This window comes from Callithrix jacchus, chromosome 2 (genome assembly GCF_049354715.1).
Source record: "Callithrix jacchus isolate 240 chromosome 2, calJac240_pri, whole genome shotgun sequence".
Lineage (NCBI taxonomy): Eukaryota > Metazoa > Chordata > Mammalia > Primates > Cebidae > Callithrix > Callithrix jacchus.
Genome location: NC_133503.1, coordinates 113,773,009 through 114,061,366, shown reverse-complemented (window position 1 = coordinate 114,061,366; position 288,358 = coordinate 113,773,009). Strand labels below are relative to the sequence as shown.

Here is a 288,358-nt window from a genome sequence, read left to right as displayed (position 1 = left end):
CCTAGAATTTCCCCTGCATTATCTTCTAGAAGTTTAATGGTTTTAATTTTACATTTATGTCTATGATCCATTTGAGTTTTGTTTTTGTTTGTTTGTATTTGGACATCCAATTGTTTCAATACCACTTGTTGAAAAGATTATTCTTTCTCCATAAAGTTACATTTGGTCCTATGTCAAGGATCAGTTGGTTATATGTGTGTGAATCTGTTTCTGAGCTCTCTGTTCTGTTCTATTGATCTATCTGTCTATTCTTTTGCCAGTACCCAGTACCATACTCTCTTGGTCACCGTAGCTTAACAGTGAGTCTTGAAGTGAGGTCGTGTCAGTCCCCCACCTTGCTTTTTCTTCAATGCTGTGTTGGCTATTCTGGGTCTTTGCCTTTTCATATAAACTTTAGAATTAGTGTGTCAATAACTAAAAATACCTTGCTAAGATTTTATTGTGATTGCATTGAGTTTGTAGATCAAATGGGGAAAAACCAATATCTTGACAACATTGATTCTTCCAATCGATATCCATGAACATGAACTCTCTCTCCATTTATTGAGATCATCATTAAAAAAATTTTTTTAGTTATAAGCATGTAGATCCTGTGCATATTTTGCTAGATTTATACATATTTCATTTTATGCTAATATAAATGATACTGTGTTTTTAATTTCAAATTCTAATTGTTAACTGCTGGTATAAAGAAAAGTAATTACACTTGTATATTACCTTGTATCCAGCAACATTGTTATTACCACTTATTAGTTCTAGAAGGACTAGAATAACTTGTTAATGATAATTCTTTGAGACTTTTTATATAGATGATTATGTTATCTGTGAACAAATACAGTTCCTGTACCATCTGTGAAGTAATATGGTGTTGTGTAAAAGTAGGCTTAGATTAGTTATAAATTTATATTGTAATTTTAAGGGACATTAAAACATTAATAAAAAATAAGTATACTTAATAAGCTGAGAGATAAAAATGGAATACTATAAAATTCTAATCAAAACCACAAAAGATAAAAGGAGATTTTTTTTAAGTGCAATGAATAGAAAAGAGTTAAAAACATGTTAACTATTAACCCAACATATCAATAATCACCTTAAATGTGAATGGTCTAAGTACAGCAATTAAAAACCAAAGAGTTTAGGAGTGGATAAAAGAAATAGCACACAACTATGTTATCCACAGAAAACTCACATAAAATATAAAGACACAGGTAGACTAAAATCACAGTTATGAAGAAAGATATATTGTAATAACACTAACCAAAATTAAGTAGGAATTGCTATATTAATTTAAAAGAAAGCAGACTTCAGAACAATTAAGATTATTAATGACAATATGGAGCATTATATTATGATAAGGAGGTCAATTCTTCAAGAAAATACATGCTGGAAATTGCCTCCAGGCAGTAAGCTGGGGCAACTGTAGAGCTGACTTCATTTCTTTCTCATCTCTCAAAGATTACTGTCTTTTGCTGTCCAATGTCTAGAAAACTTTTATATATTTTATCTGGTATATTGTTTCATGTAGGAGGATAAATGCAGTCACAGTCACTATTACTCTATCTTGGTTGGAAGCAAGAATCTCCTAAGTCTTCAGCAAATTAAGCAAACTTTTAATAAGATCTGCATTTCCACATGATTGGTATGTTAGTCCTATGGACATGGCCTCATTGCTGAACTTCTCTAGCTGTGAAATGAAGCAATGATATGGGAAATGCATTGACAGTAGACAAGGCATTCTTTCTGTGAGTTTATAGATGGTAGGGCTGCCAGAACTGTTATGTGCAAGAAAGGCAAATCCATACTGAATTGTTTCCATTCCAATAGAGATAAATCGCTGCCTTTCCATGATGGAAGAGATCTAATCAATGTGCCACCAAGTGATTTACCAGTTTCCCCAGGTAATGATGCCATATCAGGGCAGTGTTTCTCTCTGCTGTTGACAGATTAGGCAGTCATTACTAATGTTAGCCAGGTCAGCCTTAGTAAAAAGTCTCTACTGTTAAGCCCATACATAACCCCTATCCATATCACCATGACCACTTATTTCATAGGCCCATTAAGCAACCACTGAAATGGCCAAGAATGAGGCTGACTGACATGCATGGAGTGAGTCATTTTTCTTCACTTGCTTAAGACCTCCTTTGAAGTGAATTCCCTTTGATAAGTATTTACATGGGATACAAATACCTCCACCATCTGTACCCATTCACTATCTTTAATTCAACCACATCTCTTCCCTAGACTTCTTTGTCACCAATCTCCCAACCTTGTTTCTTCAAAGTCACCATTATCCAAGCAGTTAGCCATTGCCTGTAAATGCATTCTTTTTTTTTCTGGCTATCTCTTACTACTGGAAAGTGTATAATTAAATTTACTGCTTAAATTTCTGCCAACTGGGAGGATTTTCCTTTATTATAATCCTGTAGGGTTACCTCTGAGTGTGACTGTAGTAATATAGCTGTCCACTCTTGAATAGCGGTAACATAATGTGCAGACCCATTTATAAGTCAGACTTCTTTTTCTTCCTCAGATGGTCAGTCATTTGGAACATCCAAGGAGGCCAAAGTCATAACTTGAGGGAGAGATGATGCAACACTAACCAGAGTTAAAGAATTCTGAGTCACCTGTTCAGTTTACTTATTGGCTCTACTCAAGCTTGGTCTTTTATATTTTATTTCCACTTGACTATATATTGCTTCTTGCCCAGTCAAAATTACAGCTAGGTGTGTCAAAAACACCCAGTTCATAATGGAAAGCTCAGAACGCAGTTATCTGGCGTCCCATGGTTATAGATTCTATCTCTCTTCTAAGCTTAGTATAAAGACAGAAGCTGTTTCTCAAAATTGAAATAGTTATCTGCCAAAAAAAAATAATGTGCTCCAAAATCCTAGAGGTATTCACTGTGACTTTCCCATTATGCCTGCCAGAAGATCCATACAGTATCTCTATTTGTCACACACACTTCAGGTATCACTGGATCTGGTGAATCATAAGGTTTTTCATGTGACTCTATGTGGATCAAAGAAGCACACTCAAATGTGGCATATAATGCCTCCAAAATACAAAAAGGTCCATTGAGTATTGAACCTCTTTTTCCGCTCTATAGTTCTCACATGTCTTCCTAAGTGATTGCTATTTGTTGTGCATCATATTCAATTAGCATACTGTCATCAAAATAGTGAACCAATGTGATGGTTTCTGAAATGCAAAAATGATCAAGTTCTCTCCAGACTGTAGTATTGCAAAGAGCAGGAAAACTGACATAGCCCTAAAACAAGGCTATGAATGTGAACCATACCATAAACTGCAATTGGAGTCACTGCCTGCTTAACTTTGTGATAGTCTACAGTCATTCTCTGTGATCCTTTGACTTCTGCGCAAGCCAAACAAATTGGGTTGTGATAGATTACTATCCTTACTTCTTTCAAGTCTTTAATGGTGGCATTAATCTCAGCTATTTGGGAGGTAGGGAGCAGTATTGCTTTTGGTTCACAATCTTGGTAGGAAGTACAAGAAAGTTCTAGGGTCTGAGATCCAATATGGGAATTCTGCCAATAATCAAGTATGTCTATTCCAATCTATATTCAAAAACTGGGCAAATAAACACAATATAAGTCCTTGAGCCAACTTGAGCCAGACTTAAGACTCCATCTATTACCTGCAATCATAGCTCTCACTTTGACAGACAGGCCACAGTGGCATTTTAGGTCCCCAGAAAGTAGACAATTCAGAGTGAGTATCTAAGAAAGTGAGTATCTAAGTAATCCCCTCAAAGATCTGGGTATTTCTTTTTCTCCAGTACGAAATCACCGTAGGTCCTCTAAGAAAAGCTTGGAGAAAGATTTACATTTACGTACTTTCAATTCTCAAAGAGGCAACAAGACTGAGACCCCTTTTCAATCAAAAGGGATTTGGGGTTTGTGAGTTGACTTAGGTCTGAAAACTGAGTGGAGGCTATGATTCTCCATTGTGGTAACACAGGTTTTTGACAACCGTACCAAAGTCAGGTTTTTGACAACCATACCCAGAGTCTTTTTAATGTTACATATATTGACCAACACTATAAATTGCCCATCTATTTTGTTCTTAGGGACACTGTGATCAATGAGCTACCACCAAAGATCCTGCAGAACAATGCATTCTGATTACCAGGACTTTACTGCAGTCCTTTGTGGTAGACACACACCCCCCACCAACCCTTGTTAAATGCTGCTGCTGACCTCTGATACTCTGGGTCCCACTGTCCTCCCTGAAACCAACAAACTCCTATTTCGAATCAAACCTTTCTAAGACCATAACCTGCATACAAAGGGGGAACAACCCTAGAATTTTCAAGGATGCTGGTACTCTTCTCCCTAATTTACTCTTCTCCCTAATTTATTTCTTAGTGCCTCAATAAATGGAGCGTCTTCTGGATAGGGCTGCCAGATTGAGCCAAAAAGAAAAAAAAAAGAAGAAGCAAACTGAAACAAAAGATTTCAAGTTAAATTTGAACATCAGGTAAGTACAAAAATTTAGTGTAAGTATGTCCCTGCTCTAGCCCTGAGTTTTCCCCAGGCCAGAGTTAGTTCATAGCTGTCAGGCAGAGTATGCAGAGCAGGGCAAGGAAGCAAGGACCAGGCAAGCCTGATCGTTGGCAAGCCTGAAGGTGAGCATCACTGGGTGACCGGTGTGCTACTGGCCATTGCAAGAAAATTACGAGGAACTATGTAGAGAAGCATCCTTACTGTGGTGACCTTCCAGCACTCTCTACTGGCAAGGGAAAATCTACCAGCTTACAGGAGGCAGCTCCAGTATCTCCAACAGGGCAGTAAAGTGTAGATTTAGAGTTGCAAGTCAGCTGGTTTTAATTAACTGGCACAAGTACAAATGATAAAATTCTGTACTATTAGCACATGAATACACAAGTCAATGGCATGGACCAAAACTCCAAAATAGACTCAAAGGCATGAGAAGGATATATATGTCTATATGTGTATGTATATGTATGTATGTAAAGTATCGGAGTGGACTAGTTCTTTAAATTTAATGGAAAATCTACAAGAAATTAATAAAACTTTTCACATACAATCCATAGGGTAAAATATTATAAAAACTCAAGAGAAATGACAACTTAGAAAGACATTTGCAACTTATATCACAGACAAATCAGCAAGAAATTAATAAACTAATAAATTATCAAAATTACATGAACAGTATTTCACAGAAAAAACAATACAAATGCCTCTTTAGTGTATGAAAAAAATGCTCAATTTCCCTCATAAGGGAAATGCTAATTAAAACTACAATGAAATACACATCTTTGCGTCTCAACCTGAGTACTGAGCAAAAAATCTGTTAACACATTGTGATAGTAAGGGAATGGGGAAACAAGAGCTGTCAATCATATTGGGAGGGAGTAAAAAAGGATGCAACCTTAATCATAAGCAATTATTCTGCAAAATTATCAAAATTACATGTACACACACTGTTTTACTCAGCACCTGCACTTCTACAAATTTTACTATACATGTACTTGCATAGGAGTGAAATGACATACGGCCAAGGATACTCATTGCACTATCATTTGTAATAGCAAAACATTGAAACTCCTTCCAGTTTCCAGGAAGATGGGATTGGCTAAATGCTTATGATATGCAACCTTCATCATTCAGTGGAATACTATGTGGCTCATAAAAAAAAGAGACAGCTCACTTGGGATGTGGAACAATGTTTGATGAGATTTAGGATATACTATCCTAAAATATTTTATGCTGATGGGATTTGAGAAAACAGCAGAAGCAGTAAGTTTTCTCTGACCTTTTCCTGCCCTTCTCTCCTGACGGAGGTCATAAAACCTAGGAAGGATTTTCTGCCGTTCCCCTAAAGCAGGTTATTAGACCTTCAAATGAGAGGTGCCCTCCCTATACCTGGAGGGAAGGAACATCCTTAACTCTGAACACACAGGGATGAAAAAAGAAATCTGAACAAACAGGCCTGCTAAGTTTACCCCAGTTTATTGCCATTAGATCATAGTCTTTTCTCACCATTACAGTTCTTCATGACTATTCACTCTTCAACAAACCTACCATAAAAAATACTCAGGTTTACTGTTTCTTTGGCTCACCATTTCCTTGTGAAGTCTCCAATGTCACATGAAGCTTATTTTAAATACATTTGTATTATTTTCTCTTGTTAAACTGTCTTTTGTCATATGGTCCTCAGCCGTGAACCCAGGATGAGTAGGAGGAAAAATATTTTTCCTCCCCTACACACGTTCAAAATCATTTTAAGTGGAAAAACAAAGTGCGTAAAGTTCTGCTATTTCCATAAGTGCTTGTGTGTATCTGTAAACTTCAGAATCCCTGAAAAAAGATACAAGAAATTGGCAATGGTCGTTTCCTTCAAGGAGGTGAACTGTTGACTGCAGCCTGGAAGTGGGAGTGAAACATACTTGCCATTGTGTCTGTCTATCTTTACTTTTTTTTTTTTTGTCCCGGGTTTATTGAACATAATACAGCATTGCAGAAGAGATTCAAACAGGTCCCTGAGGCATTTTAAAATTCATCCCAACTGCAGGCTGAGTGACCTGCAGATTGGGCAGACTGCTGAAGTCCAAAAGCTTCAGCATTTCCTTAGTGTCAGGATCTACTTAAATGATCTCCTGATCCAGGGCTGAGACCTCAGGAACGTAATTGTCTCTCCTTTCTCTGTCCTGCAGCTTGATGGAGATACATCTTACTGGGCCTCTCAGAATCTGCTTCATTAGATGCGTGACATAGCCTATCTTGTATTAGAGCTTCTTGCTAGGAATAATGGTGATCTCCTTGCACACACTCTTGTTTGTGTGGAAGTCATTGCTCAGGTGCGTGTACTACTTTTCTATGATGACCCGGGCCACCTTCTTCACGAAGTTGGGTCGAACGTGGCCCATGTTGGTGGGTCCTTGGTGAAAGAGGAGCCGTTAGATACTTTTTGAATTTTATACCATATTACATGTGTTACTTATTTTTAAAATGTAAGTATTCTTTATTTTTAAAAAATGTAAGATTACAGTATACTGGTGACATTCTCAGCTGCACTTACTGGATTCCATTGCTAATTGGATTTTAAGGAGCATAATTTTGCAAAGAGCCTCCTCCAACCAAGCCTGGTCTGGCAGAGGACACTGGTGAGGTGTTCTGAGCCTACACAGACCTCAGTGTCTGATCTGATCTGCAGATACAAAGACGCATGTGTTTCTTGTGTTTTGCTTACCATGTCAGCAAGACTTGGCTGTCAGCAGGCTATGGAGAGCATTCATCTTAGAAGGTGCTGCTTTAATTTCTGAGCTATGCAGTGATGCAGGCTCAGTAGGAAAGGATTTTCCCAAGTCATTGTAAACATCATTTTGGCTCTATGACAAGGTCCCATTTCAGGAAATATTTCATAAAGAACTCTGACTGCTCCATAATGACTGCAGTACTCTTTTGTATGTATTTCTGAACAATGGTTGTTGTACAGGAAAGAAATCCACTTTTATTAACCCACAGTAACCAATTGCCTTTGTTTTATAGGAAATAGGTGCAGTGAGGAATCCTTTTATGCCCCACCTACTGTAAGGATCACAGAGTACTTAGGTTAGTATGTTTTTGTTCATTTACTTTGGAATTACAACAGATGCATCTATCAATTCCAGAAAAAAGGTTAACTGACAACAGGATCTTCAAGTTGACATTTTCACTTGGGCTGGCTCTGATTCCAGAAGGCTTTCTGAAGTGTATTTTGTTTTCCAGATATTTTTCCTTTCTAAAGCAGAACCCCATTCTACTTTCCAGAAAATGTTTTGCATTAAAGAGGATTAATACACATTTAAAGTGCAATCAGACTTTCATCCAGATAATACCTTCCTGTAAAAGAAGTCCTTTATGCTAACCTCTGCTCTAAATGCTGAGACATTTCACTGGATAACACATCTGTTAAGGTTCCAATGTAAATGTCACCTACTCAGCTGGGTTCAGTGGCTCGTGCCTATAATCCCAGCCCTTTGGGAGCCCAAGGTGGGCAGGTCACTTGAGCTCAGATGTTCCAGACCAGCCTGGGCAATGAGATGAAACCCTATCTCTATAAAAAATTAGCCAGGCATGGTGGCATGTGCTTGTAGTATCTGCTACTCAGGAGGCTGAGGTGGGAGGATCACTTGAGCCTGAGGTTGAGGCAGTAGTGAGCTGTGATTGTGCCACTGCACTCTAGCCTAGGTTACTGAGCAAGACTCTGTTTCAAAAAAAAAAAAGTCACCTATTATGTGAAGTGTCTACCAACTCACCCAGGCAGAGTAGAATCAGTAAAAAGTAAATTAAACTATGCCCTTCGTTTACTTTTTTTTACTAAAATTCTAGGTAGATCAAAATAAATGAATATTTTAAAAGTTAAAGTATAAAAACACATGGGAAAGAAGTGTGTGTGTGTGTGTGTGTGTGTGTGTAAGATATCAGAGTGGACAAGTTTTTTGTTCTTGTTTTTTGAGACAGAGTTTTGCTCTTGTTGCCCAGGCCGGAGTGCAATGGCACGATCTCGGCAGAATCTCGTCACGATCTCTGCACCATCTCAGCTCATGACAACCTCCACCTCCTGGGTTCAAGAGATTCTCCTGCTTCAGCCTCCCAAGTAGCTAGGATTACAGACATGCACCACCACGCTAATTTTGTATTTTTAGTAGAGATGAGGTTTCTCCATGTTGGTCAGGCTGGTTTGAACTCACAACCTCAGGTAATCCACCCACTTCGGCCTCCCAAAGTGCTTGGATTACAGGCATGAGCCACCGTGCCCAGCCAAAGAACAAGTCTTTTTAAGAGTAATGGAAAATTTAGAAGCCATTAATAAAAAGTTTCCTGCACTAAAAAAAAAAGAAAATAGCCTCTCCTTTCTCTGAACTTTCAAAATATGCCTAAACCTTGATTAAAACATATATCGTATAGAGAGGATTTTAAATGATATGATAAATGCAAAGAAATATTTGAGGTGATAGATATGCTGCTTAGCCTGATTTGATTATTCCACAAGATATACATGTCTGAAAACATCACATTGTACCCACGTATATATACAACTTATATTTTCTAATTAAAAATAAGATAAAGCAAATAATATATCACATAGTATTACAAGCATTTATTCATACAACTTTCTTACGTCTTTATCAGACCCATCCCAAAATTATGCTGTGAATGACTAGGGTACAAATCAGCAGCTCCACATGCTATTTAACATGATCCTTGGCCCACTATAATTATTCTGCAATGAAATGAATGAGTGAATAAAGGAAGTGGTACTGAGCCCACTCAGTGTAAGCATTTAAATCAGTGGTCCCCTGGGTGAGCTGGGAAGGGGACACTGAATATAGACCACTTCAGTTTTTCTGAAGCCAGCCTGCCAGGCTAGAGAACGTGAAGAAGAAGCAGATGAGGGAATGGCCATCTCCCCATGAGACAGACCGGGCAGAAGGGAATACCTGCTCTCCTACAGGGTAATTGGTGCTCAAATCAACCTAGAAATCCTATATTCTCTCTTCCTTTTAGTAGAAAGCCTCTTCACCTAGCTAGAATTTCAACAGACATATTTCCAACTGGCTTTATTATCATGACCCAGATATAAATATCATGGCAGGAGCCCATGAGGTGGGAGCACAATTTATCCTAACTGAAAATAGAGGCGGAGAAGCATCAGCCCTAGTATCCCTGATACTAGAGTGAGGTTTCCATAGCAACCAGCTGAGTCACTAATGAAAAAGAACAGTTGCACTATGACTAGGCTGACATTCTGTGACATTCTCTTACTTTACTGTAGCTCTAATGATGTCTTCAGTAGAAATGACAGAAAAGGTTCTGACCTCTCAATTAAACCTGTAGCTTACTTGACACACTCTGCCTTTAGCTTAATGAATGTGAATTTCTGTGTGCAAATTCTGCCTTGGATGAAAGCACTTTAGGAATTTGTCTGAATCATATATTTGAATTATTGATTCCATTGTTCCTTGATGTAGTCCCTTCTTTTCCAAATTAAGATGTCAATGAAACAGATGGGCCCCAAAAGCAAAACAGGAAGAGAAAACATTAGTGGAAGATGTGACAAGGTGATGCTAATCTATCACTGATGACGCAACATTGAAGAAAACAACCAGAAGTCGTGCTGCCCCTTCTTCAGACAGAGTTAACCACAGGTTAGACAGCAAGAAAGCTAGGAATCCCTGCAAAAATGGAGGGGACCTGCTGGAGATAAGATCTGAGAGCTCCACGACCCACAGTATTCCCTTACTAGGCACCTAATTCAGAACACTTAGCTAGGCACTACAGGGTGTTGCAAAGCAGAATACCTTCAGTCACTAAAAGTCCAAAACTAAAGGAGGGGTGAGATAGATTCGCAATTTTAAAATGCACACAAACTACATGACATGACTCCTTCTGCTGACAAGAAACACGTACAGAAACCAGCCCATTGATGATACAAGTTTTAAAAATTGAAATTCATAAAGAAAACTGCCACAACTTTGAGCATAGAAATTGAGTTTTTGAATAATCAAGATGGTCATTGAGCTTGTAAAACACTGAGAGTGCTTTATTTATGTTTTAGTTTAGTTTGCTTTGTTTTTTTTTTTTTCAAGTGTACTTGTTTGCAAACACACCAACTTGTTTTAAGCCCGGCAGTGGATTCCTTTCATCTGCACAAGAAGGGCCACAAGGGCTGTGTCAGCATTTGCTGCAAATTATATGGGAGTTTCTGAATTTGAGCATAGGCCTCTGCATCTCCTTATCAGCAGAAAGTAGAGAGCTCCTTCATTATTAAGCAGCCTTCTAGCTACTCTCTTTCGTCAGCACAACACTGCCAGACTAATTTTCTTAGTCTAAGACTTGAATCATGTTTTTCCTCTCCTCCAGATCTTAATTTACTACTTTCATCATGTCATTCTCCTGAAGAAGAGATGATGGTTCCATATTACAAATCAAACCACACCCAACTCTGTGGCCTGATTTATAACGACCCCCACAGCTCTGCCCCCGCATATCTAGCTAGGCCTCCCTAATGCTTGCCCTTCCTTCCTGCCAGACCGTCTCTTTCCTGACCACAAAAAGGCATTACTATTAATTCTCAGTTCCATTGCTTTCCACCAGCAGGAATTGCCTTCATACTACATAACCAGTCCTAATTCATCCTTGGAGAAAGTGCAAATGCCACTTCCTCCATAAAAGTGTCATCTGAGTGGCTGCTGCTTGTGTAAACAGGGACTTCCACTCTGTTTGTACTTACCATTTTCCTAACCCACTCTTATTTTTTCTGTTCACTAAGTTGTTGACTCTTGAGAGCAGGCTTCCCATTCTTTTCTTCTCTTCATGTATAGTTCATAGCCCATAGTTCATTTACAGCCAGTCACGCATTAATTCAGTATCTACAGAACATTCAGTCAGGGGAGACATAAGACCCATGAGGAGGCTTTATCTCGACGTTTAGAGCTTGGAGTCAGGAATGTAGACAGGAGATGACAGAGACAAGGTAGTTCAGAACCAGACAGTGTAGACATTTTAAAGCCCCCTCAGGATTCTGGCCTTTTCATCTGCTTTGCCAGAGCTTCAGAGTTCCATGGAGGAGGAGAGGGTGGCAGGGGAGGCAGGGGGCATTCTTTTTCCTGATCAGAGCAGCTTGGTTTTCATCTGCTTCATGGGTTTAGATTTCTTAGACTTTGGATTAAAATTTCATCTAAAAGGGTACTTTCTGACGGAACAAAGGCTGAAAACCTCTCTTCTGGGTAGTGAAGATCCTTTCGCATTTTTAGGTGTGTAAGAGCAGACATGTACCTGTTGCTGAGTTGAGACTTAATCCACATTAGAAAGTCAGTGGATTGCTTAACCCCCGTGACTCTGAAACTATCATATGTTGTTGACAGATGTTCTTTTATCTACTTGTTTGCTGTTAAGAGTCAGAAGTCCAGGCGTGGTGGCTCATACCCGTAATCCAAGCATTTTGGGAGCTCAGGAGCTTGAGATCAGCCTGGCCAACATAGTGAAACCTCGCCTCTACTTAAAATACAAAAATTAGCTGGGTGTGGTGGCGCACACCTGTAATCCCAGCTACTTGGGAGGCCAAGGCAGGTGAATAGCTTGAACTCAGGAGGCAGAGGTTGCAGTGAGCTGAGATTGCACCATCGCATTCCAGCCTGGGTGACAGAGCAAGACTCCATCTCTGTTTAAAAAAAAAAAAAAAGTCAAAAGATAAGGGTAGTTGAATTACATTTTTCATACTAAGGGGGTTTAAGAATATTCTGGCATTATATTTTACCTCCAATTACTAAGAAGTAAAGGTGCTTCCTTCTTTCTGTGCATATTTCTTTTGTTTTCATAGAAATATTTACTTTCTTCACCTTGCTGGACAAGGGAGTTATTTAAAGGAATGGTCAAAGAAAACCAGAAGGGCCAGCTCTCCACCAATAGCTATAGTAACTAAATCTGTGCCTATGCAGAATTTTATGAGAGAAAACCAAGCAGAAAGCACAATGGAAGTTAGATGGAAAGGTAATAGCATGGATGAGAAGTCAGCAGTGAAGCAGCTTTTGCTGTTGTGTCAGAGCCAAAAATAGACAAGCAGGCTGGCACAAGGCAGCAGCTACACTCTGCTCAGACCAACTCTCCTCTGGACACTGTCACTCCAGAAACACAAATCCATGGCAGCCACCTCCTCAGCTGCTGCTGTTACACGCTTTAGGATCATGAGTGAAAGGAATTCCCCGAGCATTTCTAGGTACCAAACTAAAACAAACAAACTTCATTTTATGGAATTCCTCCCTGCTAAAGTAGACATTCAAAAAACATTTCTAATGTCCCAGCCCTTGGAAGAAACAGATGCAATCAGAGACCTCCCACTCATGGCTCTCTTTCTGCCACAAAGGTATGATGTGTGACAATCAAGAAGCATCATGTCAGAGTGGGAAGCGTTCATGATCAAAAGTCAAACCGACCTGGGTTCAAATTCTGGCTCAGCTACTTGAAGATAGATGAAATAATAAATAGGAATAATTGATATTTTTTTAATGGAGAAGTCTATTGGGAAACCCACTGAATCCAATACTTCTAAGCCCCAGATGCCAATCCTGTGCCACTGTTCTTATAAGCCACTTCTCTTTGCACCTGTTGCCCTTTGCTTCCCTCATCCCAAACATACCAGACTCTGCAGGTTCCCCTCTTCTGAGCCCCCATTATACTCCGTCAATTTCCACATCCATCTGCGATTTCCCGGTTTGTGATTCTCAGTTCCTTTTGTCTTAGAAATACTAGAATTTAGGAAGGTCTCACTTGAAGGGACCGAAAGTCTCAACACAGCACTAAACAAGTCATCCACAGTGACAACACAATCACTGCTCCAGTATAATGTCTTATGGTGCCTAGAAAAGCACCCACAGCTACTGCATTCTCCTCAGCACTGTTTTACTGTTTATTGCCTGCCTTCCCTCTTCTATGTGCACAAAGCACATTTCTCCTGTGAGTCAGTAAACTAAACATCTGATTCGGCCCGGGGTTTGACATTATGCTTTGCCTGTTTCATTCCCACAGAGAAGGTGGCACCTGGTGCTCAATCACATTTCCCAGTCTAAGACCTACTCAGTCTGAATCCATCTGACTGACTTCATAGTGACAGGCCGTATCCTCAGACAGAACAACAAAGAAAATTGTATCCTGATCTAAAATCGGTTGCTGACTTGTGAATGTTTCACAGCAGTATGGTTGAGAACCACAAGTCTACGAACTTGTCTGTCTGCCTAACATGACAGTAAGATCCTTAATATCCTTAGGAAGAGGACTTGTTGTCTTTTTCATCACTGTGTCTATGCCATGGTGCTGGACAGAGTAGGCACTCAGAAAGATTTATAAAATGAGTTTGAAGGGAAATAAAAATAATAGCATTTATGTATTCACAGCTTCCCCCAACTATGTCAGCTGGTGAAGAAGGAAATATTCTTTATTAATCACAGAGCTGTGGCCTGTATTACTGCTGTAGAGATCAAGGTAATGGAAAGAGTAGCTGAAATGAAAGGATTAGGGAAAAGCTAAATTAGTTTACATTAAAATAGCATAGAACTCAAAGAAGGACAATTAACTATAAATGTGAAATTAAGGAGGAGGGTGAGGGATAAAAGTCAAGAAAGAGACGAAGAAGGGATGGATGAGAAAAGAGACATTTGAGGTGATTGCTTTCTGTAATGAATACAATGAAAATATAATGAAGGTAAAGAGATGCTTAAAACATGTTGTGTGTGCCCTATGAGTTTCTCCCCTGTATCATTTTTCCAAGCAACTTCAGTAGATTTAAATTAGTTTTTACTACTTTGGGAAAATATTAAACTGTTATTTCTTTTGAATGAATGCAATGCTGAAACATCATAAGGTGACCTTCAACTCAAACCCAAGTTTGTTTGAGTTATAAGTGGAACGCTTTTCTGGTTAAGTGGAGGGTTGAACCTACCTGACCCTTTAGATGAATGCTGTCACAGACCAAAAAATCCAATGTCAATTCCCCTGACTTTTTATTGGCAGTGTCTGGTGCTGTCTCATAAGTTTGAACACTGTTATGAATTTGGGGCCTTTCTGCATGATGACACTACACAGGGTAAAAACAAGTCTATATTCAGAGGAGCAGGATGTGGCCAGCAGAGCTTTATTCTGGTGACTGTTGGAGTTTTCTTGACCTCTGACACAGAATGTCAAGCACTGAGGAGTGGTCCAAGAATCCGGATCTGCAATCTGCAATGGTCTGAGCTCAAAGCCATCCCTAAAGTATTCAAATCTGAACCTTATTCTGGCTCCATGCCCTGCAGGGCTCTTCGCTTCAGCAGAGATAGGCAGCGTAGGGAGGGCTACAGGGTCTCATAAAGCAGTAGTCTAGTCACTGGTGCTTTTAAAAAACACTGCAGAGGCTTAGCCTGATTACTCATTAATACCTCTCCACTTTGACCACAAGAAGAGTGGAAACTGCTCCACCCTCCCTCACTCAAACATTCTCTGGGCATTCTTTTTTAAAAAATGTATTTAGTATATCAATACTATTTGTTTTGAAAATATTTCATAATTATTGATGGGGCTTGTGGTGGAATTAAGTTATAAAGAAATACATGTGTTCAGACCTAGGTCCATTAATCTAAAGATGATCATAGTTATACAGTTAACTGAAAAGACCGTTGAATGGAGGCAGCATGTTTGACAGGTTTTCTGTTATCAACAATCATTCCAGGAAGCAAATAGGAAAGGAATCACAACTTCCAGGAGACTGCTGTCTGACATCTGACAGGTCTTCATTCAATTGTGATCTCCCCAGAGGGGGATTTTGACCAAAAATGGCAGCTTGTGTTGCCTTCTATCTCCCTACCCTGCTTTATTTTCCTTTGTAGCTCTTATCACTCTGTCATCATAATGCCTGCTTATTCACTTACTTATTGCCTGCCTCCCCACATGGAATGTAAGTTACATTAGGTTTGAAACTTTACTGATGCACCCTAAAACGGTTCCTAACATAAACAAAGCACTCAATGTATATCATTAAGTATATTCATGTTGAATTAATAGCTAAATGAATTGTCTACAAAATTAATGGAACGAATGAATGGACACATATAATGTGCCAGCAATAGTAGATAAATGGTATACAAATATTAAACATTTAAATCAAGTTCAACTCTGTCAGGGAAGTGTTGCTTTCATTTGATTGACATATGTAGAAAATGAGACTCAGAGAGGTTAAATAATTTGTCCAAAAGATATGCACACAATAGGTTGTAGAACTAGGATTTGAACCTGGCTCTTTAAGATTATACAATTTTTCTTTGAGATGGAGTCTTCACTCTGTCTCCCAGGCTGGAGTTCAGTGGCACAATCTTGGCTGACTGCAACCTCTGCCTCCCGGGTTAATGTGATTCTCCTACCTCAGCTTCCCAAATAGCTGGGATTACAGGCGCATGCCACAACACCCAGCTAATTTTTGTATTTTTGGTAAAGACGGGGTTTCACCATGTTGGCCATGCTGGTCTTGAACTCCTGACCTTCAGGTGATCCGCCTGCCTCAGCCTCCCAAAGTGCTGAGATTACAGGTGTGAGCCACCACACCCAGCCCCAACTTGTGCTATTTTTATAACACTTCACTTTGTGCAAAAGGTATAGGTCAGGCTAGTTTAATATCTTTCAAAACTATAATCCTGGAGAGAGTTCTTAAAGGAAATGATTCAGTAACGCTTTGGTGTTGGGCTTGGTATCTCCTGGTCTTTTCTTCCATCTCCTACTACCTCCAAAGTACATTTGACTAGGGTGTCAAAACAAGACTTGCCTGGGTCCCTGGGCTGAAAATAAAGCTTACTTGTGCTGGACTCTACACCTCGGCAAGGGCTTTCTCTTTCCTCAGGCATGTGAGGAAGCAGAACAGCCACGTGTCTGTCAGAGCTGAGGGAGCTAGCTCTGTGTTTGTCTACCAAGTTTCTGCAGTCCTGGGAAGTATGGACGCACAGCATCATGCACAGCATGGTGGGACTCACTAAGAAAAAAGGAAGGAAGGGTAAGTGAGTAACAAGTGTGTTGAGGACAAGAGAGAAGAAGTAAAACAGGCAGGGAGTCCAATGTTGACAGGAACAAGTTACTCGATGACTAATTGGAGAGTAGGACAAAGCTGTGATACAGAAGGACAAGAAGGAACAATGCATGATGTAAGTAACTGTGTGGTTGCTGAGTCTACCCCATAAGGTAATTGTTTACCTTTTATGGTTTATGTCCTTGGATTGTGCACTGGGTGTGATGACTCAACCTGGTAAGAGCCAGATGGTTTTCTAACATATCTTTTTGTCTCCAAAAGGACAAAAACTTCAGCTTCAAGGAATATTTAGTTACCTTGAAATGCAATTGTTCTTGTTTTTTGTTTTATTTTTATGTTTTGTTATTGAGGCCTAATTTACACTAAATGACATACACAAGCCTGACGTGGTGGCTCATACCTGTAATCCCAACACTTTGGGAGGCAGAGGCAGGAGGATTGCTTGAGTTCAGGGGTTCAAAATCAGCCTGAGCAACATAGTGAGACTTCATCTCTACAAAATAAATCAATAATTAATTAACAAATGTGATGGTGCATGCCTGTAGTCCCAGACGCTCAGGAGGCTAAAGTGGGAGAATGGCTTGAAGGCAGTCTAGCCTGGGTGGCAGAACAAGATCCTGTCTCAAAAAAAAAAAAAAATGACACGCATAGATCATAAGTGTACAGTTTCTTTGGTGAATGCTGACAAAGGCATAGCCACATAACCCATACTGCAAATAGACAGAGAATATGTACATAAATTTAAACAGTTCCCTTGTGCCCCTTCCCAGACAATCCGACCCACAACTTTCTCAAACAACCACTTTTCTGATTTCCATCATGAGGGATGATTTTTGCCTGTTTTAGAACTTCATATAAATGGACACATAGTATATTCTTTGTCTCTGGCCTATTTTGATTATCATAATGTTTTTGAGATCTTCTATGATTTGTCTTCAGTATTTGATTCATTTTTATTGCTAAGTAGTATTCCATTGTAAATATACTAAAGTTGTTATCCAAACATCATACGTTTGCCTGTTTCTAATTGGATTGATTCATTTTGTTCTGCTGGGTTTTGAGAGTTTTTTGTATATCCTGCAGGTACTACTCATTTATTGAACATACGGTCTGCTAATCTTCTCTCCGTTGCATAGCTTGTCTTTCATCTTTCATCTTTAATCTTTTTTCAACGTGGGCTTTCACATAGCAATAGTTTTCATTTTGATGAAGTCCAACGTATCCATTTTTCATTTTATGGATTATATTTTGTGTGCCCAGTCTAAGAACTCTTTGCTTAGCCCTAAATTCTCAAATTTTCCAGGTTTTTTTCCTAAAAAATTTGTAATTTTACAATCCATTTCCGGTAAATTTTTCTTTCAGGCATGAAATTTTCTTGCCTGTGTTTATCTTTTTGCCTATGGATGTCCAATTGCTCCAGCATCATTTGTCAAAAAGACTGCTACCCTGCCTCCACTGAATAGCTTTTGTACCTGTGTACCATACAGAACAGCACATTCATATGGGCTTATTTCTGGGTTCTCTAATATGCTTCATTGATATATGAGTCTATCCCTCTGCTCATGCCATTCCAAATAAACCATAGAATAGGTTTGCATATTAAATAAGTAAATAAATAGTGATAGAAATTGCATTAAACCTATACATCAATTTGGAAAGAATTGAAATCTTTATTGAGTCTTCTAATCTACCTATATGGTATGTCTCTCCATTTATTTAAGTTTTTTAAAAAATTCATCCACATTTTGTGATTTTCAAGGCATAGATCCTGTAAAATATTTTGTCAAATGTATATTTAAATATTTTATTTTTTGGAGGAATTGCAATGGTATTATGTTTTTTCATTTAAGTTCACATGTTATTGTTAGTATATAAAAATGAGATTTATTCTTGTGTGTTGATCTTGTATGAAGTAATTGCTGAATTCACATTAATTCTAGGAGGATATATTTGGTACATTTCTTGAAGTTTTCTACACAAACAACCACATCCTCTGCAAACAGAAATAGTTTTATTCTTTTTCAATCTGTACAATTTTATTTCTTTTTCTCAACTTATTTCAATGACTAGGAGTTCTAGTACTATGTTGAGTAAGAGTGGTGAGAACAAACAACCCTGCTTTATTCCTGATCTTGGGGGAAAATATTTAGTCCTTTACTGTTAAGTATGATGTCAGCTGTAAGATTTTGTAGATGCTACCTACCAAAGTGAGGTAGTTCTCCTCTATTCCTAATTAACTGGAAGTTTCTATTATGAATGAGCATTTGATTTTTTCAAATGCTTTTATTTATTTATTTATTGTTCTGACAGAGTTTCACTCTGTCACCCAGGCTGGAGTGCAGTGGCACAATCACTGCTCACTTTAGCCTTAATCTTCTGGGCTGAAGCAATCTTCCTACCTCAGACCCTTGAATACTTGGAGCACAGGCATTTGCCTTCATGCCCAGCTAATTTCTCTCTTTTATTTTTTAATTTATTCACTTTACTTCAGGTGCATACTATATCTGGCATTTCTCCACATTATCCCTCTCCACCCTCCCCTTCCTCCCTACCCCTTGCTGTCTCTCCCCTACCCCCCCAACAACTGCCCCCAGTGTGTGATTCTCCTCTCCCTGAGTCCATGTGTTCTCATTGTTCAACACCTGCCTATGAGTGAGAACATGTGGTGTTTGGCTTTCTGTTCTTGTGTCAGTTTGCTGAGAATGAGAGTTTCCAAATTTATCCAAGTCCCTATAAAGGACACCAACTCATCTTTTTTATGGCTGTATAGTATTCCATGGCATATATGTACCACATTTTCTTTGTCCAGTCTATCATTGATGGGCATTTGGGTTGGGTCCTGGTCTTTGCTATTGTACACAGGGCTGCAATGAACATATGTGTGCATGTGTCTTCATAGTAGAATGATTTATAATCCCTTGGCTATATACCCAGTAATGAGATTGCTGGGTCAAATGGAATTTCTATTTCTAGATCCTTGAGAAATCACCACACTGTCTTCCACAAAGGTTGAACTAATTTACACTCCCACCAACTGTGTAAGACTGTTCCTATTTCTCCACATCCTCTCCAGCATCTGTTGTCTCCAGATTTTTTAATCATCGCCATTTTAACTGGCATGAGATGGTATCTCAATGTGGTTTTGATTTGCATTTTTCTAATGACCAGTGATGATGAGCTTTTTTCATACATTTGTTGGCCTCATATATGTCTTCTTTTGAAAAGCATCTGTTCATATCCTTTGCCCACTTTTGAATGGGGTTGTTTGGTTTTTTTCTTGTATATCTGTTTTAGTTCTTTGTAGATTCTGGATATTATCCCTTTGTCAGATGGGTAGATTGCAAAAATTTTTTCCCATTCTATTGGTTGCTGATTTGCTCTAATGATGGTTTTTTGTTTTTGTTTTGTTTTGTTTTTTTTTTTGCTGTACAGAAGCTCTGAATTTTAATTAGATCCCATTTGTCTATCTTGGTTTTTATTGCCATTGCTTTTGGTGTTTTAGTCATTAAGTCCTTACCTATGCCTATGTCCTGGATGGTTTTACCTATGTTTTCTTCTAATGTTTTTATGGTGTTAGGTTTTATGTTTAAATCTTTAATCCATCTGGAGTTAATTTTAGTGTAAGGTGTCAGGTTCTTAATCTTTTGTAGTGATCCCACATGTCTGATATGTTGCATTTTCATTTTCATTCAGTTCTATATATTTTTAATTTCCTCTTAGACTTCCTCTTTGACTCATGAATTATTTAGAAGCATGTTGTTTCGTTTCTTTATTCTTAGAGATTTTCCTGTGTTCTGTTATTGGTTCTAGTTTGATTCCAATTTCAACATACTCTGTATGATTTTAATTCTTTCACATTTGTTAGTGTCTGTTTTATGGTCCAGTATAGAGTCTGTCTTAGTATATGTTCTGTGGTCACTTGAAAAGAATACATAGTCTACTGTTTTTGGATGGAGTTTTTATTCTATTATGTTAATGCAAACGTAATTGCAGTTTGTGCCATATATATATATATATATATATATATATATATATATTTGACATTAATCTGTATGTCATTAGATTCTGTATGTCCACTGTGTTGTTCAGATCTTCTATAACCTTGCTTATTTTCTTTCTAGTGATTCTGTCAGTTGCTGAAAGAAGGGTATGGAAGTCTTCAAATACAATTATGTGTGTGTGTGTATTTCTCCTTTCAGTTCTGTTGGTTCTTTCCATGTGTATTTTTAAGTTTTGTTGCTTGGTATGTAAACCTGCTTCAAATGGACTAATTCTTTCATCATTATGTAGTGTCTCTCTTTTGTTAGCAATTTTCTTGGCTCTTGTGTCTAATACATCTGACATAAATATAGCTAATTCTGCCTTCTTTGTTAGTATTTGCATGATAACCTTTTTTCATTTTTTTTATTTTCAACATATCTGTGTTGCTAAATTTGATGTGTTTCTTACAGTCTGCGTATAGTTGAGCATATGCCAACTATAAGAAAACAGGTAATACAATCTCGTCTTTTGATTGGTATATTTAGACAATGTACATTTAAGGCACTTAGGAATTCCATTTTATTATTTCTTTTCTGTTTATTTCTCTTGCCTTTGTTTCCTCTGTTTCTCTTTTATCATCTTCCTATGGGTTACTTTAGAAAGAAAATTTTTAAATTTCATCTTGACTTACTTATTTCTTTACAGAGATTTTCTACTTTTTCGTTTGTTTAAAGTGAATTTGCAATTTATTGTTGAAACATTTTCATGACAGTTGCTTTAAGATACATGTCAAATAATTCCAACATCTGACTCATCTCAGTGTTAGCATTAGTTGATTATCTTTTTCTGCTGAAGTTGTGGATGTTTTAGTTCTTGGTGTAACCAGTATTTTTAAATTATGTGTTGGACATTTGTCTATTTTATTAGGAGATGCTAGGTCTTATTTAAATCTATTTTAGCAGGCAGTTACCCTGTTTAGGTTTACCACACAGGTCCTGGCCTACTTTTGCAGGCTTTGATTCCAATAGCAGTCTAATTTTCAGAGCTTTGGGCTGTTATTTGCTTTGCTTGTTTTATCTGGTGCCACTGGAGCTTCCACTGGTTCCTGCTAGTATTGCCTGAAGAAAGTGGAAGGGGTTTCCCTAGACTAGGCTGCTTCTGTCTCTCCATGGAGTAAGAACTCAGGTCTCAGGGACGAAGAGACCTTCTGGGCAAAACCATTTGTGTGGTTGGGGCACATGGGGAAGGGGTCTCAGGCATGTGGAGGTGGGGAGCTTCCTAGGCCAGGTAACTTTTGTGGCATAATCCTCTTACAAATATGCTCCAGTGCTGCCCTGGTGTACCTGGGCAGGGTCCTGAGGTCAAAGAGGCTTCCAGGGGCCTGGCCAATTGTTATGACTGCCAGTTTCTCCATCTACCTTTGGTATTTTTGGTATTTTTTGGCACAGGAGAATAGTCACCACCTGGCAGAAAAGGGGAATGCTACCCAGACATCTATTGTTCTAGCTCTGTTCCTCTTGCTCTTGGTGTCACGCTGGTTTCAGAGAGATATTTTCAGAGAGACTCTCTTTTGATGTGGGAGAGAAATAAGCCAACTTGGGTCATCTTCTATTGTAGGTTGGGAGTCAGAAAATACCAAGTCTAGGTTGCCTTCTTCTGGTGGGTAGGGCCCATAAGATGCCCTTCCACTGTGTTAATCCTCTGATTAGTGCCCCACACTAGTTTTCCTTCTTCTTACCACCTTTCAGAGTTTTCTTTCAGCCACTTCTTGAGTAATTTCAAGGGTTTACAGTTAGTTGTAGTTAATGGGATGGAACAGGAAGAAACAGATCTACAACATCTTGTCTAGACCAGAGGTTCAGTATACTTCTGAAAAACAAATTGTCTTTGACTCTCAGATGCCTTCTACTGTGTTTAGAAACTTAGAAAAGAAATATTATGGGCCTAGTCATCATTACAGTAATGATTTCCAGGCACCGCTGCCTTGGGGCAGCAACACAGCCTTAAGTTGATGCCTGGATCTATCATAAAAGCAGCTGGTGAGAACAAGGGATCAATAGGTGATTACTGTGTAAACAGGATCAAAGTCACTGTAGTACTTCCACATACATAAATATCTTCAGTTAAATGTTGTGCATTTCCCATAAGGCTAGTCTTAAAATTCACCTTAACTGGATTTAATATGTCCATAAGACAAAGGAAAATGAGTAAAATGAGGCTAATCTGGGGCCCCACCACACCTCTTTATTAAAAGTTTTATATTAATTTCCCCAAAAACTGGGTAATGAGAGCTTCTACACTAAAATGTAAAAAAAGTATCATGAATCAGAATTATGAATTAAAATAAATATGATGAAATTTAATGAAGATAATGACAAAATATTACATTTAAAGACAAAATGTTCATTAAAAAACTAGAGAAGCAGTTTACCAATAGTTTATTTGAAAACCAAATAGGGTAACTTGGCTACCGTGATCTACAAAGCTTTAGTAATCTGAATGTAAATACTTAAGTCAGCAGCAGGAGTTAAGGAACCTTCATGCTCTACTACAGTGTTTCTCAAGTTTTAATGTGCACACAGGTTACCTGGGTATCTTGTAAAACTTAAGATTCTGCTTTAGCATGTCTGGAGTAGGGCTTGGGATTCTGCAGTGTAATAAGCTTCAGGTGATGTTGATTCTGTTGGTCAATGGATTACATTTAAAGTAGCAAACCCTGCCTTATACAGATCACTTCTAGGGTGAGATATTTATTTATGAGAAAGGATCACATCTTAAGAGAATCATTGAAAAATGAATTTGTTCAGAAAAAGAAAAGGTAAGGCAGAAGCTAAAAATTGCTATGGTATGAATGTTTGTGTCTCCTTGAAAATCATGTTAAAATGAGTCTATGATTTATTAATATTGGGAGGGTTATGAAAATGGAGCCCTCAGGAATGAATGAGTGCTTTTATTGAAGAGGCCCAACAGATTTCAATTGTCCCTTCCTCCATGTGAGGACACAGTGAGAAGGCACCATCTAGGAGAAAGTAGGCCCTTACCAGACACCGAATCCCCTGGTGCCTTGGTCTTGGATTTCCCAGCCTCTATTAATGTGAGAAATAAATTCATGTTGTTTATAAGCTACTCAGTTTATAACATTTTTTTTTACAGCAACCTGAAGGGCTAAGACAGAAACTGTTTTAACAATAACAGTAAAAAGGTCAACCCTTAATTAACTAAGAACCCTTTCAAACTTACAATACAAACCATCCAAAAAAAATTAGGCAAACAAGTTAACCAAAAAGAAAAAAAATCACAGAAGACCAAACACAGGTAACAAATGAACATATGAAAACATGTTTGACCTCAGCAGTGATCATGGGATGTAAATTAAAATAACAATGAGATATTTTTCAGCCAGTATATAGGCAAAAGTTTAAAAGTTTGATAAAATCCAATGGGAAAATAGTCACCAACATACATTGTTGGAATATGAATTGGCACAACCTTTATATAGCATTATCTATTTAGCCATATAGCATTAACTATCTAAAATATTTTAAGTGCACACATATACTTTGGCTTGTCAATCCTACTTACAGAAGTCTTCTTTAATGAAGTAGATATAGGATTACATATATACATCCAAAGATGTTTACTGCAAAAACTTGAAAACAACCTGAAAACCTACCAGCTAATAATTGACTAACCTGTAGCACATGCAATATGATAGAACTTTCCAATAAATTCCTGCCTTCTAAGGGTGGGATGAGGAGGTTGTAAACTCTTTGCACTAAAATGTTCAATCTGAGGTCATAAGAAATACTGTTCGGGAAATTCTTGTAGGGGACATCTTGCAAGACACAAGCCTGCATTATTTCTGTTTCCTTCTGACTCTCTGAGTCTACAAATTAGGCAGAATGGCCTTCTTACAGTAAAGAAAAAGAAGAAGACAAGGGGCAAATTTTTCACTTTCTTTACATCTGCTCTCCTCATTTGAGAATTGAGGCTTTGGGAGTAGGTTTAAGGGGTAGAATATTTTCATTCCTATGTATAGCAGTCACAGACTGAAGCTATTTCATTTAGATACATAATAAATTAGTAAAAATGGTTATTGGTTTCTCTATCTCTAATTATTTGAACAAGATCCATATTTCAGAAAATGCCTCCTTCATATTCACAGTCACTAGCAGAAAGTGACTAATTTATGACTGGGCAGGGACACAGCATCAAACACCCTGAGCATATGGATAAGTGACTCTCTGTGTGTCTAAGATCGATGGAGCCTGACGCCTGCTCCCTTGCCAAGAGCGTGGGCCAGCATAAATGTACTCAGGAAGGGGAGAATAGCATCTCATTATATACTGGGACAGAGTGAGCAGTGAGCAGCTGGATGCCTGCATTTCCCTCCACTAGTGGTTTGCAAACTGTAACACTTCCTCAGAGTTGTTTCTGGGGCTCAGCAAGCATTTATTACAAGTTAAATATGCTTAAATAATTATTTTTTAAAAACTAATTAAAAACTGGAAAACACATTCAATGGAATATATGCCAAATTTTAACATACTAGAAACCACTGAAATATTAATATGCATGCTTACTGATAGGCTGTTTAGAAAATATTATAAATGTCAATGCATAAAATAAGTTTGTATAGAAAATACTGCTTTACCTATTTTGTAATTCATGATTTCATGATTTGTGATTTCATTTGGAAAAAGAAAATTATGCTAGAATTTTTAGAAACCTTCCCCAAATCACAAGTTAGGGAAAGACAGAAAAGTAAGGGTGAAATGAACAGAGCCTGAGAAATCGCTGTTAGAATCGTTAGTGCATATATTGCCCAAACCTTTAATGTTTTTATGTCTGTCCTTCAGAATACCCCACATTAAAAAGTTCTTTATTAAACTTAGAGCATTTTAGTGTATTTTAATCTTTTTAGAATTGGATCATTACTTTATCTCATTCTTATTTTTTAACTGTATTTTTTGGGCAGAGGGGGGGTTGATGCTAGGAGTTGTATTTGAATTGAATTTTTGGTGATAAGGTTTAATATGATTACTTGCTAGACACTTTCTGTTCAAAGGAGGGGGCTCTTCTCACAAAACTCAGTTCTTTTTCTATGATAAGTATATTTTGAGACATTAAATGAACTGGGAACTTTCCAGGACAAGGTCTGGAATTTAAGCACATAGGTTCAAATTCTAGGTCCACTATCTTTAAAGTAAAGGTTAATGTGGGCACAATTTCAAAGTTCTGACTCAGTTTCCCTTTTTGTAAGATAAAAATAATAATGTTAACACTATCAGGTTCTGGCAAGGACCAAAGGACTCAATATATGTAAAATGTTTACCATGGTGTCTACCACATGACAAGCATTCCACAAATGTTAGTACACTATTATTTTTATGCAACTTTTTGCCCAAATTTACTAGGAGAACTGTAAGTATCAAACAGAAAAATGAAGAGGAAGGCTAAAAGACAAAGGAGACATACTGTTTGCATCCATTTATACCATATAGTTGTCAAAAACATGTGTACCATTATTTGATTTTTTAATAAATTCTGTGAGCTATGCACATGTAAGAACCAAGGTACTCAGAAATTAAGACACCACAGCAAGTGGTAGTGGCAGAAAGGGTAGAGAGAAACAAGAGCTTTTAACTCCCAGTCCAGTACCCTTTCTTCCATAGTATTCCTTCTGTCATAGATGCCAAGATAAAGTTATTAAAATTAACCTTGGGTTGCCAAACTTTCATTCTGCTCATTATTTTTGATAGACATGGAATTTTGATGTACCCTAAATCAGTAGTCACCAAACTTTTTGGCACCAGGGACCAGTTAGACCATTTTTCCACAGACGGGATGGAAGGAGATGGTTTCAAGATGAAACTGTTCCATCTTGGATCATCAGGCATTAGTGAAATTCTCATAATGAGTGTACAACCTGGCATGCTCAGTTCACAGTAGGACTGGTGCTCCTGTGAAAATCTAATGTCAATGCTGATCTGACAGGAGACAGAGCTCAGGCAGTAATGCTTGCTCGCCACTCACCTCCTGCTGTACAGCTCAGGTCCTAACAGGTCAGGGGTCAGTACCAGTCCATGGCTGGAAAGTGGGGACCCCTGCCCTAGATGGTAACCATTCATTCATTCACTCCTCTAATATTTGTTTTGTATAAATATATATGACAATGGGCAACATATAAACTGGGTAGAGCAAAGTAGGAAATAATTCAGCAAAGATGTTCTATCAGTCAGAAAAACAAAATAAAATCACTCCAGTTATCTTAACAGACAAAAATTCATATAGGAAATTGGTGTTAGAGGACTGAAAATGCAAATAGAAACATGGACATAATACAGAGAAAGTGAGTGCAGCCTTCACCTCTACAGATGGGGAAAACACAGGGAAGAAGTTGGGGGTCATTAGAATCCAGAAGTTTAGAGGAGGAGTCCCTTCAAGCTAAACTCCCTTCTACTTCCCAGAAGAAGGGAGCTGACTGGCTGGCATTGGTGTTTCTGTGGTTGTATGAGGAGGAGGCTTCTGCAAGGGAGAAAAACAACTGGAAACTGGTACGACGCGGGCTGCTAGGGTGAAAATACACTGCTGGAGTGATGCTGCAGGAACAGGAAGCAAACAGGAAGTACCCAGTCTCTTCCCCTTTCTCTGGTCCCTCGTTTTCCTCTAGCGCCCCCTTTGGCAGAATCTAGCATGGCACCAGCATGCTAGATTCAGCAGGCCAAGCTGAAACGCAGTTTGCAGAGAGCCAGCCCCAGCATCACAGGTGAGTTTGGAACTGAGACAATAGATTAACAACCAGCACAGCTGTACCCACATACGGTTATATTTAATTGATAATAATATGTAAGGTGTGCTACAAAGGAAGAAATTATTATTTTTTACTAGGAAACTCCTAGACTTAATTATGTCTAATTGGATTTTGTGTCCTGATTACTGTTTATCCTCTATATTATCTCAATTTCTTCAGCCCTTCTCCATTCCAGACTAAGCCTGTATCATGTCTTAGTCTACTTACTCCAGTTGATTTCACCAACCTCCAGTTTTGCTACCTCCAGCCCGTCCTACCTGCCAACAAAACAATTCCTATTACTCCACACTGAAGGCCCTTAATTAACCTTCTGTAACCTACAGAATAATAGCTAAACTTGTTCATATAATATAGGCTGCCTTTCCTTCCAACCTGCCCACCGCCTACCTGAGATCTCATCTACACTAAAACTTCTCAAAACTCTTGCCTTAATATTACACCATAACAAAATTGAGGGGTAGGCTGGGGAGCTAAGTAAAAGCAATATGTGTTTAGAATGAAAGAATTACCACAATCGAGCACATCTATAATTAACTGCACCCAGTATTCTCTTGCTGGCAAAAGCATTAGGGGCTAACAGAAAGAGGGACATTGAGAGAGTTGCTCAGTCATCCAACAACTCATAAAAATCTGCCAAGGACTCAAAACCATATAAAAACAAACACACATATTTTAAAACTTTTGGATGCTTAATACTTCAAAAATATAAATAATAGCCAAGCAATGGCTTTTGAAAAATAGAGAGAGGTGAAGGACAAATTTTCTCATATTCAGTGTCCAAGGATTGTATTATTAACAACTTTCTTAGACATGAACTGGAGAAACAACTGGCATTTTTATTAGCAAAACAGTTTTAAAATCTATTATAATATCTTACCAATAATAAAATGTCTTTTCAAAAGTAAAAACAAATAGCTAAGATATACTGAAAACCTTTATATTGCTGGCACTATTCTAGGCACTTACATATATTGTCTCATTTATTTTTCACAAGCTCCCTATAAAGTATACTTTTATTATCCCATTTTACAGATTTGGAAAGTGAGGCTCTATGAAGTTAATTATCTTGCCCAAGATCATACAGTTACCAGGTGGAGGTACCACTAGCTCTTTGAGGGTCAATAAGATGAAAAGTTAGTAACTACTTTCAAATAGCTCTTTATTTCTCTGTGGCCAGAAATAATTTTTTAATACTTGGTTCAAAACTTAATTTGGTTTAAATGGGGTTTTAAAGGTCCAGGAAAAGGCTGTATCACATCATAATTTAACAATGGCAGGGGAGTTTTTTATTTAGTGGTTGATAGATATAAATGAGTTCAATTGTGCCTTGATTAAACAAGAATAGTTACAGTCACAAGAAGAAGAGAAGCCACATTTCTATCCTGGGAGGTCAGTGTAGACAGATATTGCTGAAGCAGCAGTATGGTGAGAAAGTTACGTCATCGGAATAAGTTGGAGATCTAGTAACCATTTGGCAGAAGACTGCAACTCATAAAAGCAACTATTTCCAAAGGCAGCCTCACTGGTGATAGATTTGACCCTATAACTAAGCCCAAAGTAAAGAACTGCTGATGCAAAGTAGAAGTCCCAGTATAAATTACATACCTACCATGAGTTGACCAAGGTTAATTCCGAAAGAGTTGAGATGACTAATAATCTTAGTGTTTATCAGGCATCTACTAGGTGTTAACCAGTCACCCTGTTAAGCCCTCTATATATGTTATTCCATTTTAACCTCAGATAAACTGCAAGGAACATTTTTATCTCCATATTACAAATGAGGAAATACAAGTAAATTAGAATAAGTAACAAGATCATCGAGGTAGGAAAACCACCTTCAAACCTAGATTTATTCGAGTTTAAAGCCTCTGCTCTTTCTACTGCCTCACACTGCCTCAGCTATTACTGAACATAGATTCTTATTTATTTCTATAATAGCTCTGATTATTTAAGCAATAGAGTTTTGTTTCCAGAAAATAGAACCCCTCATTTTCAATTCACCACATTGGCTAGAAAGGTCTGTACAGCACTTTTTTTGCTATGAAAAGCAAAATTGTCTTTAAGAGCAACCCATTACAGCTGCTCCAGCCTTTGTCCCTCTAGTTTAGAAGGTCTATAGCATGTGCTTAGAGTTTGCAAATCCCTCACACCAACAGAATAATGCACTCCATCATTTAGGAGTAACGTGCTAGGATTGAAGGTGGTTAGGTGGAGAGAATGGATGATTCCCTGACTAGTGCAGAGCAGTCATGTTGGTAAATATGCAGAGAGGACTGCTATGGTGTTCTGATTTGTCACTAATTATGTTAAATGTCATCTTTGTGAGGAGAGGCATGTTGGGTCAGAGAAGGTAAATGATTGTTTCTTTAATTTGTAAAAATTATTCTGTAAGCAAAAAAAAAAAACAGTAAGAAATGGGTAACTAATAAGAATACTGAACATCATTATGAAAAATGGTGAAGCTATTGCCAATTTCAGCTCTATGGACACATTCTAGGAGGTTTTAACTGCAAGAAATGCTCAGTTATGTACAAGTCAGGAGGAACTGCTGATTGAGAAACATTGAAGATCAACAAATTCCCCTTTAGTATTTAGGTGATAGTATTCTTTATTTTTGTTCCAATTATGCATAGTATTTAAATAAGGAATATTCTGGAAGCTCTGCTTAACTGTTTCAGAGAACTATTTTTATTAACTATGGACTTTCTTAAAAATAATTATATGAGATCTAGCATGTGCAAGGTGCCTATGCTAGTGGTAGCCCACTACTCAGGTAGCTCAGCTTTCTTTTCCTTACTGGAACTCTAGCTGTACAGACTTATTCTGTGATCCAGTCATCACCTGGATGTAATTATCTAAACTGTAGTCACTTCGAAAGAAATAATAGTTTCTAGGGTGTTACTATTTTTTCATAAATAAAAACCTATGCAATTAATGTGGATGTTATAAGGCACGTTAAATTCATATTTTCTTTTCTCTCTTTCTCTTTTTTTACTTTTTAAGAAGGAGTCTTACTCTATCACCAGGCTGGAGAGCAGTAGTGAGATCTCAGCTCACTGCAGTCTCTGCCTCTCAGATTCCAGCGATTCTCCTGCCTCAGCCTCCTGGGTAGCTGTGACTACAGGCATGCACCACCACACCCAGCTAATTTTTGTATTTTTAGTAGAGACAGGGTTTCACCATATTGGCCAGGATGGTCTCAATCTCTTGACCTCATGATCCTCCCGCCTCAGCCTCCCAAAGTGCTGGGATTACAGGTGTAAGCCACCACACCTGGCCTAAATTCATATTTTCTTCATACAAATATAAGTTTACTGGGCTTTTTTATCTGATAACTATAGTGGTCTAAGTCTAATTCTTCAAATATAATTATTTTTATTTTTCTGAATTGGATGAAATTACAGTAAGATAGCCAGAAAAATGATTTATAATCAGACCCCAAGAGAGTAATCAATTTACGCTTTGAAGCATGAACTCTGACTGCCCTTTTCTCGAATGTAACACACCAGGTACTACAATTTATTGGCCATAAAACTACTCATTCATACTCAAAGCATTTTGTCCCATGATCTCTCTATGCAATTTTCAAAGAAAGGATTGATGTGAAATTGGTTAACTATATATTTCATATAAGAAAAAACTCCACCAATGTTTTTTGGTTCTGCTTAGGAAGAAGACTGCCATACATTGGTAATGGAATTCTGCAGTTAATGTTCACAATATATTTTATTCAATTGACTATTAATTTTTTAGGCCTCCGGAATTATTAATTTGTCTTCCCACATACTTTTTTCTTCCCCAGGTTATAAAGTTAAACAACATTTTCTTTTTCAGTTTTTCAAATTTACTACTGCAACTACCCTTCCTTCCAAAAAAAATTTCATTCAGAAAATAAGGTAATTTAATTAACATTACTTTAAAGATAGTAAATGTCAAACTCATTCCCCACTATTCAATTTATATTCAAAGGTCCAACTGATGCTCCTATTACAAAGATTGATAGAGTAAATTGTCAAATGTTCAGTAAAATTTTCAAGGTCATGTGAGAAAGATGCTTGGATCTTTTGTAAACATGCATTCTGGTAAAAATTCCCAAAATTTCTATAATTTGAATATGAATAGAGGTCTGTTTCATTTTCAATATCATGTATGTCAATGCTTTTTTTTCTATAAAAACTGTTGTGTATTAAAAATGGAAAGTTTACATTTTTATTTTCAAAATGTTTTGAATCTTGGGAATTCTTCCCTTTTTTTAAATAAATTGTAATAACACTTCATAGAAATACAAATTTAAAGAAATACAAATTTAAACAAATTTATAGAAATACAAATTTAAAGAAATTGTAATAACACTTTATAATAATAAAGAAATTATAATAACACTTTTTAGTTGTCTTAAAGTCACTTTTACACTTGCTTTTAAATTTATTTCCATTTGGAAATAAAACATATCACCTATTGTCTCTGAATCTTCTAGAGCAAAAAGTTTTAATCACAATTTGAGGAAAAAGTATATTTTGTTAAGGTCGAGTGATTCCTTTAATAGAATAACTTCTCTATAAAAAGGACTGGAAGAATATAATCATTTTTATCATAATTATGCTTTTCTTTGAGTATGCTCAATCTAGCACAAAAGCCTTGCTAAATAATCAGCTATCACCTCTCATTCATAAGGGTCTTTCTTTGATTGTAAGAAAAACAAATTTAGTACTAATTCTCTGCACTCTGGGCAACTGTTCCTTATACAAGGAATTGCCTATTAAAATCACTTTAAAATAGGCTTTAGAGGGTTATCAAGAAGAATGCTTTTGAAGTTTCTAAGATACTCGATACGTAAAACTGAACAAAGGCAGATTTAGTCAAATACGAATATTAGACTACTTACAATTTGAAACAGGCCGATTTATACTGTTTCTGATGTCCTGCTAACTTATTTTAAAGGTGAGAAAATTTCCTATGACTTGAATTCTTCTATACTTTTTCCAGAGTAAGTTGTATTGGTAAATCATCCAGTTCCTTATTACAAAACGGGCAGTCCATGAACCACATTGGCATCATCTGGGAACGTGTTAGAAATGCAGCATCTCAGACCTACTGAATCAGAATACGCATTTTTTTTTTGAGATGGAGTTTCGCTCTTGTTACCCAGGCTGGAGTACAATGGTGCAATCTCAGCTCACCGCAACCTCCGCCTCCTAGGTTCAGGCAATTCTCCTGCCTCAGCCTCCTGAGTAGCTGGGATTACAGGCACGCGCCACCATGCCCAGCTAATTTTTTGTATTTTTAGTAGAGATGGGGTTTCACCATGTTGACCAGGATGGTCTCGATCTCTTGACCTCGTGATCCACCCGCCTCGACCTCCCAAAGTGCTGGAATTACAGAATACGCATTTTTAGTGAGATACCCAGGTGATACATAAGCATATGAAAGTTTTAGAAGCATTGATCTACTTAACATTGATACTTGGAAGGGCTAAACATTCTTTATTACAGTTTTCCAATCTATGTGCTAGGATGGGCTGTTATGCTGCAAATGGTTTGCAGGTAAAGGACTCACCTAAGGACTCAGCCATTGGAGCAGATGGGTGGAATTGACTCAGCCAGAAACCCCCAGAGCATCTCCGGCCACCTGCAAGTGGCCTTGTCTCTTAATCCCAGTGTGCTGTACAGACACCATGTTCTATATGTGCCACTACATGGGAAAGGTAGCAAAGCACTGCTCTGATAAATTATGTTTAACCTTGTAATAATTCGATGGGACAAACCAGAGGGGAAAAGTAAATCAAGTGAGAAGTCAAAGCTCTTGGGCACAGACAAATCAACAGTGAGGAAGTCAGGGTGAGACTTGAAATTTGCTCCTATTCTCCAACTCTTTGCAAAGTTAAATAAGTAAGATCTGCACAACTAAATGATGTTGGAAGAATAGTTCTTGTCTGACAGAGTTAAGCCCTTGCTTTAAAAATAATTTGTCAATTAAAAATAATATTAATAAATATTAACTAGTTAATTAATTAAAAATATATACCATTATAGCCAACAACATGCATAGAATTGTTCAACAGTTAAAACTTTAGCAATGGCAACAGGAAGATCACTTGACAGTATTTCATGAATATTGCACAGTCCCTGTTCTCCATAGTGAGAAAACTTCCAGTTTTCCCTTAATATGGACAGGTGCCTTTCACAGAAAAACAGAAGCATAAAATACTCCTTTCCTCCCTTACTAAAAGTGCTAGTAGATACGTTGATACTAATCTCATAGCTCTCCGAGAACAGGAGAGAGAAGAAGAGAAGAGAAGAGAAGCCGAGCGAGTAGCATTTATGAAACAGATGTCAGCCTAAATAACCAAAAGAGCCAGAATCTAGTTTAAAGAGAGTTTATTCAAGTGCAAAGTTTGAGGATGGCTTACTGGAAAACAGAGTCCAATGAATGGAAGTCAGTGCTCTGAAGTGTAGAAGTTTGGGTTTGTTTATGTAGACAAAGCTTAGGAAAGCTTTACATAATTTCAACATCTTTTTATGTAAGGCTTAATGTATAGTTACAATGATCTGATTACTCGAGGTGGTCTTTTTCTTTCGAGAAGGTATATTTAACTTTCAACATTACAGATGTAACAGTCATGGGGTCTTGTACATCAACTGGTCTGAGCCAGGTACAGGACAATAAAAGAGGCAATTAATCTCTAACAAAGATCAGTGACTAGAAGGTGAACAGGTCTGGCCTTTGGTTGTTTACAGAACAAGAACAATGAGGAAGAGAGCTAATTTATAATCTAAGAAGCAGAAGTTGCAAATGTGCTATGTGACTCAGTCTCCAGGGCTTAAATTCTTCTTTGGCATAATCAACTTAGAGGGTCCTGCAATTTTATTTTCTTTTACACAGAAAAGCCTCAAAGTAATAAATAAGTCATTGGTGGCAGACATTTAGAAAAGCATGTTGGAGAAAAGCAATACTGTTTATAAGGATTCTGTGCGTACCAAAGACTGAACTTAGGAAAAATTATCTAATAAGACTGGGTGATCACTTTAATTTGTGTTAAAGGTCATAATAAAGAAGTCAATTGTTCTTTATTTTTTTCATTGTTCAATACATGTGGGTGTACGACGAAAACAAGAGAAAACTCAGAAGAGGATCAACAAGCCCAAATATCAAGCGAAAAACAGAATATAGACCAAATTAGGATAGACATTTATCTTAGCCATATTTGTCAAAGTGTTTGACCAGTGCTTTGAAGGAATGGCTTAGAAGTTGATATAAGAACCCAGATATAACAATTGTCATTGCTGTACGTGGCATTGTGCTTTAATTTTTCAGCTAATACTTTATCTCATTCATTAATATGACTCTATCTCAATTTTTTTATTTTAAAAAGAAAAAAACTAAAGAATCTCGGTTTCAGCTTCTCTTACAGCATAGCAATGACTTTAAGTTGGTTTATCTTACTATAGTTTTTTTTTTCAAACCTATTTTCCAAATAACTATTAAAGAAACTATTTGAGAACACATTATTTTATGTCACCTTCTATTGAAGCTTCTATTGTTCCAATGACATCTCGTAGCTTTCTGGATTGTTTAAATTCCTTCATTTGGCACTGACTTTTTTTAGGATTTCTTAAATCTCCACTTCCTCTGCTACCCACCTGCATCCAATTCCATCAAACTGCTGTTGTCCTCCAAGTACACAATGCTTTAGAGTGTCTTGTGCCTTTGCACCTGCTGTCACCCCACAAACATGCTCTTCTCCTATGTTCACTTGCAAAATCTTTCTCATCCTTGAAGCTTCAGCTCCAGTATCACTTCCCCTAGAAAGTCCTTCTCTCTTCTCTCCATCTCGTGAAGTGTTCTCTAACCCTGAGCATGTCTTGATCATGGAATTTTTCACAGGGTATTGCCATCAGGACCTGTTTCATGGGTGTGTGGCCAATGCAGTATCATTGAGCCTTGCACTCTGAGGGCCCCATACTTTATTTAATGCTCTGTTGTCATCATCTTGAAATTCTTAATAATTTTAGCTTTGATTTGTGTTTTGTAGGTGAAGTCCAATGGGACAACGAAGTATGCACATGAACAGAAGAGATACATGCAGTATGCATGCAATGGGCTGAATGAGCAGAGGATATGCAAATAATATGCATGTAAAATATGTATATAAAATCCTAGCCCTCAACGTGATGATATTAGGAGGTGTAAGGAAATTAGTCATGAGCGTGAAGTCTTCACGAATAGTATTAGTGCCTTATTAAAGGGGTCCCAGAGAGAGAGCTCTCTTGCCCTCTTTCCACCATGTGGGGATCCAGGAAGACAGCCATTTGCCAGCCAGGAGCAAGTCTGCATCAGGACCTGACCATGCTGGCATACCGATCTTGGACTCCCAGACTTCAGAATTGTGAGAAATAAATTTCTGTTGTTTTTAAGACACACTGTCTATGGCATTTTATTATAGCAGCTGAACTAAGCCAATGCATGTTCATGGGGCAGCCATTCCTTACTGTCCCATTAGCATAAACAATATTCAATGCCAAAGATCGCAGAATTCCAGTGCACCCACATGCATGAAAGTTCAGCAAGACTCAAAATTATACTACAAGATAAGCATGTTACATGGACTACTGAGCAGTGGCACTTAGAATTTCAAGAGGCCATGCCTTACCTTCCAACTAGAACTTTATTTGAATGCATAAAGAAAGCAATGATGTTGTAAGAAACATGAATGAGCAAGAAACTATCATTTTTTTCAACTCTTATTACTTCCCTATATTAGCCAACCACTCCTGCAGAAAATCATATAGAAGAAAGGGAAAGATGGGGGAATCCGTGGTTCCTTTGCTTGCAGTTCATTACTCATTCGTAAGCTAAACGTAGAGTGTTGGTAGAATGCGTGAATGACAAGATGTGAAAAGAAAAACAGGCGAGTTAGCCTTGTGCAGCATTTCTACTGTTCTGGCAGAAACAAAATACTACAGTTACATCATTTTGGTGATTCTGCATGAATTTAACGTTGCAATATTTGAATTTAAAACCAGCCTTGTACAATACAAATGGGAATGACAAAATTCATGCTAATAATAAATTATTAGTTTAATTTTTTCATTACTTAAATATTAAATACCACATTAAAAAATACCATGCCAAGTCTTAGTACTGCTTATGTTACCTTTTACCTGCTTTTTCTACAAGAGGTTTCACATTCTTATTTTGCAGTAAATCCTACAAATTACATAGCTGGCTATGATACGATAGTAAATTCCATTTTCATTTTCTATGTACCACATTAAATTAGGAGTTGCTTAAAGGTGGGGATTGTGACAAGTTTTTTTCTCTTATTATTCCTAGTACTTACATATAGAAGCTCTCAAAAAATGGATTTCAAATGGCAATTGCAGTTAATTTTAATGTTTCAAGAAAGGTGAGACCAAGGAAGCAGTTCTTTTTCCAGATGCATCCCAAGTATATTTGTCCTGAGTGTGTCAAGTATGGAATCTAGAGAGTAAAACCAATTTCCTGATCAATTGGCCCTGGATTTGAACACTGGCTAGGTCTATGTTAGGCCTTGTGGGAGATTTGCATTGTGTCTTGGAATCATTCTGTGAGTAAGTAAGTGGCTGCTTACTCACAGAAACGTGGGATAACAAGTGCAGAGAATCAGGACTGGCAATGAACGTGCACATGCAGCCATAACATGGGCTGGGAAATTTGCCTCATATACTAAACTGGATCTTTATCTTAGTAGATAAAAGCATGATTCCCCCATTGGGAACTCCAGTGACTCAAGGTGAGGTAAGAGGGTTCTGACATATGGACTAGGACCAGCCACACATGTAGTCGGTAGCCTGGGTCCCCAGATTATTATCAAACAGGAATTACATGCAGTATTTATGTGAAACAACTTGGGAATTCGTCACTAGGGAAGCTGGGAATCAGCAGCAGAACTCCAGGCCTCAGGGAAGGGCAACCGAAGGGGAAAACAGGGCCTCAGTCATGGAGGGCAGTGGGGTCAGAGAAGGTTCCCAGACAAGACCTTGAAAGGACCAGAGCAGGAGACTGACCCATAACCAATGCCAAGGGTGGGATGGGGACCAAAGAAACAGAGACTGTGATAGGCTCAGGCACTCGGTTAATGACACAGAAGGTGAAATAGATAGGGAGAATAAAGGAGAAGGCAACCTAGAGGCCAAAGAAAGTATTTCAGGGGAATGAGGAAGAAGAACACAGAGAAAATATCCAGAACTAAGATAAAAAATATATAGTTTGGTTAGAGAAAAAAAAAAAAGACAAATATATGTGAAATGAAATAGAGTTGAAATTCAACATACATATTATAGACAAATAATGGAGTTCTTATGTAAGTACTATGAGAAGTCAAAGTGAGTTGAAGAAGGGAGGGAAGACTTCCTGGAGAAGGTGGCATAAGACCTGGATGTTCAAGGAAAAAATACCCAGTCCACTCAGGAGGAATATAATGATCCCACAGAGAGCTGCAAATGGGAGTGGTCTCCATAAGGGGTTTGTGCTTAGGAGTGTGAGGTGTAGGTAAGAGCAGTACAATAGGCTGAATCATGCCCCTTCCAAAGATATCCATGTCCTCATCCCCAGAGCCTGTGAATATTGCCTAATATGGTAAAAGGAACTGCAGATAAGTTCAAGGGATTGAGATGGATTAGCCAACTAGAATGTTCTTTGAATGTGTAAAGAAAGCCAATCATTACCTTTCAACTAGAACTTTCTTTGAATGAATAAAGAAAGGAATGATGTTGTAAGAAACATGAATGAGCAAGAAATTCATTTTTTTCAACTCTTATTACTTCCCTATTTCAGCCCAATACAATCACAGTGGTCCTTATGAGAGGGACACAAGAGAAGTCAGAGTTAGAGGAGAAAGCGGATTCCTGATGATGGAAGCAGAGACTGGAGTGATGTGCTTTGGAGAAGGGGGAAGTAACTACAAGCCAAGGAATACAGGCAGCAACTAAAAGCTGAAAAAAGCAAGGAGGCAGATTGTCCCCTCAGAACCTCCAGAAGGAACGATCCCACCAACCTCTTGATATTTGCTCAAACTGATTTTTTGCTTTGCCTCCAAAATGGTAAGAGAATAAAATTGTGTTGTTTGAGCCACTAAATGTATTGTGATTTGTTACAGCAACAGTCGGAAACTAAAACCAGCAATAGGAAGCATGGACTAAACTATAGCTCTTTGTGGTGACTGTAGCCCCGCTTATGAAAAACAAATGTAACCAAGCATATGAGAGGACTTGCTGTGAGATGTTTTCTTCTGGGTTCACAATGGATCACAGTAGCCCACCTTGAGATAGCCCTCAACAGTGGTGGCTCCACTGAACTCAACCTACAGCACCATGTTGAGAATCCTCAGCTGCCAACAGATTTTTTTCTCACAGTCTGGAGGCTGGAAGTCCGAGGTGAAGGTGCCAGCAGGGTTAGTTTCTAATGAGGTCTCTCTTTCTGACTTGTAGAGGGCCATTTTCTCACTGTGCTCTGGCCTTTTCTCTGAGCATGTGAGGAAAGAAAGATCTCTGTTGTCTCTTTCTTTCTTTTTTTATGTGGACACCAGTTCTTTTAGATTAGGGCCCAACCCTTATGACTTCATTTGACTTTATTACCTTCTTAAAGGCTCCATCTCCTAATATGGTCATACTGAGCATTAGGGCTTCAACATGTGAATTTGGTGGGGGACACAATTTAGTCCATAACAGATGATAATGATCAAGATGGCACCATCCTGTACTTCTAGGATCCATGACTTCATATATATCATTGTTAAGAAGACCATATCCGAAAGCATAGTGAAAACCACTTCCAGAACACCCTTTATTTTTATGCATACTCAACACTTTCCTAATGTCACAATCTGTTAAGGAATTCATCCGTCTGCCATAAAAAAGAAAAGGATACCAGGTGGGATACTGTGACCTTTTCCCCCACTCACCTATGTGAAATACTAATTATAGAAAGTACAATGGAGAAAATATTTTGTTCAAAACCTTGCAGCAGGGACCCTGCTGTCTGGATGTAATTATACAAACTGGAATTGATTTCAGGCAGGACAGGAAGGCTACCATCCCAGCTAGATAAAGTGCCTAGGGAGCTCCTCTAATTACCACTAACTAGAGATTTAGTCTTATATCTCTTTCAAATAACGTCAGCAGCAGCAGAAACAGCCTGCACCTTCCAACATCACACTCCTTCATTAGTTTGCTCTGACTCACCCTCCTCACATCCTACCCGTGATGAACTTTCCATCGAGTGATTTATTTTTCCATATACTTGGTAGCACTTAAGCAACTGCCTTCTTTTCACCTTCTTTCTTTCCTACCAAATTATTGTCATGTCTCCTCTATGCAAGGACATTCATATGTGCTATTTTATTCAGGCCTCATTATAACTCTTCTAAGTAAATATCATTCCTCTAGATGGGTAAAGTGGGGGTCAGGGTGGTTTTGCAGCTTGACACCAGCATTGAGTCACCCCAGTAATGATCTGGAGGGATGGAAGGATAAGAGAAGGGGGAGAGAAAAATGGAAAAAGAAGGGGAGAAGGGGAGAGGCCAGCACTACTAGAGGGCTGGCAGTAATGAAGTCTGCAAGGCTCTACCTCAGCCTCCCCACAGGGTCAAGATGAGCCTATTCATTCCCCAAGGTCCTGTGCTCAGAGATTAATTTCATGAAAATTCATTATAATGAGAGCTTGTACAACCTGCTTGATGAGAATTAGCTGGACTTGCTGTGCATACGTAACAAAATGGTAGTGCTTTTCTATGAATAAGCTCTGACTCCTCTGCCTAATGAGAGCTTACAGTCAGCCTAAAGGAAAACATGCTCTATCTTTGCTGTCAATTTCCTTTGGTGCTCAGTGCATGAGAATAACTTTTTTTTTTTGGCCTTTCTTTCATAGACTTCTCTCCAGCCAAGTTAGAACAGGACCCCCAAATCTGCCCAAAGGCTAGCTAGTTCCCTGGGTCATTCCCAGATATGACCAGAGCCAAGAAGTCCTGTCATATCACACCCATCCAAGCACTGGGGGAGACTGGCTCCCCTCTCAGTGGCCCTGTCTCTAGGGCTACAGCTTTGATTTCTTTGGGAAGATGTGCAATGACCTGGCTCTATTTCTCTTTTTTCTCTCTTTGGCCTCTGAGTTGGGCGACATGGGCTGGATGCCACAGGACAAACCAATAAATATTGTCCTACTTCTGTTTTTCTGTGAGAAAAATTGAAAATAATCACTGAGATGGTTAATTTTATATGTGAACTTGATTGGGCCGTGGGGTGCCCAGGTATGTGGTCACACATCATTCTGGGTGTGTTTGTGAGGGTGTTTCTGGGTGACATTATCATTTGAATTAGAAGACTGAGTAAAACACATTTCATCCCCAGTGTGGGTGGCCCAATCAGATGAAGGCCTGAATAGAACAAAAACCTGACCCTCCCTCTAGTACGGAGGGGACTCCTCCTGTCCGACTGCTTTGGGCTGAGACAATGTTTTTGTTTTTCCTGCCTTTGGACTCAAACCGAAACACTGGATCCTCCTGGATCTTGAGCCTGCCAGCTTTCAGCCTGGCACTACACCAGGCTCTTCTGGCACTACATGGGCTCTTCTGGTTCCTACATCTTCTGACCCAGACCGGAGGTTGCCAGCTTCTGACTGTGGATCTCTCAGACTACATAATCACATGAACCAATTCCTTAGTGTGAATACATACTCATTCTGTTTCGCTGAAGAACTCTAATACAGTCACTGATATACAACTTTTGTGAGACTTTTAGAATATGATTATGTTTACAAAAAATTTTCAAGTTGTCAGACAAATGCACCGTGTAAAAACCACAATTTCACCAATGCCTGTCTTAATTGAGGGGTGACTGGTGGTTACTGTCCCAATCTGTCCTCAGACTGATGTCATTCACTGTTGGTTCCCAGTGCTGAAATCAATGCGGGTGGTATGATTTCTAGACTCTAAATTCAGGAATTAAAAAAATCCATTTCTTAATTTTCTCTAAATCAAATGGAATATAAGTGTATCTATCTAATCAAGCTGCAATGTTAGAAATTCACCTTATGTAAATCGGGCTGACTTTCTATTCAAATCTAAAAAGAACCTGGAAGTCTTATTTGTGTTTAGAAAATATCTCTCTCCTTCAGTTGCTTTGGGGGTCTTTATTCTTCATGAGTGCCACTCACTACATCTACATTCCCTAGTGCACAGGTTCCTCACACTCCGGTAACTTAAAGTCAGGTCATCTTATGGCAGATATGGAAATGTTTACAGAGACTGGAAATCCAGCACCCCACATAGGCACCCCATTACCACCTCTGACGTGTTACCACACTCTTGGGGCACAGAATTAAGCTACAGAAAATTTAAAGATAAGCTATTTTCTTTCAATTAGTAATTGGGTCCAGCTACACCACAGCCCATACACTTTTCTCCCCTTCTCACAAGAGGGAAGTCTTTTTCTGTTCTCTGCTATTTCTCTCCTTTTCCTCAAAAACTTATTTAATTCCCATATTTCCCCTTCCCATTTATTTAAATATCCTGTATTACTGCTTCATTAGGCTTAAAAACAAACAAACAAACAAAACTCTCAAACTCTGTTGGTTTCAGCCTACAAGTTTGAAGGTTTTTTTTTTTTTTTTTTTTGAGACGAAGTTTCGCTCTTGTTACCCAGGCTGGAGTGCAATGGCGCGATTTCGGCTCACCGCAAGCTCCGCCTCTTGGATTCAGCCAATTCTCCTGCCTCAGCCTCCTGAGTAGCTGGGATTACAGGCACACACCACCGTGCCCAGCTAAATTTTTGTATTTTTAGTAGAGACGGGGTTTCACCATGTTGACCAGGATGGTCTCGATCTCTTGACCTCGTGATCCACCCGCCTCGGCCTCCCAAAGTGCTGGGATTACAGGCTTGAGCCACCGCGCCCAGCCATTTGAAGGGTTTTATATAATTTCTTCTGATAGTAGTGGCTAGACAACTTTCAGGAGGGAGGTGTACTGGTAGTAGTTTGATTAGGTTTTACGGACATTATTAAACCCTTATATCTAAGAAAAAAAGGTATGGTTTGCCTTATTAGCATGGGGTAGAATGTATCGTTCTTGCCAACGAAGACCAACCAAGATGCCTTTCAGTTTTATTCTCTCCCTTTCTAGATACCTGGCAAACACACAGTCTAACATAGAAAGGTTTCTCATATGCATTGCACCACATGGTCCTCCTTGTTTAATCAGATTAGTTTGAACTATGGGTGGACACCTAACCCAAGGGTAGCCAGTCTCTGACACAGCCTCAAGCAAGAGCTCTGCCCATGAAGGGCACATTATATGGATGATGATGGATCAAGTATGGACCCTTCGTATGAAGAAGTTTGAATTCAGAGACAAAAAAATCATTGATAACAGAAGTCGCAGAAGCGGAGAAAGAAGTGATGGGAATGAAGAACCAAAGAATGAACAACAATTCCCTGGTGCTAACGCAGTGATAAGACACCTAGTGATTACAACCGTGTTCTCACCTAAGAGGTCCTCCAACTCCTCTTTTTCTGAAAAGCCCCGCTCTATGTGTCTCTCTTTTCCTTCCTTACCTGCATATTCTTCCTGCATATCCTAATCCTCTGTGCAAACGTGAGCCTCTCTGCATTTCTTGTAACCTGAAAGAAGCTCACTCACATTTATTTCAAGAAGAGCTTTTAAGGCTTAAGAGCGATAAACAATTTACTGATTATTTAACATTAAAATTACAGGTAATTTTATACTAAAGTTTGAAGATTAAGAGGTTCTAGAGAAATAGCCACCAATGAAAACATCTCAAAACATACTAACCTCTGCCTTGGCTCCTCCTTCTCTGGATTTTGTTCTCCCTCTGTTTTCCTTCGGCTTTTCTCCTACTTTACGGCCCTCCCTCCTGTCTCCCCCTCCATGACCTATCTTTCTCTGATGTGACGCCTTTTGTTTCCCTCTGGCCTCCTTGTTGTGTGAGTGTCTCTCCCACTCTCTCCTTCAACGTCTCCTTCCCTTACTCTTTCTTTCACACTCTCTTCCTTTGCTAGGTGCCTCTACCACCATTTACTTCCTATTACTTTCCCTATTACCACCGTTTAAAGACCACAAATGGAAAGGAAGTCTATTTATTAGAATTGATTGTGTCTATCACATTTTGTGTCCTATTTTCTTTATTGAATTGCAGGTGATTTGAGCATTTCATTTTTCGCCTAACAGAAGGAAGTACCCAAACAATCTGCTTTTGCATGTGCTGCGTGATTGACTATTTTCCCCAGAATCTGTGACCTCGGCAGAAAATAAAGGCTCGCCAGGATTCTACATAGAAGGTTACTAGGGAAACAATGGATTCTTTGATCAATTTACATTTGAAAGGATTTTAAAAATCCTTCTGGAGATTTAAGTTGAAAAGAGAAAGATGCAATAAATTATTTACTAAATTCGATTATTAATCCAAAAGGTATAAAGCTGTTATTGCAGTGAAAGTAGCGATTTCAGTTTTATTATATAAAGATATCTCTCCTGGTGATACCCTGGGGCTGACATTAATCTTTCTACTAGATAGGTTTTTTAATGTTCCTACATTGCACATTTCCTTTGTGAATTTGAAAATAAAGTTTCAGAATACATCTTGCTCTTCAGAGACCAAAGCTAACACCCTTATCATAATTCTTTCCATCCTGCCAAATGATTAAAATTTTTGTATATTTAATGCCAGCAGAGAGAGTTATCTGGCACTTGATAAGCACTGTAATGCAAATTACTCCTGTTGTATCCAAAAGCATAGTCACCTGCCACCTAGTGTCTTAACCAAAAACTGCAGCAGATGATGCACTTAGGTCTTCCAGCTCCCTCTGGCCCTCCTCGTTGGACTCTTGGGGTTTAGCTTCAAACCCTCTTGAGTGGCGAGTAGTGACCAGACCTGACGTACCCACTCTGAACAGAAAAATCCTGCCTGTCACAGTAGAGTAGGGTCCCTCTGGTCTATATATGAGAATACTTAAAGGAGTACTCTGACTCAAGACTCCAAGAGACAGCAAAGGATGGTCGATGATGGCTCAAACAGTAGTGTGATGTGACAAGTGTGTGTAGCTAATGTTATACTGCTATCTCAACAATAATTCCATGTAGTGATTGCAACGACATTTCAATTTAACACTTCACAAACGTTTACATGTCTACTCTGTGCTGGTCACTGTGCCAGGCAGGCCCTGGAGTGAAGCAGCATCAGACAAGAGTCCTGCCCTCATAAAGCTTACATTCTATGGAGGAAGACAGCAAATAAAAATGATCAATCTGTATTAGGATAAATATTATAAAAGAACTAAGCAGGATCATGAGGCTGGACACAGTGGCTCATGCCTATAATGCCAGCACTTTGTGAAGACAAGGTGGGCGGATCACCTAAGGTCAGTAGTTTGAGACCAGCCTGACCAACATGATGAAACCCTGTATCTACTAAAAATACAAAATTAGCCAGGCATGGTGGCTCATGCCTCTAATCCCAGCTACTTGAGAGGCTAAGGCAGGAGAATTGCTTGAACCCAGGAGGCAGAAGTTGCAGTGAACTGAGGTCATGCCATTGCACTCCAGCCTGGGCAACAAGAGGAAAAACATCCTCTCAAATAAATAAATAAATAACAGGGTTATGATAAACTTATGGGAGAAGACTACTTTGTTTAAGGTAGTGAAGGAAAGCTTTTCTGAGAAAAAGGCGTTTGGGTGAGACTCAAATACGAAGAATATTCCAAGTATAAAAACAGCTAGAACAAGTCATTCCAGGAGGAGGGATCAGCAAATGAAAAGGCCTGGAAGAAGAAAAGGGCCTCTGTGTTCAAGGACCGGAAGAAGGAAAATGCAGCTGAAGTGTGATAAGTGGCAGCTAGAATGGTGTTTGTTTTCTAAACATTGCTGATTCAGGACATGAAAAGAAAATGCCTTCCAATGTTTAAATTTTGAACTCAAAGCATGATGGCTCAAATATTAATTAAAACGCTTTTGGTTTGTCAACCTTAATGAGAAACAGAGTATCTCTAAAAGAAAATAATATTTATTAAGAATAGGGCATTGCAGTGGGAATACCCGTGCCTCAGTAAACTGTGTGTGTATTCAGGGAGGTAAAAGAAGATAAAAGTTTTTAAAGATATTGTTTTGTAATAACATTTAGCTTAAAACACAAATGTATTGTTCAGCTGTACAAAAATATTTTCTTTATAATTGTATTTTATAAGCTTTTTCTATTTTTAAATTATTAACTTTTTAAAAGCTTTTTTGTTAGAAACTAAGACACAAACACACACACGAGCCTAGACCTACCCAGGGCCAAGACCATCAATATCACTGTCTTTTACCTCCACATCTTCTCCCACTGGAAGCTCTTCAGGAGCAATAACACCCATGGACTTGTCTCCTCCTATCATGGCCTTCTTTAGGAATATCTCTTGAAGGAACTGACTGAGGCTGTTTTACAGTTAACATTTTTTTTAATAACTAGAAGGAGTACACTCTAAAATAACAAAAGTATAATATAGCAAATAAATGAACCTGTAACACAGTCATTATCAAGTGTTAAATACTGTACATCATTGTATGTGCTGTACTTTTTTGTTTTTTTGAGATGGGGGGATTGCTCTGTCACCCAAACTGGAGTGCAGTGGCATGATCATAGTTCACTGCAACTCGACCTCCAGGACTCAAACAATCCTTCCGCCTCAGCCTCCAGAGTATCTGGGACTACAGGTGCATGCTGCCATGCCAGGAAAATTTTATCTAGTTTTTGTAGAGACATGCTCTCCCTATATTACCCAGGCTGGACTTGATCTCCTGTGCTTAAGCAATCTTCCCTCTCAGCCTCCCAAAGTGCTGGGATTACAGGTGTGAGCCTCCCCACCCAGCCTCTTGTGTTATACATTTCTACGACTGTTAAGGCAACATTTACACTAGCATCACCATGTGAGTAATGCATTGTGCTATCATGTTATCATTGGCTACATTATAACTATGCATTAGGAATTTTCAGCTCCATTATAATCTTATGAGCCCACCATCCTATATGCAGCCCTTCATTGACCAAAACGTCATTATGCAGCACAGGAACATACTCAGGATGGTCACTATCTATCATCATCACTTGGTTCCCAATCATATCTCGGTTCGATCTTGTCTGGAATAAGGTGATGAATAAATTTGGTTCCTATATTCAAGACTTTAGAAATTTAAGACTAGAGTAGATAATAAACATGTGAACACATCATCATGTCCAGTGCTATATGGCTTTTTTTTTTCCTTTTTTTGAGACAGAATCTTGTTCTGTAGCCTAGGCTAGAGTACAGTGGCATGATCTCAGCTCACTGCAATCTCTGCTCCCAGGTCCTCTGCTCCCTGGTTCAAGCAGTTCTCCTGCTTCAGCCTCCTGGATAGCTGGGATTACAGGCACGCACCACCATGCCCGCTAATTTTTGTATTTTTAGTAGAGATGAGGTTTTACCATGTTGGCCAGGCTGGTCTAGAACCCCTGACCTTGTGATCCCCCGCCTCAGCCTCCCAAAGTGCTGGGATTACATGTGTAAGCCACCATGCCCAGCCTATATGGCAATTTTTAAATAATATGGCAGAGGTATTTCAGGAGAAAGTAATTCATTCTTACTAGAAATATATAGGAAGAGGTCACTGAGACCATCATAATGGAACTGGCCTTTGTAGGACCTGAGTTAGTAGAAAAAGGAAAAGTAATTCCAGGTAGGGGGATAGGGCACATGAAAGGAGTGAACAAAATGCTAACAGATTCATTAAGGGAATAGGGAATACGTTTGTAAAACTAAATTTTAGAATCCACTGGGGTGGTGGTAGGACAGGAAATGTGGGGCTGATGCAAAAATTAGACCAAAAGTTACAGAAACCAGAATGTAGACTACTTAATTTCCAGGCATGGATTTAGGTTCTGCTCTGTAGCAATGGCGATCTGTCAAAGGATGTGTGATGTGTAAAATTCCTTTGTCAGCAGCTCAGAAGAATGGGCTTAGTAGGCAAAAGGCAGAGAAGACTAGAGGAAAGAGTAGCCCTTCAGTGCTGCCTTCCCGCTTGTCCAGGTAAAAGAAAATGAAAACTTGATTTATGCTGGTGTCCGCAGAGGCAGGGGAGAAGAGATGGTTTTAAGAGACCCAGGAAATAGAGAACCAACAACACCCTGTGATAGGGAGAGAGACAGAGAAGGAGCTGGGACATTGAGGTTGACTCCAAAATCTCTCACTACCTAGGAGGTCAAATGATGATGATGCCACAAGCTGAGATAGAAAACTGAGGAAAACGATACATTTAAGTTTCCAACACAGTGAGTATGAAACTCTTGGGGAACGTTCAGGTAGAGCTGTCCCACCTTTAATTAAAAGCCTAAGTCCCCTCCGCCATCGCTTCGTTTCATATACTTACAGCTGCTTTTCACAGACTGCATACTGTACACTGCCTGCTAAGCTTCATGACAACTGATCTAGGCAGATGTCAACAGCCACACATTTCAGAAAAGAAAAAGGAGCACTCACAGACATTAAACTTGCCCAAGATCACACAGCTGGTAAGGTGCAAAGCCAGATTTGCATCCAGTTTTGCCTGATTCTGAAGCCTTTATGTCTTCCAACATATTTTGCCTTCCCCTGATCTTGCAGCATTTTCTCCTTTTACCCTAAGAGGCAATCAGCCTACCTGTTTTAATTAGATGTATAAAATCATTCTTAGCCTGAAAAACATTATTAGGTTACTCACTTCATTCTTAACTAGGGTAGAAGAAGAAATAATGCAAATACTTGCCCTGAACCATATGGGTGAATTCTTCTGAAGTGTGGTAAGTTCAAACAAACAGGTGAGTTTTCTAAGGTGAGCCCTAGAAACATAACTATCTTATTTCATAAGGTAAAGTTGATATTTCATTCATAAGAAATCATTATTTATTAACACATTAATAAATTCCCATCACCAATTCTTTGTTAAACTGTGGACTATAGTGAGGGAGTTTGGGCTCTACTTTTGCTAAAGTAAATCTAGTTACTGTGTTGTGAAAATTTAGTATTTCAAGATTTCCCCACCTGTTAACATAGCTGTGACAACTGTATTTTCAAGAAGGTTTTAGAAGTTTCAGACAAAGCTGCTGCTGGTGTTAAGATGTAAAATTTTCCCTCAAATATCAAATATGGAGTTCACTCTACCATTCCTTTGGGTCAATCTCAGTGGGTTGTGGGGGCAATATCATTTTCTTAAATCTGTGATGGAGTCACACAGGTACCCACATAGTGGCAACTTTCAACCCTGACCGCACATTTAAATCACCCGAAGAGCTTAAAAAAAGCGGCGGGGTGGGGGGGTGGGGGTGAGGGGGGTTGCGCATGATGGGTGGTGGCTCGCACCTATAATCCCAGCACTTTGGGAGGCTGAGGCAGGCAGATCACAAGGTCAGGAGTTCGAGTCCAGCCTGACCAACATGGCAAAACCCTGTCTCTACTTTTTAGTACAAAAATTAGCCGCGTGTGGTGACGCACACCTGTAATCCCAGCTACTTGGGAGACCAAGGCAGGAGAACTGCTTGAAGCCAGGAGGCAGAAGTTGCAGTGAGCCGAGCTCACACCATTGCACTCCAGCCTGGGTGACAGAACTAGACTCCATGTCAAAAAAAAAAAAAAAAAAAAATACCACCACCCAGGACCCCACCTTGAGATTCAGATCCCATGGATATAGGGTGGGGCCCAGGCATCAGCCAATGTGGACAACCACTGCCCGAGGGTGGGCAGAACAGAGAAATGGGAAAGACGGTTGGAGGCAGTTAACCAGAATTTAAACCATGCCTTACCACCTACTAACTTTGTCATGTTTGGCAAGTTATCTAATTTCTCTGAGCATCAGCTTTTTATCTGTATAAGAATAACATGTACTTCGTGAAGTGATCCTGAGGATCAGGAATGAAATGCTTAACGCACTCAGCCTAGGGTTGGATGCAGAAAGAGCCAGCACGAGGCACTGCGACTGCAGGAAAGGCCTGTAGGAAGAACAGAAGTCTGAGCAGAGAGGCAGAAAAACAGGCCCACGAGGCAATCTTAGGCCTGCTTCAGCCTTACAAATATCTCTTTCCTGGTTCTCATATTCTTCTTGAAAGCCAGCAAGAGATTGGCTCAGAAAGAAGGAACAATGTTATGGTGAGAAAACCCTGCAATATGGAAAAGCAGGATGCTTCCAATCACTTTTTTGTATTTTTTTATTTCTGACTGTGGGAAAATTTGTGCCACCTGTGCACAACTTGAAACCTACCTCTAGGGATTTGATACTTACTCCAGAATATTATACTATCCTAGTGATTCCCAGGGTGTAGTCCTCAGACCAGCAGCTTAGCATCTTAGAAATGTATTAGAAGTGTGTTAGAAATGCAAAAGCCTTCCATCTAAATAACAGAGAGAGGCTCTCTAAAATAAAATTATATTTATTCAGAATAGGGTATTATAATGGGAATACATGTGCCATAGTAAACTATGTGAATATTCAAGGAGGTAAAGGTTTTTAAAGGAAAAATGATGAGAACTTGTTTTGAGATAATGATTTTGGTTACAAGGATCAATAATATGGGTGACATTGGTCTGAGGTCAGACAGACTGTTTTTGGGCAGATGTCCTTGCAGAAGTGTTTTTGTGTAAGATGTGTAATATGGTTTGGATTTGTTTACCTCCTCAAATCTCATGTTGAATTGTAATCCCGAGTGTTGCAGGAGAGGCCTGGTGGGAGGCAATTGGATCATGGGGGGTGGATTTCTCCTTTGCTGTTCTCATGAGATCTGGTTGTTTAAAAGTGTGTCGCACCTCCTCCTGCTCTTTCTTCTGCCTGCTCCAGCCCCGTGGAAGATGTGCCTCCTTCCTCTTCTCATTCCACCATGATTGTAAGTTTCCTGAGGCCACCCCACTCATGCTTCCCATGTAGCCTGCAGAACCATGAGCCAATTAAACCTCTTTTCTTTATTAATTATGCAGTCTCAGGTAGTTCTTTATAGCAATGCAAGAATGGACTAATACCCTGTAATGGCCTTTATGTGAGATTGTAGTTTTTGCAATCTTTTGTGATAGTTTTTGTTATCATACATTTATGCATGAGAATTTTCTCTTTATAGCCTTCCTTGGCTCTATTTGTCAAGGTTTTTTTTTTTTTTAAATGTAAGCAACTCAATTTTGATTTTGACAACTTTCACAAAGTCGTTATACCAATAGGTAGTATTTATTGAGTATTAAACATAGTCTACAAAAGCCTATGAGGCATGGGGAGGTGTTATTGTTAACCTCATTTCCATAGATAAGGAAACAAGTTCTCAGAGATTAAGCCATTTGCCTAAGGACACAGCTAGTTAGCAGGGATGGGATTAAACCTAGGACATTCTGTCATTTGGTACAACATTGGTGAACCTGGAGGACATTATATTAAGTGAAATAAGCCAGGCACAGAGAGACTAATACTGTATGATCTCACTCATATGTGGAATCTAAAAAATTGAACTCTTAGATGTAGAGCCTAGACTAGTCATTGCCAGAGGCTGGGGAAACATGTAGACAGGGAAAGGGGAGATGCATTTCACCCTAAAAAAAATCTCATGCACCAGCTTATAAATTACCCAGTCTCAGGTATGTCTTTATTAGCAGCATAAAAATGGACTAAGACAGTCGAAATCTAAAGTTTATTTTGCTGTACAACTCTTATTTTTGGAGATTTACTTGCTTCCAACACAAGGAAGGTTAGTTTTCCTGCTTCTGTGATGATGGGAGGCAGGTAGCTCCTTTATGGAGTTTGAGCTTACTCCCAAGAGAGAAGATGAGTTTGAGTGTTTTCCTGCTTCAAGGATAGTAGAGCACAGTCTTCAGCCTGAGACCCATTCCTAAGTAAATAACTGAATTGGGGTTTGTATTGGCTAAGTTAAAATTAAGAACCAGCTGGTCTTAATTTCTCCTTACCATTAGAGCGCTAAGTAATCATATAAGCTGTGCCATCATTTGCTTCTTTCTCTTGACTGTTTTTTGTTGTTTGTTTGTGTTTTTTTTTCTGTTTTGTTCACATTGGGTTTGACCAACTCTATCTGACTTGATTATATCTGAAGGAAATTCCAAACTGTGGAGAAGAAGACCTCTGAAATAACTAAATTCACACACACACACACACACACACACACACACACACACGTGGTGCCCAGAAAAGAAGGTATTGGTTGATTAACTTGCTCTGTAGACATTGATAAAAGAAAATAAGCTGGTGCATGAAATTTTTTTAGGGTGAAATGCTAATTTTTAATTTTCTTCCAGGGGCAACTGTTTAACATCAGAATCATTTATACAGAAGGAGTTTAATCCTCTTTAGTAATAATAGCCATATTTTAATACATACTATTTATTTTATATACACTTCCTTTCTAAACGATTTTAAGCATATAAAAATTTCAGGTAGTATTTGAACATATATCCACCACGGGTCTTAAATTATTAAGCAATATACACCTTATTGAAACCTTTTGTGCATTCTTCCTGGAATGCCGTCATCTCTCTCTTCCTAGAGATAGCTACTACTCTAAGTTGATGTTTATTATTTATATGCCTATTTTAATTTGTAGTTTGTATGTATATATACAGTATATGTACTGTGTATATACATATATACAGTAACATTTTTAGTAATATTTTTAGGTTAAAATTTTATAAATGGCATTAAATTTTTCATATATTTTTGACAATTTTCATTTTTTGGCCTAGCATTATAATGCTTCTGAAGTATGTGTTATGTGCAGTTCTAATTCATTTAACTACTGTATAGTATTTGTCACTATAAGAAAATGTATTTATTCATTCTGTGTGTTAATAGACTTTCAGATTGTTTCCTGTAATACCTCATTGGGCACATGTACTGAAGCTTCTCCTGGACATATGCATAGGAATAGTATTGTTGCCATTACAAGATGTGCTGTTAGCTTTACAAGATCATGTTGAATTGTCCTCCAGGTGAGCAGGGCTGATTTTCAATTGCCACCAAAAGTCAAGGAGAGTTCTTTGGTATCATCACACCCAAGCTGGTGCTTGTGAAACAGTATCTCAGTTCAAAATTTCCATTTCATTCTTAAGTGCTGAGGTTGAAAACTTTTTCATGTCTCTTGGCCACTGATATTTTTACTTTTGTGAAAAACATGTTCATGACTTTCGTTTATTTTTTATTGGGTTATCTTTTTCTTCTTCATTTATTGGAACACTTTGTATATTCTTTTACAAATTCTTTATTAATTATATTCTGAAATACCTTCCCTCTACAGTCTGTTCTGGTCTTTTCACTTTGTTTATGGTGTCTTTTCATGCACATAAGCTTTAAATTTTAAACTAATTATTTATCCAGTGACTAAAAGTATAATTACCATAGAATCCAGCAATCCCACTACTGGGTATATGCCCAAAGGAAAAGAAATTATTAATAATTATATCAAGAAGATACCTATACATGTATGTTTATCACAGCACTAGTCACAATAGCAAAGATATGGAATAAATTTAAATGTCCTTCATTAGAGAACTAAGTAAAGAAAATATGGTGTATAGACTACTACCTAGCCATAAAAAAGAATAAAATTGGTTGGGCGTGGTGGCTCATGCCTGTAATCCAAGTACTTTGGGAGGTCGATGTGGGTGAACCACAAGGTCAGGAGTTCAAGATCAGCCCAACCAAGATGGTGAAACCCCATCTCTACTAAAAATACAAAAATCAGCCGGGCATGGTGGCACACACTTGTAATCCCAGCTACTCAGGAGGCTGAGACAGGAGAATCGCTAGAACCCAGAAGGTGGAGGTTACAGTCAGCCAAGATTGTATCACTGTACTTCAGCCTGGGTGACAGGGCGAGACTCCATCTCAAAAAAAGAAGAAGAAGAAAAAACCATGTCATTCGCAGCAATATGAATGGAACTGGAGATCATCATCCTAAGTGAAATAACTCAGACATATAAAGTCAAATGCCACATGTTCTCACTGATAAATGGAAGCTAAACGATGGGAGCACATAGACAAATAATAAAGTAAAATAGACACTAGAGACTCCAAAAGATGGAAGGATGGGAGGGAGGTGAGGGTTGAAACATTTCCTATTGGGTGCAGTGTTCACTATTCAGGTTATGGGTACACTAAAAGCCCAGACTTTACCACTATGCAATAAATGCATGTAACAAATCCCCACTTGTGGCAACAGAGAAGTTTCCACAAGTGGGGATTTGTCTATGGAGTTGCATGCTCTGGACTGGAGGAAGAGGCTCTCCCACAGCCCCTATTCTAGTGGTACCCATCATAGAGGTGGATTAATGACCCACAGATACAGTGCTTCCAGAATCAAAGGATAGAGCCATTATAAGTAAAAGGTAATGATAGCCATGACAGCAGTGTGATAGGAAAGTGGATCACACTCCTGCTGGCTCAGGACAAGGAGCTGGAGCACCCCTCCACCTCTTCCCCTGAGGCTTCAGCCCATGTCATCATGATCTTTTCCTGCCACCTCTTTCAGGGAGGGTGCATCCACTGAGCACCAGCCTGCTTGCCAGCTCATACTCTTAAGTGCCATCTATTAGACTGCAGGCTGAATTTCACCACCAAACAAAAATTCATTACAATAAGCAGCACCTGAGAAAGCCACTGTACAAACCTATCTGTAACCAAGGAATCCGTGTAGAGTCTTGGCCCTCTGAAAGCATCCAATAACAAAAATAACTACTCATACATAACATACACCATAGTCATACCCTAAAGGGAAAAAAATAATTTAAAAAAAAATAGCAAATTCAAAAAAAGAAGCATCAGTTCTCTCAGATAAGAAGGAATTTGCACAAGAATTCTGGAATACTTAAAGTCAGAGTGTTTCATCACCTCCAAAGGATGGCACTGGCTCCCTAATCAATGAATCTTAACCGAATTGAAGTGTCTGAAATGACAGATATAGAATTCAAAATATGTATGGCAAGGAAACTCAACAAGATCCAAGAGAAAGTTGAAATTCAATACAGAGAAGCCAGAAAAAAAAGATAGAGGATATGAAAGACAACATAGTTAGATTAAAAACAGAACTGAACAGGATTTCTGGGATTAAAAATTTTACTACAGGAATTTCAAAATATAACTGGAAGCTTTAACAAAAGGCTAGTCTGAGCATAAGAAAGAATTTCAGATCCCAAACACCAATCTTTAAAATTAACTCAGACAAAAAATGAAGAAATAATTTTTTAAAAGCATTTTAGAAATATGGAATTATGTAAAGTAACCAAATCTATGCCATATTAACATTTCTGAGAGAGAAGAACAAAAAATAAGCAACTTGGAAAGCATATTTGAGGGTATAATTCAGGAAATTTTCCCTAATCTTGCTGGAACGTTTGACATGTAGATACAATAAATGCAGAGAACTCCTGTACAATACTATACAAGATTACTATCTCCAAGGCACACAGTCGTCAGACTATCTAATATCAACACAAAAGAAAAAAATCTTAAAGGCAGCTAGAGGAAAGGGCTAAATTTCCTATGACGGGAATCCATCAAACTATCAGACTTCTCAGCAGAAACCTTATAAACCAGAAGAGATTATTTTGAGATGGAGTTTTGCTCTTGTTACCCAGACTGGAGTGCAATGGCACTATCTCAGCTCACCGCAACCTCCGCCTCCTGGGTTCAGGCAATTCTCCTGCCTCAGCCTCCTGAGTAGCTGGGATTACAGGCACACACCACCATGCCCAGCTAATTTTTTGTATTTTTAGTAGAGACGGGGTTTCACCATGTTGACCAGGATGGTCTTGATCTCTTGACCTCGTGATCCACCCGCCTCAGCCTCCCAAAGTGCTGGGATTACAGGCTTGAGCCACTGCACCTGGCCTTAGCCTTCTTAAAGAAAACAAATGCTAGTCAAGAAATTGATATCCCATCAAACTAAGCTTCATTAACAAAAGAGGACTAAAATCTTTTCCAGACAAGCAAACACTAAGGGAATTTGTCATCACCAGACTAGATCTACAAGAAATGCTCAAAGTTCTAAACACGGAAATGAAAGAACACTTGCTACCACAAAAGCACATGTAAGTACAAAGCCCACAGACCCTATAAAGCAACTACACTATTGAGACTACAAAGCAACTAGCTGTTAACACTACAACAGGGACAAAGCCTCACATATTAATATAAACCTTGAACATAAATGATTTAAACACTCCACTTCAATGACAGAGTGGCAAATTAAAATAAAAATAAAAAACAAGACTCCATCTTCTGCTGTCTTTAAGAGACCCATCTCACATGTAATGACTCCCATAGGCTCAAAGTAAGGGATGGAGAAAGATCTATTACACTATGGAAAACAAATAAGAGCAGGAGTTGCTATTCTTGTATCAGATAAAGCAGACCTTAAACCAACAACGGTAAAAAACAGCAAAGAAGGGCATTACATAATGATAAAGAAGATTTAACTATTTAAATATATACAAAACAGTGTTGAAACACCCAGATTTTTTATAAATCTGTTTTATACCATTATTACTAGAGCTAAGAAAAGAAACAGATGACCATATGATAATAGTGGGATAAAAATGCTCCACTGACAGCAGTAGAGAGAAAACCAAAGAAACTCTGGACTTAATTTAGACACTTAACCAAATGGACCTAATAGACATCTACAGAATACTTCACCCAGCAATTACACAATATACATTCTTCTCATCTGTGTGTAGAACATACTCTAAGATTGACCACATACTTGACCATAAAGCAAGTCTCAGTTAATTCAAAAAACTGAAATCATACCAAGCATCTTCTCAAACCACAGCGGAATAAAAGTGGAAATCAATACTAACAGGAACTCTCAAAACCACACAAATACACGGAAACTAAACAACTTACTTCTAAATGGCTTTTGGATAAACAACAAAATTAAGTCAGAAATCAAAAAAAAATTGGAAAGGAATGAAGAGACACCACATATGAAAATCTCCAGGATACAGCAAAAGCAGTGTTAAGATTAAGCTTTATAGCACTAAATGCCTACATTAATAAGTTAGAAATATCTCAAATTAACAACTAACAGTATACCTAAATGAGTGAGAAAAAAATCAACAAAAATTAAAAATCAAAGCATAAATAAATAAAATTGAGACCAAAATAGCCATACAAAGAATGAATGAAACCAAATTTGGTTCTTTGAAAGGATAAACAAGGACCAGGAACGGTGGCTCATGCCTGTAATCCTAGCACTTTGGGAGGGCAAGGCAGGAGGCTCACTTGAGCCCAAAAGTTCATGACCAGCCTGGGCACATAGTGGGATCCCATCTCTATAAAAAAGTTTTAAAAATTAGCCAGGTATGATGGCACACACTTGTATTCCCAGCTACTTGGGAGGCTGAGGTGGGAGTATTGCTTGGGCAGGGAGGTCAAGGCCACAGTGAGCTGTGATCATACCACTGCACTCCAGCCTGGGTGACAGAGTGAGATTCTGTCTCAAAACAAATATAATATAATATAATATAACATAATATAAAGAAAAAAAATCACTGAATCAGTATTTCAAAACTTGCCAACCAAAAATAGCCCTGGATCAGTTGAATTCACAGCCAAATTCTACCAGACAACAAAGAAGAGCTGGTACCAATCCTACTGAAACTATTCAAAAAAAATCAAGGATTAGGGACTCCTCCCTAACTCATTCTATGAAACAAGCATCATCCTGATATAAAAATCTGGCAAGGACACACACACACACACACACACACACACACACACAGACAAAGAGATAGAGACAGAGACAGAGAAGCCAATATCCTTGGTGAGCACAGATGCAAAAAATTCTCAACAAAATACTAGCAAACTGAATACAGCAATCCATCAAAAAGATAATTCACCACAATCAATCACGTGGGCTTGATTCCTGGGATGTAGTGATTGTTCAACACACGTGATATAGTATCTGTGTCCCCGCCCAAATTTCACGTGGAATTGTAATCCCCAGTATTGGAGGTGGGGCCTGGTGGAAGGTTATTGGATCATGGGGGCAAATTTCTCATGAACAGTTTAGTACCATCCCTTTGGTGCTGTTCTCATGATAGTGAGTGCATTCTCACAAGATCTGGTTGTTAAAACGTGTGTGGCACCTCCTCTCTCTCTCTCTCTTCCTCCTGATCTGGCCATGTAAGATGTGCCTGCTTCTTTTTCACCTTCCACCATGATTGTAAGTTTCCTGAGGCCTCCGCAGAAGCCATCATGCTTCCTTTACAGCCAGTGGAATTAGGAGCCAATTAAACATCTTTTCTTTATAAAGTACCCAGTCTCAGGTATATCTTCATAGCAATGCAAGAACAGAACAATACAATATGCAAACTGTGGTTCACCATACAAACTGAATTAAAAACAACAACCATGTTATCATCTTAATAGATACAGAAAAAGCATTTAATAAAATACAACATCTTTCATGATAAAAATCCTCAAGAAAGTAGGCATCAAAAGAGCATACCTCAAAATAACAATAGCCATCTTTGACAAATCCACAATGAACATCATACTGAATGGACGAAAGAGCTGGAACAAGGAAAGGATATCCACTCTTACTACTCCTATTCAACATAGTACTGGAAGTCCTAGCCAGAGGGATCAGGCAAAAGAAAGAAATAAAAGGCACCCAAATAGTAAAAGAGGACGTCAAATTATCTCTGCTTATTGACAATATGATTCTATACCTAGAAAACCCTAAAGATTCCCACAAAAGAATCCTAGATATGATAGACAACTTCAGTAAAGTTTCAGGGAACAAAATCAATATCAGCATACAAAAATCAGTAGCCTACTCCAGTAACATTCAAGCTGAGAACCAAATTAAGAACATAATCCCATTTACAATAGCCATACACATACACACACATACACAAAATACTAAGCACTGTGGTGAAAGGTGTTCTCTTTTTTCCACATCCTCACCAACATCTGTTACTTTTTGGCTTTTTAATAACAGCTATGTGATCGGTGTGAGATGGCATCTCAATGTGGTTTTGTTTTGCATTTGTCTGATGATTAGTGTTGTCAAGCGTTTTTCCATATGTTTGCTGGCTGCTTGTATGTCTTTTTTTGAGAAGTGTCTGTTCATATCCTATGCCCAATTTTTAATGGGGTTAACCATGGAGATGGTTAAGATGTCTGCAAAGAGCACTACAAAACCATGACAAAAGAAATCATAAATGACACAAACATGGGAAAACATTCCACACTCTTTTATTGAAAGAATCAACATTGTTAAAATGTCCATACTGCCTAAAGCAATTACCAGATTTAACACAATTCCTATCAAATTACCAATATTATTTTTTCATAGAATTAGAAAAAACAATCTTAAAATTCATATAGAACCAAAATAGAGCCAGAATAACCAAGGTAATTCTAAACAAAAAGAACAAAGATGGAGCCATCACATTACTCAACTTCAAACAGTACTGCAAGACTACAGTAACCAAAACAACAAGATATTGATGCAAAAGTAGACACATAGACCCACGTAACAGAATGCAGAACCCAGAAACAGAGCCACTCACCTACAAACAACTGATCTTTAAAGGCGACAAAAAAAAACAATGGAGAAAGGACAGCCTGTTCAACAAAGAGTGCTGGGAAAATTGGTTAGCCATGTGCAGAAGAATAAAACTGGACCCCTATTTCTCACTACATATAAAAATTAACTCAAGATGGATTAAAGACTTAAATATAAGACCTCAAACTGTTAAAATACTACAAGAAAGCCTAGGAAAAACTCTCTGGATATTGGCCTAGGGAAAGAATTTATGCTTAAGACCTCAAAAAGAAATGTAATGGAATTAAAAATTGAAACCTAATTAAACCAAGTAGTTTCTGCACAGCAAAAGAAACTATCGACAGAGTAAAGAGACAGCCTGTGAAATGGGAGAAGATATTTACAAACTATACATCTGAAAAAGGACTAATATTCAGAATCTATAAGTAACTTAACAAGAAAAAGAACAACCCCGTTAAAAATTGGGCATAGGACCTGAGCAGACACATCTCCAAAAAAGACATACAAGCAGCCAGCAAACATATGGAAAAACGCTTGACAACACTAATCATCAGACAAATGCAAATCAAAACCACAATGAGATGCCATCTCACACCAATCACATAGCTGTTATTAAAAAGCCAAAAAATAACAGATGTTGGTGAGGTTGCGGAGAAAAGGGAACACTTCTACACTGTTGATGGAAATGGACATGTGTTCAGTCACTGTAGAGAGCAGTTTGGAGTTTCCTCAAAGAACTAAAACTAGCACTACAATTTGGCCCACCAATCCCATGACCATGTATCTACCCAAAGAAAAAGAAATAATTCTACTAAAACAATACCTGTGCTTGTATGTTCACGGCACAGGTATTAGTCACAATAGCAAAGTCATGGTGCCCACTAACGGTGGCTTAGATAAAGAATATGAGGTACTTAGACACCATGGAATACTATTGAGCCTTAAAAAGGAATGAAATCATGTCCTTTGCAGCAACATGGATGCAGCAGGAGGAGATTATCCTAAGTGGATTGACACAGAAACAGAAAGTCAAATACCACATATTCTCAATTATAAGTGACAGCTAAACATTGCATACATGTGGGCATAAGATGGGAACAGTAACAGTGGGGACTCCGAAAGGAGGAAGGAGGAAAGAGAGCAAGAGTTGAAAATCTACTTCCTGGGTACTATGTTCACTAACTGGGTGACGGGTTCAGCAGAAGCCCAGACCTCAGCATTTTACAACAGACCCACATAACAAACCTGCACACATACCCCCGAATCTAAAATTCAAAAAAGAACAACAGAGAAATATGTACTTGTATCCCTCAAATATTGAAAATACAGGTTTAAAGAAATAAAGTTTTAATCTGATCAAATGTATCAAAATCTTTTACTTTATAATTTTGGTTTACTGGCTTTTGTTAATACGCTCTTCCTCACACTGAGATTATGCAAAAATTCTTCTGCATTTTCTTCAAAATTATTTTAGTTCTGCTTTAGACCTTTAGATCTGTTATCAACTTGGTAACAATTTATCTTTGGGTATAATATAAAGAAGAGGTCTAAATACATATATGTACATACATACATACACACACATATATATGCATATATAAATATACAGTATATGAAATTTTTCTCAGTGGGTAACTAATTAATGTTTATCAGTTAGCCCATGCATTTTCTTTTGATTAGTAATGCCACCACTTCATGTATCAAATTTCCAAATATGTATGGGTCTCTTTCTGAATTCTCTGTTCTGTTCCACTGGTAAGTCATCCATCACTGTGCCAATAGCACACTGCCTGAACTACTGTAGTTTTATAGTAAGTCTAGATATTTGTTAGAGTGACCTTCCCATCTTCTTCTCTTTCCGAATTGTCTAAGCTATTCTTAGCTCTTTTCTTCCATTCAAATTTTGAAATAAGCTTGTCAAGTTCAGCAATAAAAACCCAGTTGAGGTTATAATTTGAATTGCATTAGAATAGATGGATTGGAAGATGGTTGACAGTTTTCTTCCTATCCTTGAACATGGTTTCGTCTCTTCTTTCATTTAGGTATTCTCAAATGTCTTTCAATGAAATTTCATACTTTTTTTCATATTTGCACATTCTTTGTTAGATTTAACACTAGGTACTTTATATTTTGTAATACTATTTATGCTATCTATTTTTTCCATTTAAGTCTTCACAACCCTATGAGTTAGATATTTTCATGTTTATTTTCTAGCTAACGAAACTAAGGTCCAGAAAGATTAAGTAACTCACCACATTATCAGTAGTCAGTGATGGGGATGGGATGCAAAACAAGTTCTATCTGACCCCAAATTCTGTGTTCTTAACCTCCAGTTCATACTGTGTCTTATAATGACTGTCTTCAATGACAGCATTTTTAAATGAAACAACTTAAGGGTATTCAAAGACACAGAACAAGAGCAACAGTATTAACTACCTAGCTCCCTGGAGAAAACGTCAAGAACAGCACCCCAAATTTTATTCTCTATACAAATAACCTGGGACTTCTATTACAATGTACATCTTAAGCCTATACGTCTGGGGTGGAGCCTGCAAATATTTAGGTATTCCCAAATGTCTTTCGATGAAATTATATACTTTTAAAAATAATTGCACATCTTTTGTTAGATTTAATACTGGGTGCCTTATACTGATTTGTTTTGTTTTTTAAATTGTCGTTCATTTATCTACATTGTGAGGTTGGATATCCTCACAGCCCTGTGAGTTAGATATTTATGTCTATTTTGTAACTAAGAAATCTAAGGTACAAAGTAACTAGTAGCATATCATCAGCAGTGAGTGATCAATAATACCAATGCTGCGGGTCTAAGGAACTTCCTTCCAGAACCACCTCTACGCTACAGTGAAGAACATGATTAAATGTGAGAACTCCACCAGATGGCAGCAGAAGCTCATCATTATGTCTCAAATGATTCCATTTCCCTCTGGGTGGAGTGTTAGCTGTTGGCAGATGCCTGACTTGTTAGGTTATTGCAGGGAAATGAATCTGAATCACGGCCCTTCACTACTGCTGCTGTGTGCAATCTTACCTACTACAGCGCCTCAGTGTTGACAAGGGATTTTCAGCAAAAGCATCCAGCCGGTACACGCCCACGAGCTTCTCCCAAAAACCTTATGGCAGGAAGCTTATAAATGAGAATGAAAACTTTTCTATGGGTTACTTTTTCATCATAGTGAGTTCAATTTAGGCACTTAACCAAGAAAAGGAGAAGTGATTTGAAATGTTTGGCAGGGGATTAGAAGAGGAAATGATTCATTCACTGTGGGGAACGGGAAACTATTCAGGCAGATAAACCTGAAACAAGAGTCCAAAGATTCAGGGGAAATCCAAGAATAATGCCAGGGTCCCCACCTTTATCCAAAGCCTAGGCCCAGCCTGTGTCCAGGGGTGCCAGATTACCCCTCTTCCTCAGTGCTTTTTTGAAACTGAATATATATACACAATATATTACATATATATAATTACATATATTTACATACATAATTTAAATACACATTTTATTCAAATACAAATTATAAAGATATACATATATTATTTTTGAATTGTGAAAATGAATCCATCATCTCTTACTGCTCCCACACTAAGCTTGGTAAAGTGAAGCACCCCTCACTAAGAAGGCTAATAAGTTAGTTATATTCTCTTGCCTTTTAGTTACTCAAAGGAAATAACTTGGGCACTGGGGAGCCTCAGCATTGCCTTCAGTGAGCCGTGAGTAGGCTAAAGTATAGGCAGCCCCCAACTTTCAATAGTTCGACTTACGATATTTGAACTTTACGACGGTGCAGAAGCAGTGATATGCATTCAGTAGAAGCTGTACTTGGAGTACCCATACGACAATTCTGTTTTTCAATTTCAGTACAATATTCAATAAATTACATAAGATATTCAGCACTTTATTATAAAACAGGCTTTGTGTTAGGTGATCTGCCCAGCCATAGCGGAATGTAATTGTCTGAGCATATTTAAGGTAGGCTAGGCTAAACTATGTTGTTCAGTAGCTTCATGTATTAGGTACATTTTTGACTTACAATATTTTCAATTTCCAGTAAGTTTATAAAAACATAACCCCATTGAAAGTCAAAGAGCATCTGTACGGGATGGCATTTGGCAGTCCCTGGGTAGGTCCTCCTCTCCCCTTATCTGCCGTTGACTCAGCAGCACTGTCTGTGCTGCACAGGGCTGTCTCCCAGAGTGTGCTAACATAGTTCAGTCTATCAGATTGCTTTGTTAATGTGCCAATGGCAACAGGGAGAATGAAACAGACAAGGGTTGTGTGGGCTTCCCTTGGCTGGGACTCACAGTGAAAGAGTATTTAACCTGCTCCACCACTCCAGACCCCAGACAGAGGTCAGGGAACCTAAGAGCGACCAAGTAGAGGAGTGTGGTAATGAGTAGAAAATCAGGAGATTAGCAGAAGTCCTTTTGTAATGGTTCCTGCTTCAAGCATTTGCTGGGAAAGAGTGGGGCAGAGAACAGGTCCATGCCACTGAGATTCAGTGACTCACACTAACGTGAGTGTAAATGTTTTTGTATTAGGGTTCTCTTGAGGGGCAGAACTAACAGGATAAATATATATTACAGTTTATTAAGGAGTATTAACACGATCACAAGGTCCCACAATAGGCTCTCTGCAAGCTGAGGAGCAGGGAAGCCAGTTCGAGTCCCAAAACTGAAAAACTGGGAGGCCAATGTTTCAGGGCATTAAGCATCCAGCACGGAGGAAAGATGTAGGCTGGGAGACTAGGCCAGTCTAGTCTTTCCACGTTTTTCTGCCTGCTTTATATTCGGGCCACACTGGCAGCTGATTAGATGGAGCTCACCCAGATTAAGGGTAGATCTGCCTTTCCCAGCCCACTGATTCAAACATTAATCTCTTTTGGCAACACCTTCACAGATACACCCAGATCAATACTTTGCATCTTTCAATCCAATCAAGTTTACACTCAGTATCAACCATCACAGTTCACATCTCAGGACCGAAGTGTTAAATCTTCATCTGAACCTCTAGAAGATGTTCATCTAAGCCTGGAAGTGATGCTCTGTAAGGCAGCATTATGAGAGAGCCCCTCCTGTAACCTTCTCTAGCCTGTGAGGTCCTACTGAAGAGTCAGACACAGAAAGCAACCAGTTAGATTCCTCCTGACAGGAAGCCTCTAGAGGTCAGGAATTTCAGCCTCAGGTATGACAACCGTTCACTTTGGTACCTGTCATATTGATGCAGCACAAACTGTGTTGCTAATCGACTTGCATGTATCATCACATTTCATCCTCGCTAAGATTCTCTGAGGTAGGTACTGGTACCACCTTCACTTTACAGAGAAGAGAACAGCAGCTTAGGGGGTCAGGCTACTTTTCCAAAATCATGTGGCTACAGGATATGGAGCTGGGGTATGAACTTAAAACTGAGGTCTGGGGTCCAGTGTGTGGGCTCTTAGACGCTAAGCTGTACATACATATATACACACACACCAGAAATAAGGAACCAAGCATCTAGAGATAAGCCACTGGCCAAGATTATCCAAAAATTCTTGGCAGTGGGCTTTGGACCCCAGGACTCTTTTCTCTGCATCTGAAGCCTCCAGTTCTCTCATGGCAGGGCAGGGCATGGTGCCCCGGGTTTTCAGCCACACTTCCCTGATGCTGCCTTGAAAGCCACACCTTTCTTATGTCTCTGTCTTAATCCGTTGACGCATCAAGCCCATGGCTTGAATCATAGGCTAACACACTGGGACAGGTTGCTACTGTGAATCACTTTACAAAACAAAGACACCTTTTATTTAAAAAAAAAAACAAAACTCCAAGCTGATTTTTTGTTCATTCTACACCAGTGATTCTCAAGTATCTCTAGTTCACTGACTGCTCTGAGAATGTAGTGAAAGCTACAGGTACTTGCCCTATGAAAGAGCACACACATTCATAAGTTTAGGTAGGGTTCATTTATCCCACAGAGTCCTATCTAGAAACCTCAGGTTGGGAACCTGAAATAGATAGTGATTATTTGGGTATATTCAAATTGGAAAACACCTACGAAATGTCATCGGCATCATTTGCTAAGGGACAAGCTAAGAAAGAAAGGGACAGAGCTTGGACATTATTCATCTGAAGTTTGCACCTTTTAATCTTTAGGTAGGTATCAATAATGGCGTTTTCAAAACTCTTAGGAAAAAGGATTTTTACTGGAAACATGTAGAGGTTATTCTAATTGTTTAAGCAGTTCTATCTTGTGTCTTAAGGAGGGAGGGGGATTTGGAGATTATTTCAGCTGGAAAGAATAGCATTTGCATAGCTGGATAGAGCCCAGGGGTCTGCCCCACATAGGACAAGGCTCTGCTGTCTACACAGAACAAGGATCTTCTGGGGGTGTTAACTGAGTGGGGCCAGAGGCAGGAGCTTGGCTTCGAATAGGAAGAAAGAAACTTTAGTTCATCCATGCAGTCCTGCAGAGCTCACTGCAGAGAGAACAGATTTTCAGGCAGAAGGTACATGTTGAGCATCTTAGGATGTCCTAGAGAGTCCTTCGCCCTCCTGGGAGACCTATCTGAACTCTGTGCTTCTTGGCTTAAAGATAGTATAACAGAGCTTTGCAGTCAGGTTAGGGTGCAGCCATTCTGGTTTGCCTGCTATTCTCCTGGTCTTAGCACTGCAAGTCCTGCATCTCAGGAAACCCCTTAGTCCTGGGCAAACAGTAGAGTGGGCTATCTGACTTGAATTGGGTTCTGTACCTCATTATCCATGTGACATTGAGCAAGATGTTAAATTTATCTGAGCCTTGGTTTCTACTTCTGTAAAATAAAGACAATACACATATGTTTCAGGGCTTTCATGAAGATTACCTTAGAGATAATGCATGCTGAATGACAATGCATGTTAATTTGGCAGGCAGGCAGTAAGGAGAATGGCAGTCTATCATTGCTGCTGTTGTGACAGGAAGGCCGGGCTCCAGCAGTGGTTCTGCACTACTGAACTTCCTGCAATTCTCTCCTCCCTTGTCCCCTAGAGCCTCTAGGGCAACAATTGTATGCCCCAAATCCAAAATTAGTCGTCAGGAATATGAGGACAGCTTCATGATAAAAAAAAGTGATATAGGCAAAGCCAGCTCTTAACTCTCCTCTTCTGAATCTTTTCCTTCTCCTACCCTTTCTTCAACCTCCTCCCCACAGCTCCCAAGTCTTCCACCTCAAAATTTGCCCTGAGGAAAGGGGTTAAGCCTTTGTACTTGAAGTGAGTTAAAAGAGACTCCTATTAAGTACCTGCATTTTCAATCTCTTATCTTGTAGAAGACAATTTTTGTGTCTCATTAAAGGAAAATTCACACGCCACAGAGGTTGACCCTTTGATGGCTATATCAGTTCAGCTAGGTTCAGCTGCCCATGTAAGAAAACATAAAATCATAGCAATTTAATCAAGATGGAGGTTTATTTCTGTCACATATAAGGGCAGGTATATTAGTCCATTCTCCCACTGCTATAAAGAAATACTCAAGACTGGGTAATTTATAAGGGAAAGAGGTTTAATTGGCTCAGTTCCGCATGGCTGAGGAGGCCTCACAAAACTTAAAACCATGGTGGAAGGGTAAGCAGGCACGTCTTACATGGCAGCAGGAGAAAGAGTGTGTGTGTGTGTGTGTGAAGGAGAAACTGTCAAACACTTACAAAACCATCAGATTTTATGAGAACTCACTCACTATCACGAGACCAGCATGAAGGAACCTGCTCCTATGATCCAATCACCTCCCACCTGATCCCTCCCTCCACAGAGGGGATTATGAGGATTACAATTTGAGATGAGATTTCAGTGGGTACACAGAGTCAAACCATATCAGCAGGTTTGGCAGTTTCACCGTCATCACCTGCTGATATGGACCTTTGCATCTTCAGTCTTTTTCTCCTTTTATCTCAGAGTTGGCATCCTTCCACAACGTCAGTTCCTGTTCTCAGAGGACTGCTGGAGCTGCAATCCTGACAGGTCATTTAAAACCATAAGAAAGGGTAGCTGAAAGAGGGCAGAGGAATACCTACTGACTGAGTTAGCATTCTTTTTTTTCTTTTTTTTTTTTTGAGACAGAGTCTTGCTCTGTCACCCAGGCTGGAGTTCAGTGGCATGATCTTGGCTCACTGCAACCTCTGCCACCCAGGTTCAAGTGATTCTCCTGCCTCAACCTCCTGAGTTGTTGGGACTACAGGCCAACATACCCAGCTAATTTTTGTATTTTTAGTAGAGACGGGGTTTCACCCATGTTGGCCAGGATGATCTTGATCTCCTGGCCTTGTGATCCACCTGCCTTGGCCTCCCAAAGTGCTGGGATTACAGGTATGAGCCACCGTGTCTGGCCTGAATTAGCATTCATTAAGCAGCCTTTCCCAAAGCCCATGAAACACTTAGGTTTTTGTCTCATTGGCCAGAGCTTAATGACATGGTCACCACTAACTGCCAATGATTTTGAGAAATATACTCTTCTCTGGGTGAACTTCAGCCTTACATAAAATCTGGCTCCAAATACTAAGGAAGAATGGGAGAATGCATGTTGAAAATACATCAAATGGGCAGCTGGCTCTGGTGAAAGCTTCTGTTTCCTTGCATGCTGGTTGATAAGTTTCATGAGGCCAGCATCAATATAGCTGAAGCTCTTTCTGTTGCTCAATGCTGGTGAGCAGCCCCAAATTTAAGCACTTCTCAAGGACTAATAAATTAATGAATAGATTTATGCTAATATTGGAGAAGCTTGGGTTCAGTTACTAGTAAATGGGTCAGATGTCCAAAGGATGTTCTGTCTGAAGATTTAAAAACTTTACGTAGTCTTTTCACACAAGAGAGTTTAAGAATTTGTATGTTTTCTTAAGATTCTATTTACAGTTTCTTACTTGTTATTCAACTGCATAATGAAATTAAGTTCTGAAACCAGCCAAGGACTCTTAAGAACAGAGGTCATTTCCTTTCCAACATTTATGATCATGACTCACATGGGAAATATGAAGTGACCAATCAACCTTCACCTCATGATATGGAATTAGTAATATAGTGGTGGCTGATTGCTGAGTGAAAACAAAATCTTATGGGACAATTTCTAGTTTGTCCAACAAAGAGTAAATCATTTCAGCTTAGTTGCTAGGTACAAACAGGAGCTAGAATTTCTCAGCTAACTTTGCATGGGTGGGTACAATGCATACAGTACTGAACCTGGCCCCAAATATGCTCTTCTGATTCTTTTTTCAGGAATACATGATTCTCTTTAACATTGAAGTTTCATCTAGAAGTACAGGCAACAAACTAAAACATCCTTACAGTGAAAAACAGCAGGGAGATGTAAGTGCCAGAGTTAGCTCCACAAGTGTAACAGCTCTGACCCATGATGAAAGCACCACCAGATATATGAGTCTGATTGACCGGAAAGAGAGTAAGAATCCTTAAGTGCCCTCAAGAGCATCTACTTATTAAAAGAAAACATTGAAAACAAAGTCAACCCTTGAGTGTCTTCATTTTAAACTGAAATAAACGAGAATGGACAGGTCTTTTTCTCAAGGGAACAAAGAGAATTTTGAAAAATACAAGCAGTTGCCATTTCTTGGCCCATCCTTTGTGACGCCCTCTAGAAGGAGACACTATGTGGCAGCATCAACAATAATGGCTACAGCACATTAGGCTGGTGGAGGAGTGCTTAGTGCTGGCTGCCTTCTGGCTGAAAGCAGTCAGGTCCACTTGTGTCATTTAGCCGAATGCCTCATGGCATGAGGAATAGAAATTGTTTTCCTTCCACAAATTGATTGTATGTTTTGTATTTCATAAATTGCATCATATCCAATCTACCTCAATAATTGTGTTTGTGTGTGTGTGTGTGTGTGTGTGTGTGTGTGTGTGACAGAGTCTCACTCTGTCACCCAGATTGGAGTGCACTAATGTGATGATCTCAGCTCACTGCAACCTTCACCTCCCGGGTTCAAGCGATTCTTCTGCCTCAGTCTCCCAAGTAGCTAGGACTACAGGTGTGCACCGCAATGCCCAGATAATTTTTGTATTTTTTGTAGAGACAGGGTTTCACCATATTGACCAGGCTGGTCTCGAACTCCTGACCTCATGATCTTCCCACCTCGGCCTCCCAAAGTGCTAGGATTACAGGCATGAGCCACCGTGCCTGGCCTGCCTCAATAATTTTTACAACCTGATATCGTTTTCTGTCCTCTGCTATGATTGTGTCTTAGTGACAGGTCATAGAATCTAAAACACAGTAATAGCATTTTTCTCATGAGTTCAAAAACAACCTGTTAAGTGAACATTAAAGCTGCCTGACACTGCTAAATTCATAACATGAATACATGGGCAGGAGCATGGAGCCCTTGAATTTATTCTTTCAACAGCCAGTGATAATAATAGCTGCCCAGTGAAGTCCGCAGTTTGAGCCAGACACTCTACAGATAGCTTTACATTCATATTCTCATTTAGTTCTAAGGAAGCACTTACATCATTTTTCAGAAGGGGAGAAGCAGATTAGTCTTACAAATAACAAGTGCCACTGTTATTTCAATCTGGGTCTGTTTGAATTCAATCCCAGACCCTTTGCTCCTGTTTGTGTCATGAAGGTTCAAATTTCTTTCTCTTCTGACATTATTTTAGCATAGCTTCTTGGAAGAAAGGGGGAGACATGTTAAGAGTTTTTTATTTGGGGATTATAATAATTTTGTTGATATCTTTTTCCAAAACAGTGCCCTGCTCTGTTGCCCAGTGGCACAATCACAAGCTCACTGCAGCCTCAACCTCCTGGGTTTAAGCGATCCTCCTGCCTCAGCCTCCCATCTGGCTGCCACCACAGGGGCATGGCTCTACATCTGGCTATTTTTTTTTACTTTGTGTAGAGATGAGATCTTGTCATATTGCCCAGGCTAGTCTCAAACTCCGAGGCTAAAGTAATTCTTCCACCTCACCTTCCCAAAGTGCTAGGATTGTAAGTGTGAGCCACTGTGCCTGGCCAATTTTGTTAACTTTAAATGAAATCTAAGCTATGCTCTTATGCTCTTTTGGCCAGATCTAAGGAGCACTCAAAGTGTTCTGCACATCTTTCTAGATTATAACTGGATCTGTCTTTATCCATGTGCTGCACCAGGGCTCTTCACAAATGTTTTCAGTGTAATGAGGAAATAACCACAACTAATTCAAGGGAACGGCGTTCTGATACCCATTATGTGTTGTGGCGTTTTTGGGGATTGATTTTGGTTTTGTCTAGGCATACCTTACTATGGGAAAGAAGCAACTCTCCTTAGTCAGACAGTGGAGTGCTTCAACACACTGGCTAAGCATATGACATTGGACAAGATTAGAAATGTGAGAGAATAGGGTGAATAGTGTGATTCCAATCTTGGAAGTGTGTGTGTGTACACACAAACTAACACATATCCAGTTTGTTTTATAATATATGCATGTAATGATCTGGAAGGAATTACAGCAGAATTATAACAATGGTTACCACTCAATGATTGGAATATTTTTCTTTTTCCTTTTTGCCCCCTTCTAAAAATGCTAAAATAAATGAGTACTACTAATATAATGCCCCACAAAAATAATATTTTTAATGGGCATGAAAATTCCCAAAGCAAAGAATGGGTGGCTGGAGGCACTGTCACATGCCATGAGGTCTCTCAGCATTGCACCCATCACTTGTTGATGAATGTGGTCATTAATAGTAAAGCGGTATCTCTTTGCCATTTTTTCATTAGCTGGAAAGAAACTAGTCTCAATAAAATAATGAGGCCAATGGGTTTCCCACAGGTTATCACTGTGAACCAGCACTGATTAATAAAGCCAATATTCTCATTCTCTTTATGTAGCTTTGTGTTTATGTTTCCTTTCCGCAAGGATTGTTACTAGAGATAAGAAATCATGACATCGTTTGGTTATCTATTTTCATAGCAACACATGGGTTTGAGTAAGTGTCCTTGGCATCTTCACTATTTCTTGTGTGCAAGTTTTACAGACATATGACACTTCTAAGTGAGAAAGGTTAATTCCTTGTGATGATGCCTTATTTTGGTGTAAACATTTGAAGCAGAAATGAGGTACACTTTTCGCTCTTTGAATTCACATTAATACCCATAATTCTGTGAACAGCAATAAACAATGCCAGCACATTGCAATTATCATCTTTTTTCATGACAATTTTCTCTCAAAGGGTCACAAAACAAACATCTTTTTAGGACACTAGTTAGTATAGACTGTGACAATAAGGGTGTTTCTCATTAAGTTTTATTCTCTCTCTGTCTCCCTCTCTCTGTCTCTACATCATACACACTTAGAAAATAGAATACAAATTTCCCTGTTATCTTTACTGAACTGGGATAGACCAAAATTGTGTTCAAGATGTTTCCTTGTAATGTTTTCCAGATACATACTTGAAACTGGTAACAAAATTGTATAGAAAGCTGGGAAGCAGAATTCTGTTCCCAATGTTGCCACCATATCTGCAGTCTTGGGCATTTTCCTTATCCTCTCTGTGCTTCCAATTTCTTATCAGCGAAGTGATCTAAGCTCATAAATGGGAAACCAATTTTAAAGAAGAGTGAAAACCTTAACACTCCTAAGCAAAGGTTGCGACTGTATGCAAAATATGCTAGAAATAAAAGTGACATAATCCAAAATTGCATTTTGTTTTTATTTCCTTTTAATCTCTTTTGGGTGCATAATGGAGACTCTGTCTTGGAAGGACAGATGGCTGACAGTCCCAGCTGCAGCTTCTTTGGATGCACTGCAGTTTTTGTGCTGAGGGTCAGGCTTTTCCGGTCTGCTGCCTGTCATTGGAGAGAGCAGTGCAGGCCTACTCTTCCCCTTGTAAGACACCTCCAGTGAAAACTCACTCCTCCTGGACTCCCCCATCAACAAGGCTGAGACGTCCAGAACTGCCTACTGTCTGAGACCCCTGCCCATCCTCCTCCCATGCCCCTTGGGAGTCAGGCCTGCATTGCAGTCTGAAGGCCCTGTCCACCTCCTCCTGGCTCTTCCCCTTTATCCTCCACAAGCATTTTCCTGTAATAAACCTCTCATATCTAATTACATCTGAGCATCGGCTTCTCCAATAAGAACTGACACACTGCAGAAGAGAACTACATGAGAACCTGAGCTCACACTAGTATGAGGAGCCTGTAGCCTTTGGAGGACAGATCAGAGATCAGGCTGTCCTCTTTCCTGCTGCTACCACCAGTGGCCAAGGCATCATCATTTTCGACCATGATGACCTGATTCTTCTGCTGCCTCTCATACTCCCTACCATGATTAAAACAAAACATTAAGTTAGGTAAGGTCCTCTCTCATCTACAGCTTCCCATCACTCTTGAAACATACTCTGAATGCACCATAACTGACACCAGCCTTTTGGTCTGGATGCTGCTCCACCCTCCATTCTCCTTTCTCCTGCCCTCCCTCTTCCTCACTTGGCCCTGCTTTGCCTTCCTCAAATGTATGGACATGTTTTTCCTGTCAGTGTTCTGTTTCCTGATTCCTCTAATTAAGCCCCAACTCCTCTGATCTTCTCAGGACTGCTCATTGTCAGGGTCAGAGCCCAGATGCAACATCCCTACCAGGGAGGGCCTCCCTGACCATGTTCTACAAAGCACCCCCACCTTGCTTCCAGCCATTCCTACCATGTTACCATTTAATTTTCTTCAGGACAGTTTTTCTGCAATGCTATCCAGATTGCTGTTTTCCATTAAAATAAAAATAAAACAGAACCTGTATGTTATCAGGAGCCCCGTCCATCCATCCTGAGGCCTGGGACAGCACCTGCACACAGCAAGAGCTCCATCAAAATTTGTTAAAATAAATGAGTGTCTGGCAGGGTTTGACATCAGGTTTATGATATAAGCTCTATTCTTTCTCTCTGCTGCACAATTTTCAGTAAATTCTGCATTGCTTTCTAATATTTTTACTATGAATATTTTATTTGAGAGAATACAAATAGGTATACAGACGCCATTCTGAGGTCAGCTCACAGGGAAACAAAGAATATGTGGGAACAGCTACATATCAAGGTTAAAAATGCGTGAGAAACTGAGAAACAATTGAAACAGCATTCCAGGATCCAGTACTGCAGAATGAGGAAGATAGGAGTCCAATGGCTCCATTCAAATTCGTGGTCCACCACAGCATAGTTGTGATTTTAAACTAGTTCCTTCGTATCTCTTAGCACATATTTCTTAACAGGCAAGATGAGAAAAATATCTGCTTCCCCTACTTTAGAGGTTGATTATGAAAGTTTTGACACAGTTTTTACAACTCTGCAGAAGGTGGAAGTTTAGGACAGTATGGCGGGTTTTTCAAAAAGTCTATTTTGAGCTAGTCAAAAGAGCTTTTATGTAAAATGACCCCCTGACCATCATCATCATGACCTTTTTTCACAAATAACAGTGATGTTACATATAACTTTTTCCCTCTCAAGTATCATTATTTGGCAAAATACAAAGTCAGACAGTATATTAATATTCCATTATTTTGGTAATTTTACTAGTCTGTGAAACCTAAAAATTCGGGATCCATTTTGTGAAAATTCTTAGAAAGCTACAAAAATGTTAAAAACTGTGTTTTTCCGATTTTCTTATGCTTCCTTAACACACTCCTGTTTAAGGAAAGAAAGTTTTGCTCAGTGTACAGAAAGTAAATGTCCTATTGTGTCCTGGACTTGTGAGACTTACGAGGAGGAAGATGAGAGAAGAAGAGGGACCTGGATAGGTAATTTGTTCCTCACATCCTTTGAAAACCACTGGAAGGCATTAGGAAAATTTTCAAGTCCTATCCCTTAGAAGCCCAGAGTTTCATAGTCGCGAAGTAAACCCTCCAGTTGAAACCTGCCTTTATTTGCCATGCTTTCACTTTCATTTCACTAGTAGTGCCTTACCCTACAAAGTGAAGAGAGAATATTTGTTGCTCCGTTGATTGACATCCGTGATTCCATTGTGGAAATGGAATATTTGTTGAATGTGGAAATAAATGCCACCCTTTCTTATACAAACATTTAGAAAGGAAATACAGCAAATTCTCTTAGATATTGTTTTTTAAACATCCTTTTAAAGTGCTGTTTCAGTGAAGGAAAATTTACTTAATCATCTGCTTATCATTCAACGCATAAAGGCCTCTTTTGTAATGGCATGCATAAAAAAGTTTGGTGACTTATTAAAAAAGCCCTATGGGGGAAAAGGTTAATAAAGAAATAACTTTAGCAGGTCAGATACTGCCCTATGAAAAAAATGTTTGGTATTCAAAAGAGAATGCCAGCATCTTGCTACTCAGACTTCTGAGCAAGAATGGCAATAATGAGTTTAACTCTTCTATAAATACACAGCACTCACATTGTGTAGATTAGCTGAGCAAAGTTTATATTTCTACATGACAATAACCCTAAGGTCCTTGAAACATGCCCTAATAACACATGCAACATTAAAAATAGGAGAAGAGGCCGGGCGCGGTGGCTCAAGCCTGTAATCTCAGCACTTTGGGAGGCCGAGGCAGGTGGATCACGAGGTCAACAGATCGAGACCATCCTGGTCAACATGGTGAAACCCCATCTCTACTAAAATTACAAAAAATTAGCTGGGCATGGTGGCGCGTGCCTGTAATCCCAGCTGCTCCGGAGGCTGAGGCAGGAGAATTGCCTGAACCCAGGAGGCGGAGATTGCGGTGAGCTGAGATCGCGCCATTGCACTCCAGCCTGGGTAACAAGAGCGAAACTCCGTCTCAAAAAAAAAAAAAAAAATAGGAGAAGATTTCTAAAGTATCTAACCATCCTCCTTGTTTTAGAATCTGGGAGACTGAGTGACGTAGTTAAAAGTGATGTAAGATCTGCCCCAAGCTTGTCTCTGCCATTTGCCAGCTATAAGGTCCTTAAGTGACATTCATTACTTATCATCAGCCACCCCTACTTCCTCATCTGTGAAGCAAGGATAATAATAGTCAGAGATCATCTAAGTCACAGATAGGTGGCTTTTCAAAGTTACCCAATTAGTTTAACCTTCAGAATCCAAATTAGGAAGCAAGTAAGGATGTTGTCTCCCTGAATGATTAACACAAAATCAATGAGCAAACAGTCTGTACATATGGCTACTGAATAGAGGGGATGAGGGGCGGGGGTGTCATAAAGGCCCAGCCACTTTGCAGGATGTGGGACAACTCTGATGGACAGTACTTGCTATGGCTTGAAGGTGTACCCCCAAAAGTTCATGTGATGGAAACATCTCCCCTCTGGGTAGGCCAAGGCTTTGCCAAGCCTCCATTTTGGTTCAATTTCTCTCACAGCTGAATCCTGTTTCCATTAACAAGTATCAATTCCTTATTAATATCTTATACCCAATACAACAGTGCTTGGAGGTGGAGGCTAATGAAAGATAACTGGGTCATGAGGGCAGAGCTTGCATGAATGGATCAATGCTGTTATCTTGGGAGTGGGTTGACATAAAGCAAGTCCAGCCTCTGGTACATCTCTCTATTGGGACTGTTCGCTTCTACCTTCCATCTTTGGCCATGAGATGACCCTCACCAGATGCTGGTGCGTTGCTCTTGGGCTTCCATTCTCTAGAACTGTGAGTCACATAAACCCGTTCTGTATAAACTCCCCAGCGTGTGTTCTTCTGTTATGGCCACAGAAAATAGGCTAAGACAGTATTCTTTCCAGAGCTCCCCTCTGGGTAGGCCAAGGTTTTGCCAAGACACCATTTTGGTTCAGTTTCTCCCACAGCTGAATCCTGCATCCATTCACAGGTATTAATTCCTCATAAGTATCTTGTATCACAAACTCTGTCTCAGCATCTTCTTACTAAAAAGTGTGGGTTGGCACTTTGCCTTGGTTTCTTTAAGAGTGAACACATTGCTAAAGGAGAGGACTGTCTTAGGCCAATCAACCTGAATTCAAACTCTTAACTTACATCTCAACCTTTTCTTCCAATCTCATTCTTTAATGCTCCCTCTCAGCCTTTGGCTCAAGCAACATGGGGTTTGTTCACTTCCCACCTTTAAAACCCACTGCTCTGCTGTCTGGGAGAAATGTCTCCATCACTCTCTGCCCAGCCTTGACTAATCAGGCCGAGCAATGTACCACAGGACTTATTTAGTGTTGATTTAGGCAGAGATAAATTTTTTCTGCTATGAAATACTATAAATTTGCAAATACAAATTTAAACCACAGCCAAGCCCTAAACCAGCTAAACCTGGAGTACTGTGGACTAGACTCAACAGGATTGCAGAACAAGGCAATTCCAGGCCACTTCTGGGCCTGCCTGTAACCTGAGAAGGCTTGATCTATCTGTCACAGCTTCCTGCCTTCTCAATTAGTCATTCATTTAAATAATATTTATGGAGCACTATCCTAAGCTCTGGGAATGTATCATTGAATAAAACAGTCATGTTCTCTGTCTTCAGAGCTTACAGTCTATGGTTAGAGACAAAAATCCAACAAGGAAGCAATTAAACATAATTGCCTATACAGGATTTTAACAAAGTAGTGATGGAAAATAACAGTGATAAGTGGGAATCTATTAATACTCAGCTATCAGGGAAGGCTTCTCTAGAAAAAAACTAAGTTGGCCCTGAAAGATAAGAAGACATGAGCCATGGGTGAGTTAGGAAAGAGCATTCGAGGCAGAGAGACTACATCCAATCATCCTTTGTTTATTGATCAACTAAGTTACTTCTTAGAGAAGGATTAAAATACAGGAGGGAAGAAAACTAACTTCTAATCAAGAGAATAAAGCATCATACTCCCCTGAGATCAGGCACGGTGGCTCACACCTGTAATTCCAGCACTTTAGGAGGCCAAGAAAGGCAGATCACCTGAGGTCAGGAGTTTGAGACCAGCCTGGCCAACATGGTGAAACTTTGCCTCTACTAATAATACAAAATTAGCCAGTTGTGGTGGTGCATTCCTATACCCAGCTACTCGGGAGGCTGAGCTGGGAGGGTTGCTTGAACCCAGGAGGCAAAGGTTGCAGTGAGTTGAGATCATGCCACTGCACTCTAACCTGGGGGACAGAGAGAGGCTCCATCTCAGAAAAAAAAAAAAAATTGAAGTATCATACAAGGAAGGAAGGGAGGGAGGAAGGGAGGGTATTTTGTTTTGGTCTACAATTGCTTCTTGTATACTAAAAAAATTTTTTTTAAATAATCTCTTGCCGAGTCTCGACCTGACTACATTGCTTCATGGCACTGTGCTTTTGGACATTTGATATCCTTCAGCTAGAATATATGTCTTCGTCGTCCACTCACAGGAGCCTTTCTTTATTAAAGACTCACTGTAAGCATCTTCTCTTTTTAAAGTCTCATTTTTAAAATTGAAATATTCTTAACATGATATAAAATCCACCACCTTAAAACAAGTTCACTATGTTGTACAACTATCACCACTATCTAAGTCCAGAACATTTTCATCACCCCAAAAAGGACTCTAGGACCCGTCAGCAATTAGTCCCAGTTCATCTCTATCCCCATGAACTGGCAAACACTAACCTACTTTCTCCCTCTGTAAATTTGGCTATTTTGGACATTTCATAGAAATGTAATCATAAAATCTGTGTCCTTTTGTGTCCGGCTTCTCACATTTAGTGTAACATTTCGAGGTTCATTTATGCTACAGCTTGTAACAGGTACTTTCCTCTTTTTATGGTGAAATAATATTCCATCATATGGATTCCATTTATTTATTTATTAGCTACGGCTATTTAGATTACTTTCACTTTGGGCTATTTTGAATGATGTTGCTGTGAATGTTTTTGTAAAAGTTTTTCCGTGAATCCTTGTTTTTGATTCTCTCAGGTATATATTTAGGAGTAGAATTGCCAGGTCAAATGGTAAATCTATGTTTAACTTTTTGAGGAACTGCCAAGCTGTTTTCACAGGAGCTGTACCATTTTACATTCCTACATGCAATTTATGAATATTCCAATTTGTCCACATCCTCGTCAACACTTGTTATTGTCCGTTCAGAAATTATTATTACTATAGCTATCCTAGCGGGTACAATGTGATAGAGCATCATAATTTTGATTTGAATCTCCCTAATGACTAATGATGGTGATCACCTTTCATGTGCATGTTGGCCATTTGTATATACTCTTTGGAGAAATGTCCATTTAAGTCCTTTGCCGATTTTCAATTGTGTTATTTGTCTTTCTGGTTTTGATTTGGAAGAGTTGTTTATGTATTCTGGATACTATACTCTTATGAGATGTCTAATTTGCAAATATTTTTTCCCATTCTGGGAGTTCTCTTTTCATTTTCTTGACACTGTCAAGAAATGTATACCTGTATTACAACACCTACTACAGCATTCCAAAGGCCAATTTATTAAGGCCCAATTTATTATGCCAATTTTCCTTGCTTGTGGGAAAAGACTATGATGCTCTGTTCCCTTTTTCACCCAAGACAAAGTGTGAACAGAAATAGCAAAGCCTAGAAATGAAGTTAACTAGAGGGAAAAGATGAGTTTCATGTTTTCTTGACAATCCTAGTGAAAGGCTCTACTTTACCCAGAACCACAGTTACATTAAGTATTCTGAGAGATGGTGACTCAGGCCTTCTCTTGTTAAAATCTATCTCTCTCCTTTTACTCACAGCCAGTGTGTATCTCTTCTCTAATTTTCTAACCAATTAGAACAACTCATGACTCATCCTAACTCCTCAAAACTGTTTTGCAAATGGAAAGAAGTGATTGCTTTAATTATTTCTTCTATATGTCTCTGGGTTCAGTTTAGCTTAGTAAATTCTTTGAGAAAACCAAATTTTATACTGTGTCTCTTATGGTTGTGCGGAATGACTACATGATGTACTTACTAATCTTCTGTAACACAAAACAGTGCTTTGATTTCAGAAGAATGTGCAGACTTCTTTTGCAGCATGTTTATATTTCCTTTTGCTCTTAATATGTTTTTCAGTTGATTTAACCTTTATCATAGGGATCAGCAAGGGCAAAAGGAGTTCAACTGCTTGTTCTTTTACTCATTGATGTGCACGTTATCGAATCTTCATGACATTTAGGGTTCTACAATGCAGGATTGTTGTGAATATCTTGCGAAATTATGTATACAAAACTCCTGGCAAAAAGATATTCACATAGGTTAGTTTTTCTTCCCTTCCTTATTTTTCAATATACAACATGCTCTCTATACTTAAACTTCAGATAAACTGATGCCAGCAGAAGGGACTCTTATCTTGACATAGGGGACCAGGGAATTGGAGCTTCAGAGGACAGGAGTAGTCTCACTTCCTGAATCTTTTCTGGCTGCCTAGATGCAAATGTCAAGGGCATCTCCATTCCAAATCCTTTTAATAAAAGGCATCAGATAGTATTGCCTCTGAAATGAGATAATGATGTGCTCAACATAGTTTGCAATTTGACTAATTCCTAACAAACTCTACAAGGATATAATAATCCCTACCTAATAACCCCTGTGTTTTTTAAAATTTTTTAACTTTTAAGCTCATGAAAACTCAAGACTGAAAATAAGCTCACAAAACTATTTGTGACTAAAAACAAAAAAACCCTTGCATTCTGACTGTGCAATTTGGGGGATTCAGAAGAGCATTGGGTAAGGTTTTTTAAAGAACTCACAATCTGGTTGGAAAGATGGATATTGTATAATGCCAAATATTCACAAACAAGGTAATTCAGCACTAAACTGTGATACAGACTTACCATATCAGAGAAATTCTGAACAAATTATGACTAGAGACTCGATGACTAGAGTGAGACTTTGGATACTGAATAGAACATGGCACAGTAGATGGGTGGATTTCCTAAGAGAAGAGCATCCCAGGCAAAGGAAAGCAATGTGAGCAGGGACATCACACCTGGAAATGGGTCTTGATGTTCTACAGAATGAGGAGTTTTGAAACTTCTTTACTTGAGAGAAAGGCATTTTTGCTGGGGCATTACAAAAAGATAATAGGAAATGGGACCAAATTACATAGATTTTGCTATTCTCTTTGTTTCCAGATTCAAACTTTCTCTTTTAGAGGGGAGAAGATGAAAAAGCCTAAAAAGAACAAGTGTTGTTATGCACACATTGAAAAAAAGTCGAGGCACTCCTCTCCTGATTAATCGGGAATTCGGGATGTTTTGTATAATCAAGAGGTTGGACGGGAGACTCCGTCTCTTTGGGCTGAGGCAGGATAAGATGCAAGCCATCCAATACTGGTTTAAAGCTGCATATAAAATTTCTAGATATATAGATTGTAATATTTCTGGTAACTTTTCAATTCCACAGCAACTTTCGCATCAGAAAAATCTTACTACTAGTGTACTGAAGTATCTCCTGTTGCGACCTACCTAAGTCTTATGCATTTGTTCTGTCCTAGTGGAAATCAGAAACACTCTATGTTCATAGCGAATTTCACTGGTTTCTCCAAAACTGAGCTATTGCCATTCAGTTGCCTTTTTGAAATATTAAATGACTTTCATCTGTCCTTATTTAGAAAATTGCTTCTGCTTCGGGTTATTTTAAAGATTCTTCAATGTGGCTCACAATAGATAAATTTAGATAGCTTCTTTCTATTCCCAATCATCAATTCTTCCCTACTGCTTCCTAGAATCCTGGCTTCTCTCAATAACTAGTGTTTAATCTTGGAAATGGCAATTTCCTTTTTATCTAGGTATGCAGCCATGAGCCATGTGGAAGAAGTAAGAGTTGAGAGCTAAACAACCTTAGAATTCCAACTTGATCCCTCTATGACTCTATTTTCTTATCTGCAAAAAATTAATAATAATAATAGTACCAACCTCATAAGTTTGCTATGTGGGAGTTATAAAAAGTACTCTCCACTGAGTGTGCTCCATAGTGAGTACTCTATAGCAGTTATTATTCACTTTTTAAAGCCTCACACCATCAAATGCTAACTGTAACTTGACCTTTGTAAGCATATTTGCTCATCTGATAATGAGTATAACAAGATCTGTCTAATACACTATTAAGCTCCTGACACATAGCAGCAATCTAGGGATGGACTCATTACTAATGGGAAAAATTTGGTATTCACAATGATTCACAATGGCCTGTCCACCCTTGCTATACACTAAAGGACATGATTCCAATTTTAGGGTCAAAAATGTATTTAAATGCAGGCATTTCCCATCTACATCCAAAGCTTTTTCCGAATCCTTAAGATGCCCCATAGATGTTCTGTAGCTGTCATCAGTGGCTCTGATGGCTTAGTATTAAGGACTACCATTTTATGTGGCGAAAAATAAAAGATAAAATTCTTCAGCTATCCTTAGATTTGTGCTGCTAATCCCCTAATATTAAAATATTCTGTTGGATTTAGGAAGAAAAAAAAGAAAACAAAAAGTAAAATAAAAATGTTGAAATGTAAAATGAATGAAAGGTTGAGTAGCATTTGGAAATGCTTTCAAATGTACATTCATAAGGAAGTCAGTGGAGGCTGTGGCTGATGAGGGAAAGGGCTTAAATGTGGCTGCTGGAATTCCCTTAAGACATCTGCACAAGTGTAAGAGGGACGACAAGTTCTTGTGCTCCACTCTGGAGCTGCTGGACCTGAGCAGCTGCATCTAACTTTGTGTCACTCCTGGGGAGCAAAAGGATAAGGGTTGGGGGTGGAGATGCAGTGTGGGGTGAGGTGGAGGTACGGCTTCAGTAGATCCTGGCAGGGGGTCAGAGCCAAAATAGATCACAGTCCCCCTCTGGGGTTTCCTAGCTCTCTGTCTCTCAATGTGCTCAAGACCATTACTGTGACTATGAATGAGTTGCAGGCTCAGCATCAGAAGCAGCACCAGGGCAGAATATAATGCTCTGAGGCTTGCCAGTTACTTCTTAAGACAGCTCAGTATTAGTTGTCCTGTTGCTAATGTAATTTTAAAACGAAGTTTACTATGTGTCAGGTACAAGCCTAAACACTTTACATTTATTTTCTCAGCTAATTTGTGTAGCAACCATATAAGAGATAGTTCAATTTCACAAATGAGAAACTAAAGCACAGGGAGGCCAAGTAGCTTGCCCAAGTTGACTCAGCTAGTATGCTCACAAGGCAACTCAGAGGTCTATCCCCAGAGAGTCCTATGTAACCACAGATTTATACTATCTTTCTGGAATGTGGCTTTCTAACATTCCAGTGTTCCATTTTCAATAATTCTAGTCCATGAGTGGGTAAATTAATTCAGCTTCTTTTTTTTTAGAGATGAGTCTCACTCTGTCACCAGGCTGGAGTGTAGTGGCATGATCTCGGCTCACTGAAACCTTCACCTCCGGGGTTCAAGCTATTCTCCTGCCTCAGCCTCCAGAGTAGCTGGGACTACAGGTGCACATCTCCATGCCCAGCTAATTTTTGTACTTTTAGTAGAGACCAGGTTTCACCATGTTGGCCAGGATGGTCTCGATCTCCTGATCTCGTGATCCATCTGCCTTGACCTCACAAAGTGCTGGGATTACAGATGTGAGCCACCCTGCCTGGCCAAATTTAGCTTCTTAGGACACATTTTGCAAATATTTCCCCTGGTGAACTGTTGTATGGCCAGTAATCAAAGAAATTCAAGTACCCAAAAGTGACATTAAACAGATGAAAACTGGCTGGCTTAATGATCCTTTAGAAATTACATTGCTGTAATATTACCAACTCCTGAGAGTTAAAGATTTCTTCCCAGAACCGTAATATAAAACTAAAATCCAAGTTAGTTTATTTTCTCTTCTAAATACAGATTTTTTTTATTAATCACTAGTTGCATTTTTTGACAAAACAATATCTTACCAAATAAGTAAATTTTACTATTTAAGAAAAATATGATAATGTAAGAAACATACAGTATTTTGTCTTCTAAATAAATTTGAAGATTTAAAGATTGGCTTTAGATACAGCATTCATAATGTGAAAAGAAGTGTGACTGGGCTTTGGAAAAAGATAGTGAAATCCCTGGGCTACCACTATCTTTTGGAAAGCCTGAGTGCAAATTTTGGAAAAACTTCTCCCCAGAGTAGACTGAGAAAAGTCACTTTCTCTGACTGAGTGAAATCTCAGGCAGGGCATGCAGCTCAGCAAGGAGGAGGTTGGGTCCTTCATCTGGGTGTTTTTATACACTATACAAAATGTTCATTTGGGGCTGGTGTGGTGCCTCATGCCTGTAATCCCAGCACTTTGGGAGGCAGAAGCGGGCAGATCACTTGAGGTCAGGAGTTCAAGACCACCCTGGCCAATGTGGTAAAATCCCCATCTCTGCTAAAAAAAAGAAGAAGTACAAAAATTAGCCAGGTATGGTGGCACAGGCCTGTAATCCCAGCTATTAGGGAGGCTGAGGCAAGAGAATCACTTGAATCTGGGAGGTAGAGGTTGCAGTGATCACGCCACTACACTCCAACCTGGGAGACAGAATGAGACTCCATCTCAAAGAAAAACAAAAACAAAAACAAAAATGCACATCTGTAAACAATGGCATTACTGGGTGCTTCGTCCAAATTGCTTCTCTTCCATTGGAAAAGCCTTTGGCATTCTTCTGAGGATCCTCTAGATCTCCCCCAAACAGCTTGGGTGTTTTTTGTGCCAGTGCATGCGAGGTTAAGGTTACACAAGGCAGCTGAAGTTTTCTCCTTCCCTTATCTTCTGACTCATGGGCTTGAATGATTTTGTTCTGATAAACCAGTAAGAACAGAATAAGCAGCTCAACTCTCAAAGCCCCTCTCAGGGAACATATTCGTGGCCATTGTCAACACTAAGGATGTGTTCTCCTCCATGGGCCTCTTAAATTCATGGGTCTCAATAGTTTGTATCAGTTTCATCTAATTCCAAGTATTTCTTTCTAAATGAAGCATAAATAAGTTACAGAACAAACTTTTAAGACTGCAGAATTTCCCTATCCCATCTTTGTTTCATCTCCTCTCTACTGCAGCTCCTAGGGGGACATAATTTTCAAAGAGAGACAGCCTGCCTCAGAGGACTTCATCCCTTCTCTAGAAACACTGGTTCTCATATGTGACCTCCTATCTTCTCAGGATCTTTTCCATCTTGTGATATTCAGCCCATGTCTTGGTCTTTGGTCCTGTTTCTTGTCCCACGTCAACCCATCATATACCAACATTTTATAACTCCTATTTCTATACTCACTCATCCCGTTCATCTGAAAAAGTGAGGGTGTACAAGCAGAGAAGGCTCTACCTCGAAGCCTGAACTACAGGGCCCCCCATACTGTGACCAAGGTACAGTACACAATCACAGCCACGTGATCCTAGGAAGAGGGCAGAGGCAGGCAGAGGTATTTGGAGAGTGCTGTCAGATTCCAAGATGGGTTTCTCACTGAGCCTGAATGAGGGGTAGGCTGGCTGCAGAGAGAGGAGAGCTGAGGGGCTCCTTCCTCCCATGTTCGGCCTGAGTGAGCTGAAACCCCATCCTAAGTAATCTGCACACTTTATCTCCTATTCTTCATCCCCACGGCTCCTACACTTGTTCAGAAACTCATCACTTCTCCTCAGGAAATGTATAAAATGAGAAAAGGGAAGGCAGAATGAAGTCCAGAGCAGGAGAAGCCAATGACGCCTGAACCGGAGAAGCTTATAAACACGGGGCCCCGGGGCCCCGGGTCCCTGGTAGGAGGATGCTCTAAAAGGTGAGGATGGGCCATGCAGGGACCTTATCAACATAAAAAGTCACCCAAAGGTTGTCAGACAATATGTGATTAGTATCCAATTGATCTGAGAGTCGGGAGTTTTTGGGTAACTCAGTGGGTAAAACTGAGACGGAGGCAGTTTTTTAATTTTGTTTGACGTATGCCCAGTTTGGGCAGTTCCCTCCACTTTGGCCCTCCTGTCTCCTGAACTCCTAGAAGAGAAGCCACTCCAGGAAGCCTGGACCTTGTAATTGACACCCAGTTGCCTTCAATCCTACTAAATCTTACCTGTCCTATTTACCATCTCCTCTCAACCAAGTTCATTCCATAGTGATGTTTTCCTGAGCAAACCAGAAAAAAAAAAAAAAAAAGAATCCTTGTAAACAAGCAAAGATTAATTAGTAAAATAGGCAAAGACTTTCAGAGCCCTTTTCCCCATGTAACATGCCTGTAACTGAATAGGAACTTCTTGCTTCTAGCTATTGAATTATCCAAAAGAATGGCTTTAGTGGTGAATTTTGTACATAAATAGAGGAAGGCATGTTAGCCAGTGGAGAATACATTTAGGCCACAAGGACCTTGTGGTGCTTCTTGGATTACACTGGGCTTTACGCATGGATAACAGATGGGGCCAGGGGAAGAAAACCTCTAGAGCTGGAAGGATGGACGGACAAAGGAAGAAGAGAAGAAAGAATAAACAGCATATGAAATATGTTGAATTCGCACTGCTACAAAGCAAGAACCTAACGCACACATACCTAGAGCTAGGCCCTCAGGGTATGTTTCTCATCCTTTGTGTTTTACTCTCCTCCAGATAGTAAAACACCTGCAAAATACCTTCAGGCCTTGTTCATCAGCATGACAAAATTTCCTGCTTCTTGCCTCTGTGGACAAGGGGGACTGAGATTGTATCTCCTTTCCACAAGAGCCCTTGGGGTCAACACCTATGGAAGGGAAAGGAGGAATGGGCAAAGGGACAGCTGAGTTAGGACGCAGACCTGCTAGATGTCGCAGACAGCCCCGCAGGGAGTTACAGAGATGGAATGCCGTTTAGAATTGCGCAGGGTTCAGGAGACAGGAGAGGCCTTTTTGTGCCTGCATCACTTAGTCACCGGATATGCTCAATAAGGAAGAAAGAATCATAACCTTAGGAGAGGGAGGTGACTTTCTGAAGCTGTGGCAATCCCCAAAGCAGGCAGAGCTCCGCAGATGAGGTCTTTCTTCTGGCAGCACTCCCAGAAAAGTCTCTGTTATTCCTGAAGGGGATCTGGATGGCTTATGCCCATTACACTCCACAGTGCTATATAATACTATAAAACTTTGCAATAAAAAAGGAGAAAATAAATATTGCAAAAGCATACTGTCAAATTGCTACATAACAGAATATTAGGTTTGAAAATATTACCCATTTAATTAAATTTTTCCTCCTTTTACAATAATGTTTGCTTTTCATGAGGTCACCAAAGAATAATTTGTTTCACAGAGCAGCCATGCTATGAATACTACTGTTTAGAGATACAGAAACAAATTTACAACTGTGAATTGAAAAGAATTGTAGAAATAAAGGGAAAATAAAATTTTTATTCTCTAATTTTGTCTAGTGATAGTAATAACGATAATAACCCCTCTAGGTCTGGCACTAGACAAGAAGGTATAAAATATCTCCTGCTTGTGAGGAGGCCATGGAAAATTTCCAGCCATCTTCTGGTTTCTTGTTAACTTTCTTGAAGTTCGCAGCTTTCCATTCTTGAGGGTGGGATGTGGGATATGAGATGTGGGGTCAGTATGGGGTAGTGAAAAAACTTTACTCTCAAGAGTCGGGCTCTTTGCTGGGCCAACAACTAACTAGCGCCCTGTGAATCATCCCTGTTCAGTGCTTACAGTCCTTGATGGTTTCCCAGTGCCAAGAGGATGAAGTTTAGACCCTTATGAGCTCGCAGCCTCATCTGCTGCCTTCTGCCTTCTGGCTAATGTGTTCCAGCCATGCCCTCCTACTTTCAGATCCTGGAACATGCCTGGCGCGCCCCAGCTCCTGCCTTTGCTCATTTCCCCTCTCCTGGAATACTTTTCCCCATTGCAGCCCCTTCGTCCTCCAGGTCCCAGTTTAGATGTCTCTTGCTCCTTTCTGAATCTTTTAAGTTAAAGTCCAGTTTCCCGCATGCTCACAAAGCTCCCTCTAACTTTCCAAGGATTGCATAATATTGTAACAGGCTAGAACCTACATAAAACCCAGGATCCTCACAGCTCAATCCTAAATGCAGTCTGTATTTCAAGAAACGGTGGCCAAATGTTCATAGAGTAATTAAGTGTTTTCATCTTCACTGAAGTCTCTTTACTGCAATTGAAAATGCCTGATGGGGGGAAATCAAAACTCTCAGCAAAACATCTCAGAAATTCTTCCTCTCTTTATCTTACTCCCATTATCTCCCTGTGCTCTGAAACTTCTCTAAGCTCTCCAAAAACCAAGCAGAACATGTTATCTTGCCTGATTTCTCTTTGCTCCCTTATGCAATGATACAATTCTTCTCTTTACTACGTTCTTTGATCCCTGTCGTAACCGTTTACCTGTATCTACCGCTAGACTCCATGATGAAAAGGATCATTTCAATCTTATTCACAGAACTTGAGATAATGCGTGGTACATAATATGTCCTCAATAAATATTTGTTAAATAGACAAGGCCACATTATTGGGTCTTTCCAGGCTAAAGTTTCTTCTTCCAAGGATGAGAGGAATAAACTGGGGAATTTAGAAAGGCACTTCTAGTTGAAATGGTCTATGATCGAATAGGTTCCAGGGAGTACTTTGTGGCACTTTTTGCATTGAATTGCCCTCACAGTTGATAATGATAGTAAATAAAGCACATATAGTTTGTTTGTTTTTTGAGAAAAGATTTCACTCCTATCACCCAGGCTGGAGTGCAGTGGCCTGATCTTGGCTCAGTGCAACCTCTCATGCTTCAGCTTCAGCTTCCCAAGCAGCTGGGATTACAGGCGCATGGCACCACACCCAGATAATTTTTGTATTTTTAGTAGAGACAGGAGATGGGGTTTCACAATGTTGGCCAGGCTGGTCTCAAACTCCTAACCTCAAGGGATCCACCCACATAGGCTTCCAAAGTGCTGGGATTACAGGTTTGAGTCACCATGCCCAGCCAAGTGCATATGTTCTTAATGTGTACTTTGAACTGTTTCAAAGGCTCATTTTATCCCTCTATCCTATTTGTTCATTTTATCCTTCTAACACTCTTATGAGATAGGAACCATTATTTTCCCAGTGTTACAGGTGAAAAAATTAAAAACCAGAGAGGTTGAGTAATCGCCCTAGGTTACACAGCTGCTACAGGGCAGCATTAGCATTTAAAGTAGGTGGCCTGCCTCTCTCAGCTGTGCTCTGAACCACTACTCTATATTTATTATTTTGCTACATACAAAACAATGTTTATAATGGAATGTGGAGTGGCGTGTTTGCATGCAGATGGGATGCAAGACACCGTGGGAGTAGGGCATAGAGATTATATTTCAAAATGATATAATACCTGCATCCCTAAAAGTGCATTTTTCTAAGTTACTTTTGCTATCTATTCTTCAAAGTTTATCTGGAGAATACAAAATAAAACTTCAAGCCAGTCACAAAATATCACTTATTATACAATTCTATCTATATGAAATGTTCAGAATAGTTAAATCTATAGAGGCAGAAAAGTTAGTAGTTGTTCAGGGCTGGTGTGGCAGGGGCGGGGTGGGGTGTGGATGTGAGGATAGGAAGGTGATAGCTAAAGAGTCTGGAATTTCTGGCTGGGCGTGGTGGCTCATGCCTGTAATCCCTGCACTTTAGGAGGCTGTGGCGAGTGAATCACCTGAGGTCAGGAGTTTGAGACCAGTCTGGCCAACATGGTGAACCCCCATCTCCATTTAAAATACAAAAAATTGAGGCCGGGTGCGGTGGCTCACGCCTATAATCCCAGCACTTTGGGAGGCCGAGGAGGGTGGATCACGAGGTCAAGAGATCAAGACCATCCTGGTCAACAAGGTGAAACCCTGTCTCTACTAAAAATACAAAATTTAGCTGGGCATGGTGGCGCATGCCTGTTGTCCCAGCTACTCGGGAGGCTGAGGCAGGAGAATTGCTTGAACCCGGGAGGCGGAGGTTGCCGTGAGCTGAGATTGTGCCATTGCACTCCAGTGTGGCTAACAACAGCGAAACTTAGTCTCAAAAAAAAGAAAAAGTAAAAAATAAATAAATAAATAAATAATTTTAAAAAATAAAAATAAAATAATAAATAAATAAAATTGGGCCAGGCATGGTGGTTCATGGCTGTAATCCCAGCACTTTGGGATGCTGAGGCAGATGGGTCATTTGAGGTCAGGAGTTTGAGACCAGCATGGCCAACATGGTGAAACCCCATCTCTACTAAAAGTACAAAAATTAGCTGGGCGGTAGTGACACGTGCCTGTAATTCCAGCTACCCAGGAGGCTGAGGCAGGAGAATTCTTGAGCCTGGGAGGAGAGGTTGCAGTAAGCCACGACAGGGCCACTGCACTCCAGTCTGTGCCAGAGGGTGAGATCCTGTCCCAAACAAACAAAAAAAAACCCAGCCAACACTCCAGACTTCATTTGGCTTTATTATTCCACGAATTCCCTCTTCTTGTTGGAGGTCCCAGTCTAACGTTGCATACTCACCACATTTACTCACCATGCCCCCTTCGACTCCACTGCGGCCTGTGACAGCTTTTAGGGCTTTCCTTGTTTTCATGCCCTTGACAGTTTGAGTACATCTAGTATTTTGTAGAATATCTCTCCATTTGAGCTTATCTGATGTTTTTATCATGAGTAGGATGGAGTTATGAGTTTGGGGAAGATTATCACAGTGGTAAAGTGGCCTTCTTGTCACGTTCTACCAGGCTGCATGAGATCCACATAACTACCACTCTACCACTGGTGCTGTCAACATTCATCATTTGGTTAAGTGATGTCTTTCAGGTTTCTTCACTTCAATGTTATTATTTTGCCTTTTCTATGTTATTTGGAAGCAAGTCACTAAGTTCAGACCATGCCCAAATAATTTTTAAATGTGAAAATTAAAATTATTCCTATTTTATTTACTTCAAACATAATATCCATTTGTAAGATTTTCTAAGTTTATTAAAATTGACTGGGATTCTCTTTTCCTTTAGTCTGTAATACTTAACTTATTTTTGGATTCTAATGCTTTGAAAAAAAAATATATATATATTTTTTGAATTATAATTATAAGATAATGTGACTGCTGCTTTCCAAGAGGTGAAATGTAAATTTAAACAATTATCTTTTTTATTTTAAAATGACATTTACTGGAAAAATGCTTTGAAAGTATATCAAAGTTTACTAAAACCAAAGGAAAATAAAGGAGAGTATTTCTTACAATCTTGGAAGGTGGCCCTTGGCCACCTTGAATCAAGCCACCTTTGCTGCCTTAGTTTCCCCACTGATCAGTCATTCTGGGGCTCCTGGATGAGGCTGTTGAAAGAGTCATGAGAACTGGATTCTCGTTTGCCACCGGAATTAGTTGAGGCAACTTTGACCCAATTGAGCAGTCTCTGAACTGTTTCCTAAATAATTAATTGAAAATTATGTTTTTCCTGCATCACACACAGGTTTATTGTTGACATTCAAACTGTAAAAGACCATTCAAATGTAATATGTTCCTCTTAGAGTCACACTTCAAGTCACAGAGGCAGTAACGATTAGTCAATCCTTGGTGTGTATAGTGAGTTAGGTAATACAGTAATGATGGCAACATAACAGCTAACAGTCATAAAATTTTCTCTCTGACAGACACTATTCTGAAAGTTTTACTTGCAAATTCTCATGTAATCCTTATAGCAACCTCATAAATTAGATATTATTCTATCTCTATTTTACAGTTGAAGAATCTGAGTCAGAGAGCTTAAATAAATTACACAGTGAGGAAGTGGCAGAATCAGGCATTGCCATCTATGCTTTCAGCCTGTGGTAGAGACATTTAATGCTCACCAAATACCCATGTGTTCCCTTTAATTTTCCAGACTCCCTTGTAATTAAACTGGGGCCTTGGAACTAGTTCTGGCCAGTGGACTGAAAGTACAAGTGATACGGATCACTTCCGGTTTGCAGCATAGAAGAATGATTAGGATTCTTCATACATTTTCCTTTTCCCTGCTATAGGCTTCAGGTTGAAATGATGATGTTAGTTATGAGAGCATGGGTCACTTGATAGCAAGCTGCCTGGGGGAGCTGCTGGACCTGCAGTGGACCTTGCATGAAAAAGGAATGTACTTTCACGCGATCAGCCACTTACTTAGGTTTCACGTTTGTTGGTAACTGAAGTATAGCCTATCTTATCCTGCTGATTATCCTACTTGTTGAAGTAGATGTATTCATTTTTGCATCTAGAAATTATAAATTGTAACTTGGAATTTGAAATCCAATATTAACAATTAGACAATTGTCCTCTAACATGCTTCCTCCTAAAAATCTTCCTTTCAGAATTACTTTATGTAATTTGCAATTCTCCCCTTCACTTACTTTCTCTACCCATCAGCCTAAGATGTATTTTCCATACATGTAATGTTCCTACCTCTTACCCACTTAATTGTGTGTTTGTGTATGTAGCATATGTGTGCATTCATGGGAGGGTAGGTGGAGGAAAGGAAGAAAAGATTACTCAGAACAGTCTTTACTGCTTTTCAGATGTATACCATCCTTTTAAAGATGCAGATAGACAAAGTTTAGGAAAGAATTTTTTTCAACAGAATGGAGCAAAATTGTTATTTAGAATCGTGTTTGGAAATTTGTTTTCCAATCTCGACATTGAAGCATTCATTGGCTGATGTATTGTGATTGTTCTTTCTGCTGTGCTCTCTCAGAATTGAGCTTGGATAACAGTGTGGGTCAATATTCTCTTTCCGAGAATATTCTGGGAAAAAAATTGAACTAATAAAAACAGACCTAAGCAGTAGTAGAAATAAATGTGGTTTTAGGGAAATGATGCTGCCGACGCCAGCCTCCCCATCTCAATTATCTAAATCAGACAAAATCTACTGTGCCTTGGGCTCCTCAGCAACAAAGCACTGTCTAGTTAGGAAGGAGAACAGCAGCTTGTGGTGAGACAACACTGCAGAGGATGTCCCCTCAGCCTCTGAGACATTCTGATGTGGGACAAAGCACCAGTGATGTGCCTAGGGAAGACTGTGAGTGTGTGTGTGTGTGGGCGTGCACGTGTGTATTAATATCAGTCAATGCTGATATTTTAAAACATCATCACTTGATTATATCTTCTCTGCTTTCTCTTTTGTCTTTTCAGAAATTCTACTGGATAGATGTTGTATGTCTTAAGTTGATATCTAATTTTCTTATCTTGTCTTTACTTTCTTTCTCCTTATAAAATTCCCATCTCACCTAAGGCTGGGAAGGGGTAGTTGCCTTGATGTGTGGGATGGAAGAAAGAGACTGAGGTCCTAACTGCAATCAGTAAAGATTTTCAGCCATCTCTTTCTTTTCAGCCATGTCCCACCTCCAAACCCTGAGCCTCAAACTGTCTGTCATTCAGTCTGGCTCACTTCTGTCTGTATCTCCCCTGCAGACTCTCAGGTTGTAGCTTTCTCCATTCTGTAAAATTTGGCTTCTACTACACATTTTACAAAACTGTTGATATATAATTTGTAATTGTCTCCTGTTCTGTTCCCTTTATCCTGTGAGTTTAGAACTTTCCTATTTGTTTTAATTTCATTTACTGTCAGTGAAGTTTCAGGAGAGAGAAGGAATAAAGACACACATATTTAACCTGTGTATTAAATCAGACTCCCCTTTGCCATGTTTATAAAAGTAACAGCTCTGCAAGGCATATATTAGTAGGCTCATCTTACAGATAAAGATACTGAGTCTCAGAGAGCTTCAGTAAATTGCCTAAGAGCTCACTGCTAAGGACCAGAGCTGGGATTCAAATCCATATGCGACTGAATCCAAATCCCCTGCTCTTCACCAGAGCAGATCTTCCTGCAGTGGCCACTAGGGCAGGGTCAGAGGACCTCCTGGGGATGGTTCTAAGAAGATGGTTCATGGCAAACAAGGTTCAGACCAACCCTTAGGTCTCTTCCAACCAGGTTTTAATAATTGGCTTTCCTTTGTTTGATAATTACAGATGATTTCCAACATGGAGTCTATAATTAGAATATTCATGGTGTCAAAATAACGCCCTTTAGGGAAAAATGTAGAATTGATGGGTCACAGGGATTTTTTTAAACAAAGAAAATTGATGCAATATTATTTTAGCCTAAGTGCTAAATAGTGTTCAATTCAAACTCTAGGGGAGGTACATCAACAGAAAAACTAGCTTAGTAACCCAGAGCACCTAATAAGACTTTTGGCTACGGATCCAATCAGCTCATGGCACACCCACAAAGAGGAAACCCTATGTTTAGGTGACTCCTTGGTGAAGCCTCCACATAAATGCTCTGTGTCAAGGAGCCTCCCTTCTGATGCACAGCATTTGGCCCAACCCACTCAAGGAGTGAAGTATGTGCCATTTGTTTATTTTAAGATTTCCTTTGGATGCATTATTTGCACATGGGATCATCTTGCTATATTAAACTGACACAATGTAAAATATAAGATGTGATATCTGATATATCCCAGGAAAAACAGAGCTGGTGACAGAAATTGGTGGTCATAGTGACTCCAGCAGTGACAGGCTGACTGCTGCCTACTTCGGAAGAGGCACACACTGCACAGGAACCATAATCCCTTCCCGCAGGCCAATGTTTGGGAGAGGTAGCTAGGCACCAGCCGAGACCACACCCTCTTACCCACCTGCTGTGAGGAGCTGGTTTGGCTTGAGCAAAGTGCTTGAGGGATGTCTCCTAATCCTTGAGACCCATCATGGTCCCTGTTGAGCCTCCTTTTCTCACAGCCATTATCTGCCAAATTAATGGCAGTGTTTCCACAGTTTAGCGATTGCCTTGATATAGTTTCCCAGGCTCCAGGGACATATCTTGTGCCACAGCTATCCTATATCTCCAGGGTGGAGTCAGACCTCACAGGGAGTCTCTGGGTCTGAGCAGGCAAACCAGTCCAGATTCATTGCCTTGGGGTGGGGCTAGGCCCAACCTGGTAATGACGTTATGCCAGACAGGTGTTTTTAATCACATTTTTTTCTCTAAGTCAACTGCAAAATAAATTCATAATAAATAAATGTAGTCACATCTAGAGAGTTCTGGGAGACCTAGAAAAACAGATGATTAAAAGAGAACAATTGAGTTGTTGCTCCAGAAAGAGCAATGATTTGGAGAGGAAGTATAGTTAGTAGACCTGGCTTTGAAATCTGGCTCTCCCACTTCCCAGCTGTGGATGAAGTCTTACCTTCTTCAAACGGGCATCTTCTTCTCTGTAAAATAAGGGTACAAATAAAACCTCATGACATTGCTGTGAGGATTTATAAAATGCCTGTAAAGTCCTAGATTAGAGTCAGCAAAAGGTAAATTATAGATAAAATAAAAATTATTTAAAGACTCTTTTTCTTTTCTCTCAGATCTTTATCTTGTATCTCAACCCATTATTTAGAGAACTAAGGAATATTTCATTTTGACTTCTTTAAGCAGAAAAGAAAAAAAGAATTTGGGGCCCAAAATAACTATCTTTAAAATTTGAAAGACTGAAAAGCAAAATAAATAAATAAACAAGTAAATAACTATGGGTCTTACTCTATTTTTTTCTGGTGGTAGCTTTAGTGTAATATTTATTGTTTCCCCTTAAAAAATAAGACTTAATTAGCTTTTCACAGTGGCAATGTTATAGGCAATGAGGTTTATCCAAGGCTCGATTATTGCTAATTGAAAACTTTTCCCAATACCTTGCCATGACGACTTGAAATATAGTTGGCATTGGCAATTTTTGACAGTCTCTCTAGAGACTAAAAAAAAAAAACACTGCTTAATTTCCCCTCTTTTATTCCTGTTGCTTAACTATCCATTTTTCTTTTTTCTTCTTCCTCTCTCCCTTTTTTCTCCCCTTGTATCTCTCCTTTCTCTTTATCATTTTCTTTTTTTCATTGTCTTTCTTACCTTTCTTTCACTTTTACTTCTTCTCTCATTTTCCTTCCTGTGTCTTTTTCTTAAGAAAACCAAATTGTGGAACACATAGTGTAAACAAAAAAGCCTCACATGTATAGTTTGCATAGCTACTGTAGATTATCAGTTTCAAAAACAAAGCACTCTCCTTTTCTCTGATGTTATGCTTTAATCTGAGAGGCAATATTTACAGAGTGTTCAGTGGTCTGAAGGAAGTAAAATATAACACAAATATCTTCTAGACATATACAGTATAAGCTTTTACTTGATTACATTCAGATGTTATCAAGAGTAAGTTCATTAATAACTTGCTGTTATATCAAAATTGGAAAGTGAAAATTAAGAAAAAACAGAAAAGTAGCATTGGATTTTCAAGAATATTGCAATACATTTGGAAGTGGAAGCTGAACACATGAGAAGAGAACAATTAAGCCCATATGTATTTGTGTTAAATTTGGGGACCGCTCAAATGATAGAAGACATTCACAGCTAGCTCAAAAGTTAAGACTTTCCTTTTATTATTTTTATTGTATACTATGTGTTAATAAGAAAGCATAAACTGGGAAAATAAAACCAAGAGAATTTGGTGAGAATTACCCAAATACTCACGTCTTGTTAATTTCTGGAGGTATAGCTTTATCTTTATCTTTAGCTCTACAATGTACATGCTATTTTACAAATACACTGTTTTTCCAACAGGATCCTCAACATTTTTCTGTATCAACAAATATGGAATTAAAGCCTTTCCAGGCCTATAGGTCATCAGAAAAGGAAGAAAAGATATGGGGCAGCATGATCAGCAAGACCTGATGGTGGGTGAGCTTATGTTGCTACTTGAAGGATGTGCAGGATTTAGAATACCAGATAGGAGGGCCGGGCGCGGTGGCTCACGCCTGTAATCCCAGCACTTTGGGAGGCCGAGGCGGGTGGATCACGAGGTCAAGAGATCAAGACCATCCTGGTCAAGATGGTGAAACCCCGTCTCTACTAAAAATACAAAAAATTAGCTGGGCATGGTGGCGCGTGCCTGTAATCCCAGCTACTCGGGAGGCTGAGGCAGGAGAATTGCCTGAACCCAGGAGGCGGAGGTTGCTGTGAGCCGAGATCGCGCCATTGCACTCCAGCCTGGGTAACGAGAGCGAAACTCCGTCTCAAAAAAAAAAAAAATAGGAGATGAGAGTCTCCCTGAAGAACAGCAACATGGAAAACTGCAGGAAAAGGAAAGAGCATGGGTCAGGCATGGCCCAGTGGGTGGACCAGTGTGGCTTCCTGTGGATAAGTGGGGAAAGGCAGAGAGAAGGATACACCCAGGCAAAAAGAAGCTTTAGAGCACCTGTTGATTATCAAGAAGAAATGAATTTGAATGGCAGTCCACGGTGAAATACAGATGACTGTCCACATAAAGAGAATTGTTACAAATTATCCACAGTAGTGAATGAAAAACTGGGATTCCCCTCTAGAGAGCTTTAAAAAAGACAGATGTGGTGGGCACGGTGGCTCACACCTGTAATCCCAGCACTTTGGGAGGCCAAGGCAGGTGGATCATGAGGTCAGGAGTTTAAGACCAGCCTGGCAAAGGTGGTGAAACCCTGTCTCTACTAAAAATATAAATATTAGCCTGGCATGGTGGCGAGTGCCTGTAATCCCAGCTACTGGGAAGGTTGAGGGAGAGAATTGATTGAACCGGAGAGGCAGAGGTTGCAGTGAGCTGAGATCATGCCACAGCACTCCAGCCTAGGTGACAGAGTAAGACTGTCTAAAAAAAAAAAAAAAAAAAAAAAAAATTGCAGATGTCTGAGCTCCAATAAGGATCTATTGTAGATACTTGTAATGCATTTGCCTTATCTTTGCTCATCTTAATAGTAGGCAATTTAACAATATTTCTGGCTTACTGTTTTTCAAACAATAGTTATGACATTAGGGAGTCATCATCAGCAGTTTAAAAAAGAAATTTGAATAAAGTATAAAGAAGTTAAACATCAGAATATGCTGCCATTGTTAACATTCTCAAGAGCCTATTTGTGTAAATAAGGATTTTCAATCTTGAACCAATTAAAATAACAAAAACACATAGCTGCAGCATTAAATAAAGTATTTCCTAATTTTTAGTTTGGTATAGTTTGTTTTTGATTTGTTTCCATTTTGTGTTTACAGATTAATAAAACAAATATTCACATTATACATAGCTTTTATCTGAGCATAGGTAATAAAAATAAGAATTGTTTCACGAATCTTCATGTTCTTATTATGTGAATGTATATGTACTAGTTGCAAGGTAAGGTGTATTTCTTACTGAGGACAATGGGGAAAAAAGTTTGGAAAAATTACTGAGAACTTTACTTAAAAACAATTTATTAAGGCCAGGCGAGGTGGCTCACACCTATAGTCCCAGCACTTTGGGAGGCTGACGCGGGTGGATCATGAGGTCAAGAGATCGAGACCATCCAGGTCAACAAGGTGAAACCGCGTCTCTACTAAAAATACAAAAATTAGCTGGGCATGGTGGCGTGCGCCTGTAGTCCCAGCTACTCGGGAGGCTGAGGCAGGAGAATTGCTTGAACCCAGGAGGCAGAGGTTACGGTGAGCCGAGATCGCGCCATTGCACTCCAGCCTGGGTAACAAGAGTGAAATTCCATCTCAAAAAAAAAAAAAATTATTAATCTGGCAAGTGGTCTATTTTGTTGATCTTTTCAAAACACTATCTCCTGAATTTATTGATTTTTTGAAGGGTTTTTGTGTCTCTGTCTCCTTCAGTTCTGCTCTGATCTTAGTTATTTCTTGTCTTCTGCTAGCTTTTGAGTTTTTTTGATCTTGCCTCTCTAGCTCTTTCAATTTTGACGATAGGGTGGCGATTTTAGATCTTTCCTTGCTTCTCTGGTGGGCATTTGTTGCTATAAATTTCCCTCTAGACACTGCTTTAAATGTATCCCTGAGATTCTGATACATTGTGTCTTCAAAATAGGCAGACCACTAGCCAGATTTAAAAAAAAGGAAAGAGAGAAGAATCAAATAGATGCAATCAAAAACGATAAAATGGATATCACTACCAATTTCACAGAAATACAAACCATCATCAGAGATTACTACAAACACCTCTATGCACGTAAACCAGGAAACCCAGAAGAAATGGATAAATTCCTGGACACTTGCACCCTCCCAAACCTAAACCAGGAAGAAGTTGAAACCTTGAACAGACCAATAACAAGGGCTGAAGTTGAGGAAACAATTAATAGCCTACCAACCAAAAAAAGTCCAGATCCAGACAGATACACAACTGAATTCTCCCAGATGTACAAAGAGGAGCTGGTACCACTCCTTCTGAAACTATTCCAAACAATACAAAAAGACGGAATCTTTCCCAAATCATTTTATGAGACCAACATCATCCTGATACCAAAACTCAGCAGAGATTCAATAACAAAAGCTTCAGACCAATATCCATGATGAACATAGATGCTATCTTCAATAAAATACTGGCAAACCAATTGCAATGGCACATCAGAAAGCTTGTCCATCACAATCAAGTAGGCTTCATCCCGGGAATGTAAGCCTGGTTCAACATACACAAGTCTATAAATGTAATTCACCACATAAACAGAACCAAAGACAAAAACCACATGACTATCTCAATAGATGCAGAGAAGGCCTTTGACAAAATTCAACAGTGCTTTACGCTAAAAACTCTCAATAAACAAGGTATTGAAGGAACGTATCTCAAAATAATAAAAGCTATTTATGGCAAACCTACAGCCAATATCATACTGAATGGGCAAAAACTGGAAGCATTCCCTTTGAAATCTGGCACCAGACAAGGACGCCCTCTCTCATCACTCCTATTCAGTATAGTATTGGAAGTTCTAGCCAGAGTAATTAGGCAAGAAATAAAAGATAAAAAGTATTCAATTAGGAAAAGAGGAAGTTAATTTGCAGATGACATGATTGTATATTTCGAAGACCGTATCATCTCAGACCAAAATCTCCTGAAACTGATAAGCAACTTCAGCAAAGTCTCAGTATACAAAATCAATGTGCAGAAATCACACATTTCTATACACCAATAACAGACTAACAGAGAGCCAAATCATGAGCAAACTCCCATTCACAATTGCTATAAAGAGAATAAAATACTTAGGAATACAACTAACAAAGGATGTAAAGGACCTCTTCAAGGAGGACTACAAACCTGCTCGAGGAAATAGAAGAGGATACAAACAGATGGAGAAACATTCCATGCTCATGGTTAGGAAGAATCAATGTCGGGAAAATGGCCATACTGCCCAAAGTTATCTATAGATTCAATGCTATCCCCATCAAGCTACCAATGACCTTTTTCACAGAACTGGAAAAAACCACCTTAAAATTCATATGGAACCAAAAGAAAGCCCGCATAGCCAAGACAATCCTAAGCAAAAAGAACAAAGCTGGAGGCATCACGCTACCTGATTTCCAACTATACTACAAGGCTACAGTAATCAAAACAAGGTGGTACTGGTACCAAAATAGAGATACAGACCAATGGAACAGAACAGAGGTCTCAGCGGCAACATCACACATTTACAACCATCTGATCTTTGACAAACCTGACAGAAACAAGCAATGGGGAAAGGATTCCCTATTTAATAAATAGTGTTGAGAAAAGTGGCTAGGGGTGTGCGGAAAGCAGAAACTGGACCCCTTCCTGACACCTTACACTAAAATTACCTCCAGAAGGTAACCCTAGAAGAAAACCTAAGCAAAACCATTCTGGACATAGGCATAGGCAGGTACTTCATGACTAAAACACCAAAAGCATTGGCAGCAAAAGCCAAAATAGACAAATGGGATATAATTAAATTCCAGAGATTCTGCACAGCAAAAGAAACAATCATTAGAGTAAACCAGCAATCAACAGAATGGGAAAAAGTTTTTGCAATCTACCCATCTGACAAAGGGCTCATATCCAGAATCTACAAAGAACTAAAACACATTTACAAGAAAAAAACAAACAAACCCATCCAAATGTGGGCAAAGGATATGAACACTTTTCAAAAGAAGACATATATGAGGCCCATAAACATGCGAAAAAATGCTCATCGTCACTGATATTAGAGAAATGCAAATCAAAACCACACTGAGATACCACCTCATGCTAGTTAGAATGGCGATCATTAAAGAATCTGGAGACAACAGATGCTAGCTAGGATGAGGAGAAGTAGGAACACTTTTACACTGTTGGTGGGAGTATAAATTAGTTCAACCATTGTGGAAGACAGTGTGGTGCTTCCTCAAGGATCTAGAAATAGAAATTCCATTTGACCCAGCAATCCCATTACTGGGTATATACCTAAAGGACTATAAACTGTTTTATTATAAAGACACGTACACACGTATGTTCCTAGTGACACTGTTTATAATAGCAAAGACCTGGAACCAACCCCAATGCCCATCAATGATAGACTGGACAAGGAAAATGTGGCATATATACACCACAGAATACTATGCAGCCATAAAAAATGAGTTCATATCCTTTGTAGGGACATGGATGAATCTGGAAACCATCATTCTCAGCAAACTGACACGAGAACAGAAAATCAAACACAGCACGTTCTTACTCATAGGCAGGTGTTGAACAATGAGCACACAGGGATACAGGGAGGAGAGCATCACACACTGGGGTCTGTTGTGGGGGGCCAAGTGAGGGACAGTGGTGGAGTGAGGAGGTCGAGGAGGGATAACGTGGAGAGAAATGCCAGATGTAGGTGATGGGGGGGAAGCAGGCAGCAAACCACATTGCCATGTGTGTACCTATGCAACAGTCCTGCATGATCTGCACATGTACCCCAGAACCTAAAGTAAAATTAAGAAAAAAAGAAAGAAAACAAGTTACATACTTCATGCATATTATGCTTAGTTTCTGAATTTGTTGAGACTCTTTTGGTTAATAAATAACAGAAAAAACAACTTGTACTATGAAAACAAAAATGAGGCGAGATTACTTTGAAGGCTATAAGGTACCTCCCAGAACCAAAGCCTTTTGAAAGCAACTGTGCCTCACTGGAGAGTGGAGCTCATAACTGGAAGGTTGCAAGGAAGCTCAGCCCTCTTCTACCTCCTCCCATCTCTGCTTCCCTGGCAGGCCTGTTCCTTCCTCCGTTGCAGGCTGGCTTTCTGGGTCCTCAGTGTCCACAGTGAAGCCCAGGTCTACATGCTTCATGTTATCGTTTTTAGGACCCAGAAAGTTTTTTTCCTCTATCTTCCTCTTAATTTCATTACTCAGTCCCCATCTCCCAGTGAAGAAAGAAAACCTGTTTGGGTCAGTTCAAGTCAGGTGTACTGTTGGTCCAGTCAACTGTGGGCTGCAGAGAAGAGGGATAGAGTAATGGAACCCCGATAGGATCTAGAATTCTACTCCAAAGAAGAACGGGAGAGAGCTGGGCAGATATTCCAAATGGCCCCTGGTGTATGTTCAAAACTCTTTTTTCTAGAACCTAGTGCATTCTTATTTGTTGAGTCAAAGAAATTAAGATTCTGTATGTGCCTAAAATGACTTTGAGTATTAAATTCAAAGAGATACTTTTTCTCAATTAAAAAAAAAAAAGTCAAAAACACTGTGGCTTGCACGCAGTTGAAGAACCTCTTAGAAACGTCACATTTCTTTCTACAATATTCTGAGCTGGAAACTGAAATGCAGGGAAAGAAACAAAAGTGAAAACAAACCCAACACCAATAAATATGTAATGTGACGTGATCGGCAACAAGAAGGATCAAGACTATTTGATAACCAAACACCAAAGAGAGGTGACCTTAGGCATACCTTGGAACATAAAAATCTAGCTCTGCAGGATGGCTTTATTTTCGGTGTTACAGCTAATCAAATTGTTGGCAGTATTGTGTGGCTTGGGTGTGGTGGTAGAAGCCTGGGGTGAGTCACAATGATGACCAATTGTGGTTTCTTTTTCTTTTTCTCTGTAGTGAAGAAATGTGGTTTGCTCAGCATATCATCCCAGTCTAAATGCCTTCTGGAGAGGTTACAGGAAATACCTATTAATGGACGAAAGACAGGATGAGGGAGAAAATGAAGACTAGGCCTGGATTTAGATGACAATTTTTGGGGCAAGAGGGCATAGGTTAGGATATATAGAAAGGATAAGATAATTGACTCAAAATCTTCTGTATAACAAAAATATAAGAATTCGTGTAATAAAAGTTGATTCCTATAAATGACTGTGTCTGGATACATTCCAGACAGAAATAACACATTAAAATATTAATCTAGCTTTGGTAAGTATTTGAAGCAAGCAGTTGGCTGTAGAGATATTTGGGCTGCTAAAATTTCTATATACAAAATTAATCCCATAAGATGGTGTTTGTGAGTGGGAGAAAAATGAAAGTTAATGGAAAGTGGCAAGAGTTCAAAAATATAACTTGATTTCCAGAGATACACTTGCTTGTCTGAAAATGTAATTTTGTAGACTGGGTGCAGTGGCTCACACCTGTAGTCCCAGCACTTTGGGAGGCTGGTGGATCACTGAGGTCAGGAGTTCAAGACCAGCCTGATCAACATGGTGAAACCCCATCTCTACTAAAAATACAAAAATTAGCTGGGTGTGGTGGTGGGCACCTGTAACACCAGCTACTCAGGAGTCTGAGGCAGGAGAATCACTTGAACCCAGGAGGTGGAAGTTGCAGTGAGCCGCGATTGTACCATTGCACTCCAGCCTGGGCAACAGAGTGAGACTCTGTCTCAAAAAACACACACACACACACAAAAACATGTAATTTTGTGACAAGTTTTCTGTGTTGCCTCCAGGTCTGAGGGGCCATGATGGATTGCACCTATCCCTGGACAGGAACACAGTAGTGCTTTGGGTTTAGTAAGTTCATTACCATGCACGCATCATCCCAAATTTGATTTCTTGTTGCCTAACAAATGTTAAAGTTATTTCAAATAACCAGCCACTCTATGAGCACATACACAAAAGAAATAAACCAAAAAAGAAAGAAAGAAAGAAAACGAAAAATGGAAGACGTCCCCATTATTGGGAATGAACACATCAGAATGAATTCTGGCTGCCAGCTCAGGTATGTGGGTCTGGATTAGAGCTTTCCTGGGGTACTGCTGAGCTATGGCTCATTTTATGATCTAGAGAATGTCTGGAATGTGGGTTGAATGGCAACAGATCTGGAACATTCATTGACTAGACAGGAGGTTGCTTCTAACTGGGGATCCAACCAAAAATGCTTTGCCCCCGTCCAAAGAACATTCAGAGGTTTTGAAATTTTTAACTATTAATAATAAATGCAATTTAATAATTGCAACCAGCATTTATTGAACAATTATCATACATGAGGCACTATGTCAAGTGCTTTAATTGCCTTATTCCATTGTCGGAATAACCCTAAGATGTGGGTATTCAGCTTTATCATCCACAGGTAGCAGGTAAGAGAACTGATACTCAGAGTGATTAAGTAATTTGCTTGAGGTATGCGGTCCATAAGTGGCAGGGCTGGGATTTAAACACAGCTTTGTAGATCTAAAACTCGTAGGCTTTACCCACTATGTTGTATTGTCAAAATATGGCAGTCTCCAGCAAATGTGATGTGATATTTACTTGGGTGTGTTTCTTTCTTTCTTATTAAAAATTTTTTTTTTTTTTAAAAAGATGAGGTTTCTCCATGTTGGTCAGGCTGGTCTTGAACTCCTGACCTCAGGTAATCTGCCCACCTCGGCCTCCCAAAGTGCTGGGATTACAGGCAGGAGCCACAGCACCCAGCCCCCCTCCTTTTTTTTTTTTTTTATTTTGATATGGAGTCTCACTTTGTCACTCAGGCTGGAGTGCAGTGGTGAGATCTTGGCTCCCTGCAACCTCTGCCTCCCTGGTTCAAGCGATTCACTGCGTCAGCCTCCTGAGTAGCTGGGATTACAGGCATGCGCCACCAGGTCCAGCTAATTTTTTATTTTTAGTAGAGATGGGGTTTCATCATGTTGGTCAGGCTGGTCTTGAACTCCTGACCTCGTGATCTGCTGGCCTCTGCTGCACACCTCAGGCCTCCCCAAACACTGGGATTACAGGCATGTGTCACCACGCCTGGCCTTACCTGGGTGTTTCTTTGACTCTTATTTACTTCTTTATAGGAATACTGTTTCAAGTATATATTCATATGCAAATTGATTCCTAGGTAGAACAGCCCATTGGTGGAGCAGTCAGAACACACACAATATTTATGGATTAAATTCTCTATCTTCTATAGGTACAGTATGTCATGCCCCAAAATCATGACAATAATAACACCAAAGATCTCTGTCACAGATTACATGACAGATACAATGAAAAAAGGTTGAAGTGTTGCAAGAATTACCAAAATGTGACACAGAGACATGAAGTGGATACATGCTGTGATGCTACTGACATGCTGGAGGCACAGTTGCCACAAGCCTTCATGTTGTAAAAAACACAGTATCCCTTAAGTGCTATAAAGCAAGAGCAATAGAATGAGGTATTCCTGTATTTACTTGTCTGTCTCTTCTAATTGTAAAGTTCTTTAGTGTAAGATGTCTCCAGTACTTCCCCACAGCAGGCATCTGTTACTGAGTAAATAAAGGAATACATGATTACCCATGTGCAGACAATAATGTAGCAAAAGCTATTTATTCATTTTTAGTTTATTTATTTTTTTCTTCAGACAGAGTCTCACTCTGTCACCCAGGCTGGAGTGCAGTGGTGCGATCTGGGCTCACTGCAACCTTCACCTCCCGGGTTCAAGGGATTCTCCTGTCTCAGCCTCCCAAATAGCTGGGATTACAGGCGCATGCCACCACAGCCAGCTAGTTTTTTGTATTTTTAGTAGAGACAGGGTTTCACCATGTTGCCCAGGCTGGTCATGAACTCCTGAGCTCAGGCAATCTGCCCTTCTTAGCCTCCCAAAGTGCTAGAATTACAGGTGTGAGCCACCACGCGGGACCCCAAAGCTATCTATATTTAAAAGGAGCTTCCCCAAATTAGTAAATGCTGGTCCATGATATCAAAGTTCTAATAATTCTTCACCGGCTACAAGAGAAAGTGAAGCATCAGGGGCTTCAACTTCTTTGAAATTCTTCTTTTACTCATAATCATTAATGCATCGTTTAGCAATTGTTCTGCTTATGTGAGTTCTGACTCTTTTTTTTTTTTTTGAGATGGAGTTTCGCTCTTGTTACCCAGGCCGGAGTGCAATGGCGCGATCTCGGCTCACCGCAACCTCCGCCTCCTGGGTTCAGGCAATTCTCCTGCCTCAGCCTCCTGAGTAGCTGGGATTACAGGCACGCGCCACGATGCCCAGCTAAATTTTTGTATTTTTAGTAGAGACAGGGTTTCACCATGTTGACCAGGATGGTCTTGATCTCTTGACCTCGTGATCCACCCGCCTCGGCCTCCCAAAGTGCTGGGATTACAGGCTTGAGCCACCGCGAACTAGGCCTAAACTGTCAGTCCCCGGAAGGCAGGAAATGCATCTTTTTAGTCTCTAAATCTACCTTCTATTCATCCTTTAACAGCGCTTTACATAGGATGTGTCAAGAAATACATAACCGGTTTGAACTCAATTTTTTTTAATTGCATTTTAGGTTTTGGGGTACATGTGAAGAACACGCAAGATCGTTGCATAGGTACACACAAGGCAGTGTGATTTGCTGCCTTCCTCCCCATCACCTATATCTGGCATTTCTCCGCATGCTATCTCTCCCCAACTCCCCACTCCCACACTGTTTCTACCCTATTTCTCCTCCCCATCCCACAGACCCCAGTGTGTGATGCTCCCCTCCCTGTGTCCGTGTGTTCTCATTGTTCATCACCTGCCTATGAGTGAGAACATGCCATGTTTGATTTTCTGTTCTTGTGTCAGTTTGCTGAGAACGATGGTGTCCAGTTTCATCCATTTCCCTACAAAGGACACAAACTCATTGTTTTTGATGTCTGTAAACTCAATTTTTAAAAACGTTGTTGGAAAATACCTCAAACTTTAATGCCACCAAGTCAGTGGAAACCATTCCAGAGTTTGAATAAAGTACTTCAGGGATCTAAAACCTTGAATCTGGGACATTCAGGCTCCCTAGTAAGAAAATCATTGTAGTTCTTGGGGTGGAGGCCAGGAAGTAGGAGCTGTCTGTCACCTCACTGCTACAGCTTTTGTGTTTGTTTAAATTGCTGTAGTGGTGTGGTCACCATCATAAGAAATCTTGTTTTCAGACTTATGGCATACTTTCCCTCGTTTCTGAATGTAACTGATACCAAGAATAATTTTCTTTTTCCTGAGTGGCCATAGTCCCGATATCTAAGTTGTTCCATTTTATGTATAAATTCCTGAAGTGCTGCCTGTTTGTTGAAATACTAGATACACAGATAGTAAGTAGAATCCTTTAAGAAGAAATGCATTTCAATCCTGTTCTTCCCCCTCCCCCCTCCCTCAAAATTAAGAATGCTGCTAGCCTACCCTTTGAGGAAGAAGTCAGAATTCCTAAAATGAGGAGGTAGAGAAGAAACCAGAATTCTGTTCTGCCAGGCTCCATATAGCATAACAAATCTCTCCTTAAAATCTGCCTTCTGACCAGGTGCAGTGGCTCATGCCTGTAATCCCAGCACTTTGGGAAGCTGCAGTGGGTGCATCAGTTGAGGTCAGGAGTTCAAGACCAGTCTTGACCAACGTGGTGAAATCCCGTCTCTACTTAAAAATAAATAAATTAGCTACTAAATAAATAAATAAATAAATTAGCTGGGTGTGGGGACGCGCCTGTAGTCCCAGCTACTCAGGAGACTGAGGCAGGAGGTTGCAGTAGTGAGCCGAGATCGCGCCACTGCACTCCGGCCTGGGCGGAAGAGCAACACTGAGACTCCAAAACAAAACAAAACGAATCTACTTTCTCTCTCTTCAATTGTCTAAACCTCAATCCTGCAGACAGCTGTGACCCCAAGTCCCAAAATGATGTTGCTATTGCAGGGTAACAAACAGGTTTTCTGTCAGGCCCGACGGTGAACCAGCAGCAACTGCAGGCTGACAGTCTCTTACAAGAGCTTATCCTAGTAGGGCTTGTTAAATTTCACTTCCAACCCCAAACCAGGAAGTGCTAAGATGAGCCCAAGACAAAAGCAATCTAGCTTCAGAAACAGAACCCTCCAGACTGCAGAAAGACTATAACCTTTTAATAACGGTTTAAAATTTGGAACTGTTCTCCGGTTTGCATTGGCATATATGATCTCTTCCCCATAAAAGTTTATTAAAATTCAAAATTGCCAAAAAAACAAAGTAAAATCATATAAAACACACACAGGCCAGTGCCCTCACTTAAACACTCACACACAGACAAATTGTTTTTATGATCCGCTTCCTTATCTAGACAGTCCAGGATTGAGCCAGATTTAAGTTGGCAACCTCTCAGCTAAAGCAGGGCGGAATGTAAAAAGAGTATCTACTACTCCGGATTCTTGGGAGGAAGGTCGAAGCGCAGATGGGCCACGCCCGGGTCCCGCTGTCTCATTGCACAACTGCAAGATCGATCTGGGCATCGAAGGAGGAACGCTGTAACCTCCAACCCCTTTTTTCTGACCAACCGGGACCCGAGCAGTGCTGGGGCCGGGGAGGGTCACCCGTTGAGGACCGGGGCGGAGGGTGTTAAGTTACAGGGCAGGAGTCCGGGTCCCCCCGCGGGCAGGAAGGGGAGGGCCCAACGGGGCGAGGGGAACCCCGGTGCGGGCCTGGGGTGGGGTCGGAAAAGCTGTCTCACCGCGCGCTCCCGGGCCCTCCGCTCCCTCCCTCCCTCGCTGGCCTCCCTGCCACTCTCTGCGGCGCCTTCCCGGAGGCAGCGCCCGCAGCGGCCTCGCCATGTCCCAGCCTGGCCGGAAGCCCGCCGCCTCCCCGCGGCCCGGGCGCGCTGCCGCAGCCCGCCGCACCCAGGAGGTGAGTGGAGCTCCTGTCGGTGCCGCGGGGCTGGGAGACTGGGGACTGGGTCTCGGAGCTGAGGCCGCCCTCCAGGGGCGTTGCGGGGCTGGCCGATCTGCTGTCCCCGGCGCCCCAGCGGGGCAGGGAGAGGGACAGGGAGAGGGCTCCTGGCTTGGCCGCCACTTGGCAGGTGGCTGGAGGTGGCCGCGGTTTCCCGGTCGGCTCCAGAGCGCTGGGCGTGGCGTTGGCTGGGTATAGTGGGTGGGGGGCGCGTCGAGAAAAGTTGGCTGGTGAGACGTGGTGAATGAGGATAAGGATGAAAAGGGAATGAGGTTCACTCAGGACCCCCGAGTGAGTGGGGAGGTTTCACTAGACAGCGGGATCTAGTCTTCTACTCTAGTGCCGAGCCGCAGGGCGCGGCTGCCTGGAGACGCCGAGCCTCCTCCCTATCCAGCCCTGAGCCAAATCGGGCGGGCGGGGCGGGGAGGGGCGCTGCGGGGCAGGGCCTGCGACTGGCCCCGCCCCCAAGGTTCTGCCCACCTGCAGACCCGGAGCCTCTTCCCTAACCAGCCCCGAGCCAAATCGGGCGGGCGCGGCGGGGAGGGGCACGGCGGGGCGGGATCTACTACTGGCCCCGCCCCCAGGGTTCTGCCCACCTGGCAGCCTTGGGGTGAGCCGAGCTCAGTGCCAGCCAAGTCCCGGCCAGGCATAGTGCGAGCCCGGCGCCCCCAGCACAGCACCCCGCGTCCTCTCCGGGTCCCCCGCCGTGCGAATCGGAGCCAGCCGGTTGTCGCCATGGCATTCGCCAGCTGGTGGTACAAGACGGTAAATAGCAGCGGTTGTGCCCGGGCAAGACCGGGAAGGGAGGGTGTTGGAAGGGAGTGAGTTGGCTTTGCCCTTCTGGACCTGCGGACGAAGCGTTGTGCAAAGTTTGGCGGAGAAGGGTTGCGGACCGGGTGCGACCTCCTTACAGACCGTCAGGTTAGGCTCCGGGAAAGGCCGGGGACTCTCCCTCTTGTGGTATGTGGGAGCGCGCCCAAGCGTGCGTGGTGCATGCACCTCTCTCGCCCCGGTACAAGTGGGATGGAACTGGAATTGTTGCTGGAGGAATTCCGTCTAGGAGGTGGATTCCTGAATGAACTCGGACGCAGCTCATACGAGCTTAGATCTAGGGTTTGTTTTTAACCCCTAAGTAAACCTCAAAACTTTCAGAGGGAGGTTGTTGGTCTTATATTTGCCAACGCAAAGGAGAGGCAGCTGCAATGTAAGTCAAGGAGAAAATCTCAAACACCAAGGCGCAGAAGCAACTGAGATCTGAGACCAAGACCCTTGGACGGAGCGTTGGAGGGATGGGAGAGAGAAAGCGAGGAAGTGAGAGAGGGAGGGAGAGAGACAGCGCGCACGACAGCGATCTGCTCTGCACTTTATTGCTTTAGATGGGGGACGAGAACGTTCCATTTGTTTGGTGCATTGAATGTCTGTCCTACCAATTAGGTGTGATATCCAGTCAAACTGGCACTTCTAGTGTTTTGGAACCAGGAAGCATGATTTAACATTAGATTGCTGTCCAAAAACACACACACACACACACACAAAAGTTTTGTTGATAGTGAAAACCAAAATGTTTATGTCCCATTGATTTATGGTAAGAATTTAAAAATTAGTTAGATATGTCTCTTTCTCTCTTAGTATGTGGTGTTGGAAAAAGCAAAGATGTTGGAATCAGACACTCTTTGGAGCTAGAAATCATATATAAGAATCAAGAAACTGTTACTTATCAGACAGTGGGCATTTATTGATCATCTACTATGTGCCAGGCAGAATTATATCCACAAGTAGTGTTTTTAAAAATTATTTTTACTCTCCCTTTCTATATATATAGTATATATAATATATACTATATATGGAGATAGGCTATATATGTGTACTGTGTGTGTGTGTATATTTATTGTGTGTGTGTGTGTATACACACACACACACACACACACATACATACATACAATATACTATTCAGGGTCTCTCTCATTATGTTGCCTAGGCTGGTCTAAAACTCCTGGTCTCAAGCAATCCTCCCACCTCAGCCTCCCAAAATGTTGGGATTACAGGCATGAGCCACTGTACTGCACCTGCAAGTGCTTTTTAAAGCCTCTACATACATTGTGGAGAACAAAGAGTTTTTCTCAAATGGAAATAAGTCAACCTTTTCAACCTGCTTTCACATCTGTAAACTAGAAATGATATGAACTACATAAGTACTGGTGAGGACTAATTAGATTCAAAATCAAGATGCTATATACATATGCTTTTAAGAATTGGGAATTCCAATTTCCCTTGAGATATTTCTTCATGAATGTTTTCCAGTGCATTTCCTGGACCTTTAAATGTAGCATTTTATTGATGTGCTAAGAGAAAAAGTTTGCTTTGAGTCATTATTGTCCTAAGGTTCTTATCAAAATGAACCATGTACATTATCTGCAAATATGAGTAGCAGTAGTTCAGAGCTGACATCAGACTTCTCCTTCCACACTCATGATTCTCTAAAGGAAACTGCTGGGTTACTTGGATGAAAGGAGTTTAAATCTATGCTTTTAACCTTGTTTTGTTTAGTCATAGTCTGATGTTTTTGCTGAAACCTCTCTTAGAATCCAATTTTGGTACTGTCATCAAAACTTTTTGCTAGTAGGAACTTCCTAGAACCAGCAACATGATTGTGATCAAGCTTTAACTTTTCCCAACAGAAATATAATGGGAGCCACATCTGTAGTTTTAGATTTCCAAGGAGCCACTTTAACAACAACAACATCATAAAGAGCAGGTGAAATCTGTGCTAATTGTTGTATTTTACTTAACCTACTATATCCCACATATTATTTCAATATGTAATCAATGGATAAGCCATTAAGATATTTTACATTCTTTTTCATATCAATTCTTCAAAATCCAGTGTATATTTACATGAACAGCACATCTCAATTCACACTTGCCACATTTCAAGAGTATTCAGTAGCCACAAGCAGCTAGGGGCTATACTAATGGACAGTATAGCTCTAGACCATGGGCTCCTAAAGTTTCTTTTTTTCCTTTGGTGATAGGTAGGTGGTCAGAGACAATTTTGAGAATCAAATGGAATTTATAGACTGCTTTCCCACAACAAAATACATACACATGTACACAAAATGCAGTTTCCAATATACCTTCAGGGAGTTCAGAGATTTCCAAAAGAACACCCATAAATCCCCCAAAGGTCCATGGAGCCAGTTTATATATATATAAAAAATATCTACATACATATATACATACATAAACATATATGATCCCATATAAATGTGCATATTTTTATATAATACACACATATATAGACATATAGATTTATGTGTGTATATGTCTACAGATATAAATACAGATGTCTATATGTACACAGGCATGTGTAATACATATATAGATATAGATTCTTACGTGTATTTATCTACAGATACAAATACAGATGTCCGTATATATACAGACATCTCAGAATACCTCAGGTAAATCCTATAATTAAAATATCTTTGTGGAATCCTTTAAGGACTGAAAGAGTTTATAAATGATCTAACTTTCAAAATTTAGGCAGAATAAAATAAAATAACTAAAAGACATACCTAAGCTGTTTGTTTAACAGCATGCCACCTTTAAAGCTAGTCAGTGAAACATCACAGTGTATGTTTCCATATTGAATGCCATCAATCGTATTGACTTTATCTTGTGAAGAATTATGTGGTTGTAGTACACACACACACACACACACACACACACACACACACACAACTTTGAAAGGCCAGATTTGAAGAACATCTTATGAGCAATGTAATGATCAAGCATGAAAGAAGGTAAATTTGGCCCACACCAGTAATCACATTCCTGAATCACAAGTTGATTCTATTAGGCTATGTTAATTAAAGGTGTTTCTTACCCTAATTAGATCCATAGACCTAGTGACAGCATGATCAAGGAGCACAGTCATTTGGGAGGCCCCATCATTGCAGCCTGCCTGGGAAGAGTGTTGCAAGCCTCCCATGGCAGGACAGATCACTCGCTCATAGAGAATTTTAGGACTAAGGAAGGCAAATAATAGGGCCTGCAAAAAGGCCACAGAGTTTAGGGTAATGAAAACACAGAGGTCAAATACAGCCATTCTCTTTCACCTAACAGTCTTTGAATTAGTTTGCTCCCATTGTGTATAAGCCTTTTAAACTAAGAGTAGCATCTGATAATACTTTTCTTTAATCAGTTTTGGCACTTCCCAGAAAGTTAATTATATTCTACAAGTGCTTTTCAAAGAATGCTATAGCCCTTTGGGGGTGGGAACAGTGGGTGGTCATGTCAGATTCCAAGGTGGATAGGTGGGTGATTAGTTCTGACTAGATTGTCTCAGCAGATACAAGATTACTATAAATAGACCATCATTTTTCCTCCTTGAGACATATTAAAGATGAAAATAATATTAACAGACACTAAAGTTCTGTTCTTTAAATTCTCTCATTTTCTTTTCATGAAAACATACCCAGAAAGCTTTACAGCCACCATAAGTGGGGGCGGGTGGGGGGGAGTATATCAGATGTCTTCCAGTTAAGAAAAATGCAGGAACAACTCCATCCAGTAAGCACTGTTTATGTAAGTTATCTCCTCAGATGGAAAATTCAGTTAACTCAGGAAGAAAAAGGTCTAAAGTTACAGTTTCTTAAAAATGTATGGAGTTTGTTTCGACTGTAGAAAACTCATAGAACATAAGAATACATTTGCTAAAGGTCAGAGATGTTCACAGTTGTTTATTGTCCACCTGCTGTGTGTCAGTTTTGTGCAGAGTGCAGTGGACACACACACAAAAAATGTTGTGTGGTGGTCTGTGCCGCCTCTTGCATTTCATTCTCATGACAGACTGCTGTGGCAACAAAGTAACTATTTAAATTCTCATGATGCCCCCTTTGACTTAGGAAAAACTCATCAAGCCTTACTTCAGGTAAATCCTAGGAGCTAATCTGTGACAGGCAATAGATGCCACCTCTGAAAACTGGACACAAAGAGCATGTACCTTTATGGTGTCATCTTGTCATGTCCACTAAAATCTTAAAATGTTAGAGATAAATGAACACTTGGGGTTCAATGAGACATAGGGATTTCAGAATTACAGCTATGCAGTTAATCCTTAATACATAGTAAGCATTAGTACACAGAACGCGAGAAGAGTATAATGACCTCTTCATATACCAATCATTGGTGTCAATAATTGTCAACATTGTGCCAATCTTATTTTATCTGTTAACCTTCACAGCCGCCAGCACACACACACACACACATACACACACACACAAACACACACCCACCCTTTCAACATATTTTAAGCATGGGAATTGCAAATCTAAGTGTCATCCTTGTAAGTAAATTGCTGTAGTTTTGTTGGGAAAATGAATTTTTTAACCCCCATGTAGTTTATCTCCTTAAGTATAATATGAAGATGTGAGAATAAATATAATACACAGTCATGAGATAAAGTACTAAACAAAAGCTTTATCAGATGAACCTTAGACGGTTCATTTGTACTTTAAGAAAAGTAAAATACTAAATACATCTGTTCTAGTGTTTACAGCCTTAGAACATGAAACCCTCAAACCTTTGCCCACTGGCTTCTAGTTCACCACAGCCAGATTGCTGCCAGGAAAAAGAAGGGAATGTAATAATTTTAATTGTATTCTTAGAATGAATGAGGCAGTGGGCCAGGCTCCTCATGTCAGCTCTTTATATAAATTTGCCAGCCCCTGGAATAGATACCATTAGCCCTATTTTACAAGAAGAAACTGAAAAATTAAATTATCTGCCCATGGTCACGTAGCCTTACAAATCTATGCTCTTTCTGCCCTATCAGAGTCAACTAAGAGACTGAAATGACCCTGAGTATTTAAAACAAACAGAATGGAACAGGGAATTGGTTACCCAGGTAACAGAAGAGGCTGGGAAGCCATGAGGAGAGGGTGAGGCAACACAGAGATTAGAAATTACAGGAAACTGCTACCAACCCTAGTCTAGCTGGACACTGGGAGGACAAGGGTCACCTTGCAGAAGCTGGAATCACAGCTGACCTTTCCTGCAGGAGGTACTACTGGAGGAGGAGGGGGTGAGGCAAGGGGAATCCCACCCGCCCACCACCTCTAGTCTTCTGGCAGTACCTGCTGTTGGCTAAACACTACTTGAGGCCATCCATCAAGAGAATTGCAGCCAGCAAAGTCCCACTGCAACTTGAACAGAGCAGGAGTGGAACAAAGAATCCACCTGAAGGCAGACGCTCCTAGGATCTGCACCCAGGGAGACTGTTCTGAAACAAAACCAACTTTACAGAAGCTTTGGTCCTTCTGCTTGTTTGCTGAATCATCTTGCTTTAGCAACTAGAACACATATACAAATGTTAAGGTATTTTTGTGGAAAATACCAATTTGCACATTGTCTCTTAATTTTTCAATCTACTTTCTTGGCCTCTTTCTCTTTTGTCTAGCTTCCTGATCCGAAAAGAGCAAAAGTACTTCTCAGAGAATGTTTATAGGTTTGTGGAAACATGGTCATTCAATCAAGAATTATTTGCTGTGGTCCTACCAACACTAGGGAAAAAAGGATATAATTTATCCTGTGATTAGGAAGGCAATATGTAAGTTTATAAAGTCATCAGTAAGCAAGAGAGAGTACAATAAAATGCTAATTTGTTTGCTTTACTGAGAAAATAGAGATTAATGTGCAAATATGAAAATATGATGCTTCATTAGTAGGGCAAAGCTCAGAATTAGGAAACACTGGTGTGGACATGGGGCACTGTGCTACTTCACTGAGCAATCAAAGTTTACCCAGGAGTAGCCCACAGATGCCCCAGTCTGCCTGACCCTGGGAACCTCCCCGCAGGTGCCGACACAGTGGGATGGTTTGAGGAGCAGAAGCTTCCACTTCCTATCATGGTGTCCACAAATCTTCCCCCAAAACCAGAGGTTCTCAGTCCTGGCTGTATATTAGAATCAGCTGGAGAACTTTAGAAAATTTATCCATGCCCAGGCCCCATTCTATTTAAACTAAATCTAAATTCCTGTGCCCTGGCACAAATGTTTCTAAAAGCTTCCCAGGTGCTCGTGACAGGCACTGAAGTATGCGACCCACTGCTAACCTGAAGGCTTTGTGATCCTCGGGAACCCCTGGAACAAGCCTTTCTCAGTGTGTGTGAGGGTAGAGAGCTGAGTTTCATGCACTCTGAGAGTCTAGAGGACACCAAGATAATCTTTTATTGCCCCATGATTTTTCCACAGCTGTCCCTGGACATGCAAATACTATCTTGATGAAATTGTCACCAAATTGAAGAAGGAAAATTTTTAAGTTTTTGAATAATTCACCCACTAAAGCATATGATACAATATTTTTTAGTATATTCACAGAGCGGTCACAACCATCACCACAATTTTACTTTACAATGTTTTCCTTTCCTCCTAAAGGAAGACCCATTAAATAAATAAATAAATGGCATTTCAGAAGCACACTAGCATTTGGTATTCTTTTCACAACTGGACTTACACTGGCAAGGGCTGCTTTTCTGTCTTCTTGCTTTTTTTTTTTTTTTTTTTTTTCTGAGACAGTCTCACTCTCTTGCCCAGGCTGGAGTGCAGCAGTGCGGTCTCAACTCACCACAACCTCAGTCTCCCAGTTCAAGCGATTCTCCTGCCTTAGCCTTTCCAGTAGCTGGGACTACCGGCACGCGCCATCATGCTTGGCTAATTTTTTTGTATTTTTAGTGGAGACGAGGTTTCACTATGTTGGTCAGGCTGATGTTGAACTCTTGACCTCGTGATGTCCCGGTCCTGTCCTCCCAAAGAGCTGGGATTTCAGGTGTGAGCCACTGCGTCCAGCCTTCTTGCTTCTTTTATATGTGAAGAAGTTTCTTTGATTTTTTTTTTTTTTTTTTTTTTGAGACGGAGTTTTGCTCGTTACCCAGGCTGTAGTGCAATGGCGCCATCTCGGCTCACCGTAACCTGTGCCTCCCGAGTTCAAGCGATTCTCCTGCCTCAGCCTCCCCAGTAGCTGGGATTACAAGGCATACGCCACCATGCCAGGCTAGTTTCTCTGATTTTTATCTTGTTTTGTGTGAGGTGTTTCCTTGGCTGTCTATGTATATGTGTGTATCTGGGTAACAACAGGCGGGTGCCCAAATGTGGCAGAGCTGAAACTTCTACCCTGGCAGAAGCCCTCCCTGAGCTGGGTGAGAGCTCAGGCTCTGAGCCTTATTGCACTTAGCTCTTGTTGATTTTTTTTTTTTTTTTTTTTTTTTTTTTCAGATTTATGGGTTTGCTATGGCAGATTTTAAACATATAGGGGCTGCCACCTAGAATGAGGACAAAGGACAGTTCTACTTGCCAATTACGTGATAAAAATGGGAGTGAAACAGTTTGGAAGATTATTCCTTCCTGAGTGAAGACAGCAAAGCCCTTTATGTGGTTTTTGTCTCTGGCTCTGAGCTTCTGTAGCACATACCACCTTCATCTTAGCCCCAAGGTAGTCTCCTGTCTTCTACGGCCTTGTCCTCCCAATGACAGTCTTTACTGCGGCATCCTGTCCTGCTCTTCCTGTCTTTGGCCTCTGCTCTAGCTGCCAATACAGGACAGAATTTGTAAGTATTGTGTGTTCAGTTCATTTGTAAAACAAGTTTTAGAATAGGAAGCGTTTGTTTTGTTATTTTTCGTGCCTTTTGTTTTGTTTTCATTCCAGAGCACTGGCTTGCTCTAAAGACTTTCTTGATGATAATCCTAAGATCTCAGTTAGCTGTTCACTAGATCCAAAGTAGCCTGGCCTCTGGTCCTCATAATCCTGAGCAATATGACCATGGAGAGCATCTCTGTTCAGATCTTCAGTTTCTTTACCCATGAACCAAGGCCACAGTGGATACTCCCTAGAGTTGCTGTGGGGAGCAAAGAAGACCACATAGGAGATGCCTGGCACTAGGCCGAACACAGAGCAGATGCTTAGGAGGTGTTCATTTCTTTTCTCTAATTAGTTTTGTGGTTCAATTCTCTTTTCCCAGCTGTCACTCCTTCCCTGTTCCCTGCTTGTCTCACTCTCCTCAATCCAGCAGTTACACGTCAGCAGAGTTTTCTCTCTTCACTTGTTAGAAAGACTCCTGCAGATTCCTGAGCTGGATCAAATTTGACATATGTCACCCCAAGTATTTCATTCCATCCTCTCAATTATGTGAAAAGTACTCAATTATTTCATAAATCTCTCTCAGTGAAAAGATACAATAGATTTTACATTATTAACAGACTGCTGAATATTACATAAGCTCCAAGAAAAGATCAGGGCAATGGTTACTTGATACAGTTGTTATTTACTGGAAGTTCTTGTTAATTCTCTTAGGGTGATAATGGTATTGGGTATATACCAACACCACTTGGGAAAATGTGCTCAAGTTTAAGGAGAGGCATGGTGAAAAGTTCAGGGTTAAAATTTCAGGATGTCTTCAGTTTACTTTCTAATACAGGTATGTAAAGACGTGTAGTGCCCACTTGTTTCTCTCTCTCTCTCTCTCTCTCTCTCTCTCTCTCTCTCTCTCTCTCTCTCTCATGCAAACGGCAAAATATGGCAACAATGTTAATAATTGTTGAAATCTGAGTGGGGGGATTATGGGCATTCATTGTATCATTCTTTCAACTTTTCTGTCTGTTGGATATTTTTCATAATAAAAAGATGGGCTTAAAATAGGAACTGGGTTGGGTGTGGTGGCTTATGCCTGTAATCCCAGAGCTTTGGGAGGCCGAGGCGGGCAGATCACCTCACGTCAGGAGTTCCAGACCAGCCTGACCAACATGGTGAAACCCCATCTCTACTAAAAATACAAAAATTACCAAGGTGTGGTGGTGCACACCTGTAATCCCAGCAACTTGGGAGGTTGAGGCACGAGAATAGCTTGAGCCCAGGAGGAGGTTGCAGTGAGCCAAGATTGTGCCACTGCTGTTCAGGCTGGGCAACAGAGTGAGACTTGGTCTCAAAAAAAATTAAAAAATAGGAAGTGGAAAAATATCCATGAAGTTTAAAAAAAGTTGGGCTTTTATTATAAGTGAGTTTTATTGATGCCATTATACTTTTGCTTATTTTAAAACAGCTTTCTATTGTGAGCAACAATTTCCTTTGAAGTCAAAAAATAACAATGCTCATAATACATAATTTAAAAATTGTTATTATAAGTCAACATTTTAAAAAGCATTCATTACTTACTTATGTCCCTCCCAAACTATTATTTGGAGGCTGCATAATTTTGAGAGGTTTTAAACATATCAATAGAGGCAAGTAACTGATAATGTTAGTTAATCTATACGTCTACAAGGAAATCCCTTTTGAATTATCATTAGGAAACAATTTAAAGCATTTTAAAAATCTATATTCTGTATTTTAAGGGAGAAAAGTCTGTACGTGCATTTACTGTAGGGTAATAAATTATGATATATATTTGCCACAAAGCAGAAAGCAGAGTGAGACCCTGTGGAGAGCTTGGAACCTTGTACCAAACAAGAACAAGTCACCTTTTAAAGTTTTCTCATTTGTAAAATGGAATAATTACACCTCCTGACAAGTAAATGAGGCACTCAAAACAGTAAACACCCAATAAAACACTGGCTATTATTGTTATTACTTACATTATGTAATCTGAAGAAATATGAATTACAGATAATAGTTAAATGTGATATTATGGTTCTAAAATTACCAGTTCTGGAAGATTTGGTAATCTCCGTCTTTGTAGAATGTTTTTTAGAGATGTTTAAATAAAATTTTAGACAAATTTTTTTAGGGATGTTTAAATAAAATTTTAGACAAATTTAACAGAGCTTATTCAAGCAAAGGACAATTTATGAGTTGGCCAGTACGGAAAATCAAAAGTAGTTCAGAGAGCTCAGTACACTTCAGCAGCAAGAGCAGCAAGCTTTTATAGGTGAATGTGATTAAAGAAAATATTATCTAATTCCATTTAACATGTTCTAATGGCAAACGACAGATTTTAGTCAGAAAGCCTGCTTTGTGACTTTTTCCCATTTACTAGTCATGTTTCCTTGTAAGCACCATCAAATCACTATTATTCTAAGTTTTCTCATTTATGAAACAACATGAGCCTCTATTTTGTATCAAATGAGACTCGATACGAGTGTCTTGTGTATAATTATAAATTATTATATTACCATTATTATTATCATTCTTAATTCAAATAATTTCACTGACCTACATGTCCAGTTTATGATTCTTCTCTAGGGAACATAATAGTATTTTATATTTTGATTCAACTGATGGTGATTAGGATTGAATTCAATGGTGAACTTTTATTTTCTCCTGTTTTGCTCTCTGCTCCCACTTTCTTGAACATCCCACAGTGTGCCAGAGATGAAATAATTCTTTGCACACCCTATTCAGTAATGCATAACTATTTTTTCATGTCTCAAAAAATTTCAGTAAAGTTATGGCTTATTTTGTCACCAACACAAATGAATATGTAAGCTACTTGAAGCTTTTATGCCCCATGTAAAAATATTTGCCTTTGGGGGAGAGGTTGATCAATGGGTATAAAGACAGTTGGTTAGAAGGAATAAGATCTGTTGCTCTATTGCACAGTAGAGTGACTATAGTTAACAGTAATGTATTATATACTTCAAAATAACTAGAAAACAGGATTTTGAATGTTCTCACTGCAAAGAAATAATAAATGTTTGAGGCAATAGATTTAGCAATTACCCCAATTTGATCACTACCCAATATGTAATTTCAAAACGTCACCTTGTACTCCATAAATATGTACAAATTATGTGTTCATTAAAAATAAAATAAAACTTTAAGAAAATTGCATTTATCCTCAGTGTCCTAGTAAGAAAAATAATTCTGTTTATAGACATAATGAAATCTTAAATCCATAATACATAGAAGAAGTTTCAGGTATGGTCTTTGTCCTTCAGGTCTTATCTTTCTGCATTGGTGAATACATAGAAGAACTCTAGGGAAGTCCCTTGGAGGACTCTTGAGTCCATGCTGAACTGAGCCTTAAGTATGGCTTCAGATGAAACATGGTTCTTAGAGGTCTCATCTCCTTGATAAATGAGATGTCTACCATGCTTAAAACTTGAGCTTGAAGTTCATGAGACATTTTGTAGGAGACAAGATGCCACCTTGGCATCACCATCAGCTCTGCATCTAGTTAATTACAGACTGACCTTCTGGATCCCCAATGAATGTCTGTAGCATCCCTTGATTTTTGAAAGCCACCTAATTTGTGAATTACCAACATTCTTAGGAAGAAGATTAAAGTGGTCCTTTAAAAAAAAAAAGGAGGGGGAGGGGCCAGGCACGGTGCTCACACCTGTAATCCCAGCACTTTGGAAGTTTGAGGCAGGTAGATCACAAGGTCAGGGGATCGAGAGCATCCTTGTCAACACGGTGAAACTCCATCTCTACTAAAACTACAAAAGTTAGCTGGGTGTGGTGGCGCAGGCTGGTAGTCCCAGCTACTTGGGAGGCTGAGGCAGTAGAATCACTTGAACCAGGGAGTCGGAAGTTGCAGTGAGCCAAGGTCACGCTACTGCACTCCAGCCTGGTGACAGGGTGAGACTCCATCTCAACAAAAAAGTCAAAACAAACAAAAAAGGGTATGTAGTTAGCCTTTGGGGATAAAAGTTACTATCATCTGTCTTATCTTCCTTTATTAAGCATTATTTTTTACTTTTTTATAGCATGTCAGTGAAAAAAACAGTGAATCGCCTTCCAAACCAGGAGAAAAGAAAGGATCAGATGAGGTAATAATTTCCACAATGCTGGACTTACATTTTCTCTTGCTTTTAAACTGTGAAGTCTACCTTGAAATATTAAACAATGATGTAGCAAAGAGCTTCTACTTTGCTTCATATTGGTAAATTTAGATTTAACCAATATTTAATTCAAAAATATAAAGGGATGCCAGGCGTGGTGGCTCAAGCCTGTAATCCCAGAATTTTGGGAGGCTGAGGCGGGTGAATCACAATGTCAAGAGATCGAGACCATCGTATTCAACATGGTGAAACCCCGTCTCTACTAAAAATACAAAAACTTAGCTGGGCACGGTGGTGCGTGCCTGTAATCCCAGCTACTCAGGAGGCTGAGGCAGGAGAATTGCCTGAACCCAGGAGGCGGAGGTTGCGGTGAGCCGAGATCGCGCCATTGCACTCCAGCCTCGGTAACAAGAGCGAAACTCTGTCTCAAAAAAAAAAAAAAAAGAATATAAAGGGAAATCACTAAAAATGCATTAAAAACATGTTCTTGGGAACAGATCCTGTATGAATACTTTCCATTTAGAAAGAGGCCTTGGTTGCTTAGGGTGTTTTCCCTATAGGATTGGTGAATCCAAATTGTTTTGTTGGTGAACATGGCAAGTGTAGAAAGGAAAACAAATGCTGTAGTAGAAAGAAAAATCTTTTTTTCTGACACTAAGCCATGAAAGGAGGATAGGGATAGCCAGATTAACCAGTCATTCAGGTTCATAAACAAAAGGAAGAGATAACTACTTTTATTTGCACAGATTCTGTGGAAAACTAGTAAAACCAAATCTCCCCACCTTGAGATGGGTTTTCTTTGAGGCTGTGAGTTTCGTCTTTCACTGAATGACATACCATTCTTTGTTTACACTGTCAAGAATGACCTGCTTCTCTACCAAGGGGTCATGTGAAAGTTCTGCCCTCCAAAGGGTACAGGATTTGCCTCCCTCTACCTGCTTTTTATGTGTTAAATCTCAATATAACTGGATGATATATCCATCTTCATCCACTGGAAATTGAGTCTTTTCTAACTTGTAAAGGTCCTATAGCCAGGTTCTAAAAGGTGTATGGAAATTTAGAAACCATCAAGTGATCATTTTTTCTCTATATTGTCAACATTAGTCAGGTTTTCTTTCTTTCTTTTTTTTTTTTTTGAAATTTAGTTCTTCTTTCAGCTTATTTTCTGCAGTTTCAAAATAGTTAATATGTAAGGAGGCTGTTATAGCTAGAACCTGCTATCCATTCTATACTAAAGTGTATGCCTCCATTTTGTACCATTGTTTTAATTACCAGTACCCAGGAAAATGTAATTTAGATTGTTTCTTACCAAGCAAGTCTGTAGTGAATTTTTTATAGCCATGAAAGGCAAATGTTTCTTTAAAAATAGGAAGTAGAAGTAAACATACTAAGATTTCATCCTGCTTACTGGTTAAATTATTAAAAGTTAAATTTCCATTTTAAAAACCCCCACAATTTTGGCTGGGCAAGGTGGCTCACTCTTGTAATCCCAGCACTTTGGGAGGCTGAAGCAGGCGGATCACCTGAGGTCGGGAGTTCAAGGCCAGCCTGGCCAACACAGTGAAACCCTGTATCTACTAAAAATACAAAAATTATCTGGGCATAGTGGGAGGTGCCTGTAGTCTCAACTGCTCGGGAGACTGAGGCAAAAGAATTGTTTGAACCCGGGAGGTGGAGGTTGCAGTGAGCCGAGATTGCCCCACTACACTCCAGCATGGGCGACAGAGCTAGACTATCTCAGAACAAACAAACAAACAAACAAACAAACAAACAAACAAACAAACCAGTTTCTTCCTTTCCCAGCATGAAAATCTACCTAGTGTCATTTAACTCATTCATCAATGCTACCCTTTAAATATATTTCCAGATAGGTTATATATCAAATTAATATTGAACAAATATTGAACACTTCCTGATTGAAAACCAGAGTGTTCCTTTACTCTCCAGACTAGTAAATGTTTTTGGATGTTACCCTCTATTAATGTTAATCAAGGTTATTTGCATAAAAAGGAAGTTTTCTTTTCCAATATGGTCAAATGGATACAAAGCCAAGACTCATATGGTCATTCTGGCCAATTATAACTTGAAAACTTAAATATTATACCTTGGATATACAGGCATTATTGGTATGTAACAACTGATGGCACATAGATAAATCTTTATATAATGTCTGGATTATAATGCCTCTCATCTCCAGATTTATTAAAGGTTTAGAAAGGAAAACACTGTTAAGAAACCCTGTTAGAAGAGGCAGACTTTATTTTGATTTAAAAATTGAAAGGCTGAACTTTTGCTTTAAAGAAGGAACAGGGGATTTTTCTTCTCTTTATCGGCCGTTCAAGCAATTCTGACATTGTTTTATTATATTACTGGTAAATTCACATTCGTGACTCCTGCCCTTGTGATGGAGCCTGGACATATCAGTCTTTCAGCTCTGTCCCAACCAGCAGAAGCAAAGAGAGGATAGAGATCTTGCTCTGCCCCCATGGCTTAAATCATGTCTTTTGACAAAATCAGTTTAACAGAATTTGTTTGAACAAAGAATAATTTGTGAATTGGACAGCACTCAAAACTGGAAGAGGTTCCTAGAGCTCTTCTCTCTCCTTAAATTCTGCCCATATGTATTTGCTAGGGTGACCAAGCATGGGGGTGGGTGACTTGGTAGTCAAGGTATATTTCCAAAATGATCTGCCTCAAAGGGCCTCATTCTTTATGTTATGTGTAAATAAGTCATTGATGAGATAGTGTGTCCTGGAGACAGTTCAAGGAAATTGTTGGAAATAGATGCTCGATGCCATAAAGAAAAATCAGCACTGATACAAAGGATTTTTCAGCAATGCAATTTTTACTTCCTGGACTGTAGGAAAGGTACTCTCACTAGCCATCTTACCCCAAGAGTACAATGAACAATGGAAAAACAGACAAATCTATCCCATTTGGGGTCCTCCTTACTGCTGTGCCTTATCTTTGTTGGCTGGAGCCAGACCTCACAAGCTAAACTAAAACCCGATTGGCTAACAACGTAAAACTTTTCTAAACAGGTAAAAGCAATGGAGAACTGGGACATGCCTGTGAGCATGTCCAGCACAGATATCTTGGTTAAAGTACAAGGACATAGAATGTACTATGTTCCTGTAGGCATGGCATGTCTAACAGCTCCATAGGATAGGGCTTAACAAAGAGTTATTAGCACACTTATTATTTAACAAGAAAGGAAACTTTAAAAAGGAACTTTTCTACTTCCCACAGAAACTATCCCACTTAGGCATTATGTTAGCCTTTATGTTCATGATCATAAAACCATGAGCAATCCGAATTTGTTATCTGCCCTGCCTACCATCCATGGTTTGTTGCCATCCCCTTTTCTTCTCAAAATTACCAGAGAAAGACTTCCTGAAACTGATTATTTCTCCCAAATACTTTCTTACTTGCTGCTCTGTTGAACAAAACGTGAGATTAAGAAGCTTAGTTTGGATTTAGTAATCCATTTCCAAACTGGCATGTACCTTCAAACGTTAAATAATGTATCGCCCCTAAGCATATGCAAATATAATGGTTAGGCCTCTGAGTACAAACCAGGGCCTTTCAAACAAAATCAGTTTGTGGCTGGGTGTGGTGGCTCATGCCTATAATCCCAGCACTTTGGGAGGCCGAGGCGGGTGGATCACGAGGTCAAGAGATCGAGACCATCCTGGTCGACAAGGTGAAACCCCGTCTCTACTAAAAATACAAAAATTATCTGGGTATGGTGGTGCGCGCCTGTAGTCCCAGCTACTCGGGAGGTTGAGGCAGAATTGCTTGAACCCAGAAGGCGGAGGCTGCGGTGAGCCGAGATCATGCCATTGCACTCCAGTCTGGGTAACAACAGTGAAACTCCATCTAAAAAAAAACAAAAAAAAACAATATCAGTTTGAAAATTTGCTTTCTGTCTTAGGGGTACTTCTTTACAGTTTTTTCTTCTCTTTTTATTACCCTGCTGCATTTTAATTAAAGATGCCAGAAAAGGGCACAGAGGACTTTGGGAGAGTATAACCAAAAGAAAAAATTGATGAGGGTTAGGTGAGAACCATCATTATATTGCCATATATAAAAATACATGGAGTTGAATATAGCCATGTGAATTTCAGAGCTCTTTCTCCCTCGCTATTTGTCAATAGTTTTTACTTTTTCAGAATATGACCCCAACACAACTGTTAAGTGATCTTAGGACACCTGCAGTTTGGTTTTTTTTTTTTGAGTTGGGGTCTTACTCTGTCACCCAGACTGGAGTGCAGTGGCGTGATCATGGCTCACTGCAGCCTTGACCTCCCTGGGCTCAAGTAATCCTCCAACCTCAGCCTTTCAAATAGCTGTGACTACAGATGTGTGCCATCTTGCCCAGCTAGTTTTTTCTATCTTTTGTAGACATGGAGTTTCATGTTGCCCAGGCTAGTCTTGAAGTCCTGGGCTCAAGTGATCCTCCCGCCTCAGTCTCCTAAAGTGGTAGGATTATAGGTGTAAGTCACGACACCCAGCCACCTGCAGCAATTTTAATAGAATGTTGCAACTAACATATCACTTTTCATGCTACATTTGAAATACAAATACTTGAGGATAGGGTAAGGTAAGCATCTATGAGAATTTAGTTATGTTTGCTTGTTTATACTAATTGTTATGAATTTTTCAATTCTTTCTTAGATGTAGAGGATTATAGCACCAAAAGTTGCATGGACTAACAAGCCAAAGATAAAATAGCTAGAATGGAGGAAAATGAAAACACTTAACATCAGAAACTTTAAATACAGTAAAACAAATAAGTCTTTCCAAACCTGCAATCAAATCTATTTAAAGGATGTAACTGACACATCTGGCCACACTGTGGGAGTGTGAATCTTTTAGCAACAAATTTCAGTGAAGTCCTGGGAATGGAATTTAAATTATAAAATGGGCATGATCTCAGAGAGCCTATTTTAAAAGCTTCAAATTTAACAATGGGTGTATTTTTATGAGTAAAGAAAAGAAGATATAAATAAAAGAGAATGGAAATTATGCCTTAAAGGAAAAGATATTTGTAACATTTTCCTTACTATAATAGCATTGGTAGCATTCTTTTCATCACTATTTACCTTTCCTCTTTCTAAAATGTATGAAGTAAGTGTTGAATGACTGAAACTGTTTTAAACTTTTTTTTGAATGAAGTTAGACTTTTTTTCATCACAAAAGTAATACATACTTGTGAAAAACAGTATTACCCTGAGTCTTACTGCTTAGTTGTAACTACTGCTATAAGATTGTGTGTATATTCTCAAATTAATGTGATAATGTCATGTATTTATAATTATTATATATGTCAATTTTGTACTTTTTAATGATTGTGCAGCTAAACTATAATCATCGAAAAAAATTTAGAAAGTACCAGGGAATTCAAAGAAAATAAACACCCTCATCTAGGATTCTAGCACCCAAAGAGATGGACACTATATACATCTTGGTGTATTTTCCTGCATCTTTTTTCTGTGTGTGCATGTTGCCTTTAGTTAAATGCTGCATATCTTGATTTTTAAGCAGAGATCGCAAAGGAGCATCATGAATAGGGCCTAGTCTGAAAATGATAATGTGCTTTGTGATAGATAAATCTTTTTCAATTAAAAAAAGACCCATCAGTGTGTACGGCATTTAAGCATATAGAAAATCATTATTCAAATATATTGGCATCCAATATGGCATTTAATCTGTCATTATTTTGTGCTCTGTTTTTGAAAGGGAGAGAAATTTACTTCTTACTCAGGAAGTAATTTGTGACAGTGTTCCCATAAGTGATTTAGCTGTCATTAGCAAGTTCTAGAAGAGTACTGTAGCAAACATTATTTTAACATTGTTTTATGTGTCATGGCAAAGAGTCCTTATTAATTGTGGGGAGTTGATTGTGGCTGCACAAGCTCATGTCTCAGTGCCAAGAAAGGCCAAGCTGAAAAGCTGCACTGAGGCAGTCACCCCTGGCTCACCGGGAGATCCAGCCCCAAGTGGCCAGCACAGGCCCGTGCTGGGTGTCCGACTTGGGAGGCTAAACTGACTTCAGGAAGTTACAAGATCTTTCAAACTGTGGTTTCCCCATTTTTTTCATTTGAAATTTTTGTTTCATTGATTAGAGTATTTTCTAAGATTTTTTTCAGGGAGAGAGCACAGTGATGATTTTCTGAGTATGTGTGAATGTAAGAATGTTTTCTCTTTGGTGACAGACAAGAAAGTCAATCAATACAAAATTGTGCAACATTCTCGGGTCACAGTTTTGTTTCATCAAAATTCTATATCTATTGCTTCACGATTTTCTGGCTTTTTGTGCTACAGAGATGTCTGAGGCAGCCTAATTGGCTTACTTTTTAGGAAGCTTATTTTTCTAGCCTTGGTGCAAGATTTTATTTTTCTTTTGTTCTTACAATTTAAAAATACTGCCAGGGTGTCCCTATATATTAATGTGTTTTTCTTTATTAATTTGTCTTGGAATATCTGTTTAGTTATTTCTTCATTATTACTCTTATTTTAGTTTCCCTTGTTTCTTCTTAAACATATACATGCAATAGTTCCTCCTTATCAGCTGTTCCACTTTTCATGATTTCAGTTACCCATGGTACAATACAATGAGATATTTAGAGAGAGAGAGACCCCATCCACATAACTTTTATTATAGTATATTGCTATAATTGTTATATTTTATTATTGTTGTTGTTAGTCTCTTATGGTGCCTATTTTAGAAATTAAACTTTATTATAGGTATGTATGTATAGGAAAAACCATAGTGAATACAGGGTTCAGTACTATTCGCAGTTTCAGGTGTCCATGGGAGAATCTTAGAATATATCCCCTGCAAATAAGAGGGACTACTGTAATTCTGACATTAGACATTCACTAATCATCTGCCTCACCATTTTCTTTTGCTGACATTTACCCTTGCACTCTAGGAGAGTTTCTGAAGTTTGCCCCCCTCTATATATTTTATTTCTAAATTCTGCTCTTTGAAACTTCTAATACAGGTTTAAATTTTGGTTTCGGTTTTGGTTTCTCTGTGCCCGCCTCATATCCTCTCTTATCTCTTTGTCTCACTCCATTATCTTTCCATTTCAGTCTAAGGGACTGTGTTAACTTCTCTTTCCAGTCCACAAGGGGCATGGTTTCCCAGAGCCATACCTCCATCCACCTCCCCATCTGGGAACTTGAAGTTCTTTGTCTAACTTTCCTGCATGAGAGATGGGTAGAAAGTCTAGGTGAGCTTCCTTTGTTTAGAAAGCCTGCCGAAAGCTCTGAGGGAGGAGGCATTGATTGTGGGCCAGGCAACCAATCCAATATCAGAGTCAAAGATTAATGACTCCAGAGGAAGTTTGGAAGAACTCCTCTTACTGGACAAGAACTTGAATGGGGTGGGAGTAACTCCAGGGTTAAATTCCCCCTACTCCCTTACCTATATGGATTTCCCTCTCTGGATCCCCTCCCATGACAGCATGGGAGCTCTCTCTCTCTATTTCTTCTCTCTCTCTCTATTTCTTCTCTCTCTCTCTTTCTCTCTCTCTTTCTCTCTCTCTCTGCCTAATAAATAGCTTTCAGCAAACTCTCTGTGTCAGATACTTACTTGAACAAGCTCACCGCACCACCTCCCCCCATTCTTGGGTGAGTGAGGCCCAAGGACCTGGGAAAACACATCCAACTGGGGAACAGTGAGCATCTTTGGGACACCCCCACAACCCTGCTCCTGTCACCCAGTTAAAATTCTGTAGCTCTCTACTCCATTTCATGAAGTAATAACATCTTGTTTCCTATCAAAGATGCACACTTTTGTCTGAATTTTCTTCTTATTGTGTATCATTTTATGAGATTTTTTTCAGTCTTCAAGATGTTGGCACCCTCTTCCTTTCTGTGTTGGTTTTGAGAGGCAAAATTTCTTTCTAGTCACTCGTTTTTAAGGAGAGCTTGACCTACTTCTAGAGCTTGTCAGCTGTGATGAGCACACTGTCCTTAGCCCTTCTCTCCATGTCCAAGCTAGCTAAATCTCCTCAGAGCTACAGCTGTTGGGCAGGTGAATATGCACAATCCTGATAAAAATTCCCACTACCTAGTAGACTTTCATTCATTACAGAACATCTGCTGTATGAAATGAGATGCAGGGAAGAACTCCTTTCTTTAGCATGGACTGCTAATGGGACTCTTTACCTCCACCCCCAAGAAGGCAACTTTGTACGCACCTCCAGGTGCAGCATGCAACTGACACACCCTGCATACAACCCATCCTCCCGCGCCCTGCCCCACTCCACTCAACCCACCAGCTTTCTGCCTAGTTGGTTTCCAGGATTTGGAATCTTTGACTTGGGTTAGAAAGAGAGGCACTAATGGAGAATAAAGATAGGTTGCCTCATGAGGAGAACTCCTACCAAAGAAGTGTGACTGCTAGATTTTTCTAGATGGGTACATTTCTGCATGGAGTCTGAGCATTTAGGAGAGAGGGTGTCTTTCAGGGACGTTAGCTTGCTCTGTTTCAGATGCATGACACAAGTGGTTCCCCAATTGTGCTTTTCAATCTAGTTCCACTGGCTTTGATTGGGTTGGAGTTCCTGCCTAGATTTTGGCATTTCAGGGGCTTCCTTTGGTGTTTGGTACAGTTCTGCTGTCTTCTATGAGAAAATGAAAAAATAGAAACTTCTAGAGAGAAAATTTAATACCAGGAATTCTTGGAATTGGCCCATAATGACGGTGTTCAGCTTTTTGGATCAAGCTCCTCTATTCTCGTTTTCTTCAGGTGCAACCTGTGAAATGGCTTTTCACTTTAAACTCTGTTCTGTGTATCAGTTCAGCCCTTCATGAGTTTTAACAGAGGAGTGAGAGGATTATGAGTAGGAGATGATTAATCATCACAGGGCATTCAAATCGCCTCTTTTGGGGATTTCTCTGTGTAGTCCTGGTATATTTGTCTTCCTCTGTAATGCATCATGAAGTAATGTTGGTCACTGCTTGCTTTCCTATGGGCAAAACTTACTTACATAGATATTAGAATTATTTCTTATGTGGAACCTGTCAGATAGGTCTTCGTGAGTGCTGCATGAATTTAAGTTCAAAAGCTGCAATTAAAACTTCTGGCATTATATAGGCATTAAAACAATCTATTTTATGATACAAATTCAGGTTGAATTCTGAGAGAAATTTAGAAAATTTACAAAATTCAGGACAAAAGCTCTCTACTATTCTGAGACCACAGTGAGAGCATCCTCTTTCTCATTTGCTGTGAAAGCTTTGAAGAGCCACACTCATAACTCAGTTAACCTGCTATTGATCTGTGGTTTCTGTGGAAGCAGCACATGATACTTTCTGAGTATAGGGTTTAGAGTTCAATGCCTGGATTTAATTCCAAGCTCTGCTAATTCCTAACTGTGTCTTTAGGCAAGTTACTTTGCCTCACTAAGGGCACATTTCTTATCTGTAAAATGAGGATAATAATAGTTCTTAGATAAAAGTCAATGCGAAGATCAATGAGACCATCCATATGAAGTGCCTAGAATAGTGCCTGGAACAGATGAAGTGCTCTGTAAATCTTAGCTCCTGTTATTGTTATTATTATTATTATTGGTGTTACTTTATTATTATTATTATTATTAGGTCAGTAAAGAGAACTTTTTGGCAATAAAGGTGAGTCTCATATTGATGTTTACCAATGGGATGGGGAGAGGCTCAAATTCTTCGGTTGATTATATATTGCAGCACCTTTCCCATTGAAAAATGAGGGAAATTTGATAGTTTATTAACTTTAGTAGTGCTTTTGTTTTAAAACCAACTACCTGCAACATGCAGAAACATATGTCAATAGCTAGAATTAAAGACTTTTGCATTACTATTCTTTTTGTATGTTTGTTTTTGAGATGGAGTCTCACTTTGTTGCACAGGCTGAAGTGCAGTGGCGCAATCTTGGCTCACTGCAAACTCTGCCTCCTGGGTTCAAGTGGTTCTCCTGTCTTAGCCTCCCAAGTAGCTGGGACTACAGGTGTGTGCCACCATGCTCAGCTAATTTTTTTATTTTTATTTTTTTTAGTTTTTGGTAAAGACAGAGTTTCACCATGTTGCCCAGGCTGGTCTTAAACTCCTGACCTCAGGCAATCTGTCCTTCTTGGACTCCCAAAGTGCTGGGATTACAGGCATGAGCCACTGTACCAGACACTATGCATCACTATTAAATGAGCTGTTTTATCAGAAGCTAAGGATGTACTTTTTTAAAAGAATATGAGAATAATGTGCCTTCAAATTAAGAATCAGTGTTATACAAAATGTAGTATCATTGGATAGGGAATGGTAATAGAAAAACAACTGAGCAGTTTGCCTCTATAAGAGAATATATACATATATCAACATTATATGATACAACAATAATACACCCTTCATTATCTTATTTTAGATTTATGAATTGAATTACCTAAGATCTTAGATCCCACCAAATTGCTTCCAAAACATTATACTTTATTGTATGTGGAATGAGAATAAAATCTTAAGAAAATATTGATGGAATTGAATGGAAGTTCAGTTCACTTCAGCACCGATCATAAGCACTAGAAACCTGATGGACAGATGGATTAAATATTATTCCAAAAATACTGTGTTTAAAGATTTTTTTTATTCTTTAGACTTTCTTAGCTTTTCAAAAATAGTGGAATGACTGGTTCAAAAGAGACAGTAACCTGAAATCACACCCATAGCAAAATACCTGTCTTATCTCAGGACCAAATATATATGATTCTTGTCATAATGTCAGCATTATTTTTCCATATAACAAGATACATAATGGCTTGTAAATTATAAAAATAATTCATTTGTGAAAGCAAAACCTCATGGCAAATTGACATCACAAGTCTTTTATTTTCAAGTATCATTATTACAGAATACTTGGTAAATGTGTAGAGCATTGTATTTGTACCACAACAAATTTAAAACTCTGTTTCTCATTTGTCAGGACATGACATGAGATAATACAGTGATTATCAACTTTTTGTGTGCCTAAGCATCACCTGGGGATGGTAAGAGAAATTCGGACTCCTGGGCTCCATCTCCAGAGACTGATGTAGATTTAAGGTGGGACCAAGGAATCAGTATTTTTGCTAATCACTCCAGGTGATTCTTCTGTTATGCCAGTGGTCTTTTGCACATATTTTAGGTAACACTGAAATAATTCTTTTTTTTTTTTTTTGAGACGGAGTTTCACTCTTGTTACTTAGGCTGGAGTGCAATGTCACGATCTTGGCTCACCGCAACCTCCGCCTCCTGGGTTCAGGCAATTCTCCTGCCTCAGCCTCCCGAATAGCTGGGATTACAGGCACGCGCCACCATGCCCAGCTAATTTTTTGTATTTTTAGTAGAGATGGGGTTTCACCATGTTGACCAGGTTGCTCTCAATCTCTTGACCTCGTAATCCACCCGCCTCGGACTCCCAAAGTACTGGGATTACAGGCGTGAGCCACCGCGCCCGGCCGAAATGATTCTTGTGCAGTGCATAGCATGGTGCCTAGCACACATAAACATTTATTTATATTTTTTATTTCATTTATTTTTTCTTTTGAAAATGACCCCTCTCCCTCTCTGCTGACCAACTCACTCTGCCATATTGTGGGAATACAGTAGAGCACACAGTAAGAGCGCTGCAGCTTCACAGTCAGTGGACCGTGTGGGAGACTTTGGTTGGAGGGAGCAGGTATTGATCCTATTTCTTTCCACTTCTGCCAGGACGTTGTCCCTTTGATCTTTTGATTATTCCCTTTTCCTTTTTTACTCTTTATTTCATGACTCCTCTTTAGATTACATATTAGCTCAGTCTTCATCATAAACTGTTTTAAAGCAATTCCTTTGAAATTGTTCAAGTTCCCATTCCATCTCTGTTTCTAACCCTCACTACCAAAATTCTTGGTTGAAATTACCGAAGAAAAGAGTGTAGAGACAGAAGAGAGAAAAACTAAAATCAAGTATTGATAAATGTCTACATGCAGGGAGTGGGAAGGATAACTCAAGTCAAAGAAGCAGTAAACGAAAGGATAGAGGAAGCTGGATGCTCCCTGTCATCAGTGTGGGGGATGCAGGAAGGAGTAGACGGTCAGCAGGGCTGAAATGCTGTATTTCCAGAGGAATGGAGGCTGAGGCAAGTCCCTGCTCAGAGACTGGGATAATATCAGTTCTCTTACAGGCTGTTTCTTTGAAGTAACAGAAGGTTTCCATTGTACTATGATTATGATTGAGAGGATGCTGAGTATGTGGAGATTCTGCATAGAAGACTCTTATTTCAATGTATGTAGATTTATGTAAAGAACAGCAGATAAAGCAATGAGAAATGAAGTTGAAGTAAGTGTTTACTTACACAAAAAGAGATAAGTTCTGTAAGGAAAATATATCCATGATACTTGTTAAACAATAGTAAGACAGACTTCATTCCAGAACATTGCTATAGGTATGGAGACCACTGAAAGGGGAATTTTGCAGTAAGGGGGAGAAATTATTGGGGTGGCTGGTTTTTCCAAGAGGGTTTTTGTAAGAAATGACTCCACAGCCAAACTTAATTTAAAAAATCTAATTCCGTGCACATCATTCTCAAATACTGCATTTGATTATAGTTATTCAAAGCCTTGGTAATATTCAACTCCAAATATAATGAATAAAGTGGGAATTTATAGCCAGGAGCAGGATCAGGGATCGGTGGATGGAAAATTAAGAGGAAACATCAGGGATAAGGTGGATTCTGGACAAGTGACCTCTAGGATTCTTGCTGAAGGCAGGTGGGTGGTCAGACCTCATCTGGCACATGGCGGAGATTGAGGGGACTTGATTTCAAGAATGGAGGATTCTGACTAAAGTAATGTAGCAGTGTTCTTGCTAATAGTGAATAGTGCAGAGATGAACATGGAAGTCCCACAGTGAGGCCTAATTGAAAAAGAGCTCAGAGGAACCTGATTAGAGTTTGGTGAAGGAGAGAATCTTTGTCATTGTGACTGAGACACTTCACGTGTTATAGATTTCTCAGATTGTTTGGTACTGTTCTCTGCCAGTTGTTTGTTGGTAAATGGATTCACTTATTAATTAAGCAACATCAAATAGGAAAGATGTTGTTCAGAAAGAACTAACAAGTGAATCCTAAAAAAATTGTTTATCTTAATCATGATTCTAGACTTCCTAGTTCGTTATTCACATTAAAATTGGCATTTCTGGGCTCTCTCTTTTGCACATCAAGCCTCTCATTCCTAAAGGATCTAACTGGAGCTTAAAGACCAGAATTTTTTAGACTTTAGTACCATTCTATAAATATATCACTCTAAATCTGAAATCTACAATTTTGAAGAAAATCATTTATAGAAAGCCAAGAGCCAAAATAATCTTATAATCACATTCCATTTTTGGTTTCACTTAGTACTTGGGATAAAAATTGCTTCTCTGAATATAATTTTGACACTTTTTTTTCCTGTTTACTTTCTTAATACAGCAAGTAGACTCAGCAAAGTCTAATACGATATACTTATTTCACTAAATAGTGAAATTGAAAGCTCAATGACTAACAAATTTAAAAGATAATGAGGGTTCTTACCACCAGCTGCCAATAAGAAAGATTAGATATTTGTTAGACATGATACGGTGTTATCTGCCTGGGTTTAACTGCCTGAGTATTAACCATATAGTTCAGGGGACACCTAGTGGTTAAAAGTAGGTAATTCCTTGCTGTGGTACAGTGTTAAAAAATTATGAAAAAATATATTTCTTGGCTTAGCAGTGACCACACATTGTTGACTTTGTCTTTCTGAATGAATATATGTTAGGGTGTGTGTGTGTTTTGATAAAAGGTTTCATCTTGATTTTATATATAAATTTTCTTTGAATAATAAAAAACATCAATAATATTGAAAATGTTAGAAATACGATTGAACTTTTCCTTTAATTAAAACAAATTATATCTAGAAATAGGGAACAAGTGACTGCATCATAAACAAGAAAAGCCTTTTTGATCCAGAAGTTCCAGTTCTAGAAATGTATTCCAAGTACATAATCAGAGGTGTACAGGATGACTTCCTTATATTCAAAGATATTTATGATAGCTTCATTTATAATAACAACAAACTAAGAAGGAAACACCTGTACAAAAGAGAAGTGAAATCATGGCACTGATGTACGGATGAAAGCATTTTTAATACTATGTTTTGAAAAACATTTAATGGCAGATGAAATGCTTATATTAGGTAAAAAAATCTTTCTAAATGTAAGATCTACAATTCCACTTATATAACATAATTATAATATGTTGTCTTGTGCATATTTTTGTATTTGTATAAAAATAGAAAAAACTGAAATTAGTTGTCTTGATTGACAGGATTTTAAGTAATTATTATTTCTGCTTCCTACTTTTTAAAAATCCTAAATGTATTTTTTGAACCAGAAGAAAAAGAACAATAGGCAGCATAGATAATAAAAGAGTAAGATAAGAGTGTTTTAACAATGACCAGAGAAGTACCTATGCATGTATCTGCTTACACCTTAAAGAGACCAGTGTTGTGTATCTGAGCTTTTTTTTTCACTTTGTAGCCCCTAAGAGCTACTTTCAGAGTAAGGCTGCTGCTGCCGTGTGTGTATACGTGTGTGTATGTTTTGTGTGCTTGTGGGTGCAGGTGGGAGCACACACACGTTTGAGTAGAAAAGCACCTCTTAAATATGGACAGAAAATAAGGACTTATGAACAATGACAACTTGGAGAGCTAGAATACTGAAATTTTAGTTCACAAAATAATTTTGTTTGGAATCTGATGAAACTATGATCTTTTCTTTGAAAGCTACACACATGTATAATACAAAAAATACCCTCCAAAATGTTACATACAATTTAAAGAGGTTTCTTCACACACATCATCCCCACCCTTGCAGGGACAATCTAATCAAGTAGATATATTTAGAAAGCACTATATAATCGTATTTTCCTAGTTGGCTTGTTGATGTCTGAAATTCTGCCATTAACAATTTCCTTAATCTTTCATTTCCTTTTTCTGGATCTGTTTTTAAACTATAGGTATTTCTAGTTAATACATTCATTATTAATGCCCCAGTGAGAAGTAGTTTGGTAGGAAAGGAAGAGAAAAATGTAAGCATTTTTTTTTTTCTGTAGATCCTGTAGAGGTAGTAGAGAACTAGAGGTCATTTGATGAAAATAGCTAACACTTACATAGGCACTATATACACATGCAAATATACATGTGCACACACATGAGCACACACATACCCCTTATGGCAACCCCGTTCTCCTGATAAGGAAACTGAGGCACAGCTTGACTAAATAACCCGTCTAAGGTCACATAGTTATTTAATAATAGAACCCAGAATTGAAATTACTTTCCAGAGTCTGTGCTTTTCACTAGTATCTGATACTCATCATAAAATTACCTATATTATGAAGTCTACCTTATAAGATGGAGGCCAACTCCACAGACTTTCTTACTTCTGTTGTCACTTTTTTGTTATTCAGTTCTCTACCCTTCATATCCCTCCTTCTTCCTTGTGTGATACCCTCTTTTCATTCAAGATGATTGTATAGGAACTTAAATCATTTCAATTCTCATGATGTAGGTATAGCTAGTTTCCCTTTGTAAGCAGGAGATGAGGCTCTGAGGGAAGCGGAGGCAAGGCAGAGGCAGAGCCCTAGAAGAGTAGCATTTTCCTGACTCCTGGTCAGTGCAACAACCTCATGACTAGAAAGACTTGAGCTGGACTACCTTGAGAGGCTCCCCCTGAGTGATGCATGGAAACTGAGTAATCAAAAAAAAAAAAAAAAAAAACTCACTGGAACGTGCTCACCACAGTGGGTGTTATTAAGGCCCCAGAACATGGGACATTTCATTTGGTATGTAAATTTCTATGTAATATTATGAGTTAAGGATAAGGCTCATTAATTGTGGCTTCGTTATCAGTGTTTATTGGAGCCAGCACATTCTTTTTATTGCTTTGCATTTGCAGTAGCACACATTTATACCTCTTTTGTTATAAAAGCAATTTGTACTTATTTGGTGACTGTTTAAACTATGGTGTAAAAGAACATTTGTAACTAAGAGTCATAGTTTTATAATTGCTGGTGTTGGGGAATTGAAAGACAATCTTTTTCTAGACACGATTTCCAAATCATGTATTTTCACATGGAAACAATACTTCTTGCCATTTTATAGGATGACTCCTAAGTTATGGAGTAGATTTCTTAACAGATATGTAAAAACTTACATATTTCAATGAGGGTTTTTATCCTGAGAAGTACTTTTCATGAAGTCTAAGAAATGTGTTATTAATGTGACTTTATCATTGTAGAAATGCCAGAGTGTACTGACACAAATCCGGATGTATATACAGCTTTATTTATATATAGTTTTTCATATAGAAAACCAAATATCTCAGCACCATGACTGAATATTGGTCATTTCCCCTATTTGATCTGCAATGCCAATATCATGTGTCATACATCAAGTTCATATATATGCCCTATTATAATCTTGTGGGACCACTGTCCCATATACAGAAAATGCAGTCTGTTGTTGACTGAAACATGCTTATTCAGCACATGACTATATACATGTCTTATTATATCACAATAACACGTACTCTAAAGGCTGATCTGTTCCAACTTAACAAAGCTTAATAACAAATCTCAGAAACTCAAACTGTTTCCAAATAACTTAATAGCATCCCATTAATAGGATCATGAGCTAGTTCTAAGGAAGAAATTACATTTTTCTGCCCCACAAAAAGTTATTATTTGTATAATTATATACATAATAAAACTCATAGAAAATTTTCAGCAGCCACTAAGTCTTTTCATGAGTAAAAACCAGACCCATTGGGGTTGCCGTGTGGTCAGTCTGTTCCATTGCTACCTGGGCAAAAACTTTGAGCCTCTCACCTTACAGTTAGGAATTTCAACTTGTGGGTCACAGTCTTCAGGACATGTTTTAGCTCATTTAGCCCTCAAAATCACCTTCTGAGGTATGAGCAGAGTTATTCACATTACTCAGAAAACTGGTGTTGACCAGTTAGAATGGCAATCATTTCAAAATCTGGAGACAACAGATGCTGGAGAGGATGTGGAGAAATAGGAACACTTTTACACTGCTGGTGGGAGTGCAAATTAGTGCAATCATTGTGGAAGACAGTGTGGTGATTCCTCAAGGACCTAGAAACAAATACCGTTTGACTCAGTAATCCCATTACTGGGTATATACCCAAAGAATTATAAATTATTCTATTATAAAGACACATGCACACCTATGTTCATTGTGGCACTGTTTACAATAGCAAAGACCTGGAACCAACCCAAATGTCCATCAACAATAGACTGGATAAAGAAAATGTGGCACATATACACCATGGAATACTATACAGCCATAAAGAATGATGAGTTCGTGTCCTTCATAGGGACATGGATGAATCTGGAAACCATCATTCTCAGCAAACTGACACAAAACAGAAAACCAAACACTGCATGGTATCGCTCATACATGAGTGTTGAACAATTAGAACATGTGGACACAGGGAGGGCAGCATCACACACTGCAGTCAGTTGGGGGACACCAGGGGAGGGACAGCAGAGAGTGGGGAGGGACAATGTGGGAAAAATACCAGATATAGGTGATGGGGGGAGGAAGGCAGCAAACCATATTGCCATGTATGTACCTACGCAACAATCCTGCATGATCTGCACATTTACCCCAGAACCTAAAGTACGATAAAAAAAAGAAAGAAAGAAAACTGGTATTGAGGACTGTTCATAAACTTGCCTAAGAGCTCATAGTTGGAATTTGGTAGAACAGGACTCTTGCTATATAAATCATAAGGTAGGACCATTGTCCAAGGGAATGTGGTGCCTTTCTTCACAAAGTCAAGAAGTCTCAGGGCAAAACACGTGGCTTCACTCAGGGAGCCCTTTCTGAGATTTTAGGTGACAATGACACAGCAACTCTTTGCCTGGCTCTTGAAACTTCATTGTTATTTTGAAAATTTTAAAGATTCAATTTTTGATTGATTCCGTAAAAAAAATTTTCTCTGAACTGCAATAGATACACAAAAAAGTATGCAACTAATTTTTTCATGCCTTCTTGCAACAGATGATGCAATATCATATATAAATGAGCTTGTTTTGAGAGTTTCTGCTTACTGAAAGTAGATGAATTCTGTCCTGAAGGTGGATCCAGCCTTATCACTAGTTAGTGAGTATGCACATCTAGCAAGGTAAGAGATCTGTCCAGGGCAGGGTGGAATTTCTAAGAACTGATGCTGATGTTAAGGAGTATGAAGGAGTATGAAGATACCAGCAACACTAAGCACAAGATGACATGAAGCCAGAGGACTTTGAGAACCCTGCACCTGAAGGCAAGGGAGGACAATGGGGGCCAGAGAGTAACCAGAGAAGACCAGAAGCAAACCACATCTTCGAAGAAATTGATGATCCCAAACTCATGTGACTATAGGGCTATTCTGAACCCTCATCACTTCAGAACAAATATTGTGATCCTGCATTTTGTTTCATCTCGTACCATACATGCCCCTTCCCAGCATGCTTTGGCTTACTGGCTTCTTTCTGCTCCTCCTGCTTACCAAGCCCAACCTTACCTCAGGGCCCTTGCACCTGCTGCACTGTCTACCTGGAATGCCTCCTCTCCGTTATCCCGTATTTACATGGTTTCTTCACAGCAGTCAGGTCTTAGTCAAATGTCACTTCCTCATCCATCCTGTCTGAAGCAATCCTCAGCCAATCACTCTCTGTTACCTCTTCCTGTTTCATAGTTTGTTTAGGACTCGCCACTCTCTGAAATCATCTTGCTTTTTTGTTGACTTACTTAGAGGCTGAGTCTGTCTACTGGAATGTAAGAGCCATGAGAGCAGCCTTTTCTGTTTAACTGGTCATTATATCCCCATTGCCTAGAATAGGACCAGGTTCATAGTTTGCTCAGTGAATGAATGAACAAATGAATATGTAAAGTCAGACACAAATGAAGAAAGGGGGCCAGGTCTTGTACATAGGCCAAAACAATATGTAATTAAACTCTGATTACCAATCTCAAAATAAGGAGTCTGCTCTGTATATGGGTGTATTTCCAGCTTTTGCATTGTATTTTGAGTGCCAGATGTCAACAAAGAGCTTAATAAATATTTGTTAGATAAAAATGTAATGAAAGATCATTTTACATATTCCACTCTCACTTCAGCTGAACTACATTGGTCCTTTGTGGACTAGGTAATCCAGGCAGCTCTGAGAGCAAGCCAGTCTGTAGGGGAACATATCATACCCACAAGAAAGTTGAGGGAACCTCCATTAAGTTAAAAAGCATTTCATTTATTAGTAAGTCATTTCAGCATGTATATTGTTTACAGTTATTATTTTTAATTTAATAGTTTCATCACTGCCAAAATACAAGTTTTTAAATTTTCATTGGCAGATCCTATTTGGCATATTGTAAGTAGTGGAATCAATTTGCAGACTTTACAGGTAAGCTGGCGTCCAATATGTGAGCTGTGATGTAGTGAATGGAATCTGTAATTAGCCCAGGGTTGGGACATGGCCCTCCTCAATTACAGCTAAGATCAAAAGCTAATAGCTGGAGTTTTGGACAGCTGTGTCACATTGAAAACAGACCTAACCTCCTTCAGTTTCCTCACTGGAAAATGAGAGGCTGAGATAGGTAATGAAGTTGAAATGGATGCTGCTGCTGCTGTATTCTTGTCTTTATGTCTTATGTCCAGTCTTTTACACAGAATCCATTTGTACATTAAGGTTGTCAGAAGCTATTTGTTATTATTTGTGATAATTTTAAAAAGACTTGCAATCTGGATAAAATGTGGGTTTTCCCCTCCTTTTACCATCTCACGTATCACACCTGCATCACCAGCTTCTTAGCAGCCTCTTTTGTGTTTATCACATTTATCTAGGTTTTTTTCTTTCCTTGGTTGATGGCAGTATGTGTATGCTTGGGAGAGACTGTTTATTTATTCTACAGATGATGCCTGGGAGGCTGAACTCTTGCAAATGCCTGTGAGGCCCCCTAGAATGGTTGACCAGTGAACACATAGAGATTGTGCTTTGAGGACAGCAAGCTAAGTTTTGAGTTTTGGGCATGCTAAGGCAAAATTTACCCTGAAGGAAAAGAAGACTTCAGTTCAAACTTCCATGGCATGCATTTTCAATAAATTAGAAAATATAAATTTGGCTAGATATTTATTCTAAAAAAGAATGAAACCAAATAATTATCCATATACATATAAAATGTTAATTGCATAGACACAGAACACTTTAATGTGTTATATACCAGCTAATTCATGCATTATCTTACCTTGTGTATTCAATGTGGGCTTTGTTTTGTTTTTGTTTGTTTGTTTGTTTGTTTGTTTTGAGACGAGTCTCGCTCTGTCACCCAGGTGCCCAGGCCAGAGTGCAGTGGCACAATCTTGGCTCACTGCAACCTCTGCCTCTCAGATTCAAGCCAATCTTCTGCCTCAGCCTCCCAAACTGGGATTACAGGGATCTGCCACCACGCCCAGCTAATTTTTTGTATTTTAGTAGAGGCAGGGTTTCACCACATTGCCCAGGCTGGTCTCAAACTCCTGACCTCGTGATCCGCCCATCTCAGCCTCCCAAAGTGCTGTGATTACAGGTGTAGCCACGGCACTCGGCCTATTCATTGTTTACAGTACATTATTCACACTTTAGAGACCGTGGAGCATATCACCATTTTACATTATATAGCTTTGTAGTTTATATGCTTGTTTCTTTGGAATATAGATACTTTATGACTATCTCTTTCTTATGGAAAGAGATACAGGATATGAAGGTCTTGTTGAGAAAGCAAATGTGTATTTTACCTTTCCTTTTTTCCTCCATTTATTTTCTTTTTCTCAATTAAAATACTTACATAAGAAAACACAAAAAAATCTCAAGGAGGATTTTTTAAAAATTACCCTTTACACCATCAGAAAATAACCTCATATGACCTTAAGGGATCATACTATACATACTATTTTATAATTTGACTTTATATAAAATATGAATATGTTTTAATTTAATGAGGTATTCTCCTAAATCATGACTTTTAATAACCAGATGATATTTCCTCCTATGGCTGTGCAATAATATAACCCCTATTATGGGAGGCAGTATAGGTAGGTAGGAGATTACAGTCTGGAGCAGGCATCCTGCCTTTTCCTATGACCATGGCCAAGTAATTTATGCATTCCGTTCCTCAGTTCTCTCACCCATAAAATGGGGATAACAATAGTATCAGGTTTATGTTGTTGTGCATGCTATTTAAAACAGAGTACTTAGAATAATGCTCTAAGAGGCTTTATTCTTAAATCGTTTTTATCCCATTATTATCTATAATTCTATTATTCTTATAGAAGAATTACCTGGCACACCATAAGTACTCATAAACATTCATTATTATAGATATTGTTTTCAGCTTTTTTTTTTTTTTTTTGAGACAGAGTCTTGCTCTGACACCCAGGCTGGAGTGCAGTGGCACCATCTTGGCTCACTACCACTTCTGCCTCCCAGAGTCAAGCAATTCTCTTGCCTCAGCCTCCTGAGGAGCTGAGACTATAGGCATGTGCCATCACGCCTGGCTAACTTTTTGTATTTTTAGTAGAGATGGGGTTTCACCATATTAGCCAGGATGGTCTCCATCTCCTGAGCTCATGATCCACCCGCCTCTGCCTTCCAAAGTGCTGCGATTACAGGCGTGAGCCACTGCACCCGACCTGTTTTCAGCTTTTTTAGCTTGTAGTACTGTGATGAATATCTTTGAAGCAAAATACTTTTTCTCTTCTCTTATTTCCCTAAGATACATTTTTACAAGTACAATAGCATCCTTGATACATATTGCTAAATCACCCTCCATAGACATTGTAACATTGTATACTCTCCGTGGCACTGGAAAGGAGAGTGATGTTCTTGGAAGTGTGTGACAACTGCCCTGGTGAGTTTTGCAGTTCTCCAAACTCATTGAATATTGAACAGTTTAGATTTATTCAACGTACTCTTCATTTTAATATTTATATCATCTTCAGGCAAAGTTACGAAAAATTAAAAGCATATGTTTACTTTGGGTGTGTTTCAAATATTAGTCTGATTTTTGCTTGAGAAAATATTTGTATTGATATGTAAGTTTGCATTTGACTATATTGGTAAGGTGTTTTCCCCATTGAAACTAATATTTTTTATTTTCAAGAAAAAAGCAACAAGCCTCAGGAGCAGTCAATCCTCCAGAGCCTATGCTGATGGAACAGCCTCGGCCGCCAAGGTCAGTGATTTCCTGAACATAGAAAGACCTCTACTGTATTCTACAGGGATATCATTAGTAGGGGGGGCCTGTAGGGAAGGTAAACGGTGTCTGGATATCACTGAAGGTTTTTGAACCAAGTATCATTTCTGTGCTGGAAGACAGAACATAATTTCTTAATAATGATATGAGTGATTTAAAACCTAGTAAAACCATTTATTGTATAATTCTCCTTGGTATATAATAATAAGTGTTAAACAAATATTAATTATCAAGACTATCTATAGATAATATTACACTTTTACACATACTGTGAGTAAAAGTATAGTCCTCCCACTTTAGAAAATAATTCAAATCCTCCTCATGGGCATTAACCACACCAGGTACTCTGCTAAGTGCTCTATGTAATTATATCATGTAATCCCCTCACAATCTTCTTATTATTATTCCTTTATACATGAGGGAACCAGAGCTCAAGGAGTTTAAGTAACCTTGACAAGCTCACAACACCGGTAAGATGGAGATAGGGCTTGAACCCAAGTTTCCTGTCATGAGATCTTTGACAATGCTGGATCTCATAAGCTCCATCTAAGCAATTTTTGGTAATATAACCCTTTAAAGTTTTGCAACTTATAAAAATCACTGAAACGTCACCTTTCAAGACAAGAAAGTGGCCAGGCACAGTGGCTCATGCCTGTAATCCCAGCACTTTGGGACACTGAAGCAGGAGGATAACTTGAGCCCAGGAGTTCGTGAACAGCTTGAGCAACATAATAAGACCCTGTCTCTACAAAAAAAAATTAAAAATTAGTCAGGCTTGTTATGTGCCTGTAGTCCCAGCTACTCAGATGGCTTAGGTGGGAGGATCTCTGGAGTTTGGGAGGTCGAGGCTGCAGTGAACTGTGACAGTGCCACTGAAGTCCAGCCTGGGCAACAGAACAAGACCTTTCCTCAAAAACAAATAGACAAGAAAATATAATTTTATAATTTTAGCTAGTAGTTTTTGATAAATAAAATTGTGTTGGGAGGTCAGGAGTTCAAGACCAGTCTGGACAAGATGGTGAAACCTTGTCTCTACTAAAAATACACAAATTAGCTGGGTATGATGACATGTTCCTGTAGTCCCAGTTACTTGGGAGACTGAGGCAGGAGAATTGCCTGAACTCAAGAGGCGGATGTTGCAGTGAGCCAAGATTGCACCACTGCACTCCAGCCTGGCGACAGAGCAAGACTCTGTCTCAAAAAAAAAAAAAAAAAGAAAAAAATATTGTTATATTCAGGCCATTTCAATATGTCCAAGATTATCTAAAACCTCAACCTATGTGTCAAGACTATCTATACAACTATTTAAAGTAACCTTTTTTGTTTGTTTGAAATTGGTGGCTATCTTATGAAAGTGAGACTTTCTCATAGATGTCACTTGCTCAATGAAGAGTTAGTATTTTAGTGTCACTCAGAGTTCTGACTGTTCTCAAAGCCCGTGATGGTGCCCAAAAAAATGATCAGCTGAGAAGTGAGAAGAGGCCAGTCCCTCTAATGCTAAATACCATCCCACTTTAAGACCCCTGTCTTTTAAATTCCTTCTCAAAGCCCTCTTCTGCCAATCAGTAAAAATATAAAAATCACTGAAAGACAATGAATTGTAAATACAGGGAGTTAATTAATGTTTGGGACCAACATAAACGCAAAACTGAGGTCTGCTCTTTTTTAGCCATTCTTTTTTTTTTTTTTTTCTCTCTCTTTTTTTGGGGGGGGGAGGAAGGCAGGAAGGAAGGGAATAAAGACGGTAGGGAGGAAGGAAGGGATGAAGGAAGGAAGGAAGGGAGGAAGTGGGGAGGGAGGGAGGGAGGGAAGGGAAGAAAGGAAATCAAGCAATGAAAGAGACATTGCCGACCTGGATCTAGAGGTTTACAAGTTGATTTCTTTTTTTTTGAAAGAAGGAAAGAAAAAAAAAAAAGTAAGTAAAGGAGAGGAAGAGAAAGAGGGAGAGTAAATGGAAATATTGTTTTATTTTGAAAAAAATTGGGTATTAATAATGGCCAATCAATGTTTCATTTAAACTTATGGGTAGGTGTGATGTGGTATTGACAAGAATGTATATTTTGTGTATTTGAAGTGGAGAGCTCTATAAATATTTATTAAGTTTACTTGTTCTGGATCTGAGTTCGAGTCCTTGTTATCCTTATTAATTTTCTGTCTCATTGAATCTAAGTCTCCTATCTGGGTGTTAGGATCGTTAGCTCTTGTTGTTGCATTGATCCTTTTACCACTATATCTTTGTTGCTTTAAAATCTATTTTATCTGATACAAGAATTGCAACTCCTGCTTTTTATTTATTTATTATTTATTTTTGCTCTCCATTTGGTTGGTAAATCTTTCTCCATCCCTTTGTTTTGAGTCTTTGTGTATCCTTGCATGTGAAACAGGTCTGGATGTAACATGCCGTTGGGTTTTGGCTGTGTCTTTTGATTGGGAATTTAGTCAATTTAAATTTAGGGTTACTGCCATTTGATGTTGACTGGCTGTTTTATCCATTTGTTGGTGTAAATTCTTCTTTATGTTGGTGCTCTTTACTTTTTGGTGTATTTTTAGAAAGGCTAATACTGGTTGTTTCTTTCTGTGTGTAATGCTTCTTTCAGAAGCTCTTGTAAAGCAGGCCTGGTGGTAATAAAATCTCTGAGTTCTTGCTTGTTCATAAAAGATTTTATTTTTCCTTCAGTTGTGAAGCTTAGTTTGGCTGGATATGAAATTCTGGGCTGAAGGTTCTGTTCTTTGAGGATGTTGAATATTGGCCCCCACTCTCTTCTGGCCTGTAGAGTTTCTGCCGAGAGATCTGCTGTAAGTCTGATAGGCTTGCCTTTGTGGGTAATCTGACCTTTCTCTCTGGCTGCCCTTAGTATCTTCTCCTTCATTTCAACCCTGGTGAATCTAACGATTATGTGCCTTGGGGTTGCTCTTCTTGAGGAATATCTTTGTGGTGTTCTCTGTATTACCTGGGGTTGAATGTTGGCCTGCTTTGCTAGTTTAGGAAAATTTTCCTGAATAATATCCTGAAGGGTATTTTCCAGCTTGGATTCATTCTCTCCGTTGCATTCAGGTACACCTATCAAACGTAAATTTGGTCTTTTCACATAGTCCCACATTTCTTGGAGACTTTGCTCATTCCTTTTTATCCTTTTTTCTCTAATCTTTTCTTCACGTTTTATTTCATTAAGTTGGACTTTGACCTCTGATATCCCTTCTTCTGCTTGAACAATTCGAGTGTTTAAACCTGTGCATACTTCTCGGAGTTCCTGTATTGTATTCTTCAGTTCCATTAATTCACTCATACTCCTCTCTAAGTTGTCTATTCTCAATAGGATTTCATCAAACCTTTTTTCAAAGTTCCTAGTTTCTTTACGTTGGGCTACAACATGTTCTTTTAACTCACCGAAGTTTGTTATTATCCATTCCTTGAAGAGTGATTCTGTCATCAGGAGGCGCTCGTTCTCCATCAAGCCTTGTTCCATTGTTGATGTGGAACTGTGATCATCTTTAGAGGGAGAGGCGTTCTGACTTTGAGTATTCTCAGCTTTTTTACGCTGGTTTCTTCCCGTCATTGTAAATTTATCCTCCTGTCGTCTTTGAAATTACCAACTTTCAGATTAGGTCTCTTGAGTGGACGTCCAGGTTGTTAGTTCCCAGGGCCAGAGCAGCGGCGTTAAAACTGATGGTGCTTTTCTGCCCAGGATTCTCCTGTCGGGCTTCCTTCTTGTTTCCGTAGTAAGTGACTCTGCCTTCCCCGGGCTCCAAACCTCGGTCAGAAGGGGAACCGTTCCCGTTTACTCTGCGCCGAGCGCTGCCGCCTCGAGGTGCCGGTGGAACCGCTGCGCCGACCATGAGAGTCGCGCTGGCGACTCATGTGTTTCCACCACTGGGGGATCTTCTGCTTCGTGAGCGACCAGACTTTGTCTGAAAGTGTGGCGTCCTCTAGTTCTCCGCGCCTTCCCTGAGAGCTGCAATCCCGGGATGTTAGCGATCGGCCATCTTGGATGGTTCCCTTTTTAGCCATTCTTTACTGCTGGAGACACCACAGCATTGATGGTCACTGGGTGAGGGACTGTTGCTGACACAAATACAAGCTTGGATTTCCTCTTTGCCACTACAATTTGTCCAGTCCATTGAACCTCAGTTTCTTCATCTGTTACATGAGGATAGGACTTCTCTTGTCAGAGCTGTTGACAGGCTTAAATGAAAGAAAATATATACTAACATTTAGCCCCGGCCCTGGCATTTAGTAGATGCTGGGAAAATGGACCTCTCTGTGATTGATCTTGTTAGTTTTCATATTCTGTTGTTTCCAGGTCTCCAAATAAAAGAGATTCTTCAACTAAAAAAGATGAACTTTGATGGTTATTAGGACTTGTATTTAGCATACCCTTAAATTATGCCTCTAGAAATGATACATCTCATTAGCAAAACACCCAATGAGATTTAGTGAGTTATTTGTAAATGTTCCCAGAATTGCTATTATCTAAACTTTTTATTAACTGAACTTGCTATTATCTAAACCATACCCAGTTTTTTCTTGAAAGTAATCATAAGAATCAGACCTTTTCCATTTTTTTTTTAACATGGACGTTACCCAATTTTTCTGAGATGGGATAAAGAACTTGAACGTCTCCCCACAAACCATGTTCTGTCTTAAGAGCTGGGAGGGGCAGAGCATAACTGGGAAGTGGAGATGTTTTAGCCACATGTTTATTGTTCTAGTATTTAACAGCAAACTCGAAATTATTTTCTTGGCTTTAAAAACACTGTCCTCACCCATTTCTATTCTTATGTCTCCTGTTTCTCTTTCTCACTGTGCTTTTCTGACTCATTCACCAGTTTCCTGACTGTGAGTTCTCCAGGGTTTGATTCTTCACCGCTTCCTTTCTCAAATATTTAACTTTTATAAAGTTTTGAAGAAAGGTAGTTGCCTATTTCTTTTGATGCCAGATTGGAACAGCTGTAACTCGTAGCATTATCCCTTAAGAAATTACATACCCATGCATCATTTAGAAAAGCTGGGGGTAACAGCATAACTTGAAGCCTTTTATTACACAGTTACCATGGCACACACAGGCAAATAATATTCTCCCAACACATTATGAAAAGGTGTGTCAGAGTGGTAGATAGGATTGGCAGTGAGAACTAGTGCTTGTTTTCTTGATTCTGGAAATAGTTGATTTGAAATTTAAAATAAGTGATGATTTTACAATTATTAAAATGTAAAGTTTAAAAATTTTAAAGTCTTGAAAATTTAGTACTTAATTTGAAGCATATGTGTAACCTATGTATTAGAGCATGGTTTCTGTATATTGCAGAACTGTTTTATGAGAATGCTTACAAAATGAGGATTGTGCCCTCAAATAGCATCCCTTCTGCTTTGCAGGTTTGGGTTTCACAGATCCAGTGCTCTTCAGTGATGTAAATATTTCTAATTTAAAATAATTATTATAAATTGTTTAGTTCTTAAAATCTAATTTTTGGTAAATCAGTAGTGAAGATGAGGCTGCAGAAATTATGCAGATTCTTACTAAAACCTCTATGAAAATAGTTGTGATCCATAATCAGTCATGCGATTTTATTGCTGGAAGACTTCTCAGACAACTTCTATTTCACCAATCTGACTATTCAGGTAAGGAAACCAAGGTTCAAATTGCATTAGGAATATCTCTGTGGAAGACCATGCTATTAAGAAGATGTACTGGTTGAAGTTGTTAGTTCCAATTACAGCCTACTCTGACTGAGCCAAAAAGGAATTCCTTAAGGAACAGGGGGTAGCTGGTAGAGAAATCCAGGCAAGTACAGCAGAAGAAATCTAAAGCTTTACAGCAGGAACAATGCACAGTAACACTATGAGGCTTTCTCCTGCTGCCACCACAGCTCAGTTTCTGTCACATTTAGAACTGGGTGCCAGAACTCTGCCACTACTGATGCAGAAGATTCAAAATCCTTATTATAACATGGATTCCTGGTGGGCAGCAGCCTGTACACATTGCTCACCTCCAATCTCATTCTTGTCTGACACATCTGATTGGCCAGCATAAATCATATGCCTTCACACTGCTACAGGGGAATCTGGGAGTGTGAATTTTCTGGATCCTGCTTTGGGAAGGCGTGGACTGATGAGGTGGGAAATTATCAATATGTGGTGAGGGTTTTCAAATGTGTGGCCACCTGCTGAATGACAGATATCCATGAAAGAAAGGAAAACAGGAGAATTACCTAACTGTATTGAAAGAAACCATAGATGACAGGTTACTCAGAAACATTAGGCCTTTCAAACAGAAGAAGTGTAAACAACTTCCTCTGAGACTAGAGGGGAGGAGATCTATGAAGGAAAAAGCACCTATCAGAGAAATACTTTGTGATTGGTCCTGGGTCTGCCATAAATAGCTGTGCTAACTTTGGCAACACAGCTCTCTTCCCAGGTTCTTACTTTTCTCATCCCTAATAGAAGCGAGGGTCTGGATTAACTCTTTGGGTATTGTGGAGGGTGTGCTGATATTCAGCGCCACCATCAGCCCACAGTATCCTCCTATCACCTGTGGTTTGTGAGATGACTGTGTGTTAGACAAGAAAGCATTTTTATTTTAATAATTATGCTTATATTTTAACATGCTATAAAAAAGTAAGCTAGCACATCAACTGCTAATCCCATAAATATTTTTATTTATGGCGAGGCTGAATTGAAGGTTAAAGTAAATCTAATTATTTTTTAATAATTACAATAATAATAACCAGGGTTTGAGAAATAAGATCTGGAGCAGCAATTCTTACCTTTTAATGTACATAATAAGTCAGTGTGGGTTTTATTAAAATGAAGATTCTGATTCAGGAAGTCTGGGGTGAGACTGAGATTCTGCTTTTCAACAAACTTCTAGTTGGTGTGTTGGTGTTCCAGTTGGCTTGGCGGCCACATTTTGAGCAGCCAGGAGACTGAATTGTGCTGAAGGTAGGTAGTTTAGGCTACCCGTAACCTAAACACCAACTGGAGAATCTGGTTCAAATGCAAATTTTCAGGTTCCAAGCCAAGAAATTTGGATTCACCAGAGTGGGGAAGAGCCCAGGATTTCATATATTTAATAGGCAATCCCAGCAGTTTCAGATGCAGGTGATTTGAGAACCACACTGGCAGGAAGGACGCCCTCAGGGATTGTGATGGCTGCAGCACAGCAGTGGAACAACACTGTTTCCCTTCACTCTAAGGAAAGGAGCCCCTTTCTACTTACAGCAGAGAATGTTCTGAAAATTTGTTTCTGTTTATTTTATTTATTTATTGAGACAGGGTCTCACTGTCACCAAGGCAGGAGTACAATGGTTCAATCTCAGCTCGTTGCAACCTCCACCTCCTGGGTTCAAGCAATACTCCTGCCTCAGCCTCCCGAGTAGCTGGGATTACAGGCGCGCACCACCACACGCAGCTAATTTTTGCATTTTTAGTAAAGACAGGGTTTCACCATGTTACCCAGGCTGATCTCGAACTCCTGACCTCAGGTGATCCACCCACCTCAGTCTCCCAAAGTGCTGGGTTTACAGGCGTCAGCCACTGTATCCGGCCGGAAAATTTGTTTTGTAACCATGTGATTACTCATCTGTACTCTTCAGGAGCACAGAAATACATTCAGAGATAGGCATCATTGAGCTGCCTAACTCTGGAAGCTATGCCCAGGGCCCATCCCTACGGGGTGTGGCCCAAATTAGTCATCCTGTGCTGTTTTTGTCACAGGAGAAATTAATGTCAGTGAAACCTAGATGAGCTGAGTTTTAGTTTATTTTTAAAAAGGAATGGCAATACTAATGATCAACAACAACAAAAAGGGAATATATATGCTATACTTCCAACAAGAAGAATTATAAGGCCGGGGGTGGTGGCTCACATCTGTAATCCCAGCACTTTGGGAGGCCAAGGTGGGCAGATCACTTCAGTTCAGGAGTTTGAGACCAGCCTGACTCACATGGTGAAACCCTGTCGTTACTAAAAATATAAAAATTAGCCAGATGTGGTGCTGTACACCTGTAATCCCAGCTACTCAGGAGGCTGAGGCAGGAGTATCTCTTGAACCTGGGAGGTAGAGATTGATATACATATGCATATATGTATATATGTGTATATATAGAGACCTTATATATCTGTATGTATGTATATATATATATATATATATATATATATATATATAAAATAAGGACAGAGTCTTCTGCTCTGGAAATGTTAGCATCTTAAAGTTGGAAGGACTATTATTTCACCAGATTTTTCACAGAAATAAAAGAAAAAAAATAAGGTGGCTGTGAGGAGTACCTTGAAGGGGATGTCAGAGGGCCCTACCTGCCTTGACTGCTTGGTGGTGTAGGTATGGGGCACAAAGCTGTGTGGATGAGTTCACCTTTTCATTCCACTGGCCATCACTTGTCATGACTCAACACAGCATTGTGTCCAGCCTGTCCTGAGGTCTGTGTTCCTCAAACAGTGACCATCACCACCTCCTTCATTCATACCCCAAGTTCAGGGCTCAGAGCCTTTAATGTGGTTGGTATATAGCTTTTCATATATATTTTTTAGTCTTTATAATTTTTTTCTCTAACTCCATCATTTATTCAATACTTATTAATTGGCCTTCTTCTGTAAGAAAGAGTGGCTTAACCCCTCTATCCACTTATTCATTTCTTTACAGCAGTATAGACCCATGAATTTATATTGTAGCCACTGGTTTCAAATCTATTCTTGTTAATTTTGAAGTTTGTAATATACTATAATATAAAATAATCTGGCAGAATTCTGACTGTTAAACTACACTTAGAAAAAAAAAATCCATTACACAGTTTTAACTGCATTTGCAAATCCTGGTTGTAGTCATTACTAATCCACTTTATAGTTTCAAAAGAGGTCTTCTGGGGCAGCCTATTTGCGAAGAGCACCCAGCATCGTTCCCTTATTCTGGTAGTCACAGGGTGACAGCCAAGGGAGCGAGGGAGCGGTACCTGTCATCAGCCGGCCGAGCGCAGCCCACACTGCACGTGGCGGGCGTCACAGGCTGTGTTACTGAGTGAGCCAGTCTCCAGATGCCAGGCGCAGGACGAGTCAATGGAGCTGGACGTCCCTCCCCACGAATCCCGGGTTCCCGGGGCGGGGCCGCCGGGGGCGGGGCGGGGGGGCGGAGCGCCTCCTGCGTCGCCGTCCCGGGACCGCCCCTCCCCGTCGCACTCTGCGAGCCGGGCTGGAGCTCCCAGCGGAACCCGCGGGAGCCGAGCGCAGCCGGGAATGCAGACCTCCTGAAAACCAAGCCGCGGTCTTTGGGGTCCGGAGTCCACGCAGCGTGAGTACCGTCTTCCGCCGCTTAGCTCCAGGCCGCGCGTGCTCCCGGGTCTAGCGGCCCGTGTACCCCGCGCCCGGCCCTGCTTGTCCGGGGCCCGGACCCTGCAGCGGACTCCCCGGGCTCTGGACGTGCGCTCTTCCTACTGTGGCGACCCTGGCGATACTGTGCGTTCTGGGTTAGCTGTGTTTCTTGGCGATCCTCTTCCCCGTCGGTAACACGTTACTGCCCCTTCCGCTGGGAATGCATCTGGTGACTGCACGCGTAAGGTTTCAAAACGGGATTCGTGCGGCCCGGGACGAAAGAAGGAAAGCAGCAGCTATGTCAATTTGGTTTCGCACCCTTATCCCTAGGTTGGAGATGGCCCTCCTCCTCCCCCTGCCCCACCCCGTAATGACCTCGGTTTTAGAGCGTGAGCTCACTCTGACCTTTCTGCGCACCTGATACATGCTGGGTGTGGCAGGTGTTGTAACATGTTTCGGTTCCATTTCCTTGACACAACCAGAGACCGTTGTAGGATAACATCACTGAGGGTTACTTTGTGTCTATCTTTTAAGACTACAAAGTGTTTTCACAGAGATTTTAACAGTCTCTTCCGTGTGGTTAGCGACCCGGCATTCTCCACTTACTCACAGGCAGGGGGCTAATTCTTTATTCCCATTCTACAGCTTCGGAAAATGAGGCAGAGAGTTTTAGGCAGCCTCCTCAAGGATCGGGACTTTGGGGCCTCTCTAGTTTTCTAGGAACCCACTTATGCATCAGAATGACAGAAATGCTTAATCAGCAGCTCCAGAAAGTTCCTGCTGTTTGAGATGTTTTCCAGAGGAAAAACCTCTGCATTGCAGGGAAGCTCAACAAGGAGTGGCATCTACTGTTCAAAAGGGGAAAGTAATCAGTACTAGAGCTTATATTAATGTAGAGTACTTCTTTCTGATGTTTTGCTTGTAGGCATGAATTCGACTTTTGCACACTGATTTTTCAGTATCTAAAAGGAATATTGAGTTGCTGGGAATGTGGTGGGGAGGGTGTGCTGCCTGGGTTCCAGGAGGCAGTATGGGATTAAAATGAAGTAGGAAAATTTAGCACAATCTGCTGAACAAGGAAAGGCCACATCTGTAGACTGATGGAGAAGGAGTAAGCCACTTATAGCAATGGGACTGACTAGGGAACCCGTGTGTGCAGCAAGGACTCTTGGTGTCTGTTATGAACCAGCATGCTTTGTATACTGTGAAACAGTGTTCATGAAGCAGCACATTCAAGTATAAATATTTGCTGTGGTTGAGTTCAGATACTTTCCAAAGAAGAGTCCCAATGCATGAGAATAGTTGAGTATATAGAATTACTAGCGAGTTCTGGTTCATTGATTACTCTCTGGTAGAATTGACTGAGTATAACATCTCTCCTGCAATGAAAATGTAAAAGATTGTATGTAAAATAACTGTCTGAAATAATGAAACCAAAAAGAAAAATAAAGCATTTTCTTTTCATTTGAACTAACTTTTTAAAATTGGCCAAGTATTTATGTTTCTATTCATGGTTATAATAACTGTTAACTTTAAGTGATCACTACTTCTTAGGTGGAAACATTTACTTTTTCTCAAAATATGAACTATCTTAATTAGTCCTATTCAAGTAAAAACTCTATAACCCATACTCTTCTATGTTCATATATATCTTTGTATCTGCTCTTTCATTATACTTTATAATTCCCTCAATTTGGAGATCATATGTATCTGGGATATCTGTTTTAGCATTGGTGTGTCTAACCTCATGAGAAGAACATATTGCATAGTTTTTCTAATATATTGAATTAGCAATCTGCATGCTAGAAAGTTACAGGAGAGGTCTTCACAAACATTGTATTTTATTTTTTCTCTGTGGACACTCTTGACTTAAAAATGTCATCTTAATATTTCTCAAAAGGCATACTCTTGGCATTTTGGGTGACAATTCCAAATTGGATAGAGCTCTTTGCTCCTACTGAATGTCAGAGCATGACCAAAAGCACTTTTATACATTTAAATGAACTTTAGTTGGGTACTACCGCCAATCTTTTTTTTAATTGGATAAGAGATATTAAAAAGGGCTAGGCATGACCGCTCATGCCTGTAATCCCAGCACTTTAGAAGGCTGAGGAGGGAAAATCACTTGAGGCCAGGAATTCAAGACCAGCCTGAGCAACACAGCAAGACCTATCTCTACAAAAACTTTAAAAATTAGCCAGGCATGGTGATGCGTACTGATGTGGCCCCAGCTACTTGGGAGGCTAAGGTGGGAGGATCAATTGAGCCTGGGAGGTTGAAATTGTAGTGAGCTGTGATTGTGCTGCTGCCCGCCAGCATGGGTGACAGAGTGATAAGACCCTGTGTCAAAGAAAAAAAAAAAAGAATTGAGCCATACCATTTTGATGGAAAGCCATAAAAATACTCAGTCACATGACTTCCAATTTTTAAGGCAATGTTACATCTCCTAAGACTTGATGTATTCTGAGCAAATCTGTTTATTTGAACATTGCAATTTGGTCAGAAACTATATGTAATCATACCACTAGCAAGGTGACATTGTTGGACCCATGTCCTATAGTACTCTATTGTCTACCCTAAGCAATAATAATAGGTTATTAGAAGGTGACTGTAAGAGGTTCCAGTAAAAGAATAGATGAGCATAATCTGTATTAGAACAGTGTTAATAGTTCTAATATTAATATTTATATTAGTTCTAATATAGCTATAACAGATTAATAGTAACAGCTACATTTATTGAAAACACTGTATTCTAAGCACAGACTGAGCCCTGATGTGCTGTGATGATAATGTAGCTATGCTCTTATTATGTTCATTTTACAGATTGAGAAAATTAGAACTACCACACTGTATTGTTTTTTAGGACATAGTTAACAACTTGCTATGAACACTTTTCAAAAAATGAGCTTCAGTGCATGAAAATTTATCACACACTAAATTCTTATTTTGCTACAGTGATTTCCTCTCAGAATGCAAAATTTTACTATACCATGAGCCCCTAAAGACAGGCTCTCCTATAGCATCTACTTCACGTCTTCCACATAGTAATTGCTCAGTATTTATTGGATTGGAATTGCTTAATATTTATTGGATTATCTTAATATGAATAGAGCCCTAAGATGCCGTTACCTTAATATAGACTCCTCCTGGTTAGGTAGAAATGATAAAGTAATATTCATTTTTATTCTCTGGGATTTATAAGTAGAGTTTTTGAAACTTAATATTTATTTGTGCTTTGGCTAAAGATTATAGAGTGGATAAAAAAAAAAAAACAAAGATGAGCAAGGAACCCGGTTTTTCTTTCTTTTTCTTTTTTCCAGGAGTTTGTGCAATTGGCCAGATATGATGCTAGCCATACAGAAGTATGGACCACATATCAAATATAAAGAGCAATGTGAAAAGTATTAAATGGCACTGCTATTATGATGCTGTAAAAGCAGAGTGAAAGGTTAAAGAGGGTTGAGGTTCCATCCTTGCTAACATGGTGAAATCTCATCTCTACTAAAAATATAAAAAAATTAGCTGGGCGCTCTTCTGGTCCTAGGAGCTTCGGGAACCGCGGCTTGGGTGCAGACATGGCCAAGTCCAAGAACCACACCACACACAACCAGTCCCGAAAATGGCACAGAAATGGTATCAAGAAACCCCGATCACAAAGATACGAGTCTCTTAAGGGGGTGGACCCCAAGTTCCTGAGGAACATGCGCTTTGTCAAGAAGCACAACAAGAAGGGCCTAAAGAAGATGCAGGCCAACAATGCCAAGGCCATGAGTGCACGAGCTGAGGCCATCAAGGCCCTCATAAAGCCCAAGGAGGTTAAGCCCAAGATCCCAAAGGGTGTCAGCCGCAAGCTCGATCGACTTGCCTACATTGCCCACCCCAAGCTTGGGAAGCGTGCTCGGGCACGCATTGCCAAGGGGCTCAGGCTCTGCCGGCCAAAGGTCAAGGTCAAGGCCAAGGCCAAGGATCAAACCAAGGCCCAGGCTTCAGCTCCAGTTTCAGTTCCAGCTCAGGCTCTCAAAGGTGCCCAGGCCCCTACAAAGGCTTCAGAATAGATATCTTTGTCTGCCAATGTGAGGACAGAAGGACTGGTGTAACTCCCCTGGGGCTGCCATCTGCATGGGGCTGGGGTCCTCCTGTGCTATTTGTACAAATAAACCTGAGGCAGGATTAAAAAAAAAAAAAAAAAATTAGCTGGGCATGATGGCACACGCCTGTAGTCCTAGGTACTCAGGAGGCTGAGGCAGGAAGACTCGCTTGTACCTGGGAGGTGGAGGTTGCAGTGAGCCAACATAGCACCACTGCACTCCAGCCTAGGTGACAGGGTGAGACTCCATCTCAAAAAAAAAAAGAGGGTTGAGGTTAAGCTTGGGAGCCTGTTTTTCTGGGAATATACAGTAGAAATATGATTTCCTTAAAGGAAATCTGCAACCAGGAGGCAAGGCTAAATCAGGAAAGGCCAACAGCTGCAGATCCTAATGACTGAGATGTTATTCCAGTGGAACCCAGTCAGAGGCAGGACTGCTCATAAGTGTGAGACACCTCCAACCTCCCAGTCATTGGCTTACCTCATGCATTATTTTCTTAATCTTTTCTTCCCATGCTTTCCCCTGAGACACTCCAGTTTCTGTTGCACACCTTTGCATGTGCTGTTTTGTGGGATTGAGAGTTCTGGTTAATTCTTGGACTTTCTGATGAGATATTATTTCTACCCTTGCCTTGTAGACAGACTGGATTTTTATCAGGTGTCAGCAACACCTGAGATTTTCATTTTGTCCTGGGGCTTTAGCACTTTAACTGGAGCTGCCCCAGCTGACTGGGTATGTATTGTCAGTCCTCTAGGCAAGCTCTGAGAGTGACACATTTCTGCTGCTCATATTTCTGTCTCTTTCTTCACTACTTAACCCAAGGTGCAAAAGTGCAAAGACAAGTTCATCAACAATCAGAATAACCTGCCCCTGAATTCTTTCTAATGACTTTTTTTTCAGTCTAGTTTCTAATTTCATATTTGGCAGCTGCCACCTGGTGAATACATCTTAGCTAGAGGAGAAACTCATCACACCCAGTTTACTCGCCTTTTGTCATTTTCCCTGGTTCCTTTCACAGGAATGGTTAGCACACCGTGGTTTCAAAGTTGTCACTTGGTCTATTTTGTTGCTATTCATTTTCCTTCAGATCCCTTTACAACACTCTTTAAAAAAAAAAAAACCAACATTTAACTTTATTTGGGGAAGATATTTTATATGTCAGAAAAGGATTTTGGGTCTGGCTTTTATTGAATGTGTTAACTTCGGTTAACACTTTTTGTATTGCCAACATACTCATAATTTGCCTCAGTTCCGTAGGCCCCATGGTCAAGTACATAGTGATCATACTGATTAAAGTGTAAGTGAATCAGGAAGGCAACATTGATTAGAGAGTCTCACTCGTAGACTTCTGATGAGCTGCTAAGGAATGATGAATGGAATTGTGATCTAAGCAAGGCATCCTCAGTTGCAGAGAGTTGTGCTTTAACATTTGGGGTCTCCTTGTCCTCAAACAGAGAGTGCATGCCAGTAGGTTGATTCCAAAATAACCCATGGCTCTGGGGCTCTCCCAACCCCTGTCCCACAAATGTGCTGCAACTTCTTAGGATTCTCTTAGACAGTGTTTCGTGATGTGTGGTCTGCAGAGAAAGTGCATCAAATTCTCCTTTGATACTTGATAAAAGGGGAGATTTCTCCAGCCACACCTCAGACCTACCCCTATCAGTATCATTGAGGAATTCATGGCTTGATAAGCTCTCTAGGTAAATCCTTACACCTGTTAAAGCTTGATAAGCGCTGCTCTAAGAAAGCGATTGGACTATAAAAAGCCCATTTGTAAGTAGTCTTATGGTCTGGACAGTGAAATTTTGGTAAGGAATTTAGCCAGTTACATAGAGCTTAGACTGCTGAATCACAGGGAAAGTCTCTCTCGGCCCTGAACTGATTGATGTGCATGGCCCAGGTTTGGAGCCTCAGCAAGGTCATGGACCACTCACATTTCACTCAAAGTTGACATAAGAGATAAAGGTGTTTGGCATGCAAGCATACTCCCTGAATTCTATAATGAACTGAAGTCCCCCATACAAGTGACTTAAGAGTCAAACCTAGACCAGACCTCAGGGCCTCCAGAGTTGCCTAGGATAAAGTTGTTGCGAAAAAAGTATGAGCTGAGAGTGCTGTTCCCACCAAGAAACCAGGAGCTCAGCCCCCTGCGCATACTGTTTTCTCATTAACTATACTAACAGAGTGGCCAGGGAAGGTAGCCAGGAATAGAATCACTTATACATTTTTCAGTTACATGTACCTTTTTCTTATTGTGAATGTAGGAAATTGTGTTTATATCCAGTAGGGAAAATGAAACCCTTTTATATGACTCCATCACTGTGACTAATAATCATCAGAGTTCCTGAATATAAATGTTCTCATGCTAACAATATATTTAAAACAGTGTCTCATATGCTTTTAGACGTGTCATTTTGTAATATTTTATTTTAAAAGATGTGTCAGGTTTAGAGAGCCGAGTCTGCATATTAAATGTCTTCCTGAGATTTTTCTATTGTCTAAGTTATTTTTTTCTTTTGAGACAGGGTCTTGCTCTGTCACAGGTCAGAGTGTAGTAGCATGATGACAGCTCATTGTAGCCTTGACCTTCTGGGCTCAGGTGATCCTCCTACCTCCGCCTCCCAAGTAGCTGGGACCACAGGTGTGAGCCATCATGCCCGGTTAGTTTTTGTATTTTTGGTAGAGACATGGTTTTATCATGTTGCCCAGGCTGGTCTTGAATTCCTGGGCTCAACTGATTCACCTGCCATGGCCTCTTTCTTCATCTCTGTTTCTTTCTTCACTACTCAACCTAAGGCGCAAAAGCAGATAGACAAGTTTTGCGATTATAGGTGTTAGCCACTGCGCCCAGCCTGTCTTTAATTCTTGAAGTACAATTTCTCCTATATTTGTAATGCTGACTCTACCACGTGGTATTCTGCTTCCTGATTAGGTTTGAAAAATGTGGCTTGAAATTCATCTTCAGTGAGGGTGGTTTTCCATGACAGTCCCTTTCCCCCTGTGTCGTAGATCTACCTCTACAGAGTAGTTTTTAGTATGTCGCTGAGTGTGGTCATTCAGATTTCATCAGCATTAATATCTTGGCTTGGAGCTTCCACTCTACAGGAATAAATTTGGTCCTTGAGTGCCCAATGGCACAAGTTTGGAATTTCCTTTTCTCATATGTGGCCGTTTTTAAACTCATGGCTCCAGCCAGAAAGGAAGCTTCCATGCCATTGTTCTGGACAGGTGGGCAGTTTTCAACGCTTGTGTTTGTAGATGATCAGTTCTTAGTAGCTCCTGGCTTTAAGCCAGTAACTCATCATGGGGCCTCCTGCCAGAATTCCTTTCTCATTAGAGAATTCAATTCCTAGTTTCCAGTTGTTATATCTGTTTCTGATAACCCCATGAGCCATTCAGTCTCAACTCTGCTCACCAGAAGACTTAGAGTTCCCTCCTCTTTAGGTTACTTGGGAATTTCTTTTCTTTAAAGCTTACCTATGTATTTTATTTTTTTATGTTAAATTTTATTCAGTGTTTTCATGTCTGGAACAAAAGGGGGTTTTTTTATTAAGCACAGACTAATTTTGTTAGACCTGAACAATGTGTTTGGAATGTCTGAAAGCCTTTAAGTGGGGAAATACATGTACTGGTTTGTCACATGCTTATCTTATCTTCATACTGGCCTTATGAGATTAATAGTAGCCTGATCTTCATACTGGTCTGATAATAGTCACATCAACCTACACATGTTTTCATTTGTTTTTTAGACTCCTCATCTACAGAAATAGACTTATTTTCTAAAAATTTAAGTACTTGACCAGTTGAAAATTGCATGCTGTTTTAAAAAATACCCTGGCAGCTGAGCTGTATACTAGGGGTATAATGTATGCAGCACTAGGGGTTTTCCTCGTGTTCCAGAATATCTACCTATAAAATGAAAGCATTATTGGGGTCGATGATGTCTGCAACATACTACTATTCCCTTGGAGTGCAAGAAAGGATGCAGGCTACAGAGAAAGTCACAAGTAACAAGTGTTCCTGGGGTTTAAGGACATAAGACTAAAGAGAACAAGTATTCTTGAGGTACTTCGGGGGAGCACGTATGCCTTTGTCTCAGTCTTTTTAGGGAACCTTTAGGTTCTTTGGTAACCCCTGGGCTGGCGATATTAGCACCAAAAATCTTGTTTTAAATTGACTGGAAGGAAATTTTGATGAGTCATTTTGCAAATTTATCCTAATATCTAATGTGGTCCTTTCTTTTAACTAAACGTAAGGGTGAAGAGACAGAGATTGTCGCCAGGAATAAAGCACTAATGTACAGTAATAGATGGTAGAAAACGGCGGTCATTTCACTGAGCCACTACAAAGCCATCTGTTTTAAATTACCTAAAAGCTATTCTCCATCTCTGGGAATTTTAGAATTACCTGAGGGCTTACAGCTTTTTAGGCCACAGACCTCCTTCCCTCTTCCTCTTGCCCTTTTTCCTTTGTAAGTTTCTAAGTGTCCATTGGTCTGCTCCTCTCCAACTATTCTAACTACTACCTATAAATAATTCTGTACCAGGACCATTTCAACTCATTATGTCAAGAATCACTGAGCTATGGTGTTAATGCTTGGCCCATTACATGGACCAATTGCTTGACATTACATTCATTGCCAGCAATAACTATGAATGTTTTTAGTCTAAAATATTTAAATAGTTATGAATTCCTGCCTATTGTACATATAGTTTCAATGAGTAGAATTAGTGATCATGTTTTCCCCCAGCAGTATTATAAAACTAAATATCTTCCACATGATATCTTACTTTAACCTTGAGTTTTTAATCAATTAATTAATTATATTTACTTGGAAGTTTAGCCCTAAAGGGTCACATCACTAAAATAACAGTCTGTCCTCTGCTGAATATTCAGAGTTCAAAAACAGAGGGTTAATCTTGCTTGACTATTGAGTTTGACCTTCTGCTGGTTTCAAGAATCTCTTAACTACTGCAGTATTGTGTGCTGAATTATTCTCACTATGTTACTGTGGCAGGCTTGGATTCCTAGCCCAGGCTGGAAAGAAATGTTTTCTTTCCAGCCCTTCTGACAATCATATTTTTATACCTGTTCACAGGTTTCCAAAGATTAAATGTGATCAACACCGATCTCCATATTTGCAATTAAAATCTTGGTGAAATACCACTTGATTTCCAGTTGAAGTAGTAGTAAACTATATCTTGTCTATGAATGTATAACTTCTCCATATCCATATAGGGCAGTGAACTGAAAATTTGGGTACCATTTAAATTGGGAAGACAACCTATGTAAAACAAAGAAAAAGTTAACCAACGACATTCTAGCTATTGCTGATAATCTGAAAAAAATCTGGAATGCTCTAGGGGCAGGATTCAGTCTAGCATGTATATAGTTTAGGGAAACTCTACAGGATGTAAATTTTGAAAATAAATGGAAACAAAGAATTTAACATTTATTAATTTATAGGTCAACTACTGTGCTAAGTGATTTACATAAGATTTCATTTATTCCTCTTAAGAGTTGTATACTTTACAGCTAGGTAAGGAGGTGTTGACAGTTTTATAAATGAGGAGACTGAGGGCCCAGAGAGTTTAAATAACTTACCCTGGTTCCCACAAATAGCAGGATTCTAAAATTCTTCTCAGCAGACTAGTCTTACGAAAGCCACCGTTCAGTAGTTTATATCTAAGTAGTGTAAATAACTGAGAGGGGAATTTGTATCTAAACTTAAACACTAGAAATCAATATTGTGCTTTCTTTTGTTATACATAGTATCTTAGTACTGTTGAAATTCTGATGGGTGAGGTTTCCTGCTTGCATGAAAGAGAGTATTGTACACTGATTGGAATTAGGAGATAATAATTTATTTGACAGTTTCTTTAGACATTTTACATGGGCAGTAGAGAAGGAAGAAATTAGCCATTTGGAGCACCATGAAATTTTTAAATAGTAAAATTAAATGGCAGATAACTGAAAAGGCTCTTATCCTATAGGAAATAGGACAGCCTTATCCTATAGAAAACTTTTGCTTAGATTGAAATATAAGCATCAGTGCTCATATATTTACAGCAATTTCAAATTCAAATGAATCCTACTTTAAAATCTGTTCTTTTATTCCATTGAATTTTTATCTGATGGGAAAGTGGAATGTAATGCAGTGGAATGTATCATTATATGAAACAGGCACAGAGCAGTTTTGAAATTTGCTCAAGGTCACACAATTTAGCAGAGCTGAGATTAAAACTCAAGTGGCCTGGCTCCAAAGCCATTCTTTCAACCATGACAAAACTTTTTTTTTGAGACAGGGTCTCAGGGTCTTGCTCTGTCATTTGGGCTGGAGTGCAGTGGTGACATCATGGGTCACTGCAGCCTTGATGTCAGGGCTCAAGTGGTCTTCTCACCTCAGCCTCTCGAGGGCCTGGGACCACAGATGTGTGTTACCACACCTGGCTGATTTGATTCTCTTGTAGACATAGGGTCTCACTATGCTGCCTAGGCTGGTCTCAAACTCCTGGGCTCAAGCAATTCTCCCACCTGATCTCCCAAAATGCTGGGATTATAAGAGTGAGGTGAGCCACTGTGACCAGTGACCATCTCTTTAATATTTGCAAAGACTGATAAAACACTGCCTCTTCAATATTTGCAAAGTTTAAACTTGCTGTCAGTATACATTTGTGAATTTTTTCTTCTTAGGTGGTTTCCAGAATGACGTTTTATTTTACTCCCCGTTTTCATGTGAAGCTATCCTGTCTCTTGAACTATGCTCATATGTTCCTCCTCACTTTCTGTTAGAGACATTTTGAGTCTATCATTTCTGTGGAGATTTAGGCTTGCCGTTGGTTTTCCAGCACAAATACCCATAGAAGTTCTCATGTGTTCCTTGCTCTCTATTAGGTTTACACCTAAGGAATGGATGCATGATGGAAGTCAAGTAGAAAGCTTCTGGGATAATTGTTCAGCAGAGCTCAGAATTTCTCATTCTTATACCATAATCATATCATCAATAATCATATATTCTTTAGATAGGCTTATAATCTGTCAGGGTTGTTATAAATATATGCTCTTGCTACCAAGATTCCTCTTTATTTGACTGGAACGTGGGTGTAAACCAACTATGCATTTGAATCCATAGAAAATGCCACAATGTAAAATAATATTTCAGATTCTTTTCTTTGAGAAAGATCAATGTGTAACTTCTCAAAGCAGTGGTCAGGCTGGGCATGGTGGCTCACACCTGTAATCCCAGCACTTTGGGAGGCCAAGGCTGGGGAATCACCTGAGTTCAGGAGTTTGAAACCAGCCTGACCAATATGGTGAAACCCCATCTCTACTAAAAATACAAAAGTTAGCTAGATGTGGTGGGGCGCATCTGTAGTCCCAGCTACTCAGGAGGCTGAGACAGGAGAATTGCTTGAACCCAGGAGGTGGAGGTTGTTGTGAGCTAAGATCGCACCACAGCACTCCAGCTGGGTGACAGAGTGATATTTCGTCTCAAACAAAACAAAACAAAAAGCAGTGGACAGCACAGTTACTCTGTCATCCCAAGGCCAAGCAAAGAAACTTCTGAGGCTGTTGGCATTGATAAAATAATGAAAATCACTGCTGTCTATAGATGTACCACATGCCACGCACCAAACCAAGCACTTTATACACATTTAATCCTCACTGCTATCTTATGAAGTTGGTATCATTTTTTAACATCCATTAAATGAATTTAGAAACCTCAAATTTGGAAAGATTAAGCAGCCTGCCTGAAGTTGTGCAACCAGAATTAGGCCTCAGGTCTGTGGGATGCCAGAGCCCATGCTATTAACCCCTGTTTCCCAATCAAACATCTATTCTTGAGCACATTATTTAATGCCTTTCACTAAAGTATAGCATATAATATTAGAGTTGCAGAACAACAGGATTCTCAAGGTCTACAGTTTACAAATAAAGAAAAGGAGTGCAGGAACGATTAGGAGCTCCAAGTCACATGGCTAGTCAAGGGCAGTCTTCCTTATGGCTTCTGTAGTGTCTGTTAGCAGAAAGTGCTTGGTTCACAGGCTTATGTAAATCCTCACCTGTCAAAATTCTAGGGGAGGACAAGAAGCAGAAAGTGTTCTGCTTTTTCTGGACCTGACTTCCCTGTTTTGCTTCATTGTGGACAGCCAAAGATTAGACATAGTTGGAATTCTTTCATACATCAGGAAAAGCAACTGCAATCCCTAGAGACACGAATACAACTTCAGGAAAAAAAAAAAGTTTTTCTATTCTTTGATGACTGACCTAGGCTGTGTAGCTTGCTCGTCTCTTTACTTACAAAATTATTATCCCATCAAAAAGCACTGGAAACCTAGAGTTTGGAAAGCAATGAAAATGAAGCAGTTGCCTTGTAGAACTGAAAGCTCAACTTCGTGCCTTATGTGGATTTTTTTCCCCTAAGTTCTTGGGGTAGTCCACTATCAGAGCTCATAATCACATACTCAGAGAGTATGGCCAGTTGTCCTTCTAGCTTGGATTTAGGGCACAGATCAGCTGTGACTATTGTCTCAGTTGCTAGGCAATGCTTGTATGTTTATTTTGAAGTCTGCCCCCATGTTGCATCAGAGGCCAAAGCTTGTGTGCTCTGCACTCCCCAGAACAAGAAAAGCTCTTTATTTTTAACTAAACTGTTTCCTTGTAATATATTTTATGAATGTACAGCCTTCTCTGCCAAGCAATAGTTATCTTCAGTTTCTTCCTAATAGTCAAAATTCTCTAAATTTTTGCATTGGACTTCATCTAACCTGTTGCATTCTGGACTGACTGTCTCTGGTACTTTCCTACCTCTAAGTCTTGCACAAGCTGTTTTGCTCACCTGAAATGCCTGCCTGATCCAGCCTATGCATTTTGTAAAATTAAAATATTTTGTTTTACTCTTTGAAATGAGGGCAGTCAACTTGTTACAGCAAAATGTTTATGGGCATTAATGTTATATCTATGTTCAGATTCAGGCTCAGCCACTTCTTAACTGTAATCTTAGATAAGTTATTTAACTTCTCTAAGCCTCAGTTTTCTCATTGATAAAATGCAGATAATAGTGTTTACCTCAGGATTTTATGACGATATATTAAAATCAGATACAGAGAGCACCTGCCACAGTTCCTGGCATATGGAACATTCTGTAAGTCGCCACCTCCCTGTAGATGACATTACAATAAGCATCCAATAAATAGTCCCCGCCTTGTCTGTGAAGCCTTTCCTAACCATCTTCCAAACGGGCACCTCAGAAATAGTCTCCCTCTTCTGACAACCTGTAGCATTGTATTGTACCTAAGATCTTATCACAATCAAACTTGTCAAACACTATGTTCTGAGGTGTAAGTTAGCACCGTAAAACTAGATCTGCTAGCACAATGCTGTATTCTCCCCAAAAGAGATGGCTGAATTTCATTCATAGATGATCCATTGTTTATCTCTCATCAGAATCACACTTTCTGTTATCATAAACATTATACCTTGTTAGATGACTCTAGGAGGTCTCTTTAAAAGCACCATCATTATACTTAATAATTAAAGGGATTGCAAGAATGTATGTCATGCTGTGACAGCATGGCAAACAACAGACCTCTGAATATTCATTTCCTGAAGTGAATAATCCATCATTACAGAAAGAAAAATGGAAGCCTGTATTCAATAGATGTACAAATGGTGTTTAAACAATGTCCATGTCTTCCTTACAAAAGCCCCTCATGAGCTGCCTTGTTTTGTTGCAGGTGTCTTACAGGAAGCAGCTCAGGGTTTTGTGTGTATATGTGTTTTTTTAAAAGTTGTACAACTCCTGGTTGATTACAGTAATAATGTAAATGACCAAATGTTTAAATTGTGTTATTCTAATCAGTTTTCTGACCTGTGCTATCAACAGAATTTCTGATGATCTAATAGTAAAACTCAATGTTGGTTTTGTGCCATCAAATAATGCGCTTGTGTTTATTCATGCACAAATTCATACATTTATCTGAAATACTTGTTAAGCAACTACAATATTAAGACTCTGTGGTTGGGATGGGTGGCAACTCAAACAGGCTGGTGCCTGCCCTCATGGAGGGTTTTATAAACATTGGGAGGAAAGGATTTTTTTCATACATGATTGCCTTTATTTCAATATTTGAGCTGTGTTATTAAGTAAGAATCTGATCATGGTTTGGGACAAATTATTTATTTTCCTCTTGTACATCTAGCAGAGCTATTTTTAAAAGTTAAAATTAGTTATTGATCTCTCACATTTTTTAATTTAGAAAATTTTTTGTATTTGTTTTGTTGTTTGCCTATGGGGTTCATGGTATTCCCATGATAAGAAACTAGATTCTCAGCAGACTTAATTGACCTCCCATGGAGTCTGAGCCACTTAGCATCCACCCAGATGGAAACTTAAGACTTTTGATTTATTAAGTATGTTCTTGATTTCTGCTTAAAAAAAAAACCTGAAGTATTAAAACTATGTCTTATTCTCTGTTTAAATGAGACTTTAATTGACAGCTAGAAAGTGAAAACAAAAATCTGAATCAACTGTGATTTTTGAGCCCCTTTCTGCTACTATATAGGCAATATGGAGAGTAGAAATGACCTCTGCCTCTTGATAAATTTATAGCTTCATTGATAAGACATTAGGTACTCTTAGAAAGGAGTTCAGTAACCCTCCAACACAGAATACATGATTCAGTGTTAAAGTGAGGAATACAAACACAAGAGCTGAGAATATAATAAGCGCTAAAGCAGATGCAAATAGTGTATCTTGACCTACATCTTCAAGGGTTGGGACGGTGGGACTTGGGCAGGGAAGAGGCCTTCTAGGCAGGGGGAATGGCAAGATGCAAGGCTCAGAAGTGGAGGGGAGTGTGATAGTGATGGTGATAGCAATAACTGTCATTTGCCCAGCACTTACCACCTGCCCAGCACTTACCACTTGCCAAGCAGTTATTGGTTCAAGTGCATCAACTTATCTTTAAAACAGTTATCAAAACAATTCAACAAGAATTGTCACTATTTCAGTTTTACATTTGAGGAAACTGAGGCACAGAGAGGTTACGCAACTTGCTCAAGGTTGTACATGCACTAAACGTCAGCTAGATTCCCACCAGGGTCTTGAGACGAGTCCACCTTCACCCTCTTAACCTATGTGTTATGCTGGCTGATACCGTGCTCCTGAGATCATAAGGACACCATTATGGCTGGAGGGAGACTTGATGTGGGGCCATCATGAGAGAGGTCAAATAATGGAGAATCTAAAAATCAGGCAGAAGGCATTAGACTTTGTCTAGGACATATTGGTTTTTCATCGGTGTGGAAACATGGTAGACGTTTGTTTTAGAAAGATTAGTCAGCCATAGACAGAAAGGATTGAGAGACAAATAAGGATAAGAGTGACAACTATTAGATGGAAACTATTAGAAGGAGCTTTCTATAATCCAGGTGTGGGTGATAGGTGATTAGACCTGGAGTAGGATAGCAGGAGAAATGAAAAGGATGTAATGGTGATAAGGACTGAAACTGGTGCTGAATCAACGGGTGAGTCTATGCCAGGTGATTTCCCAAGAGCAGCTTCAGATCCAGGTGGTATTACCCCCATTTTACAGATGAGGATATGGAGGCTCCAAGAGGTTAGTTAATTTGGGCAATTAAGTATTGGAGCAGAGATTTGAACCTGTATCAACTTTTCTTGGCGTCTTCTCTTTAAGTTAAAATAGTACAGTCTGGTGATAAAGTAGAGTTGCTGATAAGGCTTGAATAATTCCTCCCATAATAAGAGACACCTAAAGTCATGGGGAGAAATCAACGTTCAGAGGGAGCAATAATATCAGAGAAAAGGCAGAGCCCAAATATTAAAAAACACTGGAGGTGGGGAGGAGGGATAGGATTGAAGAACTACCTATCAGGTACTATGCTTATCACCTGGGAGATGAAATAATCTGTACACCAAACCCCCATGACACACAGTTTACCTATTTAAAAAAATGTACACATGTACCCCTGAACCTTAAAGTTAAAAAAAAAAAAAGAATACAGAGAAGAATGGAGCAAGTGGAAGAGGCTTCCAGAAGAAAACAAGTTAGAGGTATAGGGAGGGAATCTAGGGCTCCTAAGGCCACAGCAGCTGACAAGGAGATAACAGTCAGTGACTCCAAGTGAAACTGCTGTTGGATTGTCAAGTGGAGAAGGAGACTGCATGCACGCAGCCCAATGTTCTTAGTAACCCTCAACAAACAAAGGCAGGTTCAGGTGTGTGAAGGGCAAGTAGTGTTGCAGGTGGGAGGATATGGGAATGCTGCCCGTGATGGGGTGGAGAACGGAAGCAAAGTCTGGTGTGAGGAGAAAGAGATCTGACACGTCCGATGCCTCACTCTGCACAAGTTGAGTCAAGCCAGCTGGGGTCAAGGGAGGTTACCGTGAGGCTGAATGGCTGGAGGGGAGGCAGAGAGGACTTCTGTAATCCAGTGGCAAGTGCCTGGCAAGAGGCCAGGAAGACGTGAAGGGACTCTAATGTGTGGTAGACAAAGTAAGGAGCTGAGGGAATGACTGTTCCATCAGCTAGATGTAGTGGTACAATGGACTGGCACGCATTCTAGGAGCCCCCCCACCCCCTTCAACAGAAGGTCTTATCCTCCCACCCTGGCTCACTTGCCAGGACCTGCTGAGGAGCTTACAACCCTACCCACTCTCATCCAGTCTCACAAGAGAGTTAAGCAAGCTTCTCACCTCAGCCTCCCAAGTGGCTGGGACTATAGGTGCATGCCACCACACTCAGCTAATTCTTAAATTTTTTGTAGAGACAAGGTCACACTATATTGTCCAGACTGGTCTCCCAACTTCTCAACTCAAACAGTCCTCCTATCTCAGCCTCCCAAAGTGCTGGGATTACAGGTGTGAGCCATTGCACCCATCTGTACATTGCTTTTTAAATAATAATTGTTGAATAGGTGGGTGGGTGGAGAATGATTTCTATTAAGGCATTTTTCTCTGCTTCTTGTTACTCTGATTTGTGCCTTAATTCGAGTTTATAAATGATTACTAATATTCAGGATATTAAGACAGTTACATGGGCCATTTGGGAGGGGAAGTATTTTGATAGCAGCACTTAAGTTGGATTTACAGTATTAATTCTTTAGAGAATTAATTTTGGTGTATACAAGCATTGATGGTTGTGCTTTAAAATTGGCAGCCTGTTGATGTTAGCAGGACCAGCCAAGTGGCAGGCACTGCAGTAGAGCAACACTGGGTTAGAAGTCAGATGGCCAAGCTCCCATGCCTGGCATACACAGCTCAGAGGGTCCTCGTGCAGAATGCTCCTTTCCAGCCTGAGCGATGCCTCCTTATCCTCCAGTTACTGCATAACTGGCCACATTCTCAGAACTGCCTGTCTCAACTATCCACTGAACTAGCTATGGTTCCCTCATCTACATTCTTATGGAACACTATGACTTTCCTTTGTAGCAAATAATTGTTGGAGTGATTATTTTACTATTGCCATCTTTGACTAAGCTATAGATTTCATAAGGACAGGGATTTGCCTCTTGGTTTCACTACTGTGTCCCCAGCACCTGACACAGTACCTGGCACAGACAGTATTCTGAATAAATACTTGGGGAGCCAATTAACTCTGGTAAAATCTTGAACATGGGATTCCATTTTTTCCCATCTGTTTAAAACCTGTGTATTAAAGCTTGTATTAAACCTTATCACTAAGGTGCTTTCTCTTTGAAAATCTATGGATTAACTCTTCACAATTTTTTATTATAAACGTTATCTGCATCAATGATAGGAAATTCAAACAATACAAAAGAATATAAAATGAAAGCATATTCAGTCCTTCACCAGAGATTACAAATATTGAAAGTTGCTTGTCTTTACAGAGAGAATAAAAACTGAACAAGCTGCAATAAGCCGGAGTCGAATGGGTTAATAATGGGGTGGGCATATTCACCATTTCTAACTCCCATGAAGCAGCTTTCATATTTCAATTTTAAAATGGTTAGTGTCTTAGTGAGGGCAGGAATCTGTGCTGCCAACAGGGGCCTGCTCCTTGGTCTGAATTCCCACTAAACCCTGCTCCATTGCTGATTTATAGCTATTCTATGTAGAGATTTTACTGTTGATGGGGGTCCTTTGAAAGTTATTTCCTTTCTGGAATTTGAGGATCACTTCAAGATATTGTTTAATAAAGTAAAAAGGCAGGCTAGACAATTCAAGGCTGTGTGATTTTAGGAATGATTTAATACATTTGGATGTGTGGAAAATAAGTTAATGTCTACCTAAAGATTTTTAGGTTCAGAAGCCCTTTCATACAGAGTGTTTAGTTTCTATGTTGGTGTTGCATGGTTGAGGGGAATTATTAAAGGAATGGAATGCAGCAAAGTAGAATTTCCTGAGTTTGGATGGAAATTTGTACAACCAATTCTACTTGCAGAAGGATAGAATTATATAAATATGCGGACATTATTCCCCATAACGTTTAAAAAATATTTTCAAGGAAAAAAGTGGATATTCATATATTTTTTCATTAATTTGACAGAGGGAAAATCTATCTTGGTTTATCTTCCAGTTTTCAATACCAAAAAGAATGTGAGAGAGGCCATTCTGTGCCCTGCTACAGTGACCGGGGCTTGATTGTGTGTGTGTGTGTGTGTGTGTGTGTGTGTGTGTGTGTATTTGGGTGGAAGAGAGTGTCCAGTTGGTGCCTAAGGGTTCTCAGGAATAGTTATGTTTATATGATTATTTTTTAAACATAAGTATACTAACACTTTGGATTTCTATATGTAAATTATGATAGTTTAACTACAAGCATCAGTGTGTTCTACATTAACTGAGGTTTGTGGGGAAGTGATTTTGTTCATGGGCCATAGGCTATAGTGGGTTTCATACAATCACCTTGAGTGGTAGTGTATTGGGGATGGGGGAAGGTAAGGGAGAAGCAGGGATGTGCTCATGCTGCCCTGTGACTCAGCCTTTGAATTGGCTTTGGGCCACGCATTGGAGACAGAGTGAGGTCCATCTTATAGGCTTCCCTGGGTATTGTTGGCAGGGTAGCAGCTGTTTTACTGACAGTTACTTAAGAAGGAAGCTCATGTCAGATGGAATCCCTGGGCTCTAAAACCTAATAGACTTAAATGTAAAGGAGCTTCCAATGAGTCTGGGTAGGAGTTTGCAAAGATGATAATTATCTGTTTAATATTAACCAGTGTAATACAAGTTAAGTACTTGAATAGTACTCCAAACCATGCATGCATCCACAGGCACATCCCAGTACTTAGATGACTGGATCACAGGGCTGGCTCCACCACTGCAAGCATCCAAAGAAGGGTGTTTTTTGAATACTTCAGTTACTATTCATCACCTCTTGCCTTCTAAAGAAGAGCCTAGATGAGATGAATAACACAGCAGAATTCCCTCTGCAACCTTGTCTCCACCTTCTCTTTCTTACATGTCACTGAAAGGATGGTTCACATCCACCCAAGTCTATTTCCAGGAGTTTTGTCCTCGTTCCTTCTTTCTTATGTATTAGGAATAACGCACTGGCAATTTAATGAGCATCTACAATTTGCCAGACATTTTGTGCACATCATCTCAAATACAACCTTGCAAGTAGATGTTATTGGGCTTTATTTGTATATGGACCTGGAAAACTAAGGCTCAGAGTCACAGAGCTTGCAATTGACAGAGCCGGGGTTTGAACAAAATTTTGTTGAGTTGCAAAATCCATGTTTTTTTCTGAAAATCACATAAACAGTAATTATAATAATATTTACTGAGCAGCCATTATATGTCAGGGAGTAATTCTTATTAAACTTTCAAGGTAGTTGTTAACTACCAAAGAAAAATTGAGGCTGGGAAACTGAAGATAATAAAATTTAAGTATCTTACTTGAGATTGTTTAGTAAATAGCAGACCCAAATTTTTAAACTATTTGATCTGGTTACAAAGGCTTTCACTGCTGGACACCACCTCCTACTAGATTTTTGTGCTCTAAACTGGGTAAAACCAAGATGAAGAGACAAGGGCAGTATGATTAAGAGGAGCTGAAGGACCATGTAGATTGCAGGTTAAAGGGAATCAAACTTTCTATTTCTTTCTTTCCTTTCTAGGTGTCAGCTTCCTCTGGTGCAACCAGCAAGTCTTCCAGTATGAATCCCACGGAAACCAAGGTATGAAGAAAACCGAGTGAATGCTAATTTAAGTTGATTGTGCTGCAAAGCAAAACAAATGTAGGTTAATTGTTGACAATAAGCTCTGTGTGCTAGGAAGTTTTAATTATGGAAGTAAACATTTTCTTCCTAATTGATGGGGGTCTTAGAAAACTCAGCTTTCCTTTCAATGCTTATGTCAAACATCAGCTCCATGGTTTTAGATTATCTATAAAAGTGGAGCCAGCTAGAGTTGTTTCGTTTTGTTTTGAGACAAGGTCTTGCTCTGTCACCCAGGCTGGAGTGATTACGCTCACTGCAGCCTCAACCTCCTGGACTCAAGTTATCCTTCCATCTTGGCCTCTTAAGTACCTGGGAAATACAGAGGCACACCACCATGTCCAGCTTATTATTTTGTTATTGTTGTTGTTTATTTGTAGAGACAGAGTCTCACTAAGTTGCCCAAGTTGGTCTCAAATTCCTGGGCTGAAGCGATCCTTCCACTTGGGCCACCCAAAGTGCTGGGATTATAGGAGTGAGCCACCATGCCTATGGCCAGTTTTGTTTTTGTTTTGATCCTAGATTTGATTGAGTTTTTTAGTTGACATTGTTTCTCTCCATTACTCTACATTGAAATGAGAACATAAATTATTAATTTCTTGCTAAAATGGTCTTATTATTCTGGTCATTTAAAAATAAATATAAAAATGAAAGATTATACTAAATAAACATAAAAACATACTGGTTAGTTCAGATGCCTTCCTTAGTTTTCTATTTTTTTCTGATATTTGAGTCTTGTGGGGTACCATTTTATTGACAAACCTTTCTTGAGCTCTATTTAGGATTTATTCTTAAAATTATTTTTTTGAATTTCAGAATAAAAAATTTTCTCTAATGGGATTGTTCACTTTGTTCTGAAGAGCTGGCTGAAGCTGACTTTTAAACCTTCTCCCTAAGTTACTGTATCTCAAGCTCTGTCTCTTGGGAATATTTCAGGGGAGGGAATTAAAGAGGGAGCGTTTTCAAAATTCTCTCAACTAATTTTTGTGTGCCAATTTTTTTTAATGCCTTTAAGAGCTACCCCAACTCCATTATTATTACATTGCCCTTGTTTAAAGTTACCAATCTACTTTTGTTTTCATATCACCTTGCTCTCCCTAGAGTTTCCTATCCCAGGTAGTGTGGCACTATAACTTAGTACTTTCAAAGGATCATATGGCCTCATCTTGAATCATCTTCAAAAAACATTACAAATATCTAGAAACACACTATCTACATCTAAGTTCTTATAAATGTCATTTAGCATTCATTTAAAATTGTAATCTAAAATTATTGTTTTTTTAAATTTAGTATTTCAATTTACATTGATTTCTAAATTGCTTTCAAAATATACATTATATAATCTCTAATCTCTGATTAATCTCTAATCAATAATTAATCTAATAGATTATGTCTATCTTAAAAAATTAAAAATCTTTTTTTTTTTTCTTGAGTCAGGGTCTCACTCTGTCACCCAGTCTGGAGTACAGCAGAATGATCATAGCTTGCTGCAACCTTGACCTCCTGGGTGCAAGTGATCCTCCCACCTCAGCCTCCTGAGTAGCTGGAACTGCAGGGGCACACCACTATGCCTGGCTAGTAGTTTTATTTTTCTGTAGAGACAGGGTCCTGCTATGTTGCCCAGGCTGACCTCAAACTCCTGGACTCAAGCAGTCCTTGCATCTTAGCCTCCCAAAGTGCTGGCATTACAGGCATGAGCCACTGTGTCCAGCCTAAAATTAAAAACCTTAATTAAAAAATATACCAGAAGCGTCTACAAAATAAAAATTCTCATTAAGGCCAGGCGCAGTGGCTCACACCTATAATCCCAGCATTTTGGGAGGTCAAGGCAGGAGGATCACTTGAGCCCAGGAGTTTGAGACCAGCCTGGGCAACATAGCGAGATCCTGTGTCTACAAAAAATTACTCAGGTGTGGTGGTGCACTTTTGTAGTCTCAGCTACTTGGGAGGCTGAGGCAGGAGGATGGCTTGAGCCCATGAGATCAAGGCTGCATTGAGCTGTGACTGTACCACTGTACTCCAGCCTGGGTGACAGAGCAAGACCCTGTCTCAAAAATAAACAAACAAACTCATTGCATTTAGAAAGCATGAAAACCAATGAGAGATAGGAAAGAGAGGCAGAAACACAGGATTTCCTTTTTATTCTTTCGGTTCTTTTTCATCCTGTTGCCTGATTCTAATCCCCTGTGCCTCAGCTCAAGGACCAATGTTTATTTCAAGCATGCCCTGTTATCTAGAACAAATGTCAGCAAACTCTTCACCCTTCTCTGAGAATTAATCATGAGAATTCTTGGCAGTCCTGTCAAACTGGACAAAAGTAGGAGGGAGAAGAGAGGGAGAGACAAAAATAAGATGCACATAATGAAGTGTCCCCAGTGGCTGACTAGGGACCGCTTTTGGCCTCAAGTCTCTTTCCCTGGAAATTGGTTCCACATCAGCTGTGATATTGGGCAATCTCTTTTTGCTTTGGTTCCTGTATCAGTACAGTTTTGAAGAAGGTGATAATAGTACCTATCTCAAAAGACTGTGTAAGGAAACATAATGTATATTGGACAATGCCTGTCCTATAGCAAGTGTCCAGATGGAGTTGTCTGTTGGCCAAGGCTGGAGAGGCAGTGCAGTGTGGTGACTGGAACACACAACCTCAGGTCCATCATGGATGTCTAACCTCAATTTCTCATCTCTGAAATGGGTATAACATACTTGTCTCATAGGATCATTATGAAGTTAAAGTGAGTTGACACATGAGAGGTGATTGATACACATTAGTCATTATGGTCATCATTATTATGTTCAGCACAACCACTACAAGAATAAATTTAGTCATTAGTGATATAAATGTACATTGCACTATAAGCTGCCAGTGTCTGTGAGCATACATTCTTAATTGTAGGGTAGAGTTCTCCCATGCAAAATCTTGATTGCCAAATTACAAATTGGAAGCTATTAATAGATTCAAACCACTCTACTACCAGCTGGCTTATTTTCCTTGTTAGTCATTTAATAAATTTTATTTGCATAAACTGAAAGGATAGTACCATAAATAGAAACTCATTAATGAGGATGTAGTATGAAAGGATCCAATTTAAAATTTTCTTTAAAAACACTTCAATCATAAGCTTTGTTTTCTTCCCAAAATAGTGTGTTGGCATAGCAAGGGGCCATTATTTGAGGAAAGTATGTCTCTTCATTGCTGAAGTAGAAGACATGATAAATTAAGAAGGTATTTGACTTTAGCCTCTTCAAATTAAAAATAAAACAACAACAACAAAAAAACAGAAGTTTGTGCTGATACCACAAAGCAGACAAAAAGGAAAGAAAAAGCAGGAAGCATTAGACCCTAGTTTGTAATCTCTGACTTTGAAAAGTCCATGAAATGTTTAATCAAGTTTTATTCCTGATTTTATATCTTGCCTATACTGAGAATGCATGCATGTACTTACGTTTTTTTTTGTTTTCGTTTTTGTTTTAGTTTTAGCACAAGTAATGTTTAGTTGGATAAAACTGTAAAATATCATGCTAAAGATGCTAAATTACAACCAGTTCTTTAGAAGCATTTCTAGAAACTTTAAATTAGATATCTGCATACAGGGCTATGCTGTGCTCAGTAAAAATCCATGCACTAAATAATTATAATATTTTTAGGATTATCTTGACAGAATGTCATAAAACTTTCAATTACATCTGTTACTACTTGATCATAAACCAAATTTTGGGTACATAGGAAAAAATTATATTCACGTAGTCTTTACATAGGGAAAGGAAAGCAATGAGAAATTAATTTTATTAATGGAAACCTTCGCTGAAAAAAACCTTCACTGAAAAAACGTAAACACAAACTGAAATATTTTCTCAGGACCTTAGAATGTAAGTGCTTACAACTTCTTGGAGTTATACACATATGCATCAGGTAGATGCAATAAAGGAGTAGAATGAATCTTGGTATAATCATTTTAACCCTTTTTATACATGTTACTTATTTGACTGACAGATAAAATAAAATTATACCTGGGGCTGTGCTCTTATATTAGGCCATTCCAATCAGCCAACAGATGGAAGGACCACATCCTCCTAACAAGAAAAAACATAAAAAACAGGTGATGTTGTTCATTATACTAGGGCATCACTATTTACTAATGGTTACATCACCCGCTCAGCATGTGCTAATAACTGCAATTCACAGTCTTCTGTTAACGCTCAAATCCCATCATGGACTTTCTGTAGGCTTAGCTGCTCATCAGCCACAGTCTGGCACTAAAAATAATTTTCACTGCTTTCTGTGCCCTCAATTCTGTCACCATCCCATTGTGTTACACTGTCAGCCAGAATCTGTGATGAGTATTTGACTGATAAAAACATCTTGTTAGTGGCATAGAAGCACAGTGCCCTTGGCTTTGTGGTGAGGGTTTTTATTTTCTGTTGCACATGTATTAGCTACAATGTAAATAGTAACAAATCTTTACATATCTTTGATATACATAGCAAGAAGACATCAACTGCTCCCTGAATAGTAAGAGCAGAATATTAACTAGTATGCTTAATTTTCTCTGAAGAGTTGCAATTTCAAGCAAAATGCAACAAACTTAACTGATAAAGTTTATAATTACATCAAAAAATCTCTTTTGAGTTTCTTCAGTTGAAGAAAACCTATGATAATCTTTGTAAAACTATGTCTGTCTTTCTTTTCATTCTTTCTTTTTTTCCTTTTCTCTCAATTTAGGCTGTAAAAACAGAACCCGAAAAGAAGTCGCAATCAACCAAGGTAAATGATTTTAAGTCTGCTAGTGAGTTATTTGGATTTTTTAAAATAATAATGAATAACTGACTTCCTATCTTGGAACTGCTGTGAATGGTAAAGGGGGTTGCTGGCTAATTTATTTAATTTTGGACTTCCCTTTTGAATGGCTGTGTACACGTAGAATATATAAAATATTCATAACCTTAAGTCCATATATTGTTAAAAAGAATGTTCAATCTTTTGTAGATGAAAACTGTATTTCAGAAGTATTTTGTTCAATTCTAGTTTTTTGTTTTATGTATAGGGATTGTTTTCAAAAAGAAAAAAGCAAGAGGAGCAAAGGAAAAAAGGCAAAGGGTAGTGAATATCCAATTCCAATTCCAATTCGGCATCAAGAACAATGCGTCTGCTGAACTCAGCATCTAGGTGACAGGGATGAGAATCTTTCCTAAGAAATGGGCTGTGTTTATTATGACAGTCTTATCTCAGTTGATGGAGCTAGTTATCAGTCAGGAGGATAGCTTCTGTTGGGGAGGGGAACCCCAGGATGTGTATGGCAGCACAAATGTTTCTCTTTAATAAGGTGCTGCATTTTATTTTGTCAAGCCCTTAAGCAAGTACTAAGACAAGACCACAAGGCTTCCTGTGGAAAAGCACAGATATTTGAGCCCAGGTACTTCAAGCACAGGTGAAGGAATGGAAAAAGATATAAAAGGTGAAAGGTGAGGCTTGTCTGATTTTGTGGAAGGCCTCCTGGTGGCCCCTGAGGATGGTAGAACATAGAGTACTCAAGAGTGAAGAATTCAGCATCTAAGTGGAAGTTGTCTTCTGTTCCACTTCAAATACTTTTGATTATCTACTGAATCTTGAGAAAATTGGGTTTCTGGTGATAAGATCTTCTTTACTAGCAAAGAAAAAATCTTTGTAAATCCTTTGAAAGGAGATTTTTAAAAATACGTTTTCTAGAATGGGATCACCTGTCAACAGACTCATTAGTCACATGGATCATGCGTTATCTGTGCAAATTGTGAAAAACAACCAGCAATTTAGAGCTATACATGTATTTCAAAATATTATTTGGATGAAATACTAAATTTTTCATTATTCTGATAATCACCATTTCCAGAGACTGCTGACAGGGTTACTGTTGACCTGAGAGCACATGTCTACTTCTGTGACCTTAAAGAATGGGCCTAAGTGGGTATTTCCTTAAAAAGGCAGAATGTTTTAGTTGGAATTTTGTTCTTGTTCTTGTTTAAAAGTATTAAAACATTGGATTCCAATGTAATCAAATTTAGTCTTTTGAAATTGACAGCTGTCTGTGGTTCATGAGAAAAAATCCCAAGAAGGAAAGCCGAAAGAACACACAGAGGTAAGTGATTATCATGAGGACTTACATTATAAGGCAACATCTTCTGGTGGGATGTAATTAACATTGTTCATCATTCAAAAGTAATCCCTACAGTGGAGAGTTGGATCTTAGTGTTTTCAGCTAAAATGGTGCCATCATGTGGCAATAGCAGTGTTTACAATTTATTTTATGATTCTTGCTGAATGTTGCTGAATTAAAACATTGGATTCCAATGTAATCAAGTTTAATCCTTTGAAATTGACAGCTATCTGTGGTTCATGAGAAAAAATCCCAAGAAGGAAAGCCGAAAGAACACACAGAGGTAAATGATTATCATGAAGACTTATATTATAAGGCAACATTTTCTGGTGGAATGTAATTAAAATCGTTCATCATTCAAAACTAATCCCTACAGTGGAGAGTTGGATATTAGTTTTTTCAGCTAAAATGGTGCCATCATGTGGCAATAGCAGTGTTTACAATTTATTTATGTATACAATTCTTGCTGAATTTTAGGGGAAGGATTTGCACTATTGCAAATTTTGTACCTAAAATGAAATTGTTGCACGTACATCACACTAATTCACATTCACATAATTTAGAACCACAGACAGCACAGCTGTTATGAACAATTTTTATTCTATAGAGAAAACTATCAATATTATGTTTAGGACTACCATCTTCTTAACAATGTCTTTATATGTGTGTGGGCACCTGTGTATGTACTTTCAGCCAAAAAGCCTACCCAAGCCGGCATCAGATACAGGAAGTAAGGATGCTCACAATAAAAAAGCAGTTTCCAGATCAGCTGAGCAGCAGCCGTCAGAGAAATCAACAGAACCAAAGGTAAATGAAGCAGATTGATAGGAAAACATTAACATCAACTAGGTAATAAGATACAGTTCCCCTATTCACACTGAGATGTGTAGTTAAATCTGTGGGGCTGTGCTAAATATATTTTGTACTGTAGTGATTTGGTATTATTATTTTGTTGGTTTTGCATATAGCCTTATAGAAACTTGGGTGTATGGATGGCCTTAGAAAGCTGAAATTGGTCTAGGGGATGTGCTCTTCATCCTTCTCCCACTGCCCAGCAATGACCAGCTGTGACTGTAGGCTCTGGTATCTCCCAGCCAGGCAGCTGTGGATTGAGGCTGTCTACTGGAACCCTCCCCTCCCTAACCCCAACACACCTGGGCTGGGGAACATATTTGCCCTGAATTTTATCTGGTTCTTTAAATGGAAGTCCTAAAGCATTTTTAGGGTCTTGTTGTAGAAGAGCTGAACTTACAGAGCCAAAAATCAGAAATTGCTTTCATAATTATGTGGTTAATAGCAGTCAGCTTTTAGAAGAATTAACATTTACAAGCAGTACTTTTCAAAAAAAATAAAATAAATAAAAATAAATACTTTTTCATTGAGAGCACTTAGAAGATAATAATGAGGCCTGCTTCACAATATATTTTATACCAGAGATCACAAATTTGTGATCTGCCAGTTAAATGCCATATATGTATTTTATTTGGCTTACAATGTTGTTAAAAATATTTTAATAAATTGCCATCAATTAAAATTAGAGTATTTCACGTAACATCCCAAGTTTGAACTTCTCTTGAAAAATCAGACTATCTAACCACAGTGGACTCACATGGCAGCAATTGACTAGAGCCATTACACCTGGTATGTGTACACCAGTACAGTTACCACAGTCCCTATCTAGCCTGACTGACCTACTCATGTTACCTGAACGTACAATTTAGGCTCGAGTCCACTTTTACCTGGTGCCTAGCACTGTACCACGTACAATAAAAGCAAGTAAACATTCCCTTATCATGGTGTCCATGAGGGTGAACTGGCATATGTTAGTGACATTTGAAACTGATGAACTTGATAATAGCCATGCAGACATACTTGTTCTGTCAACCTTTTATCCTCACTGTCTTAGACGAAACCACAAGATATGATTTCTGCTGGTGGAGAGAGTGTTGCTGGTGTGGCTGCAGCATCTGACAAGCTGGGTGACAAGGTGAGCGCATACAAGCAGACAGAAACGTGGGCCTCTGTGCTTCTCAAGTTTCTTTTATAAGAAACATATGCTCAGTTAACCTATCATTTGGCAAAACTGAGCACTGTTTATATGTAAAATTTTGTGAAGAGCGTGCATTTAAGGGATCTAGAGTGAACAATATACCAAAAATGATTTTTAAATTTGTATATTCAATAAATGCTTACTGAGCACGTGCCATATATAAGGTACTGATATCAATACCAAGGACATTGAAATGTGGGTTGGCTCAGACCCTGCCCTCTAAATGTATAGATATGAAATAAAGCAAATAAAATGTCCTTGAGCATTTGAATAGGCTTTTTCAGCTTTCAGTGTTGACACCAGCTATCTTGAAACTAGCGTATCACAACCATGACATCAACATGAATGGACATGAGAAGTTTTTAAGGAAAATATTTCAAGCCCTCTCAGGATCAAGTAGATGTATTGAGCTGGCTGATTGTGGACACACCTTCCTTAGATTTTTTTTTGAAGAGCTGCTTCAGATACCGGCCCAGAAATATAAGATGAGAAGTTATCTACCTTTTCTACCCATAGCAATATAGAATTAGTAATCAGTTTGGAGAGCATGTGATCAATTTGAAGCCACAAGTAAGCAACTGAAAGAACACTGAGAAGATGAAAATGAAAAACTTTAAAGTAGGATAAATTTATTTATACTTTGGCTTCTGTAAATGGGACTGGTATCCTGCTACAGGCCAAAAGGTAAAGAACGTCATAGAGTAAGTGATTTCTAGGGTAAAAGTATGGGACATCTCCCTGAAACATCATTTTTTTCCCCCTGGGATTTTGGGAGAAAAGGCACATTATTTTATCCAATTTAATACAGGTCCCCTATGGAGCAAAGGCGATATTTACAAAAACTTTTAAATGAAAATGTCAAACTTCAAATTGTTTCTTCTTGCAACAGATCACTTGTATACTACCTTGAGACTCACAGCCTCAACCCAGTAATACACATCACTCTCTTGTGCCATCGAGGAACACTTAGATGAAGTGGTTTGAAAGTGGATACATTTAAGACAGAGGATTAGATACGTTAAGATAGATTTTTAAATGTAATCAATGTTTTCAGTTTGAAAATGGATAGATTTAAGGCAGGGGATTAGGGCCACTAAAATATACATACATATGTATATGTTTTTTGAGATGGAGTGCTCTGTCGCCAGGCTGGAGTGCAGTGGCGTGATCTCAGCTCACTGAAATCTCTTCCTCCTGGGTTCAAGCAGTTCTCCTGCCTCAGCCTCCCAAGTAGCTGGGACCAAGTAGCTGGGACTACAGGCACATGTTACCACGCCCATCTAATTTTTGTATTTTTAGTAGAGATGGAATTTCACTATGTTGGCCAGGATGGTCTCTATCTCTTGACCTTATGATCTCCCCACCTCAGCCTCCCAAAGTGCTGGGATTACAGGTGTGAGCCATCGTGTCCAGCCATAGATTTTTAAATCAGAATTTTCAGTTTTGAACTAAATGTAAATTAGTGTTATAAGTGAAAACTGAGCAATAAAATTAGGAGAGGCTTATGTGGAATTCTGCTGTGCATTGACTTGTGCAAGAACTTGTGGCAAGTCATTTTACTTTATGTTGCTTCTGATTCGTCTCTTATTAAATAGGATTGAATGACTTCTTATTTTAGTACATAGCATGTTTAAAGTACCATGGTTGATTCTGCAGGATGCAGTAGCTAAAGGCCAGCCTGTCTAAGGGGAGGGGAAAAGACCTGGGGCTGTAATTCACGCAGATTAAGAAAGGCCCCCACAGGGCGTTATTTAGTGAGGAAAGAAGGGATTCTGTCTAATTCAGGGAATCCGCAAGGGCTTTGAGAGAGTAGATCAAAGTTCAGTTAGGTGTGGAAGGATAGCTGGGATTGCAGGCTTGCAAATGCATCAAGGTGTTGAAAAGTCTAAGATGTGTTCTAGGCACAAAGTACATTCCCGTGTGTGTGAGGCACAGAGGAGGTGAGTGGTGGGACTGTAAGACCAGAAAGACCGGTTGAGCACTGCTGTGGAGAATGCTGAGGTGAGTTTGAACACGTAGTGATTCAGCTGACAGCGGGTAGCCACTGAGAACCTGAGAGAACAGATGGAGTGATGTGACCAAATCAGAGCTAAAGAAGGATTAAGGGACAGCAGTAGGTGGATGGGATAGAGTAGAGATAGGAAGGTGGAAAACTGGTCAGGGGTCAGGTACTGTTTCAGTAGTCCTGGTGAGTCATATTTTAGCCTAAATTACAGCTGCCATAGAATAAGAAAGTGGGGAGTTATACAAGATGAATTGCAGAGCAGAAATCTTCAGGTTTTAGGAAATGATTGACTGAAGTGGGCAAAGACAAAGTAAAATCTAAGATAACTTGGTGCTTCTGAGTCTGATGGAACAAGGTTGGTAGCCACACAGTAAGGGAAAGGAGGCCCCCAGGCACTCATTGTCATGCTTGTGCAAGTGCAGAGTTGGCACCTGAGAATGAGTGCCTTTTTCAGTTGTGAGCTTGGCACCTTGCAGGGCAGTCTCTAAGTCTCCTGGGTACCATCGACAGGAGTACAGATGTCTGAGGAATTGAGGAAGAAAAGGGATGTTTCTGATTTTGGACAGGCTAAATTTAAGTGTTTGAAGTGTCCAAAGAAATATGTATAGAAAGACAATTAAAATATTATTTTCTAATTGAAAAGAATGAAGTAGGAGGAAGGGAGTGGAAGAGAAAAAGTGGATGGAATAGAAAGATAATGGGGATAGAGGGAGGGGAAGAGAGACATTGAGAAGGAGGAGGAAGGTGGGGGAGAGAACATGAGTGAATATGTCTATAAGTAGTGGCTGAATCATGGAAGTAGTTTCAATTATCCAGACTCAGGCTCAGACACTCGTGGCCTCCACAGTGTTCCTAGCATTGCAGTCATAATAAGCAGTCACTTATTTAGCACTTACAGTTATATAGCAAGTACTTACATAGTGCTGAGCATGAGCCAAACAGTGGTTTTCATACTTCATATAGATTCATTTATCTAATATCTCCAAGGAGACGTGACTTACTGAAGCCTCAAGCAGCCATGCCTGTCTCAACTGTCACGCAAACCTTGGCAGTCAGAGCCTGTGCTCTTCCGTGCTTTGTTGCCTGAATTTGGATTCCTTCAAATGGGACATGGTCCTCTTTTATCTTAAACCCAACAGCTTCACCCATTTAGTTTCTGGCCAGTCTCTGAAAGCATTTGATCCTGGCCCTAGAGGATGACTTTGGATGAGACCACCAGCACAGGGCAGAAATGTGCAGGGTGTATACAGTGGGGACCAAAGTAAAAGAGATTCCGGAGGTCATGGCGAACAAAGGACACAGATGCCACAGTAGGATCAGAATGGTGCTGAAGGACGGCAGCTGGGAGGGAGAGATGCTCCAAGGGTCAAACTTCAGAGATTACATCTGAATAAAAGCATGGAAACTGCAGAATGGAAAGTTATTTGCAATGTTTGATAGAGCAATGGAAGCAATGATGTGCATTGAACTCATTTTAAGGAAAGAGGGGGTGATGAGATGCCGAACTGAGGGATATAGAGGTCTTGATATGTGAGGGCAAAGACCCAGAGAGCAAGTGTTTCTGGCAGCCTACAGAAAGAATTCATGGATGCTACAAAGACTGGCTGTGGGTCCTGCAGAAAAACAGCAAAGAAAGAAACAGTCTTGGATTAAAATCTTTATTTTGTCCCTTACTGTGTAACCTGAGGAAAGTGGCCCAATCTGAGCCTTGCTTTGCCCATCACTAAATGAGGCTAATATTACTGAAGCCCTTCTGAAAAAGCATAGAAAACATACAGCACAGTGTCTGCTGCAGAGCAAATGTTCAGTGTATGATCAGTGCTATTAATAGAATGAATTTATTTTAAAAATTGTAATAGTATTGAGTTTTATTAAGGTATGTGAGAAGGAGTTTTTAATTTCTCAATTCTCACCAGAAAAAAGAAAAGAAATCATTAACTCCAGCTGTGCCAGTTGAATCTAAACCAGATAAACCGTCGGGAAAGGTACGAAGACAGCAGTGTCCTTTTACATGAAATAGTTACCCATATGCTCTATGTTTATCCTAATCTGATTTCTTGTGGGCAAATAATATGAGGGGGCGATTTAAAGGACCATTTTAATGAATTATTGTTTCAAGCTAATATTGAAAGTGTGGTTGGAAGTATGATTTTCACACACACATCATGTTTGTAACACTTGATATTATAACCCCTTTTTAAAAAAAAAAAACTCCAGTTTCAGCCCGTGGTGTTTACATTCCAGTTTCTCTCATGAAAATACACTTTATTTAACCACTGGTATTACTGAAGAGGTCAGGTACTTCTTTATTCTGAAATTCCTAAAAGAATCAGTCTAAACATAACAGCCTTCAAATTGTATTTCACATTTCCATAATCAGGAGAGTCCTAAAATTGTCATGTGAATATGGTAGTTGAAAAAAACAATTGAAATAATTATTTTTTATCTAAATCAAATAATACAAGGTCTTTTTCTAGATTGTTGTTTTCTCCTTTAGATACAAGTTACTGTTCATAACAAGTCATCATTAACATAAAAAATAGAGGTATGCTCATTTATTATTGTATTAGTCAGTTTTACACTATTATAAAGAACTTTCCTGAAACTGGGTAATTTATAAAGAAAAGAGGTTTAGGCTGAGCATGGTGGCTCAGGCCTGTTATCCCAGCACTTTGGGAGGCCAAGGCAGGTGGATCACAGGTCAAGATTGACACCATCCTGGCCAACTTGGTGAAACCCCATCTCTACTAAAAACACGAAAATTAGCTGGGTGCGGTGGTGTGTGCCTCTAGTCCCAGCTATTTGGGAGGCTGAGGCAGGAGAATCACTTGAACCTGGGAGGCAGAGGTTGCAGTGAGCCAAGATCATGGCACTGCATTCCAGCCTGGGCAACAGAGTGAGAATCTGTCTCAAAAAAAAAAAAAAAAAAAGAATAAAAGAGGTTTAATTGACTCCCAAGCATGGCTTGGGAGGCCTCAGGAAACTTATAATCATGGTGAAAGGGGAAGCAGTCACCTTCTTCCACAAGGCAGCAGGAGAGAGAGCATGCGAAGGAGGAACTGTCACATACTTAGAAAACAATTAGATCTCATGAGAACCCACTATCATGAAAACAGCATGGGACAATCACCCCCATGATCTAATCACCTCCCTTCCTCGACATGTGGGGATTATCATCCCTCCCTTGACACATGGGGATTACAATTTGAGATGAGATGAGACTTGGGTGAAGACTCTAGCCAACCATATCAATTATACCGATTTAAGCCAATATTAACAGAGTAAACTTGTGAGTTCTTGTAAGTTTAATGTCTCAGGTAATTTCTGTTTTATGAACCTCTTCAGGTAAGCAATAACCAAAAACCATGAATGGAATAATACAGAGTGATTCCCTTATGAAACAGATTCTATTTGGAAGAGATACCATATAGAGATTTTTAGGGGTTCTTTATCTGAATTCTGGAAAACAGTTGATAAGCAATAAATATCTAGCATTTCCCTTATCGCTTAAAGCAACGTGGTTATAATTCCCTGTATTTTGTTTTGTTTTTTGGGTTTTTTTTTTTTTTGCTTTTTTAACTGTCAGTGCATTGGACTGGCAGCTTTAATGAACTTGCACATTTGTTCATGTATGTAATGCCTTTAGACTTGTTGAAACTGTGCTTCTTATCTGAATGTAGCTTTTTATCTTTCCAGCCCAGAATTTGTACTTTGAGAAATAGTAAAGTCTGTTAGAGATCAGATTTTAACTATTTAGGAGAACTATTTGAAGAACTTTTGGCGTTTGGTGTTTTTCTACACAGAATGGCTTTTTTGTGGTTAAACTAAAAGTGAAATATGTATAACAAATAACATTTAAATATCTGCTCTTTCTTTTCCAGTCAGACATGAATGCTGCTTTGGATGACTTAATAGACACTTTAGGAGGACCTGAAGAAACCGAAGAAGAAAATACAACGTATACTGGACCAGAAGTTTCAGTATGTGATCTTGATATCTATAAAAATTCAGTGAGTAGGAGAGCAAATAAGGCCATGGTCATGAAGTACAAAAGAATCTCTAGCGAGGCCAGGCATGGTGGCTCACACCTGTAATCCCAGCACTTTGGGTGGCCAAGGTGGGCAGATCACTTGAGATCAGGAGTTAGAGATCAGCCTGGCCAACATGGTAAAACACTGTCCCTACTAAAAATACAAAAGTTAGCTGGGTGTGGTGATACATGCCTGTAATCCTACCTACTTGGGAAACTGAGGCAGGAGAATTGCTTGAACCCAGGAGGCAGAGGTTGCAGTGAGCTGAGATCGTACCACTGCACTCCAGCTTGGGCAACAAAGCCAGACTCTGTCTCAAAAAAAAAAAGGGATACCTAGTATTCTGTCATTTGCATAGAAACAGGATGATGTCAGTATCAAGACAGCAACTAAAAACTAATGTCAGGGATGGAAATGGTTTGTTGTTTGGCAGCTGCATTATAACATTGAGTTAGCAAACATTTATCGTTGTGTTAAGATTGACACTGGGATACAGCCTACTAGATCACAAAGACTTATTTTCCATCCTCAAGATTTAAGTAGAACAGACTAGAACTTGTTTTAGTTTCTCAATATTTACCACCCTCAGTTTATCCCTATTCCTAATTCCTAAAATTATATTTTCCTTGGTATTAAAAAAAAAGACATGCTGGCCAGACATGGTGGCTTGCACCTGTAATCCCAGCACTTTGGGAGACCAAGGTGGAGCAGTTCGAGACCAGCCTGGCCAACATGATGAAACCCTGTCTCTACTAAAAATACAAAAAAATTAATCAGGTGTGGTGGCAGATGCCTGTGATCCTAGCTACTCAGGAGGCTAAGGCAGGAGAACTGCTTGAACCCTGGAGGTGGAGGTCGCAGTGAGCGCGGACCTTGCCATTATACTCTAGCCTAGGCAACAAGAACGAAACTCTGTCTCAAAAAATAAAAATAAATAAAAAGATATGCCATAGACTAGACAAAAATATTTTATAACAGATATAACAAAAGATTTGTTTCTAGAATTTATAAAGAATTAAAAACAAAAACGCAACCCAATGGAAAATTGGGAGAAAACTTGACTGGCCAATAAACGAGTAAATGGAACTCTCTCTAGAAATTAGGAGAATGATATTAAAACATGGAATTAACACTACTTTGCATATATGAGATTAGCAAAAGTGTGAAAGTCTGACAATTCCTGTAGCTTTCCTATAGCTGGTGGGTGTTCATGATGAGTATTCCCTTCAACCAGTAAGTCCACCTCTAGGGAGTTTCCCAGAAAAGAGCCTTGCCCATGTGTGCAAGGAGTTACAAGAAATGGTCAAAAGTTTGGAAACATAAAATTCAGTGATTTATAGTGGTTAAAATGGATTATTCATCTATCAACATGGATACATAATAAAAACATAATTTTGAATAAAAATAATGCAGACTGGTATGTAGAATATTATACCATTTATATAACATTGGAAAATAAGGAAAGTAATGCTGGAAATTGTTTATGGATACCTACGTATGTAGAAATTGTTCTCAAATAACTAAATTGACATGCTAAAGTTCAAGATGGTGACTATTTCTGATTAACAAGGAAAGAGAATTAGGTTTCAGAATGTTAAACAGAAGACATCTACTCTATCTGTGGTTTTGTTTTCTCAGAAATTACAAATCTGATACAGTTGGGTATTGGATTATACAGAAGCTCGTTATCTTATTAACTATTCTTTTGTATCAATTGGAAACATTAGATAATGAAAGCATTTGAAAGCAAAATGTATTTAGCAATCAACTTTAGTATTTTGAATAGTTTCTAGCATTACGTGAGGTAAGCCAATTAAATATGGGTGTTTGTGTAAACTTAGAAATTTAGTTATGTAAAGTATTGGCTTCTTAATGATTTATACTTCCATAAATTAATAATGGAATAGTGTTTTAGTTTCAGAATATGCATATAACATTCTCAGCTAATTAATTACGTATTGTCCCCATGTGTATGATTTTGTTCCAGGATCCAATGAGCTCCACCTACATAGAGGAATTGGGTAAAAGAGAAGTCACAATTCCACCAAAATATAGGGAACTCTTGGCTGTAAGTAAATAACCATTTACTTTTATTTCACTTTCCTTTTTAGAATATAATTTTGTATTAGTATTTTCACAATGTTTAAAAGTTAGAAAATATAATAGTGCATGTGAAATTGTCATTACTATGAAGCTCACTGTATCGATTGGCTGGGGCTGCTGTAACCAAGTACCACAGACCAGGGATATAAACAAGAGATTGATTGTCACACAGTTCTGGAGGCTGGAAGTCTAGAATCAAGGTGTCAGCAGGGCTGGGTCCCTTGAGGGCTGTGAGGGAAAGGTATCTTCAGAGCCTCTGTTTGGCTTATAGATGGGCATCTTCCCTCTGCGTCTCCTCATACCGTCTTCCTTCTGTGTCTCTGTGCGTATCTCTGGGTCCAAATTTCTCCTTTTTATAAGGACATGCATCATCATATTGGAGTAGGGCCCACCCTAATTACTTCACCTTTACTTGGTTATTTCTATAAAAAATAAATCTGAAAATCAGGTCTCGTTCTGAGGTACTGGGGTTAGGACTTCAACATATAAATCTGGAATGAGGGGCACAATTCAGCCCACAACAAGAAATACATTTGGCCAATCTTAAGGATTGAGTCCACCTTCTCAACGTCATCAAATTGATATTTGTTTCAGAAAAAGGAAGGGATCAGAGGGCCTCCTCCAGACTCTTCGGTGAGTTTACATAAATGTCTTCTGATCTAAATTAATATTTTTTATATTTTTGATTAAGGGAACAGGGCTATCAATTCTGTATTTGAGGATTATGACTTAACTCGTCTCCAAATCAAATGGAGTTGCTGTGTGTTCAGAGAAAGGGGTTGGTGTGAGTGTTGTCTCAGTGCTCCTTAGTCTCATAAGTAGGGTTTCTGAGGGGAAGGGGAATGAAAGCAAGAAAGTATTAGGATAGAATGCATGTTCATAATGATAGAATGAGAATACTCTAACATGTAGCTCCTTTAGAAAGGAGGAAGTGGAAAATAATACTTAGCGAGTAGCCACTGTCTTCAGAACATACACTTTGATCTCTGTTGTTGCATTAACACATCTCATTTGGTAGCAAAGGAATCGCAAAAGTGATTCCTTCATTTGCTAGGTTCGCAATCCATTCTTCCCCTTGAGTGGTTTCCATAAGTCACTCATCATTGTGCCTGTTTCTTTAGAAACCCATGGGGCCAGATGATGCTATAGATGCCTTGTCATCCGACTTCACCTGTGGGTCGCCTACAGCTGCTGGAAAGAAAACTGAAAAGGAGGTATTGTTTTTACTGTTGTTAAGGGAAACTTGTTAGAAACTGTTAAACTTTAAAAGAATAGTAACTTTTTAGTTCTGGCTGTTACAGTTAAACTTTCCTCATCTGTCAATCTAATCTTTTGTATTTTATTTTTCAGAAATCTACAGAAGTTTTAAAAGCTCAGTCAGCAGGTATAATCAAAAGTGCTGCTCCACCCCAAGAGAAGAAAAGAAAGGTGGAAAAGGTATAGGCACAGTCTACCTGACAGCAGTTGCTTTCCTGAGCCTGATCTGGCTCATTCAGGATACTGCCAGTAGCACATTACGTGTGATGAGAAGCCATGATCTTTTCCCTCTTGGGTCTGTCTGGAATGCTGAAGCCAATGAGGGTTCTATTGTTCATCTCCAGGCAAGCCTTGTGTGTTTCTTTTTTTTTTGAGATGGAGTTTCGCTCTTGTTACCCAGGCTGGAGTGCAATGGCGCGATCTCAGCTCACCGCAACCTCCACCTCCTGGGTTCAAGCAATTCTCCTGCCTCAGCCTCCTGAGTAGCTGGGATTACAGGCCCGCGCCACCATGCCCAGCTAATTTTTTGTATTTTTAGTAGAGGCGGGGTTTCATCATGTTGACCAAGATGGTCTCGATCTCTTGACCTCATGATCCACCTGCCTTGGCCTCCCAAAGTGCTGGGATTACAGGCTTGAGCCACCGCGCCTGGCCCCTTGTGTGTTTCTACAACTGCTTGCGGATGATTTTAGCACAGTTGTCAAAATGGTCATGATCCAAGACCATCTCACCATGATACAGAGAAGGGCAGAAACCAGAGAAATTGAACTGGCACTCTCGGAACAAGAAACCTTCAAGTTTGATTTTCTTTTTTCTTTTTTTTGAGATGGAATCTCGCTCTATCACCCAGGCAGAGTGCTGCAGTGCAATCTCGGTTCACTGCAACCTCTGCCTCCCGGGTTCAAGCAATTCTTTGCCTCAGCCTTCCAAGTAACTAGGATTACAGGTCCTGCCACCACGCCCGGCTAATTTTTGTATTTTTAGTAGAGACAAGGTTTCACCATCTTGGCCAGTCTGGTCTTGAACTCCTGACCTCGTGGTCTACCCACCTCGGCCTCCCAGACTACTGGGATTACAGGCATGAGCCATCGCAGCTGGCCTCAAGTTTGATTTTCTAAGGGACTTTGAGCCCTGAGGATCACTAGAGGGACACTGGTACTGCCCACCACTCTCAACTGTATTTCACTATGACATCATTCTCACAAATCCCAAAAGGCAATCCTGCTGCTCTGTGCTGGCTGGGAACACATATCTCCTCTACAGTCAAGATAATGCTAAGGAACAGTTTCTATCAGAGCCGCTTGTGCCGCTCCCCTCCTGGAGTGGACAGTTTATTTTTATCTGGCAGGCTGGCGCACAGTGGTGAGCACCACACCCCTGAGAGTGGGAGTTCCTACAACGATCAGCCATCGTGCCTTCAGAGAAGGCAGCGGAGGGCCACTTCAGGCTTCCCTGCTTCCTAAGCTTAGCTGTTTTGCTAAAGGTTGTCAGAAGCCTTTATAGAGACACATTCTGAGAAAAAGAAAAACAGGGTGGTAAAAGTTTGCTATTTTCTTCTTTTATTTTGTTAAGAATATTTTATAATAATATTACTATAGCTTTATGTCTAGCTTCCTAAATAAGGGGTACAGTGTGCCCCAGAGAACGCTGTTACATAGAAACGTGTCTTAGCCCCAATTGCCGCTCATTGGTAAGTTCTTTTTCTTTCTCTCCTTTGCAAGGTTTCAAATAAAGTTGCCTTTCTAGAGCACTTCCCCAATCCACAGTTCATCTTATAATCTAAAATGTATTTCACAAAGAAGTAAATGGATTGTTCAGGCTCCAGAGATGTCTTTTTTCATGCACATAATTTTTTACTTTTAACAGGACACAATGAGCGACCAAGCACTCGAGGCTCTGTCGGCTTCACTGGGCACCCGGCAAGCAGAACCTGAGCTCGACCTCAGCTCGATTAAGGAAGTTGATGAGGTACTGGCCTTCGAGTTGATTTACAAAGCCTGTTAGTCAGCATGTTACAAAACTGAATGCATGCCGCATGTTTAGAATTCTTGCACAACTTCTATTGGAGAGTAAAAGTGAACATTCTTCATTGTGTCTTATTTATTAGCAACTAAGGGGGATAGTTAAATGATTGACTTGTGAAACAGCTAGAATTTAAATATTTGAAATCAACAGGAATCTCCCTTGCTAGAGCTTAAATGACACCTGACTAAACAGGATAACAAGGAGACAGTGCATAGGGAAATAGTGAAGTTTGTCTGCTATTGTGGCAATTAGGAATTTGTATTTTCAGAAGGGTTCTGGATGCTTCTCTTTATAAGAGGAGATGCCTATACAAGGAGTGGGACGATCCTTTGTTTATCACCATGAGGAAAGATGTTGAAAATTTTGTCTCAAACTAAAATCAAGCAGCAATTACTCGGTAACTAGAGTTCCTGCATATTTAGTTCCTGCTTAATGCTGATGAATGTTTATCCCACCACACTCCAAGATCTTAACACGCCTTCTGAACCAAAGCAAGCTTATATCTGGTGTAGGAAAGTTTTAATATTAAATTATAATTTTTGTAGAATTTTTCAACTCTGTCCTCTGTGGGGAAGGAGGTAGGAAAGGAGAGAGTTGCCCGTTCCTGACAAGGCAGTATTGTGGGGGGATGGAAAGGCAGCCTGGGATCCCTAGGGGCCCACACCACCTCCATCAGCTCAGGGTAGGGGAGCTGGCAAGCATTGCTGTCACAATGCCCCATCAATGCTGTCACTTCCTGTTCTGAGTCATCAGGGAAGGGGAGTCTCCCTGACTCCCAGCAACTAGCCTTGAGTCTGGGACTACCCTGGTCCAAGATGGGCCAGTTTCTATCTTCCACTTACTTGGAGGGCTCACCGACCACAGTGTTGCACAATAAACTTTATGATGGTGAACACAGGGGAGCAGGAGAAACCGTTCCTATCCTCCAGGACCGGGTAATGTATTGGGAAGAAGGGAAATTTAATTACAATACAATATGAGATGTACATTACTTAGAGTAGCCCATAGCAGCAGTGGTAGAACCCAGGGGAGAGTCAGGAGACCAAGCTGAGTTGTGGCTTTACCACCTGTGGGACACAGGGCCACAAGTAAATTGCACTTTTGCCTCAGGCTTCTTACAGACAATTAGGGTGAGGCAATAAATGTGGGAAGGGAGGGTATAAACATGTTATAAATCCCAGGATTGAAAGAGTCTTAAGAGTGACTAAAAGCAGATAAGCAGATGTTAAAAAAGGGGACATAAAGTAATTTATTAAGCATGTTAATAACTAGTTTGAGAATCCACGTGAATGTATTAAGTTTCCTCTAGAAAACGTCGGAGTAGCAGCAAACTAAAATTCCAGCAAAAAGAACTCTTCTTTTCCACTCTTGTAATGTACTAGTTGTATTAGTCTGTTCTCATGCTGCTAATAAAGACATATGGAGACTGGGTAATTTATAAAGGAAAGAGATTTAATTGTCTCACAGTTACACATGGCTGGAAAGGCCTTATAATTATGGTGGAAGGTGAATGAGGAGCAAAGTCGTGTCTTACACGGCAGAAGGCAAGAGAGAGAGCAGATGCAGGGGAACTCCCCTTTATAAAACCATCAGATTTTGTGAGACTTATTCACTATCATGAGAACAGTACAGGAAAGCTCCACCCCCATGATTCAGTTACCTCCTACCAGGTGCCTACCATAACATGTGAGAATGACAGGAGCTACAATTCAAGATGAGATTTTGGTTGGGGACACAGCCAAGCCATATCACTGGTTTTCCTTTTTAATCATATACAAAGTATAAATGTTTCTAAAAAAGATATTTCAGTCCTTGTTAAGCTGAATTCTTAGTACCTGACTTAGTGGGTTCTTTACATCCCAGATAGTCTGATGTGGCAAGAAGGCTCAGGAAGGTCACTATCAGCCTGGAGGAGTGTCCAATGCCACCCCAGACTAGAGAGCTCTCTGTGGAAAACCACACAATACTCCAGAGAGGAGACCCATGTCTACTTGGTACTCCTGTCATCTACCATACATAAAAGTTTTTTATTCTATAATGATACCTTATTATAATTCTCCCACATTTTTAGGTGTGACTGCCTAGTCTAGTGCCATTTCAATTCAGTAGACTCTTTTCTTCTATGCCTACTATGTACAAACCACAGTGCAGGCATTTCAAGAATATAAAGATCGGAGAAGAAAATAAAAGTTCTGGCTGCATGTGTAACTCTCATGGTCACAAGCCTGAGATTAGTGGGGAGATTGTGTTAGTAGAGGTGACCCTGGATGATCCTGAAGGCTGCTGTGCCCTGACCTGGGTGGGGAGTGCTGCTCCATGATAGAATTTTTCCATATGCTGAGATAAAACATGACTGGAAATGTTTAAAAGAAAACCATGACTTCATCCTTTAATGAGAGTTTCTCAATAAAACAGTAAAATTAATTCCAAAGCATAGAACAGTACGTCTCATTAAAAGTGCTCAATAAGGCCAGCACGGTGACTCACACCTGTAATCCCAGCACTTTGGGAGGCTGAGGTGGGTGGATCACCTGAGGTAGTGAGTTCAAGACCAGCCTGACCAACATGGATAACCCTGTCTCTACTAAAACTACAAAAAATTTCTCAGGCATGGTGGTGCATGCCTGAAATCCCAGCTACTGGGGAGGCTGAGGCAGGAGAATCGCTTGAACCCAGGATGCAGAAGTTGTGGTGAGCCGAGATGGCACCATTGCACTCTAGCCTGGGCAACAAGAGTGAAACTCTGTATCAAAAGAAAAAATGTTCAGTAAGTACTAATTAATCAACTAACCAATCAGTAGAGAACTACACTCTCAGGCTAATACATAGATGGGAACCATGGGCTGGGTTGGAATTTGCCAAGTGAACCCCCTACCTTGGTTTGTAAATTAAATCCACACCTTGATATAGGTACAAATTCTTACATATTATGGGACTTCACACTACCCATCAGCAGGTTAAATTGCAAGTGTTGTGTCCTAGCAGTTAGTGATCTACTATAGAACTAGACTTTTATTTGTAATGCAGTTATTTGTTCATGGTTCAGTAAGCTAGAGAAGTCCTGGCATTAGTGAAGGGAGTCCTTTTAAAAGAGGTAAAACAAGTTATCCATAGATCACCCAAGATTTGTGATGGGATGCTTCTCCCATTTCTGAACTGGGTTTAATGTAAAAATTAGTGTTGTTTTCCCTCCCTTCCTTAGATAGCTGCCTCATTCACTAAGACAATTGAAGGCCATTAAAATAATTGCAACTAACTGCTGCACTGTGCTTACTGTTTTCAAAGGATCTCTTATTTACTTTTCTCTGGTGATCTTCACAAGTCAGTGAGCTAGACAAGGGTTATTAGTAACCACATTTTACAGCTGAAGAAACTGAACCAAAGAAAGGCTAAGTGGCTTCCCAAGGTCATAGCAGCTGGGAGCAGAGCAAGGCAGCTCCCCGGGATCCCTGGCTGGGCTGCTTTTGCTCAGTCACCCACTGCTACCTTTCTCACAGCTGCCCACCATGGTCTTGTGCTTTGTAGTTTACAAAGCCCTTCCAGATGCTTTTACCAGATTTGGTCTTCTCTGTAACACTCAGGAAGTACACAGAGGAAGTGATATCATCTCATTATGTGCATTATCCAACTACTTTTTTTTTCCCTCCACTTTCATCAGGCAAAAGCTAAAGAAGAAAAACGGGAGAAGTGTGGTGAGGATGATGAAACAGTCCCATCAGAGTACAGATTAAAACCAGCCACGGTAAATTTTTAGCTGCAGTGCATGACAACGGCAGCTGTTTTGTTGTATCTGTACCCTTGACACTGTCAAAGGACATGTCTGTCCACCATTCAGATATCAACTCTGAACACCCTGAACCCTTTTTTCTCTGCTCCCTACAGTTAAACCCCTTGACAGATGGTTTTTCCCTGCCTGGCTTCCTAAGTAGTGACCATGCTCATTAAAATCCCCAGAGATTTAAATGTTTCATTTATTAACAATTCTTACAATAGATCCTTAAACTCAGAAGGAACAATTTGGGGGTAATTCTTTTCCCTAACTGCTATATAGATAAAACCACCGTAAGTCTTCTAAGGGGTAGGTATGAATGTACAAAGTTTTACCAGTAGCCTAAGCTTAGGTGGTTTTGTTGCTGTTGTTGTTTATTATGGTGAGGATGGTAGACTAACTCCTGTCATTACATTTATAATTTACTTTTGAAATCATGCGTATAGACACATGATGGAAAATGGTTGCAATTCTTATATATGCTTAAATATGAAAAGTTTCTAGTTTTTAGAAATATTCTGAATTAGGAAACCTCATATCCAAAAAAACTAAACAGTGCTATAGATGATATCTATCTACCTCTTCACTCTAGGTGGGAGAATTAGGATTTTTTAAAAGCTTTCATTAATATAGCTACAGCTTTATTGCCAGAGAACTTTTTTTCCTATTACTCTATCCAACAGATGAAAAAAAAATTTTAACAACTTAAAGTAAATGTGTATTCTCTTTGGTAACATCTTGATTTTTACAGCTCAACTCCTGTTTTTATACTTTATGAAAAGTAAATCTGAAACAGAAATTCGTGTAAATCTTAAGTAAAAAATTAGCCAACATCTCATATCCTAGAATTCCCAGAAATAAACTTGATCGGACATGAAAGCAAAATTTTCTCATTCATTTCCAATGAATTTTAATTTCATTTACAGGATAAATATGGAAAACCACTATTGCCAGAGCCTGAAGAAAAACCCAAGGTGAGGGAATACACTTTTTTGTAATACTTAAAGACTAATAGACCTGTGAAGTATAAATTAAGATAATTTTGACAGTCCAGAGTTCACTGTGCAGACTTATATGCTAACCTAGTACAGATGAGGGGGGACCTTCTGATGCTAACACCTGGCTGATACCTGCGGCTCCTTTCCATATCTTTTAAAGATGATCTTCCTCATAAATCATTACTAGACTCTAAATTTCTAGGTAAAATTTATTGCACGCTAGAAACTGCTGTCAAGAGAGCCCTTAAGTCAGATTAAGCTAGCACTTAGAGTTCCATCCTGATGAAGTTCTGTAAGGATTCAGTATTGCCTTAAGTTAGTAGTAAACTGTCAAAATAATATTAACCAGCAGCATTTATTGATCACTTGCTATGCACTTAGCACTGCACCAAATGCTTCTTAGGTATTATATTTGTGAGTCCTCAATGAATGAGGACAGTACTGTTGCTATTCCCATTTTACAGTGAATAAATTGAGACACAGAGGGCCCATGGGAACAGCCCAAGGTCCTGCAGCTAGAAAATAGCAAGCCAAACCCAGAACTTAGACCTCAGGCCGTTCGGTGCTGGGCCCCAGCGTCTGAATCACATGGCCTTCTATCATGTTACTATTGTTAGTGACACCTTCCACATGCCCTAAACTAACACCACTCTCCTGAAAGAACAAGGGGTAGCAGAGCTTTCCTGCCAACATCCCACATAGTCATAGGAACAGAGTATGTGATCCGTGTATTTTCTTATTCAGAAGAGAAGTCATGAGGAAATAGGAAAATAATAATCACATTTTTAAAAATTATACAGATCTTCATTGGAGAGAACAGGGAATTTTATTTCAACAAAATTCTTCTGAAACTAAAATGTCAAGGGAACCTTTGACCAAGTAAAGCATTAATACTTTTGTGGTACTGAGGTGTTTAGTATTTATTTGTTTCATGACAATTTTATCTTATCATTGATAAACAAAAAATATGCACTTTATAAATTATCTTTGGGTTTTAAGTATGGCCTCATATGCGTTCATCAGAAAAAAAAATTTTTTGCTCCATGTAAACTTTTTTGCGAAGTAAACAAGAGTCCCCTTGTAATAAGGAACTTCTTATATTACAGCCTCGGAGTGAATCGGAACTCATTGATGAACTTTCAGAAGATTTTGACCGGTCTAAATGTAAAGAAAAACCATCTAAGCCAACTGAAAAGACAGAAGTATGTTTCTAAACATAAATCTCTGGTTTTGAGGTTTGTGATCTTAAAAACGTAAGACAGCCCAGGTGGATCACAAGGTCAGGAGTTCAAGACCATTCTGGCCAACATGGTGAAACCCCATTGCTACTAAAAAATACAAAAATTAACTGGGCATGGTGGCGCATGCCTGTAATCCCAGCCACCTGAGAGGCCGAGGTAGGAGAATTGCTTGAACCAGGACCCGGGAGGCGGAGGTTGCAGTGAGTTGAGATCATGCCACAGCACTCCAGCCTGGGCTACAGAATGAGACTCTGTCTCAAAATAATAATAATGTGACACAAACTATTTTAACATGAAGCAGTACATTAAAAAGCCCAATATGCCATCTTTTTTTCCATGTCATTTTTGTCTTCCTTTGTGAATGTGCTTTGTTCCCCAACCTAACCCTGATATTCTTGCAATTGAAGTCCTGCAATGACTCCTTCAGAAAAGCTCTGGAACCCGTGCCTCCCAGCTTCTGTAACTGACTTGGTTGAAGCTGTCATCACCCCTCTCCTCCCTGTTGCAGTGGCCTTTCTACAGTCTCCTTCATGTCCACTGGACTCATTTTTTCTCAAGCATGTCTGTAGTCATGCCATTCCTCCTTCTATCCCCAGGAACTTCCCATTCCTACAAAAAAAAACCTTCCCATAACCATATTCTTGACCCATTTTTCTTTCCTACCAAACTGTGTCCCTGTGTCAGTAAACTGAACGGTAAGTATGCGTGCGTCCCTGCTTTTCTCACTTGCTTCCTCTGTCTTGATTGGCCTTTCTTTCTAATTCTAGATCAACTAAAGTCTGATTTATTCTTTCAAGGCTCTGCTAAAATATGGCTTTCTTTATCTCCTGCTTTTCCCTCCCTAAACCGTATCCATCCAACGTTTATTAAGCAGAACACAACACGGCAGAAGATCTGTAGTTCTTTTTTTAATACATCACAATTAAAGCGTTTGTTACAAAGAAGAGTTTAGCTGTTTTCATCCCTCTTTAACATTTATACCAAGTTTAAGTGGGTAGCAAGTTCCGTGAACAAAGAGATCATATCCTGTTAATGACCATCTGCTGAGCACCTTGCATGTAGGATAGGCTTCCATAAATGTCTAGATTTAAAACAATTTGTTTAAAGTTTTTCTTTCTTTCTTTTCTTTCTTTCTTCTTTCTTTTTCTCTTTCTTTCCCTCCCCTCCCCCCCCCTCTTCTCTTCTCCTTTCTTTCTGAGACAAGGTCTCACTCTATCTCCTCTCCTCTCCCCTCCCCTCCCCTCCCCTCTCTCTTCTCTTCTTCTCTTCTCTTCTCTCTTTCTGAGACAAGGTCTCACTCTATCTCCCAGCTGGGAGTACAGTGGCACAGTCTGGGCTCACTGCAGCCTCAATCTCCCAGGCGCAAGCAATCTACCATGTCAGCCTCCTGAGTAGCTGAGACTACAGGTGTATTCCACCATGCTGGCTAATTTTTGTATTTTCTGAAGAGCTGGGGTTTGGCCATGTTGCCTAGGCTGATCTCAAACTCCTGGGCTCAAGCAATCCACCCACCTTGGCCTCCCAAAGTACTGGGATTACAGGCATAAGCCACCATACCCAGCCTTGAAACTTAATTCTTGTAATAAAATAAGACGGTATAGTAGCTCTCAAACTTTAGCATGCATCAGGATCACCTGGAGAGTTTGTTAAAACACAGACTGCTACACTCTACCTGCAAAGTTTCTGACTTAGTATATGGGGCGGGGGTCTAAGAATCCACATCTCTAGGTTCCCTTATGGTGCCGAGGCTATTAGTTCAAGGATTACACTTCAAGAACCGTGGTTTATTACTGCTGCCTTCCATTGCTACATAGCTATATATAAAGTGCTCTTAGATTTCTATCAACACGACATTTTACATAATGCTATATTATATAATAGGCATATTTTCTTGTTATACAAAGTGACAAATACTATAAATAATAGCAATAATTGCTCAAATTTATTGAGCTTCCTGTATTCCCAGGTACTATGCATAGCTCTTTGCCTGCATTGTCTCATAGGCCCCATACCAACCCTTCAGGTGTGGAGACTGCCATTGTTCTCATTTTACAAATGTGGAAACTCAGTTTCAGTGAGTTTCAGTAACTTGCCTAAGGTGAGAGAGAAAACCAAGCTGAAAAAATGGCAGCTGAAGGGTCTTAGCATGCTTTGACTTATTTACTATTCAACAATCCTTGGGTAGTCAAGAGAATCATGTTCACACCATATAATATAGCAGAGTGTCTTGTTGGTCTATCCTTGCTCAGGCTTATGAACCAGAATTTCTAAAGCTATTGAGAATACTTGCTTCTTTCCTCAGGAATCTCAGGGCGCTGCTCCGGCCCCTGTGGCGGAGGCTGTGCCTCGGACCTCCATGTGCAGCATACAGTCAGCACCACCTGAGCCGGCTACCTTGGTGAGTGACTCCCTGGGCATTTAAGCTTGAGAAAGTTTTCTTCCTCCTTCTGTCACTCTCGGCTGTGTGTTGCCATCATTTTATCTTATTCTGACAAATTAAAAATAAAATCTGATATAATGATAGTATCTATTATTTCTTTGGGCTTCAGGGGTGTCCTAGAAACACATACTAAGATTTAAAGTATTAATTAAATTACTCCAAACTGTATTTTTCTCTACTCTTCTGAAATTCTTTCTAGTTCCTCAGCTATTGTGGATAATCCCGCTTTTTCACTTTTTTGCATCTTTTAAGCTTATTTGGATTTCCACAGAAAGCCCAACGTCACTTTTTACTGACTTTCTTGGTAAAATAACATGCATCAAAATCATTATGATTCCTCTCCACTCTCCCAACTACAGGAGGCGACACTGACTCAGTTTCTTTCTCTTTCCTTCTTTTCATGCTTCTCTCTAGCTTTCTAATTGTCATAAGAAGTATGACATTTAACTAGCGGAATCTTTGTTTTTCTTTTGATTTTAGTGAGTTTTTTTTCCCATTAGTTAATGATAGAATTTGACTCAGGGAATAATACCTGATGGAATTATATTTCATTAATACAGAATTAGTACATCTTCCCTCTGAACACCTAACTTTCATCATATATTGTGCGCTCACTCTGGATGCTTTGCAGTGTCTTCTCATTAAATTTTCACAAGGACACTATGATGTCTGTCCTGTTCATCTTCCTATGATAGATGAGGAAAATGAGGCTTTGAGTTGACCTTGAACAATTCACTTAATATTTCAGAGCCTCGGTTGAAATGAAAGATATGGCCCCAGATCACAGCTGTCTTCAAGCGTAGTGTGGATATGGGCCAGATCTCAAGCTTACAAGTATAATTTGATCATTCCTATATGGAAAAAAGGCAGAAGGAACATGCTTGAAGGAACCACTTCCAAAGGGATTAGGAGAGGCCTGCAGGTGGAGGGCAGGATAACACTGAGAACTGAAAATAGTACCATTTTCTACAAAGACCAGTGAGCCAACAACAGACCAGCACAGAGGTGTGGAGCACTCGATGTGCCTGGCATGTGCACATTCAGTTGCTTGAGAAGAGGGGCCTTGGAAAGGATGTCACACAGTGTCTGGGATGCTGTGTGGTGGCTGCCTACTGCCTGGGAAGTCCTTGGTGCCTACTTCAAACCCCTTGAGTCCAGGGCCTCCTTTCTACCTTAGAACCTGAGCTCTCCCCAGTTTTTTGAGGTTTCAGGGCACTCTTAAAGAACTTTTTACAACATGGGTGCCAGGCCACAGTGGTAAAGAACAGAAGAGGAGGAGGGACTCTAGGAGGACTCCAGTGAAGAAAGCAGGCAAAGAGGCCGTGATTGGAGTCAAAACGACAATAGCCAGTGTTCGCTAGCAGAACTCTTGTGCAGATGGTGCAGGTGCAGAACCAAAACCTGCACCTGCACCATCTGCCTCATCTGCCAAGTGTGACTGCCAGGCCCTTAGAGGGCTCTGTTCCTTTCCAACTTTATCCTGACTATAGAGCTGAGCATTGGATTGTTAGATGACACAAAACAAAACAGAAAGCTCTTGTTCTCCCCTTCCCTGTCCTCCTTTCCAGGGCCTCAGCCCCACCAACTCTGGCCACGGTTGCCAAGGTTACTGTCACTGAGGCAGTTGGCATTTCTGGGATTGTGACACCCGAAAGCCAGAAAGAATAGCTGTGAAGTGTAATAAAGGTCAGTGGACCCAAGAAAGGCAGGAAGATTAGTGAGTAAAGGGAGACAGACCAGAGGAAGGAGATGAATGTGTTGCCTAGGTGGTTCTTGCGTGTATAAAAAGAAAATTTATTAAGGAAACCCAGAGACTTGAGTTGCAGTTTAATAATATGAAATACTACAGAAATATAAATTTCGGTCTTTATTCCTGTTTCCAGATTCCTTCGTTCTTAAAACTGCTTCTCCTCCTAGGTTTTCTTTAACTGTTTCAGTAAATTATTAAGCAAGAGCTTGGCAAAGGGCACAGGCTTAGGGAAGCAGTGGTTTCTAAAGATTCTATAGCATAGAATATGAGAAAACAGAATTGTAGTGTGAGCAAGTGTCTTAAATCATGTAGCAACTCAGATTGCTTGGATAAGACTTGGGTACCAGTACAACTATTGATATCCTTGGTAAGAGTATTGCAGCTCTTAATATTTAATTTAGGTATAATCCTGAACAGGTTAGACAGCTCAGGGATTTTTTTGTAGTTCTTGGCAATAAAACCCATGCAGTGTCTAGCCACTAGGTGGTGCTAAATCACTTTTCTAGGCTCCCTCTCCTCTTTGGTGCTCTTTCCTTTTGCAGCACAGTTTAGTGAGATGGGATCTCACTTTGCTGCGCCAGCTGATCTCGAACTCCGGGGCTCAAGCAGTCCTCCTATCTTGGCCTCCCAAAATGCTGTGATTGATTTACAGGTGTGAGCTACTGTGCTTGGTCCTGTACTCTGCATAAAAAAAAGAAGTCCTGGCCATGGCCCATTAAGTTGATTTTTATGAGCCACTGATGTACAGATCATTCTCTTTATTTTCCCTTTACACCATTTATGCTCTGTGTTCCGTGTGATTTTAAATACCAGCATGGTGATAGTTCATTACATATTGTGGGAGCACATTTCATTTTGAACAATTGGACCGCAGATAGACAGTTCCCACTGTGCCATTCAGGTTAGCTGGTCATAGGCAGTGTCACCAGAACCATCCCTGAATCCCATTTGGCCAGTAAAAGCCCTGTGAAGAGAACAGACTTCTGAGCCTCCTCCTCTGAGACGAGCCAGGCTGTCTCACAGGAAATGGAGAGGAATGGCTTCTTGTGGGCTCTCTGAAAATCTTCCCTGCGCCATCTACACAATGATCTCCATAGCACGTCTTTCTTCTTTCCTGGTATTCAGCTTCTCTGTGGTACACCTCAGTCCATTGTCTTTCTTATTTCTAAACCAATTCCGGGTTACATCTTGTAAGTTTCACAGTATCAACATACAATTTGCACAGTGTTTAATATAAGAAATTTGCTTGAATGTGAAACGTTTTTTAAACATAGATTCTAATTCAGTTGATAACTGAAGTTATTAAAAGATAACCTGTGCCTTTCATCTGAAATAATGATATGCCTTTCTGAATTGTTTATAGCATCTGTTTTAAAGGGAGTGATTACTTTAAAACCTACTTAATATGTCTACTAATGCACTTTTAGAAGGGCACAGTGCCAGACGATGCTGTAGATGCCTTGGCTGATAGCCTGGGGAAAAAGGAAGCAGATCCAGAAGATGGAAAACCTGTGATGGATAAAGTCAAGGTAATGGCAACTGAGATACTTCTAGAAAATAACTATCATTGATCACCTCCTCCCCCTGTAAATAAGTTATGAGTCATTTGTTGTTGTTGTTTTTTATTTTCTATAAAACATGAACAGCTGGCTTTTTCTATTATTGTGCATATCCTGTTTAATAAGCTAAACCGGAATAAGCAGCAGTGTTGAACCCCAGAGTGGACAGATGACATGCGCAGACCGGAGGCCTCTGAGTCTCATCTTTGCCCACCTGCACTGACATTGCAGGGACTTGGGAAGGAAGCGGCAGCTGCCTGCTGCTCCTCACAGCTGCCTTGCTGCCCAGCAGGCTTTCTGCTGGTGCCTGAGCCTGCCAGATTAAGTGGCTGTAGGAACACTAAGCATATGGCCATATGTACATTCTAACCTAATGATAGATTTGTTTACCTCAAATCTAGTCCCTCAGGCATTAATTTTATGGGGGAAAAAAATACTAACAATGAAAATGGTATAATTTTTATTCAGGAGAAAGCCAAAGAAGAAGACCGTGAAAAGCTTGGTGAAAAAGAAGAAACAATTCCTCCTGATTATCGATTAGAAGAGGTCAAGGTAAACAGGCTGGAGTCTTTTTTCTATTTTATTTTATTTCATACCGAATTCATACATATAACGAAGAGACTTGGGGGCAGACCTGGAATATAAAGATCTTGTTTCTTCACATTTCAAACACCAAATAGTATTAGTCTACTAATCACGTTAGAACACCAGATACAAAGCTAAAATATTCCTAAGTAGACTTTTGATCCTCAAGCAGAAGAAATCTAATGTCTAAGCTATCCAGTGTTCTCCTTTCTAACCCACAGCTTGTTACAATACCAGAAATATTTTAAATACCTTATGTAGATAGGAGAACTAAGATGAGGAATAGGCCAGGCATGGTGGCTCATGCCTATAATCCCAGCACTTTGGGAGGCCAAGGCAGGAGGATCCTTTGAGCCCAGGAGTTCAGAACTAGCCTTGGCAACATAATACGACCCCGTCTCTACAAAAATCAAAAACATTAGTCAGGCATGGTGGCATGTGCCTGTCCCAGGTACTTGGGAGGCTGAAGTGGGAGGATCACTTGAACCCATGAGGTAGAGCCTGCAGTGAGCCATGATCGCACCACTGCACTCCAGCCGGGGCAGCAGAGCAGGACCCTGACTCAAAAAGAAGTAAAAAATGAAAAAAATTAAAATAAAATAAGCAGCAATTATTTTATATGAGGAAAAATTTGCAACTTTCAGATGTAAGTTGGAAAAATAAGAGAGCCTATTTAACATTGAGTATAGTGATAAGTTGCCCCATTTCCTCTATTTTGAAAGTACAGATTGTGCAGAACAAGGGGGAAGACCGCGTTATAGAATCTCGTAGTTTAAATGCAGTCACCTAAATGAGGCAGATTTGTGGACAGTTGAACAAATGTCAGTCATCTTTGTAACAGGCCTGGATTAAAAGAGTATTCAACTAAACTTTATTAACAGTTCTAGAAAATCAAATTTCTCACTCATCCATGTGCTTCTCACTCATTCATGCGCACTAGCTCATTTATTTAGCAGATGCAGGCACTGGACTGAGCTCTCCTTGTTGAAAGTTTATTATTCTGGATACTTTTATATTTGCTTGCTTTCTGGGTTTTACGATTCAGTTGAAGCCATAGTATTTCCATTAATTTGGGCTTGTTCATACTTTGCTTTGCAGAGTTCCTAGAGAGCATCCTAAGGGCCACATGTTCTGTCTCCACTGAGTGCCCATTCATTAGAGGCTGGTCAAGTGCAGGTTAACTCTCTTCATGATTGGCAATTGGTTGGTGACTTGCTGTCTCCCTTGACTGAATTTAGTAGTAGTGTTTCAGGAAGCAGCTGTCCCTGATCACTTTATTCTATAGTTGTTTTATCCTTCTCTGACTTATCTCACACATTATTAGTTACCTATTACTTAGTAACATTTTCAGGCACTAGCTTCACCTCTTGTTTAAAGTCTGTGTTGGTATTCACCAACTATGCTCCCATCAGGTCTCTTCAGTGAGACTCAGCTCCTTGGGGGCAGGCTACAACCTCCCCTTCCAGACACAGGATGACGCAGCGATGGAAAATGGATTTCAGTTTGAGTATAGAGCAAAAGTACCCTGGGAGTCCCAGGCATCACTTAGAAAACTTTCTGCCTTTACAGCTAAGAGATGGTGGAGAGCAAGTCCAGGTTCAGCTTTCCCTTGTACCTGAAGAATGGTCAGAAGGCACAAGTCCGTCATGAGGGAAGCAGGTGAAACAAGTTGAATATCCCTCATCCAATGTGCCTGGGGACCAGCACTGTTTCAGATTTCAGGCTTTTCTGGATTTTGGAATATTTTCCTTATATCTGTTGAGCACCCCAATCTGAAAATCCAAAATGCCCCTGTGAGCATTTCCTTTGAGTGTCAGATCAACACTCAAAAAAGTTTCAAATTTTGGAGCATTTAAATTGTTTTCAGATTTTCAGATTAGGGATACTCACCTACTGCTTCTAAACCATTGCACCTCACATTTTCAATAAAACAAAAACCAACCTTAACCAGTTTCCCAGGTGAAATATTCCTATATATATATATGTCTTTGTATTTACTTATTTTTGCGTAGGTGGATACATGGGATTTACTATTAGTATATAGATCTTCTTTTACTAACGAGCCCCAGATGCTTTCTTCATTTTGTCCTATTACTCAAATGTGGCACTTGGAGTCGTTTACTGCTTGACATAAACTGAGCGATATGTTGCATGGTGTTTCACTGCCAGGTTAAACTCCCTGAGGGCAAGGCCTTTGTTGATGCGATTTTCTGTTGTACTGCCAATGCTTAGGTGAGGGCTTGGCACGTAGTCCATGCATATGAGTTAGATGTGTGGCTTACAAAGTTGACAGCATTTTCCAGACAACCTCTACAAAGCCCACCCCCAGGTAAGTAAGGGGCTTATCCGACACTGCCCTGCAAACCCCAATCACAGCACCACCTACCACACTATGCTGACTTTCATGTTTTCCTCCCATGATAGTCCCTGGGCTTCTGAGGTCACAAGCCATACCTCATTCAGTGTGTAGCCCCCATGACTCGGGAATGCCTGGTGCTTGTGAGCTGTTTGTTGACATAAACTAATTAGAGTGTATTCTCTGGTGAGAGAATCTATTTCCTGCCATGATGGATCTAATTTAAAATGTACAACTGCAGGTATAACAGGCCCTTTGTAATGTTTACAAGGTTTCATTACTTGGGATAAAATGTGAAATGATTTCATGCCATGCTTTTTTCCCCTGGATAGGATAAAGATGGAAAGCCACTCCTGCCGAAAGAGTCTAAGGAACAGCTTCCAGTAAGCAAACCAGTTTTCTCTGAGGATATCTTTTCCTTTTGGCCCTGGTTGCAGTGGTGTTCATTGATACGTTTCCTGGTTCTTGCAGCCCATGAGTGAAGACTTCCTTCTGGATGCTTTGTCTGAGGACTTCTCTGGGCCACAAAATGCTTCATCTCTTGTAAGTCTGAAACTCTTGGTTTTCTTTCTTTAGTTTTAGGGTGGCAGGAATAAATGGAAACTGGTGACTTAGAATCAAACTTGGGAACTCAGGAGCAATCATAAAATTAATGGCCCTCAACCCACTGTAGCCATTAAAAGTGTGTTGCACCATGAAATGTTGTCCCAATGCTGTGGATGCTTTTAGCAGTATAACTATTACCAAGTACCAGTACCCCTGTGAAAAGAGAATTGAAATGTGAGTTTATCCAAAATTACTCCTCAGACAAGTTTACCTATTGATATTTCTACAATTTATCATTTCCCAAATTGCCTCCTAAGGGAACTTAGCTCCATGTGGAATATAGAGTCCCTCAAAGGGAACTCTGTTACTAGGAAAGTTTGGACGATGTTATGTAATGTTAAGCAGGTTTCTCTACTGTAGGATATTCATGGCTTTTCATATACAAATACATAGTGAATCTGATAGAGTTCCCAAACTTAATAACTGCAGAACCTTTCCTTGTGGGGTCTGGTTTATCTATTTACTGGGAACTCAGTTTTTGTTTTTGTTTTTTTGTGACAGAGTGTCACTCTGTCACCCAGGCTGGAGTGCAGTGGCACAATCTCAGCTCACTGCAATCTCTGCCTCCCAGGTTCAAGCAATTCTTCTGCTTCAGCCACCTGAGTAGCTGGGATTACAGTTGTGCACCACCACGCCCAGCTAATTTTTGTACTTTTATTCGAGATGGGTTTTCACCATGTTAGTCAGGCTGGTCTCAAACTCCTGATCTCATGATCTGCCCACCTCAGCCTCTCGAAGTGCTGGGATTACAGGCGTGAACCACTGTACCCAGCCAGGAACTCAGTTTTTAAACCACAGAATGTATTGTTGGCAGTCAGTTGGAAAAGAGATTAATGGTTTCTATGACAGTGGCATAGAAAATATATCAGTTGGAGAATAAACAGAATGACAACTGGAAGAAATAATGATTCTTTGGAATTGCTTGAAGTCTTTGCATTTGTTGAATGAAGCAATAAAGTCCCTCAAAGAAGGGCTTTCTAACCAGAGCATGTTCTTCTCTGTACCCCTGTAAAAGCACCATGCTGCTCAGACACCTCATCCCATGACCTTCCCCTCATCCTCTTCCATACAGACCACATCACAGGCAAAGCACTCCAGCCTTGATTTAGAAACCATGAGATACAGGGAAGAATACAATATGAGAAGTATCCCAGGACTGTGGAGAGTCATATCAATACACTGATGCAGAACATATGAACAAATTGTGGGGAACACGATCTCAATTCCCCTTCCTCCTGCTGTCGTTATTACAATAGTTAGGGTTTTTTTTCTTTTAGAAATTCAAAGATTTGGAAAAAGTAACAATGCATATATATGGCCCCCTCAAAGATACGTAGCAGTGAAATGGTGAGATGAAACAACCATTTTAAAAGAATGTCTTACTCTTAAAAAAGTAGCAAAGAAAAACATTAGTGTCAACAATATAGTTAAGGAAGTAGAAATAACTAAAAGAGAACCAAATAATCAAAATAGAATGTTATTTAGGGGAAAGTTCCTAGAACTTTGGGGGAAAAGTATCACATATGGCTCATAATTAATGTTCATATAGAAAAGAGTAACTCCCGTATATACCATGCTCTTTGATCATAATAAAATAGAACATAAATGCTATATAAAAAGAAAAACTTAAAAATATTCCCCCAATAATACTGAAATCACCTTGATAATAGACTATTTTAAAACATCAAAGATATTACACATAAAAATGTTTGAGAGGCAGCTGAAGCAGTGTTCATGTGATACATTTATTGTCATAAATGCCTTCATCAATAATGGAGATAGAGAAAAGGAGAAACCTAACGAACCAAATGTTTATTGAATTTTACACTTAAAATTTCTAAAAGTTATAATAAGGTAACCACCCAAAAGAAAGTAGCAATAAGCATACCAGGAAATGAAAATAGCAGCATGGAAGTTAACTGGCCAATAGTAGTCTCTTTTGAAATAATAAATACTTTATAAAATACGAGCAAAGGCAAAAGAAGAAAACAATCTTCCAAAAAATAAAATTAAATTTTAAGAGTAATACAATAATATATGAGATCAACTCAATTATTAATAGTTTAAAGCCAATAGTCAGCTAGTTTTTATGAATTTTTAACATTTACAAAACACTGGTAAATATATTAGAGAAAATAATCTTACTAACTAAATTTAACATAAATTTGAGAAAATGCAATAATCAGTACAAGACCACAACTAAATTATTAGGAAACACTACGTACAACAATTTTCTAAGATTAAACAAAAATATAAAACTACATAATTCACAAAAAAAAACTACATAAAAAAAGAAAAAAAAAGACTGAAGAAAAGATTGCATTGGTTCTCACTCTCCTTCTCCTGAAGGTTTAAAGATGCCTCCTTTAACTGTTGAACACTCAGTTCTTATGTGGAATAAATATGTCATGAAAAAGATGGGTCACATAGTTGCATCTCTGAGTAATTATGGTACTAATCTTAAAACCTGACAAATAGTGTCAGCTAAAGTTACTTAAACCTGTAGATGTAGAAATTACATACAACATAAATAAAACATAACAAATGTTTAAGAAACTACTTGCCATTATCATAAATATTGATTCAGTAACAGGAAAATTGTCAATATATTGTAGTGGTATATCAAATAGAAACAAATTATTATGTCCATGTAAAATATATTAAATTTTACATACATTCATATTATAAATAAAAACTTTTAAAAAGTAGACAATCCCTTAATGTGTTAAAGAGGCTTTAGTTTTTAGAATCAAATATTCAATATCATGCTGGAGGCATTTTCCTTAAAAGCAAAAACTGAAAAGTTTATTGTCATTTCCGTTTATTATCGTATGGACGAATCATTACCAACACATGAAAAAGAAATGACAAACATTAAAAGGGAACATTTGAATATATTTGCGGATAGCACTGCTTGTAGATAATACATTTGCAAGTAACATTATGCCATGTATATTAGTAACAAGAGATGAGAAAATGTAATTAATATGAAATCAGATTTATGTAAACTACAAAGGAGAAATGATTAGAAAAATAGCCAGGTGCAGTGGCTCACGCCTGTAATCCCAGCACTTTGGGAGGCCGAGGCGGGTGGATCATGAGGTCAGGAGATCGAGACCATCCTGGCCAACATGGGTAAACCCCATCTCTACTAAAATAAAAAAAATTAGCTGGGCATGGTGGCGCGTGCCTGTAGTCACAGCTACTTGAGGCTGAGGCAGGAGAACTGCTTGAACCCAGGAGGCAAGATGCATTGAGCCGAGATAGTGCCACTGCACTCCAGGCACTGCACTCTGCCTAGTGACAGAGCCAGACTGTCTCAAAAAAAAGTCAAATTCTGGCAAGCAAGACCATGGGAAAACAGGCATGCTTATTCATTGCTTTTCGCAGTATGAATTCCTAGCAACATTTGAGAGGTCAGTTTGGCAGAATATAGCCAGTACCATAAAAAGACCCACTTCTAGAACTTATTCAGAGCAGTTTTAAAAGAGCTGAAAACTTTGAATAACTTAAGCGTACAACAGGAAATGTGTAAACAAACGATAGAACTCTTAAGTTATTATATGATTGCACAGTATTTAGAATAATAAATATGAGAAGAAAATAGAAACAGGATATTGCATAAAATAATGTGATAGAGAAGAAAGAGAATTTAAATTGCTTTTAAAATTATATGTTATTGGCTGGGTGTGGTGGCTCATGCCTGTAATCTCAGCACTTTGGGAGGCCAAGGCAGGTAGATCACAAGGTCAGGAGTTCAAGACCAGCCTGGCCAAGATTGTGAAACACTATTTCTACTAAAAATACAAAAATTAGCTGGGCATGATGGCCGGCACCTGTAATCCCAGCTACTCAGGACACTGAGGCAGAGAATTGCTTCAACCCAGGAGGTGGAGTTTGCAGCGAGCTGAGATCGTGCCACTGCACTCCAGCCTCGTGACAGAGCAAGACTTCACCTCAAAAATAATAATAATTTTATGTTATTATGAATTTGTTTGGATCAAGAGAATAAACAGTCATTAAGCTATCTTTAAGAGCTATTGTTAAGTGATGGCATAATTTTTTATATAACATGTTACTAATAAAATGTTTTCAATAAAAGAAATTTGAAGATTCTAAACTTGCTGCTGCCATCTCTGAAGTGGTTTCCCAAACCCCAGCTTCAACAACCCACTCTGGAGCCCCACCCCGTGATACTTCGGTAAGCAGTACATCTTATTTGGGAGATAAATATTTGTTTTTGCAGTAGCCACAGCTAGAAAGAAAGTAGGGCACCTGTTTAAAGCAAATGAAAATAGGCGGAATTATTAGGAAGATCAGGCACCTTCTATTTCAGAAGAGCCGAAACTGATAATTTAGGGAGATGGCAGAGAGTAACTTTGAAATGATTAAATGAAAAAAATATATGTGAAAAATACTATACACGTAGTCAAGGACCTTAATACTATTGTCGCCTTATGAAAATGCAAAGTGTAATAAGGTGCATTGTGTCTATATTCAAATTACTAGATTTGAAAAGTTCTTTAGCTTTCCTGATAATTGATTTTCTCCTATACATTTTTCCTTATACATGCTGTAATTTACTACCCTATATTTAACCTCAGGTTTATTTTATGGAATTGTTGTGTTTGAGCTTCTCTAAACAAACAAAAATTTTACAAACATGTCATGGAATAGCACTGTTTTCTTCCCAATTCATACCAGTAAAAATTTGTCACTTTCATACTACCAGTGGAAGAACCTCAGCATCAATATTGTTTTAATTATTTACATGCTCTGAGGCATGGCTGTGGGACCAAAGCTTTTCCAGACTTCCTTGATTAATTACCTCTGTGCAATACCAAATTATACGTTATTGAGGAGACCACAGCACATCAAATTATAAAGGGATTGCCCTAAACCAGATCGCCATCTCCTTTGGTTGAGAAAAGTGCCTCATTTGCTAGATGGAGATGAAGTAGCTTTAGTGAAGTCAGCTATGCTTCCATTCCTTTTGATGTAGCATCAAAGCATATTTAGTGCTGTAGTCTGAGATTCTGATGGATTTTCCTCCTGTTGGATCAGCTTCAGGAACATCTGAAAATATCCAGAGGCACAAATGACAAAGCCCAGACCTGACCCCGGGCAGCTCTACCATTAGCAGCTATAATCCTAGGTTATAATAAACTACTTAAAACCAGTAAAATGCCGTGTGTGTGTGTGTGTGTGTGTGTGTGTGTGTGTGTGTGTAAACATACCTAGTCCCCATGCAAAAAAAAGGAAGAATCCTTAAATCTAGGCTGCTGTTTATACTTCAGTTCTTAATATTTGGGCCAGAGATTCTTCCCTGATGAAATAATAAATATTTGCAATCAAAAACTTTTTTGCCTTTAAGAAGTAGATTTTAAAATGACACTTCTCTCATCACATTTCCCATCAGAGTCTTGTTTTTAGTTAAGATTTTATTTGAAGATGTCACTAAAACAAGGTTATAAAGCTTTATTTAGATAAAAATATTGGGCAATCAGAGTCAAATAAGCCATGATAATTCACAGGAGTTTCCTTTGCTGAGATTATTAGATTGTCACTGGCAAAGTTACATACACAGAAAGCATTTGAAAACATATTTTCAGAGATCTGTGTAATAAAATCACTCCAACAGGAAAAACTGCTTCAGAGGAAATAGAAGATCATGGATGTAGCTAAGCGTGACAGGGAAAAGCTTTATCAGTCCCAAGACCTGAGTTCTATTCACTTTTTAACAATTTGTTTTCAAGCAACTGACTTAACTTCCCTGAACTTTTTACCTCCAAAAAAAGAGTTTTTTACCTCTTAGTTCACTGAGCTCCTGCTTGGATCATGTATATGAAAACACTTTGAAAATCAGCTGGAAAGTTCTATATAGTATTGGACAGAGTTCAGCATGCTGTCTTATACAGTGTAGATGTTAAACACATTTTTAATTGATTTCATTTAGAGGCGATGTGTTGAAAAATGTTTTGAAAAAAACTTCTTAGGATTTTGCTGTAATAATACTAATAATAATTTACCATTTGTTGGGTCCTAACATACAAGTACTATGTTAAATGCCTTTTCAATCATTTGCTTTTCTCAGCAATGTAGGAGTATAGGTACTACTATTATTCACATTTCACAGCCAAGGAAACTGAGGCTCAAAGGGGTTAAATAAGCTGCCTGAATAATACAGTAAATAAATGTTAGAGGAAATAAGCCACCTTAGTTACAACATTCATTGTTATTCCAGTGGCCACATTTTTTTTCCTCTAGAATACCAGCTTCCATTTCTGCAATTTAGCTTCCATGAACTTCCTGAAACTGAAAAGAGAGATTTCCCCACCAGTTTAGAAATTCTCAGAAGTCTTTCAGGCCACTCATCACCAGTGTGGCAAAGAAGCCCCTTCTACTCTCCTGACCCCAGATCGTCTCTGGGGTTTTGTGTTCTAGGAAGTATATAAGCTCCATGGCTTCCCATAAACTGCGGGTCATGCTGCACTTTATGAAATGCACCCTCAAGATCTTAGAGTCTTATAGTGGACCCACAAAACCAAAGAAACACTCACCCTCTATTGCAGAATCCTGCTCCTTAACCATCTGACAACATCAGTGGATATTGTTTTCATATCCAGTTTTCTAATGGTGTTTAATTTCTAAATGAAAGGCACACATGATTAGTTCATTTGCTTTTGGACCCTTTATATGACCTCCAGGCCACCCACTGGGTGTGTCTCTTGATGCTGCCACTAAGACCTCCTTAACCTGGTGGGACATTCGCCAAGAGATGGGCAGGGTGGATGGAAAGTGTTGGACCTCCAACTCCAATAGGTTGACAGATGCTGCTGCTCTTCTCCTGACTTTCCATTCCCAGCCTTCTCTTCTCTGACCCTGTCTACTCCCCTGCCCCACCCCCAGATGTCTTTTTCTTCTGAGGAACAGGTTGCCTCCTGAGAAGATGGGGTTTCTGGGCTAATTTGCCTCTGACATAGATTGGCTAACGAGTGACTAATTCAGTATTATTTACTTTTTAGCAGAGTGACAAAGACCTCAATGATGCCTTGGATAAACTCTCTGATAGTCTAGGACAAAGGCAGCCTGACCCAGATGAGAACAAACCAATGGAGGATAAAGTAAAGGTAAAAAAAATAATTCACTAATTGAAATTTTAGTCCTTGGGTCTTGACTCTATCATTGTCATAGGAATATTGATATGAACTTAACCTATATTTAAAAAATGAAATTATAATGATACAGAAAAATCAATCTGTACTCCACTGGAGGGGAAGGTCACTGAATCTGTGACAAAGAGACCAGCAGAGCCTCCTGAAGGAGATTCTGGGAGGTAGGTGTGGCTTATGCATGGCTTCCTCCCATGCAACACAGGCAGTCAGCACATCCATTCAAATTAGCTATTGTCCCAGGGTTGCTTATAAATAGGCAAAGTTGTAAATATGACCTCCTTAAATGGTAAGGTACAGTGGCCTGATTTTTTTTTTAGGAAAGTAAAACCATACAGGAAAAAAAGAAAAAGATATTTTATACCTTTGGGTTCTAATCTTCTAACATGGTTTCTGAGGATAATTATTTAATCATGTATTTCAATTTAAAATATAGCTAGAAAATTCACAGATGTGAATTGACATATAGAAGCATATGGGTTTATGTATTTTAGCCAACTAGCAGTCTGTTGAAGTCATCTATGTTGTTCTGTTGCTTAAAAAATAAAAACAGACCATATGTTTTGTCTCATAAAAGTATAACAAATACTGAATGCTACATTTGACAATGTATTTTCTAAATGAAACAGGAAATGAATATTAATTATATCTGCTCACTGTTTATATAGGAAAAAGCCAAAGCTGAACATAGAGACAAGCTTGGAGAAAGAGATGACACTATCCCACCTGAATACAGACATCTCCTGGATGATAATGGACAGGTAAACTGAGGCAAACTGCTAGATCGGATTTATGCTACAAAGATCTTTACATTCAAACCTCCCTTGAAATAAATAGTAGCTGCACTCTTTTACAATAGCATAAAAACTTATCATAACTCACTGCTTTTCATGTGTCATTGAAGCTGACCAGCAGGTACATATTTATTTGATCCAATATCATTGTACATGCATATGCTAGGCTCTGTGGTATAAACAGGGTTGAATACCGTTCAGTCATTTACTGATGCTTAAGATTGATCCAAGAAATGTGATTCTCTTTTTCAAGAAAAGCTATAAAAATGACTAAGGTGATAGGATTTCAAAGGAAGTAATCTCTGTTTAAGGAGAGCAGAAGAGGGGCTGGTGTTGGGATAATCAATAGTGAAATCAATAAGGCAACTGCAAGACCTGGGATCTCCCTTTCTTCTTCTACATCACCACCAGCACTATTGAAAGTGAATACAGGCAAAGCAATACTCTCAATCACAAATTCTGTTTCTCTACTAAAAAGTCCCTGGCCTTCTGTCTTCCACATGGTAGAGGCTAGTCTTTTGTAGGTCAACCAGGACTGTTTCATGCCTCTCTCTTATTTGGTTTCTACTTTTTAGTCAATTAGATAAAAAATTACCCTTTCCATGCCTGTTCATCAAATAAACAACAAGGAAGAGCACATTATACCCTTCTCTTTCTGTACTGATTCATTTTGGTGCGTAAGATGACTCCTGATTTAAATAGCACTGTCAGCCTCAGGGTGTCCCATTATAGGAACCAATTCTCCTTGCGTGCATTCAGTATTCCTCAAGACAGCAATTCCACATCCTACTAGAGCCCTTGCCACTTTGATAGTACCAACTCACCCTGCTTGCATCCTTTGGGAAATTTATTATTCAAGGCCCTTGCTTCTGACTATGGGAAAGATCCCTGATGACTTTCTAAGTGTAATAAGCTATAGTAAATAAGATATAAAAACACAGGTAATGTTTTATAACACTTACCATTATTATTATAATGATAATCCATAATGGCAGAAGGTTCACAAATAGCGTTTCTTTCACTTCCAGGACCAGACTCTTTCATACGTTTCTCCCAAGTCTATAGAAATGATTTTAAAGAATAGAAACTAAGCAAAGCTGGTGAATAAATAGTAGGGACCCAGGTTTATTAGTTATCGCAAGTCTACACTCCATTTTATCCAAGTCAAGTCACTGGATAATAGATTCTCTGAATACCGCCTAACCCTAAGTAAACCTTTACAAAGATCTATGCTTAACCAATAGTCTGCCTTATTTTTAAGGACAAACCAGTGAAGCCACCTACAAAGAAATCAGAGGAATCAAAGGTAAAGACCGTAGGAACATATTTCCATTACATTTTGTTTTATTCTAGCCATAGGGTTATTCAGCATTTTAAAAAACTAGAACATATTGAATGCCTACTCTGCGCCTGGTACTTTGTCAAAACATGCATATACATGTGTGTGTCTATTGTTTACCTCTCAGTCTTCACAAAAGTCCTTTAAGATAGAAAACTGACGCTCAGAGAATACTGTGTGTGCATTAAAGAATAGAGGAAAATAAAACCGTCAAGATTTTATTTTTCTCTCTCCTTTACAGTACATTATTGTTAGTAAAGAATGTCAGCAAATTTTTTTCTTACAGAAACATCTTTTATTTGTAAGTGATGTGGGAAAATACACCATATTGCATTTTGCTTCTTCACTGATGGTTATTTCTACTCATCTCAGAAGTCTGCAGATGACCAAGACCCCATTGATGCTCTCTCAGGAGATCTGGACAGCTGTCCCTCCACTACAGAAACCTCACAGAACACAGCAAAGGTACTGTGCTTTTTCACATAGACTTTCTTTGAAATGTATGTGTGCGTATGTGTACATATATATAATTTTTATTTATTGATTGGTCTGTCCTGTAACAGGGTCTTACTCTGTAGCCCAGACTGGAGTGCAGTGGTTATAATCTCAGCTCACTGCAGTCTCTGCTTCCCAGGCTCATGCAATCCTCCCACCTCAGCTTCCTGAGTAGCTGGGACTACAGGCGTGCACCACCATGCCCAGCTAATTTTTGTATCTTTTGTAGAGATAGGGTTTCACCATGTTGCCAGGCTGGTCTCAAGCTCCTGGGCTCAAGTGATCCGCCAACCTCTGCCTCCCAAAGTGCTGGGATTACAGGCTTGAGCCACTGCACCTGGCCCTTATCATTTTTCAACTGTAGAATGAATCAAACGATGCCATAGAAAACCTTAAAATGAAAAGAAAAAATATCTATAATTCCACTGCCCCCACCAAACACTATTCTTTTATGGATTTCCTTTTTTTCCATATGTATGTTTTATATAATTACAGTCCACTTATGAAACATTGTGTAACATTATTTCTTAAATGTTACTTTGTAATTTCCATAGCCACCATTTTTTATCTTCACACTATTTGGTTGTGCAACAATAATGCTACGTCTGTATTCGTTTAAAGTGAGAGCAGGCCCTAACTACAGCAGGCATTCTCATGCTCTTTTGCTCTCTGGAACTTCCTCCCCTTTTCTGTCTGCTCAGCACAACTAGCGACTCTTCATTCCTCAGTGCACAGCTCAAGCACCAGCTCCTTAAGGGAAGACTTGCTCTCTGGTTACCTGTCTGTGCTTGTGTATCACACCTCTGAGCTGTGCATTTTATACATTAGTGATGTGTCTTTTACCTTAGTGCTTCTCAGACAGCAAAATGCCTGGCACTTAGCAGGTGCTCAAAACGTGATTAAAAGTGAATGAGAAATGACTGTGTAATTAAACAAGTGTGGGGCATTTTCCCTCAAGCTATACCCTCTTGTAAACCAAATAGAAGGAAAAGTGAAATGAATACCTCCTGTTGTTTTCGGAAGAGTTAATTCTGTAGATCTCAGCTTGCTGTTGCTTTGGCTGTTGGAAGGCACTGCTCTTGATCACTGAATTGTCAGTCCTTCCATATTGGTAGTTTAATTTCTAGACCACCTTAGCATCCTATCTGTCACCCCTGGTAACTTGTAATTAATGCCCTTTTGGTGAATGGACTTTATTTTCATGTAACTTACTCCAGCTTTCTCTGGTTGTTTCCATTGTTAAATTTCTCCACCATAACACTGAAAACAGGGTTGTTTTTTCCCTTTTGGCACACAAAAGCCAGACCTGATAGAGACAAACTCTATTTTGTTTTCTAAATTATATTGTGTATATTTCAGGTTTAAAACATGGTATTTTGGGATGAAATACCAGTATTTACTAGAAATAGTAAAATGGTTACTGTAGGGAAGCAGATGTACATATCTATAACCTCACACACTTACTTTCTATGACAAAAGCAGGTAAAGTTTACTTATTTAACAAAAATCCCTAACACAATTTTATCCTTAGTCCTCTTGTTGCTTTTCTCTACACCCTTGCCAGCATTTATCATCTCATTCACAAGTTCTGTTTTGATTAGCAAAATAAGGTCTGGGTGAATAATGCACCACGAGAATTGGCAGAGCATCAGTGTGACCCACATTTCTCTCCTTATTTCTATCCTGTTTCCTTCCTGCTTTAAACAATTCTCTGACACTCACCATTGTTCAAAAAATCATGACAAAAACATGCAGAGCCTTCCATTATTTAATTAAATTGGAGAATAGTCTGGATTAATTTAACTGCAGCCTAGCTAATTGCTATATGGATTGATGATAGCCATAGCCTCATTACATTTCCTTTGCTTTAGGATAAGCGCAAGAAGACTGCTTCCAGCTCCAAAGCATCTAAGAATGGAGGTAAAGCGAAGGATTCAGCAAAGGTAAATGGAGCAGTAAATATACTACAAATTAGTTTAGCAGTTTCACAGAGTGGGGTTTATCACTTCAGTCATTTAGTTTCTTACTGGAATCTATTTAGAATAAAGGATTTCTTAAAGTACTCTCTATCCCATAGTATGTCTTGTTAAAGTAATTGACTTTGTATAGATATATTTTTTTTTAAAGTAACAGGTGCTTTAAAATTCTAAATGAATGTTCTTGACACAACTCAATTTGCCTGTGTTTCCTGCCCTAATTAAAATACTACCAGAGTATGTGATGTATATAGATTTTAGAACATGGAAGTTGGAAACTTCCTATTATTAAAACTACTCAAGCTGTGATCAGAAATGAAAATTGGATTAGACAACTTCTACGTCCCTTCTAATTCCAAGAACATGTAATTCAAATGATTACTACTATGATCCCCTGGCTATAATGAGGAGTGACTCCAGTTACATCAATGCTTTTAAAACAATATATTAAAATCTTCCTATAATAGATTCCCTTAAGGGACATAAGAAACAGCATTAATAATTAAAAGTTATGCCATTATATCTCAGAATAAATACTTACTCGCCAATTATTTAATTTCAGTTGTACAAAGTACTTGATCAGCCCTTTAACAAATAATAGAAAGCATAATAACTCTATATGATGAGTGGATTTGCTGGACAGCTGTGACCTTATGTACAGGAAAAGGATCACCATAGAATGAAACATTGCCGATCAAGAATACCTATGCATATTTTATAACCTACTGTAGCCTTAAAAAAAAATAAAGCCAGGAGCCATAAATTTAGGATCAGCATCACTTAACATTATTTTTAGCTTATAAACTTAGGGAGGAAGAACTCACAATGTTTTAGACAAATGAAGAAGAGAAACTGAAAGGACCATCTTATTTTTCCCCACTGACTGCTATATTTTGTCCCCTAATTCTGAAAAGGCCATCTTATCATAATACAGAAAGAAAAGAACTCATGGATGGTTTTGCTTTCCCTTTTAGACAACAGAGGAAGCTTCCAAGCCAAAAGATGATGAAAAACATACAAGTTAAGGTTTAAACTGTCTGGTAAGTTGGGTGTTTATTGTAAATGAAGACAACTGTACCTTCTACCAGTTTCTGTGTTATGGATAAGAAAAATGAAGTCCACCTCGAGTAATTCATGTTCTCTTTATACTATTGGCATGAAATGCATACTGCAAGATCTGCAGAGTAATCAGTCATTCTCCAAAACCGCTAAATGGGATGAGTGTGCTACTGAAATGTTTAAAAATTTTAACCTTATAATTAAAAGCTTTTTAAAATATTAGGCCAGGCACTTAAAGAAAATGACCATCTGAGGCTAGTTGAATCTTTGAAATCCAAATGCTTATTACTGCAGATTATTGTGGCAAAGGAAAATTAGCATGTTACAACTTAGTGAAATGTCCTTAAGATATTGATATTCCCCAAAATACCAATACATGGTGGGGTGGGGAGAAGCTCTTTAGAGTCTGGTGAAAATTACAGGGTTTTGGGAACAAGGACAAAGGAAAAGATTAGCCACTTTTATTTGTATTTATTTTAGAAAGTAAAGTACTGTGTTTGATTATAATTTATGGTAACTGAAGAAATTGAACAGATGAAGGAATTTTTGAGACCTTCGGAGCTTGGCCCTTATCTTAATCTTCAGAAAGGGGAGGACGTACTGTAAGCCTTAAAAGCATACAAGCACTTACTGACCAAAGCCTAAAAGAAATCAAAACGTAGGTTAAATTGGGTTCAGCTCTCTCACCATGATCAATTTTTCACATAAAGAAGGAGCTATATTAATTAGAACTGCTCTAACAGTTTTCCTGAAATTAAAAAAATTCTCTTAATAATCCACTTTCATGTTGACTTACAGGAAATTCCTTATCTATTATACAATGCTGCTGCTAAGTGGTATATTTACTATGCTTCTAACAAGGAAATTACATACTAAATGATTCACTTCATTTTTTATTTGAAATTTTCAAGGTATCTGCATATAAAATCTTCAGCTGGTGGATGGTGACTTTTGAAGAACAGAAGGCTTTGGCAACAGAAAACAATTGTTCTGGGTAATTTGCTGAGTCTTTGAACATCCTAAATATTGGTTTGTTAATCTTTTCCAGAAAGAAAATGAATTTGACTGGTTCACCTGTGTTATTGTACTGAGTACTGATAAACTTTGAATTTTTTTAATTGCCTTCAATTGGGAGAGAAAGAAAGCTTTATATTTGTAAGAAATATATTTGATAAAGTTTCTTAAAGCAACACCAAAAAAAAAAAAAGCTAAGCAAACTTTTGCACATTCTACACACAGTGCCTGTAAGTCTCATTTGTATTTTCAGTTTGCACTTAAATTTTTTTGTTAGTGTTTGGAAAACAAAGCTTTAAATATTCTTCGGTGTTCTGATTTCTTTTTACCCCCTTTCTTCTTGGGCTTTTGAACTGTATTTGATGTTGCTTTGGGATTATGTTTATAAAACATAAGATATTGTATATTGGCACATATCTCCTCTTGGGCTGCTAATAATAAATTAATAATAGGTAACCTGGACAATCCAGGGAGCACCAAACCCCTTTTCAGCTTGAACTCTTCTTTGCCAGGTGTGAGGACTCTGTACCTTACAGTCAGCACAAAACACACTGAGACTTGAATCAAGTCAGCAACAGAGCAGAATAAAGGTTAGATAAGTCCCTGTGTAGCAAGTTCTGAGCATAAGAAATAAAATCTAATTCTTAGGGTACTCATTTGATTTGAACTTGGTGGTTTACGGTGTTAGTAAACTGTGCTTTCTATTATCTATACAGAAAACTCACGTAGCAACTGTGTGCTTAGAGCTATTGCCACATTAGTCCTTGCACTGTATCGCATCTGGCTTTACGGAACTTAAGTTTACCTATACAAAAAGAAACTTCTGCTTTAAAAAAATTATATATATATGAAATTTTAAATCTGCTTTTCTCCCACAGCAATTTAAGAAATAGGCTCTGATGTCCTAGAACTTTGAATGGTTTCTGAATGAAAAGCTCCTGAACATTGCACTGATATCATTGATTAGAATTTTGGTATTTTATTTCATCTTTATTTCCCAGTAGTGAATGCAAGAAAAGATGTCAGGTACATAACACAAAACAGATTGGGAATTTCTTGTTTCCAAAGGGCATGGCATTCCTTAGCATCAGATTGCAGCTTTTGTTATAGCTTAGCTGACTTGTGGTAGCAGAGCAAGCAAAAACAATAACATAGCTTAGGAATGGGCACCACATCTTGTTAACCTCCCCCACAAATACTCCCTGAAAGTCACGCTCATACCTATGGGATTTCACACTCCACCAGCTTAAAATGCTATGTCTCTGCCCATCAGAATTAGTCACTATTCTATTTTTAAGGCAACAACAAGAAAATAAAAAATACTTTTCCTGAGGGATTTCTAACTTTGTATCTAATCCTCCCATTTGGGCAGTATAGGGGTTTGCTTTTTTGTTGTCGTTAAAAAAGACCTCGAAACCTTTGACACTGACAGATGAGTTTGCAAGGTATAGCTGCATTATGACTAATTTCCATGTGGATCTAGAAGTATTTTTAAATGGGATACCAAAATCTAGAAGTTTAAAGATGCCTATTATAGTAAACATTTATTTAAGGTACTCTGAATATGCCTTCTTTTTAATGAGAAATATCAAGACTTGTGTGTTTGTTAATAACTAACTGGAGTAAGCTACAGGATCTAAAGCAGCCCTTTTTACAATCAGTTAGGAGAAAATAATTGCAAATATCCACTTAGAGGCAAAGAACAATTTTTATTACCAAAAAGGTTTCTGCACATTGTTGTGGCAATATTGTATCTGTTTAGAAAATGAGCTTTTCCAAAAGCAAATGAAGTTCCTCAGGTGACCAGAACTGAAAATCAGTATTTCCATGTTTCATTAATCAAGACATAAAATACAATTAAAGCAAAATAGTTTACATTAAAATCTTGGTTGTGTATTTTTTTAAGGGAAATAGCATGGGGTAGAATTTACCAGTAATTTCTGTTTTTATTAAACTATTCACCACAACAAATATGTATAAAAATTCCAATTCCATTTTTATACCTATTTGTTGTGGTGAATGGTTTAATAAATTGGAGATTGATGTCCAGAAGTCACTCTGTTCCATCGTGTATTAGAGGAACACATTTTGACATTTTTCATATCAATCATACTCCTTTGTCTTGAAATTTTTGACCTTTGAAAAGTTCAGTTTGAACTCTTCTTTGCCAGGTGTGAAGACTTCCGCACCTTATAGTTAGCGCGAAATACACTGTGACGTTAATCCAGTCAGCGACAAAGCACAATGCAGGTTAGATAAGTCCCTGTGTAGCAAGTTTCGAGAATAAGAAGCAAAATCTAATTCTTAGGGCATTGTCTGACTTGAACTCCGTTGGTTTACCATATTAGTAAACTGTGCTTTCTATTATCTTACATAAAACCCGAGCAGCAACTGTTTGTAAAGTCTTCACAAAAGACTTCAAAGCCAAAGAGTGTCCTCAGGCTAATAGGAACAAATATTTTGTTTCACAATGTAGTATCATTTATTGGTGACTCTGTGATAATTTACTGTCAGTAAATGCCAATAACTAGTTACTTAGAAATTGTGAACTAGGCCAAATAAGAAGCAGAGAGAGAGGAAAATCACCTCCCTAAAAGGATTTTCCTACAGGCTTGAATATGCTCTGCCTTTTCAGAAGAGATACTACATCAGTCAGGGGAATAGATGACACCCAGAATTATGAGGAACGTTCTATAAAAATATTTTTTACTAAGTTTGCCAGCACTAGTCCCGCCAGGACTAGTAAAAGCCAGGCTCCCAGTGAGGCCCCTAATCCTGAAGGGATGAGGAGGGAGCAGTTGCCAAAATCCAGAGGTGGAGAAGGCTGTGTGGAAATGAGGGTCCCGTCTCAGGAGTAAAGACCCTCAGGGGAGGCCAGCCCAAGGCATCCGTAGGGGAATCAGCGAGGAGCACCTCTACCTACTCCCTCCCCCAACCCCAGCCCCAGCTCTCCGACTCCCCATTGACCAACATCCAAAGGGCAAGAAAGCTTGATGACTTGGCCTCCTGGGCATGGAGCAAGGAAGAGAAGGGTGGGCAGGGGGTCTGGCAGGGTCCATGGGGAGAGCTTTAACCCAGCCATCATCTGGCTTAGTCTCGGATCCAGGTGTTCATTGTTCAGTAGTCGACTATTCAGAGTCTTTCGAGGAGACTGATGAAAGTTTATGAGTGACAAGCATGGGGCACAGGGTTTTGGACACTGAGAGGTTTAAACATAAAATATAAAATGAGAAGAATATGGTACTTATTTCTCTGTGGCAGGGAACTCACCACTTGGGTTTACATTGCAGGGCAACACCTGTGATGAATGAAACACATGGTAGCGATAGCCCATTCATGAAAAACTAACAGCCAATCTTTTCACAGAAATAGTCAAAAAATGAGTAGGGGGGAGCCAAAACAGCCATCTCTAGTTTGAAAATACACTCAACAAAATGTTGGTGATTAAAGATAGCAGGAATCTGGCAGGGGAGAATTGTTGGTTTTGGGTTTTTTTTTTTTTTTTCTGAGATGGAGTCTTGCTCTGTTGCCCAGGCTAGAGTGCAGTGGGGCAACCTCAGCTCACTGTAACCTCCACCTCCAGGGTTCAAGCAATTCTCTGCTTCAGCCTCCTCAGTAGCTGTGATTACAGGCACCCACCACCACGCCTGGCTAATTTTTGTATTTTTAGTAGAGACAGGGCTTTAGCATCTTGGCTAATTTTTGTATTTTTAGTAGAGACAGGATTTTACCATCTTGGCTAATTTTTGTATTTTTAGGAGAGAAAGGGGTTTTACCATCTTGGCCAGGCTGGTCTTGAACTCCTGACTTTGTGATCCACCCACCTTGGCCTCCCAAAGTACTGACATTACAGGCATGAACCACTGCACCTGGCCAAAGGAGGAATTCTTACAGAAATTCTAGCTTTTCACTCTGCAGCCATACTCTGATTTTATCAAAATTCTTATCCATCCAACGGATATTTTCTTCAATGGTTTCAATTGTCTGTTGGACACAACGGAGCTGAGAACCGTTTTCTTTCAAAGAGCTGAAGAATCCTTTTACCTTGTGAGGAAAAAGTGGGTTTTAAAAATTAATTTTATTACATTAACCAGATGTAACTTTAGTTAAAAGAAAACTCAAGCCAAAATTACAGCATTTGTCAAAATACCATATAGAAGGCAGTCCCAGGTGTCTGAATAGGATTATGTACACATAAGCTATATGAAATGAGCTCATGTCTCAGGATGTCAAGTTTTGTGTTTTTTCTCTGCAGTTCTTTTGTTTATTCACAGTTGTCAGACTTTAAAAGACTTCACTGTTTACCATTTTATAATTAAGGTTTAATTGAGTGTGTCTATTTAATGTGTATTCTGTTCTCTACTCAGATGCAAACTTCATTTTTAAAAAACATGATACCTAAAAAGCAGAATGTGCAGTCTCTTCTTTGCCAAGCAAAACAGTTTCCACCACATAAGTGCCATCTCTCTCCGTGGACCTGGCGTTTTATGTTATTAGAGAAACACTGTGGGGAATGGGATTCTTAGCAAGTTATGGCGGTAAGACCCAAACCTTGCCAATTTTTTTTTATCCTAATCCACAATTCATGTATTGTTCTCTCAAGATAAAATCCATATAAAGTTCCCCATAATTTTAAAGAGATAAGAAACTCTTGCTTATCTCCTGAAAAATATCTTTGTTCTTGTTTCATCTCCAGGTATCTTAACCCCCTGAGCTCACATGACAGATAGGCTGGCTTTGCCACAGGATTGACCATTGTGCAATTCTGTTTCACCTGAAAGGGTTCTTACCCTTTCCTCATAAATTTTCACAGCATTAGTCTGTCAATTTTTGATTCAGTATTCAGGAAGCAAATGTGGGCCAAGATGTATTATTTATTCAGCATAGATTCCAGACAGCCAATTCCTTAAAAATCCATGTCATAATACCATATGATTAGTTTGGGAATAAGGAGGGAAGTAGGAATGGGCTTTAGGAAGATCAGATTTCCATTTTAAATGATGCAAGTTGATTTAAAATTATATGTCAATATGGTACAACTCTTCAATGAGCCAAAGGCCTGGGCTCCTGCTGAGCAACCTAGAAAATACTTCTTCACTTTCTATATTAAGTTGTAGCTCAACCTGTTTCATCCTCTCAGAACTCAAGACTAATTCACAGCTAATTAAAAACCACTTTGAGCACTATTCAACAGTCAAAGCACATCAATAATTTCACTGATTGCTCAAATGATTAACCCTGAAGGAGCCCATCATGATAGCTCCACTAAAAACAGACCTTCTATAAAAGTGAAGCCAGCTATTAGCCATTACTCTTACCCTTATCTGACCCAAAATCATCTTTTCTGTCTTCACCTGCCTTGGAAATGCAACATCTCAGCTGAATCTTTGATTCAAACTTGGCTCCTGAAGAAAAATTTCTGTGCAATAAGTAACACAACACAGGGATAGGAAAACAGGTTTATTCTACTAACTTGATTGAGCAAATGATTTAAGTTCTATGGAACCCAGTGTCCTCATTTGTAAAATGGGGGAGAGTATCTATACTGAAGAGCAGTGGTGAGAATGTAGTTATATAATGCAGGTAAAGTGCAGCACCCCAAACCCAGCATGTATCAGGGACTTAACCTCATCCATTTGTTCACCACTATTTACCCTGGTATTTATTCATCCCTCTGTTGTAATTACTGTGCTAGACGCTGAGGATGCAGCAGTGAATCAGGCAAGCACCCTCCCCTCATGGAGCTTACAGTCTTTTGGGGGATACAAGCAGTAAATACGATTATTGTAATAACCTCTATGAAGAAAATATGCGAGGGGTATGATAGTAACTGGGGAGATGTGGCCTGCATTGAACAGCATGGTTTTGGGGAAGGTGATTTGAGCCAATACCTCTCAGAGATAAAATTCCCCTTTCTAGTAAAAAGTTGGGGAAAGGGCAAGCCAGGCAGAGAGAAGAAAAAGCACAGAGGCATAAAGACAGGAGAAACACATGGTAGCTCAGGAGCAGGAGGAAGCTGAGTGGCTGTAGTGTTGTGAGAGAACCAGGAGAGTCAGTGGAACTGGCATCAGAGAGGTCCTCAGAAGCCAGCCATCAAGGTCGTGGACACATGGGAAGGAGGGATTTGGAATTTACTGCAAGAACAATAGGCAGGATTTTAAGATGCCAGGGTCAGTCATGGGCTGACTTGCAGTCTTAAATGTGGAAAATGTTCTGCTATTGGCACAGTGGCAAGGAGGAGGCCAGTTAGGACACTCTTGCAATAAGCAAGGCAAGAGATGAGAAAGGCTTGGGCAAAGAGAAGTGCACAGATCCAGTGCATGTGCTGAGGGAGAACCAGCAGGACTTGCATAATTAGATGTGTGGGGAAGGAAGGACTCAGGCTGACTCCTATATTTCATATGTCAGTAGTTTGCCCTCCATTATGACATCTTGGGCTCTTTAGTTTTCATGCCCTGCTTCAGGGTCTTTGCACCTGATGTTTCCTCTGCCCACAATACTTCTCTAGATGTTGACATTTCCTTCAATATATTCTTAAATGTCTCCTAGTCATCTATAAAACAGCACCAACCCTCTACCCCAATCACTTCTTTGCCTTATTCATCTTCAGAGCATGTAACTACTTGACATCTGTTGATTTGTCTGTAATTATCTGATTCCCACAGCAGAAATTTCAGCTCTGTGACAGCAAGGGTTTTGTCTATTCATTGTTATGGCCCCGTAACCTAAAATCATGCAGGGAATATATATCTTTTTTTTTTTTTTTTTTTTGAGATGGAGTTTCTCTCTTGTTACCCAGGCTGGAGTGCAATGGCGCGATCTCGGCTCACCGCAACCTCCGCCTCCTGGGTTCAGGCAATTCTCCTGCCTCAGCCTCCCGAGTAGCTGGGATTACAGGCACGCGCCACCATGCCCAGCTAATTTTTTGTATTTTTAGTAGAGATGGGGTTTCACCATGTTGACCAGGATGGTCTCGGTCTGTTGACCTTGTGATCCACCCGCCTCAGCCTCCCAAAGTGCTGGGATTACAGGCTTGAGCCACCGTGCCCGGCCCGAATATATATCTTGAATGAATTAATGAGAATGCAAATGAATGAATGAAATGCTTTGTTGCTCTAGATTTTGTCTATGGATAACTACCTTTCTGATCAAACCTTTGGACAGCTCTTCAGTCCTCACACAGACTGTCTCTGCTCTAGACCTTGCTGGAGTCCAAGCTTGAATTATTATATGCAAGTTAATTTTACAAGCCAGGACGAGGCCACTGAAAACTGAAAAAAGCTGAGACTGTAAAAACCCTTTATTCTTTTTCATTTCTAAAGCTCTCTCCCCATCTCAAGCTAGAAAATAGTGTAACCAGACACAATGGAACCACTCCTAAAAAATGTAATATTAGCTTCTTGGCTTTTGTCTAAATGTACCATAATTTAAGAGCCATGTAAAATTTGTTCCATGACTTTACCTTAGGAAAACTTATTATAGAAGGGACATCACAGAACTCAATGACCCACACATCAAAGTCCTCAAGTTTAGGACTGAGGAAAAGTCTGCTTTTTAGAAAACATGTATGTTTCATGTTCTCTTTTTCAGACGATGAGACGATGACAGCCATGGTCATCACCTGTCCCTTATGCATCTTTTTGTCCTTCATTTTAACATTTCTTTTATACATGGATCTTAAAGCTGCCTGAAATTCTTTCTCAAGGTAGATGGCATATATAGTAAGTAACAGGGAACCATGAACTTGGATGGTTTATTTAAAAACCTAGATTCCAGACCTGCCCTTTAGCAATAGCTGGATGACCACTTCCATCATTTATAACTCCAGTGTTCACTTTTAACATCCTTAAACAAAGACTAATTGTCTCAGTAATTTTATGAGTCCTAAGGTTTTTAATGCAGAGCTAAGGCCTTTTAACATTTCTGAGAAGGGGCAGTTTTCACTAGTTTGCCTGCAACCAACTTAGGCTTCTGTCAACACTATAGCATCCAAAAATAATTTCTAAATGAGAAAATCATTTCTAACTCACCACACCCTCAAAGTATTTTGTCTACCCATATTAATTAGCTAATTTTCATTTATGTTTAAAAAGACATACCTCTTCAAGCCGTGTTCTTGTGGAGAATTGATTTGTTGTACCCATTACCATGTGGGCTATGGAAGGTGAGCCAAGTTCAAATCTAGAGAGGTAAATATTCAAAAACAGGTTGTGAAGTATTTATTCATTTAACATATATTTTAAGGGCCTCCTATATATAATAGGTTTTAACTAAAAGCTAATTGGTGTGAAAAATATAAAATATGATATCTATCCAATGGGTTAAGATCTAGCTATAAAGAATAATATATACCAACAGTTTAATAAAAGGTAAGTATCCAAGAGAAAATGACAGAGGCAGGAAGTACTATAAGAGTTAGACAAAGACAGATGCAAACAAGCAAACGTGCTCATGGAAGACCAGGGTGAATGGTGAGGAGGAAGGCTTCAGATAAGTCTATGGGCTCAGGAAGGGGCTATACCAGATGGAACGGAAAACATCCCTGTCCAGATTCACTAGTTAGCACTGAATTCCAGTTTTATGTTTTCTACAAATATTTTAAGTAATTTCTACTTGCCTATCTTCAACCAAAAAGTACCTTTAGACTGTTCTTTTACAAGCAACAAGGCTACAACACAGTAGGGTTATGAACTTACCCAGTCACAGCACAATTTTTGGCACTACTTACTTTTGTACAAGTTTGTTCCAGTTTTCCCTCAGAAATTGCCAGGCCAATGGGTATCCAACTGGGTTCCTGCCAATTAATGTTAGAATGCCTGGAAACTCCTGAGTTTTTATTTTATCACCCTTAAAGCTTTCATCTAGTATCCTGGAAGAATTAAGAAAAGAAATGTTAGCAATAAATAGGCGATGAAACATATGACTCACTGCAATAAAATTACTTGTAAAAGAAAAAAAAAGTCTGCCAATAACAAAGGTTAAAAAGATAAATGGGTAACCAGAATCCTGATAAACCCACTATAGCTACATAATAAAAACTAACATTTATAATATAGTGTTTATAACACCCATTCTCATATACCCTCTCATTTGTTCAAAAGAATAGTTAAGGAAGAGTAGCTCTAGTAAATATTTTAAATGTGTTCTCATTTTAAAGATACACAAATGTTTATGCCTTTAAATTTAAATATTTTTCCTAACACCTGGTTCTCCCTAATTATTTGCTATTCTTATTAGATGTGTGCTGACTTGCAGTATGTTCCCAGCAGAATAGACAGTTCCTGGCCAAGAAAACAAAAATAGATGCCAGAATGATCTAATTAAGTCTAATTTCCCTTGGCCACATGAACATGAATGAACAACTGACTTACCATTGAAGCTTTTCCTTATTTTGGGTTATGCAGAGGGCAAATTCAATTTGGTTTTTCTCAGTACTAGACAAAGAAGACTGATATTTACTATAAAGAAAATCCCAGCCTTCTGTGCTCTGGGCCCCCACAGCAAACACTGCCAAGGTCACGTCGACAGGCAGACTATAGAAAGGAACACACCCAGTGAGAATCTGAGATGCAGTAAGTACTTTTAGAGGCATAATGGTGACCAATTATGAACTGTTAAACTGTCCCCCTGATCAGAGAAGCATGCCTGGAAATATAAACAAAAACAACTCATTTCCTTCAGTTATACTTTATGAAAGAGGCAAGAGAAAAATATCTAAAATTAGGTTTTAAGTAGCCTTCTCAAAAATGTAACATGCCATTTTTATAAATATCCACATATTTAAATACTTTAATGATGCAGGGTGACTTTATAGGTGATTGCCTTTCAAGCCAAAAGAAAGAAATTCAAACTATATTTAAAATTTATACCATGATCACAAGTCAGGACTCCAGTGGGCCCGCTGTTTGGATTTCTTTAAGCTGAAGCATGTAGATTGTTGGCACAAATGTTTCCTGGGTGGGATTTAAGCTCCAAATGCGAAAGGACTGAAGTGTAGCAAGAATAGGCATTTCCAGATATGGGAAAAGCCTACCTTGCTTAGACAGTGTCTACAATTACTGTCTCCCGGTCAGGGACTTTGGAAGCCCAAAGAAACTACTATAAAATACAATGCCTATGTTTCTCTATGGCATGGCTGTCACAGTTCAATACGACTTTACATGGCCTTTACGAAAACAGGAATTATTCCAATATCATCATAACTCCCCAGATATTTGACTTTTATGCACAGAAGTGCCCTCCTAGCATTTCTTAAAGTTGAGAGATACATAGATAAAAAGTAATTTATTTTCCAAAAAAAGGGCAGTGGTAGACACTTATACTTTTTGTTTTCACTAATGTTTAGTACCAGCAATGGAAAACAGAAAAGATACCCTTTACATCAACAAAGTCAGTAAGGACTGACCTCAAGTTTCCATTGGATTCCTTCCACTTTCTGAAATAGTCTTCTGCCCTGCGTACGCACGGCTGATACTTGCGCACACAGGCGAGGAGGAGTAGCTGACTCCGCAGCATTCGCTCTGAGACTGAGCCCTCGTCTGTCCATGTCTGCTTATCAATGAGGTCCCGTAGCAGCCTTATGAGGAAGCCCTGAGGGCGTTGTACAGGGGAACAGGGACCAGTATTGTCACAAGTCATTTCATGTTAATATAATCCATTATGGTTTCAGAGGATAGGGGCTAATTTTTAAAGCATTATCTAACTTTTACTGTATAAATCATGCAGCAACATCTACATTTAATTATAAAAGGGTCAAAAACAATAAATATTGATGAACGACTTTCATATTTTCATAACAAACTTTTATTAGATATCCTATCTACTTAAAATCAGGATGAACCGCCACTTTTAAAAACAAACTAAAAGAGAGTATGTGACCAAATTTTGAGAGCAAATTATGCAACAAGACTTCATGATATTTTACCAAGAATAACAATTTTGTGCCTCTTCCTCTAGTACCATTAAGAGTCCCAGAAAATCTTAATGTCAGCCATCATAACAGGAAAGGAAAATAAAAGGTTTGTGAAATAAAGGAAATAACAAACCCATGCAAATTAAGTAGAGTCTAAGAATGCCATTGCTAGTTTTAGTGCCAAATAAAACCAAAATCTTTGCTAATCCATCCAGATACTGAATTAATATTTATTTGCTTTTCATTAATATATATATGAAGACATATACAAACACACACCCACACACCCACACTCTTTTTAACACACCAAGAAATAATGTAACTATTTTATTTCAGGCTTTTACCTTGAATTGAGTTTCCACTTCATTCATATCTCTTTTCTCCATTAACTTATACATAGGAATCAGCTCATTCAACCCTTGAAACACGGGCATAATTTCAGTTTCATGTTTCAAGTACAGGGATAAATCCAAGGCCTTTTCAATGGACAGCTTCCCAATGCTGACCAAGAGACACCATGGTTAGTGGTTTTAAAAGTAAATCCGGAAAGTCAAGTTTTTGCCTCAAAATATATTTTAATCTTCCAGCAAAACAAGCCAATCATATATAAATGTTCCTTTTAAATGGATAACTATGGCCAGGCGCAGTGGCTCACGCCTGTAATCCCAGCACTTTGGGAGGCTGAGGCAGGCGGATCATCTGAGGTGCGGAGTTTAAGACTAGCCTGGCCAACATGATGAAACTCCATCTTTACTAAAAATACAAAAAATAGCCAGGCATGGTGGCACACGCCTGTAATCTCACCTACTTGCTACTTGGGAGGCTGAGGCAAGAGAATCACTTGAACCCGAGAGGCAGAGGCAGTGAGCTGAGATCGTACCACCACACTCCAGCCTGGGGGACAAAGCAAGACTCCATCTCCAATAAATATATGAATAAACAACTACTATATAAATCTCTCTTCTATCACATATAACACAACATCTGACATGTTTACACTGGGGAGGAAGTTTCTCAAATAGTAACATCCAGGGCTAACATATGGATAAGCCAGAATAGAAGCACATCAGCATCCGTCCCTGTGAAACACTAGATTATGTGCTGAACTTCTGAAGTAAGCAAGGGACTTCCATCAAAGACCCTTCAGGGAGCCTGGTCAAACAGACTATCATTGGGAAAGAAATATGAGTCCCTAGAGGAAACATATTTTCTTCACCATTTCAAAAGACACTGCATATCCACAGAAACCCTTCATTTTAGAGGGTCGGTGTTAATAACCTCAGTGATGGGGCATATATATGTTTTAAAAAAAGAAAAAGCCCTCTAAGGCTCAAGCAGAAATATTCCACAGAAGGGAGTTATTTTAGGCAGAAAGAAACAGGTAAGCAGTCCTTAACTTTCTCCCCTATTCCTTTTTCTTACTTCGGGAGGCCCAGTGTGGTGGTGAGAAGAACAAGAAGGCACTCAACATTTAGGACAGAGGGATATGCATATGATGAGAAACAGGGATAATCCTTCCCACCTGTGTGGTTCCTCTGAGGACTTCAGATCTGCCTACATGTTGAAGAAGTTTGAGTTTTAGGCTTCAGGAGCATTTCCTTAAAAACCATTGTCGGACCAGGCATGGTGGCTCGCACCTGTAATCCTAGCACTTTGGGAGGCCAAGGTGGGTTGGTCACTTGAGGTCTGGAGTTCAAGACCAGCCTGACCAACATGGTGAGACCCTGTCTCTACTAAAAATACAAAAAAATGAGCTGGGCATGGTGGCACATGCCTGTAGTCTCAGCTTCTCAGAGGCTGAGGCAGGAGAATTGATTGAACCCAGGAGGTAGAGGTTGCAGTGAGTGGAGGTTGCACCATTGCACTCAAGCCTGGGCAACAGAGCAAGACACCGTCTCAAAAAAAAAAAAAAAAAAGGATAGTGTTAACTTTGTCTTCACCCACTCAAAGATTATTTGGTTGAGCTATATTCCATAGAGACGTTACAGTGTTCAGGTATCTGATTTAGGAAAGAAAAAAAATCCCTTCTTTAATCCAAGGAATGTAATGCAAACAACTTGGGCCTGAGTCAGTGAGTCTTCTAAGAAGCCTTCAAGGCTGTTAAAGATCCAGTGATGGGAGAAACCTGATCCAGTATAGCAGGGCCAGAAGAAGCTGCAGGACTAGGCAAGGAGCTTCACCAAGATGTTGATCTCCTGGTTATCTATACTTCTGCCTCAGTATGATCTGAATTGCCAATGAGAAAGATTGAAATACAGATTCCTTCCTTCAAGTTCCTTAGCAGTCACAGAGTGGAGGTTAATTATAAGGCTAAAAGCAATCTTGGGTTGTTGGAAGAACTTAGAGGAAAGCACCTTTCAACTTCTTGTTATTAATCATTTTTGTCTCTAGAAATCAAGAATTTGAACGATAACAACTGCTTTCAAAAATAAACCACAACTTTGTGCAGTATTACCTGACAAGCTGAAATGCATTGTTAATGAGACTCGCCCGGTCATTACTGCTGAGTGCTGTGTGTGTTGCTTTTAAAAGGCCAGTCAAAGAGTCCCATCCGTCATTCTCGTAATGTACGATGTAGTAGCCACTCATGCCTACATTAAATTTGATCCATTCCACCTCTTCTGGGAGGATGAGCACATCTAGAGTAAATAAAATAAATCAAAGCTCCATTTGCTCCCTTGCCTGATGAAAGCTTTTCTGATCAGAGACTGGGCAAGGAAAATAGAGATGAGTTTAATACTGAACAACTTGAAATCATCACTTACTTCTTTCAGAAACCAGAAAACAGCAACTCAATAGACAAAAGCTAACACTAGCTTTAAACATCAATTTTGTAAGAGTTATAGATCTATGAAAAGAATGTGCAACCACATCTCTGGCCATACATATGATATAACCTAATAATGTTAACAAAGTAACAGGGAATGTTCACTGGTAATCCCTCCTTTTTAGCATTATATAATTCGACTATTGTAATCTCTATCTGGCAAGATATTGGCCATTCTTCTTTGAAACCAGAAAGCATTTTCAATCTGATCCCTTTTGCTTTAACCAAGATAAATAGCAAAAGAAATAGCATTTCAATCCTACACGTTTTCACATTCCTCCTTGAATTAAACTCGTTATTTCCAAAACAAATTACCTGTTTTTGTTTTCAACAAAAATCGATGGACCGTGTCTGATTTGCTAGTGATGAATGTCAATGGAACATGCCACAGGTACCTAAAAGAAAGGAGAGATGGATTGCTCATTTGCTGATTCAATTCAACAAGCAGTTACTAAATCACATGTCATGTGCCAGGCACTGGTTGATTTAGAACAAGATAGTACCAAAACTGCTATGGCCAAGTTCTCAAAACATCCCAAGTTTGTTTTCCAGCTTTGTAAGGAGTGTCAGCTCAGGCACTATTTCTCTTTCTTGGACTCCTTGAGTAGAGCTAGGAATTTGGACTTATGTGAACCCTGAAAGCCTTTTTACAGTGATTGGCTGATTCTATCTCAGATGCCTGACTTTAGGAGTCACGTGTCGCCTGAACTGTATACTAGGAAGAACACAATGTCACCTCCTTGGCATTCCTGTCAATGATATGTAAGCTAAATATGATCATGGAGAAACAATAGAAAATCCAAATTGAAAGACATTCTATAAAATAACTGGCCTGTACTCTTCCAAAATAATATCAAGAAGCTCAAAAAAGACTGAAGAGTTGTTTCAGAAAAAATGGAGACCAAAACCATGCAACAACTAAATAAAATATGTGATCCTGTATTGAATCCTAAATCAGAACTTATTTTCTGTTTTGCTATAAGGATATTTTTAGGACAATTGGAAAAAGTTGAATGGGATTTGTAGATTAGATAATAGTAATGTATCAAGTATATTTCCCTATTTTGATAATTGTACTATGGTTATGGTTATACAAGTGAATCTTCTTGGGTTTTTTGTTTTTGAGATGAAGTTTCACTCTTCTTGCCCAGGCTGGAGTACAGTGGCAAGATCTCAGCTCACTGCAACCTCTACCTCCTCAGTTCAAGCTACTCTCCTGCCTTAGTCTCCTGAGTAGCTGGGACTACAGGTGCCCACCACCATGCCCGACTAATTTTTATATTTTTAGAAGAGACAGGGTTTCACCATGTTGGCCAGGCTGGTCTCAAACTCCTGACCTCAAGTGATCTGTCCACCTCAGCCTGCCAAAGTGCTGGGATTACAGGCGTGAGCCACCACACCTGGCCGTGAATGTTCTTGTTTTTTAGAAAATACTATGCTGAAGCATTTAAGTGTGAAGGAGAATCATGTCACCAACTTACTGTCAAACAGTTCAGAAAAACATAAGCCAAGTATATATATGCACACACACACATAGATATGTATACAGGTGTCTATATAGATAGATGGATATAGATTAATCAAGATTTAAAGCCTCCTTAATCCTTTTGGGAAGATGGAAGATGGAGGTGTGTATATGTGTGTGTGTGTATACACACACACACACACATACGTATATATAGAGAGAGAGGTGAAGAAAGTAAAGAAGAGTTATATCTAGTAAAGGATACATGGGAATTGTGGTGCTATTCTTGTAACTTCTCTATAAGTCTGAAACTGTTTCAAGATAAAAGAATTTTTTAACGGTGTCTATCTGGAGTCAATCTAGTTGCAGCATCTTGTTTCTAATAATATTCTTCTATAGCATTAAGCTTACAAACAGGTTCCAAATCTAACTCAGAAGACGACAACCAAGTCTTTCATAATTCTCAGAAATCACCTAACTTATGCTGTCCTTAGCTCCAGCCAAATGCTAGGCACTATTGTAATCTAGTAGCAATTGCTCAGGTTGGAGCTGATTTCAAGCCAGTAACCAGAAATTACCATCCTATCAAATTACAAAATATGAATGTTAAAGTAATTATATCATAAACTTTATTGAGATGAACCAAGGTTTAAAGCCTCCTTAACCCTTTTGGGAAGATAAGGACAGGGAATATAAGTCAACTTCATAGCTACACAGATGCAGTTGAAATATTTTGGCAGTAGCGGTAAGGGCATTATTTCAAAAGCAAGGTTTCATCCTACAAGGCAGACATTACCTAGACAACAAAGCAGATTTTACTCTGTGAGCATTACCCAGTGTCTGGGGTGCCGTCAGATCCCTTCAGGTAGTGCTCTTGCTTCATGTGCACGTTCCTCCCGCTCACTGTGATGGTTATCAGGGGGAAACCCTTCTGCAGTGTCCAAGTGTTCATCATGCTTTTCACATCCAGGCCTTCCTGATGCCAGTGCTGGTGTGTACACAAAAAGGCATACACATCACCCACTTAATCCAACTCTAAGAAAAGACAGAACACCAGCTCATGCTCAAACAGTCCCTACCAGTTGCCAAGTCCCTCTTTGGAGCGCTTTCTGATCCCTTCCTCCGCTGTCTCCAGCCATCACACCTCTAGTAGAGTACCAACTGTTTGCTTGCCATTTTCCTCCACTACACGTGTGTCTAGAGGACAAGCAGCATACCTAGTTCTGCCAGGCACACTTTGGAGCTGGCAATAACACTGGGCACAAATCAAGCATGTGAATGAAGGAAGGAAGAGAAGGGAGAGAAAGTGCCAGCTTTTCAGTACCTACATAACTATGCTGGTTTTCAGACAAGCGAGGTGGAAACAATGTTCAGTCAAGAGCCTGTGTTTCTAAAGTGACAACACACAGATGACCACCTCACTCAACAAGTAGTGGGAACTCAAAAGGAACTATGTTCTTTGATACAAAAAAAGCTTTTAAGAAAGGATTTAAGAGGTAGTAAAGGCCGGGAGCTGTGGCTCACGCCTCTATAATCCTAGCACATTAAGAGGCTGAGGTAGGCAGATCACTTAAGGTCACAAGTTCAAGACCAGCCTGGTCAACATGGTGAAATTCCGTCTCTACTAAGAATACAAAAATTAGCTTGGCATAGTGGTGCCTGCCTGTAATCCCAGCTACCTGGGAGGCTGAGGCAAGAGAATCACTGGAACTACGGAGGCAGGGGCTATAGTGAGGTGACATCACACCACTGCATTCCAGCCTGGGTGACAGAGTGAGACTCTGTCTCAAAAAAAAGGTAGTATAAAGATAAAATGTGCCACAGGAAGAATCCAGAAACTACTGAATAAACCAATTTCTAGAAACAAAAAAAGCCAAGAAAATAAAAATATAAAAAGAAAAAGAAAGATAAAATTCTATTGAATCTCCAGACTCACCCTCAGCTTCCCCTGAAAACATCCCATAAGACCAGATAAACAGAGACTCAGGCCGTTTTGTGACTCGAGGTTATGAAAACTTTATAGTGTAGCAGTTAAAAATGTGAGTTCGATCTAACTTCAAACCTCTCCTCTGCAATTTACCAATCATATGTCTTTGGATTTCATGTTCTCAACTTTAAAAGTAGGGATAGTAATAGTCCCCAGCTCATGGGTTTATTATGAAGAGTAAAGGAGATAATACATGTAAGCGCTTAACATGTGCCTGATACATGGCAAGTGTTCAAGAATGCTCACTGACAAATCTTTGTACAAATGCAGAGCTCTGGAAATGACTGACATATCCTTTTGACTGCTACAATGCAGCTGTAATCTGCTGTAGAAACATGTCATAAATCCACTGCTGTCCAAAGTGAAGCTGAAGAAATTAGTACCAGTGAGAAGCATTACCAAAGAAAGCTCTGCAACCCTCCTGTATACAGTTTCAGATAAATTGAAAAAGATTATGAGTCTGGTATAGTTTAAATGCAGTCTTATCTGGAATGAGGGTGATATAATCAAGAACCTCAGAAAGTCTGGCACAGAGCTATCTTTTAAAGAATATGTAGTAAAACAATGTGCTTGGGGGAACATGTAGAGATGTAGAAACTTACTGAGGATGAAGATGAATGCTGACTTCTAGGGCAAAAGCCATCCATCTCTTGTATGCCATATGTAGGGCAAATCTAAAACCCAAAATAAACACATCACTCTTATTTCTATAGAAAACAAATCTTCTCAGAGGGATTAACATGATGCAGGGAAAACAAAACAAGATGATAAGCCTGTCAATCCCAAATGCAGAGATATTCAAAAACATACTCACACTTGCCATACTATCCCACAGGTCCTCGTTTTTTGTATTTTTATAGCTATGCTTCTGGAGATACTGTACAATGCCAATTCTAAATGCATCAGCACTAAGATACTCCCTTAGCATATTCAGAATACAAGCTCCCTGAAAAGATAATAGAAATAATTGTTATCTACAGTTTTTGGTTGCAATCTCATCTGAAATCCCATATTCTTTTGCAATAAAACACATTTCTTAGAAAAGGCAACTGCAGTAACATTGTTAATGTCTGGCAATTTGCGAAACAGGGTAAGCAGGTTTAACCTGGACCTGTTTAGGCAGGGGATTTGTCTAATGTGATTGTTTATGCTCTCAGCCCACTGAAGCCCTTATTTTCTATCAGGAGCCATGCCTCTCCGTGGGGTAAATTAGCAGCATCTGTCAACTCCCTTTGTTCACATGTGAATGGATAATGGTGCTGATCAAACATTGGACCTTGAGCCACTATCTGGCTCTCCCTCTGCCAATTCAGGGCAGGTCTAGAGACAGGCAGGTACAACAAGGGGTGGAACACTAAAGGTGGAAGCAGAGGTAGAGGCCAGGGGAAGGAAAAGTGGCTATGTCCAGGGAGCCCAGGCAGCCTAGAGCACCAGAGGGCTGATGGGGCTGGAGTCACAATGAGAAGGGGGACAAGATTATTCCCAGACACCCTGTATTCCTGGGCAAAGGGCTCCTTTCCTCTCCACTCCCATTACCACGAATGGTGAATCACAAACTCAAATGCCTCCAGTGGCATATGACAGGGTATATAAATGAAAGAAGTAGTCCAAGGATAAGAAGAATGCTCTTACATTCTTTTTCCCCTGGACTTTCAACGGAAACATGCAAGCAAGAAACACGTTTCTGTTTGCTACCAAAACAACAGCCACGCACAGATGACAAATGGCAGCTCATTCTCAGCCTCAGTGAGGAGAAGACGGTAGAACAGTTGGGAACGGTAGGGAAAGTGGAACAGCAGAGCCCTGATCTTACAAATAGTGGACAACTTAGCTCCAGCTTCTGCTGCAAAGGAAATACAGCGGCCAAATCCTCCTTCTTCTCCCCCAAGAGAAGCTAGAAATCTAGATTTTTACATAGAATCTCCCAATTATTAAATTGTGAGCAACAATCCTCAACTCTGTTACTAAACACTGTGCAAGACAGTTATTTGCATTTCAACAATATTAACTGTTTCTGAAGGTCCTGAAAAGTAAGCTACATGAGGGCAGGAATTTTTATCTAGTATAAAGTTGATGCTCAATAACCGAAACACCTGTTTGTTGAATGATGAATAAAAGCAGAGGTTCCGTAAGCCATGGATTTTCAACCCAAGAAAGAGTATATGAAGAACTTCCCACAAAATGATCTTTAGGGTTATGAGCCAAACTGCAAGTTAGGCCTAAAAGAGTTAACTGCAGCCAGCAGGGGTCAAGAGAGAAGGTATTCAATCTGGGTTTAACCCCACAACCTTGCCTATAACTTCTCCGCCCCAGTATGTATAACTTTAGTATCCAAACTATATCCCTATACTCAATCTACTTTTACCTTATCATAAGAAACATCATCAAACATCTCCCGGATCTGAGCAGGATTCTCCACAGCTGTAGACACAGGGTGTGAGGAATTTAAAGCATCTACCTCCATCGCACTGAAACATTTGCCAAAGAAATAATCTTTCTATTGAGACAGAAGAAAGAAAACATCACCTATGATTTACATTCAGATAAAAAATGTCAAAGGAGGGAGGTTTATCTGAGACAAGAAGCCTATACTTCACATTTTGGGGCAAACCTATTCCATCTTTCCTAATATTTATGAAATGAAATAGAATTACTGTCTTCTAAAAACCACCTACGAAACAATGATTTTAGGCAAACATTATAGATTTTGTTCATCTTAAATACTTCAGAATAAAGAAAATTTCATATTAACCTAAAAATGAAACCATTATGCCTATAGCCAAACAGCAACAAAACAAGAAACTAAACTGTATAGTAATTTCAACATTTCCAATCATTGTCTATACTGTTTTAGAGCAAAAATATTTAGCTTTAAAAATGTGATGAAAAGAAATGGAGAACCTTAACCTTAACATATTATCCTTTGAGCACAATAGCTCAAAGGATAATATGTATTCATAATCATTGTTTTTACCAAAGATTATATAGAAACAAGAAAATATTTATGATCCATTATAGTGAAATATTGATATATACTTTATAATTATGTTCACAGGCAGATGAAAATAGGAAGCAGTAAGTATTTACAAATGAAAAGAGTCATTGGAGTAGGATGAAAAAATTTTACATAAAGGAAGTTTAATTTTGCTATATGTGATTTTCTCAAGTTAAACATGGTGATTTAAAAAACAAACCATATGGCAGTTCCAGAGCAATAAATTTGCGACCCAGAAGCCTAGGTTGTTATACAATCAGATGTACAGTCACCTTAAGTATAACTCATTTGATTTGGCAAATAGGGTCCTATTGAGATAACAGCAATGTGTACCTAATAATTCTGCAATGAGCAACCTGAAGGTTGGGAAAATTAAATGGAATGTTTAGGCTGCCATCATTTCTATTTCTTTGATATTAAGAAAGATAAAATTTGACAATTCCAAACAATCACAGATTCACAACTGAGTTTGCAAGTAAGTCTTTGTGATATATCTTGAAAGTTCATTAGCATTTTTGCAACATGATTCATATCCAAATTGTCAAGGAAATTATCAATGAAATGTTTTTCTAAGTTCTATATTAAAAGATTGGGAAATATTTTCCAGCAATATTGAACAAAACAACACATTAACCTAACATGTAAAAAGATAAATAAGTACTTACAACTTTCAGTTCAGGATGGGTCACGCTGACAGACACAAACTCCATAAATTTGGCAAACCCCTCATTTAGCCAAAGGTCATTCCACCATTCCATAGTGACCAGGTTCCCAAACCACTAAAAGGACAACATGACTCAGTTTATTCACACATTTTCATGGAGACTGAATACCTATTAACTAGACTGGCAGCCATAAGCAAAGACATTCAGAAAGAAGTATATTTTAGATGTCTAATATAAGTTTATGAATGTTAACATATATTTATAGGACTGATATTTAATGAAGGTAAAAATAAAAAACTTTTATAAAACATTAAACCTAATGCTTTGCAGAAACAGTTTTTCCTAAGAAAAAAAGACAAAGTACAAATTATAATAAATAAATAGCTTTATATGTCCCATAAAAGCAATATAAACATAGTTTATACTTTTTAAAATGTGAGTGAGCTTATACCTGGTGAGCCAGTTCATGGGCCACAAACATTGTGATGTGAAGCTTACTTGATGCAGAAGACTTTTCTGCATCAAACAACAGAGCAGATTCTCTATATGTTGTCAGTCCCCAGTTTTCCATAGCACCAGACTGAAAGTCGGGAATAGCAGCAAGATCTTGGGAAGGAAATAATAAAATACATTATCAATCTCTAAGCTATACATTCCCCTGAACATGGATATCTTCAGAATGGATAGGTGTTTGAACCAAAGGAAAAGCTAAGCTACCTGTGTAGAATCATGGAGCTCTAGAATGGAAGAACCTTTCACGATGGAGAAAAAGAGGCTCAGTGACTCAGCATCACTTTGCCGTAAATGTGGCAAAATCAGACTTGCGACTTGCATCTCAGGCCTCTTTTTTTTTTTTTTTTTGGAAACAGGGTCTCACTCTGTCACTCATACTGGAGTGCATTTACAGTTGTGTAATTACACCTCACTGCAGCCTCAACCTCCCAAGCTCAGGTGATCTTCCCACCTCAGCCTTCCAGGTAGCTAAGACTACAGGAGTACACCCCTATACTCAGCTAACTTTTTTGTATTTTTTGTGGAAACAAGGTTTTGCCATGTCACCCAGGCTGGTCTCAAACTCCTGGGCTCAAGTAATCCACCTGCCTAGGCCTCCCAAATTGCTGAGATTACAAGACATGAGCCACCGTACCGGGCCTCTTCAGGCCTCTTGAGTCCATTTCTAACCTTCTGATGATGAGTTTGGAAATTCAAAAACTTAACAATTGTAACAATCCACTCTATTTTGGATGCTCAAGACCCACAATAGTTTTAAGGGCTTATGTAAGAAAGAAAATGCAGAGTGTCTTACACCATATAAATCTATTCATTCAAAACAGTTTATTGAGTATCCTCTGTGTTCCTGCCAAGCAGGTGCCAGGAATGAAAAAATGTGGCTTCTTCCCTCTGCTGTCTGCCCACTAATAAAATCAGAAGGCAAAAGAGTCCCCATGCCATGTGCCTCAGGAACTGTACAAAGATCTGCTTTCTTTACTATCACTAGAAGTTACTGTACATATCAAGGGTGAGGAGAAGCTCAGAAAGATCAACTACAGGTTTGTCACTTGCTGGGGTTTTTATGGCTTGAGGGGCTGCTGAGGTAACCACAGGGATGCACCAATTATAATGACAAATCTATGACTGTGTTCATCAGACGTTATGTGTAATATCTGTGCAAAATCTCTACCTTGTTTGGGTAGGGGATATGGTATGCTGAAATAATCCTCATAAAATTCTAGAAGAGTCACTGCAGCATCCAGTGCATAATCTGCTTGATTTATCTTGTCTGGCACAGCATATACAGAAACCTAAAGAGAAAGGCACAAGAAAGGAATGCAAATACCTTAAGTGGCTTCTCTCCACATTGTATGGAAGACTGACATTAACGTCTTTATATTGTGGGAGATGGTTGCCGATACTGAAGAAAATAATTAGGAATTACATTTCTTGCATTAATGCTGACTGTTCCTGGTCAATCCCCCTTCTGGAAACAATGACAAATGCTGGATAACATATACAAAGTCTTCTTACATGTGTTTATGAGATGGCAAATGAGAAAGTACGATTTAGAAGCAAAAGCAAAATGACAGCTGGACCCTCTGATGTCCTGCGAGCACTGCAACCAGCTTTAGCCCGAAGGCACTAGCCCAACACAGCTACACTTGAGCTTTGGTTCCGATGGCGTTGAAGGACTCAGGAGACAAGAGACCAAGTCCAGGGCCTGCCCAAAGTAGAAAGTCTAACAAGACATACAACCCCTGCATAAAGCTAGAACCCAAAGGCCAGGCCTTCAGTGTAAAGGTAAACTAGAAATAACTACCCTTTCTCAAGGAAACTACAAGTAAAGTGATCCCTGGGCCAGTAAGTACTCCCAAGAGTACTTACTCTGCAAGAGCAAATACATTTTCTCTCTGGAATAATCCACTTTAGAATCAGGCAACATAAGCTCACAGACATAATTCACAATACAAACAAAGAAACAAGATACCATAAGCGAGAGTCAGCAGAAACAACAAACCACAAAATCAGATACACAAATACTTCAGATAAAACAATTACCAGACACAGAATATATAATATGTATGCTTAATGTGTTTAAAGAAATTAAAGAATTAAAAATATTAGTATAGATTAGACATTATAAAAATAATCATTTCTAAGAGATCCAGATAAGTGGCAAAACAATGGGCAGGTGTTTTTGCTGATAGTTTCACTGCTGAATTAAGAATGTTTCCTTCATCTAAGTCTCAAGTCACCTTCAAATCACCAGGTAAGTAAAGGTATCTCCACAATAATAAGAAGTCTCAGCACTAGAGGAACAAAAGCTATTCAGCAGTGAATCCCCATCTATTCAGGCCCCAGTGAAAACCAGCACAAATGTATAAGGTGTCTTCATATAAGGTATCCCCTCCTCCCCTCAGAAAAACCTGTTTGCATTCCGAGCCATGGCACACAGTTGTATAGGTTGCTCACTATGCAACAGTACCCAGATGAGGAACACCTGCTCCTTGAAACAAGATTTTTCTCTCCAGCAGTCCAGTATTCCCTGGCCCAAATGCCCTTCCCCACAGCCTCTGGCTATTTCAAGCAGGTTCTCTATCTTCCTTATCATAGCCAGAAATCCCCTGCCAGATAGTAAAATTTACTTCCAAACTGCAGAAAGAAATAACCAGAAGCAACCTTAGAGACCATTGCAGGATCTAGTCCAGGTTATACCTTCCAAAGAAGTAAATACTAAGTTCCAGAGGGAATAGGCCAAGGTTAGAGAGTAAGTCAGCGGTGAAGCCAGGAACATGACTCAGGCCAGGCCACACTCTCTCCATGTTGTTATTAGAACTTCACTATACAAATCAGCATCTGTGACAATAGCCTGGCCAACCATCCCGGTTTGCCTGAGGTTGAGGAGGTTCCCAGGATGCAGGACTTCTGGGATTTTGTTATTTGGTTTTTTGTTTGTTTGTTTAGACACGTGGTTTTCCTCTGTTGCCTGGGCTGGAAGACACAATCATACCTCATTGAAGCCTCAAACTCCTGGTGCCAAGGGATCCTCCCACTTCAGCCTCCCTAGCAGCTAGGACTACAAGGAACCATGCCTGGCTAATTATTTTATTTTATTTTTTGTAGAGACATGTTTTCACAGGGTAGTCTCAAACCTGTGGCCTCAAGCGATTCTTTTGCCTCAGTCTCCCAGCGTTGGGTTTACAGGCATGAGCCACTGCACTCAGCCAGACTTCCAGTTTTAAAACCAGCACAACCAGGCAAACCAGAGCAAGTTGGTCATCATATGTGAGAATCCTAGACTCACCTTGACTCCACTTTTGGTCATCTTGCTGACAGATGCAAAATCTGAAATAATGAAGGCCACCAGATAGGTGCTCATCTTCACAGTGACATCAAAATGGTCTTCTATGAGTCCTTCAGCAATAGTCACAGATTTCACCTAAAATCAGAATCATTCAAATTATCAAGTAATCCAATTATCCAATACACCAAACATGAGAAAATTCCTAATTACCAAACATAATATTAAAAGTATATCAATCCCAGCACTTGGGGAGTCCGAGGCAGGCAGATTGCTTGAGCTCAGGAGTTTGGAACCAGCCTGAACAACATGGGGAAACCTTGTCTATACAAAAAAAATACAAAAATTAGCCCTGTGGGTAGTGCATGCCTCTAGTCCCAGCTACTGGGGGGCTGAGGTGGGAGGATGGCTTGAGCCAACAAGGTGGCGGTTGCCGTGAACCAAGATTGACCCACTGCACCCCTGCCTGGGCGACAGAGCCAGACCCTGTCTAATGACACTTCTATAATTACTTTAAAAGTTATCTTTCCTGGCCGGGCACGGTGGCTTAAGCCTGTAATCCCAGCACTTTGGGAGGACGAGGCGGGTGGATCACGAGGTCAACAGATCGAGACCATCCTGGTCAACATGGTGAAACCCCGTCTTTACTAAAAAACACAAAAAATTAGCTGGGCATGGTGGTGGGTACCTGTAATCCCCAGCTACTCAGGAGGCTGAGGCAGGAGAATCGCCTGAACCCAGGAGGTGGAGGTTGCGGTGAGCCGAGATCGTGCCATTGCACTCCAGCCTGGGTAACAAGAGCAAAACTCCGTCTCAAAAAAAAAAAAAAAAGTTATCTTTCCAATATCTAATTGTAATTTAGATTTAAGGTCAAACTGTTCTACTCAATTTCTTTTTCATTGAGATATAATTCACATACCATAAAACTTACCATTTTAAAGTTTACAATTCAGTGGCTCTTAATGTGATCACAAAGTTGCACAACTATCAACACTCAACTTCTTTTAAATAATTCAGGTGATTGCAAACAGACTAATAACTGGCATATGTGGATTGATAACATGGATGAGACAAAGCAAAACTGAGACTGTGAGTTTTGCCAAGATGCGGCTAGTCCACATGTCCTTAAATACAGGACATGTGAATTATCTGGAAATTTTGAGAATTATCTGGAATGCAATGTCAAGCATATACTCAATGGGGAAAATACATAACCCTCTAGCACCTAAAAAGAGCTTCCATTCTTCTATATAACTGAAAATACCTATACCTGGGCCTGATCCTGCAAAGCTTCTTCCAAACTTAGATTTGCTTCATTGGAATCACCTTTTTAAGTGCAATCATAGCGTAAAGGTGGGATATGGTTAACAGAGGTACGGTCTTGGAGGTCTGCCCCCAAAGAAGAAAGTCTAATACCTCAGCAATGAGAAGCACTGAGATGAGACCTTGGAGAAAGAATCACCCAGAATTAGCTGGGTGCAACCATGGTAACAGGCATTTTCCCTGTAATCCTATATTCTTGTCTATTGCTATGCCCTCATCTTTTTTTTTTTGAGAGAGAGATAGGGCCCTGCTATGTTGCCCTGGCTAGTCTTGGACTCCTGACCTCAAGTAATCCTCTTCTTCTGCCTCTCAAAGTACTAGGATTACAAACATAAGCCACCTCACCCGGCCCTCATCCTTCTTTTTTTTTTTTTTTTTAAGATGGAGTTTCGCTCTTGTTACCCAGGCTGGAGTGCAATGGCACGATCTCGGCTCACCGCAACCTCCGCCTCCTGGGTTCAGGCAATTCTCCTGCCTCAGCCTCCTGAGTAGCTGGGATTACAGGCATGCGCCACCATGCCCAGCTAACTTTTTGTATTTTAATAGAGACGGGGTTTCACCACGTTGACCAGGATGGTCTCAATCTCTTGACCTCGAGATCCACCTGCCTCGTCCTCCCAAAGTGCTGGGATTACAGGCGTGAGCCACCGTGCCCGGCCGCCCTCATCCTTCTTAATACCCATCAGCCACCAACTTCTGGTCATTTGGTCATTCAAACTAATTCTGCTAGCCAGCCTTAGATTACTCTGAGAGGATCTCAAATCCTCTTTTCTTTTTAAATGCATTCTGGTTCTGCCCACGTACAACAAAAATTTCCTTTTCTTTTCTTTTTTTACAGAGTCTCGCTCTGTCACCCAGGCTGGCGTGCAATGACGTGATCTCGGCTCACTGCAACCTCTGCCTCCCGAGTTCAAGCGACTCTCCTGCCTCAGTCCCCCAAGTAGCTGGGATTACAGGCATGTGCCACCACACCTGGCTAATTTTGTTAATAGAGACAGGGTTTTACCATGGTGGCCAGGCTGGTCTTGAACTCCTGACCTCAGGCGCTCCGCCTGCCTCAGCCTCCCAAAGTACTGGGATTAAAAGCATAAGCCACCGCACCTGGCCAAAAATTTCCATTCTCTCGTTGTTAATTATTAGGAAAGTAACCTGATTAAATTAATTCAAATTTAAATGTGGTTAATTTCTGCCCCATGCCCCAAAGCTTCAATGTTCCAATGGTATATATTTTGTTTTTCTGGTCTCTAAAAAGATATTTTGAGACCCCATTGTTCTCTCCCTCAGCTCAACATCTGCAGCTTGAGCTCAGACCACTCATATTAGATTTCTGTTAGTGAGAAGTGTTTCTGTCCAAAGGGACAAGCTTGCATTAGAAGTCTTCCTATCTTAAAAAAAAAAAAAAAAAAAAAGAATAAGTTTTCCTATCTTCAACAAGTGGATCCTGGATATTCATGTATTTAGACTGTAGCATCTTCATGGAGCTTCCAAAGCTGCAGGCCTTCCCTCTACAAGCCTACAAATTTCTCCTCTAATCCTGTTTGGTCCTTCAGTCTCTCCTGTCTCCTTCCCAGCCCTGATCCTTTGTTCTCCTAGAACTATGACTCACCAATTCAAGAACTCACTTCTGTCCCAGCGAAGAATACCATAAAACTGGGGGAGAGGACTATATTTTGAAAAAGCACATTCTGTATTTTAAATTTATATTAGACAAACAGCATAATTGTTTCTGGTCTTTTCATACACAAGGGTAAAAGTGGGGACAAAAGCCCTTGGCTGGTAGGAATTTGCAGAAGAGTGTTTTTTACAGAAGAGAGCTCTCTGGCATGGGGATGGGAGATGCGAATCTTGTTTGAAGAAGGCATCCTTATGGTACTCGAAGGCAGGTATAGAGTTTTAAGGTTGGGAAGTACCATACTGGAGGTTGGTCTGTGGCTCTCAGTGTTTCTCCATGCTAAGACACTGCTTCCCTGGTCAGCACAGGGATGAAGTCCATCCCTCAGGACTCTAGACAAAGCCTATTCTACCCTGAGTCTCATCCCCAGTGAGTTTCTCTCAACAAAGGATGTGCTTACAGGAGGTGTTACACACCAGTTGCAGAATGATGACCCAGCTGATGCTTTTCTAAACTACCAGAATCAAAGGATAATGGCACTGAATAGTTTTATTCATTTCTAGCAACTTTTAAAAATCAGAGAAAATGCTGTCTACCTCTGCTTTGAAATTGGACAATAATGGTTTCCCTTGGGAAGCTAAGCTATCTATCATTACTTACCTTTGGCAGCATAATATTCGGAAAAGATTACTTTTATTCTCTTTTTCTGTCTGCCCAATTTTGTACATTCAGTTATAAATTATATAGTGAATATTACTATATTGTATATGTAAATTCTAGAAAATTACTATATGCCAAAAATATGGCCTTATTAAAAAAGCATTCTCTTCAAAATAATTTTAAAAGATCATATGAGAAAATGAGGTTGAAAGTGCTTTGTGAACGGCACTACTATTTAAACCTAACCTGAATTTCTTACTCCACTTCCCTCCATCAGCATGTGTAACCTGGAATGTCACTGTTACTGAAATCTTGCATTTTTAGGGGCAGTTTTTACTTTGATTACATATAACTGTGGCTTGAAACAAAAGCATGGGGTGTAAATGAAAAGAAAAGTTAGCAACTATCTGCCAGGCAATAAAACAAAACAGGTGAACCAATGTTGACTGTCCCTGGGGTAGTGTAAGTCACAGAGAATCAGTAGATTTTCCTGTAGCAAATACCTAGGAGTGCAGACTCACCAATGGCATATTGGAGATGGCTAGATGCCTTGGCTCTCTTCTAATTTTGATTGAGAAACTTGCTTTGAAGGCAGGTTCATCAAAGCAGGGAAAGGCCATTCTAGCTGCAGTGGGTTCAAATTGTGTTGATGCAAGTATCCTAAAATTAAGGCAGGTGAAATAAAAATTGAGCACAAAGCACCGGGAACTCTAAACCAGGTGTTTGTTTGCTTTTTAATTCCTAAAGTTACTATAAGATGGATGGATTTTACTACTAAAAATATTTTACATGACAAAAGCTATCATAAACTAAGTTAAAAGATAAGTTAGGCCAGGCATGGTCACGGTGGCTTACGTCTGTAATCCTAACGTTTTTTTGGGAAGCTGAGGTGGGAGGATTACTTGAGTCCAGGAGTGTGAGACCAACCTGGGCAACACAGTGGAACCCCATCTCTACCAAAAATACAAAAATTAGCCAAGCATGGTCGTGCATGCCTGTAGTCCTAGCTACTTGGGAGGCAGAGGTGGGAGGATGGTTTGAGCCCAGGAGGCAGAGGTTTCAGTGACCTGAGATTGCACCATTGCACTCCAGGCTGGGTGACAGAACCAGACCCTGTCTCAAAAAAAAAAAAAAAAAAAAGGAAACAAAACTGGGAAAATTCATTTAAGAGATATGTGAGAAAGAGAGGAAGAGTTAATAGCTTTAACAGATAGTGAGATCCTAAAACTGTGTAAAAGAACATCCAACAACCAAGGAAATCTCAGGCAAAGTCAGTTCATAAACAGGTAATTAATGAAAGAAGAACCTACAAATCATTAACAAACATATCAAAGGCTGCTCAACTTCCTTAATCAAAGTTATGTAAATTAAAATTATTTTGGAGCCTTTTTTGCTCTAAGAAGACTGCCAATATATAGTATTGGTGAGGGGTGAGAAAAAAATGACAAGAAATCAAAAATGTATAGGCTCTTTGATTTACCAATTTTACTTCTAGGCATTTATTCTAAAGAAATAATTTACAAAGATGTTCACCAAAGTGTTGTTGATACTGAAAAGTTGAAAATAACTTCATTTCTATTGCCAAAGGATTGAAGTTATTAATGTACAAACATATATTTTAATAAAATCATTAAAATGATGCCTAGTAATAATCATTTATATAAAATATCTTCCCAACGTATTAAGTTAAAAAATTTTCCTTGTAAAAGAGAAAAGATAACAATTCCACTTATATAAAATAACATATATGCACATCCAGAAAGAAGTCTGGGAGAATATTCCACTGAAATAGAAGCAGTGGTTAGTTGAGGGGGCTATGAGTGAAATAAATTTTACTTTTTTACCTTGATAAAATTGAAAAACAAATTAGTATAATCTACTAATAAATAAAATTCCATTTTAAAACTTGGCACAAAATCTCCCCCAAATAAGTCTCCTCCTTAAAAACAGAATCAAAGCAAGTCGAGTAGAGATCTCTAAAAAAAAGTTTTAACGGAGATGAAAGTATTTCCTCTAATAGGCTGCTGATAGGATTTGCTGAAGTCCTAACCTGTGCACGTGACCTTATTTGAACACAGGGTCTTTACAGGTATAATTGAGTGAAGAAGTGGCCACCAGGCTGGGCCCTAATCCGGTATGGCTGGTTTCCTTACAAGATGATGGAGACTGGGACACAGGGAAACAGAATGGCCATGGGACAACAGATGGAGAGACTGGAATGAACATGCAGCGCGCGGCATGGAGTGCCAGGGATCCAAGGCCACCGCCAGATGCTGGGAAGACACAAGGACGGATTCTATCCCACATCTGGAGGGAGCACAGGCCTGCTGACACCTTTATTTCAGATTTCCAGCCTCCAGACCTGAGAGAGAACACATTTTGTTGCTTATAGCCACCCAGTCTGTGCTTCATTACAACAGCCCTAGGAAACGAATGCACAGGTCAGGAAAATGAAACATGTTTATTATGTCTCTGAAATCTAACTACATAAACAAATAGATATTCACTCTGATATTCCCTGTGGGGGGGAAATTGGTTAAAATAGAATTTTAAAATGAGATTTAAAAGCAAGGGAAAAAGCCATTTTTAACACTATAAAGAAGATGCAAAAGCAAAACTGAAGATAAAGTTCAACAACAAAGGGAATTTTAAAAGACAATCCATCCGAAATAATGAATTTAGCATGGACAGCACTTGCAGTTTAAGAGAAAAAAAAATACCTCAGTTCCCCTTCCTTGGTTCTGTAGGTGCTTTTGTAAAATCCGTGGAGAGTCTCTGAAAGATTGCCAGCATAGTGAATGACAACCGTGTATAGGAGCCCTGGAAGGAGGGGCTCAGGAGCCAGCAGCGCAATTTGCTCCTGAGCGTGATGTTCCAGGACCTGCAGCGGTTCTTCTGACAGCCTCTCTCCAGCTCCCTTCCTGAGGGTGGCCGTAGATATCTGTAGGTGGTGACTATGCAGAATGATGGTGCTGGTGGGCTGACTGGCTGTGATTTCTACTTCCGTGGTTCCCCAGAAGGTCGACTTGGTGAGGTTTGCATGGATCAGGAGATCATAATGAACTGGGATGATGTACTCAGGAAGTCGGATTTTATTCCAAGGAAATAGTGTCCCATTACTACCTTTTGGAGATGCTTCACTGCTCTGACACCATGAAGGAGTGGACACAGTTAAGAGAGCCAACAGTGAAAAAAGCAGAAATGACATTGTTGCAAGGGACCATTTGAGGGACGGAAATACCATCTTCTTGCTCAAACTACCTAGTGGAACAAATGTACAAAAGCAAAAATACATGTCACTAAAATGTTATTGACACAACATAATTTCAGCATGTATCCCCAGCATTCACAGAAACAGACACAAACTCCCAAAAGTACTACGTCTTTTCCAGAGAATAAAGGGACCTTCCCTATGTTATGGTTTCATGTAAGGAAGATGTTTATGGTTAGCAATAATCATTAACACCTAGTAGAAAGCATCATTTCATGTTCAAAGTTTAAATTAACTCTATGTGTCAGGGTTCTTGGTTTTAAGCAACAGAACAAGCAAGCTCTGGCTGATGTAAACAGAAAGGGAATCATTAGGGGATCCTGAGTGGCTCACTGAATGGGTCACAGAGTTGCAGGACATTTGGGAAACCAAGCTCACGAAATAGGCAAAACCAAAACCACTTGAGAGGAACATCTGACCAAGCTACCACTCCTCACTGACACTGGACCTTGGAGAAAGCCACTGTCGTGCCTTGGAAATCAAATGCCGTCACTGCTGCTGCCGCCACCACTAGAATGAGGTCTCCACTGCCCCTGGTAGTGATGGCAACCTTTAATAACATCAGTGTCTTCCTCAAATCGTCATGCCAAAAATTAATTACATATTTATTTAGCCAGGAAGAGATTAAAGAGTTCAATTTTCCCATTAGTTTGTGACAAACGTATCAGTCACCCACACTCTGTCTTAAAATCATCCACCAAGTATGTGTTGAATGCCTGTTACACACAGGCAGTGTGTGGAGTCCTGTGTGGGATAAAATAATACACAAGATACTGAACCTTTACCCTCAAAAACTTCAAAATCTGGAAGGACAGAAAACACACATGCACAAATAATAAAACACAATATGGAAAGTGTAAAATATTTTTAATATAATAATAAAAGGTGTTGGGAATAATGAAATTATATTTCCAAAGAGAAAGAGTGACTCTGACTACAGTGACTCCTTGGGATGCCTTCACACAAAAGCATTTGACTGTGAAAGGATACGTTAGATTTCTAAATGAAGGAGAGCATAAACAGGATCACAGGTAGAGCAAACCAGGGCAGGAGCTAAGCCACAAAGAGGGGACATAGAGGCAGCTCAGACAATTGATGTGGACAGAAGGGAACTCCCAGAGGACTTGATGGAGAATGGTTATATGAAAGGCAGGGAAAAGAGTAATTCCAAGATTCTACCAAGAACATGTGGGAGTCATGCTGCAGACCATATTTTGCACTTCATTTTAATGGCCATCAGACATAAAAGCAATGTGAATTTTAAGGGAGTTGGCCATCCATGCCCCAAGAATCAAATATAAGTTTTTATTTCTCTTATACAAAAACACACCTTTCTAATGGGCCTTTGCCAAGCAGGGCCCTACCAGGTGAATGCAAGTGATTGGCCCATCACCTCTTGCTCCAGTTGGGAAAAGCAGCAACCCTACAATGTGGAGCAGCAACCCTACAATGTGGATCCCTCGAAGTGTTCACAGTACATGGAATTCTCCTTCTCTGAGATGTCAAGTTTCTCAACTCTGGCTGCATATGAATGTGACCTAGGAAGCATTTAAAATTGTCAATGCCTGAGTCCTTATTGACAACAATTAGACTGGAATCTATGGTGATAAGATCAGGGTATGCTTTTTGGATTGTTTGATTTCTAGTTTGGGTTTTTTTTTTTTGTTTTTTTTTTAATAAAAACTGTCCAGAGATTTTACTGAGAAGCCAAGGTTGAACAGCTCATCCCGGCCAAACCCTGGCTTTCCCCTTTCAACTATATGTGATGAGATGCTACTTCAAGGCAATGACTCATGTACGTTCTTTAACCCCTCACTTCCTTGCTACCTTCCCAAATGCACAGCTCAAGGTACCTCCCTTCTCCTTACCTCTGGAGCAATATGGAGGCTAAACAGAAAGGATACCTACACAGTAAAGAGGGTCTTGGAAATCTCATAATCCCAGTTTAAAAGGCACCACCCAGATGAGACAGGAAGTGTGAACAGAGAGAACTTTTTTTTTCCTTTTTAGTTGGGGAACTAGAGAGTAAACGGAACTTGCGTTCTGCTTTCCATATGGAATTACTGGCAGCAACAGCTTAACGAGCATTGCCCTTGCCCCAAGATGGGATCCAGAGGGCTCTGTGAGGGTGGCAAGCTCAAGCATGTAAGGACTCTGAGAGATCTCCAACAGCCCCAGAGGAGATCCATAAATTCCAACTGGTTCTGAGCTGACAGAAAGGCTGATGGGCTACCGAAGGGGTTGGTACTGAGACCTGGTATCAGAGGGGTTGGGTCCATGCAGGGGCCAAAGAGAAACAGTTGTGCCTCAAGGAGGATGCAGTGCATGAGTGGGGCTTGGTTAAAAAAAAAAAACAAAAACATTTTGCACATGACTGGGGTGTGGTAAAAACTCCATGTAGTGAATAAAGGGCTTCACTGATAAATTATCCTATCAATTCCCAACAGTAGGCTACATCCAAGATTCTGTGACCATGTGCCAATGTGTTTAGCTCTTCTGAAAAATTTGCTCCTTTGGCTTTGCTTCCAAATAGTAAGTGTTGCAATTTGAAACATGGCCTTTCACGGTTGTGGCTGGTCTCCTAGGGTCTGGTTTTGCTAACAAGTTTCTGAAAGGGATGCAGTTAAAAAAAAGAAAGCTCTCAAAAACAGTAGTTTACTCAACATCAGCAGCTCTTCCAAAGAGAAGTACAATTCTCTTTGAAGTTAAACTGTACTAACACATAAAGGAATAGAAGCCAAGGAGGAAAAAGAACTAATATTTACTAAGCTCCTTCAAAGTGTCAGACACTTTGCACATGCTCACTCTCTCTAATAACCTATTCTTCTCATTTCAAGGTGAGGTAACTGAAGCAAAGAAACATTCATGTAACTTTGCCAAGTTCATACAACTTGTCCAAATGCAATCCAAGTCTGTGTGAGTATAAACTCCCTGCTCTTTCAGCTTCATCAAGATCTCTTCAATTTATTTTACTTTATTTTATTTTTGTTTTATGATGGAGTCTCACTCTTGTCACCCAAGCTGGAGTGCAGTGGTGCAACCTCAGCTCACTGCAACCTCTCCCTCCAGGGTTCAAGGAACTTTCATGCCTCAGTCTCCCAAGTAGCTGGGATTATAGGTATGTGCCACCATGCCCGGCTAATTTTTGTATTTTTAGTAGAGACAGGGTTTCACCAGTTGGCTAGTCTGGTCTCAAACTCCTGAGCTCAGGTGATCTGCTGCCCCAGCTCCCATAGTGCTGGGATTACCGGTGTGAGTCACTGCGCCCGGTCTAAGAGCACTTCTTAAACTTCTGCTTTTACTTTCTGATTTACTATTTGGTGCTCTACTCATTTTTCCTTTGCATGTTATCGAGACTCACAATGCACAGTTTTATTTAGAATGCCAAGTAGTAGACTCTGCTATTTTTTCTACAAATATGGTTACACACACACACACACACACACACACAGTAGATATACACATACATATACAAGTAAAATTATAAAGATACAGTAATATACATATTAGGCTTACAGCCAGAATACCTGGCTTTGAGTTCTTGCTCTGCCACCTACTGTGCAAGTTATTTAATCCCATTTTGATTTTCTTCATGTGTGAAATGAAATAATAATAATAGCTCTCTCACAAGATTGTGGTAAAGATTAAATGAGTTAAAACATTTTCAATCATTCATTCCACAAACACTTATTGAGAGCCTATTATGTGGGAGGGTTTTTTCTGGTATTATCAGTACAAGGCAGCACAGGTCCCTGATCTCAAAGAACTTAAAATCAGAGGTGGGAGTTTTAAGAAGTTTACACAAGAATTTTATAGCAACTAATTGTGGTTAGAGATATAAAGGAAAACACACATATACCAGAAGAGAATAACAGCAGACTGATTATCCAGGGAGGATCCAAGATGGCCGACCACTAACAGCTCAGGATTGTAGCTCCCAGTGAAAGCCCAGAGAACGAGACGACGCCACACTTTTAGACAAATTTTCGTCACTCACCGATCAGCCGATTCCCAGTGGAGGAGCCCCACGGGTGGCCAGCGCGACTCTTGTGGCCGCCGCAGCGGTTTTGCCGGCGTCTCGGCGCAGCAGCTCTTCATGCAGAGCCAACGGGACTGCTTCCCCTACTGACCGGAGTTTGGAGCTCCGGGAAGTCAGAGCCGCTTGTTGCAGACTCAAGAGGGAAGCCAGACCAGAGATTCCCGGGCAGAAGAGCACCATCAGTCTTACCGCTGCTATTTAGGCTGCCACAGTGGGTTGCTTGGATCCCAACACTGGGAATCAATAAGTCAGACGTCGACTCAGAAAACTAATTAGAAAGGCGGTTCATCTACAATGAAGGGAAAAAAACAGCCTAAGAAGGCCGAGTATACTCAAAATCAGAACCCATCAGCAACAGAACAAGCCCTGATGGAAAAGGACTCATCAGCAACCGAACAAGCCCTGATGGAAAAGGACTCATCAGTAACGGAACAAGCCCTGATGGAAAAGGACTGTGTTCCATTATCTGAAGTAGGCTTTAAAAGGTGGATGATAAGAAACTTCTGGGAGTTAAAGGAACTCGTTCTAACCCAATGTAAAGAAACTAAGAACTTGGAAAAACGGTTAGATGAAATGTTGAAAAGAACAGACAATATAGAGAGGAATACAAATGAACTTATGGAGTTGAAAAATACAACACGAGAACTTAGTGAAATATGTACAAGCTTAAACAGCCGAATGGATCAAGCAGAAGAAAGGGTATCAGAGGTCGAAGATCAACTTAATGAAACAAAACAACAAGACAAGAATAGAGAAAAAAGGATAAAAAGGAATGAGCAAAGTCTCCAAGCAATATGGGACTATGTGAAAAGACCTAATATACGCTTGATTGGTGTACCTGAATGTGACGGAGAGAATGAATTCAAGCTGGAAAATACTCTCCAGGACATTATCCAGGAAAATTTTCCTAATTTAGCAAAGCAGGACACTATTCAACCCCAGGCAATACAGAGAACACCACAAAGATATTCCTCAAGAAGACCAACCCCAAGGCACATAATCGTTAGATTTACCAAGATCGAAACGAAGGAGAAAATATTAAGGGCAGCCAGAGAGAAAGATCAAGTTACCCATAAAGGTAAGCCTATTAGGCTTACAGCAGATCTCTCAACGGAAACCCTACAAGCTAGAAGAGAGTGGGGGCCAATATTCAATATACTTAATCAACAGAACTTTCAGCCCAGAATTTCATATCCTGCCAATTTAAGCTTTACATTTGAAGGAAAAATAAAATTTTTTAGGAACAAGCAAGTACTCAGAGATTTTATTACCACCAGGCCTGCTTTACAAGAACTTCTAAAAGAAGCACTATACACAGAAAGGAACAACCAGTATGACCCTTTCTAAAAATACACCAAAAAGTAAAGAGCATTAACATAAAGAAGAATTTTTATCAACAAAAGGACAAAATAGCCAGTTAATATCAAACAGCAGCAACCCTAAATTTAAATCGACCAAATCTCCCAATCAAAAGATACAGACAAAATCTAACGGTATATCCAAAGATATACATAGACTCAAAATAAAGGGTTGGAAAAAAAAACGTACCAACCAAATGGAGAGCAAAAATAAATAAATAAAAAGCAGGAGTTGCAATTTTCACATTTGACAAAATAGATTTCAAAGCTACAAGGATAAAAGGATTAATGTAATAATAAGAGATCTTAACACCCAGATACATAAGACCCATAATGAGATTTAGATTCAACGAGACAGAAAATTGATAACGATATCCAGGACTGGAACTAAGATCCAGAACAAATAAACTCAATAGAGCTCTCCATTTTAAACACACAAAATATACATTATCCACAAAATCTAATGATATATCTAAAGATATACAAAGACTCAAAACAAGGAGATGGAAAAAAACCAACCAAATGGAGAGCAAAAATAAATAAATAAAAAGCAGGAGTTGCAATTCTCACACTTAATAAAATAGATTTCAAAGCTACAAGGATGCAAGGGTAAAAGGATTAATGCAACAATAAGAGATCTTAACACCCAGATACATAAGACACATAATGAGATTTAGATTCAACGAGACAACAAATTGATAACGATATCCAGGACTTGAACTCAGAGCCAGAACTAATAAACACAATAGAGGTCTCCATTTTAAATACATAAAATATACATTAACCACTTTAAATACTCAAAATATTGATCGGCCATTATTGAAACCCACTTTAGGAATGAAGTAATATTTCTTTTTCCCTCTTTTTCTTTTTTTCCCCTTAAAAAAAAAAAAAGAGAATAACAGCAGACTAATTTCCACTGGGCACTCTCTGAGAATATTTTAGCTGAGACTTAAAGGACAGACACAAGTTAACTGAGAAAAAAGGGACGGGGAGCGTGTTCCAAGTAGGGAGAACAGCAAGCATTTTGCAGGCTCAGAGAAGTAGAAAGTACTGGTTATGAAAGCCAGTGAACTTGAAACACAAGTTCAAGGCAAAGATGCAACAGGAGAGGCAGGCAGGGGCCAGAGTATCACACAGCATTAAAGGCACGTTAAGGATTTCAGATGGCATCCTAAGTGCAATGAGAAGCTGCTGGAAGGGTTTTGAGGTAGGAGGTCTTAGGGTTTCTTTCATGTTGCAAGAAAATCAACCCAGTTAATGTGTGAAAAATGGAAGACTGAAAGGAAGCAAGCGTAAAGGCCAAGAGGCCCATTAGTAGTCTAGATAAAGTAGGCTTGGGCTTGTGCTGGGGTGATGCTGAGAGAGGGGAGACAGGAGAGAGAGAATACATTATAGATGGATTCAACATCCACATCTGCAGTGGATTGGAAGTCGGGGATGAGGGAGAAAACGATCAGGGATGACTGCCAGGTTTCTTGAATTAACATGTGGATAGCCACAGGTGCTCATTATTGAGATGGAGCAGCCTAGAGGTGGAACAGATTTAAAGGGGAGGAGAAGAAATCTTGAGTTCTTTTTTTAACATGCTTAATTTGTGATGTCCATGAGATATTTAAGGAGAAATATCAAGCAGGCAGGTTTAGAGCCCGCAAATAGGGGTTTTAAAGGACTTTTCTGTACTTGACTATATTCCTTTAAAGGTTTAAAAATGATTGTCCTTTGGCCTCTGATCAAAGTAAAGCATCTGTCACAGTCAATTACTTCACAGGAAGAAAGAGTTCAAGATATTTTAGGAGCGTTATTTGAGCTGCCTGAGGTGATTCCGACTTTTCCCAATCACCAAGGAAGTCAGGGGCAACTGGTTGGGTTATTTCACCCTTCCTTTTACTGGGGCACTATTGGATATGAAATAGATCATCAGCATGGAGGTTCTTCTAAAGTTTTCTGAATAATGAAATTAACAAGTATTGTTGGTAACTAATAAAAATGCTGAATTGAATTTGAAAAAAAAAAAATACTAGAATGTTTCCATTCAGGCCCCACATGAAAATGTGCCACTTAGTATAATTCCAAATCTTTAGGGAAGAGACAACTTTGCCCAGCGTTAAAGTTTTTTTGTTTTGTTTTGTTGGTTGTTGACCATGTCCTGAGTTGAGGCGAATACTCTAGGTGTTTAATAGGAAACAGACAATTTCTTTCTGATCTTAGCCTACACAAAGAAATCCAAAAGTGTAAGAGTGTGGTCTTCCCCGCCCCCTCATAAAATTAACTTTCAGGCCCACCTGGCCAGTGAAGCACCCTGATAGGAAACTTAATTTGCGTCAAAAGGGGAGCTTTATCTGAATAAACCCAGCCAGAGCCAGAGCGAAGGGGAGAGAGAACTGCCAACCAGAACAGGAGAAGCAGGGAGCGAAGTGACCTTGAGGACACGCACGGCCCGCGCATTCCACCCCACCGATCGTTAACCCAAAGTCTCTGGGTTTCTCTGGCAGCTCCGGGCAGGTGCCCTCCTCGGCCTAACCCTGCCGCCCGCCCCGCGCGGGATCGATGGCCTGCAGGGCTGGCAGGCACCCAGGCGCTAGGCGGAGCGCCGAGGGAGGCTGTCGCCGGCGGAAGAGCGGGGAGACCCGCGGAGCAGGCGCGCCGGGCACGCGCCCGGAGGGACAGGGATCGGGACCCGGACCCGCGGGGTGGGCCCGCCGCCGACCCGCCGGACACCTCGCAGACCCGCCGGGCATCCAGCAGACCTGGGCCTAGCCAGCCACTCCCCCACGCCCTTCCCGCGCCCCGCCTCCGTCCTCCCGCGCCCCAGGCCTTCAGGCCTCCCTCGGGGACTCAGGGAAAAGGCGGGTGTCGCCTTCTCCTCTAGGCCCGCAGTCCCCTCCCCGCGGCTCGAGAGCGCTGTACCTGGGGATCTGGGGCCGGGCTCACCCTCGCGCCGCCGCCGCCACCGCCGCTAGCCTCGCCGCCCCGGACCGAAAGTGAAAGTGGAGCCTAGGGAGCGACGGGCGGGCGTGGAGCGGAGCTTCGACTGGAGCCCTAGCTGCCGGCGGGAAAGCCCCTGGCTAAGGCGGGAGCTGGGGAAAGGGTAACCCGGAGTGTGGCCGAGCGAGGGAAGCCGCAGCTCCCAGGAAGGGAATTGGTAAATGGGCGCTGCACGCCCGGGAAGCTGCAGGATGCGAGGTGGGGGATCAGACGGGGAGGTGCACGCCTTTCTGAACGTGGATCCTTCTGTGTGTGTGTGTGTGTGTTTTGAGATGGTTCCTGTTTTTGTCTTTATTTATTTTTTTTAATTCTGTAGCGTTGCGAGGGCAATGGATGTGCAGCAAAGGGCCGGTGCTCAATTGGGGACCGAGGCCAGGCTGGCGCTCACAGTCCGCCAAGCCTAGACGCGCTCGATGCCCATTGGACTACTAGGTGTCCGTCACCCCGCCCCTGCAAATGGGCTGAGAGCTCTTGGCCCGCCTTCTAAAGAAACAGGAACCCAGAAGTACTCTGGTTTTTTCTTGTGTTTTGTTTGTCTGTTTGTTTGAGGCAGAGGCTGGCTCTCTCGCGGAGGCTAGAGTGCAGTGGCGCGATCTTAGCTCACCGCAACCTCCACCTGCCGGGTTCAAGCGATTCTTTCTCCTGCGTCAGCCTCCCGAGTAGCTGGGGTCAGTGTCCCGAGTAGCACACTACCATGCCCGGCTAATTTTTGTATTTTTAGTAGAGAGGGGGTTTCACCATATTGGTCAGGCGGGTCTCAAACTCCTGACCTCATGATCCACCCGCCTCGCCCCCCAAAGTGCTGGAATTACAGGCGTGAGCCACCGAGCCTGGCCCCCAGAAGTATTCTGTTGTGGCAAATGCTGCACCCTCTGGGGCTTCAGTAGAGAATGACTACAGTGGGAAATACTGTAGCCGAGGAGGGCAGGTTAGAGATGGCCCCCAGGACTTTCCTGCATTACCAAGAGGCTGTACCCTAAGGATTGGCCGCTTCCCTCATCAACACGTTCCCTCTATTTTTCAAAGTAAATGGCCATTTCTTCATTCCTAAGAACAATTAAAGCTGCATAAAGTGGCCAAAAAGCCCATCTTTAAACAGTTGAGAGTAAACGAGGTAAGAAGCCAAGGAAACACAAACATTGAAACACCAAATGCTACAAGTTCATTACCAGAAAGGGGCCCTGATCCAGACCGCAAGAGAGGGTTCTTAGATTTTGCAAGAAAGAATTTGAGGGGAGGTCCATGGAGTGAAGTGAAAGCAAGTAATTAAGAAAATGAAGGAATAAAAGAATGGCTACTCATAGGCAGAGCACCCCCGAAAACTATTGATTGTCTGTTTTTAGGGTTTTTTCTTGATCATATGCTAAACAAGGGCATTGGGGGAAAATCTTGCAAAAGCCAAGGCAAGGGCCTGAAGCCCCAGCATGTTCTCATATAAACATAGAATTAGAAAAGAATTAGAAATATTCCTATATATAATCATATATAATCACCTAGCTATTCATATGTAATCGTAAATATATACATATATATAATCCTATAATCTTTATTCTTACTAATAAGTCTCAGGTCAAGAAGTATGGGACTGACGTGGCATTGGAAAAGAGGTGACTCTAAGACAAGATGCTCTAAGTCCTCTGTCATGCCCACATAAGGGCTGCTGGAGGACACCTTGGCTGTGCGACTGTGCCAGCGCTGTGAAAGTGCCTGCTATTTAGCCATCTAGGGAAGGAGACATCTGAGATGGCCGAGACCTCTCTCTTGTCTGGGGAGTTAGGAGAAAACTTTGCTTCTCCAAGCTCTTGTGGTAGTCCTGACGGCTATCAGGGAGGCCTGCAGACATCTGGGGACTTAACTATCTCTATGTGGTGCTGTGCTTCAGCGGTCACATTCCATGTCTATTTCAAGTTCTGCTTCTGTACCTGGTTCCTCTTTTTCTTAGAAGATAAGAATTAGTAATAGTAACAGAAGTCTGAGTGACCTTGTTATTTCTTGACAAGTATGAAGAACATGCTGACGCCTTAGGTTTTTCTCCTCCCCTCAGCTTCTTCAAAGTCTTGGGCCCCCTATCTCTAAGACACTGATTTACCTGACCCTATCACTGACCACCATTAATTACCTCATCCTACCTGCCCTTCCCCCTGCTTTGTACTCAATAAAAGTCAGAGTGTCCGGACACTCGGGGCCACTGCTGGTCTCTGCGTTTTGGGTAGCAGTGGACCCCTGGGCCCAAACTCTCTTTTCTCTCTCTCTGTGTCCTGATTCTTTATTTCCAGTTTCTCATCTCCACACCAGCAGGGAGGAACTCACTGGACCCTATAGAGCTGGACCCTATAGAAGGGGTGAATTATTCATGCCTATCCTTTTTAGACCATATAGGGTAGCTTCCTGATGTTGCCAGGCCATTTGTAAACTGTCATGGAGCTGGTGTGGGCATAGCTGTGAGGACCAGAGGTCACTCTCATTGCCATCCTGGTTTTGGTGGGTTTTGGCCAGCTTCCTTACTGCAGCCTGTTTTATGAGCACTCGCCTGTTCTCCTTCACCTTTTCACTTTCACCACCTCAAACCATCAGAGATGCCTTTTAAATTCCTCTTCCCTCTTGGACAGGGGTCGATGTCCAACATTCTCCTGAATCCCACTTCCTGGTTCTCCCCTAAAGCTGTGCTGCTGCTTAGCACTCCTCAAGGAAAACAGCAACTTTCTCAGCCTCCCTGATCTGTGTGGGAGTGTGATTCCTGTTCTCACTTACAGACCTGCGGGGAACCAAGAAGGTTAAATGAGGACAGACAGCTCTGAAGGGACCATCTTCCACATTGACAGAACCATAATGAGTTTGGGGAGATCTTGGTTCTGAGACAGTGCTGCTCAGTCCCACGCAGGTACCAGCCCTGACCCCTGCCCTGCAGAAGTCATAAGCCATGATTCATGCTGTTAGGAGCAGTTTTCATTCTTAACCTTTCTGGTCTATCTCTTCCTGATCAGTTTGTCGGCCACTCCCTTTCTCAAAGTATTTCTGCTCATGACACCTAAAAAAAAAAGAAAAAAAAAAAAAGATTCATGACCTGAATCTTGTGCCTACCTCCTATCTCATTCTGTGACTTAGAAAGTCTAACCTCCTGGGAGTGTAACCCAGTAGGTCTCAGCCTTATTTTACTCGGCTTCTATTCAAGTTGGAGTTGCTCTGGTTCCAATGCTTCTGACAATTTGGTGAGTGGGCCACGGTCCCAGTGGGAACAGGACCCTTTTTATGCGGTTCTCAGACTTTCTTTTCCCATGTCTTTACTGGCCTTCTTTCCTTTGAGAATGTGGGATCCCAAGTCACTGGAACAGTATTTCTTATTTTTTTTTTTCAATCTCATGTTTCCTTTTGAAAAATATATTTCATTCTGCCTATTCTCTCTAATCAAGGACATTTTATAATATAAAGATGAACACCCTATTCCAAGACTCAACTATGGTGGGATCCAGGGAAGTTTTTTCACTAAAATTCAACAAGAAACAAGGACTCTAAGATCTGGTAATTTCTGCATGTTCAGAATTTGGCAGGAGGCATCGGTGTAGGGTTCAGCCCTACAGGGCCCTGTGAGTCCCTCTCTGCTGGTATGGAGACGAGAAACTGTGGAAATAAAAGACACAAGACACAAAGAAAGAGAAAACAGAGTTTGGGCCCAGGTGTCCACTGCCAGCCAAAGCACGGAGTCCAGCTGTGGCCCGGAGTGCCTGGACACTGACTTTTATTGAGTACAAAGCAGGGGGAAGGGCAGGTAGGATGAGGTACTGGCTGTCAGTGATAGGGTCAGGTAAATCACGTGCCTTGGTGACAGGGGCCCAAGACTTTGAAGAAGCCGAGGTGAGGAGAAAACCTAAGGTGTCAGCACTTTCTTCATACTTGTCAAGAAATAACAAGGTCACTCAGACTTCTGTTACTATTACTAATTCTTATCTTCTAAGAAAAAGAGGAACCAGGAGCAGAAGCAGAACTTGAAAGTAGACCGCTGAAGCACAGCACCACATAGAGACAATTAAGTCCCCGGATGTCGATGGGTCTCCCTGATAGCCGTCAGGCCTACCACAAGACCTTGAAGAAGCGGAGTTTTCTCCTCACTCCCCAAGGAAGGAGACCTCTCAGCCATCTTGGATGTCTCATTCCCTAGCTGGCTAAACAGTGTGTGCTTTCACAGCGCTGACACTGTCGCACAGCCAAGGCGTCCTCCAGCAGCCCTTATGCCGGCGACAGAGGACTTAGAGCATCTTGTCTTAGGGTCACCTCTTTTCCCACTCCACGTCAGTCCCATACTTCTTGACCTGAGACTTTTTAAAGATTATATGATTATATGTATGTATATATTAATGATTACACATGAATAGCTACGTGGTTGTGATTATATATAGGAATATATATAACTATATCCTAATACTTTTCTAAGTCTCTGTTTATGGGAGAACATGCTGAGGCTTCAGGCCCTTGCCTCGGCTCTTGCAGGGTTTCACCCCCAGACTGCATCACCTTTTTACCACCTGAACGCTGAACACACACTGCTTCTCACATTGCATCAGCTAGAACAAGGAGGGGTTGGTAAACACTAATAATATTGTGAACCATATAGTGTAGGAGGGCTGGTTGGCCAGTTAAGCTCATCCGTTGCTTCTCAGTGTCTTAAGCCTCAGAGGTGAGCCAGAGGAATGAGGGGAATGAGGGAGGTTCTTCTCAGGCCTAAGCCAGTGAAACATGTACCACTTTGAGCTATTACTTAAAAAATATTGAATTCTAAATATTGTCAAGTAATGTTCAATTTTGCTGTAATTGATTCAGTTCTGCTTTCATTAGCTTTTAGTCAATTAATGTCAGCATTTGGCTCATTTCTCCTGTTTTGATGCCAAAGGTACTCCTCTTCTAATCATATTACCACTCTCCTTTTTGATGTAAAATCTCACGCAGAATCATGGTATAGAAAACAGACAAAAGCAGGCCTGCTCTGATTAAACAGGGCAGCTCCACCCAGTCAGCCTTGCCCACTGCCACCTGGCCCCTCCACATACACTGTGGTTCCTGGGACTCTTCCACAGGCTCCCAGGGCCCTAGGACTTAATTTTATAAATGCCAATTTAAAAAATAATAATGTCCGTCATTCTTGATATTCTTTATAAAGCAGATGACTTTTCTCCCCTCTGTGCCAAGTTGCAGAGCAGGCCTGCTTAACACCACCAATACCATCTTAATCAGAAACAGGGAAGAAGGTATAAATGCCATGTTAAAGACTGTTCCAAAGCAGGCCGCTGAGCTCATATCAACTAATAAAGTCCTCTGAAATGCGGCTGCTTGAAAGCATTTATATATAGTCTATCTCATAGGATCCTCACAGTGTACTTATGCAGGTGGCTAGTAGCTCCCCTTTTTTAGAATGAGGAAACAGGATTTGAGATGTTAAGTGACCTACCAGGGGCCACTACATGGAGAGAGCGTGCTTTAAAGTGAAGCCAGTTCAAAGGATAGCAGGACTGACAGAGACAGAGAATACTCCCACTAAAACCCTCAGCTCCGGCTGTCCTGACCAAGCCCTATCCTTGGACTTGCCATTCAAGAGGACCAATGCTTTCCTTTTTGATTTAGCCAGTTGGAGTCAGGCTTCAGAGAGAGTCTTGTATTACCATATGACAGAGCACCATGCGTGGGGAGCAAAGGATGCCAGCTTCTGTAGGAACAACTCAAGCAATTGAATGACCACAACTGCTCTTGAACTTCTAGAACTGTGGATCCTGAAGAACATTCTAGGTGCCACGAGTACTTATCACATGTTTCCCATTTCCATCTCTCAGGCATTTATTTCACAAGATGCTGCTGCCTAAGGTAACCTGAGCATGTTTCCAGTTCTTGCAGCCTTACAGAATCCAGGGAATCCACCCCTCTCCATCCTTCCTCAGTAGGTGACAGGGCCCATCTCACTGCTCTCCAGCCAGTCTTCTCTATTCCTGTTGCTTTTTCTCTTTGCTCATGTCAATAAGGAGGTAAGTCACTATAACGTATTTCATTTTTTTCTTTTCTTTTCTTTCTTTTTTTTTTTGAGACAAAGTCTTGTTCTCTTGCCAGGCACCAGGCTGGAGTGCAGTGGCATGATCTCAGCTCACTGCAACCTCTACCTTTCAGGTTCAAGCAATCCTCCCACCTCAGCCTCCCGAGTAGCTGGAACTACAGGTGCTCACCACCATGCCCAGCTAATTTTTGTATTTTTAGTAGAGATGGGGTTTCACCATGTTGGCCAGGATGGTCTCCATCTCTTGACCTCGTGATCTGCCCACCTCGGCGTCCCAAAGTGCTGGGATTACAGGTGTGAGCCACTGTGCCCGGCCAACATATTTCTCAAATTTGTATTTCTTTCATCACTAATGAGACTCAACATATGTTGATTAGCTGTTTTTGCTTTCTGTTTTCTCTTTTGAGAATTATATGTTTATATTTGTTGTCCATTGATCTACTGGAGAATCATGGTTTGGTTATATAAAAATTATCTAGGACACACAAGAGAAAGTAATGAAATTTCTTTAAAATGCAAACTGTCACAGTCAGCAAAGCTCTACTGTTTCAAAGAAAACCCACAGATGTGTCTGGATGAATCATGTCAATTTCTTAAAAATCCAGATCTATACCTGTTTATGGTAAGTTTTGAAATATCAGAGTTTACTAGATATTGTCAATCTGAACACATTAAAGCAAATCCTGGCTTAGGAAACCTGGTATCTAGGCTTTATTTTATTTATGGCTCCCTCTGCCACAGCTATTTTACAAAGAAAGAATGAATTATCCAGCCAAGAGTGAGCATATTCTTTGCATATGCCTAAAGGAATGATAAAAATATTGGAATGAGACGGGGGGACTCAAGATGGCGCAGTGAGAACAACCCAGGATTGAAGCTCTCAGTGAATGCACGAAGAGGGTGAGTCAGGGACGCATTTCCAGACAGATCTTTGTTGCCCACAGAACGGGGAATATCCCAGGTATAAAAGAGACGTGGGATGCCAGGCAGAGGTTTTGGCTGATGCAGCCGGCGGCCGGCGCTGAAGCACAGCGGTGCTACAGCGCAGCGGTGCTATGCAGCGCTCCGCACAAAGCGCACTGGCCTGGGTGCCCTGTTGAACCGGCAGTCTGAGACTTGAGAGGGCTGAACTTGAGACTGAACGGGATTTGGACAGTGAGCCAGGCCAGGAGATACCAGGGAAACAGCATTTGGGGTAGCGCAGTGGGACAAACAAAACAGTGATTCCAAACACTCCAGGTGGAGAGGTTCCCTGAGGGCACAGCTGAACCCAGGATGGTGCAGCTCCGTGGGAGAGGGGCGTCCGCCATTATCGAGGCAATCCACCCCTACTGAGGTACACGCCCATTGCTGATGCAGCCTGCCATTGCCGAGGCAACCCGCTACAACAGAGAGACTGCACCTGCGTAGCCTGTGGCAGCAGGGAGGAGACCACAGCAGCAGGGCAGAGCCTGCAGCAACAGGGCAAATCTCACACCAGCAGGGCGGAGCCTTGGCAGGCAAATAGTGACTAGACTGCCTCCTAGCTGGGCAGGACAGTAAAATGGACACTCACAAAGAAAGCCCCAACCCCGCCCCCGAGACAGAGCATCTGAGAAAAAAAAGGTTTTTTTTTAATGAGTTCTGCTGCAGCAGAATTAAACGTAGCAGCCTAACAGCCCTGAATGAACAACAGAGCTCACAGCTCAGCACTTGAGCTCCTATAAAGTACAGACTGTCTCCTCAAGCAGCTCCCTGACCCCTCTATATCCAAAAGACTGATATTTGGCAGGTATCATTCTGGGACAAAGATAGCAGAAAAAGAAACTGGTAGTATCCCTCGCTGTTCCGCAGCTGCTATAGGTGCACCCCAGACAAGCAGGGCCTGGAGTGGACCTCAGCAGTCGTACAGTGGAGGGGCTGGACTGGTAGAAGGAAAACCAAGTAGCAGAAATACTTCATCATCAACAATCTGGGCATCTACTCAGAGACCCAATCGAAAAGTCAGCAACTACACAGACGACAGGTGGAAAAATCCACAAAGATGGGAAGAAACCAGCACAAAAAGGAGAAAAACACCCAAAACCAGAACACCTCGCCTCCTAGAAAGAACCAAAACTCCTCACCAGCAAGGGAACAAAGCTGGACAGAGAATGACTGTGACGAAATGATGGAATTAGACTTCAGAAGGTAGATAATGAGAAACTTTTGTGAGCTAAAAGAACATGTTTTAAATCAATGCAAAGAAACTAAGAACCTTGAAAAAAGATTTGAAAAAAGATTTGAGGAAATGATAACAAGAATGGATAACTTAGGAATATGAATGAATTAAAGGAGCTGAAAAACACAATACAAGAACTTCGCGAAGCATGCACGAGTTTCAACAGCCGAATTGACCAAGCAGAAGAAAGAATATCAGAAGTCGAAGATCAACTCAATGAAATAAAACGAGAAACCAAGATCAGAGAAAAAAGCGCAAAAAGGAATGAACAAGGTCTCCAAGAAATGTGGGACTATGTGAAAAGCCCTAACCTACGTTTGATAGGTGTACCAAAATGTGATGAAGAGAATGAATCCAAGCTGGAAAATACTCTTCAGGACATTATCCAGGAAAATTTCCCCCACCTAGCAAGACAGGCCAACACTCAAATGCAGGAAATACAGAGAACACCACAAAGATATTCCGCAAGAAGAGCAACCCCAAGGCACATAATCGTCAGATTCAATAAGGTTGAAATAAAGGAGAAAATATTAAGGGAAGCCAGAGAGAAAGGTCAGGTCACCCACAAAGGGAAGCCCATCAGACTCACAGCAGATCTCTCGGCAGAAACACTACAAGCCAGAAGAGAGTGGGGGACAATATTCAACATCCTTAAAGAAAAGAACTTTCAACCCAGAATTTCATATCCAGCCAAACTGAGCTTCAGAAGTGAAGGAAAAATAAAATCCTTTGCAAACAAGCAAGTACTGAGAGATTTTGTCACCACCAGGCCTGCTTTACAAGAGCTCCTGAAAGAGGCACTACACATAGAAAGGAACAACCAGTACCAGCCATTCCAAAATCACACTAAATGCTAAAGAGCATCAACATAATGAAGAATCTACAACAACTAATGGGCAAAACAGCCAGCTAGCATCAAAATGGCAGTATCAAATTCACACATAACAATACTAACCCTAAATGTAAATGGACTAAATGCACCAATCAAAAGACACAGACTGGCAAATTGGATAAAAATCCAAAACCCATCAGTGTGCTGTATCCAGGAAACCCATCTCACATGCAAGGATACACAAAGACTCAAAATAAAGGGATGGAGGAAGATTTACCAAGCAAATGGAGAGCAAAAAAAAGCAGGAGTTGCAATTCTCATCTCGGAGAAAATAGACTTTAAAGCAACAAAGATCAAAAGAGACAAAGAAGGCCATTACATAATGGTAAAAGGGTCGATACAACAAGAAGAGCTAACGATCCTAAACATATATGGACCCAATACAGGAGCACCCAGATACATTAGGCTAGTTCTTAATGACTTACAAAGAGACTTAGACTCCCACACAATAATAGTGGGAGACTTTAACACTACACTGTCAATATTAGACAGATTAACCAGACAGAAAATCAACAAGGATATCCAAGGCTTGAACTCAGACCTGGAGCAAGCAAACCTGATAGACAGTTACAGAACTCTCCACCCCAAATCCACAGAATATATGTTTTTTTCATCACCACATCACACTTACTCTAAAATTGACCTATACTAGGAAGTAAAGCACTCCTTAGCAAATGCAAAACAACTGAACTCATAACAAACAGTCTCTCAGACCATAGTGCAATCAAGTTAGAGCTCAGAATTCAGAAACCAACTCAGAACTGCACAGCTTCATGGAAACTGAACAACAGGCTCTTGAATGTTGACTGGATAAACAATGAAATGAGAGCAGAAATAAAGAAGTTCTTTGAAACCAATGAGAACGAAGACACAACATGCCAGAATCTCTGGGACACATTTAAAGCAGTCTCTAGAGGAAAATATACAGCAATAAGTGCCCATATGAGGAGAATGGAGAGATCCAAAATTGACACCCTATCATCAAAATTGAAAGAGCTAGAGGAGCAAGATCAAAAAAACTCAAAACCCAGCAGAAGACAAGAAATAACTAAGATCAGAGCTGAACTGAAGGAGATTGAGACACGAAAACCCTGCAAAAAATCAATAAATCCAAGAGCTGGTTTTTTGAAAAGATCAACAAAATAGATCACTAGCCAGACTGATTAAAAATAAAAGAGAGAATAACCAAATAGATGCAATAAAAAATTTTAAAGGGGAAATCACCACAGATTCCACAGAAATTCAAACCATCATCAGAGAATATTACAAACAACTCTATGCACACAAACTAGTAAACCTGGAAGAAATGGATAAATTCCTGGACTCCTGTGTCCTCCCAAGCCTAAACCAGGAGGAAGCTGAAACTATGAATAGACCAATAACAAGGGCAGAAGTCGAGGCAGCAATTAAGAGCCCAGGTCCAGATGGGTTCACAGCCGAATTCTACCAGACACACAAAGAGGAGCTGGTACCATTCCTTCTGAAACTATTCCAAATAATCCAAAAAGAGGGAATCCTTCCCAAATCATTTCATGAGACCAATATCCTCCTGATACCAAAACCCGGCAGAGACCCAACAAGAAAAGAAAACTTCAGGCCAATATCCATGATTAACATAGATGCAAAAATCTTCAATAAAATATTGGCAAGCCGATTGCAACAGCAAATCAAAAAACTTATCAATCATGATCAAGTAGGATTTATCCCAGGGATGCAAGGCTGGTTCAACATATGCAAGTCTATAAACGTAATTCACCACATAAACAGAACCAAAAACAAAAACCACATGATTATCTCAACTGACATAGAAAAGACCTTTGACAAAATTCAACAGCCCTTTATGCTAAAAACCCTCAATAAACTCAGTATCGATGGAACATATCTCATAGTAATAAAGCTATTTACGACAAACCAACAGCCAATATCATACTTAATGGGCAAAAACTGGAAACATTCCCTTTGAAATCCGGCACTAGACAAGGATGCCCTCTTTCACCACTCCTATTCAATATAGTACTGGAAGTTCTAGCCAGAGCAATCAGGCAAGAAAAAGAAATAAAGCATATTCAAATAGGAAAGGTGGAAGCCAAATTGTCTCTATTTGCAGACGACATGATAGTATACCTAGAAGACCCCATTGCCTCAGCCCAAAAACTCCTGAAACTGATAAGCAATTTCAGCAAAGTCTCAGGATATAAAATCAATGTGCAAAAATCACAAGCATTCCTATACACCAATAACAGACTTAAAGAAAGCCAAATCAAGAACGAACTGCCATTCACAATTGCTACAAAAAGAATAAAATACCTAGGAATACAACTCACAAGGAATGTAAGCGACCTCTTCAAGGAAAACTACAAACCACTGCTCAACGAAATCAGAGAGGACACAAACAGATGGAGAAACATTCCATGTTCATGGTTAGGAAGAACTGATATCGTGAAAATGGCTATACTGCCCAAAGTAATTTACAGAATCAACGCTATCCCCATCAAGCTACCATTGACTTTCTTCACAGAACTGGAAAAAACCACCATGAACTTCACATGGAACCAAAAGAGAGCCCGCATAGCCAAGTCAATTCTAAGCAAAAAGAACACAGCGGGGGGCTTCACACTGCCGGATTTCAAACTATACTACAAGGCTACAGTAATCAAAACAGCATGGTACTGGTACCAAAACAGAGATATAGACCAATGGAACAGAACAGAGGCATCAGAGGCAACACAACATATCTACAACCATACAATCTTTGATAAACCTGACAAAAACAAGCAATGGGGAAAGGATTTCCTGTTTAAAAAATGGTGTTGGGAAAACTGGCTAGCCATGTGCAGAAAGCAGAAACTGGACCCCTTCCTGACACCTTACACTAAAATTAACTCCAGGTGGATTAAAGACTTAAACATAAGACCTGGCACCATAAAAATCCTAGAAGGAAATCTAGGCAAAACCATCCAGGACATAGGAGTAGGCAAGGACTTCATGAACAAAACACCAAAAGCATTGGCAAAAAAAAGCCAAAATAGACAATTGGGACCTAATGAAACTCCACAGCTTCTGCACGGCAAAAGAAACAGTCACTAGAGTGAATCGGAAACCAACAGAATGGGAAAAAATTTTTGCAGTTTACCCATCTGACAAAGGGCTGATATCCAGAATTTACAAAGAACTCAAACAGATTTACAGGAAAAAAACAAACAAGCCCATTCAAAATTGGGCAAAGGATATGAACAGACACTTTACGAAAGAAGACATATATGAGGCCAACAATCATATGAAAAAGTGCTCATCATCACTGGTCATCAGAGAGATGCAGATCAAAACCACATTGAGTTACCATCTCACGCTAGTTAGAATGGTGATCATTAAAAAATCTGGAGACAACAGATGCTGGAGAGGATGTGGAGAAAAAGGAACACTTTTACACTGTTGGTGGGAGTGTAAATTAGTTCAACCATTGTGGAAGACAGTGTGGCGATTCCTCAAGGCCTTAGAAGTAGAAGTTCCATTTGACCCAGCAATCCCATTACTGGGTATATATCCAAAGGACTATAAATCATTCTACTATAAGGACACATGCACACGAATGTTCATTGCAGCACTGTTTACAATAGCAAAGACCTGGAATCAACCCAAATGCCCATCGATGGTAGGCTGGACTGGGAAAATGTGGCACATATACACCATGGAATATTATGCAGCAATCAGAAATGAAGAGTTTGTGTTGTTTGTAGGGACATGGATGAATCTGGAGAACATCATTCTCAGCAAACTGACACAAGAACAGAAAATGAAATACCACATATTGTCACTCATAGGCAGGTGATGAAAAATGAGAACACATGGACACAGGGAGGGGAGTACTAAACACTGGGGTCTATTGGGGGGAAAAGGGGAGGGCCAGTGGCGGGGGGAGCTGGGGAGGGATAGCCTGGGGAGAAATGCCAAATGTGGGTGAAGGGGAGAAAGGAAGCAAAACACACTGCCATGTGTGTACCTATGCAACTGTCTTGAATGTTCTGCACATGTACCCCAAAACCTAAAATGCAATAAAAAATTTAAAAAATATATTGGAATGAAAAATAGGTATATTTGTTTATTGTTTTTTTGTGAAGGACCATGGTGTTATGCTACTAAATAGTTCTCTTGATTTAGCTATGATGAATATCTGTCACAATAACTGAACATGGGAAAAAATCACTTTTTTAAACCTTAGTTTCTAGATTTTGTATTTCATTTAAACCTTAGTTTCTAGTTAATGGATTTTATTATATTGAAATTAAATGAGCTATGATACAAAGGAGAAAAGAAGAGAGAAGAATCACTTTCTATATGAAGTTCTGTAAAGTATACACAATTGGGGCCTGAAAAGAGAAACTCATTTATCCTCATCCATATGTGGCAGTGTGAAGTTGACAGAGTTTGGCTTAAGTGAAGTCTGTGGTTTCGGAAATGCTTGCAATTTATTGGAAAATTAGATTGTAATTGTAGAAGAAATGATTCAACTGGTCTTCAGGCCACCCCAGTCTTTCTTTTCTTTTCTTTTCTTTTCTTTCCCAACCCTTCCTAAGAGACAATTCTCCTTACCTCATTTAAACTTACAGGTTTGAACTAAGTGGGGGGAAGTGGAAGAAAGAGGCAATCTCTTACCCCTGTGAATCTACAACACTCCCCTAGCTACCCTGATGCTCAGGAATGCTTACTTTACCTGTCCTTAAGAAGCTGTCTGGACCATAAAAGGAACCCTTAGTTTTATACAAAGCTGTCTATAGGATGAACAAATCAAGTATTTAGAGGGTTTTTGAGACAAGAAATACTATCAAATTGAAGAGAAAGGAAATAGTTTAGGCATAAACACTTTTAAAAGCAAGATAATCTAAGCCTTTGTAAAATTTTAAGAGTAGTCTTATAGGCAACTTTAGGGAAATATCTTAATTAAAATGACCTCCATGCTAAATGCAAGTTTTGATCACTCGTCTGGACTTGTTTGGCTCCAATGGTTATTCTGTAAATGTTGTTCTTCCAAGCAGAGACTCCCATTTAACTACATGACTGTGGTGGCAGACACTCCTGGTAGCTCACTGACTATCCACTCACCTTTCCTTCTTTGCTAACAGACCCTGATTTGTTTACGCATACCTCAGCAAAATACCTAGATAAAATACCCACCCCACCCCCCCACACACATATTTCATTGCAGGTGACCGTATCGTTATTCTATCTTGCCCATTCAGATGTAGGTAGACGTTTCTTGGTAGAAACATCCAGAAAAGCCTTTTTTAAAAAGTAAAGAATCAGCTGGAATCCACCTTTGTCCTTCACTCTCTGTCCTGTAACACAGATGCCTGGAGATGCAGCAGGCATCTTACAACATGAAGACAAAATTCACTCACTAAGGAAGCCACTAGAATAGGAAGACAGAAGGAACCCAATCCCCAGTGACATGTTGGCACTGCCTCACAAGCCCTGGACTGCCTGCATGAGGCATTTTCATACATGAGGAAAATAAACACCTTACCTTACTTATTTAAGAAACTGTAGTCAGCCTTCTGTTATATCCAGCTAAAAGAAATTCTAAAAGATAGGACTACAGATCAAGCCATAAAGAGCTAAATCATTTCAAATATGTGGTCTGTGTTATAAAATTTTTTAAGTGAATCCAACTGTTATGGTATTTTTAGGAAGTTTTCCTAGTCACTTTTTATCTTATCTCAGAAAATGGCCCATTTCCTTCCCTTGGAGGAAACTGTGTCTCTTATTGTTAGTTGTATTAGTTATCTATTATTGTATATCAATAATATGAAGATATCAACTTAACACATTTATTATCGCATAGTTTCAGTGGGTTGGGAGTTTCTGTGGGCTGCAATCAAGGTAACGACTGGAGCTGCGGTCTCATCTGAGGCCGAGCAGGAGGGAAGGATCTGCTTCCAATCTCACATAATTGTTCCACCATTCAGTTCCTTGTTGACTAGTGGATTGAGAACCTCAGTGTTTTGCTGACTGTTGTCTGGAGGCTGCTCTAAGATATGGCTAGTTCCTTGCCATATCTTATGGGTTAGAATCAAGTCTCAGGTTTCTCTCACACTCAAAGGAAATTATGCAAGAGTATGAATACCAGGAGGCAAGGATCATGGGGGCAACTTAGATTATGTCTGCCACACTGATGTTACGCACATTGAAGGTATTTCTATTATTCTAATCTTAGGATTGGCATGGTCTGTGTTTTTGAGGCAGGGAAGGAGACAAAGATCAAGAAAATAACTGGTGGATGGATAATTGGGAAGAAATTACAGAAGCAACTAAATTCTCGAGACTAGAACGATTTGGTTCTTTATTGAGCTGAAATAGGAATATCTCCCAAATAAGGAGATATTCATGGGAAATTAATGATAGCTGAAACTTTCTCTGATGGAAAAATGAATTAGCTTCTGCTCACCAGAAAAAGCAATGCCAAATTCAGGAGAGAGAAGGCGGCTGACATCCTGACCAATAAAGAAACCAAGGCCCAATAGGTGGATTTGAACACTGGTGAAGAAGATTATTAAAGGTAGAAAGAGCTTTTACAGGCTAGAGAAAATAGTACAGGCCCAATGGAAACCCAAAGTCAAAGAGATTTTCAAGAGAAAGACAGGAAAAGGTATCCTTGGGACTAGGGGTTTAAGCAAGACCTGAGAAGGTCTGAGCAGCCACACAGAAGCACTACAGATGTAGTTGAGTTATCTGGGCCTAACACCAAACATTCTAGAAAGACCCAAAGTACTAACCAGCTCTGACAGCAAGACCAGCCCATGTCTACCTCTGCGAACTTTGAGAATTTTTGGCTCATTTTTATTACCTAACTCCCAATCAAGCAAGACTAAGAGAAGGGAAAGAGACCAAGACGGAGTGGTTGGGTCAGCCAATGATATCAAAATTAAACTTCAGTTAAATTAGTAAGAATTCCTGGGCTTTTCTGTTTCTATAGCATTGTGTTAGGTTTGCTTTTTTCCTTGGTTTTCCAATCCTCATAGTAGATTGCTAAACTTTTATAAATTCTGTGTGAGCTTAGCATTCTGACTGTTCCCATTGTAAAAGATGAAAATAGAAAACTCAAAAGTTTGTATTTCTCATTTGATCTTTATAAATGCACTACTGAATAAAACACCCAAATTATTAAGGTGTTTTTCATTCTTTTTTTCTTTCCTATTTTTGTAATCAATAATTTATTAATAGATGCAATAAGTAAATTGAAGCAAAAAATGCATCAGAGTAACTAAAGAAACTGACTAGGCTGGGCACAGTGGCCCAGGCCTGTAATCCCAGCACTTTGGGAGGCCAAGGCAGGTGGATCACCTGACGTCAGGAGTTTGAGACCAGCCTGAACAACATGGAGAAACCCCATCTCTACTAAAAATACAAAATTAGCCGGGTGTGGTGGTACATGCCTGTAATCCCAGGTACTCAGAAGGCTGAGGCAGGAAAATTGCATGAACCCGGGAGGCAGAGGTTGTGGTGAGCCAAGATCACACCATTGCACTACAGCCTGGGCAACAAGAGTGAAACTCTATCTCAAAAAAAAAAAAAAAAAAAAATTAACTTAATTTAAAAAAAAGATTCTGAGCCACACGCTGAAAAATTCTGATACCATAAATCTTGAGAGACATATAGACACATATATGTATATGTGGATAGACAGATGGATGGATGGATAGATAAATGGAAAGATAGAGATTGAGATATAGCATAAACTTCAGGGCAAGTATCAGCTACTTTTGGGAATTTGGGGGGAAATTTTATTTTATCACTGTTGTACTAGGAGCAAAGGGGATTTTCCACACTTTAGCCAGAAAATGTAGGAGAATCAGTGAACTTCAAAGGACCAGCACTCAAAACTGGGCAGCAGCAGTGTCAGTTCTGGATCCTAGAGGAACTATTGGAGATGATGCAAACAGAAAAGGGAGGAGAGGCAGACAGAGTCTGGACTCAGCTGCAGTTGTTGACAACTATCTGAATTGTTCTCTTACATTCTCTTTCTTAACAAATTACAAACTTGAAAACTGCACACTTGGAAATGAAAATATGGGTGCTTACTGGAGGGAAAGCACTGAGAGAGGAGGTAGTTAGTGGCTGGATAGGCAGATAAGAGAGGGAGGGTCTCGGGAGAAGGGACAGAAAGGAACAACATTCACAGGAACAACTGCAGGACAGCATCAGTACCGCCTCTGCAACAGAAATAAATGTGGTTAAGAACTTGCCTTTATGCCAGGATGTTGCTTAGTAGGGATGGTCCCAACTTAGGTGCAGGTGCAATAAATCAACCTAAATGGCGTTAATTTGACCCAGGACAGTATAATCTCATTAACATAACACTAGCATTGTTCTTTTAAGCACTTCCCACCATGGGTTTGACTTAGGCATTCATGGGTAATAACCAAGTTGGAGTCACTTTGGCCAACCTTAGGCACTTGTAGATGTAGAACCCCAGGAGGGAATTTTACCCCTCCAGTCTGGGCAAAACCCACAGAAGGCTTCCTGGCTTCTGCCACATAAAAGACACAGAACACAGATGCCTTACTGGCAACCTGCTTTCAGGACCCCTCTCTTTGCTGTGAGCTTTCCTTTGCTTTAATAAATTTTACTCTGCCCTACTCAACCTCCGTGTCTGTGTGCCTTATTTTTCATAGTCGTGAGGTAAGACCCTGGACCTCATCAAACTCCAGGGGCAAAAGCAGACTGCTACCGCACCAGAGTGGCTATTCTGCTCGTGAGTTTTGGACTATAAATTCTCAGTTGACAAAAGAGGGGAACTGCATAGTAAGAAATTAATAAGTGTTCATTGTTTAGAGAGTACAAACTCTGACCAGAAAGAAGAATTACATCAACTAGGACACTTTTGAAAGAGAAAGTGAATGGTAACCTAAAGACTAGAGGTTGGAGACAGACAACCAGCATAAATTAAGTCTTTCGATGGGCAAAGCCAGGGAACACAGAGAGCCATTCTTACTAGGCAGTCCCAGGGCACAGAGCAGGATAGAGAAGGGTGAGGAGTGGGGGGCCAATGGAAGACCTCCAGCCTCAGCACGTTGAACCACAGCAGGTGTTTCCTATGGGTCTAACTAACCAAGCATCAGTTAGCAACTGTGATCACCTAATTCACCTAATATACCTGCTTGTCAAAAGCTACATGTAATGCCAACCTCATTTCATGTTTTGCATCCACGCAATTATAAAGAAGTAAAAGAAAAATAACACAATAAAAAAGGTCAGTGACATTTTAAAAATTAATTTTTATGTTGTATTAGGTTCAATGCCAGAGCACAGAATCACTCAGATTTAATCAGAAAAGGATGTATTGCAGGCTATTACATGACTTACATTATCATTGGGAATGCTTAAAAAATACCCTAGACTGAGCTTCCAGAAACAAATCCCCAAACCCCCAAACCACAATGCAGAACTTGGCCACCAGTGAAATTGTTTCTCTTGCCATGATCCAGAAGCCATCTGCTAAGTTGGGCAGCCTCTGCTACAATTGCTGGCTCCCAAACTGTACCATGTGTACCACAATCTGTCCCCACAAAATGAATACCTCAAGCACTGCCTCTCTCCCTACTGAACTCAGTTCCAAATCCAAGTCTCCCACCAGTGCTTCTGCTTGGCAGAGCCTAAAGCACATCCAGAATCTAGGAGCAAGGAGTCTGGAAAATAAAGTGTTTGCTTTCCAGGCTCTGCAGTGGTGTGAGAAATTCTGAAAAGCATTTGGAAGAGATGCTGAGTGAGCCAATCCCAATATCTGCAATAAACGTTAAATTGTTCTGAGGCTGAACAAATAAAAAAGAAATAAAGCAATTATGAGGAGGCCTCAAGTAATGTTGGCTGTCATTATGAACAAAAAAATAATAATTGGGTTACTAATTGTAGATAAGACATGGGGCAGTTGGGAGTAAGATGAATATTTAACATTGTGACATAAGCATATGGCCAAAAATCAAGTTATCATTTGGTATCTTTGGAATGTCTCTAGGGGCTTTTCTTCCCCCTTTTGCCTGCTCAACACCCCTCCCTTTCCTCCTGTAAGTGAATATTCACACTGCTCAGGCTCAGTCTGAGCATCTCCACTCTCTGGTCACCGTGATGGGGCCAAGGGCAAAGCCAGTCCAAGCAGACTCCCTGCCCAGAATTGCTCTGGCTGAAGCTAACAGGGAAGCCTCTCTTTTTTTTCTTTATATTCCCATCACTGTACAAACATGGCCCTAGAGTTAATGGCTAAGCTTCCATTATGGCTGAGACAATAAACTAACCCCAAAAAAGAAAGAAGTCCAGGCTTGAGAGGCTTTTTTGTTGTACAGGTTTTCTGAGTTCATCCTTAATTAAGGTCTGGAACTATCTCTTTCCTCCAGCTTTCTTCAATGCTTGAGGCATCCAGAGTCCATCCCATAAATCCTCCCTTTTGGAAAAAGACAGTTTTATTGAGGTGAGAATCAGTAGCATTTAATTTTAAGAATTGTAATAAATAAATTACAGTCTCAATCTTATCACCTACTATTCCATGATTCACTTAAATGAAGGTAGTGTCTTTTGTGTCCCATGAGAAACGTGAATTTTTTTCTTTGCTTTCCCATACATTGTTCGAGGTGGACCTAAATTCCAATGAAGCCTAAACCTGAACTGCATTTCTAAGTAACCGACTTTATTTCAGTGATTTTGTAACATCACTCAGTTTCAGGTAAGTACTCTCTAAGAACAACTTCATTTTTCAGAAGCCTCATTGACAGCTGCTACCACCAAATGATCATGTTTTCATCCTACAGGCAATGACCAATTGTGTAGACTGGTGAGTTGCAGATATTTCACTGGTGATGGAGAAGAGCCAAAGAAAAATTACTGTGAGACCAGGAAGGGAGGAGAGCCTATGGTTGCAGAGGGCAGGTGGGGTGTGTGTGAACGAGGGAGAGACAGGAAATGTTTTCTACCAATAAAACTCAGGTGTGTTTCCTTTACTTTCCTTGAAGCTCTTCAAAACTTGTTATGCTGTAAGTTTGAAAAACCAAACACTTCCTAGGATTGTTTTTTTACATACTAAGGACCAGATGAGATCAGCAATTAGAAATATGGCATACAAAATGATCACCCTCAAGGAGTGTTTAAATTAGGGATGAATTCCCTGTATTGACAGGGATCTTTCCAAGCATCCTGTACATCCAGCACAGTATTCTAGTATTTTGTGAGTGAAGTCACTCTCTCTCAAGGAGATCATCAAAAGATTGAGCATATAATAGACTTCAAGCAACTTCGGATTTCATATTTACAATTTTGACTATTTGGGGGTGACCTGAAGGTCTGGAGCTTGCATAGTTTATAATTTTTCTGTAACATAGGTTTAGAACTACATGAACAGATGCAAGAGAAGGAGTCACTTGACCAATACGTGGGCCAATGACTCAGAATCTGCATCTCAACCCAATTCTGTTGTTCTCCACTTGCTATCACAGGCATACTCACTTTCTCAAGCTATAAAATCTCAACAGAAACAATAAAGGAAAGCTGCATTTCTATAATTTCATGACCATTCTTGAAAGGATCTTTCAATGTTCTAAAAATCATTTTTACTGCATTTTATGGGAGAAAATATATATTTAAATGGTATTTAAGATTTTAATCTTGGTATACAGTCTTGTGAAAGTTTGTTATAATCTAGGCATTACTGGTTTTCCTTAAACTGTTGAGGATCATATAATATGTAAGACCGTATAATTTTTTGGTGAGTCCTATAAAATTGCTACTAATTCTGAAAATGAGATTTTCTTTTATTTATCTTTTTTTTTTTAAGCTATGTTGTTTGCTAAAGGCAATAAGCAAGTGCTGATTAGTTGCCAGGTTAAATATTTTTTCTTCAATCATGTTGGCTTTGTACCATATTTGATATTGTCTATAACCTCTTCCTTCTTGCATCTTCTCAGCTCCCTTGCATTTCCTTGGCTTCCTCAGATTCAGAGATACCAGTCTCATGGTAATAACTTCTAATTTGTTGTTTACTTACTTTGATTTCTCTTTTGAGCTCTAAATCTGTATAAACACTTATTCTGGAGACTTCTCTTGAATATTTGTATCAGGGTTCTTCGGAGAAATAAAATTTAGAGGAGAGAAGAGGAAGGGAGGGGAGGGGAGGAGAAGAGAAATTCTAAGGAATCTGCTCATACAACTGTGGGGCTGACAAGTCTGAAATTTGCAGTACAGGCTGGCAAGCTGGAGAAACCAAGGAAGAGTCAATGTTTTTGTCTTGAGTTCAAAGGTAGTCTGGAGTCAGAACTCCCTCTTCCTCAGGGTGCCTCAATCTTTTCTCTTAAGGCCTTCAACTGATTGGATGAGGCCCAACTACATTATGGAGGATAATCAGATCTACACACAGTCTCCTGATTTAAGCATTAATCATTCTAAAAAATAGCTTATGATACATTAGAGTATGGATCTCCTACAGAAAAAAATAGCTTAGCAGCAGCATGTAGACTAATATTTGACCAAACACATGGGTACCGAAGCTTAGCCAAGATGACACATAAAATTAACCATCTCAGTGTTCTGTAAATACTTTTAAATTCAACAGACTCCAGAATAAACTGCCACATTTCCCACATTCCTCACAAACTCAGTCTCCTTTTGTGTTGCCTTTTTGGTTTCCTTCCTGTTGACATATGTAGGGGAAGGGCAGGCCTGGGCATTCAGGCTGATGGGACCCAGGGGGAAGCACAGGATGAAGGCAAGAGCAGTGGCAGAGGTATCCTTCATCTATGACCAGGTACTGTGGTTGTATCCTAGACCTAGAAGGAGCACCAACCTCAAAGCAAGGAAACCAAGGATCTCGGTGAAAGCTAATGAGACATGTAGTGAAAGAAACATCAAGGCAACAGGAAATCTGAGGCTGGTAAAAGCATGAATGGGCCAGAGAAAACCCAGCTCAATAAGAAGAGCTAGTTTACACTGAACATTTCCTGTCTCCCAAGCAGGACATCCTCAATATAAACTAGCTTTAGTATATGAAATCTTTATTTATGTCTGCTCTGTCAGGTGAATAAATTTGTGAGATAGAGAGCTAGAAACCTATAGAGACTAGCTGGTGGAGAGGCTGGGGTTAATTCCAGAAACAAATTCTGCCTTTCAAATCTTTCCTGGTGTGGATATACTTGTGTGTCATATTTATTTAAAAGGAATCATGGAGGAATAAACTATCCCAAGTGTGATTACTGTATTGCTTTCTATCTGGCCACCCAAGCTAGATGTCATTAACAGATTAGCATCATTTCCCACTATTCATCTCTTCACTGCTCAATTTCAGCAGGTCCTGTTGATTTTGCTTCCAAAGGGTGTCTCAAGCCTTCCCTTCCTTTTCATTTATCTTGCCTCTAATCAGGCTTCAAATAATTTCACCTGTGCTATTAGAGCATCGCCTAATATTTTAATTTGTAACCTCTTTCTCATCTTTAATCTGTTATTTGTATTGTCATCTGTCTAAACCACCTTCACAGACTAGCTGGAAGCTCAGAAATCTAAATCATGAAGCCAGAGTTTGGCAAGAGATTTAAGAAGAAGAGCAACTTCTGCCATAGGAAGAAATTTTCAAAGCAGAATCAAAAACATTGCTCAGGAAAAAAGGTGGTCCCAAAACCTAGAAAAAGATCCAGATAAAGTACAATTCCAAATGGAATCAAACAGAGATGCAAGAATTATGTTTTAAGCAGTGTGATGGTTAATTTTACGTGTCAACTTGACTGGAATAAGGGATGCCCAGGTAGCCTGTAAAATATTTTATGGCCAGGCATGGTGGCTCATGCCTGTAATTTCAGCACTTTGGGAGGCTGAGGCAAGAGGATCACTTGAGGGTAGGAGTTTAAGAACAGCCTGGGTTGCATAGCAAGACCCCATTTGTATTAATTAGTTCCTTTTCACACTGCTGATGAAGACATACCCAAGGCGGGTAAATTTATAAAAGAAAGAAGTTCAATTGGATTTACAGTTCTACATGGCTGGGGAGGCCTCACAATCATGGAGGAAGGCAAGAAGAAGCAAGTCACATCTTGCATGGATGGCTGCAAGCAAAAAGCTTGTGCAGAGACACTCTGTGTGGGGACACAGAGCCAAACTGTATCACCATTGTGACAAAAGAAATTTTTTTTTAATTAGCCAGGTGTGGTGGCACACACTTGTGGTCTCAGCTACCTGGAAGGCTGAGGCAGGAGGATCAGTTGAGCTTAGGAGTTCAAGACTGCAGTGGGCTATGATCACACCACTGCACTCCAGCCTGGGTGACAGAGCAAGACTCTGTCTTTGACAAAATAAAATAAATAAAACATCATTTCTGGGTATGTCTGTGAGAGTGTTTCCAGAAGACCTTACCATTTGGCTTAGTAGATTGAAGATCTGCTCTCACCAATGGGGGCAGGCATTACTTTCCCATGTGACAAACTGCCACAAATTGAATAGCTTAACACACATTTATTCTCTCACAGTTTCTGGGTGTCTTGAGTCCAGGCACAGCTTAGATGGGTCATCTGCTTAGGGTCACATGAGACTGGAATCAAGATGGCATCCAGGGATACAGTCTCACTTGAGGTGCGACTGGAGAGGGATCCACTTTCAGTCTCACTCAGGTTGCTGGCAGAATTCAGTTCCCTGAGGTTGTAGGACAGAGCACTTCGGTTTCTTGCTGGCTGTTGACTGGAGGCTGCCCTCATCTCCCACAGGCCAACTGTGGTTCTTTGCCATGTGGGATCCCCCAGCATGGCTGCCTGCTTCCTCAAGGAAGCAAGGGAGAGACAGACTCCAGTAGGGTGAGCCTTACAATCTTATGAAACACAGTCATGTAATCATACACATCCTGCCACCTTTGTCATATTCTCTTTGGAGGAAATAAGTGGCAGATGTCACCTTCAGTCAAGGGGAGGGGATCACATGAAGACATGAACCCCAGGAGGCATGGATGATAGATACACCTTAGGAGTCTATCACAGGCACCAAAAATATTTCCCATCTTCCTAGTTTTCACCATTTCCACCACCATCCTTGTCATTCAAGTCCACAGTATTTCTTGCATAGATACTACAGTCGCCTTCAGATTCTCCTCATTTTTGCACTTGCCTCCTTAGAATCCATTCCACACAGCATGCAAAGTTGTTTTCTTAAAATGGGCAAAAAATCTTAGTCCCTCACTCAAGTGTGCAAGAAATACCACTTTTTCCACTTTGGGAGGCCGAGGCGGGTGGATCACAAGGTCAAGAGATCGAGACCATCCTGGTCAACATGGTAAAACCCTGTCTCTACTAAAAATACAAAAAATTAGCTGGCATGGTGGCGTGTGCCTCTAATCCCAGCTACTCAGGAGGCTGAGGCAGGAGAATTGCCTGAACCCAGGAGGTGGAGGTTGCGGTGAGCCGAGATCGCGCCATTGTACTCCAGCCTGGGTAACGAGCAAAACTCCGTCTCAAAAAAAAAGAAATACCACTTTTTAAAATTTTATTTAAATCTGTAAATTCTATCCCAAGCTCCTACCCTGCTAGGCTGGTGAGAAATTCCAAGGCCCACAACGGTTGCCTGAAACTGCAGATAGTTCTGAATCCTGAGTACACTCTGCATGAATTCTTTTTCCTTCTTCACAATTTCATGGATAGAAGATTTGTTCTTAGCAAAAATCTTAGCAACCTCAACATACAATTTTTCCTTCCTTATAAAGTCAATAACTTTCACATTTTTACTTAAAATAAGTACTTTGCTGCTTTTCTTTAGCATATTCAAATTGCCAGCATCACTATTTTTGTGCCTCGAGGCTGTTATTAAGTAAAACAAAAGTTGCTGGAGCACAGGCAGGTCATGCCACAACAGTGGATCTGATAACTATGATGGTTACTAAGTGCCTAATGAGCCAGTATGCTGGTTGTGTGATGATTCCTATCCCAGACAAGTCAGAGCAGAGAGGCACAAGATTTTATCACCTTCTCAGAAAGATGCACAATTGAAAGCTTGTGAACTGTTTGTTTCTGGAATTTTCCACTTAATATTTTTGGACAGAGATTGACTTTGAATAACTGAATCCATGGGAATGTAGATAAGGGTGGACTTCTGTATTCACACCCAATACCTGATGTTCAAACATTCAGCCACATCCCCTTGAGAATACAAATTACCTCAGAAACCACATTCCTCAGACACTCCACTGGCAGCCTGGGTTGGGAGCTCAGGTTCTTGTCTGTGCTCCTGTTCTTGGTCATGCTTAATCCAGCATTCAAATGTCTCTTCTGCTGGCCCAGGAGCATTGTCTCCACCGGTAAAGCCTTGTCTCCACCTGTAAAGCCTTGTCTCCACCTATCTTCCTGCTTAGGATCCCTCAATGGCTTCCCTTGACACTTCCTGAGGTCTATAGGTCCCTATGTGTTCTAATTCCTATCTATCCTTCCAGATCATCTCCTATCACTTTTCTCTTTGCTAAGTTCCTATCATACCAACCTCCTTTCATTTCCATAAGCATGCTAAGCAGTTTTCTGCCTCACACATGCTATTCTCTCAGCCTGGAAAACTTTCCCATCGGCCAACAATTGGATTTCAACTTAAATGTTACCTTCCCTGACCATTTTATCAAAAAGTATTCACATGCCCTTACTTACTAACACCACTGTAATCATAATTATTTTTATTCCATTTTAAAATTGTTTCTGGCCAGACAGAGTGGCTCACACCTAGAATCCCAGCACTTTGAGAGGCAGAGTCAGGAGGATCACTTCAGCCCTGGAGTTCAAGATCAGCCTGGGCAACATGATGAAACCCCATTTCTACCAAAAATTAGCTGGGCATGGTGGTGTGTACCTGTAGTCCAGCTACTTGAGAGACTGGAATGGGATGACTGATTGAGCCTGGGAGGTGGAGGCTGCAGTAGGGTGTGATTGTGCCACTGCACTCCAGCCTGGATGACAGAACAAGACCTGTCGCAAAAATAAATAAGTAAATAACTGATAAATAAATACATAAAATGTTTCTATTTACTTGGTCATTGGTCAGTAAGTTCCATGAGGCCAGAACTGTGTCTCTCGCTTCCTAAGCCCTGCTTTCTCTGTCTCCTACACATTTTGATAGGCTGTATTTTCATTTTCATTTAGTTCAAAATACTTTTTAACTTCTTGAAACATCATCTTTGACACATAAGTTATTTAGAAGTCTACTGTTTAGTCTTCAAATATTTGGGGATTTTCCAGCTATCTTTCTGTTACTGATTTCTAGTTTAATTCCATTGATCTGAGAGCACACTTTATATGATATATATTCTTTTAAATTTGTCAAGATGTGTTTTGTCAATATATATGATATATATTCTTTTAAATTTGTAAAGATGTTCAGAATGTGGTCTATCTTAGCAAATATTCTATGTAAATCAGAGAAAAATGTGTATTTTGCTCTTGTCAGATGAAGTGTTCTATAAATGTCAATTAGATCCAGTCGATTGATGGTTACATCTCTCTTTTTTATCACTGTATTCCCAGGATCTAACAGAGAATTTGACCTATAGAATGTGCTCCATAAATACTTATTGAATAAAGGGAAGAAGGCAAGCACAGGAAGGGAAAAATGAATTCAGAGATCTTACGTGTTACTCCCTGGATTAAACACTTTCAATGGTTCACTATAATCTGCATGATACATTTTCACTGTTGTTGCTTCTACTCACTAGCAATATTTTACAATCCATATACTATATTTCTTCTGTTGTAACACACAATTATTTTATATACCACTGTACAAGAAGAAATAAATTCTGCTAATGAAATCATAAGATGCCATCCATTTCAAAGATGTTTAAACATTAAAAAAACACTTGAGTTACAGAGTTGATGAAATATTGTGGTTAGCTAAAGTTTATCTGATCTGCTAGATAAATTTATCCTTACTTACCTTCGTATCCCCAGCACCAAGCATTGTATGTGGTGAAGATACTCAGTAACATTAGTTTAGTTCAGCTTTGACTTGTTGCTCATTCTGTACCACCAGCTTTCCTTCATTCTGCATCCCTGATACCTTCTTTACTCTAATGCTGTTGGCATTACTGGCTGGCCAGAGATTTTCATTTCTTTTGAAATGCCTTTGCTCTACAAAAATCTGACTCTTTTTCTCTTTTCTAATAAACTTGATGTAGGCTGCTAGTTGCAGTACAACTAAACATCTTTCAGACTCATGTGTGTGCTCTTGAAGCTACTATGATACATTAATATCCTCCCCCACTGTCCTCAGGCCCTCAATACAATTACAGTGTGGTTTTAGATACTGGGCGAACCAGAGAGGA

At 39.7% G+C, this 288,358-nt stretch overlaps 2 protein-coding genes, 1 long non-coding RNA gene, 1 other non-coding gene and 1 pseudogene across 55 annotated transcripts; 2 read left to right on the top strand and 3 right to left on the bottom strand.

Moving 5' to 3' along the window:
• Window positions 1–6,517: 6,517 nt before the first annotated feature.
• On the bottom strand, window positions 6,518–7,032 carry LOC144581577 (small ribosomal subunit protein eS17 pseudogene; annotated as a pseudogene).
• Window positions 7,033–94,331: 87,299 nt separating this feature from the next.
• LOC118151748 (U4 spliceosomal RNA) lies at window positions 94,332–94,472 on the top strand. The gene has a single exon (XR_004740164.1). It is a non-coding gene; the product is annotated as a U4 spliceosomal RNA (small nuclear RNA).
• Window positions 94,473–107,327: 12,855 nt separating this feature from the next.
• Window positions 107,328–222,913, top strand: CAST (calpastatin). 50 transcript variants are annotated; one of them, XM_017969770.4, is made up of 33 exons: window positions 107,328–107,538; window positions 120,279–120,341; window positions 142,580–142,651; window positions 172,180–172,239; window positions 176,310–176,375; window positions 176,999–177,040; window positions 178,332–178,388; window positions 178,633–178,689; window positions 179,100–179,213; window positions 180,313–180,393; window positions 184,378–184,446; window positions 186,343–186,441; window positions 188,480–188,560; window positions 189,190–189,228; window positions 189,717–189,809; window positions 189,946–190,032; window positions 191,719–191,820; window positions 195,536–195,619; window positions 196,573–196,620; window positions 197,751–197,846; window positions 200,188–200,283; window positions 203,503–203,604; window positions 204,103–204,186; window positions 206,908–206,958; window positions 207,047–207,118; window positions 211,284–211,382; window positions 214,210–214,311; window positions 215,022–215,114; window positions 216,409–216,453; window positions 216,859–216,951; window positions 218,853–218,924; window positions 219,932–219,997; window positions 220,928–222,913. In XM_017969770.4, exons 1-32 carry the CDS (start codon window positions 107,464–107,466, stop codon window positions 219,980–219,982), a joined length of 2,445 nt encoding a protein of 814 aa, XP_017825259.1. In that variant the 5' UTR covers window positions 107,328–107,463; the 3' UTR covers window positions 219,983–219,997; window positions 220,928–222,913. The 50 variants fall into 50 exon arrangements, with proteins under 50 accessions (XP_017825259.1, XP_017825258.1, XP_035147066.1 ...); XM_017969769.4 differs by having other exon boundaries at window positions 214,207–214,311; XM_017969771.4 differs by lacking the exon at window positions 107,328–107,538 and adding an exon at window positions 108,204–108,345 and having other exon boundaries at window positions 214,207–214,311.
• On the bottom strand, window positions 208,909–216,248 carry LOC144581418 (uncharacterized). Its single transcript, XR_013532209.1, has 3 exons — window positions 216,110–216,248; window positions 213,742–213,828; window positions 208,909–212,257 (listed from the first exon to the last, which is right to left on the bottom strand). It is a non-coding gene; the product is annotated as an uncharacterized LOC144581418 (long non-coding RNA).
• On the bottom strand, window positions 222,720–260,926 carry ERAP1 (endoplasmic reticulum aminopeptidase 1). Of its 3 annotated transcripts, none has more exons than XM_008991779.5 (19): window positions 260,851–260,926; window positions 251,993–252,533; window positions 249,794–249,932; window positions 245,681–245,815; window positions 243,563–243,683; window positions 242,333–242,487; window positions 241,882–241,995; window positions 240,587–240,718; window positions 239,036–239,167; window positions 238,824–238,895; window positions 237,068–237,222; window positions 235,085–235,164; window positions 234,398–234,581; window positions 232,287–232,443; window positions 231,436–231,620; window positions 230,402–230,563; window positions 229,759–229,899; window positions 229,130–229,211; window positions 222,720–225,074 (listed from the first exon to the last, which is right to left on the bottom strand). In XM_008991779.5, the coding sequence occupies exons 2-19, from the start codon at window positions 252,514–252,516 to the stop codon at window positions 224,919–224,921; spliced, it is 2,826 nt and encodes a 941-aa protein (XP_008990027.2). In that variant the 5' UTR covers window positions 252,517–252,533; window positions 260,851–260,926; the 3' UTR covers window positions 222,720–224,918. The 3 variants fall into 3 exon arrangements, with proteins under 3 accessions (XP_008990027.2, XP_035147065.1, XP_035147064.1); XM_035291174.3 differs by having other exon boundaries at window positions 251,993–252,529; XM_035291173.3 differs by lacking the exon at window positions 260,851–260,926 and adding an exon at window positions 260,651–260,716.
• Window positions 260,927–288,358: the final 27,432 nt, after the last annotated feature.

Excerpts from the sequence above, each read along its gene's own strand:
- CAST (XM_017969769.4), top strand. The coding sequence starts at position 107,464 with ATGTCCCAGCCTGGCCGGAAGCCCGCCGCCTCCCCGCGGCCCGGGCGC. Across the intron at positions 184,447-186,342 it reads CAGATAAACCGTCGGGAAAG|TCAGACATGAATGCTGCTTT; the intron begins GTACGAAGACAG and ends TTTCTTTTCCAG. Across the intron at positions 197,847-200,187 it reads AGCCAACTGAAAAGACAGAA|GAATCTCAGGGCGCTGCTCC; the intron begins GTATGTTTCTAA and ends TTCTTTCCTCAG.
- ERAP1 (XM_035291173.3), bottom strand. The coding sequence starts at position 260,681 with ATGCCCGGCGGGTCTGCGAGGTGTCCGGCGG. Across the intron at positions 245,816-249,793 it reads CCATCTCCAATATGCCATTG|GTGAAATCTGTGACTATTGC; the intron begins GTGAGTCTGCAC and ends TTCTGATTTTAG. Across the intron at positions 241,996-242,332 it reads CCCATGAACTGGCTCACCAG|TGGTTTGGGAACCTGGTCAC; the intron begins GTATAAGCTCAC and ends TTGTCCTTTTAG.